Source organism: Rhamphochromis longiceps, linkage group LG4 (genome assembly GCF_057381845.1).
Source record: "Rhamphochromis longiceps isolate RC_006_pf linkage group LG4, R_longiceps_female_GT1.1, whole genome shotgun sequence".
Taxonomy (NCBI): domain Eukaryota; kingdom Metazoa; phylum Chordata; class Actinopteri; order Cichliformes; family Cichlidae; genus Rhamphochromis; species Rhamphochromis longiceps.
The window spans coordinates 33,697,516-33,940,173 of NC_140560.1; the positions used below are offsets into that span (position 1 = coordinate 33,697,516).

Here is a 242,658-nt window from a genome sequence, read left to right on the forward strand (position 1 = left end):
AATCTAGCCCACAATGGAGAACTCTGGCCATTGGCAAGACTTTTCAGACCATATCAGTTGAGTAAAGGGAGTAAATAGTGGTGTGATAGGCTGGAAGAGCAGAATTCAGCAGGAGGAACATTCTCTAGATTTCTGTAGCATTATTGCAAATTCAAGTGATATAACATGGCTCATTCAGATCCAGGACATTCAAGGCATATCAGTGATAATCTAGATGTTTTTCATTAGGTTCAAGAGGTCCAAGAGGTAAATCCTATGACACACCTACAATCTGTCCCTGAAACAAAATTTTATGTGAAATGTACTCTTAAAAAAAGCTTTACTTTCCCACAAAACACTCATATTTGAAATGTGCAGAAAGAGGAAATCTACGGCATCTCAGTTAGTCAAGGTTAGTGACGTAGTTCTCTTTTGTAGCTCCACTTTGTGATCAAAGCTGATAAGATGGGTATATTTTATTTTAAAAAAAAATCTTGCCTAGTGCAGCTTTTAAAGAACAATTTTATCCTTTTCTAATTATCCATAAGTGACCCGTTTCTCCTTCAGCCCACGCCTGTAGCACTTCCTCTACTGCAGGTCTCTCTGTCCAGCTCTGAGAAAGCTGTGAGCAAGCCGCAAAGTCACAACCAGGATCACTGTAACCCTTGAACCCTCCCTGCTAATGCTGAAGGTAATGCACAGCTGATGAAGGCTCTGTCTGCGAGGATCCATCTGCGCTCTCATTACCATCCACGCTTCATCGACAGTCGACAGTCCTCTCTGGTCTCCATTCCATCTTACTTTTCACTTAATGCAAATCGTCACTCTCAGCACTTTTCGGTCCCACCAATTCTTTGTCCTACTTTAATCTGATTCCACTCTCCTCTGAAGTAAATGGCTGAGCAGAGAGGCAGAAACTAGAACTGGGAGAGAGAAGAACAATGAGCCAGACCAACTGGGGTCAAGCAGCTCAAGGATTGGGTTCTTCGGTGGAGGAGATGAGATATAGGCTACATGGTTTATATTTAACAAATACCAAGTGAGATGCGTGTTGAAAGAGGATTTACTCAGTTTTCGCTGACCCTGCCACTGCCAATACTTTCTTTAAATACACTCATCGCTTGATGCACAGTGCATCCATAATTATAGACCAAAAGCTTATCACTTATATCATTTTAACGTCTCGAGGATTTTAGCACCTCATGACTGTGGCTAAAAACTGATTAAGTCATAAAACTGAAGTCAAGACATAGGGGGGATTTTTAAGCTAAGTGCCTGGGTAGGGGGTTTTCTATCTGACCACAGATACTAAAAGACGTATGCATACCTGAGTTTTCCGTGTGCTTAGAATATAATCTTTCACCACATAGTGCGTAATAATCCATATAAGTTATGCTTTAGATATTTTACTCATCTTCGTGCACTTTAGAGCAGTTTAATGTTCTAATTTGGTTTTTGAACCAGTTATAAATTAGATTTAGCTGTTGTACATTTTCTTCAACCAGCCTGCAAATATTGCTGTTTGGTAAGATCAGTGTGTCCTTTGGCACAGCTGCCTTCATGTCCTGACATATTAACACTGAGAAAAATCGTTTTTGCCTCACATTTGAGCACAACTGGTTGAGCGTCATTCTTCAGCTTTCACAGCTAATGCGATGAAGGGGAGCGTTTTAATCCAAACCACGATATTTTCCTAAACCTATTCAAGTCGGTACTGGTGCTTAACTCTTAGCCAAAAGTAAAAAGCATGTGAAAAAGAAGAAACAGAGTGAGAGAAAACAAACCAAATTAAGGTGCAACACACAAACTAAAGGTAACTTGTGACTTACTCCATCGCCACCCCTCCAGCCTCCTTCCTCAGGCTCTGTAGTTCTTCAAAAATCTTTCTTTTGTCACGCAGTGTTGCTGTGGCCAATGCCTAAGACATCAATGCCAAAGGACATTGTGCGTATGTGTCTGTGATGGCTGCAAAATCTGACATCAGCATTTTTACATCCTGAAAACAAGTTCCCTAAACATTTTTTGCCAGCAAATAAAAGCCCAGCATCACTTTGTTAGCTCTACTTTTTTTTACATGCAGGTACAAGTCCCTGAAAGAACAATGAGATTGATCCAAATCAGCACCATTTGGGCTGGCAAACCAAATCTATGCTCTAATGACCCAATTCAAGAAGAATTAGTCAATGCCCATTTGTGTATCCAATTGGCTTTCCCATGGCTGCTGTATACTTGCAAGCAGCTCTGGAGTTCAACTCTAGCTCATCTCTTTTTGTCATGTTGTATCTAACTTTGTCATATTTGTGGTCTTTGATGCCTGCTCTGTTCTGTATGGGGATCTAGCTGCTGCTTTCCCTGTCTCGACCTTTCCATTTAAGGCCAGAGAAGTTCCCCCAGAGCAGAGACATGCCATCAAATATAAATTGCTACAAGGAAATATCAATCTTATTTCGACTACAGTGATCCTATTCAGCCACGGAGGTGTGTGTTTTTGATCCTACACAAAGTAAAACCAAGATGAAATAATTACAAAAATAATAAATCTGCCACTTCTTTTACCCAATGAGGTGAGGCCCTTGCACGTGCCTCAGAAAAGCATTTATACAGAATACATTTATACAGAATAAAGCTACTGCAAGCTAGAGCTTCTTTTTTTGTTTAATCAATCCTATTGACACTGACCTCAAGACAAGACTTTGTCATGGTCGAGTTCAAACTTTAGGTATTGATCTGCTCGGCACTAAAGAAAACACTCGGCTTAGTGCTTGTGTTCTCTGAAGCGCAAGTGAAACACGCAGCACTGGAGACAGTTTAAAAAACATTTATATTCCAGAGATCACTTATATTACTATTTCCCCTGTAATGTTATAATCATTACAAATCATACGCATTAGAAAATACAATAAGAACCAGCAACTTGTAAGTTTTCTGGGCCGTATCGCAATTAGCCTTAAAAAATATTAGTTTCTCTTCATAAATCTGAAAACAATAAGTAGATTAATTCTGTGCTGATCCTTGACAGTCTCTCTCGCTCTTGCGCGCTCTCTCTCCCTCGCTCCGTCCGCCTCTCGCGCTCTCTCCTCCCATTTTGCTTTTGAAGGGTAACCTCTGTGGAATGTGCTTCGTTAATCTCTCTTGACATTTCCCTGCCTTCCTTTGCTGCGTGCGCCTCCTGCTTATTCAGGCAGTTAAGCCAAAGGAGTCAGGCCAAGACAAACATTTGAATCTTGAAATCTTTCTCATCACTGAACAAAGCCAAAAAGGGCATAGATTCCTCATAAGAATGTGTGTTTTGATGCTAGATACTGAACAGCTGTCTCCTTTAAACTCAGTGACTGACATATCCGATGCTGCTGCAGCTCAAAAAAGGCACCCATTACACGGTTTTGTTTCTGCTGAAGCTTCATGTTGGAGTACCGCTGAATACATTAAGCGTGTCTATAACCGTAAGCTATTGCACCAGCGGACATGTTAACCAGAAACTGGGGCTAGTGTGGCCTCCTCTCCAGCTGAGTATAATGCCAATTGGTGGTAACACAGTCCTGCTTCTCATACTTTGTTAATGCATCCTGGCACCATTCTGCACAGCATCCCTGTCATAGCCCTGCAGTCTGGATGAGTGTGTCAGGTGAAACTATAAGCTCCTGTTGCTGTGCTTTTACTTTTTGTAGTCAGACTTGCTCCAGAGGCAAAATAGCACGAAGACCAGGACATAAAAACAGGATCTTTCTCCTGTTACACATTTGTAGTACTTGTGTCATTCATGGGATATAATATTTCTTTAAGATGCCAAAAGTTCATTTGTCAGCAGATGGTGATTCAAAAAATCAGACCGAAGAGAAAACCCCAAAGAGTGCAGATCTTAATCATGCAAAAAAATAACATCTGTGCCTCCTAACGGGCTGCACAACATCAAACTGTCTCATATGTGTGTCTGTGCTCATATTGAATAAAATAATTCTATCTAAGATAACTTATTGATTAGGATTACTTCCCACAAAGACACAGAATCAACAGCTTAAGGTAAACAGAGGAAAAGGTGTGATGGGACTTTGGTACATGTCCACAAGGGAACTTTTGAATGATACAGGTCAGTCCACTTACTAGCATTGTGTGCTTAATGGGCATGCCACTACACAGTACTGTGACAGACTTTTGACAATTGCTCTGTTACTCTGACTGTGCAAACTCTCGGCTGGACAAATGCCTCTCATATAACCTGTCTGATGTCAGATTTTAACAAACCAATGATTGCTTTTCTGAAAATATGGATTACATTCATATCACACTGAAACAACAACATTAAAACATTTGTTTTGGTGTTTCCAGTCATATCAAGGCAATTTGGAAACCCCTAATTTGAACAGCATAGACTTCAAATGTATGTAAATAAAGACCGAGCAACTCAGTGCATCTCAAATACAGTCAAGTGAAAAAATGACTTTTTTTTCAGGACTTTATGCTTTCTTGTAAAAAAAAAAACAAAACTAATTACGCCTTTACTGCTTCCACACGATTAAGCAAGTAAGTAGGAGTAAGCAGCAGCCAGGTGCTGCTAGTCAGAGACAGATGATCAACAGATTAGAAGCTAGTGTGAGCACCTCCAGAAGGAGATGTTTTGGTGTTTTGTTGGTCTGGAGACACATGAAGTGTGTGTTAATACGCTACCACAATCATCCTAGGAGTGAATGTCCCATCAAACTGACCCCAAAATAAGACCATTCAAGCGTCAGAGAAACTTCAATAAGCCTAAGAGCTACACCTGAGACATTACAGGTCTGAACAAGTATGGGTCGTTTAAAAGGGGAGCCAATAGAAATGTCCTCTCCCCTAAAAAAAAGAAAAAGAAAAAGACAATAATAGCACAGCTTAAGTTTGCAAAGTTGCATCTGAACACACCAGAATACTTCTGGAAAAATCTGCTTTGGACAGATGAGAGCAAAGTTTAGATGTACAGCCCCAACACAGCATATCAGTGCAAACACTTCATACCAACTGTCAAGCACAGTGGTGGGAGGCTTGTTTTGCAGCCACAGGACCTGGGCACCTTGCAGTCATTCGTCAAACACAAAGTCATTAAGGTGGGGGAACGTTAAGAGAGCTGTGCATAAATGAAAGCCTGCAAACTTCTGTGAACTAAAGCAATGTTTTAAAGAAGAATAGGCCAAAATTCCTCCACATGAAAGACCGATAAAGTCATACCGAAAATGCTTCTTTCAAGTTATTGATGCTAAAGTTGGTTTTACAAGCTACTGAATCAAGGGGTGTACTGAATCAATGTAACGCCAGTGGGCTACGTTTCCTTAAAGAGAGATGTGAGTATGTGGGGTTTGACTTGGCAATGGATGGAAAAAGAGAAGTGCAGGACCCCCCATTTCATAACACTTTACATTTCTTTATAAGTTGACCTCAAAAAGTGGAATTTAGCCATACATTTTTAACAGTTTTAATAAATAAATGTGATTCAGGAAGTAATTAAATCATGAACCTCGGAGCAGAGACTGTTCTTTTTGAATTAGTCAGATTTAACTCAACCAGTCAGGCTGCTTCTGCTCTGGGAGCAGCTCTGCTTCTTACTGAGTGATGTTTTCAGTAACTGAAAGTCCAATCCTCTCCAATTCTTACGCATTTTTCGAACGCTATTCAACAGGGAATCCCTCAATGCCTGTAAAGCACCTTAATCCCAATATAAAAGCAACTCACTCTTTTATTAATATATGCAGTAATCACATGTGGCCAAGCTGCTGCTGTTGCTACACTTTCCTTAAATCGCATGACGGTGTGACCAAAAGTATTTTTGTATTTTTTGTATTTTCCACAATATTCAGATACACACACACACATATATATATATATATATATATATATATATATATATATATATATATATATATATATATATATATATGCAGTGTATTAGCAGGGGAGAAATAAAAAGAAGATTAATATTAAAGCAGTCTATTTATAAACAGACTCTGTGTATGAGTATCAATGGTATTATTGGCACTTGGCTGGCATCCACACTGGGAGCAGAGCATGACTGATGTAGTTTCACCATTTTATGATGAGGATGGAGAGCGAAGCTGTCAACAGAATCTGGGTACGCTTAAGCCTCTGCCCTCCCGATCACTCAATCATTTGCCAAGTTAATTTGACAGTCTTGATGATCTTTACAGCTGCATCACGTACTGAATAGACTGTCTCTCCATGTAGGAGGAGAAGGTAAATGGATAAATCTCGAGTAGCAATTAAATAGTTGCTTGACATGCAGGTAGTAATGGATGGTGTAAAACATCAAAGAGCAGATGTTCCCGTAATTCGAGTGATTGTCAGAATCAAAAATAATAACTGCACATCACAGAGCAGCTTTCCATGAAATCAATTTGTGACACAGTTTTAAAATAAAAAACATGCAGTTATGAAGATTTTATTGATCTTTTTCTTCTTTTTTTCTGAACTGTTGATCAAAATAACTGCAAATATAAGAAAAAAATATTACTTTGAAACTCAAAAAATCTGTATTGATCAAATGTCCACTCATCTGTAAAATGAAAGCCTCGGGAAGGGAGTTAATCTGCCTGGTAAATAGGAACTCGCAGTTTTAACTGCACTGATACAACCAGGAAATAAACAGGAGCGGTCTTTGCAAATCTAGATGACCTACTTTTTGTTTTCGGCTGCTTAGTTTTAGCTTGTTGGAGGAAAAAAAAACTATATTTAATATTTTAAGGGATTTTTTTTTCATATGAACCTTTAAAAGATGTGAAAGGTGCTTTGAAGAAGATTTAGAAGAAAATGGTTGAACGTATGCTCCTCCAGACTGTGTCTAGGTTTGAACCATTTTAATCATTATTGCCCTCCTTTTTTAAAAAGGTCACAGTTTACATAAAATCTACAATCTGAACAAAGCTTGGTTGAGCAATCTGAAAATATATGCAATAATCTCTGCATTAACTTTAACATTTGCTGCTACTAGCCTCTCAAATGTTCTTCTTCAGTAAACTGAGTGCAAGTGGGACAAAACAAGCAATTTGAAGGCGTCACCTTAGACAGCTAATCAATGGATCGAGGAAAGCGGTGGTATTAGTTGTAGCCTTACACTGTGTACAACAGCAAACCTTCCTCAATCTGTGCTTTGATGAGAGATTTGGTCCCAAGATTGTTGTGCTGTCATCCCTTTAGAGAACCTGTGTGTGATTTATGTGTTGATTTATTACAGCAGAAAGGATGAAATGATATACTTTCTTCTCATTCTTTTCAGTATTTCATCTTGATCTCAAAAGCAAGCTCTGTGCTCTATAGAGACTTAAGAAAGAAAAAGGTCACTAATAATGTTTCTCCCACTGAGAGAAGTTGATAAAGCTCCGACGGTGCTGACATTACCGTGTTATTCCGTTTGTACGCGTTCTGCAACGATCCTGCATTAAGCCTGTCGTGGCCAAGGACCGAGGGATTAGACGCACAAGCTTGTGGAGGGAACACAAGAGACTGGATGGTTGTATATAATACTGACTTTTAATGATGATGATAAGAATTATGGCTTGTTTGAATTGGACCAGTCATGTCTCTTTCCCCCTGCTTTCTCTTCGCTCCTTGCCACACAAAAGGATGAAGATTTATGGAAGAACAAGAGCGCAGAAAGGGAAGGATTTGGTAATCGGTTTGAAAAATGGGTGTGAAACTGAAGATTAGATTTTATAGCAGTGCTGTAAACTTTCCTGACAATTTCAATGAATTGACATTGTGTGAACAAAGCGCTCTCAACATAAGAAAACAATTACTAAATGCAATTCTAATTTAGACATGAGGAATCTGTAAACAAAGGCAGCTTTAAATACCATATTAAGCTGTCATCCACTTCAGCTTTCCATTTATTTCCTTTTGTCTTGCAGCTCAAATCAACACCAGCCTGTGCTCCAAATAGGCTAAGGCCTCTCTCTGATCAAAGAGGAAGCTTTTAGAAAAAGGGATACATTTCTGGGTGTGTATCCACTGCGCATCACACTGCTTGGGCTGCGCTCTGAGAGGCTTTGTTAATGATATTTCAGGGGATCAGTTAACTTTTCACACTCTTTTTGTAGGACCTCGTGGCACAGTTGCTTGACTCTGCATCTGTCTGCAATCCATCAAGCAGCAGGCGCATACCTGTGGGAACTTGATGATCGCCTTGGTATGAAGTAATGCTACACTCGACCCGTTGTGAGACGCGTGGTTCGGGGAGCTGAAGAGCGGAGATGTGACATAATAGACATGGGAATACAGGAAGTTTAACCTTCTGCTAAACAACTGTGAAAAAAAGAAGACAGGCTCTGGCACCAGTTTTACACACAGATACATGATTGGTCCAGCTGTAACTATCACTAAGACAGATCCTTGTTTAGCTCAAAAGAATTCAGTTGCACATCTTAATTCATCCTTTAGAGAAAGCAGTTTTATTCTTGGACTGTGCTGGAGTAGCATGATTCAGAGCTCAAATTGATGCTTATTTATCTTATACCTGGCCTTGGTGTAGCCTCTCACTTCATCCACCTGTGTGAAAAAAGCCATTTTATTTCCTTTATCCTGCTCTTTAAGCCACCTTTTTTCTGAGTGGATACTACTTGTTAATGTAAGATTTGAACAGCTGGTAGTTTGGGCTTCTGTCCTCCCAGCCAGAGCCATGTGACCATAATAATGACATTCCCTCTCTCTGAAATCAGATCAAATTTCTTAACTTTAAAACAAAATAAAAACTTAAAAATAATTTAATGGTTCAAAAAAGTGACATAGTCTCAATGGAGAACAGGCCTGCAGCAGTGCTGTGGCTCGATACTCAAATAAAAAGAAAAAAATGAAACAAACTAAAATTTATTAATGATTTTGGAGTTTTTTTGTCATCTATCTACGCTCTTTAGTCACAGAAACAAACAGGTTTTAGGCTGGTCCCATGAGATATCCTAAAAATAAAGAATTGACCCTAAAAAAACACAGCCAGCCCACTCTCAGGATAACTAAGCAGCAACCTCCTGGCTGATAAATGAAGCCAGAAGTTGCAGAAACTGTGGCTCCATGACCACTTGATGCTGGCCTCAAAAGTGAGTCTGTCTCACCTGATTTCTGTATGCATAACTTCACAGCAGAAATAAACATTTTTTACAGGTTGGTACAAAAACATCTTGATCTCTAATTCAGAGGCAAATTTCCATCTAGATCTTTAGTTTAAAATGTATTAAGTTATTGTGGCATGGCTGTTTTGACTGGAACAGGTTGATGCTGACATCGATGTCTTTAGCCACTAGCTTTCTGCTACTTTTCACCTGTTTTCAGTCACTAAACTGCACAGCTCAACAGCATTTGCAGTGTCTCTGCCTCTTGGTCTGTATTTAATTTAATTCAATTCATTATTTGACAAAAACTTGGCTTGATATGTGTTGTGATATTTTGATACCATGGTAGCATTTACAGGATATTGTTTTATTGTGATATTATACAGAAAAGAGTTACTCAATAAGGCCCATTTAATAGTTGTTTTTCTCTTTCTCTGTGACCCAAGAATTAATGTGTAAGACTCACAGGCTGGTACCCCAAGGTCGAAAATACCACAGAGACGAGACCACTTCCTTACTCCCATCCTCCCTTTTTCTTTATCTCTTAGAAAAAGGCTCGTTAAAGGCCAGGTGGTTTGTTTCAGAATTCACTAATGAAAGAACTCTGTATTCTATGTCTAGGAGTGTATTTTGCTGGGATGATCATAAATTGTAGCTGAACTGATAAACTACACACAGGATACTTCTTTGCTCACAAGGCAGGAAGACGTTTCCTTATTTGGTCTGTACCGGTTTGAACTGAGAACTTGCTGACACACGAACCTTTTTTTCCTCTATATAAGCTGTTATGTACTAAATAAACCTTTGAGTCGATTTGGGAAGACAACCTGAAGCAGTCTGTGTTTCCTTGTTCTCCCAAGCTGCTCCCGACGTCGTAACTAACCCAGCTGAGCGGCATACCTGAGTGTTACTTTGAATAATTAGGAATCTTATAAGGAAAGGACAAAACTCTGCTTATCGCTCGTGCCTTGGAGGGAAAACCGGGATGGACATTTTTTTCCTTCAATGTGCAGGTTTTTATTAGTGGCATTCTAATGCTCAACTTATCAAGTATCTATGTCTTTGCAAAGCACTCACTGAAACACTAGCAAGAATTAAATGCAAAAATAGAATTTACTTTAGCTACTGCTGGCTCCAAAAGACCAGGATGGCAAAGACCATTCTTCAAAACAAAAGTTCTCAAACTGACAGTTGGTCTTCTTAGCTGTTATATCCAGTCTATGAGACTAAAAAAAGCTGGCATCAGCAGACGATTTACACGCACTCATAAGTAGCCGTTGAAAATGCGCAGTAGTGATAGCTGTTTTCATTTGTCTGAGCAGCATCATACTGTCTAACAGACAAGTCTGCAGAAGTTCTGCTAAAACAACTGGAGTAGGAGCCGAGCAGTTCGATGTGCTCACTCAAAAAAAGTATGGTTACTCCTACTTAAGATATTCAAGAACTTGATGCAGTGGATGAATGCAGATATCAGTCTACGTTTGCCCTTCATCTGAATCTAAGCCAGATTCAGAGTCTTTTTTGTTAAGCTGAACCGCGCTCCTTTGTATGCTAACAGGGGAGGGAGTGTTTGGGTAGAAATGGCGGCCTCTGGCAGCGTTACTGGTAATTAAAAATTGTGTTGTTATGTCTACGCGTGCTCAGCAGTGGAGCAGCGCCAGCGAACTGTCACCCTGCACCCTGCAACTATTACCATCAACTCTGGTGCGCAAGGTCTAATTATTCTGTGACTGGCTCATTCCAAAGCTCCCACTGGTTCATGAGACATAACAATCCATGATTAACATGAAAACTATGATCCTACTGGGCTCCTTCCACGTGTCTTATATGGGTCAGCTAAGGTCCATCCAAGTGTGTTTCCCCTCGCTCTCTAGAGGCGCCTTTCCTTTTGTGGATCCACAAGGCCACGGCCATCGCTTTTACACTTGAGAACTATTCTTGTGGCTGTTTATTGGGATGCGTGCTTCTTCCCGATCACCAAGTCTTCTGAAGCCCCAACAGCCTTAACACTGGATGAGTCACATGAGCTGTAACCAGCTGATCGACAGGGGCAGAGGGGCTCCAAAGCTGAGGATGTGTGAGGAAGTTCATGAGCGGGGCAATAATTTGGGATGGGTGGAAACACAAGAACAAGAGGAGACTGGGTGACGGCTGTAATGTGGTGTTAGGAACATAATATGTGTGATGTCAGGACGCTGGCCTGGAGACACATTGGATGCAGGGATGGAATTACTGCTTGATGGAAGAATAAAAAGGGAAAGGGTATAAGGTACACTAAAGGGGACAGATTTCAGTGCATCAAATGCATTTTATGATGCATCAACGCTGACGTGCATTTCTAAATACGGACTTTTGCAGACGCATGTCGCTTTCAGCAAAACGCCTTTTTTGGTCTGATCCACATGACTTTGAAAGAGCTCAATGAGTAAAACAGATATCGGAATTATATATCTGAGAAAATGGGAGTTCTGACTTTTACATAACAGCAGTGATATGGTGAACTTCATGCAGATTGGCGAATGGGGAGATTGATGCCAGCAGAGGAGACAGTGTAATAGAATGAGGGAGGCAATCAGGGTCAGATAGATAAGGTGTCTGAGGTGCAGAGATACGACGGCAAGGTAGTTACACCTGACTTGACAGAGGTCCCTCTAACAAATCATTCCCCTCATCTCTCCGCTTTTATCTGTTACCTCTTTCTTCCCTCGTGCCCTCCTTCACTCCTTCCCTCATGCATGCTCTCATTTCTCCCGCTTAGAGCTGCAAGATGATTTACAGTTTGAGGTTGTTGCTGACAAAGGCGGCGGAGCATATTTCAGACCCAGTGACTGATAGAAACATTACAGCATACACTACATCACAGTGCTGTGGTGATGTTTCAGCACTGAGATTACCAAATGTTATGCCACATGCATGGGAAGATTATCCGCTGGAACCACATACTTCCAGTTTATGGTGCAATGAAAGGGCTTATTATCAGTAATAAAAGAAGGCATTTACTGCCATTTACAGCCTCTGTTTTTCTTTTAATTAAATAACTTCAGTGTATATAAAATGTATGGAGTTTTGCATAATTATATGACACTGGATTTAGTGTAAAAACAAAGCGCATGCACTCTGTCTCTGTAATAAAACATAGTCACTTAAGATAATTGCATATGACGTGCATTTTCATCAGTTATAACTATGAAACTCACATCAGACGTCACTATAAGTTTGCCAACTTTTACCGTCTTGCTTTCTTCAGCTTAATTAAACGTCATGTATACAAAACACTTTTCCTATAAGAAAATACAAGTTCAAGCAGCTAAAGAGAATATATTTTTCTTTATCCATAACTTTGGATTGTTTTATTTTTGATTACCAACATTTAGGCAAAAAAAACCCTAAGTGCATTTAACTCTGAAAGTATTTTTAAATATTTGTTTAGCTTTCATTGAACTCAGTTGCAGTTTCGCACTATACCTCAGAACAGTTGTTTGGGAAAGAGAAAGCAGCACAGTGATACCAAATGAAGGCATGCACCTATAAACCTAACACTCATGCCACAGATTATTAAACAGCTTTAATTTGCATGCCCACTAATAAATTGTAGTCTATATTAGGTCATTCATTACCAACGACATTATAAAACTCCTGATTTATTGTGATTGAAAAGATAATTTTATCAAGAATAAACACTAAGGGTTAAAATTAGTTAGAAGTGCCTTGATTTTTCTCTTCCCACACATCTGCACCTTGCACAGAATCACTAGCTTCCACGTCTGTTTTTTTCTGTTCTAATCTCACAGGATGGACCAGCTTACCTGGGTTCTGGGGCTCAGGCATGACTGTGTCTGTTTACAGCGATTCCTCTGAAAGCGTCTTCGTCCCTGCTTGGCAGTGGCTCTGCCTGCATTTCCAACTCTTCCATCCCTTTTTATGACCTCCGCCACCCCCACCCATACCACCACTACCACCGCCTTATCCCCCTCATGCCCACCCAACACTTTTACTTTGTACCACTGCCATGCCCCCCCTTAACAAGCAGAACAAGGAAGGAGGAAGAGAGTGACAGAGATGTTGTCACTTGAAACCTTAGTGGTAGCTGCAGAGCCCTGAGGAGGCACTGAGACACCATGAGGGGTAAAAGTGGTTCAGAGCCATAAAGAATTCCAACCCATGGGAAAACCTGCCAGCTGATTAACTCATTAGGCCCTGTAGGCAGAACATTAATAAACTTACTGATGCTAATGAGCTCTGACTGACAATTTGACTGAGGGATGCCGCAGTGGTAAAACTCCACAGATGTTTTGTGTTATTAGAGGGGAGGATAATATGTTTTGCCACTTTAATGAGGGTTAGGAGGTTTAAAAAATGAAGAGTGAATCTTTTCCTTTTTTCCATGCCCTAAATCTATAATTAAGCATAGCTTAAGCTTGGGAAGGCCACAAAGTCAAGCTCAGCTGCAGTGCCAGAAGATCAGACGATCTCAGTCCCTGGCCACATCAGCTGATGGCTCAAAGGAAACCCCTCTACACTTCCAATTGACAAATAGGGCATGCTTTTTAAGAAGTTTTAGCTCGCTGACAGTCGCTGCACATCTGCAACCTCCTTTGCAACCCGTCTCCTCACTTCCTCCCGTATCAGACTTAATCAGTGTCATGTCTCTCAGTGATGCCTGCTCTTTTCTGTCTTCTTGCAGCTCTGCCTGCCTCCAGCTCTCCGTGTATGCACATGGAAGGGTTGTGGGAGAACTATGTCACCATGTATAAATCACTGCAAATGCAAGTATCAGCCTTGCTTTCACTAACGGTCTTGAAATTAAGGCTTCTGTGACTCTAATCTTTTTCACTAGCCAGCACTTGCCTCACTTTATTCCGTAGCACAACAGACTGATCATGTAGAATTAACTTGTTATATAATGCATGTTTACCACAAATATATGTTATGCTGTAGTGAATACCCATTTAGCATTGCTTAGCTACAAAATAAGGAGTATTTGGCAATTCTTTCTACTCCTAATGGGCTGTGTTGTTCCATTAACATAGGTTGTGTTGAAAAATTATTGTAAGAGGTGTTCCAGTATTTTTCTGTGTCATGAAAAGGGGTCTAAACTATATATCAATAACCCTGCGGAGGGTGTTGCTCTTCTGAAAAGCCTACCCTAAGGTTCTTCTCCCCCTCTTCCACCCAGTGATTTTTTCACTGTCCCCAGCTGACAAGAAAGGGAGAGGCGGAAGGAAATCAAAAATGAGAGCAAAACAGCGGCAGCCGTGCGTTCCTATAGGCAATGACAATCCCATTTGTTCTTTTGTAGGCATAGCTGTCAACTAGCTGTACTTTGTGAGAGAGGAAAGCTTCATGCAGGGATTTACGGAGCAAGGTCAGAATAGAGAGAGGTCACCTTATGAGTTCCTGAACTATGTATGCTCACACTAGGATTTGTTCTTCACATGTGTGACATATGACGTAATCAATATATTTACCAAAAAAAGACAGGATTTAAATGACAGAAAAAGGACAGTAAGCTCTTACTGTAGACCAAATTACAAACATCAGTGTTAAATTATGCATTTAATAAGCCTTTCACTTTCCATTTCTTCATCCATATGCACAGCAAAATCTCCAGTGTTAATTCAACTCCTATAGTGTTAAAGTTAACACTTTTCCAGTGTTTATATAATTCTCACTGGTTTAGAGTTAAAGTAACACTTTGCAAAGTGTTATTATTTTAACTCCATTGTAGTGTTAAAAATATAACACCCATAGTGTTAAAATTTCACTCTGTATGGTGTGAAGTGTCTTCACTCAGAGTGTAACTACCTAACATTTATAGTGTTGTTTTAGGACACTGATAAGTGTTCACTTTTACACTGGCTTGGGTTAACTCTTTTCACTGAGGGTGTTACTACACAACAACTATGGTGTTATTTATGACACTTTTAAGTGTTTATTTTCACACTGGATTGTGTTGACTGTTTTCACTTAGAGTGTTATTCTGTAACTTTTACAGTGTTATTTTGGCACTTTAAAGTGACATATATGAGCTTTTAAATACTAGTCTGTATTAATTGTCTGAATACAAAAATGCATTAAAGTGCAATTACTGTATGACTACTGTGTTACATTCAGTGAAAGTCCTTGTTAAGTCCCTTTACAGGATAAAAGGAGAAAACATAAAATTGGTCACATAAGCATTTTAATAAATATTAAATTCCAAGCACCATACAGCATACGTTCACAACAAAAATAATGGCACAATGTACAGACCATCATCATCACCATAAGCACTTTGCAAATCAAAGGGCTTGTATATTTCAATACAGTCTGCTTTAACAACATCTTTTTCATCCGTTTCAAACACTTTATAAGCATGGCAATGTTCACTGAAATTTTCAACCACAAGCTTCTGAACTATGAAGTAGGTGTGACTATTGACCAAAACTATTGTTTTTATTCTGCAAAACACCGGCATCTCATGTTCAGAACCACAACAAATGACCAATCCTGTTCTGTACTCAGTCCCATTAATGTTAACCCAATTAGCAGCGAAAGCCTCTTCTGCAACAGCAGGCAAGCCTAGGGAGATCATTTCACTATTTTCCTCACTATCAACATCAAATGATTTCAAGGGCCCATACTCAACATGGCTTAAAGGACATGTCTCCCACTTGTATGCTATGGATGTTTGATGTTTTTTGGCAAGTGACACTGTGATGTTCTTAAAGTTCTTAAGGGTGTCTTTGAACACCCTATGTTTAGCCTCACCTCTCATGCTCCATACATGCAATAATGGCCCAATTTTTCTGATGCAAGTTGGGTAGTGCAACATAAAGTGGTGTTTGGGAATCATGTTCCTACCTGGATACAACAATTTGAACAAGTCATGATGTTCCATTGTTAAATGTTTTAGAAGCACAGTCATGCCATGTGTAACAGATGGAGAGAATATGATGTTAATTATTTGCAACAATAGCAATAGCATAGTCCAGTTCTGATTTCCTTCTGGCACAATATCACCAAAAATTAAAGGAATGTTTCTTATCAGACAAAGAGTCTGAATGGAGTTAAGACCTATACTATTACCACTACTGTCTAAGTTCACCCTTGTTGGACGATTTTTGCTCTCCAAGTAGCCATAGTCAAAAGCATAGATCCGTGACAAAAGAGCAGGTTTCGGCAGAAAATTGTCTGACAGATATTCCAACAGTAACTTTATCTCATATTGTGCTACCCCTTCGAGAATATCATGCATAATGTCCAAGGAAAAGTTCTGGCAAACATGAAAGAATTGAAGAGTGTTCAGTGTAGAATTCTTTCTTAAGCCAAACACATGTAGCTTTTGAGGATCAGATTGCAACTCACTGCAGTGCATTTCAAAAAGTTCTTTCCCTCGTAAGATGATCTTTGGATCATCCTCAGTACACACACTCTGTGCATCCTGTTTTGCAATTAAACACAAACGACAAAAGTAACGTCCACTGAAAGACTCAACAAAACCCAAAATTGAGTGCATCCCCAAGTTGTCCCCAGTTATCTGACATATAGTGCCATGGACCTTTTCAGATGAGAAGGGTAAATCAATGCCATGGCTCTCCAAAAACTTTATGTCATCAATCAGAGGCTGTAAAATAGGATCAAAGCCGTATTTTTTCACATCTTCTGCATGAAACAATGCAACCAAATGAATGTTCATCAATGCAGAATTTAACTTTGGAGGCAGATTTCTGAGGACAAAATAGATTGCACCAACTTTGTGAACACCACGTTTGGAACCAAGTGGATTAGCAGTCTCAAAGTCATCATAATAAAGCTGAATTTGCAAAGAAGTCTGTGGTTTTGAAAACAATGGATGAGACTTATAGTAACTCCCATCACAAAAGTCTTCATATCTGTCTTCTTTTGATACACATGGTTTAGCAAGCAGCTCGCAAATATAAGAATTGCGACATATAAATTTGATTGTTTCCAAAATTGGAATGTACACAAAAGTGTCTTTTACTGGTACCTGGTCATAAGTGCCTGATTTTTTATTTAACCTTGTATCATAGCGTATTCCTAAAGTCTTTTCCACTGGATCCACAATTCCCCATTTTTCACGGAAATATGACTTTCTTTTAGCTTCAGTGTCGAACTTCTCAACTGGATTGTCAAAAGTCTCAAGACATTTTTCCACTGGAGATCTAACAGGATTTTCTGTTGGCACAACGTTCAGTACTTTATGTTTAAACTCACAGTGCAGTCCATCAGCAAAATCTTCCAAATCACAAACAAGTGATGACACAAAACTATTTGCCAAACCACTACCATTGAGTTTACCAATAATTTTAGTGCAAATTGCTTCAGAATTTTTTTTAATTCTTTGACCTGACCCATTGTTTTCAGAACACCCAACCTCTAGGCTCTGAGTAACACTTGTTCCTGCAACTGCTATGTCTGTATCTTGTAATCTGTCAAAATCAGCTTGAAATGACTCTGAGGGTTCTGCATCACCACTTTGACAACAATCTTCATCATGAACACTATTTAAATGTTTTTTTAAACCAGAATATGTAGTGAACTGACGGCTGCAACCATCTTGTGAACAAGCCAACTTAAATTTGGTGCTTGGATAAAAACTGTGACCTAGTCGCAAATGACTTATCAAAGCCTGACTGGTGCTATGCAGAGTTTGACAGATAAAACATTTAAACATGGTTCTCATTCAACATTTTGGCACGCAACTCACGAACACGTGGTGACTCATCTGTTGAGGTGGCATCAATGTTGAATATGGTGGTCTGCACAAAACTGTAGAGATGAACCAGTGACTCATCGTAAGATAAGTTGAACACGTAGTGGGATTTGAAAAGTTCATCAAAAGCACTGAGTGAGCTGGTGGCTTGGCAGGGGATGAGCTGTTTGTCCACTGCGATGTAGAAGGTGTCAATGCTGTTCTGGGTTCGACCAACAGCGAGGATGTATGGTTGTTTACCATCTCTTGCTTGCAAGTGTTCATCAATGCTGCAGCATGACTAAAAACAAATGAGATATTGACATATAGGCCTAGCTTATACTTGCTGAGTATGAACCATTCATTCAGTTTGACATTATGTGCCTTGCTAACTTATTACAAAATACTAAGACACATACTTCATGGAGAGGAAAACTAAAAAGTGCAAAAACTGAAAAAGTGTTTTGTAGGATTTTAAAAAGTGAGACAACATATTTACCTTGTGAAAGTGCACCATTTTGTGTGCTGCATCAGTTGGACTTATTTTGGTTCTCCTCTTTCGTCCAGCTGTGGGTGGCAAAAGTTGAAGGAGTAGCAGCAGAGAGGCCATGTCACTGTCCCAGTCTGTGTATGGTTGAATTTATAAAACAATTTCAAAATGACAGGTAAAAATAAATATTATTAAAATCAAACAAGCATGGTGCGACGCCTACCATTTACATCACTCTCTGTTGGTTTCTCAGCAGCTTTTATCAAACGACACAGGTCAGTTGACTGAGTCAGCTGTTTGGCTTCTTTAATAACCTTTGGCTTGAATGACATGTCCCACTTCTCAAGCAACTTGGTGGCTGTTTCAGCACCAAACAGCAGCAGGAAGTCTTGATTGACCTGTTCATCATACACACAGGACATAAAGACAGTGCTCAACATTGTTTACATTGCAATGTGATTTTGACCAATATGGGATATAGCCTGACTGGGATGACCAATGATCACATCTTTTACTGTTGCCATCCACATCAGCAAAACAAAAAAAAAAGGATTAACAGTTGAAAATATCAAGTGATTTGACTTACTAGTCCTTTGACATCCAAAAAGCGTGGAAATGTTTTGAAGACATCTGCAGTTCTTTGTGGATCATGCACCAGATCCTGGCGATGTTGGAACGTCATTTTCATCTTCTGAAATACACTTGCTTCATCAGGAGAGTGAACAAGAAATGAGATGGCCTCCTTGCAGGCATCTCCATCAAGTTGCTGAGGCAATGTGGTTGCTAATCTTCTGCGCTTAGGCCCTTGTTCTTGATGCACTGGGACTTCCTTCACTGGCCGTTTGGTTGTAGACCTGGACATGGTTTTGAGGCGCCACGCTACATATCCAGTGCCTTTCACTCCGTCGTAGAAATGCTCCTGTCACATTTAAACATAGATGAAAAATAAACATCAAATGCGATCTTACAGACTTTGCAGATTCAGCAAAAAGAAACCCAAGGACTATTATCATGTAACAGGTGCAATACATGTTAAACAACATCCACAATTTCAATACAGTTTTATGACAATAGTTATTACGAAAGAGGAATTAAGATTTTTCTTTTAAATCATTTAGCTGATGTAATTATTCCATGATGAAAACTAAATAATGTGCTGTTTTACAATCACTGCATGACTTACATAGCCGTTTGGAGAAAATGGATCCTTCAATGAGGGAAAGAGTGTAATTATTCCAAGGGCATATTTCTCCTTTTGCTTACGGGAGGGAATTCTGCTATAGAGGAAATACAATTGACAATGTTAAATCAGAAGTATGTGTCTTTACTGCAGTATACATTACAAGAATATTCCATATGGCCCATCTTTACTTTTTTATTAGGTACTATTACTCTTACCCATGTCTCTCAGTCATATCACTTGCCAATATGTTAACAAGCTGCCGCCGGGTGCGGTGGCTCAGTGAATTTTCGGCATTGTATTCTTCAAGAATTTCCTCTCCACCAGGTTTCCTAGTCAAGGCATTTTTAACCATCTGCTCATATAAAAGGGAAAATAATAACAATAAAAACTTGTTTGTCAGTAAAGGTGAAAGTTTAGAGGAATGTCAACAAACCTGTGAAAGACATATCTAGCAAGAAGCACTAACTTCTACTAACATTTTTTCATACAGGGCAAGTTGGGAACCACCATGTTTTGAATTTCAATTTGTATAACAATCTACAGTATAAATGGTGTCAACTCAAAAATACAAAAGACATTTTCTGTTCTCAATTACCTCTTTTGCAGCCTCTGACACAGAAACATTTGGTGCAGAACTGTCTTTGCTGGATCTACTGCGGCCTGCAGGAATGCCCTTTTCCCTGAGGTCACTGTCACTTGATGAAAGTGATATAGTGTCCGTGAGGGAAGATAATGTATCCGAGGAGGATGGTGTGGAATGAGCTAAAGGACAAAAATCTTTGGGAGAGATGATTTGGTTAACTTTCTTTAGGCTACTCCACAATGCCATTAATAACACAATTTCAATGTTCATGTTCAGACAACATTCTATACAAATATGACCCAGCCCTGTCCACTGTCATGTATATTGCATGAAGACAGGTCAATGTCATCTGCATCAAGAGCAAAAGAACTTGGCTCTACATTGAGTGGGCTATACTCTGAAAATTTAAGTTATGATAACATTTACCTTCATCTGAAATCTTTTCACGTATTGTCAGGCATAGGTCTGGTTGGGCCTCCAGTAACTCCAGAAAAATGTCTTCTTCGACAGCTGTGTCAGTTTCATCGAAAATATCAAGGTCAGCAGCATCCGGAAGTCCAAACTTGGTTTTGGCTTTACAAAAAGATAAGCATAATGTCACCTAAAACGCCTGAAAAACTTTTTTAAAAACTAATTTTGACTTTTTTATTTAGCTAATATTTATTAACAGCTGTTTTACCTGTCTTTAAAATGGTTAAATTAGACAAGTCTGCAGCAACAATATAGGCCTAGGCCTACTGCTCTGTACTGTTTTTAATGTCACACATTAAAATAAAATGTGTTAACATTTAATTCGTTTTTTAAATAGATGAGATGCAAACATGATGAACTGATACATGTGCAACAAATTTTGTTCTGCCAGGTTATCTTACCTTCACTGATGAATTCTAGATAAGTGAATCCTGCGTGCAATTTAATGTACTTCTTTACATTGAGGTATTTCACTTTCAGCAACATGTCTTACAACAGCACCTGGTGGAGAGAAGGGGGCACAGAATATTTTTTACCATATATTTAAACCATAGCTTAAGTGGCAACAAATCCGGACAACTTTAAGAAAATATTAGGCTATACATTGTGTGATGATCTGTGAAGGGGTGACAGACCACTTCAACCTCAGGAACATAATTTGGCTTCCCCCTGCGCACTAAAATAGCTGAACTTGGGTACACAGAAATAGCATCCAATGAATTATCCACCCATCCACATGTTTATAAGACGACAACGGCGATCTTCTCGTCTGCATGCAGGCTAGATACTTAGTTCTGCTATGTTGCGAGTAAATCGCTGTAGCCTACTTGGGGAAAAGCATCTCTGTTTAAACCATGTCAGGATGATAATCCACATAAAATTTCCTGTTGAACGCACACCTGCCTTCATCACGCTTTCACTTATGACAACAAATATCCCTTATACTGTAAATTAATGAGTGCAAGTCTTACATTTATATCGGGAGTTTCTGACACATGCACAGCCGTCTGGCTAGTTGCTACTTTGTGGTGGTTGTTTTGTGACACGACATGCTAGGATTATCAGTGGAGGCGACATCAACGACCCTCAGTCGTTATACCGCTTTGTCTTAAACACTGGATGGTAGCCTATTTCACTAAAACTGTAGAAAAGGGGAAAATGTTCCCTTAGATTAGGCCTACTACAACATAGGGCTGCTCGATTATGGCAAAAATGATAATCACGATTATTTTCACTGAAATTGAGATCTCGATTATTTGACGATATTTATTTAACAATAACAATGTATTGAATAATGACTTTAAAGATTGTCAAAAAATAATATAAAATAGTGTGCAAATACTGATAACAGTGCAAATGTTTGCAATATAAAAAATAAATGAAAAATGTAAACATCTATGTTTAGTGAACGTTGCAGTGTTGCTCTGTGGTGCAGCTACAACACTGTAGCAAAGTTTACACACTATGTCTACTTGATCCACGTCTGACTCCGCGAACCCATAATGTTTCCAGACCACTGAAGTTTTTTTTACCTCTCTTTTCAACCAACGGCAGTCACTCTCCTCTCCAAATAACTTCTGCTTAGCTTTCCGAGCTTCCCTCGGGTCCTCTTAATTGTTGTGACACGTGTTCGAAATGCAGAGAGGTGCGCTCGATTTGCCACACGGAGCAGCGCGAGAGTAAAGCACGAGGGAGGGGCTAATAATCGGCTCAGTCATTTTTAATGATCGTTGAAAGCCCAGATCGTAATCGTGATTAAAATTCGATTAATTGAGCAGCCCTACTACAACATGTATGATATATCCTAACCGTTAGCAAGCAATCCATGCACAAACGCAGCACGCCTTGCTTGGTCACTAACATCTAACAGAATTCCATAACCCCCTGCCACTTCAAAGATTTGTAGGCTAGGCTACTGCTAAACTCGCTGGTAGCACGTGTAATTAGCCTATCTTGACGCTTTCCAAAACTTGACTTGAACGTCTCCATGTGATTGTTTAGTTCACTTTTAAATAGGATATTTCTGAGGCGAATGTTCGCTTCCCTTAAAAGCAGTGGGCTAAACGCATTTGTCTTAGCTGCCAGCTAGGCTACCACAAATTCAAATTTTAACATTACATTTAACATATCCAGAGGATAGCTAACTCCTCCCTCGTTTCATTTAATAAGCATTGAACACTGGAAAGCATTTCTCTTATGACATTAGAACTAACTAGAATTGAGAATTATATTAAGCACGCATTTATTTTCGCTGCAATATTAACTTGTTATAGAGGATAGTTTAGCTACCTAAGCTAACGAATCCCATCTCTTACCGCAGATGAATACACTCCACATTAGGAAAATATTGCATGCTTCTGATAAATAATGTTATAGGCTAGTTAGTTACAATATTTAATAATGATAAAATAACATAGGTCTTGTTGTATAGTTCTTACCTGAACAACCTCCTCGATCTTGACAGCAAACTTCTGGCGGACTCCTCATGCCCATGAGCGCGAAAAACCCGGATGTGGAAATCAACTCCAAATGAGTGTTATAGTATTGACTCTTTGAAAGAACTCCGGCTACAGAGCTTTTTCAGCACCGTTAGTGTTACTGTAACTCTCAAACCAACACTTTTCAACTCGAAATTTTTAACACCAGTAATTTTAACTCACATCAACACTTCGGATTTTGCTGTGTGCAGTTCTCTTTTTTCCTTTGGTTTCTGCGCTCATTTTTTTTTGCTTTCGAAATTACTCAGGCAGCCCTAACCTTGCATAATAATACGTATTCTTTGAGACTTTAATTTTGGAGAGAGAACTTAAGCCAGAAAGAGAGGCAGAGATTGAAGAACAGCTATTTAAGGTAAGTGCAACTTAAGATTCATATGTTCAAGGAGAACAAAATACCCCAGAGGAAGATTATGGAGAGCTGTTTGAATAGGACATAAAAGGTCCTTGAGTCTGTTAGACTTACTGTATATCATAACTTTACATTACTTTACTTTAAAGCTGAATTATCTTCAATAAATCTTTTTTACGCCTTCACAGGTCATCAGTTGCAATTTATAATGTGACTAAACTCTCTGAATGAGCTGAAATTATTCATATATTGTGGATTCAAAGTGGCTATAGAAGACTTACTATAGGTGTCCTAAATGATCCACTGATTCCCTACAGAGGATGACACCAGAGTTATTTAACGCTTGCATTAGTTAAGCCTCACTGAAAAACACTTAATGCCAGCTGAAGCAGGTCCCCTCCATTCTCACAGCAGCTTTCCCAAGACAGCGTCATAGCACTATATAGAGGTTAAAGCTTTTAATGGATGTCATTTAGCAATAATTTAAAAACAAATCTGTTAAGTAAATATATTTTATTGTGTTTGAGAAACTACATTCAGGGTGATATGAGAGTATTTTATGGAAAATGGCAGTAAAAAGACAGAAAATGGTCAGATGAGTATAGCTCACCAATAAACAAAGGAGTCTCTAAATGTCTCATCCTGGTGTGTCAAATACTGTCATTCTGTCAGATGCATGTAGTGTCCGCATAGGTTGAGTCAACAGCCACAACAAGTTTTCTTTTTAATATTGTAGGGTCTTTACCTTATGAAGCACCTTGATGCAACTGTTGTGATGAATTGGTGTTATATAAATAAAACTGAACTGAAAAACTGAACATGTGGTTGGATTTATAGTCTGGGCGACAGGTGCAGAGATTGCTCAGATGAAGATAAAAAAGCACAGAATTTGCCATCCACCACATCATACGAAACATTTTCAGAGGTGGAGCCAATGCAGTGTTAATTGCATAGTAATGGTCGCTAAGTAACTTATTTTCCTTACCAACTGGGAAATAGGAGGCCTACATACAAATTTTGCTAATCAATATCACTGAAGTTTCTAGCAACCAAATAAATTCAGTGGCTCCACTACTTAAAATTACTAATATGCTTTGGAAAATATTTGTGTTAAGGGTTTATCACTATGTTGGCAGTTCTGGCTCTATTTTGCACCCATCACAAAGACTACAGGAGGATATCCTGATATGAGCTAAAACACCTTCTTCCCAACAATAGTCCTACATATTTTAAATGTTATGTTTATTATGCAGACCTATGACACGTTTCCTTGATTTTTATTAGACAGAGGCAAACTTTGAAATAATAAGGTGTATGTACAAGTACTTCCGGTGAGCCACAGGTTCAGGGTCACTACTCTAAATCTTCAGTTTCTAGTAGACTTTTTCTTCTCTTGAATCTGTATAGTGCCAATAAGATTTATAGTATGTCATCTCAGGTACAGTGCTCTGTCTATGGGCACAAGAAGCACCACCCAACTGTTATTTTTAAGAGGTGGAACCAATTAGAAGAAAAAGCAGGATGATCTTAAAAGGAGCTAAAATAACTCCTTTCAGTAAATTAGTGAACCAAGGGTTTGCATCAAAGCCTAATATAAGATAAATAAGGATTATTCTGAACTGTAACTCAATCAAGTACAAAAATGTGGAGTTATTAATGAGCCCCCTTTAAGGGTGCACAGTGTGACGCCATAAGCATGTACTTTATAAGCATCCATAGCAGTGAGTGACAGCACATACACCAAAGGAAAACCTTATGCATAACTGTCAGATGCCAGTGGCTTTGACAAAACAGCAGTATTTGAAAAAACAAGCTAGTTATTTCACCTGTACAGATAACGGATTTCCTGGTATGGTGGTTAGTGCTGTTGCTTCACCGTAAGAAGGTCCTGGGTTCAAATCTGCAATCTGGCTAGTTTGTAGTGGTTTCTTTCTGGGTATTCTGGTTTCCTCCCACAGTTAAAAGTCATGCAGTTATTAGAGTTAGGTTTATTGGTGATTCTAAATTACCTGAGAATGTGAGTGCAAATGGTTGTTTGTCTCTATGTGATAGACTGGTGAGCTGTCCAGGGTGTACCCTGCCTCATAACTTATCACTTCAGGGTTATGCCCCAGCCCCCCCTGCAACCAGGATAAAGATAGGAGGATGGTAGTTGCTGTAGATCCATTCACTTTTTATGTTAGCCAGACTCTAGACTTTGTTGAACATTATGTAATATGAAGACAACATGTAGTATTTAAGTGACCAAGTAGTATTGGGGTAAAAGTTTGTCATGGTCCCCGTGCCTGCTCGGCTGGCCCTGTGTGGCTACATGTTATGTTTTGTCTATTCTCTCTCTCCTCTCTCTCTGCTCGCTGCCTGGGCGGAGCTCGTTGTGAGCTCCCGGCCTCCACCACCTATAGGCAATCACCTGTGGCTCCTCACCTTGTTTGCTCCCGCTACTTAAGGCAGTGACTGAGAGCACCTCACCGCTGGACTACTGAGTAACGCTCGTCAGTGCTACTTTAGCCTCAGCCAGTTTTGAGCTCTGTCCGTGAAAGTTCCGTGCTAACTCTTGTTCTCTGTATGCAGATTTCTCGTGCTTGGTTTGGGGACTCTGGATGCTTTTCCCGACTCCTCTCGGCACCCCTGGGAACCCTGGCCCCCTTCTCCTTCACCTGTATATAGTGCACCTGGAGTGTGTAAATAAACCTGTTTTTCTGAGATTTCAGTCTGCGCCGAGTCCTCCCTGCTCCTCCGTGACAAAGTTATTGAATAGTGTTGAAACAAAATGACAAAATTGTGAAGGATTCAAACATTCCAAGAGCTCAACTTACTTCATCTAAACATGTTTCAATCACGTTTATTGAACACAAATTGCACAGGTTTATTGAATATGAAAAAGTTGTGTTGATTTAACTCAGTTGTTTAAGTTTCTGCCAAAGCAAAACATTTGTGTGCAACCAATGTCCATTATTGAATTAAGTAAATCCAACATGGCCTTTTTTCAGTGTAGATAGAGCAGTGCTCATAAGTTTTAGACTGCTGTAGATTGCTGTAATATGTTTAATTTGCTATGTAGCCATGGGATGGATGGATGGTTGCATAAAATTCAGTTCTGGAATATTAGAATGAAAACCCCAACAATCAGTTGGCTCTCTATGAGAAACACTTGGCAACAGTGGGAACGAAAAACTTCCTCTTAGAACAAAGAGCCTCAGGCAGAACCAGCATAAAGGAAAATCTCACATGATCCTCGTGGTGTAACTCTACATGGAAGTCATACCTGCGCTGCACCACCCCGATGTAGGATCAGCTTGACAGCCTCTAAAAAATTGTCTAGCGCAGCCACACTCAGTAAACAGAGGAAAGAGGGATTCTTAGCACGGCGGTAAAAAACTGAAAACAATTCAATTTTAATTTCTATAATTATCTGATTTGTCTGATCAGTTGTAAACACTGCAGTATGAAAAATTTATTCACAAAGACTACACTGCTGAGGCTTGGAAGAAAATGTTTTCTTTAGTGAAACTGTGGTAACATATTTACAACTTTGGATGTTTTTTTTCTTTTTCCTCACATCTTGTTCGCTTCCTCTCTCATTTGTCACCCTGCTCCATTTTTAACAGCCCGCAGGCAGACAGGACATGACAGTGTCTTCCTTCAAAGTGAAAGTCCTGTTGTCATTTCACATAAATATACATGCTTTCATATTTGACTAAGAATAGTAAGGTGACACCGTTGTTTAGGGCTGTGACAGAGAGTAATGGGCTCTCCCACTGGGGGGGGGATACTGTATAGGGCTGCATGGTTTCAAAGGCAAAGCCGGGGGGGAATCACATGCCACAGTCACCATATGTTCCATACTGAGCTCTGGCTCCTTTAAGCTGAAGACGAAGCCCAGAGAGACAGATCGTTTCCATCAACAGAAATGTAATAGCAGTATGTGCACATCTATAATTTATGATCAAATAACTGGTTTGAATACATCATAAATACAGTTCATACAATATATTAATGTATTAATGTTGGCATATAAGATGTGGAAGGAATTTGTGTGTAAATTAAAGCAGGTTTCGAGCGAACTTTTAAGGAGATCCACACAACTGTTTTGGGACAGCAGGAAAATATCAATTTTGTAAATGTAGTAATTATTTAGCCATTTTTGCACATTATTTCTTCGTTTCAGCTTAATTGTAACTCTTATAAATGTCTGGAATAATAAAGGAATAGGCTTTTTTTAAACAAAAAAAAGAGTTCTGTTTCAAAGAGTTATATGAATAAATAAATAAGTTAAGATAAGTTGGATGTCCAAAAGTAACCTTGACTTCTTGGTATTCCAAACTTTAATGGATTAATGATGAATTCAAAACTCCTTTTCAGCACTTTGATGCTGAAATGTGAAGTTTAAAATGATTGATGCCTTTCACTTGTATCCACAGAGGGTTTATTGCATGTCAGCAGAACTCTTCAGCCAAGAATAAGCATTGAGAAATAAATCGCATCAATCACATTTGGCAGAAACGTGCAGCTGTTTTCTCTTCTCTCTGGTTTGATACTTTTATATTTGGCGGGTACCTCTAATCAGTCAAGTCACAGCTACAGTGCTTCTTGTACCTGACCCTTGGATTGTCCAACAGCATTTCAGCACCTTCAAGCCTAGTTAAATTAGCAGCTGGAGCCAGAATCCAGTGCTCACAGGCACAGAAAAGAGCAGCAACGATCCATAAATTCTGACTTGGAGGTGCCACATTTTGCAACCTTTACTCACTGAGCCTATTGAGCTGAAGGAACGCTGCTATGTGCTAACAAACTGAGGCAGGACCTCTGAGTTTATAGAGCACTCACAGAAAGCTGAGCCCTTCATAAAAGTCCCATTCAAAATTAAATCTAAATAAATGATTAAAATACTTCTAAATCTTATCATACGCAAGCAGCTCTAAATGTAGATGTCCAAACACCACCATGAAAACCCTAGGATTGAATACTTCATTCTGGGGAAAGAAGTGTGCATTCCTCCACCGAAAAAAAGAAAGTCAATATATGCATATTTTAAGTATTCATGTAGCCCCCTCTCTGTATTTGGTTTCTTTTAATTTAGCAGGAGCACAAGGGAAATAATTTGAAATGAGAGAAACACCGCTAAACAGAAACACTGTAACTGAATTGTCAGGCACTCAAACCCCTGCATCAGAGGGTTTGAGTGCCCATACCTGGCACTGGGCAAAGTACATACTACCAACTTTAATAATATTGAGAAGGTACTGGAGCCAGACTTAAGTCTTCAAATAGCCACTGCAATCCTCATTTCCAGTTTTTTTGGTGAGTTCTAATTGCAGTAGTCACAGTTTTGCAAAGATTAAAAAAAGGAAAAAAAGTCTAGCAGGGAAAAGAAATCTGATGATAAGAGGTCACTTGAGACACATTCCAGTGCCAGATGTGAACTGCTGCCAGTTATGACTTGATGTAAAACCCTGATCTAGCTCTTTAGATTAGTGCAGGAGCGGATCTAAAGAGCTTTATTTGTTTCATCAAAGACTTACCCCTAAGCAGGGCATTTACCTAAATAAAACTCTGGCTGAGGTAGAGCATGAAATGCTGACTAAAAGATGTAACACATGAATTACCCCTTAAATATTTATTATTCAGCTGATAAAAATTGCACTTTTCGGGGCACTTCTGTGGAAGTAATGGGGGTGAGAAGAAGGTCGAGGCAGTGTTTTATGATCTGTTAGCAGCCTCTGCTGGCGTTGGATGTGTCAGTACATGTTAATCTCACTCACAAGAGATCTCTATCATGTTTGTTTCAGTATTTCTGTTTTAGAATGCAAAGGAGAGTAAATTGGCATGTTTGGCATATTGTGACAGATATTAAACGTATATAAAATTGTTATTCCAATACTAATTATACCCTAAATAATGTCAGAAGTATACTCTGACATTAAATTAATATCTTAATTTAAATAGAAAAGATTTTTGGGGGTTGTTGGCTCATCTCTAAAGTAAATTTTCCATCCCTCATTGCACATGACAAAATATAAAGAAATACTAATTTAAAATGTTTACAGCACGAAATAGAAATTAAAACTCGTTTATGTGGTAAGAGGAATTCATTATTGCTGACATTACAAGGTATCACCAGAAATACAGACAGATTATTAGAAGCATTCTGTCAACAGGTGTGTGTGTGTGTGTGTGTGTGTGTGTGTGTGTGTGTGTGTGTGTGTGTGTGTGTGTGTGTGTGTGTGTGTGTGTGTGTGTGTGCAAGCAATGACGTTACCTACATATAGAGCACATGAAGGTCTCCAATCATTATTAGGAATGATGCAGACAACGTAGGATTACTTGATAATGATTAATTGATGGTAAGTAATTAAGCTGTCTAACAGCTTAAAGAAAAAAAAACACTTGCATGTGATTACATTTTATGTTGTTTGTTAACCCTTTGTTTGAAATCGTAATTACTTTTTGAAAAAGAAAAGAAAAGAAAAGGAGCTTTTGTTATGAAAATCGCCGGAAGTTAATGTGTTATGCCACTTGAGGCGTTCTTCCGGTGTCTGTTTCTGTCAAAATGGCTCGTGTGGTACAATCTAAGGTTGCTGTTGTTTCCACTGTTTTCTTCGTATGTTTACATTTCGCATGTTGTAATAACGGAAGAAGGGTAAGTGTGAAGTGTTATAACATAGACGACATCAATTTAAATGCAGTGAAGTGGATGCTGTACCTGTTAGCTATTTAGCATTAGCTGTGTATGACCGACTGAAAGGCTAACAGTGGATTTCATGTTCATTCTCAGGTTGGTGATGCCTTGGAGACTGAGTTCAGTGGTTTCTCTGTGCCTCTTGAACACTCATTTGAAGTTGGTGAGAAACATATTTAATTCTTTTCTTACTGTAACGTTGTATGATACGACATTGATTATGTTGGTAAGCTAACTAAGCTTAACGCAACAAGAAAATTGTCATGGTAAACGCCAGACTCCATTTAAAAATGTCTGTTTAATATGTTTTTGCATTTATTAATGAATGTACCTGATTTGCTACAAATGTACATATTTTTCAGAATTGTTTTTTTGCGTTTATAACAACCTATGAACGCCTACACTTCACACCTACAGGAGCTTTAATGACATCCATTCTAAATCCATTGGCATTAATAAGGAGTTGGTTCCCCCGTTAGCAGCTATAACAGTTTCCATTCTTCTCGGAAGGCTTTCTACGACATTTCTGTCTGTTTAAAATTAAATTATTCTCAATAATGCGTGCAGCTGGGATAAAGTCAGCTGTAACAATACAAACAGTTAAAAGTCATTTCACAGCCCAGAATTAAACACCCTTTGAAATCATAGCATTTGGATGGGCAAATTCAGTATTTATTATACTCTCAAAATGCAAAATCAAAACATGCTGTCAATCAAATAAAAAAAGAAAACAGGCAGTTACAGTTTATTTCTTCATTTAACAATAATAAAACACTCTGCTTTGATGACAGACTTCTACCTTCATTTTATGGTTAACTATGAACTATGTAGAGGTACAATGTGTTGGTTCTTTTTTTTTTTACCCAGAATTTTACAAGTCTCCAAGCAGGGAACGGTTTGTTATCATTTGTAATTTATTTATTTATTTATTTATTTTTCCAGATGATGTAGCAAAGTTTCAAGTGCGTGGAGCTCTGCTGTTAAAGCCTGGAAGAGAGCCGGGTGTCTCACTAAGTCAGAACCCGCTGTCAGATGAGGACAGGACCAAATTGAAGGTGAACCATGTTAACCATTGATTTAGTGATGTTTTCTACACATTTCCAAGATGGCCCAGTGATGGAGAGATTTCCCCTGTTTCAAATAAATATTTAGTTGGGGGTTTTTTGGGGGGTTTTTTGGGTGCCGGGGGGGGAGGGACAAGTACTTGTCGGTACTTGCAGTGCACACTGCAGTCACCTATTCTCACGCTCACTCATGCATTCTGTTAGCTTCAGACATTTTTTACCTGTCACTTAATCACATATGAATCGAGGTAATTTGGGGTTCAGCACTTTTCCTGAAGAGCTGTAAATCAAATAAGCAGTCTTCATATAAGTAGACAACCTTCTTCTTGAGCCACCACCTCCTCATCTGTAGAATTACCTGTGACTGAAAGTCACCCAAAATGTTGGTACCAACGTGGGTAACATCACTCACTTGTTCCACTGGTGTAGGATGTGTTTGGATGTTTAGCCAAGTAAAACAATAGGTGAACTTTCCTAGATTTATACTACATTAACCATAGTATCAGTTCAGGATGTGTTAATGTATCCTCCTTATAATGTTTCTGTATGAACATGCGTTTCTAAATTACTTGTTTTTAACTTGGCTATCCCCACAGGAAGTGGCTGCAGTAGACGGTCTATACAGGATCAGAGTGCCTCGTGTTTTCCTGCAGGCTGACAGACAGACAGAGCGGCAGATGGAAGGCTACCTCACAGCATTCGTCAGAGCTGTGTGTATTTCCCTCAAATTCTCCAGAAATTACAGATAAGATTAAAAAACAACACCTCCTGTAAAATTGAGCACATGTTTATTGACGGCTTTTGAGGGTAGTTTTCACTGCATGGTTAAACTTAGCTTTTAGATGGAGACAGGAAAAAGGTAATGACTTGGAGAAAAGTGAGTAAAATCATAGGATGTAATGATAGGTTCTTAAAATATATTACTGTAACTTGATTCCAGCTCCTATTTCTCCTCGTTCTTTTGGCTGTTATTGGCAAATGTTCATGGGTGTTTAAAGCAAATTAATTCACATGATTATTGTGAGGCAAAATTTTGCTTTACTCACGAATCATGAAAATTACTCTAGACCGGCTCACCACAAAATATAGAAACTTTTTTGTTAATACAAAATTATATTAAACATTTTCTTCCAGCTATGAAAGAGCAGCTTTGAGCAAACATTTTGGCTCTGAATGAGGTTTTTTTATGATGTGGTTAATCTGATGTGTTTTCCCCCAAATAATTTACAGTCTAGTTGTTGCTTTTTTTGCTCTTCTATGCTGGAAAAAATACAGTTGGTTTAGAAATGTTATGTTTTTCCACAAAGGATAGAACAGAATATTTATACAGTTATATGTTATACATATTCTAATGTGAGTTCCTCGACCAATTTGACTTGATAAACTCGTCATAGTGGCCTTATCAAAGGCAGTAAAGTTAATGGAAGTTAACTTACTTGTGTTAAAGAACAAATTTCTCACAGCAGGAGGTCGGCCGTTGAAAGAAAAGAATTGAAATAAAATAAGATGAACCGACACAAGGAGTGGGCGAAGTAGCCTCAAAGTTATATCACCGTATTTCAAGGAATATGTGTAATGATATTTGACAATGACGTTTTATTGATGATTGCAGCGGGCAGCATTTATTAGTGCAAACAAAATAAATGGATTTTTCATGTTCGTGTACAATGAGCAATGATGATAGACTACCTAATTCCAAGTTTGAAGTTGTCAGCAGCAGCAATATAATACTACGTACAGTAATGGCACAGCAAGCACAAAAGTCACCTGGTTAGTGTTTTAAGTATAACAAAACTACTTAAAACTTAGCCTTGTAAGTTTTCATTAGACAAGTTTATTGTTTCCATCTTTAGCTATTTTTTTACATTTTGCAAAGTATTGCACATGTTGGAGGTCTGACTTCTTGTAGCCCAACTACTATTTGCATTCCATTGAAGTAGCCTCTTTTATAATTGCCACATGTTCATCTGAGGCTGGTGCGCTGCTCTCACTCTTAGACAGGAAAGGCGTGGTTCTTTTTAACATGTAAACATTTATACACAGATTATGTGATGTATCATATATGAATGTATGAAGTAGAGTCCCTCTATCAGTGGAAAGGTATTATGATAGTATAATATCATGAGTTACTTTGTGATCCTGTCAATAGAAATTAAGAAACAAAAACACATTCACACTTTAATAATATTGAGAAGCAATATTTGATCAGTGCTAGTTTTGACCTAAAGCTTCTCAAACGGTGTGTAATTAGTGTAAATTGTAAATATTTCTAAGCAATAAGCTGTTATATATTGTTTTAACATTCTCCTGTGATCCTCAGTGTGCCATGGTTGAGTCCCATCTGAGCGATGTGATCGCGCTCCACACTGACGTCTCCGGGTACCTCATCGGTGTCTCCATAGTGACGTTACCTGGGGCCTGCAGGGGCACTGAGGTCGAGGATGAGGTCGACCTTGAGATTTTCAACACCACTCTCAGCATAATGGCTCCAGTGAATGCACCTGGGTCAGTCACACTGCTTTTACCTGTGATTTTGTCCTTTTCTCCTTTACAGCTTCTTTACAATCTGACATTGTTTCAATCTCTACTTGTGGTTGTCTCTGCATAAGTCAAGGCCTCCTGCAGGTTTTTTCCACATCCTTTGGTTTAGCTTTTGCCTTGGCTTAGCAGCTCTATGTCAGTTGTCCTGGGTGGCACAAGTCTTTCTATACCTTTCACAACACTAATTGTCACCTTTCTTCCAGACCTGAGACGGCTTTCTTCCTTGAACGGATGGAACAGGAATCTGAGAAGAAAGGGAAGAACCCACAAGAACAGAAATCTTTCATCGCTAAATATGTAAGTACTTACACAGAAAACTGCTGATAGGCTAGAAGGGCCTAAAGATGTACAGGTAATAAATAAATGAAAATGACTGTTAAGCTCGTATTTTCTGTTCTCAGGCGCATCACATCTTTTCAAATATGTCTAGTATGTTTTAATATACACTGGAGACATCAGTGCTGTACTGCACTTTTGCTTCTATTTCATTTGCCAGGATTTATGGCAGAAAAGTGAAAATATCTCCCAAAAAGTCAAAATGGTTCCTGTTGTCCTGTTGAAAGGCTCTTTTCTACCTGCAGTTTGTGTCAAACTACGGGGGAAAAAGTTATTTGTCAGTACCTTTTAGGCACAGGTACACTTTTCAGTTTGTTTCTCTTACTCCGCTGAAAGCAGCGATGCGAGTCCTCCTCCTTTCCTTCTTCTTTGCAATGCAACTCTGTTAAAGACACTAGTAAAAAGAACTGGACTTGGTGGTCAAATGTAGATGGACAGTGTAATCAAACCCTTAATTCTGGAACAGATAGTGTTTATCTTTATGAGGCATATGAGTATGCAGACTTGTTTTTCATCTGATTTGTTTTCATACCAAAAACTGCTCCAGGCAGCTGGTCGCTTGCTAGAGGTCCCAGTTTCACGAATCCATGTGTTGCTAGTCGTCTAATATTAGTTTTCCCACAAAGTGCATAAGAACATAAAAAGTAATCCCTTAAACCCAGTGGTAAGGTTTTGTGTGTCTTCAGACTTTCTTAGCTTCGAGCTGTTTTTCCAGGCAGAATCCCGCCCTGTATCCTGTCTTAGTTTGCCTGAGCACTGTTAAATCTGTCTTGTTTTGCTGTTCTGTGTGTTTCTTGCTGTGTTCACTGATCTGTGTTGAACTGATGCTGTACTGTGTTCCAGTGGTATTTGATTCTGGGTGGTGCAATCTTCCTCATGGTCACCAATTCGGCACAGCCCCCAGCAGGGGGAGGCAGAGAGCAGAGCTGAGTCCCACTGAAGTACAGTTTCCTTACTTGTCCCCTTCTTCAGTTTGTATTTAACCTTTAGTCAGCGTGACTAAATGAAACCCCGTCTCCTTTCTGTGTCCACTCATTCTGTCCTTCTGTCTTTTCATGGTCTCTTCAGGTCCAATGCCAAATGCTTGCAATGGTGCTCCCTTTTGGGGTTGCCACAGTGGATCTTTAGCACCAACCCCCTGCATTTCCTCCTTGACTACATCCGTCAGCCTCCTCTGAGATCTTCCTATTTTCCTCTATCTTCAATATCCAGTGTTTCTCTTCTGCACATGCTCAAACCATCTCAGCCTTGCCTCTCTGACTTTGTCCCTCCTATACTCTTTTCTAATCTTGTTTGTGCTTGTCACTTCCAATGAAAATCTGAACACTTCCAGCTCCACCTTCTGTCTTTTTGTCAGTGTAATTGTCTCCAAACTGTACATCATAGCAGGTCTTAAAACCTTCTTTTTCACTCTTGCTGTTATCCATTCTGCATTTCTCTCGTGCACTGTCTGTCATTTGGGTTGGCCCAGGTATTTAAAGTAATTTTCTTTCCCTATCTCGACTACTTGCATTTTTAACATTCCACCTGCGTTTCTCTCATACATGTGTGATTGGGAGGAAAGGTGAAAATGCCAAAAACATGAATTACAGAGATCAAATTTGTTTTTACTCATCAGCTGTAAAAGGCTGATTGTGTATTGTCATCACTACGCTGGGCTGGCAGGCGACATCGACACCCAAGTTTGTGAATGTGATAACTCAGAACAAGGCGACATAGAATTTTGAAATTCATAGCATAGGGGTATCTACTAGGAGGCTTAGGGATACCACTGGCATCCACCAGTATGTATTATTGGGAGTCTACAGGATAAACCACCAGTATATCTGAAATTATTATTCTGGCTATATTTAGCATGTGTTTGGTGTTTGACCCCTGAGATCGTCACTCTATGGCCCTGTCACCCACTTATGCCTTTTCTTCTCTTCTGTTGTGAAAATGAACTGAAGCTAATCTGGGATGACCAATCAGGAGCCACTGATGCTAGATGATCACAGTTGATTTGTATGTTGAAACCAAAAATATTGCAGTATTTAGTTGCCCTTTTCTTCTTCTCTTCCAGTGGATGTACATTGTGCCTCTCGTTCTCTTCTTGATGATGTCTGGCGCTCAGGATCAGTCGGGAGCAGGAGCTGGCGGTGGAGCAGGCAATGGCGGTGGCCGATGATCAACAACACAACAATTTTTGTTTTGCTTTTGTTTTTTGTGAACTAAACAATACTTCTTGGGCAGTTTTTCATTGCTGTACATAATGCTGTTAATGGAAGATACACGTCGGTCACACACAACTTACCTCTTGTAGAAGAGATATAGTACCCTGCAGATGACTGCGTTTTTAATTCTAATGTGAAAATAAAGTATTTATTACTTGAGCTGTATTTGTTTTTTTTGAGGGAAAGTTACTCAAGCTTATATTATTGCTCCTCTATTATACTATACTATAGGTCCTCTTTACTCCGATTTGTATTTAGTTGCACTAGTAGTATGCTTCCAAAACTTCATAGTCAGTGGAGATTAAAAAAAAAAAAAAAAAAAAACTACTGTAGTGAAAGAAAACGCAGGGAGAACATGCAAACTCCATGCAGAAATACCCCGGGCTGATGGTGGAATTGAACTCAGGACCTTCTTGCTGTGTGGCAACAGTGCTAACCACCGTGCCACCGTGCTGCCCTGTTTATCCATCTAAATAATAATGTTTTTTATTTTAGTTGCCTCATTTTGGAGGGTATGTGTTTTCTTAATGGAACTGAATGGCAGTTCATGTAGGAACTGTTGCTAAAACTGGACAACCTGCATTCAAACAGTCCAAATGGAAACTTGCACTTCAGGCTAGGAAATAAATCAACCAGTTTGACTCAATGTGTGCAAAAGTCCTCTCTTCTTCACAAAAACTGCAAATGGAAGAAGTATAAATTAAAATAAACTGCAGATAAGAAGTATAATAAGATCTAGAAAATGGGGTAACCAAATCTAATGTATGAGTGACATATACTTATTTTAAGATCTAGCCTTATTTTCAAAACTGTTACTTTAAATCTAGTTCTATCTGCTCTTGTATATTCCGGCTTTCTTCCTGTTTTCTTTCACTAATGGGTGAAGCAAGAATTGCCTCTGTGTCACTCCACCACATGTGAACTGGAAATCCTCCATTCAGCAGTTTAATCTTTTATAATACACCCAAGGGTTAACCCCGTGGGATTAGAGCAGCTGCTGCTTTCCCCCAGCAAGTGTCAACTGTTGTGACAGTTTATTCAGTAAGTGCTGCTTAAAAAACTGCACACACAGAAGGATATTTAAGGATATCCCTTTAAAAAAAAACTTCACTACATTTTATGATTTCTTATGTATGCAAGAAAATGGATGTTTGGGGAAACACTAAAAGTGCAAGAGAAGAATGCAACACACTGAACATCAAAATGTAAAAAGCAAAAAGGCTCTGCAACCTGCTTGGTTGGGGCCTTTTTCTATAGAGTTTTCATGTTCCTCCAACCTGGCCTAGATTATCCAGTTGGCATTCTCATTCTAGGCATTTGCTCAAGGATCCACACACCTGCCTGTCTGTTAGCCCTGTGATGAACTGGTGATCTGTCCAGCTTGTATCACATCTTTTTCTCCATCACAGCTGGATAGGCTCCAGAATAAATTACAGTCCTCATCAGAATCACATCACAGAGTCTCTTTAAATCAGTCAGATTCAGACTTGGCTCATCATAGAGGGTTTCAAGAAGCTAAGATAACGACAGCAAAATGCTCAGCTTAAGGCTTTACTAACCATGATTGAAAGCAAGGTGGCTATCACCATCCTTTATTTACAGTCTATGGTAGCCATACATTAATCAGCTGCAGCTGTGTGTGATCAATATAGATCACAGCTATGATAATTAATGAAAGGAAGAAAAAACTGTTATTCACTGAAGAGATTTTGTTAATGCTACTGATTTCAAAGGCATAATCCTAGAATAGTAAGCTATTACTTGCTTGGACAGCAGCCCAATCCAAATGAAAGCGGGACAACCCCTCTACCACGGATCCTCCAATCTGTGTATTTATAATTATGAGTCAAGGAGAGAGACCACAGCTTCGTGGCTTTAGTAACAGAATGTCCCAGAATCCCTGAGTCAACATTCATCAGCATATGTCAGTCACACTGGCTGTTTTGAGTCCGCATGTCCAACTGTGAGGGACATCCTCTTCTTTTGGGAGGTTAAATGTTGCGCCTCAAGACTTTGGTCCCCTTTGCCCTCTTCCACTCACCAACCAGACCTTTCTCAGAATCACACACACACACACACAGTCCTACTCTGTGACTGTTTTCAGCCACTGCCTGCGCTATCTTGATGAATAACATGAGGGATAAGGTGATAACAACAGCTGAGAGAAAGATGAGAGCTGGAATGAAATAAGCCATATGACAAAAGTCATCTATTTGTAAAGAGATCTGCTTCTGTCAGACAGCAGCAGAGCTTAGACTAGAGATGGTGATCAATCTGGGTTTTCGTGTAACATCAGCTAAATGAGCCGAGACTAAACTTGTTTTGAAATGTTTCCTGCCACACAGTTTAAAAACCAGAACTACAGCTACACACTTACGTAACTCACACACTAATAAATCCAGAGGGTCAGTAGGGGGTGTGATGTATGTCCCTGTACCAGGGAGCGGGGAGGGGGACCCTGACAGTGACACATTATTGTTGTGCTGATGTTTAGGAATGGAATCCAGTGTATTTGTGGTTACGCTGAGAGTACAGTCTCAGAAAATGGGAACAGAGACATTACAAGAGAGTTCTGAAATTAAATCTAAAGAGAGTTCAGCAAAAGCAAGTCTGGGTTGGAAAAAAAACACTGTTGTTGGGGGAGAAATGAGCAAACCTTTTAAGTAGTTTTTAATCACATTTGGCTGGTGATCTAAGATATGATGGTTGTTATTTTTAAATGTTGCTATGATGACTGAAATTAAACTCAGCAGACAGTGATTTAAAATAAGTATCCAAAGGTGAGATCCCAAATTCCTCAGAGTGGCACGATCTGTGCCCTTGGAGTCTGCATCTTATTGAGAACAATTTAAACTGTGGTAAAGATTTTGAGTTTAAGTTAATGTAACATACAAAAATGACCCTTTTAGAAAAGTTGCAATTTTTTTTCATTTTATATAAATTCATTAACATTTTTAATGCAGTTTGTCTCTTTACCAACCACTCAGAAGAAACGTACACATATTTATCCCAAAGTCCAGAAATTAGCACGTGTATGTTTCAATACCATGAGACGCTAAAAGATGAATGACAGAAGCATTACAGTAGATAATACGATGGGAGAAAGCAGCAGGGTGAGGAGATCTCAAACAGGCTGCTTGTACTGCAGCATGTTGCTCACAAATGTCTCTGTGTTTGGAGAGCACCAATGTCAGCACGTCACTATGTGAGGAAGGACGCTCCAGCCTTCTTTCACCATGTTTTTAGTCTCATTATACTGTGTATAATAACAATAAAGGCTTTAATTCTCTCAGCTACAGCTACAGTGGTGTTTGATGCAGAGGTGTGGACTCGAGTCACATGACTTGGACTCGAGTCAGACTCGAGTCATTAATTTTATGACTTTAAACTTGACTTGAAAAAATGTTCTAAGACTTGTGACTTGACTTGGACTTTTACACCAATGACTTGGGACTTGAATTGGACTTGAACCGGTTTACTTGAAAAGACTTGATATTTTACCCCAAATATAAAATTTAACATGCATATTATATAGAGATTGAAAATGTGACGTCATTCACGGGTAGAACCGCAAAGGATTCTGGGAACTCGTGGCAAGCGGTAGTAGCGCAGCGATAAAAAGAAACACAAAAATGTCAAGAAGCTGTTGTATTATTAACTGCAATAGCCGGTCGCATGACAGCCACGGGAAGCCGACGGGTAAAGAGATCGGTTGTTATCGGATTACGTCGTTGAAGAGAAATTGTTCGAGCCATGTTTCCGAAGTAACAAAGAGGCGACTGGATTGCAGCCATTCAAAGACCAATTATAACGTCCCAGAACACTCCAGCTCACAGGTTAGTCTGCTCCAAGCATTTCCACAAAGGTCAGTCTGCTGTTGTAGTTAATGCGTCATTTTTCTTAACATAATTGGTGATATAGGTTACAAGCAAGTCTGGCGCTGAACAGAAATTGTCGCGCTATGCTCCTTTATTTATTGTGTTTATTGTGCATAAATAGTGAATTGTCCTGACACAATATTGCGTTTCGCTTCTGTTATTATGGTACATTGACAAAAACATATACTTTTATTCACAGGATAAAACAGGTTTTTTGTATCACTAATTGCCCAGTACGATTACAGCATACAATATTATTGTCACTGCTACATTTCTGTGATGCTACCAGAAATTATTTCCACTGCTAATTAATTACCGTTGAGCTCAAAGGTCCTATTAATAAACGGTTAACGTGTCACGGCTGGCGGAGGGAGCCGTGTGGTGTGGAGGAAAAGGAGGACCCAAGATGCAGCGAACTGGGCCCTGTTTCAGGAAGCCGGTTTAGAAAACTCAGAGTGAAAAACGATACGCAGGGTTGAGTAACCCCGAACTGTCCAACTCGGAATATTCGGTTTCAGAAAGGCTGATAACAAGTAGTTCAGTCAACGCGGAGTTGCTTTAACCCCAAGTGAAGCGCGCGGACGAGGATACATAAAGCCCTGATAAGCGGAGCACAGATTAAGCGAGTCACCATGGAGACGGAGGGAAAGAAGGCGCGGTCAATGTATTTCACAGCGCTTGAGGCCGAAATTCTGATGGCAGCATATGCCGATAACATGCAAATTCCGCGGAAAAAAGTAACACAGCCACAGCTGCAAAAGAAAGGGAGCATGCATGGCAAAACATAGCCGACAGAGTCAATGCATGAGTGTTAATATAAACATTGATCTAGGGATTTCCACCCATTTAACACGTTATTTTATTTGTTATTTTATACATTTTATTTTGTGATGTGATGTGAGCGCAGGTGCAACCCAACAGGCCCCAAACGTGCCTGGCAGCAAGTAAAAATGAAATATAAAAATATAGTCCAAACAGGTAAGGTGTAATTGTATTATGAGCCATAGTGCTTGGTCTGTTTGTCCCATGTAAATCAATTGCAGTTAGAGGCTACATTAATTTTCTTTCTGTAAGCACTTATTGAAATTATCTGAGCACATTACAAGTACATATTTGCTTACTCTGTATGCTCAAATGTGGCCCGTTATAGCCAACAGAAAAAAAGCGGAGGCCCGAAAAACAGGTGGGGGTCCTCCACCACCACCACTCACAGAGGCTGAGCAGTTGGCCCTCAGCCAAAACAGTGGGCGCCCTGTGGCCGAAGGCATCTCTGCGGGGACATCCTCTGAGTCAATAACCCCGCAAGACACAAGTGCCTACATAAGGGGTAAATTCAAAATAATACATGATGTGCATACATCCTTCTTCACAGTCACCTTTGCAGTGCTACTCATTCATTTGATAAACTCTTTACCATAATGAATTATTTTGTAGTGAAGTTATTTTCCGACTGATTTTGCCTTCCCTCAGCCTTGGTTGTCTTTGAGAGCATAATGACAATGAAGTGTAAGGTGCTTGGTATGTTTGTTAATTGCCATTTGGTCCCTTGTAAGTTATAAGTGACCTGTATGAACCTCATATTCTATCAGTTGATGGTGATGGTGTACTGCATCTGGTGCAGCCTCCTGTTGAGCCAGACCAACATGCAGTTGTGAGTAATACTCCACAGATTATATGAGTTTACAGTAGAACAGCAATGTTGTCTATTTCTTTACTACAGGAAAATAATGAAGAAACATTGACAGCTGTTACAGAGGAGGAAGCAACAGAGACGCTTTATGAGGTTTACATCTTTTAATACTTTGTGTACAGGAAACACAGGCGACCAATAAAGCCAGTTGAACAAAAAATCTGTTTATTCTTCTTTCAACATGTTGAGGTGATGGGTCAAAGGAAATGATTGTGACATATGGTGTCTCTGACTGCGCTTCCATCTTGTATGTCCGTGGGAGGGTCAGGATGTTCATGGTTTGGATCACTGCTGATGTTTGGTTCAGAAGGACAGTGTTCTCCTCTAATTGTGGCAATGTTGTGAAGAATCACACATGCCACAATAATGTCACATGCCCTTTCTGGGGTGACCCTGAGTCTTTGCAGGCACTGGAACCGGGCCTTAAGCATTCCGATAGTCATTTCAATTCTGGCTCTTGTCCTGCAATTAGCCAGATTATATCGCTGCTGTGGGCCCGGTTCAGGGTCAGGGTAAGGGGTAAGCAAATAGGGTAAACATGGATACCCCCTATCACCAAGCAAGTAGCCAGTGAACTCTCCTAAGACAGAAGGATACACTTCAGTTCAAATGTCCCTGAAGCAATTGGTCTTTATATATTTTAAAGTATTCTCAACTCACCATGTCCAAATTTTGTGCTCAGTGTACATTCACGGAATATTTGTGAGTCATGGACAGAGCCTGGCCACTTGGCTTCCACATTTGTGATAATGTTGGCAGCATCACATATGATCTTCACAGTGCAGAGAACACAAATTAGCATCCATTACTATAATGAAATAATTTGTTAGTTTGACATGCTACAGGGAACTATGTACCTGTACATTAATGCTGTGGAAAGACTTCCTGTTCACATAGTCTCCTTCATTTACTGAAGGAGCAATGATTGGAATGTGAGTGCCATCTGTACAGCCAATCACGCCTGGGAACCCTGAAAATAAATGTGCAATTTAAGTAGTAGTCCAAGTATCACCACATCATACATTAAGTTTTGGTCATCCTGATACCTGCAATTTTGTGGCATCCCTCTTTGATAAATCTTGTGGGTCTGTGACCGGGGAACACCACAGACGAGTACAGGAGACGTTTCAGTGCAACTGTAACATTCCTGACTGCCCGACAGACGGTAGCCTTGGAAACGTGCTCAGCGTCACCAATATTATACAGAAAGCTCCCGTTTGCAAGAAACCGAAGTGCAATACAAATAATATGCAATGAACTGAGAGCATGTCCGCGATGTGTCACATGCGTAATATATGGCCTGAGGATGTTATCCAAATAAATTATAGATTGTGCTGAGAAACGGTAACGTTCGCACAGAAAATCATCAGGAAATGATAAAATGTCCAAACGCGCTCTGATCACTCTCTCCCGGCGGAGAGCTCTGCGGAGAATTTGGGCTTCACGATCTACTGGCTCTTCAAGGAAGTGGCACGCCATGTCCGACACTTCCTACTGTCAGGTTTCCGACAAAGGGGCGGAGACAGTCAGGGTTAGTTGTAGTAAACCTGCTAGGGGGCAGGTTAGCTTCACGGAGTGTGTCGTCATAGTGACTCACTCAGGCTGCAGCTGAACTCGCTTTGTGAAACCAAAAACCCAGAGTTTTCGTTAACTCAGGGTATACTTACTCAGTTTTTCCACTAAACCGGCTTCCTGAAACAGGGCCCTGATGACAGAGTGATGTTTATTTACAAGGTGGTGGTGGTGGCAAAAACAGGCAACTCAACATGAGCAATTACAAACCTAAACTGGGAGAAACTAAAGACAAACCTGAGACCATACAAAAGGGGTGCGGGGCAGAGAGACGCAGAGACAGGAACGAAACACCATAGAATGCAGAGCTACACGGAGGAACGCAGTGATACATGGATGAACGCAGACGAGCCGATAACAAACACAGACCGACACCCACTAAATATACACACACAAGGTAATCAGGTAATCGTACACAAGAGGGAAGAACAGCTGATCTGAATACACATGATGACTGGAGGACACAAGCTGAACACAATGACAACAGACACAGACTTTCAGAACAAAACAGGAAATCTAGAACCCGAACCGGACACAAGGGGGGAGGACACAGAATAACTAGACAGAGGGAAATAATCACAAAACAAAACGCTGGGTCAACGACCCAGGACCATGACATAACGAATGTGTATTTATGACGACGATTTGTGAGACTGGTAAACTTATGATACGTACGATGGTCTTTACTTTCTACACGGTGCATTTCAAGGTCCTGCACCCATCCGTCGGTAAACTGTACCTGGGCTTGTTGCAGTGACCGGAAGTTACTAAACTTCATGAGTGTATGCACTCACTCCAAGAACCGTATGATTATAAATATGCATATAAATATGCTACGATGAGATAGCTGACTTCATCTAACTAGCAAATGTTTTCCAGGCTACGTTGGTGATGCATTTTTTTTTAAAATGATATTTAAAAAAAAAAAATCATTTATTTATGTATGATATTTTTGTCATGCGATTTTAAAGCCGGTCCTACAACCGCATCCAAGAATAACATGCAGCTTATCTCAGAACTGTCGGTGAAAATTATTCTTGGAGCTAGGTTTAATTGAGCTGCATTTTAAAGAGGTGCAATTTCACAATTTGTGTATATTTTCTAAGTTCACTATTTTGTCATGTGTTGAGAAAAACACAGATTTAAAAATTACATGGTCTAATATTTACATTTAGCATATAACTGCAACATGCTTTTTTTCGGGGGGTTTTTTAAAGACTCGAAAGGACTTGAAATTCAAAATTTCAGACTTGTGACTTTACTTGGACTTTTACACCAGTGACTTGAGACTCGACTCTGACTTGCCTGACATTACTTGAGACTTGACTTGAGACTTGAGGATAAAGACTTGAGACTTACTTGAGACTTGCAAAACAATGACTTGGTCCCACCTCTGGTTTGATGATCTAAGAGTACAGATTAAATATAAAAACTTCTAAAAAATTCAAACATAGACTCATAAGCTGTGCTTCTTGTTTTGGCCTTGAAGACCCTGTCCACCCTATCTGTTCCCTCCTTTTGGTTGTTTGGCCTCTTTATTTATTTTTTGGTAATTATCACTCTCTAAATAAATGTTGAGTTCAGGAAGTTGTCATTTTTAATCCCCAAAAAAATACTTTTGATATGATTTATTTGAATGAATATTTCATAAATTGATTGTATATGTGTCGTGACCCTGAAGAAGGTTCCTGATCCCCTTGTTGGGTCTAAAATTACAGTATATGAAGTAAAATAGTCAAATCCTATAGACACATTAATGCTCTGCTGTCTTTGTTCTTTCTCGCATCTTTCACTTTTGCTATATTTAATTAAATATATTCAATAACAGATTTAGATTGTGTACCTTTTGCATAAAAATGCGACTATGTTATTTATTTCTTCTCATTAAGTAGATTTAAATGGTTGCTGTGATCGTTTTCATGAAATATTTCTTTTTGTCACTTCTGTCAGTCTGGGATAAACACTCTTCATAGCATACATACTTAGAGCCAAATACTGTAAATGTGGACAAAACACTGAGAGGCCAGCACCTGCCTTGTCAATCAGAGAAAAGCTAAGAAAACTACAAGGGGAAGTCTTCACAGTCCTGGAAAAGCATCCCAGCAGGCCTCCGCAGATTACGGTCTCACACTCAATGAATCCCCAGCGACCAATTGTGCTATACATTTCACCACAGCCCCATCATGTTAACATGCAATGAAGTAACATGATCAGACACTTAACAGCCAGGTCGGGACTGGAATATTACATAGTGATTGCTGAGTGTATAATGTAGCACCCCTAAACACACACAGACCAAAGGTCATGGTACAATACTGGTTAGACGGCTCACTGGCAGCAGTAAGCAGCAGGTGCTGAAATTTGCTTTCATGGCTTACAGTGTGTATGTAGTATTACAGGAACCATCACTAAGCTTGCGCCTCATTAAAATTCCTCTTGTAATAACAGTGAGACGGAGTTATTTCCTCTTTGACTGTAATTATCAGGATGTGCCAATAAATTCAATACTAAGATGTTGCTTACAATTATATGTAAAAAAAAAAAAAAAAAAAGTTCCTTTTACCAAACATTATTTCCCCAAAATTGTATATTTAAAAAAAAAAAACCCTTTTAGATTGTTAACGTTGTTTTCCACATAAAGTGAAATATTTCATGCTTTTGTCATTTTAATTTGAAGAATTATAATAAAATCAGATCTCTTGAGTCGGTGAGATCAGGTCCAGCTTCTAAAACTCCGTCACCATGTGGTCGGGGCTCCGTCACCATGGATTGTTGCATTGCTTTGAATTTTTTCCGTCCACTGAATGTGTGTTATCGTTGGTAATCAGGCCCATAGACAGAAGTCCAGGTTGCTTTGATAGCAACCCTCAGCTCATGTGTATTTTTGGGCCGGGTGTTCCTCATCTTCCTGTTGACAGTAGCCCATAGATTCCATGTCAGGTCAGGCATGTGTGCTGGCCAGTCAAGCTACAGTAATAACATGGACAGCAAGCCATTTGGTAGTAGCTGTGGCACTGTGTGCTAAGTCTTGCTAGAAAAAGAAATTGGCATCTCCATGAAGCTTGTCAGCACATGGAAAGCTGAAGGGCTCTAAAACTGGTTGCATTGATTTTGGACTTGATAAAACCACCAACCAACACCACCAACACCAGCTGATGATATGGTTGCAGATGTTGCAGAGCCTTCACAGATGGTGGAAACTTCACCCTGGACTTCAGACATCATGGATTCAAGGCCTCCCTACTTTCAATCTGTTTCTTTGGACCGATGATTAAGGTCCAGTTCTTTTTCTCCTTCCCCCAGGTAAGATGCTTCTGGATCAGGAGTGGGTTGATATTAGGACAGAACCTTTAAAAGGATGCCTGTGTATGGTGCTTACAACAGTATTAACATATAACTCCACAACACTGTAAAAATGTATCTTATCTTCAAACACAAAACAGTACACTCACTATACTAACTATAAATGTATGCTAATGTTATATTTAATTATTTAATATAACTGACAGTAAATGTGAGTAAAATCTGGACAAACAGACTAATTAGAAATTAGAAATTGCTATTTGCAAGCTTGAAGTGCAGCAGCATTTTTGATAAGCTTTGCTCCAAGTTCTTTGCCACGTGCGCTCAAAGCAACTGCAAATAGATGAGATTTTTGGGTTGACGACAGCTCCCCGGTGGGTAGACATCTCCCACTCGCTGTACAGAAAATAACCCCCTATAGCTTGAGTTAGTCAGTTTAAGCTGCAGTTTAAAAAGTCAGTCAAAGTTCATCGTGTTGCTGAGGTGACAGGACGAGTCCTTATTTGCAAAGGGTCCACACAGTGTATGGAGCTACACATGTGACTTGGCACAGATTTTTACACCAGATGCTTCCCGATGCAGCCCTTACAGGGATTTGTGTCTCCTCCTGGTCTTTCATGTATTAAGCAGATATGCTAATGACTCCTCTATGATGCCACTACAAGACTAAGCACTGATATGCCGTGTGGATGTGAGCATATGCCAATTAGCCAAAACATTAAAACCGCTGACAGGCTGCATGAATAGCACTGAGTTTCATGTTGAAATGCAATGTTCTGGCAGAAAATTTGCACGTTTCCAAATTCATCTTGATGTCATTTTGACATGTTGACCTCACCACCGCCCTCCTACCATGGCAATGACACTCCCCAAAGGCAGTGGCTTCTACCAGAAAACAAACACAACAAAGTAGCAAAGATTTTGAGTTCCAGACCTGCCAAATCCAATAGATTGACAGAAGCCACATGAGGCAATCCACAGAACATAAAGTATCTGCTGCCAACGTCCCTGTTTGTCTACATCCATGACACAAAGAGGTTTGGGCACATTGCTATATTTTTTCCCCCATTCTTTAAACTAGATACTTAAATTTCTCAGTGCTAAATGCTATGTAAGCTCTGGGGTTTACCTCGTGCATGTGCTCAGTCCATGTGTACGCAGATAAGTTTGCATACTTGGGATGTATTGCTCATCTCCATCAAGCGATCCCAAGAAAGGATCAGGAGTTTCAAGTAACAGGACCATCCCTTTGGATGGCCGGTACATCCAACCCAAACTCGTGCACCTCCCCTCTCTACTGATTTGGAAGTTAATAAGAGTGACACTCCGGAGATGCACAGGCACTTTCACAGGACGTCGCCGATTGATGCCAAACTGCGCCGTGAGAAACACGAGAATCATGCCCGTACCCAGGAAAGCAGGTAAGAAATCAATCTCACCTGAGTCTTTATGAGCATCGTGTCTTCAATATGTCTTTCATGACATTTGAACTGTTGTAGTCAATATTCTAAAGCTCGAGTACATTATACTGTGATGCATTTAATGACAAATACGGCAGTTCAAATGTTTGACTTTCAAATGTAATGTGACCCAAATGTTTTTGTTTGATTGTTTTTTTGTATGTTTTAAATTAAGGTGGCTCAGGAGGTAGAGCAGATCATCTGCTAATTGTAAAGTTGGCGGTCTGATCTTTGGCTGCAGCAGTCTGCATGCCAAATTATCCTTGATACTGAAGCCTGGGCTGCTCAGTGTGATTGTTATATAGAATGCACTTGGGCAAAGAAAAAAGTGCTTTTGTGAATGAGTAAAAATGCATTATCTAAGAGGCAGTTCATTTACCATTCCTTATGGACTTTAAAAATCTTAATTACAGTTTGTCACAGTGTGTTATTACTGATTTATTATGTGTTTTATATGTTGTTTATTTGACGTTGTTAAGTTACCTCACGCTGACCATCCCTGGACATTAGCTGGGAGCCAGATATCCTTCCTCACCTTGGATTGTGCCAGTTTGGTCCATTAATCATGTCAACAAAGAGCCTCTCGCCGGGTGGTGATCGTTTCGTCAATGTCACAGCCTCGCCTGCGGTTTCAGTGCTCATATTTCTGTCTGTCTTTCTTGTTTCTGTCCCTAAGCAACGTGATACACCTGTCCAAACACGCCCACGTTGCTTCATTCTCTGTCTCCAGCTAGAGGAAGATATTTCATATAGATTCTCCATATCCTACCTGCTTCTTATGGATTTTTTCAGTCTTTCCAATTCCATAATAGCTTGCATAACCCAAGTCACCCACTCTCCCTCCGTCTCCATCCTCAATTGTTGCTAATCCCTCCTCTGCTGCCACAGTAATGAAGTGTGAAATGCTGCACAGTAAATCAGGGACCAAAATGCAAACGCTCATCTTGGTGTTATTTATGGCTGTTTGATTTTGCCTTTATGTAACATATAGCACCCGCGGCTTCTGCAGTTTGTCGTCTCCTGGAGGAATTAGTGCCATTAAAAGTTTAATTTGTCACCATAATGTACATGAATGCAAGCGTAATGTGGCAAATCTAACTAATGTGATTAGCTAATCTTTGATGCATAAAAATACTCTAAAAATAATTAAATAATTCAAAATGGAAATTTGTTATGGGAGCCTACATACTTGTATTAGCCCTTCAAAAAGGCCTTTTCCTTCTGAGTGTACTTTATGTCCTTCCAATCTCCATCTCACATGTGCGCTCGTCACCCATAGGGCTTCTAGCCAGGAAGTTTTGACACTTGACAGGAACTAGAGGGATGATCCTGGATCTCCCTCCACCTCATCTCACTATCTTCTCATCTTGCTGTCTCAGTGGGATGCTCTGAACCTGATCTGTGCAGATAGCTCTGTCCCACTGAGAGAGGAATCTGGGGAGGGGGTGAAAAAAGAGGTTTACCTCGTGACACTCCAAAACAAACACTTCTTGTGAAACACTGAGAGTCGCCGTTGACCTTTCCAGCTGGACTGAGCTGAGCTCGAGCGCTCTTGGGGAGGGCACCAGAGTTTCACTTAAAATCATTTCAGGGACTAACCCTAACCCACATCCATCCATTACAACCTGCAGCTTAATCATTAGCCGTCCCTTTTATGGCCTCACTGCCCTTAAATATTTTTATGCCACACACCTCACTCTGTTCCCTCCATGTCTCTATTGCTGTTGTGTCAAGTCATCAATCTTCTGGGGAATATGTTTATCCCAGCGGGGCTTTCTTGTTCATACTGCTGAGTGTAGACAGGAATCCAGAGATGTTTAACCTTCACGGTGCAGCCAGAGATCTGGAATATTTCCAGTAACCCAACTTACTTACTGCTGGCTTGATATCTTGATATCCAAGATTATCGGAGATGTTCAATTTATTCCCTTTGGACAGTTGCCAGGGACATCATATTTGGAGATGAATTTAATGACTGTTGGTCCCTTTTTAATCTGTCCAATAGCAATTCCAGTAAAAATCAGAATGAAGGCTTTTCTTGTATTGTGTCCCCATTCCACCTGCTGTGTTCCTTTCTGAAAGAGCTCAAAGGACGAGAGAGAGAAAGACCGATGAAGTGATCTGTCACCAGCGACTTTCTGCTCCCAGTTTCCAATGATGACTTCATGACCTTCACTATATCCTGCTTTGTCCTGCCAAATCTCTGTCTGCCCCATCCATCAATGGTGCAGCATTATGCGAATGCATCAGTCTATTAAAACGTTTGCGCTTGTGCATTGTAAACTGGCAGGCTTGCTGTTGAAGTCAATCATGACATGTGGACAATATCCAAACTCAAACCTCGTCTGTAACTGAATCCTACTCAGTACGGTTTAATTAATATGTCTGCATGCCCAGCCAATTATCAAATTCTCTGGCCTTAGTGATGTTGATCAGGTAATTGTTCTTGGCGTAATGAGCTCCTGCAAAACAATACCTCAGCCTATATTTAGGTTTTAATTAAAGCACCCAGTGAACATTACTTTACCTATTGAGGAAAAGCCAACACATTTAAAGTTGGCCCACTCCTCTTCTGGAAACCCTACCCTACCCTACCTCGGTGCATTAGCCACAGTAAAGAGAATTGCAAGCCAACACATTTCAGAGAAAGCAATGCCACCCCTTCAATTATATCTGATGTTTGCAGATGTTATGCCAGGCCATCATTTGTCCTTCTGGTTGTCACGCTGCTGGCATCCTCCCCAGTGGAGGGTCACACAGGTCGTAGAGGTAAAGTTTCCCCAGGCTGAGATACGTGCCGGATTCTCCTCTTCAGACATAGGGAAACCTCTATGGGCACAGAAGTCACCTTTCTAAAGACGTGGGATCCAGTGCATTTGCATTCCTGTTAATAATCAAAACTACACACAGGATAACCATTATAATCAAAAACAGCTTTAAAGAGTTTGTAGTTCATCCCATTAAATAATCTATACAACAAAAGAGGGAAAAAAAGAAAAACATAAGGACAATGATTAAAAAAAAATAATAAATATAAAAATCAACTAAACCTGGAGATATATAAACTCAAAGTGAACAAGTATCAAGCTGAAGCATGAATTTATTCGATTTATCCTGTCAAGTTTATGTCCTTCCTCTGTTTAGGCTTCCAAAATGAGCTAATACTATTAAAGAAGAAATTACCACTACAAATTCATGTTCAAAACATCTTTGTATTGTGTTTAAGAGATAGTAACTGACTGAAGGTTAACTCAGCCAAGCTATACTTTCATATGGTACCACAAGATGATGCAGCAAGTCAGTATCACCTTTATTTAAACAGGCAAAAGAACAAATGGTGGTGTGGGAAAACGCTGCCCCCTGTTGGTAAAACCTTTAGTTAAAATTGGCAGACAGAAACTACAAACAGTACCTTTAACAAATAAAGTTTACAGGTATATGAGGATTTTTATAAAACAGGATGCACTGTCGCTGCGTAAAACACCCAACAAATATTTAAAGGAGTTAAAATCAACTAATCAAATTACGTCATAATACTGAAGTTAAAAATACTCCTGCACTGGATGCTTTTATTTTTAATTCAAGACTTTTTATGAAGCCTGCAACTGGGACTGAATAAGTATACAACAAAGTAAAAGTAATGTAATTCTGGCCATTCAACAGATATTATACAGCTTTAATAAAAGCACAACTTTCAAATTAAGTTTTTATGTACTGACCCATACAAAGCCTCCACTCTGCAGGAAGTACTAGATCACTAAAAGCAACGACTTATACAATTATAATTGAACAATCAACCCTTAATCTACATGTCCTCACCAAATGGCCAAGCCTTAAATCTTTACTATCTTTTTTAGTGGAGATGAATGACAATCAGGGATTCGGTCATAATACTGCCATAAAACTATATTTCAGTCTGTTACAGCCTCTTATGGTATAAAAATGAGGGGAGGGAGAGCAGAGTTTAAGTAGGGTGAGGTTTAGTTTAATTAAATTGTCTTGATTTTTTCTTAAAAAGTGAAAGAAAGCATGTTTTATGACTTCTCATTAAATGAACACAGTTATACCCTCCATATAGGACGTCAGAAAAACGAGCCTGTTCTGTCTTATTTTGTTAGACAAATCAGATAAATACCGGGATGTAACAGTCTGTTAAATGAGCGTGAAGCATAAAATAATCGAATCGTTTTCTGTGTGAAATCTGAGAGATGGTAACTTGACATACACAGAGGCATGATTGATGACCGGACGGGTGAGGGATCACAGTTTTCTCCGAATGTCAGAAGACGCAGTGACTCACAAACTGGAGGAAGAACAAACGGAGAGCCTGTGACACGATAAACACGCCCACAGCGGTGGGAAGAAAAAGCATCCCACAGAAAGTCAATTCTTAGAATCAGCTTCCTGTCATCAGTGGCCATGAACGGTGTTCCCAGCAAATGTATGCGGAGTCCCATACGTTGAAACCAGAACCTCGAAAAGCATGAGGGAACTCCATGAATCAGTGCTGAGCCGACATTTCACACATACCCCTATGTGATCTACAATGTGTTGAGAGCAGCAGGTGATTAACTGCAGCTGCAGTGCTGGCAGACACTATGAAGAAGGTGCAGCCTGTAGAGGAAGATGAAAAGGTTTAAAGTAACCGCCGCTGCCACCCTGGGCGTCGAGCGTTCAGCTTTTTGTCATATAAGCTCATGTGAGAAATCATGTCTGAGGACAGGCTGTAATTCCATATACAGTGTCTGTAGTAGACAGCAGTGAAATGATGCTCTCGTTTTCTTTTCCAGGGAGAAAAAACAGTAGTGCTACAGAAGGTAAAAACCAGCATGGAGTCCCGCTGTTGTGAAGGCTTTGCATGTGGATATTAATGCATTAAATTAAATCAATGTGTCATTATTTATCCACTTATTCCTCCTCTTTTCAGTAACACTGCCACCATATGAGCCCAATATCCCCGAACCAACCACCAGGGCCGACTTCATGAAATGTAAGGCTTTTTATTTTAATATGAAGCTCCTGAGTAAAGAAAAAAAGATGAATAATTAATAATTAAGTAATGTCACGCCATGCTATTTTTTTTTAATTCAAAAGAATTATGGAGCAAACTTATTAAGATGATCAAAGATTAAAATAATAATGGTCAAAGTTTGTTCCACATAAAAAGGTTAATGAATAAAAATTTAGAAAGTAATCGTGGTGTAAGACTTAGATACCAGATCACTTAACACCAAATTCAATTAGTCTATTACACTTCCTAATATGTATTTAAATGGTTATTACATTTCCCAGAACCAGTCAATAACTACATTATTAAATAAATATGTAACAGCATATTCACAAATGTTATATCCCACAGAAACAGCGCACCACTTAAACGTCAAATGATTCAAAGTTGCCTCGTCACTTGCCAATAGTTGCTTCTAATTTTTATTATTATGCCTGTTTTTTTGGCTGCTGTTGTTTGGGGGGGGGGTTAGACCAGGCTGACTGTTAAAGTAAGGTCAGTAAATATTATTTACCCTGCTATACTCACTGCTCACACAGTAAGCAGCTGATTCTGAGAAAGACTGTAGGGGAACACTCTGCAGGGGGCTGACTCTCATATAGCCCAACTTTTTTTTTAAGCTTTTCCAACCCTGAGATTCATTCACTCACATTGCTGAGTTAGATTACATCATCAGGTTACTGATGTTGTCAGCAAACGTGTACTATAACATGATCCACATTGGAATAAATTATAAGTATAATACTGTATTTGCGCAGGTGTGTCCTCAAAGTGGGTGTCAGTCATACAGTGGGCCCACAGCATGCCTTAGTTTATCCTTTTTTATTTTTCTTTTACTCAAATGGGACAATAATTTACAAAATAACTGTGCTGAATGAAATAAGACTTTTAAAAAAATAGCGACTGAGACATTAAACTTTTCCCAGACATTTCTACACAAACCTCTTTCTGCAACCTTAGACGATGCCCCCTGCTGTCTGTTAGACAGAATAAAGGTTTATAGCACTGACTTTCTTTTTCAGACCCAGGAGTTAATCTTTACCAAACAAAGCTAGTAATGAGAAGCAATTATGAACGAAGGAAGGATGTTAAGGGTCATGAGGAGTTAAGAGAACTGGGAGTTCAGAGAATCTGACGGCACTGGCACTTCATGTTTGTTTGCTTGCTTGTTAAAGCATCGGCCTCAGCTTTAGCTGTTCTTCCTGAGGTCCGACCTACACACACACAAACAAGCTGGTTCTACTGGTTCACCTCCACCTGTAACTTACAATGTCATTGATCATCTAATGCACAGCTAATGTGGGTGATTTTACTCTGCAGGGTTGAAACTACAATGTCCCAAAAATGGATCCCAAAAACTGCCTCTTGAGTTGTTACCATGTTGTTTCATGCAGGCTGTATAAATGAGAACCACCCTCTGAAAAATATCACTTTAACACTAAGGAAATTAAAGAATGCCTGTCACACTGTCCACACACACTTGGGATGATCCAGTGTATCCACCTTCTTTTTTTTCTTTTTTTCTTTTTTTAAAGGCATTTTGTGGATAAAGTTAAATTAATTATGCTAAAAGGGTAAGGTGGGGTGGGTGGATAGGTAATAGGGTTGCCAACCGTCCCTTAAAATACGGAATCGTCCCGTATTTCGAAACAAAAGTACACGTCCCGTATTGAGCTAATAAGGGACGCACTTTGTCCCGTAATACAGTGAGAATCAAAAGTAGTCTATAAATGTTTATGGAATTAACGCTTTGTTTGAAAACATAATTCCCAGCCCCTCTCCTGCTTTGTGACCAATGAGCTGACAGCACACTTATGACAATTCGAGTATGACAATTCAGATTACCGCTCATCTCATTGGTCGAGGAAAGGTCGCTTGCGGAGAAAACACCGGAAGACAACAGATGACCACAACAAGAAGCATGGCCAACAGGGGAACAAACGCCGACTCTGCGGTGCAAGTCTCGGATGACAGTACACCTAAAGCTGGGCAAACACTGTGCGATTTTTTCAGTCGCGTTATTCAGCTCCTGTTCAAACTGCACGATTGACTCGCAGGGGTTAGAAGTTCATAGGTCACGATGTACTCTCACACTATACCGCCCGATGCTCTGATGCGACCTGAGTGCTCACACTGTGCCTCCATAACATGAAGGTTATAACAGAAAATCTGTCGCTCGCTCTCTCTGTCTTTCACTCACACAGACACACCACTACCATCAACTTTGCTAAATTGCTAATGAAAAACATTGATCAGGCAGCTGTGATTGAGCAGCAGTGTAAATCCAACTATTTTCACGGTTGTTGTGGTCGTGATAATTTTGTGATGCCACATCGAAAAGGCTCGGATGAGCTTTCCAAAGTTCTACAAGTTGTGCCTCCATCGCTTGTGTCCAGATCACACGCTGCACAGCCGTGCTGCGCCGTCTTTTTCACCAACGTTTACGTTTGCGCGTGAGCAGTGTGAGCGCCTGTGGTGACACCCTCACGAGCGATTGATGATCGGGAGCTGGTCGTGAGGTGTTAATCACTTCTCGTTACCCCACGTATACTACACGACGCACGATGAAGGCCAAAATCGGTCCGATCACTCAAAAATCGGCTCAAAATGGGCCAAAAATCGCACAGTGTGAGCCCAGCATTAGAGCAGCAATGTTTGTTCCCCTCAGAGAAAGGGAAGAATGGAAAAAGGAAAACACCTGGCTGGAAAACGTTAATATGGGCATGTGCAATGAATATCAGCGCTATGTGGCCAGAAGTGTGATAATATAATTTATTTTGTGTAATAAACAACTGCAAGGATAGATGATTACAACAAATTGATGACTAATACATAAAAGTAATACATAGATGAATAATGATGATGAGTTATGATGCGTAATCATGGGAACAAGCGGGTTTACAAACAGGAGCAGCTGATTAGCATTAGAAAAGCTGAAATAATACCTCAACTGAAGCCAATTGTACTAAATGCACTAAATGTGCACTGTTACAAGAATATTTTTCTTTCTATTGTTTTCTATTATTTTAAGTTAAGCAAGACAGAGTGCTTTTAAAGAAAGATTTACTTATATTCTCAAAAGTTAAGCATGACAGGCTTCTGTTTAAGAAAGAGACCTGTTTTACTGTGTTAATGTTGTCATTTTGAGCTAAAAATAAATGGCTAAATGATCATTTGTTTCACATGTGTTCATATCACAAAGAATAGAATATGCATCTACTTAAATCAACTTCAAGTCAAATGGTTAAAAAAATAATTTCACACACAAAAAAAGAGCTAGAAAATTCACCACACTGGGAAGGGTGAAGACAACTGGGTCGCCCGGCCCTGGCCACGAGGTGTCCCTTATTTATTTTTCAGGGAGTTGGCAACCCTAATAGGTAAGCAGGTAAACCTATGTTTGCAGTGTTCGTAGTTCACCTGCCAGTTTAACGTAGCCCGTCTTTGAAGGGTCACTTGTCACTAGGGATGGGTATCGTTTAGGTTTTATCCGATACCGGTGCCAAATCGGTACTTTTGAAACGGTGCCGGTGCTTAAACGGTGCTCGAACCGGTGCTTAAAGAATGGAGAACACAAACTTTGTCCAAAAACCTCTCATGTTCAGCTGTTTTTTTTTTTGTAAAAAGATAACAATGTTAGCCTTTTCTGCAGCTATGTGGCATATATGGCATCACTCTTGGCTGGAAGCAGTGCTTAAACAATGGAAAAACCACAAACTTAAACCCTCTCATGTTTAACTGTTTCCCACTTTTTCTTTGGTCATTTTAGCCTTTTTGGCCAGGGTGAAGGGAGTATCTGCCATCAAACAAGAAGACAGCCGCATGTAGCTATGATGATGTTTGCTAGTTCACCTTACATGCATTAATGTAATAACGTGGTTAGCCTACTCAACGTAAATTACACACGAATTAAGCTACTCACGCAGAGAAGAACGGCTGCTGCTGCCATCATCATCCTCATCATTTCTGCTACACTGGCAGGGCTAGGGGCCAGGACTCTATTCTTCGGGTTTTTGGGGGATGTTGCTCCGGGTCCGATAACTGGCAACCCACCCGACGTGCACGGTGTGAGGTCTCGCAGCAAGCTACCAAATACGGCGCATTTCTCGGCTTTTAAAAAAACCGCTATGCATCGCCAGCTGTTTAATCGGATTCTTGGTGTTACCTCCTTTGACAGTATCACAGTATCAGCTTAAAGCACTTGTTGCAGGCTGCTGAGTTTGCATATTTTGCTGTGAAGTACAGCCAGACTTTTGACCGCTTCGCCTTGGACATTTTTAATCTGTAGCTCTGCTCTAACAGAATTTACGTACCTGGCCCCGCCTACTATCCTCGGAAACGTAAAATGATTGGCTAGAAGTGTATCACAGCTCAGGAAAAAAAAGCACCGAAATAAAGCACCGAAATGTGCGCTGCTTTTCGGTCTGGTTACTACCGTTTATGTCAGAACCGGTGCCATCGGTACCCATCCCTACTTGTCACATTAATCAAGTCTTTCCTCAACTCTCACTCTGAGTATCCCCCAAAATGAGAGAATTTTTCACATTTACCCAGGTGCTATTCATTAATATAAACTACTAATACTCCCAATAACACACTGGATTTGACAGAGCTACATGGTAATTCACAATATTTTCCAAATCCTAATCACTCCAGGAGCACTAAAATGAAGATTTTCTCTTATAAACAATCAAAAAACAGCTAAGTCAGCTATAAAAGCTTGTATGTAGAAACTCAACACAACAAAAATTTACACATGTTAGAAAATCTGTAATCACAGAAACAAAAAGAAAAGTGAAAAAGCAGTGGAGGAAGTAAACCGCGCAGCAGGGGTTGTGCTCCTAAATTGACATCATGGTCAATGCGCTGCTTGTACAGTTTAACTCTGAAAAATAGACTTACAAGTATTGCACAGGGGTGGTACTGGGCTTTTCACTGAAACTGGGAGGGAAGATCTTATGTGGCAGTTCAGGGAGTGTAAGAGACACTGCAAAACATCAGTGACAGAAAACTCTCGCTGGCTATTCGGAACAAAACAGCAGGAAGCACATTCTTCTGTCAGATGAAACCAAGATAAAGTTATTCGGCTCAGAAGGGGTCCGGCGTGTTTGGCAAGAACCTAGCCACGACTTTCACAATGAATGCATCACAGTGCTGACAGTGAAGCATCGAGGTGGTAGAGTGCCAAAGGTTCTGGGGACATAGCATTTCTAGATACCCTTGGATAAGATTCCAGGAGCCTGTCAGAAGAGGAACGGTCCAAAACAAAACAGTTTCTATGTCATAAAAATATGACATTTAACATCTTTGGGTTACTTAACAGAAAAGTAAAACAAAGAAAAGCTGAACACAGCTGTCTATGAATAATGACGAACACCTGTCCAGATGTTTGGTGAGAAGGCCTGAATCTGTTCTAATAAAGGCAAAAGTAGTATTCAAGTATTCATGCAAGTACATGCACAAGGATGTACTTACGATGACAAAATAATGTTTATGTAGTGGAGGGGGGGAAATTACAATAATGTGGAATAAATGCAAAAATAGTTAATTAATATTACTATTTTAGGTTAGTGCCCCCAATTAAATCCAAAGATATCAGTTAAACATAATTTAAGCCAAAAATCAAACAGAAAAGTTGCACATTAATACTCTGAAAACTGCAACAACAGAAATTTAAGATCAAGGTTTTTGTTTTCTTTCTCAAAAATCTAATTTCTGAGTTGGATTCAGTAGATCTCGAAACTTAGACGTGCAATTTTAAAGTTGAAAGTCTTTAATTTTGGGTTACTCTGAAAGACAGCCACCAGTCCATCACCAGCCTCCCGGTCTCAGTTTGTATTTTTGCCCTCCCCTTTCCTCAGATTGGATCCCCCTCTCTTTCGATGACAGAACTGCAGAGAAACTGTTGTGGATTTCAGAGGGCGGCTCTAAGGTGGCTCGTACATCAGATGCAGTGTGCCCTTATCACCAGAGACCTGAGAGATACGACCACTCACCACAGGTAAGCTTGGAGTTAATCATCGTTCTGGGCATTATGGGAACAGGCTCAGGGGCCCATCAAAGAGGCAGGAAGTAAAACTAACAGGAACCAGAACTTTATTTAAACTTTTGGTCTTGGAACCAGCATGTTGGTGCTTTTTTCCTGTATGTTAAAATCAAAAATGACTAGAGTCTTCCAAGTTAATATCTTGATCTGACAACAACAATTAAGAATCCAAAGACAGTTTACCATAATTAAAGACAAGCAAATTTAAAAGGTTCAGAAGTGCATCTACTGGGAAAAAAATGTATTAGGAACATTACTTCATCAAATTGCCTGCAAATCAAATCAATAATTCTGCTCATCATTTAATTCTTGAAGCCATTTTTTTTGTTGCTAGCTTAATTTCCTACTATGGCTCGTCTAACCTTTAGGTGCTGTGCAAGGAAGGGCTGCTGGGCCATCGAGGGTACTGGGAGGTGGAATACGACGGCTGGGTGGTGATCGGGGTGGTCAGCGAGAGCTCACCCCGGAAGATGCAGGACGGACCCTGCGGCATCGGAGAGAACAAAACCTCCTGGGGTGCCGGCTGGTCTGGCTCCTGCTGTCAGATCTGGCACAATGCGGAGAACGTGGACATCCAGATGCCCCTGTCCTCCACCATGGGCGTCTACGTCGACCAGCCCGCAGGCATCATAAAGTTCCTCTTGGTGGAGGGAGAGGCTGAGAAGGAGGTGCGGCTGATTCACAAATTCAAAGAAAACCTCCAGGAGAAGGTCTTCCCTGGATTCTGGGTTGGCACCAATTCATTCTGCCTTATTCGGAAAAAGGATCAGTGATACAGTAGAAGAAGCAAATCGGGGAAAAGGGAGGGAGGGTCACGTATCAATTTAAAAAGCAGGGGGAGATGGGGATCTTGTGATGTTTGGGGAACAAGTGCTGTAACCATTTCTGCTTTCTCTAGTGCATGAAGAAAGCTTATTGGTTTCAGACAGTCCCCAGAGATGCCCAAATGTCATACTAACAGGCATTTATCTGTGTTATTTAAACTTAGAAGAATGGGCATTTAATGGTATATTTCAATCCAGCTGGGACTTTTCATGAGCTAGACTGCCTGTTTTATTCAGTCTGGATGTTTTGTATGTGCCAAATGTAGTCAATAAACTCTCATATTGTGTAATAACACTGAGCTCTTCTATTATATCTGTGTGACTGCTGCCTAGCAGACTTAAACACAGAGCGCTGGTACACTCTAGAGGCCTTTTATAAGAATACATCTATAATGATACAGGAAGTCTTTTCTCTTGGTGTTGCTCCTTTATTTGAAACATAAAAGTAGTTAACGGAACATTTGTTTGTTTTTCGAAATGTCACACATGGACATTTATCTTTTCAGATCCACTCTACCTCTCTTTCACCCTCTCTCACACAGTCTTCTCATTCATTCAATCTTTTCAACAACATATCAGGAGCAAAAAAAAAAGAAGAAAAAACCCATCTCCTACAAATCAGTTTTGATTTACAATCATTCTATCAGTCAGTCATTCATTGGCAAAAGTAAAAGTAAAAATAGGCAAGTTACGACGAGGTGCTGGTGTCCTCTGCTCTCTGCTCACATTATCTAAAGCCACAAGCTTCATATCAAAGCAACCACTGGTTTCTACCCCTTAGAAGGAATAGACTGGTTTCTATTGGGGGCAACAGCAGGCCTCTTGGTCATCTTACCAGGTAAATGATGGGAGTATACAGAAGGAAAAAAAAAACAAATGTGGCAACTTTAGCATGTTGAGCTAAATGACGGCGAGGCCCTGCAGTTAAATCTGACCTCGTCAATGATTAATGACCAACAGATGCAAACGTTTTCTGTATTTAAACCCACAGATCTGTGCGGATCTTATAGGATTTTTTTCATGGGAATGTTGGATTTATGTTTTCTCCGTAAAAGTTGAGACTCTCTCTGCTATTTTTAAACTTTAAAAGGACCAATTTGCCTATTTACCTTCTTTGAAACACGAATGCCTTTGCAGGTGTGAACTGAGAACCAGAGGTTAAATAGCACAGGGGCTGGCTCGCTCTTAAAAGTCACTGATTAACATGCATCTAATTTGTTTACAGCAACGATTTAAAGACAGTTTTGTGTGCATAGTAAAGTTACTAAGCACCACTACCTATTGCAAATCATTTAGACCCATGTTAGTTTCCTCCTGTAATTCTGGGGTGGAGGTAGGAACCATTTTTAGCACCATATGCTGGCGAATTTGTGTAAAGAACTACAGAACCTCTTATAAAATTTACACCATATGTAAGGGTACAGTTTCACAGTACAACTTCAAACAGTTTCACTGTAATGCTGACAGTGAAAAGAAACACCCCTGAACACTCCTAAGCTGAAATTATGGCCAATGTATCCATTTTTCCTTGTTTGTTGACATTTGTAAAGCTAGAAATGCTGCACAGTCGGGTGCTGCTGTGAAGGGCTGGATAAACTAGTTACAGGCCTAGATCCCTCTGTTGGTAAAGACGCAGGTTATAACATGTTAATTTTTAGCTTTGGTGGGGCTGATAGGTTGAACTGAGTCCATCTAGTTTGCGGTTTGCTTTCAGCTTTTCTGGTGTGCAAAGCTTTGCCAAACTGAGACGAGCTAAGCTAACAGTCTCCGGATTATGCCTCATCATTTAACAGACTTGAGAGTGGCATCGATCAAAAAAAAAACAAAAACTATTAACTACCACATATTGCCTCATCTTCATAATAAAGCTAATACAACTCAAAGTTGGAACTTAAGCACAAAGAAGCAGCATCTATGATGAAGCGGGTACAGGCAGCTCTTCCCCAAAGTCTCATCACTTCACAGGTAACCTGACCAAAAGGCAAACGTCCAAAAAACACCAGGTACATGTTTACACACCCTGTTTTAGTGACTTTTAGTTCAGTGCAGTGGGTCACTACACAAACATCTCGAGGTCCAATTGTAATGTAGTGTCGTGGAAGCTAGTATTGACGAAGTGGGAGGGGCAGGGGTAGTGTTGAAACGTTAGTGTTCATAACCACATTTCTTTAGGAAAGTTACTCCACAAAGCATGTGCCATTAATTTTGGTTAGTGAGAAATAAATGGAGGTATTAGCTTTTACACTGTGTCACATACTGTACGTCACATTTGCCAGAAAATCCAGGGTTCCTCCTCTCACTCCTCTCCACATTTCCTCCTATCCCTTTACCACTCTCCCTCTTTGTACTTGCCTCACTCCCTTTCCTTCCCTCCCTACACCCTCTCCTTCCCCCCTTCACTCAGTGCTTGAGAGAGAAGTCCCCTGTGTTGAGACGGGGTCGAGGCAGGGCCCCAAACATTTCCGTCCCATCAGTGGCTCCAGGGGCCAGCAGAGCCTTCATACTGGCAGCGATGTGCTCCAGGTCAGCACAGCCCGACTAAGAGACAAACACAGGGAAAACGAGGGGTTAACAAGGGATATGGACTGAAACTGACCAGTATCAAATATTGCCTTTTCATGTTCATTTCCTGTACATTTCTGGTGTTCGACATTCCCAGCTCGACCGTAAACACTCTTTCTGTCAGTTGTGTTCGACAGTGCCGTCATGGCCATTAATGGGTGCAAATGAATAGCGTCTTTGTTTTAGTCTTCAGACAGCATGAAATATGTCAGGATGGACTGACACCAACGGGCATGAACACTAAAAACAAAAGCCTGCTTAATTATCAAAATGTCATGACCCATTTCTTTTCAGGAGGTCCGTTTATCTATGCCCATCAAGCTGTTGGATCAGAGCATCTGAATTCTGTTTGCACATTTTTTTCCAGAATTTATTTTCAGGACTAAAAAAAAAAAAAAAATCCTTCAACTGTCTGTTCTTAAACAGATAATAACATTTGTGTTTAAACTACCAACCAGGCATTATGTCTGCATTCATTCTGAATCAGAAAACCTCATAATGACATTCTAACATTTAATACCATTGAAATTTGTTAGTTACAGATAGTACCACCAGATAAACCTCAGCTCAGCACTGAGTTTAACTCATGGTAAGTTATCCAACCAAAAAAAAAAGAAAAAAAAAGTGAAATCTGACATGAAACGAGATCAAACCATCAAAAAATAATGTGTTTATTATTGTTTAAACCTTTTTAAAAGCATCACATGACTGCACTAACTATTCACGGCTGTTAAAACATTTCAGTGCTACTTGAATGTACCACATCTACATATTCCTAATTATATCTCCCACTATCCCCAACATTTAAAGAAGTAGTTAGAACCAGTCTGAACAGTATCAACCTACATAAGCACAACAAGACTGCAGCTGTAACTGTGCTGCTATATATTCAGGATATTCAAGATGAATTAATGAAATACGTTGAAATGACTCTTTAAAAACTGCAACGCTTGCACTTTTGGTGCAGCTCACATGCAAAGAATACATATCACAAACAACTATAAACTGAGCAGCCACCATCTCCCAAACAGATAGCTCTGGTGTTTCAGCTCAAGCAAAGCAGGCATCAATCATCTGCACAGTTGAGAGTTTCTCATATCTGACCTCTAATTTGTTCCCCCTCCTTTCATTTATGGCAATGAACAGGGGTTGTAAAACACGACACTCTCTGTGCAGCTCCTATCCACCATTTTTCGATGCATTATGCATTTACTTATGCAAACTATTATTTGTTTATGCATGACAGTGTGTGGAAAGAGGCATGCCTGAGTTTGGCCCAGCAGAAACTCCACTTTTTCCTGGACTTGCTCTCCCAGTTGCCGTTCTGTACTACATAACTTAGATTATCTAGTAAGTTAAAGGTATCAGCCTCCATTGTATGATCCATCACACTAACTTTACATTACATGAGTGCAGGCCATAGAGCTACAGTAGCAGACACCATCTGGCAAATTAAATTGTGGGGTGGCCTAGCATGTTATCTGTGATCGACACAGACGCACTACAAATAAATTCATGAGAGCTGCTGAACGTTGTTGTGATGCGATTTGATAACATTAGCACACAGATTAGTTTGATAAGAGCAGATGTGAGGTCACTGACGGGCAATCAAAAGGAAACGCATCATTAGATTTAATAAAATTGAATTCTCTTTGGAGTCGAATGTTATTGGACTGTTATTCAGGATTATGTAAGTATATTAGTGGGTCTACTGCATATTTATTAAACTGTATAATGCTGAAATGCTTAAAAAAAACAAAACATTCAAAATGGTTGAAAATGAAACACTGCAAAAGGCACCACTAATTCAACCTACAATCCAAAGTTTCTGCTGGTTTATACTCTAAACTATCACTTTGCATTTTATGTAATGTTTTGGTCCCAGTAAGGATTCTAACAATTTTTCCAGTTACCCGACTGCTCAGTAGTCAGTGCTGCTGGCCCCTTTTGACCTGAGTCTGTATGTAACCAACCATGGTGATCAACACTTAGGAGAAGTTAAGAGTTAAAACTAGTTAGTCTGAGCTGTAAACGACTGACTGGCTGCCCACCGATCTCCATGTGTGACACAGAAGGTCAGATCATTTGGCCTCAGTGTCTGAGATGCGCTCACCCGTTCTCCACTGTTGCTGTCTCCCTGAGCAGCTCTGCCTCCTCTGCAGCCCCACACAGGCACAGATACAGGCAGGGAGCGGGCCAACGCCATGGGATGGGACTGACGGGATGAATACGCACCCTGACCCACAGCCATACCGCGCGATGGCGGAGGGGCATCCTCACTCAAGGAGCCTGAAACAAATTTAAAAATAAAGAAATTCAGCTCATGCACATATGTGTATGTGTACATATGATGCTCGGCATATTGAACGCTCACCATCCGTGCTCTCTTCCTCTCCATCAGATTCAAAGAACGGCTCACAGTCCCGAGAAACAGAGTCCTCATCCATAGAGAACACACCTGAAGCAGAAGGCATACTTTGAATTGGAATAAACACAACATATGCATTACAAATTGATTTCTCAAAATGTTTTTGCACCCATTTCAACAACATCAAAATGTTTTAAAACTCTTTGTTTTAACATTTCTGTTTCAGAAAGTGAAAACGGAACGAATGAAGCGTTTTAATGATCAAAACACTGAAACAACCTGAATAATGAGCAACCTCCTCATTATCTAAAGTGTGTGTGGCTGGAAAATATGGCCAGCTCATAAAACTAGCAATTAAATAGTCCGAGGATGGAGAGTAATGGTGCCAGAGAGCCTGCAAGACTAAATGAGCAAATCACTACCAAGTCCCATGAAGATATTTTGGGTTTTCCCAGGGATTTTCCTTTTTTGGATGACAATTAGAGACTGATTGTAAAAATTAAAAAATGAATAATAATTATTATTATTATTTGACAAATGTCAAAGATCTCTCACACTGAAAGATTATCATGCATTATATCTGAGCATGGTTATGAAACTTTGATAAATACTGGAAAGGATGCACTGAGTTTACCAAAACACAGGATATCAACAAAAACACCTCACACCAACTGAGCACGGTGGTGGAGGAATGATGAATGATGCTTGTTTTGCACCATCATTTGCGGGACATGGGCACCGTGCAATCATTGAATCAAGCATGAACTCCTCTGTCTACCCAAGTATTCTACAGTCAAATGTGGGTCCATCTGTCCAGCAGCTAAAAATAGCTGAAACTGGATCGTGCAACAGGACAGTGATCTTAAGCACAACAGAAAATCTCCAACAGAATAGCTTGGAAAAACAAAAACAAAAAAGAACCAAGATTTCACAATGGCTCAGTCCAGCCCTCAACCTCACTGAAATGCTGTGGCGGGACCTTAAGAGAGCTGTGCATAAATGAATGGCCACAAACACCATCTTTAGGCCTACAAAACAGACTAGGTAAAGGCAACGTGTTGAATTTTTATTAAAATAATTCAGCAAACATAAAGTCAAACTACAACTGAATAAGTGTGGATGCTGACGTGGTTTTCATGTGTCCTTTTGTGAAACCGAGTGTAGTTTAATAGAACTTATATGTGGGCATATGTATTATAATAATTAAGGTTTTTTTTCTTAAATTAAAAAAAAAAAACAGAATACTTCAAGTCATCACGTTTCCAGTGATAACACAGTAAGAATCTGTATGGATCAGGGACAGCAACAGATTACAGTGTCGTTCCTCACCTGCACTTTCATTCCCATAGGGTCTCCTCTCATCCATGTCCTCTTCCTCTTCTTCATCCTCACCCTCTTCTTCTAAATCCTCAATCCCAGACCTCTGTCGACCTCGCTCGGCCTCCAACGCGCTCTTCTCACGTTCCCTCTCTCCGGTACCGTTCTGCCCGCCGCCCTGCCCGGGCACAGCTCCTGAGCTGTAGATCGACGGGTAGTTTTGGGAGTACAGTCTTCCACTAGGACTGACTCCTCCCACTACAACGTCACTTGTTAAGCTCTGCACCAACAACAGAGAATCAAACACATTACAGATGTGAACTTTCTGAATCAATACCGCAGTTTGCTATCTAAAGCAAACAGTTCACTCACCCCCCTGTTTCCAGGGTCAGAGGTCAAGTCAACCACTAGCTTGGTTCCTCCCTCTCCTCCAGCTTGGCGTGTGTGCTTTTGGGCTGTTAGCATGGTTGTGGAGTGCAGCACACCGATGTCATCCATGTAGCGACGTGCCGACTCAGCCAGAAATCCCTGACCCCATACATTATAAGAGAAATCGCACTCCCTGGAAAAGGCACTGCCGCTCTCCCGCTTCCTCCCCACTTCTCCTTCTCCAGTCACCGACCGGAACTTCTTACAGGCTGTGAGTATGGCCAGGTCGCAGCCAGACTTTTGGCAATACACTTCTGCTGCAGAAAGTAGTGCCAGCCAGCTCTCTTTGTGGTTGTCTGGGATTTCGAGCTCGGATGACTGCGTGATGGAGGCCATAATGGTGCTAAATGCTGTTTACAGATTTCTTTGATGAGCTGATTTGATGAGACAACTGAGTAATACTAAGAAGTGATGAAGAGCTTTGAGGACTTGGGGGCACCAAACTTAACAAAATACTGGCTTTGGTAGCTGTGGCGTGTCTGACTTTGCTCAAATGGCTGAAAACTTACAGTTACTCACTTGCTGGTGTATGGATAGTTTTTGCACTGATGAAGATGAAGGGGAAGGGTAGGACCTATTAGGCAGAGAGGCACTGGGTGACTTTGAGATATGACATACAAGGTGGTGTCCTTACACACTGGAGAGCCAGGGGAGAGAAGAGGTGTTGTCAAGTTGCTGGTGATACCTAAAAAAATAGAAATAAATAGAGTTAGGTTAAATCACTGCTGTTTTTTTTTTTCCATGTGAACAATAAAGACAAAAAGGTTGGAAGAACTTAAAAAAATGCAGACTCAATTTGTGAATTTGTGACTTCTCAAAGAACATTACAAAAAGACTTAAAAGTTCTTCAAGCACAATCCAAGACTGAGATCATAGTGGAATTGCCTCTAATTACATTGAACATCTGATGTTTAAAGACAATTAAAGGATTCCAATTATACTTTAACCCCTTTAACAGCCACCATCAAATAACGCAGGGGTTGAAAGAGTTGCATATTAGGCAACAGCCACCTAACACAGGACCCTGGAAAGATTACCTAAAATTCAGCTTCCACTGGATTGTAAGAAAATACATAAATCATACAGAGTACCAGTGCTTGTTCCTGTTACTGCATGTCACAGACATTAAAAACAGACTGATTTTGCAGGGGTTAGATGGGAACATTTCTCACGATTCACTAATTTTATATGGGTTTAGCTCCATAGTGTAGTGATTAACACATTCACTTGGCAAGCAAACGGTCAGTGGTTTCACTCTAGCCCGAAATACAAATCCCTTTGAGATATCAGCAGGAAAGGAAAACTCTTCCATATCAAAATAAGTGGTGATGCCATTTACAAGTACCTGTAAACTCCATAAAAAGGGAAAGATGACAACCTAACCCTACCCCAACTCACTAGGTGGATGTGAAGAGGTTAACTAGGGTTTAGTCAACCTAGAAAACACTCCCAAGTCAATCACAGAAAGTTGATTCTGGACGTAGTTTTTTCAGACTGAAAAACTTGTGGGGGGGGGGAGGGAGTCTGGTGTACACAAGTCAACATGTGAGTCTCACAAGGAATGTAGCAAGAAAAAAAAAAAAAGTGTTGATCTATGGATGTACCCCTACTGGCACCCAAAGATGGTCCTCAGACATTACAGCAGCTGAAATAACATACCTTAGCTTCCCTTTATGCTTACACGCAGTTGTAACAATTGCATTCAAATAAACTGTTGTATATTTATTCTTCGTGTGATCGACCCCAAACCTTCAACCTGCGTAGTTTATTTTATTAAGTTAAATATAATAAAATACCACCCTAATGCCTTCCACACTGTTGCATGCAAACACGCTCTCTGACCCACATTTGGTTTTATGGGACCTGGTCTAATTTAGGTGTGTGCAGGTTAACGTGTAAACCTACATGAATTAGTCTGACTGTCGCAGCCCCCACCAGTTCTGTGGGCTGCATGACACCTACCGATGCTAACTACTATAGCTACTGCACCGCTTTCAAACCACTCTGCTCGCTCCTGCTTCCATTTGCTGCCACATCTGCACTGATCTATGTCTCATTTCTGAACTGCACGCTGTGGGCATTATTGCACGGTTGCCACCACTGCTGCTGTTGTTGTTGCTGCTGTTGTTGTTGTTGTCGCTGATCTTGTTGTTTAATCAGTGTTGTGTGCAACCTCCTCATGATGGAAGCACACTTCACCTCCATTTTCGGGCTTTAGTAGGAGTCAAGATTTGGAAAGATAAATTACAAAAACGAGGTGAGACCTTCACCTACCTTGTCAGTTTCTTTCTTCCACGCTGCCAGATGTTTATCGACCTTAAAGTTGTTTGAATCTTTCGTACTGTGCCTTCTACCACGGTTTCTCTCCCCTTGCTAGGCTCGACACCAGCGAGAGCAAGCTAGCAAGGATTAATAAGGCCTTTTCCGGTCAGGAATTTCGCAATAAAAGTCTGTTTCGTCAACATAACACGGCGTGCATTTTTTTTTTAAATTAAGTAAAATACAATTATTTAAAGTAAAATAATCTTGAACTCAAAGCTGTTGGTAAAAAATATTACTTTCGGAGAAAAAGTATTTTTTAAACTCTTACTTTACAGGAGAAAAATCAGTATACAGTTACCCATTGTTTTTTAAGGGGTTTTTAATCAATAAATTTAATACCTGCATTTTTTTAATCTCTCAGTGTGCATTTAAAGTGAATTTAGATTAAGTTTCAACATAACTTATCAAATAAGCGTCCTAGTGTTTCAAAGGCCAGATTTGCTTTAAATGATTTTTGTGTAAACTTGGATAACTTGTTTATTTACTTCCTAATAACTTCCAAAACTTGAAATTAATTAATTATAGGTAGTTACATACATTACTTGAGTTTATTGCCAGAGAGTCGCGTGGACATGTGTGGTCCTCAAAAGGAAATGTAAATCAGTTAATAAAATGTTAAAACATAATAATAATAATAATAATCCACTGGTCCTACTAAAGATTAAGTTGGGGTACTATTAAAATGACCTCACCCAGACTACATGATCACACTCCCATATCACTACACTCAACTTTTCTAGAAAGCTACAAAGCCATCGTAGTCCACTGGCCTAAGTGTGCGCACTAGCCGCCGGAAGTCCTAAAGAATACAGAAGAACTGAGGTCAATTAAAAATCCTAAACACAAACAGAACAAAGCAAGCCCTATACTGAAAGTACAACTCAATGAATGACAGAAATTCAACACCACGGAGCCCAGGTATTTGGGTATATGACTCCTGAGGAAATACTTTAAAACGAGTCTCTCTGGAGGAAAACCGATCCCCAGTTATTACTCAATCCGCTACAGTAACTCATTCAGGGAACAGTAGATCTACTGCACACATACAGATTAGAGTACTGTGTTGAATCAGCTTCCTTCTCTGAGCAAGACAAAGCGGCCTATTACACCTGGTCCTGTGCTACCTTAGCATCTCCCACAAACACAGTTCTTACAACTGCTGAATCTCCTAAGCACCAAAGGAATCCCTACACTACATATGCACTACATATTTACTAACTAAATGACAAAAAGATAAGCACTTGGGTTTAAGTTAGGTTTAGGTTAATAGCAATAAATTATTTATTTAATTTAAAAAAAATGATAAACCATTTTATAATGCCGGGGTTTGTGTTATATATAGCATTTTACATTCACTTAATACGGCAAATGTCAAGGTGATGCTAATGTATTTAAGTGAATCAGTAAAGCCAGCTTGGATTCTGACCCGGTTTTTTATTTTATTTGTTTATTGAAATTGAGACGTATATGTAAGAAAGCCGTCCTAGAAACAAGTCTTTCCACTTCATCTAAATTAGTTTAAATTTTAATTGGAGAAAAGAAAGAAAGAAAAATACATGTATAGAAACACAAATCAAATCCCTGGGTAAAAAAAAAAAGTTTTAATTTTTTTAAAATATGCTTTGCCACATTTCTTTTACCACTATCTCTGCTCTTTGAACTCAGGACTCTCTCTCTCTGGCTCTTATCCGTTTTTTTAACTCTGCCTAACTTGACGCCTCTCTGACGTCACCTGTTTACTGCCTTCCATTCGAGAGCACGTTTCACACGTGACAGACGTTTGGGGCCGGGCTCGTGCTCGCTCTGTTCTCGTGCACATGGAGCTGTCCCCCCTAGCCTCATCAAAGCCCACCTGCCCTACCAGCTACTCGGAAGTTATGGGCCTGCGTTGTTTCTGCAGTAAAAGCTGGATAGCTCCAGCAGCTGCCGTCCCTCCCTTTAAAGTGTCGTTAATGACGCAGCCCTCGGTGAACCAGCAGCCTGAGTGATTTTGGAGTTGTGTGTTTTCTGCCACCTGGCGGTCACAATGAGAGCTTGCAACAGCACACTTGGGTGCCGAATAAACATCTATCCAATGATCAGTATGAGCCGCTCGTATTGCTGTGATTATTACACTGCTATTTGGAAACACCTGAGAGTAGTGTAATTATGTTAGCTGTAGTCTAGCAGTTATATTGAGAAAAAGTGCAACATCACTGTCTGAAATTGCACAATAGTAAAAAAAAAAAAAAATGTGGGTCAGCAGCTCTAAATGTGGCATTTCTTCCTTTCTTTCTTGCGAGGCCAGAAGAAACTAATTGTCAGCACAGCCCTGATATCATCATCACGTTCAGTAGCTATAGATCAGCATGAATTTGGAGTCATGTTTCTCTCAGCTGGCGCTCGGCAGGGAGATGTGGTCCTTTTGTAGCTAGATGCTCTTTTGCACTCTCCTCAGGATCTTCCTTGAGCTTTATAAATCTGTGTTTATATATTTCCCTAATAGACATTAACGTTGACATTTATCCTTTTAATAAGTTGCAATCAAATAAATATTGATCATAGCAGCTCTTGGTCACAGTAAAATTTTTCTAAACACATAAAACGGTTGTAAATCGATGAATTATTTAAACCCCAATCAGCCACACTATTTTAGCAGCATAGGGCTATCATACAAAAACTCTATTATTTCTCTGTGATGGATATCTTCTGTTCTAATGTAATTATCTTGCTGGTGTAGAGGGGATGTAGGGATGCCTGAAACTGCGACTGCATCTGAAAGGTACCATCTGTTCATCCCCACCAAGATCAGTGCCAGAAATATTGTTTTTGAAATATCCCTGAAAGCAGCGAGTTTGTCTAAGGCCTGCCGATCTGCTCTGGTTATTCAGCTGCAATTTGACAGCCGAGTAACCCATTATGTTCAGAATATCTAAATTTAGATATTTTCATCTTTCCAGTAACTGTAGAGTTTTAGTATTAGTATTAGTGTGTAGTATTGTATTGATCATTCTGGTCATGTCAAGGCAAGATGATCAGATCCCACAAAGTTTGAGGCAAAGAGTGTTATATTTTGATGTAACTGTGAACAATATTTTATTTAAATGAAACTTTCCAAAAGCATAAAGGGAAGTTTAGGAATATTTTTATGGTCTTATGTGATATTCTTGAGCCACATTCACATTAAAATGCTGTGCATGCCCACATTTTTCTGTCTTTGAAACCAGTACATTTTGTAACATCCTTTCTTCTTCTTCCTTTAAGTGAGCTGAGTCATTGGTTTGTTTAAAAAAGAAAGTGCTGAAACCTAATTTTGAGTAGTCTAGAGTAGCTTTCATGTAATAATTTCCTCATTATTATAGCTAAAGTTTACATCAAGTACTTAACACATGTACTGTGTGTTGGGATGTGCACAGTCTTTTGATGTAGGTGTTCATCCTAACTGTGAGGCACTTTGTAACTGTGTTTGTTGTTGTCGTTGTTGTTGTTTTAGACTACAACTAAAGTTATTCTTTTTTCTTTTTCTAATCCATTGCTGTTTAGAGTCAGCGTTGTTTTCTGCCCTCTAGTGGTTGTCATGTGCATTACATAAAAATTTACATTAAGGTATTCAGACATAATAGGTCACTGCCTGTAGCTGACAATCAAATCAAATCAAATAATACCATAAACTCTTACATAAATATTGGCCTCTGTAATAATATTAAAGCGTTTAAAATATAATTTAAAAACAAAGCAGTACAAATTACGTTCTGATTGGGTGTTTTCTGACATGACGTTGCCATGGGCGGGGTTTTGCATTAGCAGGAAGCTTGACGTCACGTTTGTTTTGGGAGAACGACGGAGACGACAGGAAAATGGAGCAAAGCGCTGAGGATTATAAGGTACTCCTGAATTAAATGTTTAACACGTTTTCACTGGCTGTTTCTGTGAATGTTCGTAACTGTGCTGTTGAATATTGGGCAGAACTTCTGATAGCTGACTAATGGTAGCATCTAAAGCTAGCTGTGGATCTCCAGTACCGTTCGTTAAGCTCGAGCTGGGCTACGTGGTGCTTTAGCTCGATATAAGCTGGATATATTTTTTTGTATAGTTGTGTGTATAACCACACAGACATGAAAGCTTAAAGTGTGTTCAGAAAGTCGCGAACTTAATTCAACTTTTCCTGCTTGGCTGTCTCGCTTTCACCCACTGACCTGAGCAGAGCAGTGACTTTATAGTCATGTGATGTGAATGTGTCATTTACCAGTTCTTTGCTATGATTTACCTGCCGGGTCAGCTGTTTGACTGGTCACGTGGTGCACGGGCTCGTTAATCACATTTGGGCACTGGGTGGGCTACGTTTGCATTTATTTATTTTTTATTAGTATCATTTAGTTTTTAATTTTAGTTTGCTGTCCAGTTTTCCAAAAAGTTTTAGCCGTCGTCAATCATTTTTCAAATGAGGTTTAAAAATAACAGGAAAATACGTTAATCTTCTAAATAAGGTCTCGACGACCTCGTTTGCCATAACTATATGCTATTAAGGCGTTTGAGCTATTTCCTAGGAAATACCGAGCTGTCATTTAGCTTCCTGAGTTGAACCCACCATGGTTTTTGTGGGTTAATGCTTGTGGTGTTGACTGACAAAGACTGAAACTAAATGAGCTAATTTTATAGGTTGAGTGTTATCATGTAAGTATTTCAGTTAGTTCTCATGATTTCTAAAGTTTACGTTATTTTTACAATGATCACGTTTTGTTTTTCTCACTTGACCTCAGATAACCACGAGTTAGTTTGTATCAGCTGTGTTTGACGTTAATTCTTGTTTCCATCTGCCATGTGATGAGTTTATTCCACGTGGATGTTTGTTTTTTTAACTGCAAGACAGTAAACTTTCTTTGTTTACAACCAACCTGCTGTCAGTGTGGTACCACCAATTAGCCCGAAGTCAGGAACACAGACCTGTTTGGCGACCACTGGTTCCTAAGGCAAAGTGGCTGCTGGAGGATTTTGGGTTGCCAGGAGGTCACTGACCAGTTTGTGTGTGTGTGACTGGGGCTGAAAAGACACGTTGGGCTATGGGAGGACGCCAGAGTACCTGGAGAGAACCCAATCAGGTGTATTGAGAACATGCAAATTCCACAATGATTGGGCAAAAACAGGGCTGGGCTAGCCTGAAATGCTGCTTAGATGTCACACAGAGTGCCTAGCCTTTGTGAAGAGGTGTGGACAACCTCTTTACCTTGAGAACACCAGTAGCGATAGGAATTCTGACTATGCACAGGTCATTAAATCCTTGCTCTTTGTATATGGTTCAAGTTCAACTTCTGAGAGAAACAAGTGGTGTTCAACCACACAAGGTATCAGTTATACTGTAGTTATTGATGACTGATTAAAATAATCTTTAGGCTAATTCTTATTATCTGCCTGTTTGAGTGACTGAAATTTGACACCAATAAAAAAAAAAAAAAACACCTTTAACTGCAAATACATTTTACACTTAATTTCTGCTACTTCATATTTATGTGGGGCTTTTTTCTCCTCAGCTGATATTTGAGAAGGAGGGGGTATACCTCCACACAAATGCCAAGAGGAGTAACCAGGACACTAGTATCCCAGGGTTCATCCGCATTGTGGAGCGGGTAAGAAAGTCTGTGTGAGCTAAGACTGTTTAGGTCAAAGGTATGATCAGGAAAGCACGGGGGTAACCTATCATGTCTTTATTTTTTCAGGCTGGGCTGCCAGCTCTAGAGTGGAGTCCACTGGAGGATGACGGTCGCAACGCTCCTGCTGTACTCTACAGCAAAAAGGTTGGGAACCATCTATTTGCTACATGCTGAAAAATAAAAAGTATTTGTTATTAGCTCGACTAGGATTCTCATCCAATAATCTCCACCTGATCAGGATGGTGATGGAGGGGAAGAGGATACAAACTTTGACCCGGGCTATGAGCCAGACTGGGCAGTTATAAGCACCGTGAAGAAAGAACGAGAACACGTCCCAGTCAAAAGTTCAGGTGCAGTCTGCTTTTCTGGTGATCCTAGCAAAGGCTCGTGCTCAGAAAACTAAAAACTCCTCTTTTTTCCACAGGTCAGTGGGCGTTCTCGCTGCCTCTCTCAGAGCTGTACTCTCTTCGGAGGTCTCGGTTCTCCTTGGGTCGAAACTTTCTCGTGCTGACTAGTAGAGGTGGCCACCCACTGCCTCCTTTGCACTTCCACAGAGGAGGAACCCGGGAACTGCTGAGGGCACTTCAGCGCTACATTATTCTGGACCCGTAAGCATCACTGCAATCATTTTAGCAGCAGATTTCTAATTACAGTGGAATGCCAGCATTGTTTACATGCTGGAGAAACCCAGATTAGTACCTCAGTTTCAGATGCCCTTTGCTTCTTTGTCAGCGTGTCATGTGGTTTCTGTTCTTGTTATCAGGTCACCACTTGACGGGCGGCTCTTCCTTGCCTACCCCCAGGACTCAGGCACGCTCTCTCAGTCCTTTGATAGGCTGCAGTTTCTTGATGATGGAGGCAATGATCTTGTCTCAGTAAGTAGAGTTTTTTGTTGTTATTTTTTTAGAGGATAGTGTATGTTGGATTTCTAATGAGTAATTTTCTTAAGTAATCTCGCACTTAGTAATTCATAGATTTTAAAATGATTAACTTGTCCATTAACACCAGTGACCCAGTGATGAGGTCATCTTCCACCGAAGCAGCATCAGAACTTGAAAACAAAAGCTAATGTGGAAGTGCCAAAATCTCAATTTCCTCTAAAAGCAGCTTGAGCTATATAGATCCCCGATGTTAACACCTCCAACTGCAGAGTAGTAATAAACATGTTTATAGCATTTTTGCAGTTCAGAGTTTTTGGCCTCCAGAGCCAGTCTCCCCTCGGATGACTACTAAATTCCGAAACCAATTTCTGATGTTTTTATGTTTAAAGTAGGTTGCATTATTTGGGCATGGTCACATTGACAGTTGGATGCCATCACAGGCAGATTTGTCCAGTAGCTGTTTACCAGCCTTCACCTCAATTACCTGCACTAACTGTACTAATAGATCACACAAAACAGAAATTATTAGCAGGTTTCTATATCTGTGCACTGCTCTCATACAGATTATGCATATAGAAAGCAAGATTACTGATACACTGGATAAAAAGAAATATGCAGTTGGTATTTTTGTTGATCTCAAAAAGGCCTTCGACACAATCAATCACTCAATTTTATTGGATAAATTGCAAAGATATGGTATTCGAGGGAAAGCTGGTAACTGGTTAAAAAGTTACCTAACGGGTTGGGAACAATATGTTAACATAGGGCATTACCATTCAGAGAAACTTGGTATTACATGTGGTGTTCCCCAAGGGTCAGTGTTGGGACCAAAACTTTTCAATGTATACATAAATGATATTTTTGATGTTTCTCAAGTACTTAAACTCATACTGTTCGCAGATGACACCAACATATTTTTCAGTAGCGATGATTATACTGATCTTGTAATGACCGTAAACAGGGAGCTAAAATTAATAAAAAAAATGGATGGACATAAATAAATTATCATTAAATATAAATAAAACTAAAGCAATGTTTTTTGGTAATTTAAAATATAATATAGAATTACCAATTATCATTGAAGGTGTACCAATTGATAATGTGAGTGAAAACAAATTTTTGGGAGTCGTAATTGATAATAAAATTTCATGGAAACCCCACGTCAGACACATAAAAACCTAAATTTCCAGAAGCCTCGCAGTTTTGAACAAAGTGAAACAATTCCTTGATAAAGATGCACTTCGTACTCTGTACTGTACCCTGGTTCTTCCATATCTTACATATTGTGTGGAAGTGTGGGGAAATACATATAAAAATACAACTAATCCATTAATCACAGTACAGAAACGAGCACTGCGTATTATTCACAAGGCTGGTTATCTAGATCATACTCACAAACTCTCTCTTCAGGCAAAGTTACTTAAATTCCAGGATCTGGTTAATTACAATACATCCATAATTTTGTATAAAGCTTTTACTGAACTTTTACCGGCAAATTTACAAACTAGATTTGAAATTCGAGAAAAGGTTTATAATGTGAGAGGCTTTGGAGAATTCAAATTACCCAGAACTCAAACAACCCGTAAAGGTTTTTGTGTGTCTGTATGTGGTGTGAAAATCTGGAACAGTCTGAGTTTACAACTTAAACAATGCAAAAATATTCATAGATTTAAATTCCTCTACAAACAGTTGGTCTGGTCACAGTATACTCAATGATGCTTTTAGTGTGCTCTGTAATGTCTGTCCTCTTACCATTGCTGGTATGGATTCCAAAAAAAAAAAAAAAAAAGTGTGAGTATGTATGTACATATATGTACATGTGTGTGTAGATATATATGTATGTATATGTATGTGTGTTTGTTACTTGTAGTTATTACTGCCTGTTACCTGTGGTAATGGAATTTATAATTTATATATTCTGTATTCAGTTATGAAGGCTCTAATTGTTGTTTGCGAGCTGCCGTTTAGATGCTTGTATGTGCCCGGGGCTGTTGATGGGTCTGTATGCAATGATGGGCGTAGCTGCGGGAAGTTTATTGTTTTGTTTTGTTTTTGTTGATGAGTGAGTATAGGGGTGGGATTTAATAAGTTTTCTTCGTCCCACTCCTTTTTCAGGCAATTTTTGTTTTTTGTTTTGTGCATTTTATGTTCAATATAGGTATTTGTTGTGCCTGAAAATGAACAAATAAATGAAATGAATGAAGATGGGATCGGCCAAAAACGAAACCATCAGAGCTTCAAACAGGTTCCACCAAGTCAAGTCAAGTCAAGTGGCATTTCATTTCAATCATATGCAGTGGTACAGTACACAGTGAAACGAGACAATGGTCCTCCAAGACCTTGGTGCTACATATAACATATAACAGACAATCAACACAGGACTACATGTGGTGGCAGCGACACAGTGGTTTCATCTGTCTTTTTTAATCATAGCCTTTGGTACCAGCTAACATTAGTGAAGGAAACATCATACTTAAAACGACAGGCCTTCATTTGCATAAACATTCTTTTTTTTTCACCTATAACAGAGATTTATCCATGACCCGTATGCCACTACATTTGGTGGATTCTCCAAAGTCACAAATTTCTTCAGGGCAGCACTTCGGCCTCCAGAGTCCCCCATCCACACACGTACTCCTCAGGATCCCAGTTTGCCTCCACAGCCTGATGAAGAGCCCGGATTCGAACTCATCACCTGCGTAAGAGAAAGATACAAAAAGATAATTTGAGCGCGGATAGATGGAATAAAAAATAAGTTATTAATGTTTGATTTTATTTCTTTCATCAAGGGTGTGGAACTTGGTCCCAAACCAGATGTAACAAGGGGACAGCCTCTGGATAAGTGGGAGGAGTTTTTGGACTCTGAGGGGCGAGTGACTTGCAAAGAAAAAATCAAAGAACTTGTGTTCAGAGGGGTAGGACAGTAAATAGAGTTAGGCTACGTTCACACTGCAGGTCTTAATGCTCAATTCCAATTTTTTGATCAAATCCGATTTTTTTTGTCTGCTTGTTCACACTACAAATAAAATGCGACAGCAAACGCGCTCTAGTGTGAACCCTCAAAGCGGCCCGCATGCGCAAAAGAAGACGTCACACACAACGCGCTCTGTTTAGACCAAGAGCAAACATTATTGTATGACTGATGGCCCTTAATATAAAGACTTCGGACTTTACGTTTCCCAATTTTTGCTTTAAGTTATTTTGTTATTTACATAATAATGTAAATAACCTAATAATGATCCTTATTGCTGTTTAAGAGAGGAGCGGTGCTTCAAAGGATAGTTGCAGATTTCTGTCAGAATCTGCAGATTATACAGTACAAATAAAATGTTCACGTTTCTCCAACGTTGTCTTCCCAACAGTTTCACTGGATGGCCAGGAAGCGTTCGCGATGTCTTATCGGGCGCTTCTCCGGAGCTGATGATTGGCGTCTGTCTTGCGTCAGTGACGTAAAAGATGGATTTCATGCGACTTGACCGTTCAAACAGCAGTCGCTTTCTAAAACATCGGATATGTATCGGATTCAGTACCACATACGAAAGTGACCCAGATCGGATTTGAAAATATCGGATTTGTGCCGTTCACACTGTCATAGCATGATCGGATATGGGTCGCATAGGGTCAAAAAAGTCGGATTTGATGCACTTTCGCCTGCAGTGTGAACGTAGCCTTAGAGACAAACATGTGTTTCTCATGTTTAACCAGGTGTGTATTCTTTGATGGGGTTTTTGTGTATCTTGCAGGGCATCACACACTCACTGAGGAAGGAGATATGGAAATTCCTGCTGGGGTTTTATCCGTGGAACAGCACTGCCAAGGAAAGAGAGGACATTCTTCGGGTCAAAACGTTAGTAGAATTTTTTTTTTCCTGTCATATCTTTATGATAATTTATTGAAGCTTTGGGAAACACTCTCATTGCCTTGCTTGGTAAATGGTAAATGGACTGGTTCTTATATAGCGCTTTTCTACTCCACCTGAGCGCTCAAAACACTTTATACAACTTGCCCTGTTCACACACATTTCCTACAAAAGTGCTTTCATAGATAATATTCAAACACACATACACACACTCCGTTGGGTACATCAGAGAGTAACTTTGGGTTAGTAGCCAGGGTTCGAACCACCAACCTTCCAATTAGTAGATGACCTGCTCTCCCTCCCTCCTGAGCTAGCTGCAGACACTTTTTTTCTTTTTTAAGGCTTAGCAGCGAGCCAGTGTATTTCCTAAAATCTTGAACTATTCACTTGCTTTAACAACCCTTCTGCGTGTGCAGGGATGAGTACTTCAGGATGAAGGTGCAGTGGAAGTCTGTCAGTGAAGAGCAGGAGATGAGAAACTCCCTCCTCAGAGGATACAGAAGCCTGATAGGTCAGTGCGTCTAATAACAGAAGATCTGTTCAGCGTTTAGTCAGCTGCCCGTCAGAAGTTAAACTGTCTTTGTTCTGTTGTGACAGAGAGAGACGTCAACAGGACAGACAGACACAACACTTTCTTCTCTGGGAATGACAATCCGGGACTGACCCTGCTTCACGACGTGCTGATGACTTACTGCATGTACAACTTTGATCTGGGTGTGTATTTATGAACCGCTGGTAAACAGATGTGCACTTCATAAATTGATCACCGGTACATGTGACTGCCAAAAAGACCACCTTTGGTAGTTTCCTGGTCTGGATCTTTCAGGTGTAATGCCACAATCTTCCCAGAAGTGGACGACCCAACAAATTCGCCCCAAGGTCACACCGTGCAAGGCGCATAGAAATAGCAGAAAACCCATGAGCTAAGTTCATGACAAGTATGGCTTGTTTGTATAAGTTGCCAGGAGAAAGCCCGTTCTCTCTAAAAAGAACATGGCACAGGTTTAGAAAGAGCAAACTACAAGACTTCAGGAACAATGAAACCAAAGTAGACGTGTTGGGCCATGAAGAACAGTGCCACGGCTTTGCAGTCACTGACTAGACCATGAACTCTTCTGTATACAAAAGTATTCCACAGTCAAATGTAAGGCTGTAGAAGAGCTAAAGCTTGGCCCAAATTGGGTCATCTAACAGGACATCCTCTCCCAAGCACAACAGCAAATCTACAACAGAATGTTTTAAGAGAGTAATCCCTTCAAAGCCCAATTAACTGAAGCAATGCTGTAAAGAAGAGTGGACCAAAACTCCTCCAGATACTGATGAAGTCATATAGAAACCCATCACGTCAACCTATTGCTGCTAAAATTGGTTCTCTAAGTACACCACGTGATTCAGTAGCTTACTTTCACATGACTTCATATTGTTTGTATATGAAAATAAAAGTTGAACAAGCATTACGGTGCCAGTACAAGTGGCGTCTGATGACCAGAAAGATTTGTAACAACAGGAGGAAACGTATTCTACGACTTCCTGTTACTTAACTGACTAATTTTCTCTACTTCATTGTGTTCAGCAAACAACAAAATAAACAGTGAAACAACAGAGATGTCCATGATGTTTTAAGACCAATCAACAAAGGGTTTGGCAGCGATTAAAAGCGGTTTGAGTAAAGTATGTATGTAAATATGTTTGTAACACAGGTCTCCTTTTTCATCGGTGCAGGTTATGTGCAGGGGATGAGTGATCTTCTTTCTCCTATCCTGTTCGTCACCCAGAATGAGGTGGAGTCATTCTGGTGTCTGACAGGATTCATGGAGCTGGTGGTTAGTAAAAATATCTGTTCTCTTTTTTGTTACCGTCTGTCACAACCCGTGATCTTCTGTTGAGACACACAAGAGCTTTTAAAGCTGTTACTCTATATTTGAGTCGATTTCTGCTCCGAATGGAGAATAATTAACTCGGCAGCAGCACAAACATAACCTTTGAAAGTTTAAATGCACTTGGGCCAGTGAAGTGATTTTTGTGCAGTGACTTAAGACCTCATCAACATTTGATTTGAATGAATATAAAAAACGCCCACACTTAAAACTGCTTTGGATGTCTCTCAGTGTGCTCTTCGGCTAACTCGCCGCTGTCTCCAGTTGTGAAGCAACCACAAAAACACTCACTGGATTTTGGTTTGTAGCCTGAGGCTGTTTGCCAACAATCACAAGCATTACACCTTATTAAATGTTAAATAAATGCACATTCTCTCTCTTAAAAAAAATGTCATCTGGTTCTATGTTGTGCTGAAATGTGATATTAATCATTGAGATCTGGGGAAGCAGTGAAAGAAAAACAATAATGAAATTAGCGGAGTGTCAAAGCAGAAACATCCAAAAGATTGATGTATTTGTAAGAAGCCGTAGACTCCAGCTGAAGAACAGGTCTTTGTTTTTCTTTCCTGCAGCACCAGAACTTTGAAGAGTCTCAGGAGGCCATGAAGCAGCAGCTTCTTCAGCTCAGTATCCTGCTGAAGGCGCTGGACCCAGAGCTCTGTGACTTCCTGGGTAAGTGAGCTCCTATTTAGCCAGGCACATTAACAGTAGAAGTGAGAGTGTAAAATGAAACGTGCAAAGTAAAGCTGGGCAAGATAAAGAAGTTTTAAAGCTACCTCCTTCATTGTTGTGTTGATTTGCACCTCAGCACTAATTTCAGTTCCTATCTAACTTGTATACATGTGCTTCTGTCTAAAAGGAGCAACTTGTCAATTTGCATGGCATTTGGGGAAGAAGATAAAGTCACAGGGAGGGAAAATCTGGCAGCTAGGGCAGGTAGTGACCAAAGATTGTCATGTCACCACAGTTCCACTCATCCCAACTGATTGTTCTTACTCAGATGTTATAGTAGAACTCGGTTTGGAGAGGTTGTTCCTGGCGGATGAATTTACGGTTTGAGGTTGGGTCAGTTTGACACCGAAGGCAAAGTCGAACCTTAAATAGAGCAGCAATGCAGAAAGACGACCAGAGGTGCACAAAAGGAAGACATTACCGTGTTTTCTGTTGAATCTGACCTCTCACATATAAGTTTAGATATGCTGAAGGTGACATACATGCCACGCATATGTATGAAACTGAGAAAACTCTGGATGTGCAATAATAATTTCTTTTTTGTAAAGAGATAAAATTCCAGTTCTCCCTTCCTTGCATGTCCTTCAGACTCTCAGGACAGCGGCTCGCTTTGCTTCTGTTTCCGCTGGCTGCTCATCTGGTTCAAGAGAGAGTTTTCCTTTGAGGATATCCTCACACTGTGGGAGGTGAGTGCTTGACTGTACCAATTTAACATATTTGTGTCTTGAATTGATTTTTGTTATGAAACCGAATCCCACATTATTATTATTTTTTACAGTCTACAGTACGGATTGTTTGGGCTGCATCTTGACATCGCATTTTATGGCATCGTGTTTTCTTCCTCAGGTCCTCTGGACTCGTCTTCCATGTGAAAACTTTCACCTGCTGATCGCCTGTTCGATCCTCGAGTCCCAGCGAGAAGAACTGATAGGCTCGAACCATGACTTCAACACTATTCTGAAGGTGTGTGTCTGGATTAAAGATGAGTTTGTTTGTTTTTCTGTAATCATACAGATTTTCATCTTCTATAATGTTTTTCATCTGCAGCACATTAACGAGTTGACAATGAAGTTGGACCTGCAGAGCGTTCTGCGTGGAGCCGAGGCCATCTACCTACAGCTGTTTCTGTGCAAGGTAAGACACAGGGCCACTTCATACCTCATGATTCGACATACAGCCAGTAAAATATCTGTTGGTCCAAATCTGAGATTATTATTTTTTTATTAGTATTATCAGAATATAATAGGAAAACAATTTATCTTGTGCTATATTATGTTAACTGATAAATTAATAACTTGCTTCCCCTTTTTCCTCTTCCCTTTCCACCCCAGGAGCTTCCTGTTATGGTTAAGCAGGTCCTGGGCCTCTACGTCCCACCCAGCTCAGAGGAAGAGAGCCCAGACTCACAGGCCAGCGAGACACAGCGCCTCCTCAGCCAATCACAGGAAGGAGCTGCAGCTTCTAATTCAGCGTGTGGCCCCAGCTGCTCTTAAATCTGATTATCAGCTGGTGGACTGACACTCACTAAGAGATGTGTGAAAGACATTTATATATGAAATATGTACTAAATATTATCCCATGGTATGGAGTGAAGACTGTTGTTACTGATGGTCAGAGGCAGGGGGCACTGTGGAGGCTCTTTTCTCTCACTGTGTGTTCATGAAAGTTACAATCCAATGTGTTTAAACACTATAGCCGTACTTGCAGTGCTGTTTTTGTGTGTATGCTGTCCTCCTGTTTCCTTGTCACTTGTTTACATTTCCTGTTTTCATGACACTTTTGCTTCTGCTTTTACTTATTATTTAACTATATTAATTCGTTTATCCCTTGCTTACGTTTCAGTTTATTTTGTGTTTTCTTATGGTCCTCTCACCACTCCTCCTGTAAAGGGAAATAGACGAAGCATAAACTCACTGGCAGTATTTTGCTAGTACTGTAAGATGCCATTCCAGCCCTATGCAAAGGTTGTGCATGCCTTATAGGTTCCACATGCCACTTTGGTAATATTAAGCCTTGTAACTATATGTATGATGTTCTAGCATTTTCATCTCGTTATTACCAAATAAATGGTTGAATCATAACAAAACAGGGTATTTAAACTCTACTTTATCCATTTGTAAAAACTTAAGCAGAAGAAGTTCAAGATAACTGAACTTGATCCCCCTGTGGATAAGAATCAGGTGAGGAAGGAACAGACGATAACATCCTCCCCAAGACTTGAAAAGGATTCATTTATCAAATGGTGGAGGTGAGCGTCAGTGTGCAGGTCTGAGTTTACCTGCAGATCCACAGCAACAATAATACACGAGCCGACCGTGGGTCAGGGGGTTGGAAGCTCATCTTGTAAACCGTAAGGTTGCCGGTTCGATCCCCAGCTCTGTCTTGCTCGTTGTGTCCTTGGGCAAGACACTTCGCCTACTGGTGATAGCCAGAGGGGCCGTTGGCGCAATATGTCAGTCTGCCCCAGGGCAGCTGTGGCTACAACTGTAGCTGCCTCCACCAGTGTGTGAATGTGAGAGTGAATGAATAGTGGAATTGTAAAGTGCTTTGAGGGTCTCGAAAAGCACTATATAAATGCAATCCATTATTAATACACATATCAGTGAGGAGTAACTTCACACCGGTCCTTGTCCTATAAAGTTACTTCTCATGCATAAACTCACCATAACAGGCGAGGTGTGTGGGTGTTCCTCGCCTCTCGCCCTGTGGTAGCTGGGATAGGCTTCAGTGTATATCAGTGTAAATATGTAAATATCTGTATATTTACATATTTAAAATATCTCCAGTTATATATCTTAAACTATCCAGATGCAAATGTTTTAGATGTAGTTTAAAAACTGAAAAAATGGGAAATAGTTGTTTGAATTTTACATGTAAATACATAAAGATAGAAATTGAAATGAAAAGCTGCAGGATGCAGGAATCTATAAGAAAGATTCCAGCTCAATCAATGAGCTGTTTTAACTCCTTCCTTTATTCTGATTGGTTGTCCCTTGCAAACAGCAGTTTTGAACAGCAGATGCATCTCAGGTCCAGCAGCCAACGCTGTGTACCTGAGATGACTACTTTAGGGATATCAGCTCTCACTGACATCATATAGAGCCAGAAGTAGAAAAGAAATACCTAAACTGAGTGTTTAGAGCACTCTGAGCTTTTTCCTCACAGGGATTAGCTGCACACCCTGTCATTTCATTATTTGAAACTTTGGCCATATTTAATACGACCATCAAACATCGTAACTGTTTATAACAGAGGTAATAGCTCCCCTTTAGTGTAACACCCAAATGCTGTCAAAAACTCAACTGATAGTCTCAAAATTGTGATAAATACATTGATTTAGTGAAGATGTTTCGCTACTCTGCGTCTGTGTAAAAATGATTCCAACGACTCGTTTACATTTGTCCGATAAATCTGAGGTCAAAGACTGACAGACTGTTACAGTAAACTGCACTTGTTTATGTCTTAACTTGTGAACTGGTTAAACTTTGCCCTCCCTAACCTCTCCTCCCCCACTGGCCAGCAGGTGTCTGTGTGAGGTGAATAGCTCAAGGGGAAAATAGGGCCTCTGTTCTCCACTGTCCTGGGAAATGAGCTGGAAAATGAGGGGCGGGCAGCCACACCCCCTTCTCAGGACCTGCTGCACTCCTCCTGTGGCTGGTGGCTGTCTTCGAGCCCCTCGATCCATTTTGTTTGAATACAGCTGCGGTGTATGAATTTAGCAGGGTGCTTAAACAGCCCGACGATCTGTCACTCTCGCCCACTCGCCCTCCCACCGTCCCACCCCATCCTGACCTCACTTGACTGGCAGAGCCAAACTTACTCAGTCCTTCATTCAAACTCAATCTGCTTTCAGCCCTTTTCAAAGCCTGTTTATAGGCGAAGGCCTTGTCGACCGCTTTAAACCTAATATTCTCTCACTAATGCTACAATCGACTAAGAATTGCAGGATTATGTCTCTTCGTGTTGTCATTATGCAGAGTGTCTAAGAATAACCATCTCAGTTAGACAATGTGGCTGCTGATCTACTCCCTGTGCCTCAGATTCTCATCTATGATTTGTTTATTATGAATTCAGTTACTCAGGAAAATTGAATGAATCTGGTCTAGGCTTGGAACACTGGCATTGTTTTGTACAGGTTTAAACTTTAACCTTGCATGAATATTTTAAAGGGAAAACATTGTGCTCTTGTGTTAATTAGTTGTAAACTTTGGGTAAGTTCATGTACAAGCCCTGAAATACCCTAAAAGAACTCAGAATTGCAGTATAGATTCAATGCCTGCGTGTACATTCAAACATGTGTTATAATATGCTTTTAACCACTGATTCTGATTTGGAGGGGGGGGTGTATTAATTTTGGGTTTCAGTCTTTTTAATTACTATTGTGTGGATGCCATATATTAGACACAAGACTTGGGAAAATTACATCATGTATCACATTAAAAACACAGAACTTTTGAAAGCCTTCTTGTAATCATCCAAAGTCTCAATGAATACATCCACGTCAGAGTGTAGTTTCTATTTTTATTTTAGTTAATTAAAATGTTTTTAAACATCCAGTGTTAATTTTTTTTAGTTTAGCTTCAGTAACAACCATCATATGAAGAAGGAAAATGTTATGCATTTTCACAGAAAGTGGGACTGTTTAATCAGGTCTGCATTCTTGGGGATTTTAGCTTTAGCTTGTTATGATATGGGTTTCAGGTTTTGGAATATTTTATGAGATTATGTTAAGTGGTTGTGATTATTTTTTATTTTCATGACTTTCATCAAAGTAGCTTGTGCTTACGTTTACAATAGCGAAATTTAATCAAGTGCTTTATCGGAACATTGCTCATAGTATAAGTACAGATTTCAGGTGCATTGTGTATTTCCATCTTTTAAATCTTTCTTATGTTTGTTCAGTTTACCATTTTAGGACTATTGTTTTGTCATATTCTGTCTTACTGAGTTTTTTATTTATAGTCCTTTGGTTGCTGTAATACAGAACCTGCCCAACTTTGGAGATAAATGAAGTGTTCTTTTTTTTCCCTCCATAAAAATACTGTTTTGGGTTACATATGAAACTGAATCACTTCTTTGTCACAGCAGGTATGAATTATTGATGCTCAGCTGAAATCAAGTCGTGGTGATCCACAGCATGGTGTTCGTATCTCTGTCCATTTAACTCCCATTTGAAACCTTAGCTGCCATTGACGCCTTAAATGTGTGAAGAGCCACCTGTAATGAGTGTGTCAAATACAATCTGTATTCTCCACTGGGGAGTGCGACCCCATTGTGACCATCAGTGGGCTCCCCGGGGAGTGCGTGAAAAGTGTGTCTACCCCATGAATGTGTGAAGTGTGTGTGTGCGAAGAGCCAGCAGCAGGCAGAAGGCCAGGAGCTGTTGTCTGACACTGATTTGTAAAGGGAGACAATACGGCTCATTGACCTGCCCGGCTCCACTGTCTGTTGCACATACCTCGCCCGGCCCTCCCCGCTGGCCTCGCCGCTCTTTATACAAGAGCAGCAGATTGCCACAGGGAGGGGAGACCGAAGGGGACGCAGGTTGCTTTGACAATGACAATCTGTGACGACAGAGAAGCTCAGAGCCAAAAGTTTGACGAACACATTTATAACTACTTTTGAAATCCCTTCCTCTCCCCTGATAAATGGTGAGAAACGCAAGATGTGTGCAGTATTCAAGGTATTTTAATGTTTCCATCTAAAGAGTGCAAAAGCTTCCAAAAAAGAAATCTGTTTGCAACCCCACTGTCAAATATTATTTTTCTTTATTGATTAATTTGTAATTGTTTCAAAAATTGATTCATTTTTTTGTTTAGTATGTTTGCACGCAGCTGTTATATTGTTTCCTTACAAAAGAATATAGAATCTATCTAGAATTACCAAATATCTTTGTTAAAAAACATTTGTAAAAACAAAGAACCTTTAGGGTATTCTCGCTTGAATGAAATGTGAGATTTTACTCTCATTTTATCTATCTTTAATTTTTAATCACTTAATCACAGTTCTCCAAATGCATCCTGGGACATAAGCAACATTTTAGGATTGCAAACCTGCAAACCACCGACTCAAATCATTATACGACACAAAAATCCCTGAAACTGCACAGACAGAAATAATGGGACTGTTTGGGAAACTAAAAAAATATCAGAACTTCAGGATCTTTCTCTGACAGCAGGACAAGACTGAACATCAGCGTTTAACATCTCTCCTCCCGTGCTCACGTTGTAAACAAACACCCTCATCCTTTTGTCATCCATGCCCATTGTCACAGTCTGGAGGTGCTTCGCTCTCTCTCTCTCTGTCTCTCTCTGTCTCTCTCTGTCTCTCTCTCACCCCTCGTTGCCTTTTCTTTTCGTCCTTCTCTTTTTTCACTGTCGGTGACAAGCTGTTGCTCTGTCCCTGCGGGCCACACCCTCTCTTGTCTGTTCCTCTTTTCCCCTCCCCTGCCTCCCTCTCTCCCCTTGCTCTCCTTCTTTCTCCCTCTCCCCACCTGTTGAGGCAATTGTTGCACAGATCGCATTGTTTGTTAACTTATTATTTTATGTCGCTCATGAGGGTCTCTGCCCCTTCCTATGGCATTTCCCACCCCTCTGGACCACTCCCCCTCTCTTCCCGACTGCTGGGTATAAAACTTTGAGCTTCTGGTGAGGGGGGATATTCAGCAGGGCCACCTCAGGAAGACTGATTTCAGCAAAAACCAAGAAGGCTCTACAGTGATTTACCAACTTCCATTTACCTGCAAACTATTCAGCTTCCTCGTGTGGCAGAAGGACGTTGGTTTTTCTTTTAATTCCCTCCTGGACATAAACAAGTTCATATTTTAGCCAGCAGGCTGTGCAGATGGACAGAGACATGTCTGTGTCTCTGTGGTGTGAGGAAGTGGAGGATGACCAGACTCAAGATCAGAGCCAGAGGGAGGCACAAGCCCAGGGCCACAACAGTGGCTCGCCTCAGCTGCGAGCCGCCTGGGACCCAACAGTGTCGGGGCATCGAGTGATCCAGAGGCTGCTTCACGTGGAGGAGAGATACATGCCCTCCATGCTCTACATCACCCTCATCCACAGGGATCCGGAGCGCAGGGAGGAGCTTGCCAAATGGGCCCTGGAGGTATTCAGTTCTCTCATGCTCCAGTTTTTCGATTTGCCTCAAAGTGCTGGGTGAGTTATGTCATCGGGACAGCTGTGATCCTGACATCTTTCATCCTTTTTCCCTCCTCTCCAGGTGTGCTGTGAGTGTGGTTGTGATGAGACAGTCTTCCCCCTGTCTGTCTCTCTGATGGACAGGTTCCTGTCTGCGTCTCTGTCTGTACCGGTCTCATTGTACTGCCTAGCTGCTGGCTGCATGCTTATAGCCTCGAAGCTCACAGAGTGTGACAGCGTGACCGCTGACACCCTGTGTGCGGCAGCTGAATACAGCTTCCTGCCATCGAACCTGTTGGTGAGTTTATCTCATACTCCGAATAACCTAATCCCATTTGGGAGTCTTTCCCAGCTGTGGCCCTCTAATACCTAACAGTGATTTGTCTCCACTGGATGCCAAAGTCTTTCAAATGTAGCCCATAAAGTTGGGCTTCAGCTAAAATTTTCCTGTTTTCATGCTCCCTTCCATTAGGAAATGGAGCGTGTTATCCTCGCCACCCTCCGATGGGACACAGCAGCAGTGACTCCGCAGGATTTTCTCCCACATTTTCTCGCCTGTGTAGAGGAGAGAGGAGACAGTGGTGAATCTGCAGAGGAGCAGCTTTCCACCCTGCGGCGGCACAGCGACACGCTGGCCGCCATGTGTGTCTGCGACTCCCGGTTTCTGGGAGCCCCGCCATCGCTTGTTGCTGCAGCATCACTGAACTGTGCCCTACGAGGTCTGGGCAACAAGGGCCTCACTCAGCTGGCCCTTATGAGTGAAGCATTGGCTGAACTGTGCCAGACCGACCTGGTGAGAATGCCTGTTTTGTTTGCAAGTAGACTCAATTATTAGATTAGATTTGATTTAAATGAGGTTTTCAGTTGGAATTTTAATTTTGCAAAGGGACAGAATCAACAAGAAGCATTTTCTTTTGTTTTGAAGGGCCTCCTTGTTTCAAAGCTTTGTCAAATGCAGTGAAATACACATATCTTACACAAAAGACTTCATTTTTCTCTTTCTTGCTTTCCAGGCTGTCCTGCAGTGCTACAGTGAGATGATTGAATATGCCCTCCACCAGCGTCTGAGAAGTGGGCTTCAGCAGGGCCCCACAGAAAAAGACGAGGAGGTGGAGAACGAAAGGCCTGGAACACCAACTGACATGAGAGAGATTGACTTGTGAACACTGAATGAAGTATTGCATTGAAAGTGTCAACCAATCAAAACCCTTTAAGCTCATCAGTCAAACTGATATAAATTCAATATGACCTCAGAATGCTCTGACATTTTTTCCTCATATAATTTAGCTATTTTTGTGTGTGGTTGTTAATTTATTTTTGTTAATTTATTTGTGGAAAGGCGTTTTTTCCACGTGCCATATTTAATACTTCTATCAATTTTATATTAGGCCTAGATTTTTTTAAAGAATCATATTTATACCTTTTATTTATTATTCATGCGCAATTGTTGATTCATTTTATGTTAATTTATTTCAATTTACCATAACTTTGTATTTTTGTCCTGAGTTCAATACACAGAAAATCTATTTTTAAAGCTATTAAAAATGTTTGTACATATTTTGTGTCTATTTTTTTTACCTAATATCCGTTGATGCCTTCATGTGCAAAGCCACGCGCCTCCAAAAGCAATCTCTTATATTTGATGTTATCTCACTAAAGGGGGATTTTGTCTCATTAATTATGTGGCACATTTATCACGGTGAGCTTGCATTATGTTCACTATAATACAAAATTGTGATCACAATTCCAAAGCTCCTTACCCGTAAAAAAAAAAAGGATGTGTATGATATTTCCGACGTTACCTGAAGGGAGCACACAGGAGGAGATCCGCATTCCCATGACGTCAGTTTTATCCGACGCAAATACAGCTCGTGCTTGAAGCATTGGGTCAGATATCCAAAACAAACTTGCGGTAAGATACTGCCTATGTAAGGATGTTTTTCAGTGTTATGACAAGTTTTATGTGTCAGTTTAACGCCGACCAAGAGTGTACGAGAAATTAAGAGAAAACTGTGTCGTAGAAAGAAATGTGCTATGCGTTTCTTGCTTACATGTTCGGCGATGTGAAAACACGGAGCTCTAACATCATCTGTAAAATCAATTAATAACGAAAGAGGCCTGAAATAAGCCATAAGCGAATCATTAATTTAGGTTTGTGTTGGGTTTACAGTGACAGGGGTTCGCTGTTAACGAATAGATTATTTTTGGGGGGCTAAATCGTCATCACTCCGTATCCATTTTCCGCATCCGTAGTGTTCTTACTTAAGCTAGTTAGCTTCCTAGCAATAGCTAAACAATACCATTAATTAACAAATGCCTTATTAATAAATAATAATATAGATGGTATCATTACAAATGGCACATGAAATCTCATCTCAGAATGCCGGTATAGCTCCTATTTGTAACACTTCTTCCCTCTTGGATTACATCTATTGCGTTAATTCCTATCAAAATGTCATATTACTGTTTTTTATATATCCAAGGATACATCGAAATCTACGAAGAACTACAGTTTTAGACTTTGTATAGATCCTTGCAGTCGTCTGGTGAATTCGGCATTCATCGGTCATCAACTAATCACATTAAAACCTAAAAGTGACTAGCTCACTTTCCTGCTGTAACCACTGCGTATAATTTGTTGACTGAGATTAAGGTTGTATAGGAGTTAAATTATATAGTATTGGGGAAAAAAATAGAAAAAAGATGATAAACTATGTCCAGAGCACTACCTGAGGTTTGTTATTGGTGAAGATCATTCAGATTCTCACACTTCCTAAACTACAACTACAGATACCAGAAGACACACCACTCCTGGAAATCTACATAATGTATACACCAAGTATTATGAAGTAAATGTAATGTAATCAAAACAATAGGAAACATGACCTATTTGCACATGAGTATCCTTACAGGGTCTTTTGTTTGAAAATGTCATAATTGAGTTGTGTGTTGTGAGATTTTAGGGGAAGGAGGTTCTCTGTGAGTTAAATGCATCATACAGATTTTTTTAATGTACCAAGTTACATATAAATGTAGGTATGTAGGAGAACTGACACTGGAAGATATTTTTGTTATTGATATTCATATTAAAGGAGGATGAAGTGGATATCTGGCTGGCTCCTGCTGCTGTCCATCTCTGTCGAGGTCTGGTCAGTGCCTATAGATCGCAATGCAGCCCAGCAGGTCCCTAAAGAGGAAGTGCAGGAAGAGAACATGGTAATGGCTCATTATTCTGTCATTTGTTTTTTCTTCTACCTCGTGACCTGTTTTTATGACCAGAGACTTGTTGTGGTTAACATTTCCTTACAAAATAGGACACTGGCCTGTACTACGACCGGTACCTCAGAGAGGTGATTGAGGTTTTAGAGACAGACCCGCACTTCAGAGAGAAACTGCAGACAGCAAACACAGAGGACATTAAGGTTGGTTTCCACCTCTGCCTCTGTTTCACGTTCTTCCTTCTCAGTCGGTAGGCTTCCCTGTGTACTGTTTACATTCTAGCAGCTGGCATTGTGTCCAAACTGTTTAAACTCACCTGGATTTCTCATGTTTGCCATCAGAACGGGCGTCTCAGTAAAGAGCTGGACCTGGTCAGTCATCATGTCAGAACTCGCTTGGATGAGCTGAAGCGTCAGGAGGTTTCTCGTCTCAGGATGCTGCTAAAGGCCAAACTGGACAGCACCAACACACAGAGTGAGTGGGATTCCTTTGATCCACATCACTGAAAAGTTTGCAGTTAACTGTATACTAAAGTTCTTATTAGATTTAATAATCTTTTTTAAAAAATGAAAAAGATTTTTAACACCTTCACAGAAATTTGTGAACCATTGACTTTTCTTATCTTAACTGATTATGGAAATTTTGTATGTCAGTCCATTTTTATCAGTCTGTTATTTACAAAAGAAAATCTCTGTACAAATCTGTGTATTTATTCAGTAATATATATAGAACCAAATGGTAGTCCAGTATGTGATTGGTTATTCACATATGATCCATACAGGTCTTCAGATGGACCATGCCTCCCTTCTGAAGCAGTTTGAACATCTGGATCCGCACAATCAAAACACCTTTGAGGCCAAAGATCTCGAGCTTCTAATCTCAACGGTAAGTTGCTGCAGCGATAAATGAAGAAGAATTTTAGGAGTTTTTAAAGAAATTTTTGTCCATTTGTTTCACAGAGTGTGACAGATCTCGAGAATCATAACAACACTGATCAGACTGTCTATTTTGTGCTATACCTCACTTATTTTTAAAAAAAATATTATTAACAGCAATAGTAGCAGCAATAATATCTTTTATCTCTCTGGCTTTTCATCTAGGCCACTAAGGACCTGGAGAACTACGACGCAGAGAGACACGAGGAGTTCAAGCGCTACGAGATGCTGAAGGAGCATGAGAGGCGGGAGTACCTGAAGAGCCTTGATCAGGAGAAGAGAGAAAAGGAGGAGAAGAGAATGCAGGAGCTGAAGGAGAAACACCGCCAGCATCCTAAAGTTAACGCTCCGGTGGGCGACTGATACATCCGTGTTCGTTTTTATCAGAAACCATTAGAAATGACTCAGGTTTTCAGTCTGTTTTTAAAAAATATTTTTCCCACTCAGGGTAGCGTTGATCAGCTGCGGGAAGTTTGGGAGGAGACAGATGGACTGGATCCTCAGGAGTTCAATCCCAAGACCTTTTTTAAACTGCATGGTGGGTGACAGCAACTCGCTTTAAGCCATTCTCTTTTTTTCATGTTAATGGGTTATATGTTTTTTTAAAAACAAAGAAAGAAGGGTTCTCATTTATTCTCTGTTTCATTTAGATACAAATGAAGACGGTGTTTTGGATGAGCAGGAACTGGAGGCTCTCTTTACAAAGGAGGTGTACAATCCTGCTTACATCCACATCATGACTGCTTCAATTAAACTTTGATTTAGATTTAGTTTTATCCTGAGACTGCTTAAAATCCTGGTTTGATTTCTATTTCCTTCAAAATGCAGCTCTTCTCTGTGTTCCTAAGCTCCTGCAGGCTTTTTTACAAGCTGACAGCAGACATATGCACAGCATCAGAGTAGCGGCTAACATCTGTTTATTTCCCTCCTCCAGCTGGAGAAGGTCTACGACCCAAAGAATGAGGAAGATGATATGATGGAGATGGAGGAAGAAAGGCTGAGGATGAGGGAGCATGTCATGAAAAATGTAAATTGTTAATTATTTATCTCACCATTTCCCACCTTTACTGGGTTTTTCTTTAACTGACGCAGCCAACCTTCCTGTGTTAAAAGGTGGATGCAAACAAAGACCGGCTCGTCAGCCTGGAGGAATTCCTCAAGTCCACAGAGAAGAAAGAGTTCAGTAATCCCAAAGAGTGGGAGGTAAGGAGCTCAGAGGTGGCCTGAAGGTTGGGGAAGTGGGTGGATGCTTTGCACTGGGTGTGTGGTTCAAGTTCCCAGGATGAGCCTGGAAAGCGTGGGTGCTGAAGTTGAACAGTTAATGAGTCTCTCACAAGTTGACCCAATGAAAACTCTTTGATGTACTTTTTATTTTTTAATTCCTGTTTACCAATGGACATTTGGAAAATCAGACTGGGTGTGACAGTGGTGTTCTTTTCAATAATGAGATAATGCATGCATAATGCTTTAACTAATTTCATCGATTGGGGATCAGATAACTATAAGAGGGTGGAGTATCCACTGCAGGTTAGGGCAGAGTTTTTGGATGAATTGGAATTCTCAGAGTCTTTTTCACCAGTGTTTTCACAGTGCGGAGCAGGAGATTGAGATACAGATTGGTGCAGCATTTGTTGTGATGCAGACGCTGTATTAGTCCGATATGGTGAAGAGAAAGCTGAGCATGAAAGCAAAACTGTTGGATCTCCAGTCGATCTACATTCCTATCCTCACCTATGGCTCCAAGGTAGTGACTAAAAAATAAGCTAAAGGTTAAAAGCATTACAAGTAAGCTTATGCATAGGGTGGGAATCTTGGCCATTTGGGAGGCAACTCCTTCGTGGCTAAAGGAGCCTGTTGAGGTGCTTGAGGCATCTAAACAGGATGCCTCCTGTGAGGCTCATAAGTGAGGTGCTGGTGTTGGACATGTGCTACCAGTAGGAGGCTCTGCGGCAGACACAGAACATGATGGAGAAGTTATAGGCCCCAGCTGGTTTGGAAACATCTCGATGTCCCTCCCCGGGAAGAGGGAGGGACGTGTTTTCTTTTTTAAATGGATGGATGTGTGCGTTACCTGCATCCCGCTGTTGTCGCTGCAGACTCTGGAAAACAAGCCAGTGTATACAGAGGAAGAGCTCCAGCGATTTGAGGCTGAACTCAGGGACAAGGAGGAAGAGCTGAAGAGGAGGGCTGAGACTCTGCTTCAGGAGCAGGAGCTGCTGAGGGAGAGAGGCAAAGCCTTGGAGGCCCAGAGGAGAGAGTACCAGCAGGTAACAATCCTACCCTGGCGGTCACTTTCTTACATCATCTGAAACTTAAAAAATAGTTAATTGTTTCTTTTTTTCTTTTTTTAAATGGCAGGCTGTATTAGAAATGTCTCAGCGACAGAAAGAACAGCAGGCAGTGGATGGGCAGCCTCCTGTGGGTCCTAATGGAGAACTACAGTTTCAGCCACAGACACAGAAACCTGAAGATAAAGGTAAACTGACTGTGACATATCCAGCATTGTTGTTACATTCTTTGGCTTGTGTTTTAATTCATTAATTTTTTTCATATTTCTCCCACAGAGGCAAAAGCTCCAGCTGAGCCCGAAGCTGAAGCCCAAAATAATCTGCCTGCAGAACCCCCACAGAATCTGCCTTTGCACACCTAATGTGCTCAGGCAGCTTACACACACACACACACACACACACACACACACACACACACACACACACACACACCTAAACATACGCACATTTGGTTTGATTTACCCTGACACAGATATCCAGATGGGTTCTGCAAAATGCATTATGTGATCTGTGTGCATAGGTTCAGACAGACCGGCTTGTTTCTTGTGACATACTGAGTGTACTGAGTGTTAATGTCTGTGGTCTACATTAGATTAAAGATATCAAAGCACACGGTATTAGTACATGTATTCTCAGAAATCTTCAGTTTCAGTGAAGCTGTCAATCCTGCAGAATTGCATGTGTAAAATCACAAACGTTGCCGAATAAAATCTTAATTTAAAAGTATTTTAGGGAGCACTGTGTGGGGTTTTTTTGCAACACTAAATCGCACAGCTTCAGACATGATCGATTGTCATTATTTTTATGTGGGTGCTGAAGTTGAACAGTTAATGAGTCTCTCACGAGACGGAAGATTTTCAAAGTTTGTTATTTATATAACAAAATTTGCAACTATACATGCCAAGGTCAAGAATTTCCAGAGAGTAATGCAACACTTCGCTTTGTGGATAAGGAGGAAAACAACAGAAATATTCGCTTGTTTCTGAAATTCAGTTTTTCTCAGAAAGATCTGAACAAGATCTTTTTGTGTGAGCTATTTATTAATGTCAAATATGCAAGGACAGTTTAACGAAGAAACAGTCAGCAGGTATTTTACACTCTTGAACTATTGTGGAAAGAGATTAACAGTAAGTAAAAAGAGCCCGTGCTTAGATAAACTGGTCCAGTTTTTTGGGAGGTGCTGCAGGAACCACATTCTTTGGTAGAAGTGTAAATTAATAAAAAAAAAAAACTATAATAATCCGACTACTGAGGTTTTTTTTCAACATTTCCAGGTTTTATATTTTGTTATTATAAAGCCCCATAAAATAAAATATATTCAAATATATATATAAAAATAAATATCCATTCACACTTCCGGTGCAGGGGGAAGCGCTTCCTGGTAGCTGAAACCCGTAATGAATACGTGAATCATGCCTCGCAAAAACGAGCTTTCGGAAGCTTTACGATCGCAAATTGTTGATCTGCACAAAGCTGGAAAAGGTTATAAAATAATCGCACGCACTTTGGATATTCATCGCAACACAGTTAGGGACATTGTGCTTAAATGGAAGCGATTCAGTACTGTGGCTACTCTGCCGAGAAGTGGGCGCCCTAGAAAGACGTCTGCAAAGACAAAGATCAGCGAGGTAACCCTTAATTACTCTGCAAACAGCAAATCAAGCAGCCGTGTGTACAAAACTAGACGCCTGCAGCATCCAGACGAGCTTCTTAGCTCTGAACCCTGATGAAAACAAATGTGGAAGTTATTATTTAGCGGCCCGTGGCCACATTGGAGCATCAGCGGTCATGCCAAAGCGCATCAGTTGGATTTCAGACTAGACTAGGCTTGTTTTTCTTTAGAAGGTGTTTTAAACCATTTGTGGATAATATCTCTCACTGTGGTTCGCTGATGTCCCAAAACCTAAGAAATGGCTTTGTAATCCTTTCCAGGTCGGTGGATGTCAGACAGGTTCTATTCAAGTGATTTCTGTAATTAAATAATAGGAGTGTGGCTACTGAAATTGAACTCGGCTTTCCAAAAAATGTCGATTAATCACAGTTAAGTCATCATTTAACAAGGGAGGAAATTACTTTTTCACATAGGGTCAGGTAGGTTTGGATAGATTATTCCCTTAATAAATTTTAAAACGTATTTAAAAAGTTGGATTTTTTATTTACGCAGGTTAAATTTGTCTAATATTAAAATTACTTTGATGATATGAAACATGTAAGTGTAATAAATCAGGAAGCAGAAAACGAAAAACTTTTTCATGGTACCATATACTGGTCCAGCTCACAGTATGAGAGCATGTGATCATACATGAGACACAGATCAAGTGACCCCCCCCCCCCAACACACACACACACACACACACACACACACACACACACACACACACACACACACACACACACACACACACCTTGCATTACTAAACATTCTCCATTAATAAAAGCATTTTTGTCATTTTCATATTTACATTTTCTAACCGCTAAAATGTCTTTTTAGAGATTGTGAATATATAATATACTAATCTGAATGTCGTTTCAGTTTATTTCTTGAAATGAAATTTGCTACAAATTTTTAATTATTTAATTTTGGCAATTCATTTCCTGCAATTTACCCCAAAGATTCGCACAATGTTGTTTGAGTAACTCTTGTGAAATGCACTCAAAGAAGTAATGAGATGAACAGGATATAACATGGGTGACATCCCACCAGTGAATACTTGCCCCACCTACCTATTCCAGTCCACACCAATAAGAGCATGTTGCTTTTCCACTCCCCAAAAATCCAGAATTTAATTTTTATTTGTATAAAATTATTTTGGTAATGGGTTCACTTAAAGAAATGTTAATCACTCTACTGAAATCCATGACAGTTTGATCTCTGAGGTGTAGCCGCAGATTAATGTTTACCATATGACTTGATGCATCTTTTCCTGTCTCTTAGGTTGGTAATGGCTCTAGTGAGCCAAAAGACAGAGGAGAAGATTTGCATCACAAAAAGGTAAATTTTATTAATTCAAGAGTTGATGAACTTTAGAAGGAAAAATAGAAAGACGAAATGTGCGAAGGCTCTCCATCATGTCTGGGGAAAACTAAGAATAGAAAAACATATCTGATCTAAATTTGGCTCCAGTCTCACTCAGACTGGTGCAGTCCAACTGGTCTGCCTTTCAGACTAATACTACTAGGAGTGGAACGAAAATCTCCAGCCAAATTTAAAATTTCAACTTTTTATATATGCACACACTGCATAAGAAAAATAAAGCCTTTCCAGAAAACTGCAATACCTTAAATGGCCACTTATGGTTGGCTTAAAAACTGAGCAATACATATAGACTATTTATGAAGGATGGACTTAGCCACATAACCATGGCGATATCGTGTGTGGGTAACTTTGTAGCCTCATTATTGGTATTTTGGGTACAGAAATGTTGTTTTTTTCAGTGCCAGACCACATGTTTACTTCTAAAGTTAGACATTTTAAGATGACACTCTGTGGGTTTTAACACATTTTTGAAGCCAGTTTCAAGTGACCACTTGAGGAACTGCAGTTTTTGGCACTTCTGTGTTTGGTTTTGATTTTTAGCCCTGCAGATTGCCACTTGGTTCATCTCCATGGAACCCCATGCTCTCCATTATTAGTTTTCTATTCACAACAACTGTACTGGTGATCTGTGGTTTACTGCTCTTTGTAATCTGAATTCAACCACTTAATTCAACCAGATGTGAGCAGATGTTTTATGAGTTGTCCAGGCTGATCTCCATCGTCTACACTGACAGTTAGACTTGTAGTCAAGACCGCCTAAAACAAGACCGAGACAATACCAAGACCAGAGGGTATCGAGACCAAGACAGACCGAGTAAAGACCAAGAGAAAGTCGAGACGAGACTGGACTTCTCTTTGTAAGCTCCTTTGACTACAATGACCTGGATGACTGAGAACCTTCACAGAGCGTAGCTGAGCCACTGTGTGAGAGCTGAGGAGCGGGTCTCACTCAAGGGGAGTCGACTCTTCTGATTCACTACAAAGCACTCTCTAAGCACGGCTCTTAGAGCTGATGCTTTTGCAGATGACACATTATCAAACGCTACGTTGTGTGTCATGGATACTGTTGACTCCAAATCTCCCGATCTGAGACAGCAAGACCGAGACAGCAAGGCCAAAATGGGACCGAGACCAAGACAAGACCATGACCACGTAAAAGTGGTCTCGAGACCAAGACCGGTCTTGAGACATCCAACTCTACTGACAATATACTGTTTATGCTGTCTTTATACTAGACAGTAAATGTAAAATTTACAGTGACTTCTGATTTAAAATAATGAGGACTTACATGTAAGCTTTAAATTTAAATGAACTTCTTTAAAGTTTATAATATAATGGTATTAATTTTAGTGCTTGACTGAGGTTTTAGTTATTTATTTTGGAGTCATGTATCTCTCGGCATATGTCGTGTAAAAGTGTGCTTGACTGTGAGGATGCTTGGGTCTTTTTCTTCTGGCTCACATCTATATTCTGTCTCTTTCTCTATAGCAGCGAGGAAAGGCTACTGCTGTTTCATCTAAAGATGAGACTACAGAACAAGACGTTAGTGCTTATGTATTTGTTAAAATTGTTTAAATGATTGTTTAAAATATCTGATTTTTAAAGTAATCTAATAAAACCTATCATTCTATATATTTCTCTTTAAATCCAGAGAGACTTTAGCACCACCCACAAGGATGGAAAGATCATACATTCCGACTCATCTCGTACTCAAGCAGCAGATGAAGAGAATATGGTGTGTTAGCTACTGTATATATATATTTATAAATGATATACAATAAATTATCACATGAAGATGTTTGTAGCTCATCACTTCCTGTCTCCTAGGCTGGACCGTCAGATATCAGAGGAGGAAGTTCAGCCCATAAAATGGTAAAGCATCTTCAGTTTGAGCATTGTTTGGAAAGACAAGAACCCCTCATTCTGTTTACCTTTTAAAATCCAGAGACGATTAGTCGACATAGAAAACTGAAAAATACCATCTCAATATTATTAACATGCCTGATCTAAATTTGGCCACATTTACATTCAAATTGACCTCTCCAGTCCTTTTAGGGAGGAACCAAAAATAGCAGACAGCATGGTTTCAAGTGCAGGTCCTCATTCTGTTTTCCTGTTAAATTTTTAGAGCGATAACATCATCTGCAGTGATGGAAACACAGATTCTTACTCATCTGATGAAGATGAAGAAGACCCTATTGTATGTGAAGTAACAATAAGTGAAAATGATTTTAAGGATATCAAAATTATGACATCAAGATGTTCATCAGCCATCCTTTTCTGACTTGCAGGCCAGTCATCTGTCACCTGGAGATCCGGACCATGAAATGGTAAATATGCACATGCAGTAAGAAGTGCAATAATTACTTAGTTAAAACTAAAGCAAACCATCCAAATAATGAATTTAAAGAAGGAACCCACACCACAAACGCAATCAAGACGCCCAACTTAGGCTACGTTCACACTGCAGACGAAAGCGCATCAAATCCGACTTATTTGACCCTATGCGACCCATATCCGATCATGGTATGACAGTGTGAACGGCACAAATCTGATATTTTCAAATCCGATCTGGGTCACTTTCGTATGTGGACTGAATCCGATACATATCTGATGTTTTAGAAAGCGACTGCTGTTTGAATGGTCATGTCGCATTAAATCCGTCTTTTACGTCACTGACACAAGACAGACGCCAATTTTCAGCTCCGGAGAAGACATCGCAAACGCTTCCTGGCCATCCAGTGAAACTGTTGGGAAGACAACGTTGGAGAAATGTGAACATTTTATTTGTACTGTATAATCTGCAGATTCTGTCCGAAATCTGCAACTATCGTTTAAAGCATCCCAAAAAACCAGTCTGTGATGAAGGAGTAAACATATCCAGGAAACCAAATTTGACCAAATTTGATTTAAGTTTGAAGTTGTGAATTATTAGGCGCACGGGTACTTCAAGGATACTAACACAGGCAGCTGTAACCACTAAGTTCCTACTAGACTTCACCTCTTGAACCTCAGCCATTTAGGATACATCCTAAGCAAACATTGGTAACTTCTCTGTTACAATATTATATAGTTTTAGCAGTGCTGTTGGCGTTAATCTCGTTAAAATGATGTTAATGTCATGTTAGTGAGTTAGTGCAGATCACCCTGTGTGTGGGGCTGCACAGTGCACAGATTTTGGATAAACTTTTAATCAATTATTTAATTAATGCTTGATACACTGAATTATTTTGGAGACTGTATGTGTAGGTGAAGAGGAGCTTAAATGTGAGCATGACAGCAGGGTTTTCTCGTGCACCGGAACTTAATATACCTGCTTATATCTCTTTCTCTTTTATGTTGTAGCACCAAGGAACGACCAACTCTGCTTCATCTGATGATGAAACTACAGAAGAAGATCCAACAGTTAGTATTTTTCATTTGTTATTTTTTTACATATGGAAATGATGACATTTTGGTTCATTTCTACTACATTTAGCTTTTAAAGCATATTTCTGGCCTGTGTTACTAGGAGCAGTTTTTCTGTGAAGAGAAGAAGATATATGCTGGTTCCTCAGTCACAATGGGAGCCCTCCTCCTGCTCCTCCTGGCGTTCATTGTGAAGCACGGCTTGTCAAAAGCAGCATCCAGAGATCTCCTGCACCTCCTAAACTTGGTGGTACCCGGATGTGTTCCAAAGTCGCTTCGCTTTTTAAAAAAGCATTCGACTGATTACAATGGAAAGACTGAGATTCACTTTTATTGCCCCAGGTGTACAAACTACCTTGGTGTGGATCCCGGTAATGAGTGTAGTGTGTGCCAGCAGAGCTTGAGCAGAAAATATCTGATCTTGAAGGCTTACTACTTCCTTGTAATGCCGCTCGAAATTCAGCTAAGAAACCTCCTTGCACGCGTCCACTCAAAGCTTGGGAAGCATTTCACGAGGGATGATTCCTTTTCTGATGTCCACACTGGAAACGAATACAAGAGTGAAAGACAAGACGGCAGTATTACACTCACCTTCAACTGCGATGGCTCGCCCGTGTTCAGCTCCTCAAAATACTCCATCTGGCCCATCCTGTGTACCATCAATGAACTACCGTATGTGGAACGGTGCAAAAACGTTCTGTTGCACACTTTATGGTTTGGCAAAGGAAAACCACAAGTTCAGAGTTTTTTGACTCCGTTCATTAACGAGCTTCAGAAACTGTCTGTTGCAGGGTTCTGTTGGAAAGATGAGATCGGCTCGGAGCATCACACCACGGTAACAGTTAAAATATGCACATGTGATGCGATAGCAAGAGCAATGGTGCAGAACTTTGAGCCGTTCAACAAAGAATTTGGTTGTGGTTTTTGCTACCACAAAGGTGAGATGGTTATAAAGGGCAGGGGTTTTACCAGAGTTTACCCGATACAGATGGACGGCTGTGATCTGAGACACATGCCTGAAACAGTCCAACTTGCTGAGTTAGTGATGGGAAATAGTTATGACCAGAGTCAAATGGGGGTTAAAGGTCCAAGTCTCCTGTTTCTTTTGCCGTCATTTGACATTATCAAAGGCTTTGTTCCAGATTACATGCACTGTTTTTGTCTGGGCGTTGTCCGTCAGTTCGTCAATCTGTGGTTCGACCCGCTTTATGCCAGCAAGGACTTCCATTTGACAGATGAGCATTTAAACGACCTGGACAGAGCCTTGTGTGAGATCCAGCCACCAAATGAAATCAGCCGAAGTCCCAGGAGCCTCAGTGAGAGGATGCATTGGACAGCTTGTGAGTGGAGAGCATTTGCTCTCCTCTATTCTCCTGTAATACTGAGGAATGTTTTGCCAGCAGTGTACTACAAGCACTGGATGCTTCTTCCTTGTGCCCTTCACGTCCTCCTCTCCCACTTTGCCACTCAGGATGAGCTCAACTGTGCAGAGTTGTGTCTGGTTCAGTTTGTAGCACAGATACCGTCTCTCTATGGACTCGAGCATTGTTCGTACGACTGCCATGTGTTGACGCATCTTACAGAAGGTGTCCGGAACTGGGGGCTTTTGTGGGCCAATTCAGTCTTTGTTTTTCAAGACATGAACAGCAGACTGTTGCAGATGTACTCTGGTACGCAGTCAATTTCATTACAGATTTTCAAGAATTTCTTTTCATATGAGAAAATAATAAGACAAGGAAGTGCTACCCTTCAGGACGCCAGCACAGAAATCAAAGACTTCTTCTGTTCCATGGCAAGTTGTGATCGTTTTACAAAGTCATTAAATTACATTGGAGAAGAGTTAGTGACTCTGGGAAGTGGCTCTCAGAGAGTTTTGACACCAAGAGAAATTGCAGCGTTGCAGAAGAATGAAACACTTTCGTGGTGCCAGCCACATCGTGACAGTGTAACTGAATATAAGCGTTGTGTTTATAAGAACATGCTGGTTACTAGTTTGGAGTGCAGTGGCACATTAAAAAGAAACAATTCAGTAATAGAAACAAGCAGTTGCTTTGCTGTGGTGGAGTCCTTGGTCGTTGTACCGAAACCCTGCAGCTGTGAAGGAAGGCCCGACTGCTCGTGCAGAGAACTGGTCTTTTTCTGCAAGCAGCTGCAGCGACTAACCAGACAGCCAACTATCCAGGACACACAGATCAACACAAACATCGCCAAATTCCTTGTAAAAGTGAGGAACTCAAATGAACTGTGTGCAATAACATGCCAGGACATTGTTTCCAAATGTTTCATGATTAACCACGTGGGTCAGTTATATGTCATGAGAATGCCTGTGTTTGAGACACATTAAAGTCTGTCATTTATGATTCATGTCAGACCTCTCTGAGCTTGGGTGCTCAGAGAGGTCTGAGTGCACCTGTACATATGTTTGGTATGTAGCAGAAACTACCAGTGAAGGTCCTTCAATTTCATGTTTGTTTTATTCAACATCAAATTGTTAATATCAGCTTTGATTAAAAACTTGAATCTTTGAAAAATTGCCTTAAGTTTCAGAACATCTTTGTTTGTTTCTCTCATTTAGCTGTAATGACAGACACACACATGCTTTATGGATTCCATAAGTCTTTAAAATCACCATCATTATCGTTGTCATTAGATGGATCTGCACTGGTCCATGGGGACTTGGGGCTGTTTCCCCATGGACTAATGTAGAATGTGACTTCTTTCTACAATCACAGGAGTCACCCCCCTGGAACCCCTAAAGAAATCATATTTTGGAGAGTTCAGAATATCAGAGTACAACCCATGTAAAAAAGTTGTAGATTGATCTCAACAGAGCCATTCACTGAGAGAGTTTGAGAATCAAGGTGTACCAAAGCTGTTCGGGCAAATCTGTAGCTGAATTAAAATAATTCTGCAAAGAAAAGTGGGCCAGAATTCCTCCACAACAAAGTGACAGACTCATTGCCAGTTATCACAAACACTTTATTGCAGGTCTTTAAAGTTGGCAAAACCAGATATTAGCTTTGGGGGGTAATTACTGTGTCACACAGGGCCAGGCAGGTTTAGATAGCTTTTTTACCTTGTCTGACATATTGTGTTTGTCTTGTGACTAAGATGAATGTCACATGTATGACCAGTTGAGTCATTCCACAGGCTGTTTTTTCACTGTGTAGCACGTTTGTATCCTGTGTATAACACACTGTGGTTTCTCCCTGTTTACATATGCTTTTCATGAACCCAGCCTCCCCCTCCTGAAAATGATCATTATCTGATAGAAGCAAAGTATTAAGGATTAAAACAAAGTCATATCCCACTGCTGTTTTCACTTTTCATCTCATTTATTATAGAAAAAAATGTATGGGGTTCCATGAAAAACCTGACTTTTTTTTTTCTTGATTCCTTTAAATGACATGAGCAGAGACTACAGGTCAATAATTAAATTACTGGCCTGTCTTGGTTAATCTTTGCCAGTCAAGAAGAAAGGTCAAAGAGACTGTAATAATAATAGTTTTTACTTTGTTGTTTTTAACACATTATTACGTTATTATAAAGCCTTCCCCTCCAAAAAAAAACAAAACATTTTTTGCCTTTTTTTAGTTTTTTTTTTTTTTTTCAAGAAAAAACTATCCATTCACACTTCCGGTGCAGGGGGAAGCGCTTCCTGATAGCTGAAACCCGTAATGAATACGTGAATCATGCCTCGCAAAAACGAGCTTTCGGAAGCTTTACGATCGCAAATTGTTGATCTGCACAAAGCTGGAAAAGGTTATAAAATAATCGCACGCACTTTGGATATTCATCGCTCCACAGTTAGGAAAATTGTGTATAAATGGAAGCGATTCAGTACTGTGGCTACTCTGCCGAGAAGTGGGCGCCCTACAAAGACGTCTGCAAAGACAAAGATCAGCGAGGTAACCCTTAAATTACTCTGCAAACAGCAAATCAAGCAGCCGTGTGTACAAAACTAGACGCCTGCAGCATCCAGATGAGCTTCTTAGCTCTGAACCCTGATGAAAATAACGCTGCTTCACAGCTTTCGGATAACTGGTGTCAACCGGAAAGAAAAAAAATATGGAAGTTATTATTTAGCGGCCAGTGGTGCCAGCTGTGTATAAGTGGGAGGTACGTGTCAAAGTAAGATCCGATTACGGTAGCCGGGAGTCTTCCTGCATTACACTGTAACAAATGATCGGCGCTATTCACCTACTCTGATGTTTCAATGTGGTAACATTGTATCCAAAAAAACCGCAAAACCTTCTGTCATTAAATGATTTCTACCGAAAGAAGCTTTGTTTAACTATTTGCTAGATACACTGAAAAAAATGTCTTTTTTAGTCATTATTACTATTATTTGCATACTTGTCACACGTTTAAGAACATCAAACAAATTAGAATATTAGGCAAAGATAAATTGAGTAAAAACAAAGTGCAGTTTTTAAATGATGATTTCATTTATTGAGGGAAAACACGGCCCTGTGTGGAAAAATAATTGCCCCCTAAACCAAGGGAGGTATATGATTGTGCCACCCTTGGCAGCGAGAACTGCATCCAAGCATTTGCAATAACTGGAAATGAGTCTTTCACTGTGGACGAATTTTGGCCCACTCTTTGCAGAATTGTTTTCATTCAGCAACACTGGAGGGTTTTGGAGCATCAACGGCCTGTTAAAGGCCATGCCAAAGCATCTCAGTTGGAATTAAGTCCAGACTTAGACTAGGTTGTTTTTTCTTTCTTTTTTTTTTGCCCATGTAGCCCCAGACCATCACATTATCACCATCACGTTTGACTGTTGGTATGAAATTCTGTGTTAGTTTTACGCCAGATGTAAAGGAAATCAAACTTTTCAAAAAGTTCATCTTCTGTCTCATTAGTCCACAGAATCTTTTTTGGTCAGGAATGGTTTTCTCTTTGGAACTCTCCCATGGATGCCTTTTTTGCCCCGTCTCTTTCTTATTGTTGAATCATGAATGCTAGCATTAAGTGAGACAAGTGAGGCCTGCAGTTCTTTAGAAGTTGTTCTTTTGTGTGTGTGTGTGTTTCTTTTTAGTCTTTTTGAGTAATTTTGGTAGGACAAGAGAACAGTGAGAAGGTTTACCACTGTTCAAAGTTTCTCCATTTGTGGATGATGTCTCTCACTGTGGTTCACTGATGTCGCAAAGCCTAATAAATGGCTTTGTAATCCTTTCTGATGGTTGTCAGAAATATTAAAATTACCTTGATATGTGAAACATATAAGTGTGACAAATCAGGAAGCCTTCTTTCTGATTTGTCACACTTACATGTTGGGAAGCATTTCACGAGGGATTTTTTATATTTACATTTTCTAAGAGCCGGAATATCTCTGAATGTTGTTTGCAAATGTGTTTTTAAAGAGTGTGAATATATAATTATACCCTAAAAAGGCATAAACTATTCTGAAAGTCATTTCAGTTCATTTCTTTTAGATTAAAAAGGAATTTTAATTAGATTAGCTACAAAATTTGAGTTATTTATTTTTGTCAGTTCACCCCCTGTAATTAACCACAAAGACTTGCACAAGGGGTCGTGGGGTCTTGTTCCCGAGTGATGGGAGAAGGGAGCCGGAGATCGACAGACGGATTGGTGCAGCGGCCGCAGTGATGCGGACGCTGCACCGGTCCGTCGTGGTGAAGAAGGAGCTGAGTGTAAAAGCGAAGCTCTCAATTTACCGGTCGATCTACGTCCCTACCCTCACCTATGGCCACGAGCTGTGGCCGAAAGAACGAGATCACGGATACAAGCAGCGGAAATGAGCTTCCTCCGATGGGTGGCTGGCCTCTCCCTTAGAGATAGGGTGAGAAGTTCAGCCAGGGAGGGGCTCAGAGTAGAGCCGCTGCTCCTCCACATTGAAAGGAGCCAGCTGAGGTGGTTCGGGCATCTGACAAGGATGCCTCCTGAGCGCCTCCTGAATGAGGTGTTCCGGGCATGCCCCACCGGGAGGAGGCCCCGGGGCAGACCCAGGACACGCTGGAGAGATTATATCTCTTGGCTGGCCTGGGAACGCCTTGGTGTTCCCCCAGATAAGCTTGAGGAGGTGGCTGGAGAGAGGGAGGTCTTGGCTTCTCTGCTTAGGCTGCTGCCCCCGCTGCAGCCTAAGAAGATGGATGGATGGACTTGCACTATATTGTTTCAGTAGTTATTGTGAAACACATGCACACAGAGAAATAACGAGGTGAACAGGATATCCTGTGCCTCAATAATCCTCGAAGCTCAACTCTTCCACTCCAGCTTGTTAATCAACCAGGGACCCAGGCGGAGTTTGAATTCATTTCAAAGCCTGATGCTTCGCCTTGTCCTCCCTGGCTTAAAAACTCAAAAAACACTTTTATTTGCTGTTATCGATTGTCCACCTGGGCCTTACTCAGAGTTTCTGTCTGAATTCTCAGACAATAGTGGGGAATAGATTTCATCACAGTCGATTTCTTTCTACAAGTGCTGCAACTAAGTATAAGGATATAATTCACCCACTGTTATCTTCTTCAACGCCTTGTGCCAACACAGTGCAGAGCAGGTACCTGAATGCTCCTCCCACAAAGGTCGATTATCTTGTTAATAGTTGTACTTCTTAACTGCGTACAACTTTAGATACTGTAGCTCCACTGAAAAAGAAAGTACTTGCCTTCCTGGTATAACTCTCAAACGTGGACTTTAAAGCAGATAACTCATAAGCTGGAGGAAATGACGTCTCACTAATCTGGAAGATTTATTGTAGAAGACCTGAAAAAATAGTTTGCTGCTTTATGAAAAGCTAGAACACCTTATTATTCATCACTGATTGAAGAAAATAAGAACCACCCTGGGCTTCTCTTCAGCGCTGTAGCCAGGCTGACAAAAAGTCAGAGCGCTGTTGAGCCAACCGTCCCTTTAACGTCAACTAGTAATGACTTCATGAACTTCTTCATGAATTAAATTTTAACCATTAGAGAAAAAAAATTACTCAATCATCTCACAGATGTGACATGATCTACAGCTACAATTGATCTTTCTGAGCTAACTTCAGTAAATAATTCCTCCAAACCATCAACATGTCTTTTAGACCCTGTTGTTGGGGTTTTCTCTGTTTTCTTTGTATTATTTTTCTTATAGAGCACCTCGAGGCAACTGTTGTGGTGATTTGGCGCTATATAAATAAAATTGAATTGAATTAAATTAAATAACATGGGTGACATCATATTTCATGCAACAACAAAGAGGGCACGTTACTTTTCCAGTCTCTAAAGATGCAGTATTGCCCAGGATTTCATTTTTATTTGTATGAAATTATTTTTTAATGTTTGATGCCCCCAAAGGTCTGGCTGTTCACATGATGGCTTCGTTTAATTAAAGAAATGTTAATCACGCTGCTGAAATCAATGACAAGTTGATATCTGAGGTGCAGCCAGACATTAATGTTTACCATATGTCTTGATGCATCTTTTTCTGTTTCTTAGGTTGGTCATGGCCCTAGTGAGCCAAAAGACAGAGGAGATTCACACACTAAAAAGGTAAAAATTCATTAATGCAAGGACTGATGAACTTTGGGAGGAAAAATAGAAAGACAATATCATTCTATTTTTCAGTTAAAAAGCGAGAGAGACTCTACCGCTGTCCGCAGTGATGCACAGATTATATATTCCTGCTCATCTGATACTGAAGCTACAGATGATGATCCTGTGGTGTGTGAGCTCAGAATAAATTAAGCATTTTCTGCTTTGTTTTTTTTCACAATATTAATATGATCATATGAAGACATTTATAGGTCATCCCTTCCTGTCATCTAGGCTGGACGTGCGTCTGCTGGACCATCAAATAATAGAGGACAAGGTGTAGGCCTTAAAACGGTAAAACATCTTCATTTTTAAAGTTTGAAAACAAAAGAGCCCTCTAATTTTGTTTACTTGTTCAGAGAGATTATAACCCTTAATGGAGAGAATATGAGGTCTGGTTAAAATGTGCAAAGACTCTATTGGGGAAACTATGAAATAAAAACATAACTGATCTAAATTTGACTCCAGGCTTATTCAGGCTGGTATCTTTGTCCAGTCCACTTTGTCTGCCTGGAAATTTCAGGTTAATACTGCTAGGAGTAGAACTAACATTTCCAGCCAAATTTAAATGTTCAACTTTTTATATATGCACTCATTGCATGGGAAAAAAGAAGCCTTTCCAGAAAGCTGCAGTACCTCAAATGGCGATTGAGTTATACATATAGATTGTATATGAAGGATGGACTTAACCATGGTCATATCATCTGTGGGTATGTGGAGAACCATGAAGCCTTATCATTGGTATTTTGGCCACAGCCATGTTGGCCTTTCAGCGCAAGACCACATTTGGACGGGAGAATTGAATGAAGTTATCAGCAACCAGTATTCATACACGTTATGGCTGTAGTACACCCAAATACCTGCTAGAGTAAAAAGAAGATATCACTAATAAAACAGTTTTTTGTACCAGGATGTGAACATGTCTAGGGCTGTGCGATATGACCAAAATCTCATATCCCGATAAAAGACCTCTACCATCCGATAACGATATAAATCATGAAAATTTTAAATTTTTTGTAAATTCTGTGAATCTCGGGCAGCTCGACTTGCGTGAAGTGTTTCTAGCTGGGCGTCGTGTACCTGGAGTCCAGTGTTTTAACCGATGCATGAAACTATATATTTTTAGACATAAGTTGTAACGGCCGCCGTTTTCTTTGTGAGTATTTATTACACGGCGTGCTGCGGGGAAAAGCCTGTTCTAACGTTTGAGTCTAAGGTTTATTTTTTAGCACCTGGCGGCTCTTTTTTGTTCCTCATATGTAAAACACTCTGCATACCCTTTCACGTGATTCAGTTTATTTTGAAAAGTCTCAACAGGATCTTGAGCTTTATTCTGAAAGGTTTATGTGGAAAATAAACAAGCGGACACGTGATGGTTTTACCGTCGTTGTTGCTAACGACAACGCATAAAAACAGTCGCTTGTCCGTCTGTAGTGTGGTTATATTAAATATTAGAGAAAGAGAGAACTTTAAGAAATGAATATAGCCACTACAGTGACCATCAGAACGGTGAAAAAATATTGCCGTAAACAGTTTATTTTGCAACACCACGAAACAAACGATAGAGTAAAATGAAACGATAGACGTTTTTATATCGTCATCCGATATATATCCTTATATCAAACAGCCCTAAACATGTCTACTTCTAAAGTTGGACAGTTTAACATGACACTCTGTGGGTTTCACTCACTTTTGAAGCCAGTTTCAAGTGACCACTTGAGGAACTGCAGTTTTTGGCACTTCTGTGCTTGGTTTTGATTTTTAGCCTTGCAAATTGACACTTGGATAATCTCCATGGAACTCCATGCTCTCCATTGTTAATTTCCCATTTACAACAAGTGTACTGGGGTAAAAGGTTTTTACAACTCACAGGTTTGGATTGTATTCAAGTTTTAAGCGATGTATTATTGGATGGATGCTTTGAATGACATGTGGGTATCGCTATAGCTGTGATAACCACTAACTCTACTGTGTTCACCTTTTGTTTAAGAAACATTCTAAATGAACATAATGTCTCATTCTAGGTTACTACATGGCTGTAGTTATTTTAGTGCTTGACTGAGGTTTTGGTTATTTATTTTGTCACGTCTCTGGGCACATGAAGGCAAAAGTGTGCTTGAGTGACAGGATACTTGTGTTTTTTTTTCTTCTGGCTCACATCTATATTCTGTCTCTTTCTCTATAGCAGCGAAAGGCTACTGCTGTTTCATCTAATGACGAGACTACAGAACAAGACGTTAGTGTTTATGTGTTTGTTAAAATTGTTTAAATGTTTGTATAAAATAAATATCTGATTTTTAAAAGTAATCCCATAAAACACGTCATTCTATATTTCTCTTTAAATCCAGAGAGACTTTAACACCACCCACAAGGATGTAGAGATTAAACATTCCTACTCATCTGATACTGAAGCAACAGATGAAGAGAATATGGTGTGTTAGCTACCATACAGTATTAAAATTGTCACATGGAGACGTTTGTAGCTCATCATTTCCTGTCTTCCAGGCTGGACCGTCAGATATCAGAGGAGGAAGTTCAGACCATAAAATGGTAAAGTTCCTTCAGTTTAAGCATTGTTTGGAAAGAGAAGAACCTTTCATTCTGTTTACCTTTTAAAATCTAAAGAGACACTGAATGGACATAGTCCGCATAGGAAAAACAGAAAAATACCATCTCATTATTATTAACATGTCTGATCTAGATTTGACTGCAGTTACATTCAAGCTGACCTCTCTAGTCCTTTTAGGGAGGGATCAAAAAATAGCAGATAGTGTAGATTGCACCTTTACATAGGTGATGTTGCAGAACTTCATATATGATCACCAGCCACTTTGTGAACCACCCTAATTCATTATAGAATGTAATAACATCACACAGTTGCTGCAAATCTGTTGGCTGCACATCCACAATCCAAAACTCCTATCTCATCAGATTCCACCAAAGTGCTTTATTGAATTGAAATTTGGGGCAGTTAGCATCTTCGTTCTGTTTTCTTGTTAAAATCCTCAATAGGTTATTATGAAAGAAAACACCATCTGTAGTGATGGCAACACAGATTCCTACTCATCTGATGAAGATGAAGAGCCTATGGTATGTGAAGCAACAATAAGTAACGATAAGTAGGTTTATTAACGATATCAAAATGATGACATCAAGATGCTCCTCAGTCATCCTTTTCTGACTCTTAGGCCAGTCATCTGTCAGCTGGAATAGGAGAGAGCAGAGGAGGAGATCCGGACCATGAAATGGTAAATATGCACATGCAGAAATAATTACTGTGTATCCACCCATATGTACATACACCCATACGGGTGTAATATGATGTGATATGGGAAACAGTTTTTTGTACCAGACTGTAAATATGATAATTTCTGGACATTTTGCCAGAAATCTGTGGGGATTGACTCTATTCTGGTGTGTGTGTGTGTGTGTGTGTGTGGGGGGGGGGGGGGGGGGGGTTTAAACCCAGTCTCAAGTGGCCACTGGAGGAAGGACAGTTTTTTTCCACTTCTTCATTTGCTTTGGTTTTTGTTCCTGGAGCTTTCTCTTTTTGACACAAAGGACCAGAGGTTCTATTCCAAGCTCCTCATCCTATCTCTGAGGCTTAGGTCAGCCACCCTATGAAGGAAAATCATTTTGGCCACTTGTATTCGCAACCTTTCCTTACCTTTTCACCAGTCCAGCAGTCGAATCCATTTTCTACCTTCTGATCAGTTGTGAATAAGATCCCAAGTTTCTTGAATACCCTCACCTTTAGCAATCTTTCCCCCAACCAAAAGGCAGAATTCTAACATTTTCCAGCAGAGAGTCGTGGCCTTAGATTTAGAGTCCTAAATTTCATCTTGGACATTTCAGACTCAGCTACAGGCTGCTGCAATGCATGTTGAAGGTCATGCTCCATGAAGCTAACAGAACCACCTCAACTGCAAGAAATGTGGATTATATTCTTAAGTTCTCAAAGGGGATACCTTCCTCATCCCAGGAAAGTATGAGAACCTTCCCATACTTGTCCCAAATATGATTGGATACAGGAGCAAACCTGATGGAGTTCAACACAGACTGAAAATGTACCTGAATTTGTGCCAAAGACTCCGACACAGCTTGGATTTAGAGGTTAGGAGTTTGCTCTAATTTTGGAGACTGTATGTGTAGGTGAAGAGGAGCTTAAATGTGAGCAAAACAGCAGGGTTTTTCGTATAATATACCTGCTTATATCTCTTTCTCTTTTATGTTGTAGCACCAAGGAGCGACCAACTCTGCTTCATCTGATGATGAAACTACAGAAGAAGATCCAACAGTTAGTATTTTTCATTTGTTATTTTTTTACATATGGAAATGATGACATTTTGGTTCATTTCTACTACATTTAGCTTTTAAAGCATATTTCTGGCCTGTGTTACTAGGAGCAGTTTTTCTGTGGAGAGAAGAAGATATATGCTGGTTCCTCAGTCACAATGGGAGCCCTCCTCCTGCTCCTCCTGGCGTTCATTGTGAAGCACGGCTTGTCAAAAGCAGCATCCAGAGATCTCCTGCACCTCCTAAACTTGGTGGTACCCGGATGTGTTCCAAAGTCGCTTCGCTTTTTAAAAAAGCATTCGACTGATTACAATGGAAAGACTGAGATTCACTTTTATTGCCCCAGGTGTACAAACTACCTTGGTGTGGATCCCGGTAATGAGTGTAGTGTGTGCCAGCAGAGCTTGAGCAGAAAATATCTGATCTTGAAGGCTTACTACTTCCTTGTAATGCCGCTCGAAATTCAGCTAAGAAACCTCCTTGCACGCGTCCACTCAAAGCTTGGGAAGCATTTCACGAGGGATGATTCCTTTTCTGATGTCCACACTGGAAACGAATACAAGAGTGAAAGACAAGACGGCAGTATTACACTCACCTTCAACTGCGATGGCTCGCCCGTGTTCAGCTCCTCAAAATACTCCATCTGGCCCATCCTGTGTACCATCAATGAACTACCGTATGTGGAACGGTGCAAAAACGTTCTGTTGCACACTTTATGGTTTGGCAAAGGAAAACCACAAGTTCAGAGTTTTTTGACTCCGTTCATTAACGAGCTTCAGAAACTGTCTGCTGCAGGGTTCTGTTGGAAAGATGAGATCGGCTCGGAGCATCACACCACGGTAACAGTTAAAATATGCACATGTGATGCGATAGCAAGAGCAATGGTGCAGAACTTTGAGCCGTTCAACAAAGAATTTGGTTGTGGTTTTTGCTACCACAAAGGTGAGATGGTTATAAAGGGCAGGGGTTTTACCAGAGTTTACCCGATACAGATGGATGGCTGTGATCTGAGACACATGCCTGAAACGGTGCAACTTGCTGAGTTAGTGATGGGAAATAGTTATGACCAGAGTCAAATGGGGGTTAAAGGTCCAAGTCTCCTGTTTCTTTTGCCGTCATTTGACATCATCAAAGGCTTTGTTCCAGATTACATGCACTGTTTTTGTCTGGGCGTTGTCCGTCAGTTCGTCAATCTGTGGTTCGACCCGCTTTATGCCAGCAAGGACTTCCATTTGACAGATGAGCATTTAAACGACCTGGACAGAGCCTTGTGTGAGATCCAGCCACCAAATGAAATCAGCCGAAGTCCCAGGAGCCTCAGTGAGAGGATGCATTGGACAGCTTGTGAGTGGAGAGCATTTGCTCTCCTCTATTCTCCTGTAATACTGAGGAATGTTTTGCCAGCAGTGTACTACAAGCACTGGATGCTTCTTCCTTGTGCCCTTCACGTCCTCCTCTCCCACTTTGCCACTCAGGATGAGCTCAACTGTGCAGAGTTGTGTCTGGTTCAGTTTGTAGCACAGATACCGTCTCTCTATGGACTCGAGCATTGTTCGTACGACTGCCATGTGTTGACGCATCTTACAGAAGGTGTCCGGAACTGGGGGCTTTTGTGGGCCAATTCAGTCTTTGTTTTTCAAGACATGAACAGCAGACTGTTGCAGATGTACTCTGGTACGCAGTCAATTTCATTACAGATTTTCAAGAATTTCTTTTCATATGAGAAAATAATAAGACAAGGAAGTGCTACCCTTCAGGACGCCAGCACAGAAATCAAAGACTTCTTCTGTTCCATGGCAAGTTGTGATCGTTTTACAAAGTCATTAAATTACATTGGAGAAGAGTTAGTGACTCTGGGAAGTGGCTCTCAGAGAGTTTTGACACCAAGAGAAATTGCAGCGTTGCAGAAGAATGAAACACTTTCGTGGTGCCAGCCACATCGTGACAGTGTAACTGAATATAAGCGTTGTGTTTATAAGAACATGCTGGTTACTAGTTTGGAGTGCAGTGGCACATTAAAAAGAAACAATTCAGTAATAGAAACAAGCAGTTGCTTTGCTGTGGTGGAGTCCTTGGTCGTTGTACCGAAACCCTGCAGCTGTGAAGGAAGGCCCGACTGCTCGTGCAGAGAACTGGTCTTTTTCTGCAAGCAGCTGCAGCGACTAACCAGACAGCCAACTATCCAGGACACACAGATCAACACAAACATCGCCAAATTCCTTGTAAAAGTGAGGAACTCAAATGAACTGTGTGCAATAACATGCCAGGACATTGTTTCCAAATGTTTCATGATTAACCACGTGGGTCAGTTATATGTCATGAGAATGCCTGTGTTTGAGACACATTAAAGTCTGTCATTTATGATTCATGTCAGACCTCTCTGAGCTTGGGTTGGAAATGTTGGAAATGCTCCAACCAACCTTCGCCACTTTGACAACCCCTGATTAAATCAGATAACTCAAATAAGAAAACATGCTGTCTATTTTCCAACAGGTGATACATTCAACACAACCCTGGGCAGTACCGAAACATGCAATAAGCACAACCTCTGTATTGCATTACTTTATGCTCTTATTGCACCAGCCGGACAAAGTGCATTAAAAATACTATTTTATTATTATCTTTTTCAGTTGTGCAATTTTCTTGTTGTACATTAAAGTGCACCTGTACATATGTTTGGTATGTAGCAGAAACTACCAGTGAAGGTCCTTCAATTTCATGTTTGTTTTATTCAACATCAAATTGTTAATATCAGCTTTGATTAAAAACTTGAATCTTTGAAAAATTGCCTTAAGTTTCAGAACATCTTTGTTTGTTTCTCTCATTTAGCTGTAATGACAGACACACACATGCTTTATGGATTCCATAAGTCTTTAAAATCACCATCATTATCGTTGTCATTAGATGGATCTGCACTGGTCCATGGGGAGTTGGGGCTGTTTCCCCATCGACTAATGTAGAATGTGACTTCTTTTTACAATCACAGGAGTCACCCCCCTGGAACCCCTAAAAAAATCATATTTTGGAGAGTTCAGAATATCAGAGTACAACCCATGTAAAAAAGTTGTAGATTGATCTCAACAGAGCCATTCACTGAGAGAGTTTGAGAATCAAGGTGTACCAAAGCTGTTCGGGCAAATCTGTAGCTGAATTAAAACAATTCTGCAAAGAAAAGTGGGCCAGAATTCCTCCACAACAAAGTGACAGACTCATTGCCAGTTATCACAAACACGTCTTAAAAGTTTCAAAATCAGTTATTATCTTTAGGGGGTAATTACTGTTTCACACAGGGCCAGGCAGGTTTGGATAGCTTTTTTACCTTAATAAATGAAAAACGATTTTGAACTATTCAGGTTATCTTGGCGTAATATTTAAATCTGTCTCATTATCTTTAACATCCAAGACAAATATGCAAAAAACTATGAAATCAGGAAGGAGTCAAATACCTTTTCACAACACTGTACAAACAAGATTATCCTGACAAAAGGTTTGGCCATCTACAAGATTCAGTTCTTCCACCAACACTAGAATTATCCAATACTTGAAAACATGAAAAAAATTTTGTCTCTGTTGTCAACCTATTGTGTTTGTATTGTGACTAAGATGAATGTCAGATCGCATTAATGACCATTAAGTCAGTCCACAGGCTGTTTACTGTGTACTACGTTTGTGTCTTGTCTATCACACACTGTGAAATTCCTGTTTTGTGTTTTCTTGAACCCAGCCTCGCCTTCCTCCTTTCACTGTGAGTCTGCAGACACTCCGGGTTGTCTCCTGTCATTGTTCCCAGGGGAACTGCTGATGCTTCTTCTTCTTGTCCTCATGATGAGTTGTTCACTGAGCCACTCAGGGCACTCCTATCAGTAAGATGTTAATCTCATTGTCTACTGTGGATCTAATACCAACAAAGGGGAAGAAAAGAAAAGGAAAGAAGATGGACACAGGTTTGGGGAAAATCTTAGTTTGAGGTATTTGTGTTTAGAACAACATTTGTATGACAAAGGTAAAGATGCTGGAGTTTTCTTGACGTCATTTTTAAAAGCATTGTTACGGAAATATGGTGATGGTGGTGTTATTAAAGTGGGAGATTTTTACAGGATACACTTCATTTAACAACACAATGCTCTGCCCAGTGGGTGCTGCTTGAGTTTAAGTCACTTTTCTCCTTCAATATGGAACCCAACCATACACCATCATAGTAAAATATGGTGGCAACAAAATTAACACAAGTTAGAAGTGTGCATCAAACCAATAAATGTTCTGGGATGTTCTTAGGACTTATGAGGCGAAAGTTCTCCAGAAACTGACTGCTGGAAGACCAGACATCATCCTTCCAACCCTGCAGAAATCTTGACAAGATTTCCTATTCATTTGTTGGAAAAAGTTTGAAATTTCATGATTTTCTTTTTTTTTTCTTTTTTCTTTTTTTTTTCTTTTTTTTTTCTTTCTTTTTTTTTTTTTTTTTACATATTTTGATTCCTTAGAGTGAACCTCAAATAGAGACTACATTAAATCACTGACCTGCTCTGGTTAATTTATAGCAGTCAAGAAGGCTGGAATTTAAAAGAGTGCAAGTTTCTTATCTCTGGTTATCATAACCTTTGCAGTTCATACTGTGTTGTTTTAACAAATTATTAGGTTGTCAGAATCCCAAAGAAAGTTGTTTCTTTTTGTCCTGTTTTTTGTTTTTTGTTTTTTTAATAATGAGGAAAAAGTCCACACTTCCGGTGCAGAGGGAGCGCTTCCTGGTGGCTGAATCCCTCAACAAATATATTCAAATGTTTTTATTGATGGATATTCCTGTTCATGTGAATCATGCCTCGTAAAAAGGAGCTCTCAGAAGATTTACGAGCCAAAATTGTTGATTTGCACAAAACTGGAAAAGGGTATAAAATAATAGCACGCACTTTAGGTATTCATCTCTCCACAGTCAGGGAGATTGTGCATAAATGGAGACGATTCAATACTGTGGCTACTCTGCCGAGAAGTGGACGCCCTACAAAGACGTCTGCAAAGACAAAGATCATCAACGAGGTAACCTTAATAATCAGTCTGCAAAAAGTAAATCGTGCAGCCATGCGTGCATAAAGGCACCTCTGCGGGGCTGCAGCGAGTCATCGAGTTGATTAAAATAACTGGATCACAAAAATAATACATAAAACATCTTCGACGCATCTTATTTATTTAATTATTTATTTTTTTATTCATTTTTTATTTTTTTGCTTCGTTGCTTCATTTAAATTAATGCACGACTGCGTAGATCTCAACTTATAAAGGCGAGGGTTTCTCCCACGTTTGCAACTAAAATCAGACCTGCAGGAGAAGATGCATCTGGGAGCATACGTGTGAATAAAAAGCTTTACAACATTAATGCAGGCAGTCCCCATGTTTTCAACGAAAAAAGACTGGTAACACACCGGCAGCAGTGAAGATGATGCTGTCATAGTTTTTTATGGGATCTGCACACCCGGCAGAGAGCAGAGAGATGGAGCCATTAGCTCAGGTGGAGCGCTGTTCCTATAAGCGCCGTTAACCTTTACTAGAAAACGAGCTCCAACGTGAAGAAAAGAGAACCTTTCAGAACCTCCCACCCAGCGCTGTTTGTTTTAAACAGTGACAAAATCTACAGCAAATCCACAGAGGTCAAAATAAAAGCATATGTACACTCTTAACTCAGTGTGACATGATGGTTAAATTAGTCCCACTTTCTGCCAGAGTGATTCCTAATGTAGGTTAATATAAATATAAATTATATTACATAAATGAAAATGCTGATATGCTGCGTTAAATGCTCAAACACACACACAAACACGTTAAGACACACCAAATCTGCCTCATCCAGGAGACAACACTGTCAGAGCTCTTTATTAATATAAGTCTTCCAGTAAGACCGAAACTATTTTATTTGATGGCCTTGTTTGGGTTGTATTGATGCTTTATTATATTGTATTGTGATTAATTATTTTGTTAACGTTTCATAAAATGTTTCCTTCATAAACTGTTAGTTAAAGTGAGTTCAACTGTTAAAACATTGTAACTTGTAAAATGGAAACTAAGGAGCAGTTTGTTTTATTTTTTTATTCGTTTGAATATACACTATTGCCGAGACAAAAGTATTTCTTATCCGATAAGTCATTTAATTGATGGAATAATTGATAAAATCCTCAGTTACTAAGGAATCAATAGGTGCAGCCCCACTTTTAACACTGAAGGAATGTGCTTTATCTAACTCTAACTGACTTATATTTTGGTCGGCCATTATTATCCCGCCGTAGATTTTTTGGTAACAGCAGTTGTCACGGTGGGGAACTCCGGGGGGTTAAAGGAACGGACCCAAAAGCAGAACACGAAAGAAAACTACTTACTGGTTAAACAAAAGGCAAGCCTTTATTACGAAACTAAAACCTAAACTGAAAAAACTAGCATTGGCTATAACAACTCCATCCATCCATCCGTATATCCATCTTCTTCCGCTTTATCCGGGGCCGGGTCGCGGGGGCAGCAGCCTAAGCAGAGAAGCCCAGACCTCGCTCTCTCCAGCCACCTCCTCTAGCTTAACTTCTCACCCTATCTCTAAGGGAGAGGCCAGCCACCCTTTGGAGGAAGCTCATTTCCGCTTCTTGTATCCGCAATCTCGTTCTTTCAGTCACTATCCACAGCTCGTGGCCATAGGTTAGGGTAGGGGCGTAGATCGACCGGTAAATTGAGAGCTTCGCTTTTACACTCAGCTCTCTCTTCACCACAACGGACCAGTGCAGCGTCTGCATCACTGCGGCCGCAGCACCAATCCGTCTGTCGATCTCCGGCTCCCTTCTCCCATCACTCGTGAACAAGACCCCGAGATACTTGAACTCCTCCACTTGGGGCAGGAACTCATCCCCGACCCGGAGTGGGCACTCCACCCTTTTCCGACTGAGAACTGTGGCTTCAGATTTGGAGGTGCTGATCCTCATTCCCGCTGCTTCACACTCGGCTGCGAACTGTTCCAGTGCGAGCTGGAGGCCCTCACCCGATGAAGCCAACAGAACCACATCATCCGCGAAAAGCAGAGATGAGATTCTGAGGCCACCAAAGTGAAAGCCCTCCACCACTTGGCTGCGCCTAGAAATCCTGTCCATAAAAATTCTGAACAGAATCGTGACAAAGGGCAGCCCTGGTGGAACGCATCACCCACCGGGAACGAGTCCGACTTATTGCCGGCAATGCGAACCAAGCTCTTGCACCGGTTGTATAGGGATCAAATGGCCCGTAGCAATGGGCCAGACACCCCATACTCCCGCAGCACCTCCCACAGGACACCCCGAGGGACACGGTCAAATGCCTTCTCCAAGTTCACAAAACACATGTAGACTGGTTGGGCAAACTCCCATGCGCCCTCAAGTATCCTTGAGAGGATAAAGAGCTGGTCCAGTGTTCCATGACCAGGACGAAAACCGCATCGTTCCTCCTGTATCTGAGGTTCGATTAGTGGACGAACTCTCCTTTCCAGCACCCTGGCATAGACTTTCCCAGGAAGGCTGAGGAGTGTGATCCCCCTGTAGTTGGAACACACCCTCTGGTCCCCCTTCTTAAAGATGGGGACCACCACCCCGGTCTGCCAGTCCAGGGGTACTGCCCCTGATCTCCACGCAACATTGTAGAGGCGTGTCAGCCAGGACAGCCCTACAATGTCCAGAGCCTTCAGGAACTCGGGGCGGACCTCATCCACACCAGGGGCTCTGCCACCAAGGAGTTGTTTAACTGCCTCAGTGACCTCACCCTCGGAAATTGGCGGGTCATCCCCCTCATCCCCAGACTCTGCTTCCTCCTCGTAAGACGTGTCAATGGGATTAAGGAGGTCCTTGAAGTATTCCTTCCACCGCCCGACAATTTTCTCAGTCGAAGTCAGCAGCGCTCCGCCAGCACTATACACAGTGCAAGTAGAGCACCGCTTTCCCCTACTGAGACGCCTGACGGTTTGCCAGAATCTCTTCGAGGCAGTCCGAAAGTCTTTTTCCATGGCCTCTCCGAACTCCTCCCACACCTGAGTTTTTGCTTCAGCCACTGACCGAGCCGCATTTTGCTTGGCCTGTCGGTACCTGTCAGCTGCCTCCGAAGTCCCACAGGCTAACCAAGCCCGATAGGACTCCTTCTTCAGCCTGGTGGCTCCCTTCACCTCTTGTGTCCACCAATTGGTTCGGGGGTTACCACCACGACAGGCACCAACCACCTTGTGGCCGCAGCTCAAAGCAGCAGCTTCGGCAATGGAGATGCTGAACATGGTCCATTCAGACTCAATGTCCCCAGTCTCCCTCGGAATGCTGTTGAAGCTCTGCCAGAGGTGTGCGTTGAAGATCTCACGGACTGGGGCCTCTGCTAAGCGTTCCCAGCACACCCTCACTACGCTTTTAGGTGCACCGGGTCTGTCCAGCGTCCTCCCCTGCCACCTGATCCAACTCACCACCAGGTGGTGATCAGTTGACAGCTCAGCCCCTCTCTTTACCCGAGTGTCCAGAACATTTGGTCGCAGGTCTGGTGATACGATTACAAAATTGATCATCGACCTGCGGCCTAGAGCGTCCTGGTGCCACGTGCACTTATGGACACTCTTGTGTTTGAACAAGGTGTTCGTTATGGCCAAACTGTGATTTGCACAGAAGTCCAATAACAAAACACCGCTCAGAATCACAGAATCATAAAGACATTGGAAACCTGAAATGACGGGGAGAAGGAAAACAGACAACCTGACAAAACTAAATGAAAACACAGACTAAATACACACAGGAGGTGATCAGGGGAAGTGGAAACACATGGGGAAACAACTGACTGGAATAAACATAATGACACCACAGGGAACGTACAACTATACACATTAAACATGGAAACACCAGATTTTTCTAAATAAAACCGGAAACATGGAGAGACGTAGACATGACAACACCAGCTAGACAATTAGGACATAGAACAAGCAGAGAGACAAACGCACAGGCATAACTGAAAGTAAAACACTGAGGACAAGACAGACCACATAGAGGACAGGAAAAGATTCATGATCACAAATAGTGATGCATGAGGCTTGTCAACCACAACAATGATAATACTCCTGTTAAAAATCACTGGCAGCTGCAAATTGATGTTTCACATCTTTAAATTACCAAATATGTGTAGATTCCTTAATTTATCTTTTTGTGTCTCTCAGGCTGGTCATGGCTCTACTGAGCCAAAAGGTAACAGAAGAGGAGATTCAAACCATAAAAAGGTAAAATATCTTAATACTGATACTATATAATAAGAATTATTAAACCTTAGAAAAAAAATTAAATGTTATTTTACAGTTAATGATCAGAAAGACTGTAACGTCACATTCATGTCGAGATTATATATTTCCGCTCATCTGATACTGAAGTAGCACCCGTATATGTGAGCCTTACAGTAAATGAAATGCTTTTTCTTTCACAATATTAAAATGATCATATGAAGATGTTTATAACAAAGTCCTGTCTTCTAGGCTCATCATGGGTCTGCTGGGCCAGCAGATGATAGAACAGATTCAGACCATCAAACGGTAAATTATCGTTTTGAGAATTTTTAAGGTTTAGAAAAAGAAGAATCCAAAATTACTTAAAATCCAGAGAGGCTATAACATTGGCCGCAAGAATAGAGTAAAAATGTGCAAAAAGGGAGTAAACATAACTGATTTAAATTTTGTGCACAAACCAAACAAGCTTCTTTGTCCAGTGTCACACTTCTAGGGAGAAAATAAAATAAGCAACCAGATTTAAATCAAGTGCATTTTTCATCTTTTTATAGGAGCAGTCATGGAAGTTTTTGAAGAAGCTTATTTATCCTCCCTGGCCACTCTAGATACATGTGAAATACACAGAGTGGTCCATGTATATTTGGACACTGACACAAGTTTGTTTTTTTGTTTTTTTACCCGTTTACTGAAACATATTCCATCTATAGTTATATAATGAACATGGAAATAATGTGTAGACTCTCAGGTTTCATTTGAGGGTATCACATTTAAATTGGATGAAGGGTTTAGGAGTTTCAGCTCCTAATATGTCCCACCTCTTTTTAAAAGAACCAAAAGTAATTTGACAATTGACTCAAAGGCTATTTCATATGCAGGTGTGGGCAATTTCATTATGTCATTAATGTCAATTAAGCAGATGAAAGACCTGGAGTTTATTTGTGGTGTGATGTTTGCATTTGGAAGATTTTTCTGTGAGCAGACAACATGCGGTCAAAGGAGCTCTCCATGCAGTTGAAACAAGCCATCTGTAAGCTGCAAAAACAGAAACAACCCATTCGAGCAATGGCTAAAACAGTCAGAGTGGCAAAATCTACAGTGTCGTAATCTTAAGAAAGAAAGAAAGCACTGATGAACTCAGCAACGCAAAAAAAAAACCCCTATACAGCTACAGAAGACAACAGTGGTGGATGATCACAGAATCATTTCCGTGGTGACGAGAAACTCCTTCACAACAGCCAACCAAGTGAACAACACTCTCCAGGAGGTAGGCGTATCCATATCAACGTCTACCATAAAGACAAGACTGCATGAAAGTAAATAAAGGCGCCACTCATAAGCCTCAAGAATAGAAAGGCTAGACTGGAATTTGCTAAACAAAAAACAAAAAAAAAACCATCAAAAAAAGGCAGCACAGTTCTGGGAAAATATTTTTTGGGCACATGAAACCAAGATCAACATCTACCAGAATGATGGCAAGAAAAAAGTATGGAGAAGGTGTGGAACAGCTCATGATCCAAAGCACACCACATCATCTGTAAAGCACGGCGGAGTAATTGTGATGGCTTGGGCATGCATGGCTGCCAGTGGCACAGGGACACTAGTGTTTATTGATGATGTGACACAGGACAGAAGCAACCGAATTAATTTGGAGGTGTTCAGAGACATACTGTCTGCTCAAATCCAGCTAGATGCAGTCAAATTGATTGGGCGCTGTTTCATAATACAGATGGAAAACGACCTAAAACATGCAGCCAAAGGGAGTTTTTTTTTTAAGCAAAGAAGTGGAATATCCTTGAATGGCCAAGTCAGTCACCTGATCTTAACCTAACCTTACTAAACTTCAGACAGAAAAGCCAAAAACAAACAGCAACTGAAAGCCACTGCAGTAAAGGCCTGGCAGAGGATTAAAAAGGGAAAAAAATTAACATTATATTTTAGGTTATTTAATTACAATTACTTTCGAACCCTGGAAATGAAGGGATTGTGTTAAAAAGTGCTTTAGTTCCTGACATTTTTTTTTGTAATCATTTTGTTCAACCCATTGAATTAAAGCTGAAAGTCTGCACTTCAACTGCAACTCAGTTGTTTCATTTAAAATTCATTGTGGTAATATACAGAGCCAAAATTAGAAAAAAAAAAGTTATCTCTATCCAAGTATTTATGGACCTAACTGTAGTACAGCTGTTGTCAAAAGGTGGTGAATGAAATTTCTTATTGAGGCCATTAGTTAGTTGGAGTACTTGGAGACAATAGTATCTAATACTGAAGATACAAAACATCCTATGGTGATTATATATAAACGTTGAATGTGATCATATCATGCTTAGAAATCATAATTTTCTTTATCTCAGGCCACTCATGTGTCTGCTGGGCCTACAGATGACAGAAGAGGAGATTCAGAGCATGTAATGGTAAAGTAGGGGTGTCAAACATTACATGGGATTATTATTGGGATTAAATCATGGATCCGGCATATGTAGTTTATTGATATGTTTAGAAGTTTTTATACTTCTAAAATGAAAAAGGTTCCTCATTCTGTTTTTGTGCTACAATCCATGACAGCATATTGCGAGAGATAACACAGTCTACAATGATGGGGACACAGATTGTTACTCATCTGATTCTGACGAAGATGAAGATCCTACGGTATGTGAAGCTGCCTTGAGTGAAAAGTATTTTAAGGATATTAAAATTATGCCATTGAGATGGTCATCATCCATCTTTTTTTTGACTCGTAGGCCAGTCATCTGTCAGCTGGGAAAGCAGAAACCAAAGAGGTAGATCCAGACCATGAAATGGTAGCGTATATGCATACAGGAAGTTTTAACATGGCAGTCTGAGGAGACTGAGTCTGTTTTTTTCTTCTTCTTTTTTCATAGACTGAAGGCTGCCACTTAAATAACATCCATAGATCGTCACGTTTAAATGTCCTATGCCTAGTAGAAAGAGGCAGGATTACAGCTTGCAAAATGTGTTGCTCACAAAAGCTAAATTTATTTAAATTCATTTCAATTTTTTTACATGGTGCCAAATCACAGCCACAGTCACCTACAGGTGCTTTATATTATAGTAAGATACTCTCTACAATAAAATTCCCCACTCATAATTGTGCAGGGGCTATAAGAAGGTTCCTGGCACCTATATCCTCTAGATTTCTGCCAGCCTTCACCTCGTCTACTCTGTTTAAGAAACATCATCTGCCTCAATACACATTTTGTATCTCGTTCTCTTATATGTTGTAGCACCAAGAACCGACGAGCTGTGCTTCATCTGATGATGAAACTACAGAAGAAGATCCAACAGTTAGTATTTTTCATTTGTTATTTTTTTACATATGGAAATGATGACATTTTGGTTCATTTCTACTACATTTAGCTTTTAAAGCATATTTCTGGCCTGTGTTACTAGGAGCAGTTTTTCTGTGGAGAGAAGAAGATATATGCTGGTTCCTCAGTCACAATGGGAGCCCTCCTCCTGCTCCTCCTGGCGTTCATTGTGAAGCACGGCTTGTCAAAAGCAGCATCCAGAGATCTCCTGCACCTCCTAAACTTGGTGGTACCCGGATGTGTTCCAAAGTCGCTTCGCTTTTTAAAAAAGCATTCGACTGATTACAATGGAAAGACTGAGATTCACTTTTATTGCCCCAGGTGTACAAACTACCTTGGTGTGGATCCCGGTAATGAGTGTAGTGTGTGCCAGCAGAGCTTGAGCAGAAAATATCTGATCTTGAAGGCTTACTACTTCCTTGTAATGCCGCTCGAAATTCAGCTAAGAAACCTCCTTGCACGCGTCCACTCAAAGCTTGGGAAGCATTTCACGAGGGATGATTCCTTTTCTGATGTCCACACTGGAAACGAATACAAGAGTGAAAGACAAGACGGCAGTATTACACTCACCTTCAACTGCGATGGCTCGTCCGTGTTCAGCTCCTCAAAATACTCCATCTGGCCCATCCTGTGTACCATCAATGAACTACCGTATGTGGAACGGTGCAAAAACGTTCTGTTGCACACTTTATGGTTTGGCAAAGGAAAACCACAAGTTCAGAGTTTTTTGACTCCGTTCATTAACGAGCTTCAGAAACTGTCTGCTGCAGGGTTCTGTTGGAAAGATGAGATCGGCTCGGAGCATCACACCACGGTAACAGTTAAAATATGCACATGTGATGCGATAGCAAGAGCAATGGTGCAGAACTTTGAGCCGTTTAACAAAGAATTTGGTTGTGGTTTTTGCTACCACAAAGGTGAGATGGTTATAAAGGGCAGGGGTTTTACCAGAGTTTACCCGATACAGATGGACGGCTGTGATCTGAGACACATGCCTGAAACGGTGCAACTTGCTGAGTTAGTGATGGGAAATAGTTATGACCAGAGTCAAATGGGGGTTAAAGGTCCAAGTCTCCTGTTTCTTTTGCCGTCATTTGACATTATCAAAGGCTTTGTTCCAGATTACATGCACTGTTTTTGTCTGGGCGTTGTCCGTCAGTTCGTCAATCTGTGGTTCGACCCGCTTTATGCCAGCAAGGACTTCCATTTGACAGATGAGCATTTAAACGACCTGGACAGAGCCTTGTGTGAGATCCAGCCACCAAATGAAATCAGCCGAAGTCCCAGGAGCCTCAGTGAGAGGATGCATTGGACAGCTTGTGAGTGGAGAGCATTTGCTCTCCTCTATTCTCCTGTAATACTGAGGAATGTTTTGCCAGCAGTGTACTACAAGCACTGGATGCTTCTTCCTTGTGCCCTTCACGTCCTCCTCTCCCACTTTGCCACTCAGGATGAGCTCAACTGTGCAGAGTTGTGTCTGGTTCAGTTTGTAGCACAGATACCGTCTCTCTATGGACTCGAGCATTGTTCGTACGACTGCCATGTGTTGACGCATCTTACAGAAGGTGTCCGGAACTGGGGGCTTTTGTGGGCCAATTCAGTCTTTGTTTTTCAAGACATGAACAGCAGACTGTTGCAGATGTACTCTGGTACGCAGTCAATTTCATTACAGATTTTCAAGAATTTCTTTTCATATGAGAAAATAATAAGACAAGGAAGTGCTACCCTTCAGGACGCCAGCACAGAAATCAAAGACTTCTTCTGTTCCATGGCAAGTTGTGATCGTTTTACAAAGTCATTAAATTACATTGGAGAAGAGTTAGTGACTCTGGGAAGTGGCTCTCAGAGAGTTTTGACACCAAGAGAAATTGCAGCATTGCAGAAGAATGAAACACTTTCGTGGTGCCAGCCACATCGTGACAGTGTAACTGAATATAAGCGTTGTGTTTATAAGAACATGCTGGTTACAAGTTTGGAGTGTAGTGGCACATTAAAAAGAAACAATTCAGTAATAGAAACAAGCAGTTGCTTTGCTGTGGTGGAGTCCTTGGTCGTTGTACCGAAACCCTGCAGCTGTGAAGGAAGGCCCGACTGCTCGTGCAGAGAACTGGTCTTTTTCTGCAAGCAGCTGCAGCGACTAACCAGACAGCCAACTATCCAGGACACACAGATCAACACAAACATCGCCAAATTCCTTGTAAAAGTGAGGAACTCAAATGAACTGTGTGCAATAACATGCCAGGACATTGTTTCCAAATGCTTCATGATTGAACACGTGGGTCACTTATATGTCATGAGAATGCCTGTGTTTGAGACACATTAAAGTCTGTCATTTATGATTCATGTCAGACCTCTCTGAGCTTGGGTTGGAAATGTTGGAAATGCTCCAACCAACCTTCGCCACTTTGACAACCCCTGATTAAATCAGATAACTCAAATAAGAAAACATGCTGTCTATTTTCCAACAGGTGATACATTCAACACAACCCTGGGCAGTACCGAAACATGCAATAAGCACAACCTCTGTATTGCATTACTTTATGCTCTTATTGCACCAGCCGGACAAAGTGCATTAAAAATACTATTTTATTATTATCTTTTTCAGTTGTGCAATTTTCTTGTTGTACATTAAAGTGCACCTGTACATATGTTTGGTATGTAGCAGAAACTACCAGTGAAGGTCCTTCAATTTCATGTTTGTTTTATTCAACATCAAATTGTTAATATCAGCTTTGATTAAAAACTTGAATCTTTGAAAAATTGCCTTAAGTTTCAGAACATCTTTGTTTGTTTCTCTCATTTAGCTGTAATGACAGACACACACATGCTTTATGGATTCCATAAGTCTTTAAAATCACCATCATTATCGTTGTCATTAGATGGATCTGCACTGGTCCATGAGGAGTTGGGGCTATTTCCCCATCGACTAATGTAGAATGTGACTTCTTTTTACAATTACAGGATTCACCCCCCTGGAACCCCTAAAAAAATCATATTTTGGAGAGTTCAGAATATCAGAGTACAACCCATGTAAAAAAGTTGTAGATTGATCTCAACAGAGCCATTCACTGAGAGAGTTTGAGAATCAAGGTGTACCAAAGCTGTTCGGGCAAATCTGTAGCTGAATTAAAACAATTCTGCAAAGAAAAGTGGGCCAGAATTCCTCCACAACAAAGTGACAGACTCATTGCCAGTTATCACAAACACGTCTTAAAAGTTTCAAAATCAGTTATTATCTTTAGGGGGTAATTACTGTTTCACACAGGGCCAGGCAGGTTTGGATAGCTTTTTTACCTTAATAAATGAAAAACGATTTTGAACTATTCAGGTTATCTTGGCGTAATATTTAAATCTGTCTCATTATCTTTAACATCCAAGACAAATATGCAAAAAACTATGAAATCAGGAAGGAGTCAAATACCTTTTCACAACACTGTACAAACAAGATTATCCTGACAAAAGGTTTGGCCATCTAAGATTCAGTTCTTCCACCAACACTAGAATTATCCAATACTTGAAAACATGAAAAAATTTTTGTCTCTGTTGTCAACCTATTGTGTTTGTATTGTGACTAAGATGAATGTCAGATCGCATTAATGACCATTAAGTCAGTCCACAGGCTGTTTACTGTGTACTACGTTTGTGTCTTGTCTATCACACACTGTGAAATTCCTGTTTTGTGTTTTCTTGAACCCAGCCTCGCCTTCCTCCTTTCACTGTGAGTCTGCAGACACTCCGGGTTGTCTCCTGTCATTGTTCCCAGGGGAACTGCTGATGCTTCTTCTTCTTGTCCTCATGATGAGTTGTTCACTGAGCCACTCAGGGCACTCCTATCAGTAAGATGTTAATCTCATTGTCTACTGTGGATCTAATACCAACAAAGGGGAAGAAAAGAAAAGGAAAGAAGATGGACACAGGTTTGGGGAAAATCTTAGTTTGAGGTATTTGTGTTTAGAACAACATTTGTATGACAAAGGTAAAGATGCTGGAGTTTTCTTGACGTCATTTTTAAAAGCATTGTTACGGAAATATGGTGATGGTGGTGTTATTAAAGTGGGAGATTTTTACAGGATACACTTCATTTAACAACACAATGCTCTGCCCAGTGGGTGCTGCTTGAGTTTAAGTCACTTTTCTCCTTCAATATGGAACCCAACCATACACCATCATAGTAAAATATGGTGGCAACAAAATTAACACAAGTTAGAAGTGTGCATCAAACCAATAAATGTTCTGGGATGTTCTTAGGACTTATGAGGCGAAAGTTCTCCAGAAACTGACTGCTGGAAGACCAGACATCATCCTTCCAACCCTGCAGAAATCTTGACAAGATTTCCTATTCATTTGTTGGAAAAAGTTTGAAATTTCATGATTTTCTTTTTTTTTTCTTTTTTCTTTTTTTTTCTTTTTTTCTTTCTTTCTTTTCTTTTTTTTTTTTTTTTTTACATATTTTGATTCCTTAGAGTGAACCTCAAATAGAGACTACATTAAATCACTGACCTGCTCTGGTTAATTTATAGCAGTCAAGAAGGCTGGAATTTAAAAGAGTGCAAGTTTCTTATCTCTGGTTATCATAACCTTTGCAGTTCATACTGTGTTGTTTTAACAAATTATTAGGTTGTCAGAATCCCAAAGAAAGTTGTTTCTTTTTGTCCTGTTTTTTGTTTTTTGTTTTTTTAATAATGAGGAAAAAGTCCACACTTCCGGTGCAGAGGGAGCGCTTCCTGGTGGCTGAATCCCTCAACAAATATATTCAAATGTTTTTATTGATGGATATTCCTGTTCATGTGAATCATGCCTCGTAAAAAGGAGCTCTCAGAAGATTTACGAGCCAAAATTGTTGATTTGCACAAAACTGGAAAAGGGTATAAAATAATAGCACGCACTTTAGGTATTCATCTCTCCACAGTCAGGGAGATTGTGCATAAATGGAGACGATTCAATACTGTGGCTACTCTGCCGAGAAGTGGACGCCCTACAAAGACGTCTGCAAAGACAAAGATCATCAACGAGGTAACCTTAATAATCAGTCTGCAAAAAGTAAATCGTGCAGCCATGCGTGCATAAAGGCACCTCTGCGGGGCTGCAGCGAGTCATCGAGTTGATTAAAATAACTGGATCACAAAAATAATACATAAAACATCTTCGACGCATCTTATTTATTTAATTATTTATTATTTTATTCATTTTTTATTTTTTTGCTTCGTTGCTTCATTTAAATTAATGCACGACTGCGTAGATCTCAACTTATAAAGGCGAGGGTTTCTCCCACGTTTGCAACTAAAATAGACCTGCAGGAGAAGATGCATCTGGGAGCATACGTGTGAATAAAAAGCTTTACAACATTAATGCAGGCAGTCCCCATGTTTTCAACGAAAAAAGACTGGTAACACACCGGCAGCAGTGAAGATGATGCTGTCATAGTTTTTTATGGGATCTGCACACCCGGCAGAGAGCAGAGAGATGGAGCCATTAGCTCAGGTGGAGCGCTGTTCCTATAAGCGCCGTTAACCTTTACTAGAAAACGAGCTCCAACGTGAAGAAAAGAGAACCTTTCAGAACCTCCCACCCAGCGCTGTTTGTTTTAAACAGTGACAAAATCTACAGCAAATCCACAGAGGTCAAAATAAAAGCATATGTACACTCTTAACTCAGTGTGACATGATGGTTAAATTAGTCCCACTTTCTGCCAGAGTGATTCCTAATGTAGGTTAATATAAATATAAATTATATTACATAAATGAAAATGCTGATATGCTGCGTTAAATGCTCAAACACACACACAAACACGTTAAGACACACCAAATCTGCCTCATCCAGGAGACAACACTGTCAGAGCTCTTTATTAATATAAGTCTTCCAGTAAGACCGAAACTATTTTATTTGATGGCCTTGTTTGGGTTGTATTGATGCTTTATTATATTGTATTGTGATTAATTATTTTGTTAACGTTTCATAAAATGTTTCCTTCATAAACTGTTAGTTAAAGTGAGTTCAACTGTTAAAACATTGTAACTTGTAAAATGGAAACTAAGGAGCAGTTTGTTTTATTTTTTTATTCGTTTGAATATTCACTATTGCCGAGACAAAAGTATTTCTTATCCGATAAGTCATTTAATTGATGGAATAATTGATAAAATCCTCAGTTACTAAGGAATCAATAGGTGCAGCCCCACTTTTAACACTGAAGGAATGTGCTTTATCTAACTCTAACTGACTTATATTTTGGTCGGCCATTATTATCCCGCCGTAGATTTTTTGGTAACAGCAGTTGTCACGGTGGGGAACTCCGGGGGGTTAAAGGAACGGACCCAAAAGCAGAACACGAAAGAAAACTACTTACTGGTTAAACAAAAGGCAAGCCTTTATTACGAAACTAAAACCTAAACTGAAAAAACTAGCATTGGCTATAACAACTCCATCCATCCATCCGTATATCCATCTTCTTCCGCTTTATCCGGGGCCGGGTCGCGGGGGCAGCAGCCTAAGCAGAGAAGCCCAGACCTCGCTCTCTCCAGCCACCTCCTCTAGCTTAACTTCTCACCCTATCTCTAAGGGAGAGGCCAGCCACCCTTTGGAGGAAGCTCATTTCCGCTTCTTGTATCCGCAATCTCGTTCTTTCAGTCACTATCCACAGCTCGTGGCCATAGGTTAGGGTAGGGGCGTAGATCGACCGGTAAATTGAGAGCTTCGCTTTTACACTCAGCTCTCTCTTCACCACAACGGACCAGTGCAGCGTCTGCATCACTGCGGCCGCAGCACCAATCCGTCTGTCGATCTCCGGCTCCCTTCTCCCATCACTCGTGAACAAGACCCCGAGATACTTGAACTCCTCCACTTGGGGCAGGAACTCATCCCCGACCCGGAGTGGGCACTCCACCCTTTTCCGACTGAGAACTGTGGCTTCAGATTTGGAGGTGCTGATCCTCATTCCCGCTGCTTCACACTCGGCTGCGAACTGTTCCAGTGCGAGCTGGAGGCCCTCACCCGATGAAGCCAACAGAACCACATCATCCGCGAAAAGCAGAGATGAGATTCTGAGGCCACCAAAGTGAAAGCCCTCCACCACTTGGCTGCGCCTAGAAATCCTGTCCATAAAAATTATGAACAGAACCGGAGACAAAGGGCAGCCCTGGTGGAACGCATCACCCACCGGGAACGAGTCCGACTTATTGCCGGCAATGCGAACCAAGCTCTTGCACCGGTTGTATAGGGATCAAATGGCCCGTAGCAATGGGCCAGACACCCCATACTCCCGCAGCACCTCCCACAGGACACCCCGAGGGACACGGTCAAATGCCTTCTCCAAGTTCACAAAACACATGTAGACTGGTTGGGCAAACTCCCATGCGCCCTCAAGTATCCTTGAGAGGATAAAGAGCTGGTCCAGTGTTCCATGACCAGGACGAAAACCGCATCGTTCCTCCTGTATCTGAGGTTCGATTAGTGGACGAACTCTCCTTTCCAGCACCCTGGCATAGACTTTCCCAGGAAGGCTGAGGAGTGTGATCCCCCTGTAGTTGGAACACACCCTCTGGTCCCCCTTCTTAAAGATGGGGACCACCACCCCGGTCTGCCAGTCCAGGGGTACTGCCCCTGATCTCCACGCAACATTGTAGAGGCGTGTCAGCCAGGACAGCCCTACAATGTCCAGAGCCTTCAGGAACTCGGGGCGGACCTCATCCACACCAGGGGCTCTGCCACCAAGGAGTTGTTTAACTGCCTCAGTGACCTCACCCTCGGAAATTGGCGGGTCATCCCCCTCATCCCCAGACTCTGCTTCCTCCTCGTAAGACGTGTCAATGGGATTAAGGAGGTCCTTGAAGTATTCCTTCCACCGCCCGACAATTTTCTCAGTCGAAGTCAGCAGCGCTCCGCCAGCACTATACACAGTGCAGGTAGAGCACCGCTTTCCCCTACTGAGACGCCTGACGGTTTGCCAGAATCTCTTCGAGGCAGTCCGAAAGTCTTTTTCCATGGCCTCTCCGAACTCCTCCCACACCTGAGTTTTTGCTTCAGCCACTGACCGAGCCGCATTTTGCTTGGCCTGTCGGTACCTGTCAGCTGCCTCCGAAGTCCCACAGGCTAACCAAGCCCGATAGGACTCCTTCTTCAGCCTGGTGGCTCCCTTCACCTCTTGTGTCCACCAATTGGTTCGGGGGTTACCACCACGACAGGCACCAACCACCTTGTGGCCGCAGCTCAAAGCAGCAGCTTCGGCAATGGAGATGCTGAACATGGTCCATTCAGACTCAATGTCCCCAGTCTCCCTCGGAATGCTGTTGAAGCTCTGCCAGAGGTGTGCGTTGAAGATCTCACGGACTGGGGCCTCTGCTAAGCGTTCCCAGCACACCCTCACTACGCTTTTAGGTGCACCAGGTCTGTCCAGCGTCCTCCCCTGCCACCTGATCCAACTCACCACCAGGTGGTGATCAGTTGACAGCTCAGCCCCTCTCTTTACCCGAGTGTCCAGAACATTTGGTCGCAGGTCTGGTGATACGATTACAAAATTGATCATCGACCTGCGGCCTAGAGCGTCCTGGTGCCACGTGCACTTATGGACACTCTTGTGTTTGAACAAGGTGTTCGTTATGGCCAAACTGTGATTTGCACAGAAGTCCAATAACAAAACACCGCTCAGAATCACAGAATCATAAAGACATTGGAAACCTGAAATGACGGGGAGAAGGAAAACAGACAACCTGACAAAACTAAATGAAAACACAGACTAAATACACACAGGAGGTGATCAGGGGAAGTGGAAACACATGGGGAAACAACTGACTGGAATAAACATAATGACACCACAGGGAACGTACAACTATACACATTAAACATGGAAACACCAGATTTTTCTAAATAAAACCGGAAACATGGAGAGACGTAGACATGACAACACCAGCTAGACAATTAGGACATAGAACAAGCAGAGAGACAAACGCACAGGCATAACTGAAAGTAAAACACTGAGGACAAGACAGACCACATAGAGGACAGGAAAAGATTCATGATCACAAATAGTGATGCATGAGGCTTGTCAACCACAACAATGATAATACTCCTGTTAAAAATCACTGGCAGCTGCAAATTGATGTTTCACATCTTTAAATTACCAAATATGTGTAGATTCCTTAATTTATCTTTTTGTGTCTCTCAGGCTGGTCATGGCTCTACTGAGCCAAAAGGTAACAGAAGAGGAGATTCAAACCATAAAAAGGTAAAATATCTTAATACTGATACTATATAATAAGAATTATTAAACCTTAGAAAAAAAATTAAATGTTATTTTACAGTTAATGATCAGAAAGACTGTAACGTCACATTCATGTCGAGATTATATATTTCCGCTCATCTGATACTGAAGTAGCACCCGTATATGTGAGCCTTACAGTAAATGAAATGCTTTTTCTTTCACAATATTAAAATGATCATATGAAGATGTTTATAACAAAGTCCTGTCTTCTAGGCTCATCATGGGTCTGCTGGGCCAGCAGATGATAGAACAGATTCAGACCATCAAACGGTAAATTATCGTTTTGAGAATTTTTAAGGTTTAGAAAAAGAAGAATCCAAAATTACTTAAAATCCAGAGAGGCTATAACATTGGCCGCAAGAATAGAGTAAAAATGTGCAAAAAGGGAGTAAACATAACTGATTTAAATTTTGTGCACAAACCAAACAAGCTTCTTTGTCCAGTGTCACACTTCTAGGGAGAAAATAAAATAAGCAACCAGATTTAAATCAAGTGCATTTTTCATCTTTTTATAGGAGCAGTCATGGAAGTTTTTGAAGAAGCTTATTTATCCTCCCTGGCCACTCTAGATACATGTGAAATACACAGAGTGGTCCATGTATATTTGGACACTGACACAAGTTTGTTTTTTTGTTTTTTTACCCGTTTACTGAAACATATTCCATCTATAGTTATATAATGAACATGGAAATAATGTGTAGACTCTCAGGTTTCATTTGAGGGTATCACATTTAAATTGGATGAAGGGTTTAGGAGTTTCAGCTCCTAATATGTCCCACCTCTTTTTAAAAGAACCAAAAGTAATTTGACAATTGACTCAAAGGCTATTTCATATGCAGGTGTGGGCAATTTCATTATGTCATTAATGTCAATTAAGCAGATGAAAGACCTGGAGTTTATTTGTGGTGTGATGTTTGCATTTGGAAGATTTTTCTGTGAGCAGACAACATGCGGTCAAAGGAGCTCTCCATGCAGTTGAAACAAGCCATCTGTAAGCTGCAAAAACAGAAACAACCCATTCGAGCAATGGCTAAAACAGTCAGAGTGGCAAAATCTACAGTGTCGTAATCTTAAGAAAGAAAGAAAGCACTGATGAACTCAGCAACGCAAAAAAAAAACCCCTATACGGCTACAGAAGACAACAGTGGTGGATGATCACAGAATCATTTCCGTGGTGACGAGAAACTCCTTCACAACAGCCAACCAAGTGAACAACACTCTCCAGGAGGTAGGCGTATCCATATCAACGTCTACCATAAAGACAAGACTGCATGAAAGTAAATAAAGGCGCCACTCATAAGCCTCAAGAATAGAAAGGCTAGACTGGAATTTGCTAAACAAAAAACAAAAAAAAAACCATCAAAAAAAGGCAGCACAGTTCTGGGAAAATATTTTTTGGGCACATGAAACCAAGATCAACATCTACCAGAATGATGGCAAGAAAAAAGTATGGAGAAGGTGTGGAACAGCTCATGATCCAAAGCACACCACATCATCTGTAAAGCACGGCGGAGTAATTGTGATGGCTTGGGCATGCATGGCTGCCAGTGGCACAGGGACACTAGTGTTTATTGATGATGTGACACAGGACAGAAGCAACCGAATTAATTTGGAGGTGTTCAGAGACATACTGTCTGCTCAAATCCAGCTAGATGCAGTCAAATTGATTGGGCGCTGTTTCATAATACAGATGGAAAACGACCTAAAACATGCAGCCAAAGGGAGTTTTTTTTTTAAGCAAAGAAGTGGAATATCCTTGAATGGCCAAGTCAGTCACCTGATCTTAACCTAACCTTACTAAACTTCAGACAGAAAAGCCAAAAACAAACAGCAACTGAAAGCCACTGCAGTAAAGGCCTGGCAGAGGATTAAAAAGGGAAAAAAATGAACATTATATTTTAGGTTATTTAATTACAATTACTTTCGAACCCTGGAAATGAAGGGATTGTGTTAAAAAGTGCTTTAGTTCCTGACATTTTTTTTTGTAATCATTTTGTTCAACCCATTGAATTAAAGCTGAAAGTCTGCACTTCAACTGCAACTCAGTTGTTTCATTTAAAATTCATTGTGGTAATATACAGAGCCAAAATTAGAAAAAAAAAAGTTATCTCTATCCAAGTATTTATGGACCTAACTGTAGTACAGCTGTTGTCAAAAGGTGGTGAATGAAATTTCTTATTGAGGCCATTAGTTAGTTGGAGTACTTGGAGACAATAGTATCTAATACTGAAGATACAAAACATCCTATGGTGATTATATATAAACGTTGAATGTGATCATATCATGCTTAGAAATCATAATTTTCTTTATCTCAGGCCACTCATGTGTCTGCTGGGCCTACAGATGACAGAAGAGGAGATTCAGAGCATGTAATGGTAAAGTAGGGGTGTCAAACATTACATGGGATTATTATTGGGATTAAATCATGGATCCGGCATATGTAGTTTATTGATATGTTTAGAAGTTTTTATACTTCTAAAATGAAAAAGGTTCCTCATTCTGTTTTTGTGCTACAATCCATGACAGCATATTGCGAGAGATAACACAGTCTACAATGATGGGGACACAGATTGTTACTCATCTGATTCTGACGAAGATGAAGATCCTACGGTATGTGAAGCTGCCTTGAGTGAAAAGTATTTTAAGGATATTAAAATTATGCCATTGAGATGGTCATCATCCATCTTTTTTTTGACTCGTAGGCCAGTCATCTGTCAGCTGGGAAAGCAGAAACCAAAGAGGTAGATCCAGACCATGAAATGGTAGCGTATATGCATACAGGAAGTTTTAACATGGCAGTCTGAGGAGACTGAGTCTGTTTTTTTCTTCTTCTTTTTTCATAGACTGAAGGCTGCCACTTAAATAACATCCATAGATCGTCACGTTTAAATGTCCTATGCCTAGTAGAAAGAGGCAGGATTACAGCTTGCAAAATGTGTTGCTCACAAAAGCTAAATTTATTTAAATTCATTTCAATTTTTTTACATGGTGCCAAATCACAGCCACAGTCACCTACAGGTGCTTTATATTATAGTAAGATACTCTCTACAATAAAATTCCCCACTCATAATTGTGCAGGGGCTATAAGAAGGTTCCTGGCACCTATATCCTCTAGATTTCTGCCAGCCTTCACCTCGTCTACTCTGTTTAAGAAACATCATCTGCCTCAATACACATTTTGTATCTCGTTCTCTTATATGTTGTAGCACCAAGAACCGACGAGCTGTGCTTCATCTGATGATGAAACTACAGAAGAAGATCCAACAGTTAGTATTTTTCATTTGTTATTTTTTTACATATGGAAATGATGACATTTTGGTTCATTTCTACTACATTTAGCTTTTAAAGCATATTTCTGGCCTGTGTTACTAGGAGCAGTTTTTCTGTGGAGAGAAGAAGATATATGCTGGTTCCTCAGTCACAATGGGAGCCCTCCTCCTGCTCCTCCTGGCGTTCATTGTGAAGCACGGCTTGTCAAAAGCAGCATCCAGAGATCTCCTGCACCTCCTAAACTTGGTGGTACCCGGATGTGTTCCAAAGTCGCTTCGCTTTTTAAAAAAGCATTCGACTGATTACAATGGAAAGACTGAGATTCACTTTTATTGCCCCAGGTGTACAAACTACCTTGGTGTGGATCCCGGTAATGAGTGTAGTGTGTGCCAGCAGAGCTTGAGCAGAAAATATCTGATCTTGAAGGCTTACTACTTCCTTGTAATGCCGCTCGAAATTCAGCTAAGAAACCTCCTTGCACGCGTCCACTCAAAGCTTGGGAAGCATTTCACGAGGGATGATTCCTTTTCTGATGTCCACACTGGAAACGAATACAAGAGTGAAAGACAAGACGGCAGTATTACACTCACCTTCAACTGCGATGGCTCGTCCGTGTTCAGCTCCTCAAAATACTCCATCTGGCCCATCCTGTGTACCATCAATGAACTACCGTATGTGGAACGGTGCAAAAACGTTCTGTTGCACACTTTATGGTTTGGCAAAGGAAAACCACAAGTTCAGAGTTTTTTGACTCCGTTCATTAACGAGCTTCAGAAACTGTCTGCTGCAGGGTTCTGTTGGAAAGATGAGATCGGCTCGGAGCATCACACCACGGTAACAGTTAAAATATGCACATGTGATGCGATAGCAAGAGCAATGGTGCAGAACTTTGAGCCGTTTAACAAAGAATTTGGTTGTGGTTTTTGCTACCACAAAGGTGAGATGGTTATAAAGGGCAGGGGTTTTACCAGAGTTTACCCGATACAGATGGACGGCTGTGATCTGAGACACATGCCTGAAACGGTGCAACTTGCTGAGTTAGTGATGGGAAATAGTTATGACCAGAGTCAAATGGGGGTTAAAGGTCCAAGTCTCCTGTTTCTTTTGCCGTCATTTGACATTATCAAAGGCTTTGTTCCAGATTACATGCACTGTTTTTGTCTGGGCGTTGTCCGTCAGTTCGTCAATCTGTGGTTCGACCCGCTTTATGCCAGCAAGGACTTCCATTTGACAGATGAGCATTTAAACGACCTGGACAGAGCCTTGTGTGAGATCCAGCCACCAAATGAAATCAGCCGAAGTCCCAGGAGCCTCAGTGAGAGGATGCATTGGACAGCTTGTGAGTGGAGAGCATTTGCTCTCCTCTATTCTCCTGTAATACTGAGGAATGTTTTGCCAGCAGTGTACTACAAGCACTGGATGCTTCTTCCTTGTGCCCTTCACGTCCTCCTCTCCCACTTTGCCACTCAGGATGAGCTCAACTGTGCAGAGTTGTGTCTGGTTCAGTTTGTAGCACAGATACCGTCTCTCTATGGACTCGAGCATTGTTCGTACGACTGCCATGTGTTGACGCATCTTACAGAAGGTGTCCGGAACTGGGGGCTTTTGTGGGCCAATTCAGTCTTTGTTTTTCAAGACATGAACAGCAGACTGTTGCAGATGTACTCTGGTACGCAGTCAATTTCATTACAGATTTTCAAGAATTTCTTTTCATATGAGAAAATAATAAGACAAGGAAGTGCTACCCTTCAGGACGCCAGCACAGAAATCAAAGACTTCTTCTGTTCCATGGCAAGTTGTGATCGTTTTACAAAGTCATTAAATTACATTGGAGAAGAGTTAGTGACTCTGGGAAGTGGCTCTCAGAGAGTTTTGACACCAAGAGAAATTGCAGCATTGCAGAAGAATGAAACACTTTCGTGGTGCCAGCCACATCGTGACAGTGTAACTGAATATAAGCGTTGTGTTTATAAGAACATGCTGGTTACAAGTTTGGAGTGTAGTGGCACATTAAAAAGAAACAATTCAGTAATAGAAACAAGCAGTTGCTTTGCTGTGGTGGAGTCCTTGGTCGTTGTACCGAAACCCTGCAGCTGTGAAGGAAGGCCCGACTGCTCGTGCAGAGAACTGGTCTTTTTCTGCAAGCAGCTGCAGCGACTAACCAGACAGCCAACTATCCAGGACACACAGATCAACACAAACATCGCCAAATTCCTTGTAAAAGTGAGGAACTCAAATGAACTGTGTGCAATAACATGCCAGGACATTGTTTCCAAATGCTTCATGATTGAACACGTGGGTCACTTATATGTCATGAGAATGCCTGTGTTTGAGACACATTAAAGTCTGTCATTTATGATTCATGTCAGACCTCTCTGAGCTTGGGTTGGAAATGTTGGAAATGCTCCAACCAACCTTCGCCACTTTGACAACCCCTGATTAAATCAGATAACTCAAATAAGAAAACATGCTGTCTATTTTCCAACAGGTGATACATTCAACACAACCCTGGGCAGTACCGAAACATGCAATAAGCACAACCTCTGTATTGCATTACTTTATGCTCTTATTGCACCAGCCGGACAAAGTGCATTAAAAATACTATTTTATTATTATCTTTTTCAGTTGTGCAATTTTCTTGTTGTACATTAAAGTGCACCTGTACATATGTTTGGTATGTAGCAGAAACTACCAGTGAAGGTCCTTCAATTTCATGTTTGTTTTATTCAACATCAAATTGTTAATATCAGCTTTGATTAAAAACTTGAATCTTTGAAAAATTGCCTTAAGTTTCAGAACATCTTTGTTTGTTTCTCTCATTTAGCTGTAATGACAGACACACACATGCTTTATGGATTCCATAAGTCTTTAAAATCACCATCATTATCGTTGTCATTAGATGGATCTGCACTGGTCCATGAGGAGTTGGGGCTATTTCCCCATCGACTAATGTAGAATGTGACTTCTTTTTACAATTACAGGATTCACCCCCCTGGAACCCCTAAAAAAATCATATTTTGGAGAGTTCAGAATATCAGAGTACAACCCATGTAAAAAAGTTGTAGATTGATCTCAACAGAGCCATTCACTGAGAGAGTTTGAGAATCAAGGTGTACCAAAGCTGTTCGGGCAAATCTGTAGCTGAATTAAAACAATTCTGCAAAGAAAAGTGGGCCAGAATTCCTCCACAACAAAGTGACAGACTCATTGCCAGTTATCACAAACACGTCTTAAAAGTTTCAAAATCAGTTATTATCTTTAGGGGGTAATTACTGTTTCACACAGGGCCAGGCAGGTTTGGATAGCTTTTTTACCTTAATAAATGAAAAACGATTTTGAACTATTCAGGTTATCTTGGCGTAATATTTAAATCTGTCTCATTATCTTTAACATCCAAGACAAATATGCAAAAAACTATGAAATCAGGAAGGAGTCAAATACCTTTTCACAACACTGTACAAACAAGATTATCCTGACAAAAGGTTTGGCCATCTAAGATTCAGTTCTTCCACCAACACTAGAATTATCCAATACTTGAAAACATGAAAAAATTTTTGTCTCTGTTGTCAACCTATTGTGTTTGTATTGTGACTAAGATGAATGTCAGATCGCATTAATGACCATTAAGTCAGTCCACAGGCTGTTTACTGTGTACTACGTTTGTGTCTTGTCTATCACACACTGTGAAATTCCTGTTTTGTGTTTTCTTGAACCCAGCCTCGCCTTCCTCCTTTCACTGTGAGTCTGCAGACACTCCGGGTTGTCTCCTGTCATTGTTCCCAGGGGAACTGCTGATGCTTCTTCTTCTTGTCCTCATGATGAGTTGTTCACTGAGCCACTCAGGGCACTCCTATCAGTAAGATGTTAATCTCATTGTCTACTGTGGATCTAATACCAACAAAGGGGAAGAAAAGAAAAGGAAAGAAGATGGACACAGGTTTGGGGAAAATCTTAGTTTGAGGTATTTGTGTTTAGAACAACATTTGTATGACAAAGGTAAAGATGCTGGAGTTTTCTTGACGTCATTTTTAAAAGCATTGTTACGGAAATATGGTGATGGTGGTGTTATTAAAGTGGGAGATTTTTACAGGATACACTTCATTTAACAACACAATGCTCTGCCCAGTGGGTGCTGCTTGAGTTTAAGTCACTTTTCTCCTTCAATATGGAACCCAACCATACACCATCATAGTAAAATATGGTGGCAACAAAATTAACACAAGTTAGAAGTGTGCATCAAACCAATAAATGTTCTGGGATGTTCTTAGGACTTATGAGGCGAAAGTTCTCCAGAAACTGACTGCTGGAAGACCAGACATCATCCTTCCAACCCTGCAGAAATCTTGACAAGATTTCCTATTCATTTGTTGGAAAAAGTTTGAAATTTCATGATTTTCTTTTTTTTTTCTTTTTTCTTTTTTTTTCTTTTTTTCTTTCTTTCTTTTCTTTTTTTTTTTTTTTTTACATATTTTGATTCCTTAGAGTGAACCTCAAATAGAGACTACATTAAATCACTGACCTGCTCTGGTTAATTTATAGCAGTCAAGAAGGCTGGAATTTAAAAGAGTGCAAGTTTCTTATCTCTGGTTATCATAACCTTTGCAGTTCATACTGTGTTGTTTTAACAAATTATTAGGTTGTCAGAATCCCAAAGAAAGTTGTTTCTTTTTGTCCTGTTTTTTGTTTTTTGTTTTTTTAATAATGAGGAAAAAGTCCACACTTCCGGTGCAGAGGGAGCGCTTCCTGGTGGCTGAATCCCTCAACAAATATATTCAAATGTTTTTATTGATGGATATTCCTGTTCATGTGAATCATGCCTCGTAAAAAGGAGCTCTCAGAAGATTTACGAGCCAAAATTGTTGATTTGCACAAAACTGGAAAAGGGTATAAAATAATAGCACGCACTTTAGGTATTCATCTCTCCACAGTCAGGGAGATTGTGCATAAATGGAGACGATTCAATACTGTGGCTACTCTGCCGAGAAGTGGACGCCCTACAAAGACGTCTGCAAAGACAAAGATCATCAACGAGGTAACCTTAATAATCAGTCTGCAAAAAGTAAATCGTGCAGCCATGCGTGCATAAAGGCACCTCTGCGGGGCTGCAGCGAGTCATCGAGTTGATTAAAATAACTGGATCACAAAAATAATACATAAAACATCTTCGACGCATCTTATTTATTTAATTATTTATTATTTTATTCATTTTTTATTTTTTTGCTTCGTTGCTTCATTTAAATTAATGCACGACTGCGTAGATCTCAACTTATAAAGGCGAGGGTTTCTCCCACGTTTGCAACTAAAATAGACCTGCAGGAGAAGATGCATCTGGGAGCATACGTGTGAATAAAAAGCTTTACAACATTAATGCAGGCAGTCCCCATGTTTTCAACGAAAAAAGACTGGTAACACACCGGCAGCAGTGAAGATGATGCTGTCATAGTTTTTTATGGGATCTGCACACCCGGCAGAGAGCAGAGAGATGGAGCCATTAGCTCAGGTGGAGCGCTGTTCCTATAAGCGCCGTTAACCTTTACTAGAAAACGAGCTCCAACGTGAAGAAAAGAGAACCTTTCAGAACCTCCCACCCAGCGCTGTTTGTTTTAAACAGTGACAAAATCTACAGCAAATCCACAGAGGTCAAAATAAAAGCATATGTACACTCTTAACTCAGTGTGACATGATGGTTAAATTAGTCCCACTTTCTGCCAGAGTGATTCCTAATGTAGGTTAATATAAATATAAATTATATTACATAAATGAAAATGCTGATATGCTGCGTTAAATGCTCAAACACACACACAAACACGTTAAGACACACCAAATCTGCCTCATCCAGGAGACAACACTGTCAGAGCTCTTTATTAATATAAGTCTTCCAGTAAGACCGAAACTATTTTATTTGATGGCCTTGTTTGGGTTGTATTGATGCTTTATTATATTGTATTGTGATTAATTATTTTGTTAACGTTTCATAAAATGTTTCCTTCATAAACTGTTAGTTAAAGTGAGTTCAACTGTTAAAACATTGTAACTTGTAAAATGGAAACTAAGGAGCAGTTTGTTTTATTTTTTTATTCGTTTGAATATTCACTATTGCCGAGACAAAAGTATTTCTTATCCGATAAGTCATTTAATTGATGGAATAATTGATAAAATCCTCAGTTACTAAGGAATCAATAGGTGCAGCCCCACTTTTAACACTGAAGGAATGTGCTTTATCTAACTCTAACTGACTTATATTTTGGTCGGCCATTATTATCCCGCCGTAGATTTTTTGGTAACAGCAGTTGTCACGGTGGGGAACTCCGGGGGGTTAAAGGAACGGACCCAAAAGCAGAACACGAAAGAAAACTACTTACTGGTTAAACAAAAGGCAAGCCTTTATTACGAAACTAAAACCTAAACTGAAAAAACTAGCATTGGCTATAACAACTCCATCCATCCATCCGTATATCCATCTTCTTCCGCTTTATCCGGGGCCGGGTCGCGGGGGCAGCAGCCTAAGCAGAGAAGCCCAGACCTCGCTCTCTCCAGCCACCTCCTCTAGCTTAACTTCTCACCCTATCTCTAAGGGAGAGGCCAGCCACCCTTTGGAGGAAGCTCATTTCCGCTTCTTGTATCCGCAATCTCGTTCTTTCAGTCACTATCCACAGCTCGTGGCCATAGGTTAGGGTAGGGGCGTAGATCGACCGGTAAATTGAGAGCTTCGCTTTTACACTCAGCTCTCTCTTCACCACAACGGACCAGTGCAGCGTCTGCATCACTGCGGCCGCAGCACCAATCCGTCTGTCGATCTCCGGCTCCCTTCTCCCATCACTCGTGAACAAGACCCCGAGATACTTGAACTCCTCCACTTGGGGCAGGAACTCATCCCCGACCCGGAGTGGGCACTCCACCCTTTTCCGACTGAGAACTGTGGCTTCAGATTTGGAGGTGCTGATCCTCATTCCCGCTGCTTCACACTCGGCTGCGAACTGTTCCAGTGCGAGCTGGAGGCCCTCACCCGATGAAGCCAACAGAACCACATCATCCGCGAAAAGCAGAGATGAGATTCTGAGGCCACCAAAGTGAAAGCCCTCCACCACTTGGCTGCGCCTAGAAATCCTGTCCATAAAAATTATGAACAGAACCGGAGACAAAGGGCAGCCCTGGTGGAACGCATCACCCACCGGGAACGAGTCCGACTTATTGCCGGCAATGCGAACCAAGCTCTTGCACCGGTTGTATAGGGATCAAATGGCCCGTAGCAATGGGCCAGACACCCCATACTCCCGCAGCACCTCCCACAGGACACCCCGAGGGACACGGTCAAATGCCTTCTCCAAGTTCACAAAACACATGTAGACTGGTTGGGCAAACTCCCATGCGCCCTCAAGTATCCTTGAGAGGATAAAGAGCTGGTCCAGTGTTCCATGACCAGGACGAAAACCGCATCGTTCCTCCTGTATCTGAGGTTCGATTAGTGGACGAACTCTCCTTTCCAGCACCCTGGCATAGACTTTCCCAGGAAGGCTGAGGAGTGTGATCCCCCTGTAGTTGGAACACACCCTCTGGTCCCCCTTCTTAAAGATGGGGACCACCACCCCGGTCTGCCAGTCCAGGGGTACTGCCCCTGATCTCCACGCAACATTGTAGAGGCGTGTCAGCCAGGACAGCCCTACAATGTCCAGAGCCTTCAGGAACTCGGGGCGGACCTCATCCACACCAGGGGCTCTGCCACCAAGGAGTTGTTTAACTGCCTCAGTGACCTCACCCTCGGAAATTGGCGGGTCATCCCCCTCATCCCCAGACTCTGCTTCCTCCTCGTAAGACGTGTCAATGGGATTAAGGAGGTCCTTGAAGTATTCCTTCCACCGCCCGACAATTTTCTCAGTCGAAGTCAGCAGCGCTCCGCCAGCACTATACACAGTGCAGGTAGAGCACCGCTTTCCCCTACTGAGACGCCTGACGGTTTGCCAGAATCTCTTCGAGGCAGTCCGAAAGTCTTTTTCCATGGCCTCTCCGAACTCCTCCCACACCTGAGTTTTTGCTTCAGCCACTGACCGAGCCGCATTTTGCTTGGCCTGTCGGTACCTGTCAGCTGCCTCCGAAGTCCCACAGGCTAACCAAGCCCGATAGGACTCCTTCTTCAGCCTGGTGGCTCCCTTCACCTCTTGTGTCCACCAATTGGTTCGGGGGTTACCACCACGACAGGCACCAACCACCTTGTGGCCGCAGCTCAAAGCAGCAGCTTCGGCAATGGAGATGCTGAACATGGTCCATTCAGACTCAATGTCCCCAGTCTCCCTCGGAATGCTGTTGAAGCTCTGCCAGAGGTGTGCGTTGAAGATCTCACGGACTGGGGCCTCTGCTAAGCGTTCCCAGCACACCCTCACTACGCTTTTAGGTGCACCAGGTCTGTCCAGCGTCCTCCCCTGCCACCTGATCCAACTCACCACCAGGTGGTGATCAGTTGACAGCTCAGCCCCTCTCTTTACCCGAGTGTCCAGAACATTTGGTCGCAGGTCTGGTGATACGATTACAAAATTGATCATCGACCTGCGGCCTAGAGCGTCCTGGTGCCACGTGCACTTATGGACACTCTTGTGTTTGAACAAGGTGTTCGTTATGGCCAAACTGTGATTTGCACAGAAGTCCAATAACAAAACACCGCTCAGAATCACAGAATCATAAAGACATTGGAAACCTGAAATGACGGGGAGAAGGAAAACAGACAACCTGACAAAACTAAATGAAAACACAGACTAAATACACACAGGAGGTGATCAGGGGAAGTGGAAACACATGGGGAAACAACTGACTGGAATAAACATAATGACACCACAGGGAACGTACAACTATACACATTAAACATGGAAACACCAGATTTTTCTAAATAAAACCGGAAACATGGAGAGACGTAGACATGACAACACCAGCTAGACAATTAGGACATAGAACAAGCAGAGAGACAAACGCACAGGCATAACTGAAAGTAAAACACTGAGGACAAGACAGACCACATAGAGGACAGGAAAAGATTCATGATCACAAATAGTGATGCATGAGGCTTGTCAACCACAACAATGATAATACTCCTGTTAAAAATCACTGGCAGCTGCAAATTGATGTTTCACATCTTTAAATTACCAAATATGTGTAGATTCCTTAATTTATCTTTTTGTGTCTCTCAGGCTGGTCATGGCTCTACTGAGCCAAAAGGTAACAGAAGAGGAGATTCAAACCATAAAAAGGTAAAATATCTTAATACTGATACTATATAATAAGAATTATTAAACCTTAGAAAAAAAATTAAATGTTATTTTACAGTTAATGATCAGAAAGACTGTAACGTCACATTCATGTCGAGATTATATATTTCCGCTCATCTGATACTGAAGTAGCACCCGTATATGTGAGCCTTACAGTAAATGAAATGCTTTTTCTTTCACAATATTAAAATGATCATATGAAGATGTTTATAACAAAGTCCTGTCTTCTAGGCTCATCATGGGTCTGCTGGGCCAGCAGATGATAGAACAGATTCAGACCATCAAACGGTAAATTATCGTTTTGAGAATTTTTAAGGTTTAGAAAAAGAAGAATCCAAAATTACTTAAAATCCAGAGAGGCTATAACATTGGCCGCAAGAATAGAGTAAAAATGTGCAAAAAGGGAGTAAACATAACTGATTTAAATTTTGTGCACAAACCAAACAAGCTTCTTTGTCCAGTGTCACACTTCTAGGGAGAAAATAAAATAAGCAACCAGATTTAAATCAAGTGCATTTTTCATCTTTTTATAGGAGCAGTCATGGAAGTTTTTGAAGAAGCTTATTTATCCTCCCTGGCCACTCTAGATACATGTGAAATACACAGAGTGGTCCATGTATATTTGGACACTGACACAAGTTTGTTTTTTTGTTTTTTTACCCGTTTACTGAAACATATTCCATCTATAGTTATATAATGAACATGGAAATAATGTGTAGACTCTCAGGTTTCATTTGAGGGTATCACATTTAAATTGGATGAAGGGTTTAGGAGTTTCAGCTCCTAATATGTCCCACCTCTTTTTAAAAGAACCAAAAGTAATTTGACAATTGACTCAAAGGCTATTTCATATGCAGGTGTGGGCAATTTCATTATGTCATTAATGTCAATTAAGCAGATGAAAGACCTGGAGTTTATTTGTGGTGTGATGTTTGCATTTGGAAGATTTTTCTGTGAGCAGACAACATGCGGTCAAAGGAGCTCTCCATGCAGTTGAAACAAGCCATCTGTAAGCTGCAAAAACAGAAACAACCCATTCGAGCAATGGCTAAAACAGTCAGAGTGGCAAAATCTACAGTGTCGTAATCTTAAGAAAGAAAGAAAGCACTGATGAACTCAGCAACGCAAAAAAAAAACCCCTATACGGCTACAGAAGACAACAGTGGTGGATGATCACAGAATCATTTCCGTGGTGACGAGAAACTCCTTCACAACAGCCAACCAAGTGAACAACACTCTCCAGGAGGTAGGCGTATCCATATCAACGTCTACCATAAAGACAAGACTGCATGAAAGTAAATAAAGGCGCCACTCATAAGCCTCAAGAATAGAAAGGCTAGACTGGAATTTGCTAAACAAAAAACAAAAAAAAAAAACATCAAAAAAAGGCAGCACAGTTCTGGGAAAATATTTTTTGGGCACATGAAACCAAGATCAACATCTACCAGAATGATGGCAAGAAAAAAGTATGGAGAAGGTGTGGAACAGCTCATGATCCAAAGCACACCACATCATCTGTAAAGCACGGCGGAGTAATTGTGATGGCTTGGGCATGCATGGCTGCCAGTGGCACAGGGACACTAGTGTTTATTGATGATGTGACACAGGACAGAAGCAACCGAATTAATTTGGAGGTGTTCAGAGACATACTGTCTGCTCAAATCCAGCTAGATGCAGTCAAATTGATTGGGCGCTGTTTCATAATACAGATGGAAAACGACCTAAAACATGCAGCCAAAGGGAGTTTTTTTTTTAAGCAAAGAAGTGGAATATCCTTGAATGGCCAAGTCAGTCACCTGATCTTAACCTAACCTTACTAAACTTCAGACAGAAAAGCCAAAAACAAACAGCAACTGAAAGCCACTGCAGTAAAGGCCTGGCAGAGGATTAAAAAGGGAAAAAAATTAACATTATATTTTAGGTTATTTAATTACAATTACTTTCGAACCCTGGAAATGAAGGGATTGTGTTAAAAAGTGCTTTAGTTCCTGACATTTTTTTTTGTAATCATTTTGTTCAACCCATTGAATTAAAGCTGAAAGTCTGCACTTCAACTGCAACTCAGTTGTTTCATTTAAAATTCATTGTGGTAATATACAGAGCCAAAATTAGAAAAAAAAAAGTTATCTCTATCCAAGTATTTATGGACCTAACTGTAGTACAGCTGTTGTCAAAAGGTGGTGAATGAAATTTCTTATTGAGGCCATTAGTTAGTTGGAGTACTTGGAGACAATAGTATCTAATACTGAAGATACAAAACATCCTATGGTGATTATATATAAACGTTGAATGTGATCATATCATGCTTAGAAATCATAATTTTCTTTATCTCAGGCCACTCATGTGTCTGCTGGGCCTACAGATGACAGAAGAGGAGATTCAGAGCATGTAATGGTAAAGTAGGGGTGTCAAACATTACATGGGATTATTATTGGGATTAAATCATGGATCCGGCATATGTAGTTTATTGATATGTTTAGAAGTTTTTATACTTCTAAAATGAAAAAGGTTCCTCATTCTGTTTTTGTGCTACAATCCATGACAGCATATTGCGAGAGATAACACAGTCTACAATGATGGGGACACAGATTGTTACTCATCTGATTCTGACGAAGATGAAGATCCTACGGTATGTGAAGCTGCCTTGAGTGAAAAGTATTTTAAGGATATTAAAATTATGCCATTGAGATGGTCATCATCCATCTTTTTTTTGACTCGTAGGCCAGTCATCTGTCAGCTGGGAAAGCAGAAACCAAAGAGGTAGATCCAGACCATGAAATGGTAGCGTATATGCATACAGGAAGTTTTAACATGGCAGTCTGAGGAGACTGAGTCTGTTTTTTTCTTCTTCTTTTTTCATAGACTGAAGGCTGCCACTTAAATAACATCCATAGATCGTCACGTTTAAATGTCCTATGCCTAGTAGAAAGAGGCAGGATTACAGCTTGCAAAATGTGTTGCTCACAAAAGCTAAATTTATTTAAATTCATTTCAATTTTTTTACATGGTGCCAAATCACAGCCACAGTCACCTACAGGTGCTTTATATTATAGTAAGATACTCTCTACAATAAAATTCCCCACTCATAATTGTGCAGGGGCTATAAGAAGGTTCCTGGCACCTATATCCTCTAGATTTCTGCCAGCCTTCACCTCGTCTACTCTGTTTAAGAAACATCATCTGCCTCAATACACATTTTGTATCTCGTTCTCTTATATGTTGTAGCACCAAGAACCGACGAGCTGTGCTTCATGTGATGATGAAACTACAGAAGAAGATCCAACAGTTAGTATTTTTCATTTGTTATTTTTTACATATGGAAATGATGACATTTTGGTTCATTTCTACTACATTTAGCTTTTAAAGCATATTTCTGGCCTGTGTTACTAGGAGCAGTTTTTCTGTGGAGAGAAGAAGATATATGCTGGTTCCTCAGTCACAATGGGAGCCCTCCTCCTGCTCCTCCTGGCGTTCATTGTGAAGCACGGCTTGTCAAAAGCAGCATCCAGAGATCTCCTGCACCTCCTAAACTTGGTGGTACCCGGATGTGTTCCAAAGTCGCTTCGCTTTTTAAAAAAGCATTCGACTGATTACAATGGAAAGACTGAGATTCACTTTTATTGCCCCAGGTGTACAAACTACCTTGGTGTGGATCCCGGTAATGAGTGTAGTGTGTGCCAGCAGAGCTTGAGCAGAAAATATCTGATCTTGAAGGCTTACTACTTCCTTGTAATGCCGCTCGAAATTCAGCTAAGAAACCTCCTTGCACGCGTCCACTCAAAGCTTGGGAAGCATTTCACGAGGGATGATTCCTTTTCTGATGTCCACACTGGAAACGAATACAAGAGTGAAAGACAAGACGGCAGTATTACACTCACCTTCAACTGCGATGGCTCGCCCGTGTTCAGCTCCTCAAAATACTCCATCTGGCCCATCCTGTGTACCATCAATGAACTACCGTATGTGGAACGGTGCAAAAACGTTCTGTTGCACACTTTATGGTTTGGCAAAGGAAAACCACAAGTTCAGAGTTTTTTGACTCCGTTCATTAACGAGCTTCAGAAACTGTCTGCTGCAGGGTTCTGTTGGAAAGATGAGATCGGCTCGGAGCATCACACCACGGTAACAGTTAAAATATGCACATGTGATGCGATAGCAAGAGCAATGGTGCAGAACTTTGAGCCGTTCAACAAAGAATTTGGTTGTGGTTTTTGCTACCACAAAGGTGAGATGGTTATAAAGGGCAGGGGTTTTACCAGAGTTTACCCGATACAGATGGACGGCTGTGATCTGAGACACATGCCTGAAACAGTCCAACTTGCTGAGTTAGTGATGGGAAATAGTTATGACCAGAGTCAAATGGGGGTTAAAGGTCCAAGTCTCCTGTTTCTTTTGCCGTCATTTGACATCATCAAAGGCTTTGTTCCAGATTACATGCACTGTTTTTGTCTGGGCGTTGTCCGTCAGTTCGTCAATCTGTGGTTCGACCCGCTTTATGCCAGCAAGGACTTCCATTTGACAGATGAGCATTTAAACGACCTGGACAGAGCCTTGTGTGAGATCCAGCCACCAAATGAAATCAGCCGAAGTCCCAGGAGCCTCAGTGAGAGGATGCATTGGACAGCTTGTGAGTGGAGAGCATTTGCTCTCCTCTATTCTCCTGTAATACTGAGGAATGTTTTGCCAGCAGTGTACTACAAGCACTGGATGCTTCTTCCTTGTGCCCTTCACGTCCTCCTCTCCCACTTTGCCACTCAGGATGAGCTCAACTGTGCAGAGTTGTGTCTGGTTCAGTTTGTAGCACAGATACCGTCTCTCTATGGACTCGAGCATTGTTCGTACGACTGCCATGTGTTGACGCATCTTACAGAAGGTGTCCGGAACTGGGGGCTTTTGTGGGCCAATTCAGTCTTTGTTTTTCAAGACATGAACAGCAGACTGTTGCAGATGTACTCTGGTACGCAGTCAATTTCATTACAGATTTTCAAGAATTTCTTTTCATATGAGAAAATAATAAGACAAGGAAGTGCTACCCTTCAGGACGCCAGCACAGAAATCAAAGACTTCTTCTGTTCCATGGCAAGTTGTGATCGTTTTACAAAGTCATTAAATTACATTGGAGAAGAGTTAGTGACTCTGGGAAGTGGCTCTCAGAGAGTTTTGACACCAAGAGAAATTGCAGCGTTGCAGAAGAATGAAACACTTTCGTGGTGCCAGCCACATCGTGACAGTGTAACTGAATATAAGCGTTGTGTTTATAAGAACATGCTGGTTACAAGTTTGGAGTGTAGTGGCACATTAAAAAGAAACAATTCAGTAATAGAAACAAGCAGTTGCTTTGCTGTGGTGGAGTCCTTGGTCGTTGTACCGAAACCCTGCAGCTGTGAAGGAAGGCCCGACTGCTCGTGCAGAGAACTGGTCTTTTTCTGCAAGCAGCTGCAGCGACTAACCAGACAGCCAACTATCCAGGACACACAGATCAACACAAACATCGCCAAATTCCTTGTAAAAGTGAGGAACTCAAATGAACTGTGTGCAATAACATGCCAGGACATTGTTTCCAAATGTTTCATGATTAACCACGTGGGTCACTTATATGTCATGAGAATGCCTGTGTTTGAGACACATTAAAGTCAACCCCTGATTAAATCAAGGAAATCAGGTAAAAAATAAGTAAATATGTTTTCCATGTTCCAACAACTGATTTCCAACTGATGTATCATCATAAACCCACTGTGGGCAGTACTGAAACATGCAACAAGCACAACTTGTGTACTGCATTGATTAGGTTATTATTGCACCAGCGGAATAAAGTGATTTACATTAGTATTTTATCATTACTTTTTTATTTTGTGCAATGCTTTACATCTTCCTGTTAAAGAGTACCAGTTCCATATTTTGTGTGTAAATTAGACACCACCAGTGAAGGTCCTTCAATTTTGCATTTGTTTTGCATATATCAGCTTTGATTAAAAAGTGGAAACTTTTGAAAATGTGCATGCGTTTCAGAACATCTTTGTGCTTCTTTGCTCTCATTTGGCTTTAATACCAGCAGCACCCATGCTTTATGGACCGGTTTGTTTTTTTAATCACCATCATCATCCCAGCATTATCTAACAGTTGACAAAAGAGCTTCCTATGAGGAATACTTCACGTGGCTCCATATTAATTTTGGCTGAGGTCAATAGACTGATTACATCATCTGATACCAATAAAAGTAAAGATAATGTTGGGCACAGGTTTGAGCTTTTGTTTCTAGAACAACTTTTGTGTGACACAATTGAAGATGCTGGAGGATTTCTCAGTGTAACTTTTCAAAGCAAATACGATTGTGGTGTTATTAAAGTGGGAGATTTCTACAGGTTACACTTCATTTAACAACACTATGCCCTGCCCTGTGGGTGCTGCTTGAGTTTAAACCATTTTTCTCCTTCAACAGGTCAAAGCCAAAGCACGGAACCCAACCACACAAAAACTGTTTAAACAAGAACCAGTCAGCTAGAAGTCTTTCACCAGATTTCCACCAGCTATCCAGCCATTGTGAGAACAAAATAAACACAAATTAGAAATGTGCATCACACGAGTAAGTGTTCGGAAAGGTTCCTTGCGCTGGGGTACTGGTACTCTTGGACTGACAACTCTACAGGGGGCGACATGCAGATTCAGGCAACTAAAATCCCAAGATTGCTCCTAGCTTTAATGCTTGACTTGGACTGCAGCTGTTGATTATTTTATATCCATTGATTATTCCATTAACATGGGTATGTGTATTTGTGTATTTCTATGTGTCTAAATGCACTTGTGAATGAGTAAGCGTGTGTCTGCACTCAAAAAAAAGAAATTCAGCAACTTAATTTGTTTTTGTTGAGATGACATGATAAAATCTAGTAAGAGTGGTTAGTTGTATTTAAGGTTATTAAGGTATATTTAATTACCGTTACGTGTTTAATTGCAAACACGTTGCATACTAAGATGAACGGTGGAACAACAAATGGAACCGATGATGAGCAGGAGTTATTGGACTTTCTCATTACCACAGGTTTTGCTCATAACAGTAGCATCGCGTCGACCCCGCCCATCGAACACCTCAGTGGCTTCAGAGTAGGTTTAGCCTCTACAAGGCTCTTTGTGGAGAAAAGTGGGAGCGGCATGGGCATGTTCAAATACTTTTAATTGACGTGCACCCCTAAATACCTTTTTATTGCAAGTCTATTTTTAGTCGCAAACTTCGCTCGACTTAAATGGATTAAACCAAAGATCAAAGAAAAGAATTTGCCTAGAGGATGTTGTAATCAGGTTACTCGAGTTCTGCGATGAATCATTGCAGCCCTACTCTTGACCTTGACTGTTTAAGAAACATGCTAAACTTACACCTACCTAAATACACCTGCTTATATCTCTTTCTCTTTTATGTTATAGTACCAAGGAGCAACTAGCTCTGCTTCATCTGATGATAAAACTACAAAAGACAACCTGACAGTGTTTTTCATTTGTTTCCTCTTTTTTAAAATATAGAAACGATGAGGTTTTGCTTTGTTTTGTGGTGGTGTAAACGAATATAAGTGTTGTGTTTATAAGAACATGCTAGTTACTAGTTTGGAGTGCAGTACCACATTAAAAAGAAACAATTCAATAATAGAGACAAGCAGTTGCTTTGCTGTGGTGGAGTCCTTGGTCGTTGTACCGAAACCCTGCAGCTGTGAAGGAAGGCCCGACTGCTCGTGCAGAGAACTGGTCTTTTTCTGCAAGCAGCTGCAGCGACTAACCAGACAGCCAACTATCCAGGACACACAGATCAACACAAACATCGCCAAATTCCTTGTAAAAGTGAGGAACTCAAAGAATGCCTGTGTTTGAGACACATTAAAAGTCTGTCATTTATGATTTAAGTCAGACCTCTGTGGGCTTGAGTTGGAAAACGTGCTAATCTTTAAACCAGCTCTTCTCATTAAACCTGGTTAAATCCATCCATCCATTTTCCCAGTAATCTAAACCGAAATGCCCAGATCACCCTGTCTTACCCACATGTTTCTGGGAGATGGGAAGGCAAGCCAGCTGAGAGACATAATCTCTCAGTGTTTCCTTGGTTTTTCTCAGGGCCTCCTCCCAGTTAGACATGCCTAAAATACCACATTGAAAGGAACTCAGCTGGTTCCTTTCAATGTGGATGGGTAGTAGCTCTACTACTAGGCCCCTTCCAAATGACCAAGCTTCATCCTCATCTCTAAGGAAGAGCCCAGACATCCTTCAGAAAAAGCTAACTTCTGCCATATGTATCTATAATCTCACTGTTTTACTTACTACCCACAGCTTGTGGCTATAGGGTCAGGGACTGAGCATAAGGTGACAGTGGCCTAGAAAGCCTCCTGCAATATCAGGATTTCACTGTCTCAGTTTACAGGTGTCTCCATGTTTTATTTGGTTGACATCAGGCGATGAATAAATTAATAATAAATAAAGAAATGAAATTTACTGAGATATAGAATAAGGACCGGCCTTTCACTTCAGTTCTTCGTAGGTTATAGCTTCACTCTTCTCTGTAGTTGGCTGATCGACCGGCAACAGCACAACCAAGAGTGACCCACAGACTAGTTGAATCATGCTTTTGACACTGCCCCCTTCTGACAGCAAACACTCTCTGCAAGTAGACGGGCCATCCATGATTGCCTGCAGACTGTCTTCACACTATCCTGCTTAGGCATAAAACAAGCATCCAGACTCCTCAGAGAGTCTGAGAATAACGCTGAGCTGAAGCAGTTCTGTGAAGACAACGAGTGACTTAAAAAGGTCTAATTTCCAGCTATAAGCAAGGTAGAAATATTCACCAGTTTTTCCACCAGAACCTGAGTTGTTTATCTGTCTCCAGATAGGTGAAAAACTAGTGAGTGTGTGTTTTCTAGCAGATTGTGTTTGCACATTTTATGATCAATTAAAGCTGAAAACCAAGTCTTTCCACAAGCTTTTCCCCCCACTGCGTAATAATCTGTGTTTATTGTGTATCACACATTGTATCTCCTTGTTTAGATGAGTTTTTGTGAACGCAGCTTCCCCCTCCTCTCCTCTGAATCACTGTGAGTGTGCAGACACACTGGGCCTGTTGTCCACTGTCATGCCTCCCAGGGGACCTGCTGATCCTTCTTGTTGTTGTCCTCATGATGAGTTGCACCCCTGATTGTCGCTCAGGGCATTCCTATCAGCATTCCTCTAACCCGCTGACCTGTCATGACCCCACAGGGCCCCTCCCCTCCTGGTGACCATGCATCTGCCACATGTCAGTCACTGCTGTCACATCAGCCAAATATAGATGTCTGAACAAACCTTCCAAATTATCCAGTCTGTGTTTATCATGAAGCAACTTCTGTGACTCATCAGATTTATATTTGCATTTTTCTCTCTATGTCCTGTTGAATTCACTTGGGATTTCAGGTGAGGTTATTATCGTCTCTCCACCATTTTCAGGCAGTATAAACATTAAAATGCATTTCTGCTGCAGGGTAAGCACAAGTTATTGTTTTTTGTTTTTGTTTTTATTTCAGCAGCTAACTGAAATGATGCTGACCAAAACTTGACTGTAGCTATTAAGCAGTTAGCAAAGAAAAATGGTAAAATAATTATAGCTGATGTTTGTGCTAATATAGGAGCATCACAGTAAATTTTAGATTGGTTAACAAACATTCCTTTAGTTAAACTGTTAAGGGAATTATTATTACAGGAAAATATTTTAACAATTCTAGTCAAATCTACTTGTTGAAAAAACATCTAGAAACTATAGTAGAAGTAAGCGTTTTACACAAGTGTTTACATTAAAAATATTTTTAACTTTTAAATATGATAATGTGCAGCTGTATTCAGCATGGACGTAAAGAGGTGAGTTTATTTATGAGGTTTTGTTTGTTTTTTAGTGTTATGCTTCCCCCATTTCTACGGGGTTTGGACTCAGTGGAGACCTTCAAAAAACAGCTAAAGACATTTTTATTTCAAAAAGCTTTTAATTAGACCAGGGTTTTTATGATGTATTTTATGACTCTATTATGTTTTTACCTTGTAAAGCACTTTGTGACATATGTCTGTGAAAGGTGCTATATAAATAAACTTTACTTACTTACTTACTAATGTGATTTCTGGTGTCTGTGGACAGATGTTCATTCCATTCTGTTCCATTCAAACTTCTCCACCACCATGAGAAAGACCAAAGAGCTGTCAAAGGATGTCAGGAGCAAGACTGTAGACCTGCACAATGCTGGAATGAGCTATAAGACCATCAGGGTGAAGTTTGGTGAGAAGATGACAGCTGTTGGTGCAGTTATGCAGAAGTTATTGAAGACATTTAAAATGACATTCAGTCGACCTTACCTCATGGGGTGAGGATCATCATGAGCAAGGTGGGGGATCAGCTCAAAACTATAGGGGCTGAGCAGTCATCAAGGACAAAACTGGTAACACACTACGCTGTAATAGATTGAAATCTTGCAGCACCGGAAAGGTCCCCCTGCTCAAGCAGGCATTTGTACATGCCTGTCTTAAGTTTGGCGGTGAACATTTAAATGATTCAGAGAAAGTTCTGCGGTTTGAAACCAAAACCAAGCTATATGGCACCAACTCAACCCACTGTGTTTGGAGGACCTGAAGAATATCATCCCCACAGTCAAGCACGGATGTGGCAACATGTTTTTGTGCTAAGGGTACAGGACGACTTCACTGCATTGAGGCACCAATCAAGGGGACCATGTACCATAAAGTTTTGGAAGAGAACCTCCTTTCCTCTGCCAGAACACTGAAGATGGATTGAGAACAAGCCTTCCAGCATGGCAATAATCCAAAACATACCGATAAGACAACAATGGAGTGACTAAAGGAGAAAAACATTGAGGTCATGGAGTGGCCGAGCCAGTCTCCAGACCTCAGTCCTATAGAAAATCTGTGCAAGACGCTGAAGCTTCGAGCAGCCAAAAAACCTAAAGGAAAACAAGTGCCTGAATGCTTCCTGAGACGTGCAAACCTGGCAACCGAGTACAAGAAACGTCTCACCACTGTGCTCGCCAAAAGGGTTGCAAATCAATGTATAACTTTTATGTAGTGTGGGGGGGTTTTCTAGATTAAAATGAAACTAACAGAAAAATTAGAGACTGTTCATTTTTGCTCTGGATCAAATAATTATTTCCTCCACTGTATTATTTATCCCTTTACACTTATTTGACAGCTCCAGTTATTCTACTTTTCTACTCTAAATTTCAGATTTTTTTTCCATACAAAACAAGATAAATTAAAATAGACAGTACATTTGCTAATTAGAATATAAAAGCAGAGGTGAATCGATTAAACTGTCCAGTGGTCAACTGATAAAATATATTTGGCAAATACATAGAGTCATTTTATGTCCATTTTAATTGGCTGTTATTAATTTGGGGGAGGGGTTATATCTTATTATATGCTCTTATAAAATAAATAATTTCCTGCAGGGCTTTTATTTGTAATGAAGAAAGGATCTGAACACATCCTCCACCACCGCCTTTAATCAAATTTAATATCGAGACTTACTTTTAAAGAACTATGATTCCCAATAGGTGTATTGATAGTTGTAGTTATATAAAAGATTTGAGTACTTCTGCTCACATCCATCATGACTACTCTGACTTGTTCAATCCCTTAAAGAGGAGCAGACATTGTAATTCTGTAAATGGTGCCTCCTCCTCCTCCAGCTGCTGTTCTGAGCTTTTTAGTAATAAACCTTTTTCATGTAGTGTTGCCAAATCACAATGCCAAGCTGCTTGTCCCTTCCTCTCTTGTCTCCTTGTATGAAAATCCCAAATGAGTCACACAGAGTTGTCATTCCAGGCAACATCTCATGTATTTGCAGCTCATATTTAATCAACTCTGTTATTCCGTAAACTAGGAAGCTTATTATTTAGCTTTTGTCTCTCTGTCGATTTGAAATGGACAAATTACTTTTTGCAGACCTTAACTCATGAGTGCATTTCATCATTATGCGCAAAGACTGTCAAATTTTAATGTGAATAAATAGATTAACTGAATATTTTGCAAGTATCATTTCTGATTTTTGAAGTGATGTATAGTAATCTGTTAACTCAGCTGCAGATGTGAAAAAAAGGGAACAAAACACATTATATATTTATTTTCCATCGTTTTTAGACATTTTGTGGCTGTACAACATTCTCAACCTGGCTTATATTCATTAAAATACACTCACAGTCCACTCACATGGCAGCAGCTCAGTGCATTCAGGCGTGCCGACATGGTCAAGATGACCTGCTGAGGTTCAAACTGAAAGGTGGATTGGTGCCTTTGGATATGGCATGGTAGTTGGTACCAGACGAGCTGGTCTGAGTGTGTCACTCCTCTACTGGAATTTACCCACACAACCACCTCCAGGGTTTACAGAGAATGGTCTGAAAGAGAGCCAATCTAGTGTAGTATACTGGATGAAAATGTTTTATTAATGGCAGAGGAGATTAGCCAGTTTATGTCAAGCTGATGGGAAGGCAACAGTAAGTCAAATAACTGCTCTTTACAACCATGCAGCATCTCTGAACACACAAAACAGTAAATCTTGAAGCAGAAGAGCACACTGTGTGCCACTCCTGACAGCTAACAATAAACTGAGGTGACAATTCACACTTCCTGGTCTGAGTTTTGATGCTGTGACAGAATTTAACAACATGAAAGCATGAATCCCTCCTGCTTTGTTTCAACAGTTCATGCTGTTGGTGGAGATGAAATGGTGTGGGCCCTTTAGTACCAACTTTGCATCTTTCAAAAAACATGACACTGAGTTCACTGTACTCAGATGACCTCCAAGGTCACAAGCTCTGAGTCCAATAGAGCACCTCTGGCATGTGGTGGAATGAGAGCTTGGGATTAAATCAACAACTGTGCGATGTGATCATGTCACTATGGACCAGAATCTCAGAGGAATGTTTCCAGCAGCTGTTTTGATTTGTGTCATGTAGAATTAAGGCAATAATATCCAACTACAACTAGCAAGGTGTGTCTAGTAAAAGGTATTATCTGGTATACTATACAACCTTGGGCCATTAAATTGTACCAACACCAAAATCTTTAAGAAAGTAGATCACATAACATTTCTTCTCAGTATTACAAAGACTTCTTCTGGCTTTTCTTTTTCTTTCTTTTCATTTTTTTCTATTATTTTCCATCATTTCTTTATCCCCCCCCCCCCCCCCCCCCCACACACACACACACACACACACACTAACACCCCACCCCCTCCGCATCTCAAAACTATTTAATTTAGAGCACTGGTGGCTCTCTGGAGAGGACATTACGTCACCCCGGCAACCCCCCCACCCCAATACCCAGGGGCTTAAAACCCGCCTCCCCAGAGCTCCTATTGGTGAAGTGACTGAGAAATTTTCATAGATACATCTTCACATTTTCCGACCAATCACATAAAAGAAGAAATGTATACATTTTTTTTCTATTTAATTAGACTGAAGAAGAAAAAAAGTTCCCCCACAATAAGCCCCAGATTCCTTTCTAATGTCTGACTTCGCAAAAGTTCAACTTTGTTCATTTTGAAGTTGTTCATTGCTGACTGCGACCTTTTAAAAACCTCCAGTTAAACAGATATGATGATGTTTGCCTAAATTCCAGACATTTAGCCTGAAACCTTATGCTACTAGTGTACTGAATTTCTCCATTTCAGACACTAGAGGGTGCAATTGTACCATTGTGCCTGCAAGTTTTATCTATTACACAAAGAGGATAAATTGGAAAGTATTCACCCACATAACAGCTCAGATTGGTCTGCCTTTGTTCTGCGGATAAGCACGGAGAAAAGGCGAGGAGAGGCAGCTGGAAAGAAATGTGGGGATGTGAGGATGGGAGGTTTAAAAACGTGAAAGCCGGTAAGAGCGTGTTTCTTTAAGAGACAGCGTCTTCACGAGGAGAGAAAACGATTGGAGGTCGTCAAGCTTCACAGAAACAGCAGGAAGGGAGGCGGAAAAGCTCGAGTTTGTCTTTAATATAAACCTCTTTGAAGCGTTCATTTTGTTCAGTCACGGCTCATTTTTCCCCACAGAGCAACTTTATAATAACATATTTATTATTTCCGAGGGGCAAAAAAAGGTAAATATGTTCACGGTCCCTCTCTGATGTTTTTTTCTGAATCAGGCTACTCATTCTGTCCTGAAAATTCAGTGTTTTCACGTGTTTAACAGCTTTACTTGCACGAAGTTCCACTCAAATATATATCTCAGTTAAAAGAGAAAGATTGGGTAAATCCAAAAACATATTTTAAAAAAATAAATAAACTAGAAATACAGCAGATATAGATTACATTTGTTTTCTATCCTAGTTTACAATCTCCTGATTTGTCCTTTGACCTTTATGTTTTGGTTAGAATTACTTTAAATAAAAAATCACTGTAATGAAATGTGGAAAGTGGGCACCATGGATAAAACGGTACGGTACTTGTCCATTTATATACTCATCTTTTGGCTTGTGGGAAACAATTAGTCTCCTCGTGTTTAATGGATAAATCTTTAAACTCTTGAACTCTGACCTCAAAACTGCATTTATACTGAATCTGATTTTAAAATGGAAATAAGAAATAAGATTTGAAAATTCTTTCTTTTTCTCCTGGAAATTTGCTTCTAAGCACAATTTCTGCTAAATTCTTTCATAATTTAAATTCTTTCATAATTTAAATTCTTTCTTTTTTTAGGCTGTTTACTTAAAGAGTCAACACAGCAGATCATTTGCCTTCACCTCACCCTGTCTCGAGCATCCTCCTGTGTCACACTAACCCTCTGCATGTCCTCAGTCACTACATCCATGAAACTTCTCTGTGGTCTTCCTCTTTTCCTCCTGCCTGGTAGCTCCATTTTTAACATCCTTTCTCCAGTATATCCACATGTGCTCCTCTGCACAGGTCCAAACCCTCTCAGCCTGGTCTCTCCAACTTTGTCTCCAAACCGCTCAACCTGAGCTGTTCCTCACTGTTATTTCTATTTCTGTCCATTCTGAACATCTGAACATCTTCAGCTGCACTTCCTGTCTTTTTGTCAGTACCACCGTCCCCAAACCATACATCAGAGCAGCTCTCACTAACATCTTGTACACCTTCTCTTTCACTCTTGCTGCTATCCTTCTGCCACATATCACCCCTGACACTCGTCTCCATCCGCTCCACCGCGCCTACCTAGTTGATCCCAGGTTTCCACCATCCACCTTCAGTGCCTCTACTCCCTGCAGCTTCACTGTTACACCTGTCTCCCTTCCATGCACAGACCTGTACTCTGTCTTGCTTCTACTGACTGATTCCTCTTCTCTTCAGAGTGTACCTCTCATCCATCTGCTCCCTACTCTTACTACAAATCATAATGCAATCTGCAAACACAGTAGTCCAGGCAGACTTCTGCCTGACCTCATCTGTCAACCAGTATGCCACCCCTCCATTGAAACTATGTTACTCCTCACTCACAGTTTAGCTTGCACCAGTCTCGCTGTTCTCATGCACTGTATGTCCTGCACCACCCTCACATTCTTCCCTTAAGAGACGTACACGTCTCTTACAATGTCATAAATAAATATTTTAAAGAAGAACCACATCCCTGGACTGCCAGTTTCACACTTTTATTCTGAAAGTCTTAACCGGATACCCCCCGTGTTCGCTACCTGCGCTTTGACGCAGCGGCTGAGCCGTGCTGTCTCTTCCACAGCAGAGAGAGGGAGGGGATGGGGCAAGCTGGTAACCGGGCTGTAACGGGGATAACCTGCAGCCTCCGTCTCTCAGCTGCTCCGATGGAGTGAACCGGGCCACGATGCGCGTTTATTTCCTTTCTCTGTCGCTCATGGAAAGGGTAAGGCACACGGATTGATCGGGGTGGCACGGTGATGTGCGGCACGCAGATGTAGCCGTGCGTTAGACGGTCCAGCTGTTTTTATGGGTGGGTGGGGGGGAGCAGGGTGGCGTGTGTGTGCGGGGTGGGGGGCAGTGGGGTGTTGATAGGAAATTGACGCCTTGCAGTCGGAATAAAGCCAAGCGCGGCGCGACGCTTTGGCGACATTTAGGTTCATCTTAGTGGCAAAAAAGGGAAATAATCCACTGATGTGTAATATCTCCGGCTTCAATCTCGTTAATTAGGCCTCCATCATTTACTGGATGATTGGCACCTCCCACCATGACGTGATAGCGGTGTGAGGCTATCCTGTGCAGCCTTTAAGCGCATGAATATACGCTGGTTTCCACATATTTGGATCATTTATTTTTCCGGAACAGTAATTAATTCCCTGTCTGACCACTCTGTTGTTAATAAGCCTTCGGGTTCGGGAGCCGTATTTCCTCCTGGATACAGCCCGCAATTACAATTCATGATGACACCCTATTGCCCCCCCTCCAAATAAATGTAAGAAACAGAGCGCCGCGTCTTTCTCCTGATGCTTGCTCCGTATTTGCGTGACGGCGTTTTGTGGACTCATTTCCGTACATCATGCGCATTCGTTATTACCATTATGGCTGTGGACGCGCGGATACATAAAGCCGAGACATACCCAGATGGATGAATTACTCCAAGAGTATCGCGATGCTGCTGTCAGTGTTAAGAGACAGCACTGCTGCTTTTGTGGTTTCAAAAAAAAGTGTCCCGTTATTGTGTGTGTGTGTGTGTGTGTGTGTGTGTGTGTGTGTGTGTGTGTGTGTGTGTGTGTGTGCGTGTGCGTGTGTGTGAAATGGATCCATATGAGTGTTGAGGACGGATCACAACCTGGCTCGCGTTGGATGTCTTCATCATTTTATTCTCCTCCAGCTCCTCTCAGCACCACATCCATCGCATATGTGCCTGAAAATGACCTCTCACTTTCTCTTCTTAATCCTCTTCTTCCTTCTCCTCTTCTAGGTTCACCTGGCACCTCAGTGAAGCCTGGGCCAGGGGGTCAGAGGTCGCCCACCAAACCTGCACTTCTCCCTCTTACCCCTACACCCCATCTCACCCCTTTCCTCCCCTTATACACCAGCCCCCTTTAGCTGCTGTCACCCTACACTGTCTTCTGTTCCAACAACTGGGACTGCCACCGTATAGCCTCACTCACAAATTCACAAAGCTGCCACGTCCATCCTCCCCCAGCACTTGTTTCTCGCCTGTGAGCCTCATCCAGTCAGCTTGAGAGGAAAGACCCCCCCCGCACCCCCCAGAAAAAGATAAACAAACTAACTGTTGTGCATTTCATGACGAGGGCTGACCGGCCGCTCACCAGACACTCTGCCTAAGTGTCCTAGTCATCTTCTCAGATAACACCTCTCACACCCAGGCCTCAAGATGATGTGCGAGGTGATGCCCACCATCTCGGAGGACGGGCGCGGTGGAGGTGGAGGTGGCTCGTCTTCCCCGGCAGGGGGCGGAGGAGGAGGGATGGGTGGCGGAATGGGAAGCATTGGGGGCTACGGCAGCCGGGACCCGCGCGGTGGCGGCGGCGGTGGAGGCGGAGGCGATGAAGGAGGAAGCACAGGAAACCTGGAGTCGCTGATGGTGAACATGTTGACGGAGAGGGAGAGGCTGCTGGAGAGCCTGAGGGAGACGCAGGACAGTCTGGGGACGGCGCATCTACGCCTACGAGAGCTCGGCCACGAGAAGGAGTCCCTCCAGAGGCAGCTTTCCATCGCGCTGCCACAGGTACAGAGGGCGAGGCGAGGGGTCAGGGGGTTCAGGAGGATTGGCAGGAGCCAAACATACCAAGCTGAAAAAGACACATCACTATCTTAACACACACACACATATGTCTCATTTCTCTTCTTTAGCTGTCTTCTCCCTGAACATAAGAGGGCTTAAAGTGAAGTAGTTCACATTTCTGCTTCTCAAGGTCAGCTTGAAGGTGTGAGTGAAGGAGGGTCATGTAATGTAACAATATTCTGTGCAACAGGCCCAATCGTGGCCCTGTGCACACTCTAAGCCACAGGCAGAAGTGTACACGTGTCCCAAATGATAGTTTTTACTCTGCAAACAGCAGTTCATGTGAAAATGTGAGTAGAATCTGCAGCCTGGTTGTTTCACAGTGTGGGTTTGGTAGCTAAATGCAATGCATCATCACCACAAATGCAATATTTACATCATTCTCTCCCACATTTTTGTTGCTCACAGTGCTGTGGACACTGAAGGCCATCCTGCAGTAACATACAGGGATACACCGTACAACGGGGAGGAAAAGGATACAGTTAGCAGGATAATGACTGGATTAATTGCAGTTGTCTATTTACAGGAACTTCATATTTTGTAGATTTATCAGAGCAGGGAAAAAAACGTTATGTGGTTCTTTATTATTATAACATAATTTACAAGTGTGCTGATTGACACATGGCTGTGAATTGAAGGTGAAGTGTTCCTTTAATGTGGTGGGGATCAAGCTGTGGGGCAGGGTCCACTGTTGGGTATCAGAGTCATTGCATGTAACAGGGAAAATATGGAGCGAAACTAAGCTGAAAATAATTGGACTCTAAACCAACCGAGAGTCTGCGGAGCTTCATTTCACTAAAATTCAACCTGAATTCTTTTTGTAATGTTTATTATTGAGAAAAAGTACGAAAACCGCAGCTTTAATTTAGATGTTTGTTACAAAAGAACAGGAATACTTGGCTTTTTTGGGCAAATAGTTATTAACGGTGATATAATGATTCGCATAATAGTCGATCATAATAATATTATAGTCTTAACAATAATATCTTAATATATATAGAAAATATTAAATAGGATATAATACCAATCAGTCAAATTCATCTTTAATTATATCTATAATTATAACAGCTGTGGGCCCTATTTTACTAAGTAATTAAGCTCAAAAGGCAAGTGCACAAAGCTGGGTCTGCTACCATAACTATATGAATGCATACAAAAAGAACAAATACACACATATTTATGATATTATATATACGCATTACTGACACTGTATTGATGAATATTCTTTAAAAAACACATCACAGGTATCTCCAGAGTTAAATGCACACAGGTTGTAACAAAAAAATGTATAATAAGCACTTAAGTAAACAAAGACGAGACATTTATGCCTTATACACCCAAGATATTGATGTATTGTGAATATGCATTTAAATACTTAGTAAACATCGTAGTACAGGAGATCTGAAAACGTCACAAAGCTACTTACATGTATAAAACATCAATGGCATGATGAAAAGCTGTAGGTGGAATTATAAGTAGAAGTGCTGTTTTTGAAGTGCTGTAAAAGTAAATATTATGAGTAGAGCATTTCCTTCATCAGATGTTCTCATAGTGAAAATGGTTCCTTGTTGAATTATTGATACGTGAACCTATAAGCAGGATTTCAATGTGGGAGATGGTCCAGGTGGTGCTGAGTTGGGCTCCTTTGGGGGCGTTTAAACTACAGCAACGTGGATAAAGATCGGTTTGGGTGTATGTGAATCAGCTGAAAAAAACAAACACTTCTCAGGCTGAAAATGAATCAGCAGAAAATCTGAGGATTTTTTTTAATGAAAAATCGCTGATAGAGTAAAAAAGTCTAGTTACAAATTCAAACATATGTTTTCTTAATCTCCCATGATAGAAAACTGAATAGTATTGAATTTGTGATGGTTAATTTGACATGGTTAATTTGACATAATAGGATATTTTTAATAATATATACTGATAACATTCAAAGTAAGTCATAAGTTGATTATTAAAGTAGACACATGTTTATTCAACAGTCATAACAGACTTAATGCTGAAATCAGACTGCAATGTTTTCAGTGTGAGACTCTATTTTCTATGCATCATCACAATCTTATAGACTATAAAAAAAAATTTCTGGATAGTAATCAAGTACCAAATTAGAAATAGTCGAGTAAAGTACCTAAAACTTAAATATCAACAATTCAAATTTTAATAAAAACAGGTAAATAAATAAATACTACTGTAATACTAAACAATATTTTCTTACACCCGGACGTCAGGAACAACAGGTGTAACTGACGGAGCAATTAAGGGCTCGCTGCCACATCCTAACACATACACTGCTTTATCATCTTTTTTTACTTTGAATGGACCTTCAGGAAAAACAAAACAGACATTACATTGGACTCTAAGACTTTAATCTTATAATTGTGACTTTAAACTCACCACAAAGTCATTACTGAGGGCATTAATCAAATGAGAAGTGGAGTCATTTTCCCTTAGGCTTTCATACACTCCGGCTCTTTTTGCAGCCAGTGATGTTGCCCTCTGCTGGCTATTAGGAAGAAAGCATTTAAGGCGCTTGAGCACCACTTTTCAGACACTGAGGCTACATCTATCTTAGATGGAGAGATGTTTTTCCATCTCACTTCTGTTTAGATTAGGTTAAATTTTGGTTGCTATATGAGTAAATTAAGTCTTTAAGGATCTTAAAAATACCTCAAAAACAGCACAAAGTCTTAAACGACCTTCTGAGCTTTTCAAATGTGATGCTAATATGTCTGTGGCACAGACTGGTCCTACCTGAAGCCCGGGGATGATGGCGCAGTGTTTCATTTGCCCCTGTAGCTCAGAAGCCATTATTATCCCACATCCCATGCCCGAGAGCTAATCATGTTGTAATTCCACTCAACATAGAAGAGCTCCGTCTCTATTTTCAGGCAGGAGTCATTGTTGGATGCCTCGGGCTGCAGTGTTGTCTCCCTCATTGTTAGTACCTATTTCTCTCTCTCTTGCCATGTCTGAAATATCAAAAATGGAATAACAGACGTAGCGGTGCTGCACGTTCTACCAGAGAATGAGTGGACATTAAAGGGCCGTGTTCCCTCAGTGAGAGGAGATCAATATGGTGCACACATCTGCAGAAGCACACAGATAGAGGAACACATGGACGACTGTGGCACATTCTACTGTAGATGAGTTCACCGAGTTTATCTGTGTGTGTGTGTAGACGTTGCCAGGAGAGGAAAAACAGGAGAGAGGGATGGAGTGAGCGACAGCACGGCTTGGAAAGAGAGAGGAAGAGAAAAAAAACCTGGTGATATGAAACTCACAGAGACTAACAAATCAAGTCCATTTGCATATTGCTGCATGCTAATGAGGTCTGGAGTGTGTTTTAGATGGTGTGTATCATGACGGGGGAAGATTGACATGGATGAAGGTGGGATTTAGTGGTAAAAACATCAGGTCAGTCATGACGCTAAGAGATTTCCATCATCTACCTGACCGAAGTGATGCAAAGTGTCTTGTTATGGGGTCTGTTTCACACCATCCTTTACACCAATTAATCCCAAAATTATAAAATCCTTTGGGCCCAGAACGTGCCATCTGTACACAGTAATTTCCTCCCTCGTCCTTCCTCTTCCATCTTTTCAAATAAGCCTCTTTCTTTTACTTGTTCCTCTGATCCTCCTCTATTTCAGCCCAGTGAGCACATCAGCTCAGAGGCTTGTTACAGACTGTACACGCTGTACTTTATAAATGCGTTTTTGGCTGATAGAGAGTGTGAGGTAAGGCTCCTATTTGCTGCCGTGTGGGTAAACTGATCACTCTTAGCACGGAGCAAAGATAACAGCAGCCAGCGCGCATGCATCAGTACGCTTTACTGGCCCGTTTGCATAAGCATTTTCTTTCCAAAACACACATGCTTTGGTGCACACGTGCTCAGGGATGGTCATGTGCTCTGCATCATGTGTGCATCACGCCACGGTCACACACGAGAGGACAATCAGAGCATGGGCGGGCGCTTATGGTACACATTGTGTGCATGGTCGCGGGTGTGAGATTGCAGAAGCAAAAACACAACCTCAGCTGCTGAGAGCTGAAGTCGGCTTGAGCGAGCTGAGAATGTCACCCTCTCTGTTGATTTGTTGCCATAGATTTTGATTGTAACTATTATGTGGCTGACCTCACAAAATATACATAATTGGAGTAAATTACACAAAATCACAACATTTCAGTTGGACCGCTGTCAGTTGGAAAAAGAAAGACTGGGCTGGCCTAATTTACTCTCATGCTTGTTTAACCTCCAGGTTTTAATGATGGGAGATAGCGGTCCATGCTTATTGTGCAATTAAACCAATTTCAGGTGCAACGCCTGCAATAAACCCAGTGGTTAGATTTTATATCAAGGTCTGGACTCCATGAGCGCTGCGGTAGACATGGCAAAGACCGTACTGTAAGTGAGTCGTTTCCTTTTTCGGCCGCAGTGTAGCCGCTTTTCTGTGCAAGTATGCGTTGATTTAATGTGCTGGAATTCTTTGAGGCCAATGAGCTTTGAGCTTGTTAATGAAATCAAGATCTGTCAAACGGTTTGCTGTGTTTAATTGCACTGTAGGTTAACGGAAAAGATTGGCCGTAAAAGCCTCCTGTTGGCTTTTACTGCTGCGCGTTTCACTTTCTCTGGGATAGACGGCCAAAGCTGGAGAAGGTAACATACTCCTGTAACGATGAAATAAAGGAGTTTGGTCGGAAAAAATTTGCGGTCATTGAAATTATTTGCTTGTTTTGCCTCCACTTTGTTGACATTTATACTTATCATAAGAGGGTAAAATCCACTGAAAGGCACCATTAGAAATTAAATGCAGCATAAACATACCAACTTACAACCTTCCCTCCTCTTCTGAGGTTTAAGTGTGAACGTCTGAAGCACATTTAGTTAAAATATGAACGTACTTGGCATCATGTCTGTGAGCTTACCTGGTATCGACTTATAATGAGTAAATCTGTTTAGTGGGTTTGACCTGAGTGTTGGCTGATGACGTGGCCTCTCCACACGTGGCAGATAAGCCCAAGACAAGCGAGCGTTTTCCTCACAGATTGACATGACATGTCACGATCATATCAGTTTTTCTACTGGCCCAAAGATAACATGGGAGGGAGTAATGGACACATATATGCTGGTTTGCTGATGTAAAAGGTGCCTTTTGTCCTAAACATACACTTTGATGATTCAGAATATTGTGACTGCTTGGTTATGAGCCACAGATGCCACTTTGAAGACTGGTTAGCTTCAATTTTTCCTTGGAAAAAAATGGCACTAAACTTCACAGCATGGAGTCTTTTTTTTAGCTTTCATGTTTGTTTTTTAATTATTATTAATTTGGAAAACTGGCCAAAGTTAGAGGAGGTAACCCCATGCTGAGATCGTTCCAATCTAGTTAATCCAAAGTCTGGCAAGTTATTTGGTGGTTTCACATGCTCTCAGCCAATACTGAGTCAGCAGACAATAAAAAAAATCAATCAAAGGAGAATTTTTGGTCTACACCTTCTGTGCCAAGAAGTCATGAAAAAAGCTTTGATGATAGCATGCATTGACCATAGCGTTCTTTCAATATGCTTTTAAACATCGGAGCATTTATTTCTGCCCAGAGTTGCATTAATTTTTCACCAAGGTCTTGTATTGATGCTGGCTGAGTCGGACTGCTGTGGAAAATCTTCTCCAGCGTATCCCAAAGATTCTCAGTGGGTTTAAGGCCAATCCATGTGCGAACATGATGCCTGACGCTTCCAGAACCTCTCTTTCACAGTCTGAGTCTGATAAATCCTGCCATTGTTATCTTGGAATATCTCTGTGCCATCAGGGAAGAGAATTGATGGAATAACCTGCTCGATTGCTATATTCACGTAGTCAGCTGACCTCATTTTTTTGGCCAGATAACTTTGCTAAATAATAATGCATACTTTATTGAGCGCCGAGGGGAAATTACTCTCTCTGCATTTCACCCTTTCACTCAGTGAAGCAGTGGGCAGCTGCAAATCAGGTGCCCAGGGAGCAGTGTGTAGGGACAGCCCCTTGCTCAGGGATATTGCAGGGTAGCCATTCAGTGGATTTGAACCCTCAACCTTCCAATCATGGGGTGACCACGCTACCTACTGAGCTATCCCTGCCTTGCATAGAGACCTGACTAAGCAACCCTAGATTATAACAGAGCCCCCCACAGGCTTGTACAGTAGGCACTAAGTGGGATTGGTGCATTACTTCATATGATGCATCAATCAGGAAAATCTGGACTCTGTCTGATATTTATGCACCTGAGCAAACTGAAGCATTTTTAAAATAAGCCTCACTGATGAGTGGTTTTCTGAAAGTAACTAGAAAAACATTTTTCCATTAATATGAGGTATGCTGTCAAATATATACACCAAATATACAATCAGGAATACAGAAATTAATGTGAAAATAACTGAAATAAAACAAATGTACCATACCATACCAGCTTCATATATAAAGCACTTTAACATAAAACCAGGGTTCACAAAGTGCTGTGCATATACAAATAGCATAAGCAAAGTAAAATAAAATTATTACTAAATAAATAAGATAAAATAAAACATGTTAAAACAAATTGAGTCTAAAATATATATCTTTTAGAACAAGTTTTAAGAGATTTCAAAACAAATAAAAGGACTTTAAAAACTATCCTAAAATGTACAGGTAGCTTGATGGCAATAAAAACAAACTAATGAAAACAAAAATGATCCATTTACATCACACTTTCTAAATGAATTTGTGACTATCATCAATTTTCATATTGTTTTGCTGCATTTCATGATTTATTTATTAATTAAATCATTTATTTATTCCTGTATATGTTTTTGATGAAGGCAGTTTTGATTGCATATAGATTGGGGTCAAAATTAAAGCAAATAAAGGGACTCCAAAATGTAACAAAATGAGTTTGTTCAGTAAATTCTGTAAATTTAAACTATAAGTATAGTTTAAAATTTGTGTATATATATATATATATATATATATATATATATATATATATATATATATATAGATATAGATATAGATATATAGATATATAGATATATATAATTGGCTAAAGCTAGAAGACTTATCCAGCCTCATTAACGTGGAGTTACATTTTCTCCTCACTACATTTTTTGGTGTCTGATGGAGAAGCAGAAACAGATTCATGTCTTATTTGCAAAGCATCTTTAGAATAAAAGAAAACCTTGCAGCTTCAATGTAAATCAGCTGTCACACATTTCCTGACTGAATTTGAACTTCCACCCGTACGTCCCACCTGCTTGACCTTTCTGTAATCATTCTTGGATGAATGAGAGGTAAAGCAGTGTGTGTGTGTGTGATCAGTATGTCTAACCTGCACTCATGACCTCATGCAGCAGCAGCACTGTTCAGTCAATAATAGCACCCTCTTGTGACCTTGCAGGAGTTTGCAGTGCTGACCAAAGAGCTGAACCTCTGCCGGGAACAGCTGCTGGAGAGAGAGGAGGAGATCGCGGAGCTGAAGGCAGAGAGGAACAACACACGAGTCAGTACACTTCCATGTCTGTTTTACGTTATGCTCTCCTCTGATCCTGGCATGCAACCTCGCCTTTTCTGAAAGACTTCACACGAGAAAACGTAATCCTCTGAGACATATCAGAGGCGCACTGTGGTGAGCTTTTACTGCATGTGAACCACATGTGTTTCCAGCTGCTGCTCGAACATCTGGAGTGCCTGGTGTCCCGCCATGAGCGCAGCCTGAGGATGACCGTGGTGAAGAGGCAGGCCCAGTCTCCAGCCGGGGTCTCTAGTGAGGTGGAGGTCCTAAAGGCCCTCAAGTCCTTGTTCGAGCATCACAAAGCTCTGGATGAGAAAGTGCGCGAAAGGCTACGGGTAGCTCTGGAGCGCGTGTCGGTCCTGGAGGAGGAGCTACAGTCTTCCTCCCAAGAGGTGAGTCCCTGTTTCCCTCCCACTTAGTTTTCTTTTTAGATTAGAAATAGAAGATAATTACAGATGGGGCCTCTTTAATGATTCTCTTTGCCTTGTTTTTAGGTTCTCTCTTTAAGGGAGCAAATCAAACGACGCCAGCAAGGACTAGACAACGGCAAAGAGGTAATCGAGCGCATTTCATAGGCAATAACTGTACATACAGATCATAAAGCACAGTTAGTTTATTGTAGAGGACAGAAAACAGGTTGGTTTTAGAGTTGTGTTCATACTGACCTGTGATATTGTCACAGCAACACATATATACTCTCTGCATGCAGCAGAGCAAAGCTGAAAAAACATGGCTGACATTACAAACCGCTGTGTTGTTAGCGTATAGAAGGTTTCCCGTGCTGACCATCTGTAGCTAGGCTCATAGACCCGCATTGTGTCTGTTCGCATGGTCTTTGAGTACACAGTGTGAAGGATTATAGGAATGTTAACTAACACAAGAAAGGGAGTGACAGTGGAGTTCACCACAAAGAGAAAGAAGCACAAAAGAGCAGAAACAAAGACAGCTGAGAATTTTCATTGTCTCTAACATTCTGTTCACAGCAACGAGGCTGTTTGACTGTTGTGGCTTCCTTACTTTCCGAGGCGCAGCACAAACACGAGCAGGAGTGGTCTATAGTGTGCACGTGGGTCTGCAAAGCAAAGCTCTGACTTCAACACTTGTAATTTAATATCAGAGAAACACTCATTGTTATACAAGTAACTTTTTAACATTAACAATAAAGCGTTTAATCATGTTTTGCTATCTTTTGCTATTTTTCCTCAGACTGCATACGTAGATCTTAAAGTGGGGGTACAAGAAATAAAAGCGGCTGCTGTTTAAGGCTGCATAAATCTTTCCTCACTCTGCAGCTGGAGCGTTGATCAGGTGCCACTGATTGCCAGAAGCTGCTGCAGTTATTGCAGTAACTGTATACAGTTTATTCTTAGATCAGTAGAACTGTCATATAGCTTACAGCCATCAGTGTCAGTTTATTCCCGTTAAGCAGCATTTCAGTCATTCTTCAAGGAGGAAGTTATGCACTGGTGGTTAGCACCGATGCCTCAAGGCAAGAAGGTCCTGAGTTTGAATCCCATCCGTCTCTGCATGTCAAATCAGTGAGCTAATTCATTAAATTGATGGTGGCTTGAGATGTTTTTATTAACATGTTATGTTCCTTGGTTACATAGATATCACAATATGATGTGTGTATTGTGTTGAAGTGTACTGATTATCAAATATTGTGAAACGGTCACAATTGGATGAGTTCTCATATAACCCACCCTCTATCTGCAACAGGATTTCTTAATTGCTTAAAAACTGTGCATTTCACAGTGTTAACGAGGAAAACTTACTCAAAATACTAACTGTTGTTTCTTTTTTTATGTACAAAAGCTTAACGAAAGAGAAAAACTGTGTAAAATCCCTGCTCCCACTTTGAAAGATGAACACATTGTAAAACCTGCACATTTACATGCACCTCTCATTCAATAACCAGAGCAGACCGACAATATATATACATTTTTTTAAACATGGGCGATTTAATAGAATTTAAAAAAATAGAGCATTTCACACATTTTTAAACCACTGTGTCACAAGATAGTCCTCTGAGTGGAAGATTAGGTTTCAGATGTTACAATAATGTTACTTTAACATATAGAAATGAAACATATTGTATTATAATTTTTATCTTACATTTCTGCAGATACAACTTTTTGCTCCACTACAATTAAATGTTGCAGAGTTCAAATTTAAGTTCTTAAATTTTGCTTCCTGGAGCGGAAAAAACACGACAGCAAAATCCCCGGAAAACCCATAAACTCTGGAAGTTTTATTCTTAATAATCATAATTTATCCTTTTTATATTAAATACAGTAAATCTTTTCTTTCAGAGGCTTCCCAACGGACCGTCCTCCATCCTGGACGACGGCGAAATTGACAGGCAGAGAGAGGGCGAGATAGAGAGACAGAGGTCAGAGCTGGGACAACTGAAAGAGCGACTGGCCCTCATGTGCAGACAGGTATTCGGTTCAGGAGTTCCTAAGGTCAAATGCTCTTAGCAAAACAAGCAAAATATCGCAAATCTGGAATGCTAACAGACAGAAAACGATGTGTGCCCGTTTAGCCTTGTATCCTTCATTTCCTGTCAGGTTGGCGAGATCGAGGAGCAGCTGACGTCTGCCAGGAGGGAGCTGGCCCGATCAGAGGAGACCAACCAGAAACTACAGAGGGATCTAAAGGAGGTGTGACACTCCGAGCTATGTTGTTCATACTTTTTTGTTGTGGTTACTATGCTGTTTGTTTACGTGGCTGCAGCAACTGTTGCTGTATGCAAATCACCGTGTAGCCGTGATGTCACTGGTAGAGCTGCAGGCGATTTTTCGCATGGATGTGGGCCGGTTAATCAGTCAGTGCGCTGGCAGCTGAGTGAAAGGCGTGTGGAGCGTTTTGGAATTAGAGGTAGTCGAGCGAGTTTAATCAGCAAACTTTTATTTCTTGCCACGGCCTGTATCCTCCCACCCAACCCCCACTCTCATTTCTGCTGGACATAACAGGGTGCTTCTGACATCTGTCAGCGATAACTATCAACCGGTCATTATCATTCCTTAACTAATAACAGTTCACACTGAGTGAATTATCTTTTTGAGAACGCCTCCTTGTAAATTTACCATTTGCTCTCTTACGCCTTTCTATTTGTTTCTCACGGTGGTTACATATTTTCACAGGCGCTCTGTCAAAGGGAAGACATGGAAGAGAGGATCACCACATTAGAGCGCAGGTTTGTGTTTTCTCTCCACGTCCATCAACACGGAGAAAGTGCAGGATGGAAAGCGCAATGAAGAAAATCTATAAAGACAGAAACAGTAGAATCGAAAAAGAACATTCAGAGCTATTGAATGTGCTAAACTATATTAGGTATAAATGTAGGGATTCATTCATGAATTTAATTATCTGCATATTCATTCCCCCTATTTGTTCCCATTTATTTTTTGTTTTGTTAATTTTTGAATTCATCTATTTGTTTCATAAAATTTCCTTGCATTTTGTCCATAATTCATCTTTTTCCCATTTAAAATTGGCATTTTTATAAAAATCATGCAAATCTCATATGAAGTATGTCATATAAACTTTCCCTCCCAGAAACAAAATACATGAATAAAAACACAGATGAAATAAATAATTTTATTAATAAAATGAGCTCTATTTTTTTAAGGAATACAGAGCAAATTTAAACATTTAGTCTCATATTTTATAAATGGATTGTGTGCATTTACCCTGGATATTTATTATTTTTGGTAGATTTATTTCTTTATAGTTGACATGAAGATGACCTTTCTTCCAAAATCCCGTCCACTCACATCTCTGTTGGGGTCTGGTTTGCAGGTACCTGAGTGCCCAGAGGGAGGCGACTTCTCTCCATGACATAAAAGATAAGCTGGAAAATGAGCTGGCCAGCAAGGAGTCACTCCACAGACAGGTTAGGTTAACAGTCCCTTTCATCTCCATGCGTGTTCATGTCTCTGCTGCTGATTGGCAGCTTGGCTGTGTTTCGCATTGGCACAGAAAGAGCATCATTAGTGCCTTTTCTACTTCCCCCCCGACGGCTTTAAACATGTCTTTTTGCCCTCGGCAATCTTCTATTGCGGTCCGAGTTCCACCTGCACTCCCTGACATCCCGCTTTCCTGCAGAGTGAAGAGAAGAACCGGCAGCTTCAGGAGCGTCTTGATGATGCCAAACAGAAGCTGCAGCAAACCCTGCAGAGAGCTGAGACGCTGCCTGAGATCGAAGCCCAGCTCGCCCAGAGAGTGGCTGCACTCAACAAGGTGTGTACGTCCTAATCGGCCTCAGTAAACCCTTGTTGGTGTATTTTGGAGTGATCCGACAGGTTTGCCAAAGTCTTGCGAGCCTTTTTATCCCCAATCGTGTTTTTTTAAACAGCAAAATTTTCTAGAGACAAAATTTAGTACGTGGATGTGTGTGCACAAATTTGGTGCGAGCTGGAATGTGCAGCAATGCAGAGACTCAGTTGCATGCGTGAGTACATGCAGGCAGGTGCAAGCAGGAGCATTTGTAAGTGCATGTTTGTGTGCATTTACGCCCACATAAAGTGTAGGGGGAAAAAAACCACAAGATGTCAAAAGATAGAAGAATAGCAAATATTTTATCAAGCCGTGGCAGCAATACATAATCAGACAAGCTGAGATGAAAGCCCGCTCAGGGCACAGAGTGAGCACAGCTATTACATCCTTGGGTGCTCAGCACGCCAAGGACTGTACACCGCAAAAATTCTTCCTGACTGACTGATTTAATTGCATGCATGTTAACCTCTTGCATTCCCGTAAAAAAATGGTTTCCTCACACCAAAAAATTTGCATAGAAGTCGCTCTGCTCTTATTAGTCAAACCTCTTCAACGACTACTGCTTCTACATGTTCGGGCAGGAAGGCTGGCGTGGAAGGATAAGATTAATGTCCTGTAAGAAACAAGAAAACAAACTTTCCTGTTACACTGTGATCTGTACAGGCATGTAACTAATTGAAGGAATAAGTCAACAAGCTGTTCCTTTTGTGTTAATTTGTATTAGTGTTGCAACATGATTCAGGCTGTAACCTTGCTCTCCAATCGCTCAGGCGGAGGAGCGTCATGGTAACTTTGAGGAGCGACTGCGACAGATGGAGGCGCAACTGGAGGAGAAGAACCAGGAGCTACAGCGAGTGAGTCACGCTTGCTTTTCCATCTTTCTGTTTTCATCCTCCCCCTCTTTTCCTTTTGTCAGGATTTACTCTGCACAAAGGCGCACTAATTTTCTAAACCCTGTATTTGACCGTGCACATTCAGATTGAAGTCGTTGTCTCTCTCTCTCTCTCTCCCTCTGTCAAGCAGATTCCCTGTTATTAACTCTCCTCCCCCTCCTCCCTTCTCTCAGCCTCTGCACTGATTTTTAAAAATCTTTCCCTCTCGCTCATCTCGCTTACCCTGCCCCTCAGGCGAGGCAGAGGGAGAGGATGAATGACGAACACAACAAGCGCCTCTCTGACACGGTGGACAAGCTGCTGTCCGAGTCCAACGAGAGGCTGCAGCTCCATCTGAAGGAGAGGATGGCTGCCCTGGAAGAAAAGGTGACCACCTCCGACCACAGAAAGAGTTTCCAGCCAAAGATTTTTTAAATCAGAAATGCATTAACTGCAGTAAATATTATCTTAACCCACAAATTAACTCCTGGCCTCGGGTACCTTCACTCAATTCTCTGCCCTCCAGGAAGTGACCAGTTTAATCAGAATCAGAATCAGAAAGGGGTTTATTGCCAAATGTTGAGCAGGTTTACAACATTAGGAAATTGCTGCGGTGCTTCAGTGCAAACATAGTGTCATAAATAGCACTTAATTAGACATGAAAAAATAAAAGTAGGAATAAGAATTAAAAGTGCTACGTAGAAAGATATGTGCATGAGATATACATGAGATATATACATGAGAATAAGAATAGAGTGCTACGTGGAAAGATATATACATGAGTGCAGGTGGTGATCAGTGCCAAACATGGAATGGTGCAGTGACACAGCGTAGGGTCATGTGTTAGTGGCGGGGACAGTCATATGGTTATTGTTCATGTGTCCAACAGCAGAGGGGAAGAAACTGTTCTTATGGCGAGAGGTTCTGGTGCGAATGGACCGGAGCCTCCTGCCTGAGGGGAGCAGGTCAAACAGACTGTGTCCAGGGTGAGAAGGGTCAGCTGAGATCCGAGCTGCACGCCGCAATGTCCTGGAGGTGTACAGGTCCTGCAGAGATGGGAGTCTGCAGCCAATCACCTTCTCAGCAGAGCGCACAACACGCTGCAGTCTCTGTTTGTCCCTGATAGTGGCTCCAGCGTACCACACGGTGATGGAGGAGGTGAGGATGGACTCGATGATTGCAGTGTAGAACTGCATCATCGTCCGTGTTGGCAGGTTGAATTTCTTCAGCTGCCTCAGGAAGTACATCCTCTGCTGGGCTTTCTTGATGACGGAGGTGATGGTGGGCTCCCACTTCAGGTCCTGGGTGATGGTGGTACCCAGGAAGCGGAATGAGTCCACAGAGGTGATGGGGGTGTCAGTCAGGATGATGGGGGGGAGTGGGGCTGTGTGCTTCCTGAAGTCCACAATAATCTCCACTGTCTTCTGGGCATTCAGCACCAGGTTGTTGTGGCTGCACCAGGACACCAGACGTTCAACCTCCCTCCTGTAGGCAGACTCATCCCCGTCCGCGATGAGCCCAATAACGGTGGTGTCATCTGCAAACTTGATTAGCTTGACAGACTGGTGGGTGGAGGTGCAGCAGTTGGTGTACAGGGAGAAGAGCAGGGGAGAAAGAACACAGCCCTGAGGGGAGCCGGTGCTGATGGTCCGGGAGTCCGAGACATTCTTTCCCAGCCTCACATGCTGCTTCCTGTCCGTCAGGAAGTCAGTGATCCACCGGCAGATGGGATCAGGCACATTCATCTGGGAAAGCTTGCCTCGGAGATGGTCTGGAAGGATGGTGTTGAAGGCAGAGCTGAAGTCCACAAACAGGATCCTGGCGTAGGTTCCTGGGGAGTCCAGATGCTGCAGGATGAAGTGTAGGGCCATGTTGATGGCGTCGTCTACAGACCTGTTGGCTCTATATGCAAACTGCAGGGGGTCCAGGAGGGGGGCCGTGAGGGTCTTGAGATGGGAGAGAACTAGGCGCTCAAATGACTTCATGACCACAGATGTCAGAGCCACGGGTCTGTAGTCATTTAGTCCAGTGATCCTAGGTTTCTTGGGGACAGGGATTATGGTGGAGGACTTGAAGCAGGCAGGCACATGACATGCCTGCAGTGAGGAGTTGAAAATGCCAGAAAACACTGGGGCCAGTTCGTTGAGTACATTCCCAAGCCGTGCCTCAAACATCCATTAGCTCTTTTTGTGTCTTACTTTCATTATTCCTGGAACTCATTAATTTATAAATACAGAGATTTACTACATGTAATAGACATAAACATCCAGATTAGAAATGCCTGGTGGTTGATTTTTTTGTTAATCTCTTATCTACAATCTGTGCTTTATTTGCACTATCAGCAAACAAAAAGGTTTCTTTTCTAAATGTAAACTGCTGTGATTTTACAGCAGGTATAAAGTCCTGTTGATGATAAATTCCGGGTGGGATTAGGTTTAAAGGAATGTGCTTAAAAGTGGAGCTTTTCGTTTGCAGGGTAGCACAGTGACTTGGTAAGATGCTTACTGAGCTGTTACTTGTAGCATTGATAGTTTGCTGTAAATGTAGACTTTAAATTATACTCCTGGATTTTGAGATACGTAACATTTATAGGTGACAAATATTACTTTATTGTGAACAGGTAACACGGACAAAGTTAGCCAGTGACACAGTTTAACCAAAAACTGCATGTCTTTTCCCCACATGTGATGCAGGTCATTGAGTTCTTGCTAAAAAAGCAAATCAGTAAAATGTCTGGGGTTCAAATTCGACAGCCAGCTGGAGACTTCTCTCCAAGCACTCTGGCTTCCTCCCACAATTAAAAAAAAATGCACATTAGGTTAACTGGTGATTCTAAATCGACTGTAGGTATGAGTGGTCGTTTTTTTCCTTTTTGTTAGCCCTTTAAAATTAGCGGCCTGTCTAGGGTGTACCCCATGCCTCACCTCATAAGTGCTCAGATAGGCTGCAGTGCAGCTGCAGCCCTGAATTGGCTAAGCAGAAGAAACCGAATGGGCAGATGGTTATGAAGAAGTTGCATGCATCTGTGCTTTAATGCATACATTTCTATATATGCACTGCTGTTATTGTAGATGCAATCTGCATATGTAGATCATCTGTAATTCTAATGAAACACTGGCAAGAAATTGAGTCCCTGTAAAAAAAAACACACTGGTGGCAGACAGTAGACTAATTTTCTCAGATAGAACAAATAAGGTTTTCCTGAAATTCCCCTCATACTCTTATTACTTCTTATCATTTTTCTCCAGAATGCACTATCAGAGGAACTGTCCAACATGAAGAAACTCCAGGATGATCTGCTGGCAAACAAGGTGACCATACATCCAGGTTTTATTCTCAGGTTATGCTAGCAGACATGATTTTCCTCTTTTCTCTACCATTTTTTTTTTCATTTGCAGGATCAGCTGATCGCTGAGCTGGAAAGGCTTCAGCTGGAGTTGGATCAGCTGAGAGCGAGGCCTGGGGGCTCTTATTCCAGGTTGGTACCATCATTTGGACAGCTTGTAGCTGTACGTCGACTGGCTACTGTTGGGCTGTATCTTCATTTTCCGTGCTCTTTTGATTTAATCCTCTATTATTAGACAATTTTAATTTTTCACATTGATATGTTCGTTTTGCAGTATCTCAGCTTTGGAGTTGGCACATGTTATGCTTTAGTACCCCACTTTGTTTGCTGTGTGTAGGGTTAATCGTTTCATCTTATCGTGTCTCATTTCTTCTTTTATTTTTCCAGTCGCTCTCTGCCAGGCAGCGCTCTGGAGTTGAGGTATTCCCACGGAGGCGGGTCCCTCCCAACAGGTTCCACCACTCACCTGGATCCCTTCGGTAATGCCTCTGCCGGAGGCGCAGGCAATCGTCACTGGCCCCGCTGGAGCTCTGCTCATGAGGACACTACCAAGGTGAGATATTTTAAAAGGTGCTTCAGAAATCACTCTTCAAACGTTTAAAAGTGAAAGTTGGGATCCTTTTTTTTTTTTTTTTTACAAAAAAAAGGTGTAGCTCAGTGATACAGTGTAGTAATTTTCAACAGCACTGACTCACTGGAGCTCAAGAAATGAGCTAAATGGGATTTGAGATACACAAAATTAGATGTTCCTAGCATAGACTGTATACAAAAGATGAACCTTTTTTTTGGATGCTGCACTCTGCACATGGGTTATTTCATATACCTACAAACTCAATTTGATGTTGAATGATTGGTATTTGCAAATGGGATCAGATGTCCGTTGTGTAGTGAATCATCCTGTCTTGCTTTGTGTGTGCAGTACTCAGATTGGGATCACACTCTGATTGGGACTGGGTTCCAGCCAGGCATGGATGTGGGATGCTCAGACGATGAGGACGACGGGGAGGCTCGGTTTGGCTCCGAGCTTCTGTCACCCAGCGGACAGACGGATGTGCAGACCCTGGCCATCATGCTGCAGGAACAGCTGGAGGCCATCAATAAGGAGATCAAGTAAGGAACGCCAAGAGCGCTTAGAGATTCAGAGAAGTAAGAATGTGAGAAACACCTCCCTACATGCTGCAGACTGACTCACACCAACACCTGCTACAACCTCAAAAATAAACATAACAGCACCTCTCAGACATGTCCTGAAGAGAAAATGCAGTTGTGGAAGAATTAATCAGATCCTGCTAGTGATGAATTAATACATTATTAGATTGTTTATGGATGCACTGACGCATAAGCAGCAGTTGCTGCTATACTCAAGGTGGAACTAGTCTTAACAACTGTGGACCCCCTTTTTCATTCAGAACTGCTTGAATTCTTCATGGCCAGTGTTGGTCAAGTTACTTGAAAAAAGTAATCAGTAACTAATTACTGATTACTTCCCCAAAAAAGTAATCCTGTTACTTTACTGATTATTTATTTCAAAAGTAATTAATTACTTAGTTACTTAGTTACTTTTTAAAAACACGATTTACAACCTGAATAGGTGATAAAGCGATAGATCTTTCAGCCCAATTCTACTTTTTCTGCATAATCATCATACAAAATGTAATCAAATGGAAAAGTCTCTTTTTAAAACTTGTTTTATCAGTTTTAATCTTTTAACTTTATGCATCAAGCAAAAATTAAATTATATGCAACATTCACTGACTGGAAGAAATTTGTTTAACATTTAAACCTATTTTCTGCACATTCCAGCACATAAAATAAAATATTTTTGTGTGTTTACACTCAGTCTTTCAAATAAATGCAAGTGAAACATAGCAGAAAATAAATAAAATTAAAGACTAGCGGTCCTGTTGCTCTATTTTTACCTGTAAAGCAGGAGTGGGTTAGGCGGAGGTTTGCCCTGGTGCAGGTGTGCCGCAGCGGTCAGTTGAAGAATCCGCGAGTTTCTCTGTGAATTTCACATTACCTGGTAGCGCACTCGGTGCTTGCTCGGAAGTTAAGGGGTTTTCTTCCCACGCAGTGAGCAGCGGACGCTAATGTTTTTGTCACTTTTTATGGAATCAAACTCAAAGTAAGGTCAGTACTTCCACGCTTTAAACGCTGCAGGCTCATACTCTCTCCCGCACTCAATATATTATCCATTGTTGATCTGCACACAGCTGTTGCCACAAACGTCGCACTTGCTTACGTCATTGTCATGAGACACTCTCGCAAGAAAATCACGGTTTTAGTAACGCAGTAACGCAGAGTGCTTACGGGAAAGTAACAGTAATCTAATTACCGTTTTAGCAATAGTAATCTCTTACTTTACTCGTTACTCGAAAAAGGTAATCGGATTACAGTAACGCTTTATTGCCCATCTCTGTTCATGGCACAGATTCAACAAGGCGCTGGAAACATTCATCAGAGATTCTGGTCCAATTGACACGATAGCATCACACAGTCGCTTGTCGGTTGCACATCCATGATGCAAATCTCCAGTTTCACCACATCCCAAAGGTGTTCTGTTTGGTTCACAGCTGAATTTGACTTATCAGCAATTAACATTTTGGGGAAACGCACTGATTAGCTTTCCTGTAGAGGTCTGAGTGAGGAGAATTTGCCTATTTGTCTAGATTAAATAATTAGCTAGAGCCATCAACTGCTAAGCTAGCATGGCGAATACTAGACAAAGCCATTTTTTACACACACACAAACACACAAAGTAGAAAAGTAAATTTGCCAACTTAAGTGACGCAGCTTATATGTGCAGTAGATATATTATTAGATAGAGCCAGGAGAGTTGATTCTTCTTGTCTCCAGTAATTCTGCTCTGCTGGCTGTAGCTACATTCATGACTATGGTATCAATTTTCACAGCAAGAACGCTACCAAGCTTTTTTTTCTCCAAACCGTCAAACTACTTCTTTAAGACTGTCCTGATTTGTTTAGAGCTCCAGGACACTTCTGGAGCCCTTTTCTGAGTTCTAATATTATCCACATGTTTGTTGCCCTGAAAACCCAGATTGATCCAGGAGGAGAAGGAGAACACAGAGCTGCGTGCCGAGGAGATTGAGAGCCGGGTCAGCGTGGCTTTGGACAGTCCGCCCATCCCTCCCTCTTCCCTGGGGAGAGACAGCACAGGACGGGGCTTCATCCCCACTTCCATCACATCCTCCACCCTGGCCTCCCCCTCTCCCCCCAGCTCCGGGCACTCCACCCCTCGTCTGCCTCACTCCCCTGCCCGTGAGACCGATAGACAGGTACGACTGGAATGTAGAGAAGAACTCCTATTTCAGTTCGTGTTAACCTTTTTACCTCACCTTGGTGTCAGCCTCCCTGTTTATGCAGACAGCTCCTCCAGACAGTGAGTCATTTAAATAAAGCATAAGTAATCACGCAGATGGGGTCAAGAAGTTTAGTTATTCTTCAGCGGCAACAATGTCAGATTGGGAAAGTTTGATTTAAGTGACTCGTGGTGCGGTATGAAGGTTCCAGCAACGGGCAGATAGATTACAAGTAATGGTGCAATAAACAAAAAGCAAGCTGTCAGTGGTGATTTTGAAAATTGATCATGTTTATGTAGGCGTTCAGTGAGAATGGCAAGATTGGTTACAGTTAGGAAGCTGGATGTAAGCCAAGGAAAATAACTCTTTTAAGGCTGTAGCAGGAAACCTAGTCGGCTCCGGCTCCTCTTCACGTCAAAAAGGTGAGCTGTGCAACTAAACTTGTAAAATCAAAGAACTCCTCTTGCATTAATCTCAATTTTTAACTATTTGGTAAAAAAAAAAAAACAGGAAAAGGATTACATTTCTAAACAAATAGGATATATTAATATAACAGTTGTTGATTAGTAGATTTTGCTCATGTTTTTCAAAGCAGGGCTTGCTGTTGTCCCCTTTTTCCATTTTTTAGTTGTTTACATGCATCATTGTTGGACAGAGTTGAGAGAATCAGGTCTGGACAGCGTCTGAAGTTGACTTTCTCGAGTATAACGCACAGAAAGACACTGACAGCTTCAGACAAGTTGTTAGAAATGGATATATTTTGTGCCGTTACGTCGCAGTCAGAAATCATTCGAAGGCAAAACTTCAAACGTTTTATTCAGTCTAAATCGAGCAATTTGTGGCTAAGATGAATCTTATTGTTGGGACCTACAGTCACGTAAATAACAAGGTTTTCACCGTGCTGCGTGCAGTCCTGTGAAAAAATACATTCCATGATTCAGCAGCTTGTAGAACCACTTCTAGCAGCAATAACCTGAAGTATTCATGAAGTGATCAGTTTCTGTGTGCCTTTATTAGTCTCTCACATTGTTGTGCATTAATGTTGCTTATTCTCAATATTGGTTTGCATTCATTTAAGCACAGCGCTCTTAGGATACCACCACAGCATTTCATTCTGAGCTCCGGCTCGGTCTTTTCTGTTTTGGTGTAGATTATTTTTGTGGATTTGCTGCTGTGCTTGGCGTCGTTGTTCTGTCGTGTGACTTAATTTGGGCCAAGCTTTAGCTGTCAAACAAATGGAGTCACATTTGACTTTAGAATCCAGCAAAAATGTAAGAAATCTGTTTCGGCCAGTCTCAGTCACAGTTGTGGCTTGGCAATATTAATAATGATGCTACAACAGGTAAAAAACATACTTAGAATATAGTAGCTAATATTTTTTTAATTTACAGACAAAACATTTAAGCAGAGCAGAGCTCACAACATCCATAAAATTATAATTTTTGTGTTTGCATCTACTGCAAATTATACAGTTTACATTTTATATTCCAGAACAGCAAAGATGATGACCGATCCCTCGCTCTTCTTGACTCTACACCTCCTCCCACTCCTCGTGCGCTGCGATTGGACAGGATGGCCCTCACCCATCCGGGAGCGATGCTCGATGACCCCAGAGAGTTTCGCAGGTAAGACGGCTGCGCATTCAAGCGTGATGCTTTCAATGTGTATTTGTTTTTCCAACTTTAGTTACTTTCTTTGTCTCTCCTTCAGTCTCTCGGCAGATGGCAGCAGCACCAACAGCAGCCAAGATTCACTCCACAAGGCCAGCAAGAAGAAAAGCATCAAGTCTTCCATCGGCCGGCTTTTTGGGAAGAAGGAAAAAGGAAGGATGGGCCAACCTGGACGGGATGGATCTGTTTCTCTTGGTAAACTGATAAAAGATAAGGGAGGGACTGACTGAGCATGAGTAATCCATGCTGTCAGCATTTACATCTAAACACTTTATTGGCTCGGTGAATTCGGAGCCAGAAAAGTGTTCTTATCTAGTTCTTGCAATCTTTGACATCACTGTATGTTTCCCAGCATCTACACCCTCTGAAGACCTGGCATCTGGAGACCCAATGGGAATGAATAAGACGGGAACTCTTGGTCCAGCAGATAAAGACCGCCGCAGCAAGAAGAAGTCAGTGAATTATATGCTGTGCGTTTCATATTTTGATCTTTTAATCGGACAGCACCAAATAAGAAATCTCTCTGTTAAATCTCTTATCAGGCATGAGCTGCTGGAAGAAGCATGTCGCCAAGGACTTCCTTTTGCATCTTGGGATGGACCTACTGTTGTGTCGTGGTTAGAGGTAGGTGATCATAGAACTGAGATCTAAATGAAACTTTCATCTTGATTTAATCCACTCCTTGCCTCCTTCTAGCTGTGGGTGGGAATGCCAGCTTGGTACGTCGCCGCATGCCGTGCCAACGTGAAGAGCGGCGCGATCATGGCCAACCTGTCCGACACGGAGATCCAGAGGGAGATCGGCATCAGCAACCCGCTGCACCGCCTCAAACTGCGGCTGGCCATCCAGGAGATGGTGTCCCTCACCAGCCCGTCTGCCCCAGCCAGCACTCGCTCTGTGAGACTCTGAAACTGCACATACATTTAACAAGTCCATAGCCAAGGGGAGCACAAAATTATTAGCTATAAATTATAAAATGCTCTGGTACATAAAAAATGCATATCTACCTCATGGCATTATATGAAATAGTCACAAAAACCCAAGCCCTTTTTTCCATGCCGTCAGCACAGCTTTGAAACGGACGTATTTCATTTCAAAATATGTTTCATGTCTGCACCACATATGTTTACAGAGTAAGTACATCACCATGGTAACCAAGAAAACAGAGCTTCACGAAGCCGCAACTTTGCGCTTTAACCCAAACGGTGATCAAACATATTCGAGTGATGTTGGTCACCTAAATGTAACCAAACAATGAATGAACGTGTAAATGAAAAGCAAAAGAAATATACAGCAGGAACATGAACGGTAGTGTGAGAGGTGAAATTACTTATGCCTCCTGCTTCTCCCGAGAATTAGACTTTTTCGCCCAGCATGACGGATAAATAGATTGGATTTTGTTCATTTTTGCAGAACTTCCATAAAACTTGGTAATATCTACAGATGGGAGTCGTTTAGGCTGTGGGTTTTCGAATCCAATTAGGTCCAATGGCTTATGAAACTGCAGATGTATGTGCCTAATATCTAGGATTATGAGTGGGTCATTGGAAAATGTTCGATCTTGTAGGGGGTCCCTGCTCCTAGAGGCTAAAGGGGGGGACCTCCAAAATTATAAGCCCTATTTTAAAACTCTCATTTACCTTAAAGAATGAATATTTTCTCATGATAAAAAGATCCCAGTCTAGACAGCTTCCCCCTAGAATTAAAGGTAAAGAAGCCTTTAATCGGAGCACACTAAGACCTTAAACGCCTTCATATGTCGATTTATGTATTCATTTGGGACGGATATCTATCTTTCTGCTGAGTATAGACTTTTTGCTCAGAGTAGCCCCTTGCCGCATCCATATTTAAAGTCTGAGGTAAATGTTGAGCCAGATGTTTGTTGTTTAGAGACTGGCACAAATTATCAGATTATAGTCTCTGTGAAGGCCACATAATTAGCGCCAAATGTCACAGTTGCTAGTCATAAAATTAAAATGTGACTTGGAATATATGATATTAATAAGGAATGATGTAATAGAAATAGCCTGTTGGGGCACATGACATGTAGGATGTAGGATTAGAAAGAGAAAGAAAGAAAACAGATGCAGATAAAAATGAATGCTAACAAACATGAAGCCTATTCTACACGTGATAAATGTCCAAAATGATAAAGATATGAATGGAAATAGGCTCTGCTGGGAGTGACGGGGTTCACCTTTGTCATCTGGAAAACATTGGCAACAAAAACTTTGCCCTCTCCCTCGGCAACAAAGACAAACCAGATGTTGAAAAATGTAGTAAAAGTGCTGCACGCACATGCATTTGTGGCACTGTTTTTTCCTCCGCTTCCTCAAGCAAGATAAAGTGAAAAATAGCTGAAAGCCATCTTCTTTAAGGCGTCTGCTTTGGAGCTTTTAACAAATGGCAGATTTTGGTTTTTCTTGGCTTTCCCTTTTCTGCATTTGGCTTCCTCTCTATTTACAGTAGAAATCATATTAATGATACGGTGAAATGCGGAAGATGATCAATCGTGCAATTTTGCCCAACAGGCTGAGCAGATTCATTAGTTATCGGTTCACATAAGCCCATCGAACCTCTTGTTCGTGGAAATCACCATGGCAATGAGTCTTCTGTTGTGGTTGGCTGACATCTTTTGATGTGGCTGTTTTGGCATCGCGAAAATGTTCGAGTGTTGACTCATTGCTGTAGACAGGCAGTGAAGTGTGGTGTGTGTGTATTTTTTGTAATCTTTTATCTCACTGCTTCGCTTCTTTTGTTCACATAACTGCAGTCTACCAGTAACGTGTGGATGACCCACGCAGAGATGGAGTCTCTGAACGCCGCCACCAAGCCCCCGGTTAGTGCCCCAGCCGTCCTGTCTCTGTCTGACAAACTGCCCTTTTATGGTCATGGTTATTTTATTTTGAATAATGTTGAGCGTCTCGTCCGGTCTGAATCACGTTGATGAGTCTCTCCCCTCCCTTCTCCTCTCTCTCCTTGTACTTCTTTTTTGTACTTCTGTCTCTCTGTGGGCCCAGGCCATAGTGTTGAGCATCTTCTTCTCTCCCTGTTGTTGCCGTTTCAGTGTGAACTGCTTCCAACTAATTACCCGTTCACTAACACACTGTTCCTCCCTTTTGTCCTCTTTTCCCGCTGCTGCTGTTGCTGCTTCCTCCTCTGCTGCTCCTTCACTATCTATCCATTCGTCCACCTTGCTCTTCACCTCCGCACCCCTCTCCCTCACCACCTCCACATCACTCTCTCTGGCTCTGTCTCTCTTCGTCTTCCTCTTCTCTTCTCTCTGCAGGAGCTGAAAGAATTCAGCTGGGATCAGGTAAGGGATCAGCTGCGCCTTTTTGAAAAAAAGTTCGCGCAACATGCTGCGTATTTGTCACTCATTTCATCTCTAACAGCAGTGAGTCATTTGCAGCGCCATCAGATACGAGGCCGAGCGTGAATCAGTGTTGCTCATCTGTGGTTGTCCCCTCCAGATACTGGCCTATGGCGATATGAATCATGAGTGGGTGGGCAACGAGTGGCTGCCCAGCCTGGGCTTGCCGCAGTATCGGAGCTATTTCATGGAGTCCCTGGTGGATGCTCGCATGCTGGACCACCTGACCAAGAAAGAGCTGCGAGGACAGCTCAAGATGGTGGACAGCTTCCACAGGTAGAGCTCGGCTTCATAACTCATGCTCTTTTGTCACGTCTCGTGTTTACAAAACTCTTACTCTCCTACCTTTGTGTGCATGTGACAAGGGAATTTTGAAGGTGTTAAAAGACAATGGTTATGGCACTCTGACAGCTCAGTTGTGTGTCTCCAGGCCTTCTCTGAGTTCTCTTTTGAAGGAGTGAAAGGGTCAGAGGTGCTGGGTTGTTAATGCTTTCTGAGCACATGTGAGAGTGGAAACACGCCCTCCTCGGTTAACCTGCTTGAACCCCTGACCCTCTGGCTCTTTGCCCTCTCCCAGGGTCAGCTTGCATTACGGCATCATGTGCCTGAAGCGTCTAAATTACGATCGCAAGGAGCTGGAGAGGAGGAGAGAGGAGAGCGCCCACCATAACAAAGGTGACCCCTTGTTTCTCTGCCATTATCTCACCTTTCACGCCCCAGTGGAGGGATGGTATTGTACAGTTCTCCGAGCCAGTAGAAGCAGCTAATTCGTTTATTCATGTGGTGCTTTTGTGCTGTGTAAAGCATACCTTAGTGACTACTAACTGCAGGTTATTTGTTTTATTTGACTATTAATTTTATTGCATTTTTACCATCACCTTGTTGATCTGTTAGACCGCGGTTTTTATTGCCTGTGCTATTTCATGTGCCGTGCAAAGCTCAAGTTTAAGAAGCAAAGCATTTTTTCTTGTGGAAAGGCAGAAATCCTGTGTGTTTCTGGAGCTCATCGTAACCAAACTGGACCAAGCACAAACTAATAACTAGCAGTCTTGGTTAAATACAGCTTCGAATAGAAACTCGCACTAATCTGGTGGTGTCGTAAACATTTAAACTTCTACCAAACATCAATAGAACATCAATCTTATCACAGCCGTAACAAGCTGATGTGAATACCATGAATACATCTTTTCACAGCCTCCTACATGCTGTCCCTGAGCAGAGAACAAGTCTGACTGGTACCATCTCCTGTTTGGCTTACGTGTCAGAAAAGGCCGCTTCCAACCTGGATTATCAAAGTGTAATTCGGAGTTTATGTGTGAACTTGAATCTTAGCTCCTTATACAGTTTTAAATAAACACGAGCCACATGGCTCTACAAAGGCTGAAAATCACCTGCATCCGCTAATCGAATCTCTGGATTCAGATAAGTTTGTGATATTTTATTGAGACTAACGAGACCATACATGAAGCTCAATTTGATGTATTTGTAAAGTTATGATGCAAAATGCAATTGTGCCATGTCTTGCATGGGTAAAGAAGCTTTTCAAGCATTCTTTGGTTCCCATCTTGATAACTTCGAAGCAGGGTCAAACCACACCTCTGCTAAAAACTGTTATGCATATCTGTGCAAAATCTTTTGAGTTGTTCTGATAAAGAACAAACCAACAACATAAAATGCAGTGGCAGAGGTAAAGATTCATACCTTATATTTATATTGATACTGATCAGTATATATTTTTAATTGTTGTTGTTTTTTTAATTCTAGTATTTGTTAACCCAGCAAAGAGCAAAACCCCACACAATTTACTGTCTGAAACAGAGAAATAGCAACAAGCACTGGTACCCTGGATATTTTATCTGTTTTAAGTGTCATATCACCATGTTGTATAGGTGGCTGATCAGTTCAAGTTATAGCTTTCTTCTGTCTGAATTATTTTCTCAGATTTGGCTGCTTCACCCTGTTTCAGTGTGACATTATGTTTGTTTCTGACCTGCCATCAGTCTACACTGCCAGCACCCTTTTACCAAACTGCCTAACATCTCTGCGGACGGTTTCCAGACTAATAAGAATTTATCATCTGCATAAAGGAGTAATAAGATTATGTAATCTCCGTAAAATGATGCACTATTTGAGAAGCTAAAACATTTAGAAAACAGTTTTTAATGACTAAACCTTTCCATTCTTCACAAGTTTGGGGGGTTTAGAATTTTAGCAGGGAAAGCTGCTGTACTGCTTTTAACTTTTGTCAAATCTCTTTAAAGTAAGCAGATGTAAAAAAGGAAAGTCTTTACAAGTAAACTATAAAAATACTTTCTTGCATCAGCGCTGGCATGTAAAAAAAAAAAAAAAAGTGAAACAAAAAAACCCTTAATAATGGTTATTTTCTTTGATTTCTCACGTTCCTGGGAATTCCTGTGTTTAGACCACCCATTGTTTTTCCCCCCTCCTCGTCATACCTAGAAGAGATTATAAGCCACAACCTTCTAGCTTGGCTGGATAATGATTACATAAATGTCAACACGTTCGGTCATTAAACAAACCCAAATCTCTCGCACTCCCACTGCTGCGCCTTGAAAAACACATGTTGTGCATTTACAGTCAGTTCATCTTGGCTTCTCCCCAGAGGAATCATGCAGATGAGGAAATTAGCGAATCTGGGTTTGTCTGATGATAGGCCTGACCTGTGTTGTCCATGTGCAGAAAATAAATCAGTTAGTCAAATGTTTCATTATTTCCTCTGATCGCTGACCCTTACAGAAGACGGTTAATAAATCTGAGCAGCCCTGCATGTGTTTATGTATCCAAATTAAACTAAAGGAGGTGACTTCAGTTTTAATAAAGATTTAAAAATAGTGTGCAGACAGCTTTCTGTTTGCAGATGAATGCCTCTCCTCCCTTCCTTTCACCTCCTCCCTTTCTCTTCCTAGATGTGATGGTATGGTCCAATGAGCGTGTGATGTGCTGGGTGCAGAGCATCGGTCTGAAGGAGTACGCCGACAACCTCCGGGAGAGCGGCGTCCACGGGGCTCTGCTGGCTTTAGACGACACATTTGACTACACTGACCTGGCCCTGCTGCTGCAGATCCCCAATCAGAACACACAGGTAGTGAATTCATTGTCGATGCACATCAAGAGAAATGTCTTTGCATCAAAGTCTGTTCCTACGTCCAAGACAATTTATCAGATATTTTGCACTTTAAGATCCCTATAAACTTTTTTAGATTTTGATAATTTGCCATTTTTAGACAGAACAAGTTTAGCCAGTTCTGTGGTATTTACCCTAACCCTAATCTGAGTTATACAACAGGCAGCACAGTGGCAGAATTGTTAACACTGTTGCATCACAGAAGGAAGATTCTGGGTCCAGCTGGGACTGTGTGGAATTTGTATATTCGCTCTGTGCCCGTGTGCTTTCCTTTCAGGTGTTTCAGGCTCTTCCTCCAGTCTAAAGGCATGTAATTTAGGCTAATTAGCCAAAAAGTTGGCCACTGTTAGAAATGGTTCACCGTATCTCTATGATGGGCAGGCGACCTGTCCAGTGCGTACCCCACCTCTCACCCTATGACACCCAGTGTAGGCTCCAGGCCTGCTGTGACCCTGAAGTGTTTGTGATAATGGATGAATTTCTATTTATATGGCAACAAATTCCTAAAAACCAAGCAAAAATGCCTTTCCCCAGCTGTAATAGTGGGAACTACTGCAAAGGCAGTTTTGAGTACTTTGACTGGTGTTTATCTTTCTATCTGGAAGTCAGTGGACAGACGTAGTCAACACAATGATGTCACACATCTCCAAGATACAGTCCCAAAACATTTACAAGTTTGGAGTTGAGATCAAAATGAAAAAAAAAGCTCAAGTTTGGGTGTGGTACGACCCATGTGGACCGAGTGTTCATTGAAAAAGTAGTGTTGACTGCTGAAGATGAGCCTGAATGCCAGCATGTTTATATATGTGTGTGAGTTGTGTCATCGCAAAACACAAGCCAAAGTACTCTAAACTGCGATTGTACGAGTCTGTAGGGCCACATTTTGCCATGATGACACACATTCAAAGCAATCCCAGTTATGCTATCGTACCTGTAGCAAAGGTTTTGGGTGTAGCTGTATCCAAAATTCCTCTTGCTATTGCAGAAATGTATGCAAAAAGGGCGTATGTAATTAGGTGCACCATTGCACACTTAGTTAAACATATATAAGAAAATTAGTAATATAATAACTGTCTTTAAAAAGATCTTCTCAGCCTCTCCGTCTCAAATAGAATTACGTCTGTTATGTCTAAAAATGTCTAAAATGACACGTCAGGAGTTAAGTGCAGAGGTTGTTCCTGTTGCACTGAAAATCGAATGAGAATCCACAGTATTGTTATAAAATAGGTATCATGTTCAAAGAATTAATGTATGCCAGCATAGCAGAGCAGCCCTGATCTGAAAATGCATCAATCTCCAAGCTCTCCATCACCTCTATCCTGCAGGCCAGACAGCTCCTGGAGCAAGAGTACAACTCCCTCATCTCCATGGGAACTGAGAGACGGCCCGATGAGGTGAGCATGCTAATATGTCTTTAAAAAAAGAAAACAAAATACCCATGAAGAATACAAAGGTTGTTTGCATGAGGATCCATCTTAAGGCTCACGACATGTGTCTCGCTGACAGGATGGGACTAAGACATTCACCCGCTCTCCCTCCTGGAGGAAGATGTTTAGGGAGAAAGACCTGCGGGGCGTGACCTCTGACTCTGCCGAGACCCTGCCTGCTAACTTCCGTGCCTCAGCCATCTCTACACCCTCCGTTACCCTGAGGAAGGTTCAGAGTGAAGGTGAGTATGACCCCGTGACCTCTGAAACATTTGCTCTCACCTCCGGATTCGTTCAGCTCTTTTCAGCCCTCGAGTCGCGTCACCATTTAGAGGACGAAACACTTAATGTTCTCATTTCCTGGCAGCCAATTACTGCAGTTTAGTCAAAGCTCCTGGAATCTCAGCGATTCACACAAGGTGATTTCTATTTGGAGGTTTATAGGAAGACGACAGGGAGACCAATCTCACTCCAGACTCAAATGTTGTACTCAAAATGCAATTTTCTTTTCAAAAACCTCACCAAACAGCTGGTAAATATGAAGATAAAAGTCAAAACAAAGCAGTGAGTGAAACAAACCACAGTTTAAAATAAGTATTATAAACATCAGTTAAAGGTTTACCGTAACCACTTCCAGGCAGTTGTTTACAAACCCAATTAGTAAGCATTATTAATTATCCATCATTGTTAACGATGTTAAACCAAAGCTCAATTTACTTTTATTAATGATGGTTATTATAAAGCACCAGATTCTTGCATTTGTAATCTCAGGGAACCACACATAGCAAGGTCATATCCTTACATTTAAACCTAATAAGTCCTCCTTGAGGTCTGGAGACCCTTCTTAAAACTTCCTTTTAACAGGAAGAAACATGAAGGGAGGGTGTCTGCCTTAAAAGGTCAGTGTGAGGGAAGAGCAGAGTGAGGACCTTATGAAGAGCATTTGAAAAACTGGGGCAAAACTTTGGTTGTAGTGGGGTAACAGTGCAAGGTCGGCCCAGGTGAAATGGTACCGTAGACCTCTTAATAAATGAGCCGTGTGTTTACATTTGTAATTCTTGGAAATGAGCCTTGAGCTGAAAGATTTTTCTGCAGCCAGAATACACCGGATGTTATATAAGATGCTGCTAATGCACAGGCGGCAGTTGGTTGTTTTCATGCTACTCTGCTATTAATTTGCCAGTGGAATTTTGTGTTGCCTTCAGTGGAGGAACTGGCAATAACAAGGAGCAGACGCTTCAAAGTACAGAGGAAGACTATTTTGCCTCATTCCTCCTCTTAATAGGAATGCCTCTGGAAGGTCAGTGCTGTTTAAAAGACTTTGCAGTTATAATAATAACCCCCCTCTGTGTCTCGGTTTCCAACACAGCCAGCTCTGGTGCCCGGGGTGAATCTGCCTCAGTGAGGACGTACTCCTGTTGAGTGGCTGAGGTGAGAACCCTCCGACTTATTAATTAAACAGTCTGGTTTCATTCGTTTCATGACACAAACATTTCCTCTAAGCTTCAGAGATAGCTTGCACATGTGTCCAAACTCTCCCTTTTTTTGAAGTCTTTGTTTTATGTATTTGTTTGTTGCAGTTTGGGAATTTTAAAGTGCTTGGTTTGGTTGGTTGGTGGGGCTTTGAGCTGAGTTGAATTGAGGCCACAGAAGCAGTGACGTGGCAGTAATGTTGTTTCTCTCCCCCCAGGGCGCTGACAGGATTGTGACTAGAGGACCCTCTCGCTCATCCACGGAGAAAGAAGCAATGAATATAACCATTTAACTTTAAATAAATCTTTCAGTCTGACCATTCTGCAATAACAGAAGAAAAGAAATAAGGGGGAAATCAAGAATGTATGAATGTATTTGCGAAGACTGCGAAGGTTGAAACGGATACGCTGTTTTCTCCCTCTGTCTCTCACTACCTTCTCAACTCTTCCTCTCTCAGTGCGAAGGATGCGAAAAGGACAACACCGGTGTCGGTTAGAGTCGGTGCCGTTGCGCTGTGTAGGTCTCTCCTTTCTTCATTCCTGTCCACGTAAAGTTAGCAGAGTTGGCAATATCAGGGCTCATTTTCCTACCTACAGAAAAAAATAACACTTGCTGCCATTTATTGTCTTACAGTTTGAAAACAAGTAAATGTGTCGCCTTACAACTTCTGCTCAACAACAGGTGTTTTATAACGAGGGCCGGTACAGAAAGTAACCTCACCGTAAAGTCTGGAGAGGACCGAGAGGGTGTTAAAACTGAGTGACGACTTGGAGGGGAAATGGCTAGGTGGACATAAACGTGTCATAAACTACACCGGTGTTCTCCTTTGTACTAAAGGGCTGGCTGGTGTCTAGTGTCAGCCATTGTGGCTCTTTGTTGGCTTCTATGGTCCTGTCAGGGGTTGGTTGCGGTGGTGTAGTAAAATCCGTCTGAATTCAGACCACCATTTAGCTCCGACCACATCAGAGGGACCCTCCTCACGGCTTGTCTATTGGGGCCTTGAAAGCCGATAAGCTGAGTAATCTCTTTTGAAGGGAGTCCATTATAGAGATCAAAGGCACAGAGTTGCATGGGACAGTGTGTAGCAAGGCCATAGAAGCATTGTGTTCATGATCTCATGATGTCAATGGCAGGAAGTCAATTAAGTTACCGCTGGTACCACTTTCTAAAAAAGATGTTAATAGGTTTTTATAAGTTTTGGCTTTATTGATGTTAAAAGGACACTCCAGTGATATTTGTTTTTTACTTTCAGTGGGGTTCCACTCAGACTGTGGAAACAGTTCCGCAACAGCATTGTGGTTTTGGTAGGAACCTTTTTAAAGTTTGGAAAAGAAGTGATACAATCTCTGCTTCAGTATGAGATTTACTTATTTTTAATATAATCTATAAGTGTGGAACAAAAGAAAGGAGCAAATGCAATCTGGGCACTTATCGGTCGGTCTGCTAATTTAGCATTTTGGGGCAACAGCAAGTTTTTATGTAGCCTACAGATATCTGGGCCAAGACTGTTTATCTGCATGCAGGCAAACCTGCTCAAATGTGATTAACAATGTAACTCTGAATGCAAATGGAAACCAGAAAGCTTCTTGTAGCAAAAATCTGGTCTCTACTTACTTACATACAGACATCCACTTATAGAGACTGGTGTAGAATCATTTTATACCTCGACCTACAGTAGAGCCTCTGCTAGTGACAGCGTGTCAGAATATATAACAAACATTAGGGCCTCGTCTCAACAGAGCTGTAATGTTCGATAGCTACACGTACCTCTGATTGGTGGATGTAGACTGGGCAAATAAAATAGTTTCTACGTAGCACTCGATCTTTGTTGAGTTTTATCAATTTCAGCTATATTCAAGAGAAGCCACACATATCGACAGGCAATATCTCCAAAACTGAGCAACTCACACCCAAACATTCTGGACGGTGGAAAGCTTGATTTTTAGGTGAACGGTTCCTCTAACCAAATATAATCTTTCTAGTGACTGTAAGACTGAATTAAAAAGGAAAGGAGGGTTATTCTAGAGGCGAATATGCACCGGAAAAATCTATTTTTCAGGAACTTGCACCAAAAAGTTCACCTTTCACTTAATAATTCAGTATCTCATTAGTGTCCTGTACATTGTTATAAATATTAATGTTTTACATGGAAATAATGCCATTTATTAAAACCTCTAAGCCATTTCGAAACTATGTCTATCTAGAAAGTGGTACCTAAGTTTAGAGTATAAAGCCAGACTCCAACGCGAAATCCTCAGTCAGCGTCCACGGTGTCTTTACGAGGTTTGTGACTTGTAATCATCAGCTCAGGGTCTTGGGTAATCCTGATGATGGCAGAGGCAACAGAGAGACAAAACAGCAACTCAAAGGGAGAAAAGAAGAAGAAAAAGAAGGATGGACAGAAGCCGGTCATTTTATTGCACACAGAAGCCATAACCGAAATTTAGAGCGCTTTCTGGGGGCGTGGGGGTGAGATCAGAGAGAGGCCGGATGAGGTCGGGGCGAGCCCGTGGAAGCCCAGGAAACAAAACCTTTAGCCTCTGTGTTTACGATGCATGTCAAACAAATGACAATGACCTAAAAACATTTTTTTGGTAGTGAAGATGATATGAGGTGTCGTTAAAAAAATATATATCTGTATGATAAACCTACAGGGGTGGGAGCCTGGGGATCAATTTGTAAAATGTGTGTATTTTTTTCAGTTGTATTTTTTATTTTTTACAATAACTATTTATTTTCTTTAGGTATGTATTGGATATATGTATGTACATGTTCTGTTCCTTCTTGACTTCATTTGAACTAGTTTTAAAAGTAAATATGAAACATTGAAAATGGTCATTCAAATACGCTACTGTATGTGTACATTTTGAGAACAAATTGTGCAATGATTTAACAGATTTCCATGATTAAAGTGATAGTAATACAAATTGAAAAAAAAATCATCTGGAAAATAAAGAAAAATAATGATGATGATGATGATGAAAATGGTGATGTAAAAGAAAAAATAAATAAAGCGATCCAGGTGGATCTGCTGATCATCGCAAAGTTTTCCTGATTTTCTTTTATTCAGTGACTTCTATAGATAAAAATTTAAGATTTAAGAAGTTGTTTTGCTTCTTCTTTCAGAGTACAAGGAAAAGACATATTTAGTTTGTTTCACTTCACTTTGTAAATATCTTTTGCATACTTTGCAAACACCCAAGTACTAATAAGTAGTAGTAGTAGAAAATTTGCCAAACAAACTAGCAAAATAATTTAAACTAGCTGGACTTAACTGGGAGGTTTCAAAATGATTTTTTTTTTTTTTTACCAACAAATGCAGTAAAACCTGAAGAATTTAAAGCTGGGCTACATTTAAAGTATGTTCTCTCATTTTTTGCTTGTACTCTCCACTTTAATTGCACGTACATCCACCAAACTTTTCACCGGTTTGCTGGTCGATAAAGTTTTTTAAGTTTTTTTTTTTTTTTCAAATATTCTTCAAAGTCTGATTGAAAACTTTTAGTCCTTAAAATGTGATCAAATGAACTTTTTCTGACTGTCAACAGCATTTTCTGGTGTACACCCAGTGGATACTTTGTTAGGTATACTGCTCAATAACACATATATCTGCTAGCAACTCCATGCATTCAGTTATGTGGACATGGTCAAGACAACTAGCTGAATTAAAAGTGTTCTCTCACCCCTATTCACTCAATATATATTCATACACCATGCATTTAATTATGGGTTATTATTCATCTCTGGTTTTCTTCCACAGCATGTCTTTTGTCTCCCTCCCCTCCCTGAGCTTGGTTCTCCTGGAGGATTTTTCCTGTTAAATGGAAGTTTTTCCTTCCCATTGTCGCCAAAGTACTTCCTCTTAGGTGTCGTCTGATTGTTGAGGTTTTTCTGTCACATTGCAGGGTCTTTATCTTACAGCTTTTAGGCAACTGTTGTTGTGGTTTGGTGCTATATGAATAAAAGTGAATGGAATTGAAATGGGGAGTATCAGAATGGGGAAGAAGGGTGACTCTACTAGTTTGAGTATTTCAGAAACTGCTGATCTACTTGGATTTTCCAAGAGAGAAGATTTTTAAGGGAGTGGGAGTTCTCTGTGTGAAAACACCTTGTTGGAGTCAGAGGTCAGAGAACAATTGCAAGACTGCTTTGAGCTGATAGGAAGACAACAGTAAATCAAATAACCACTCATTACAATGAAGGTATGCAGAGAGGCATTTCTGAACGCCCAACACGTCAAACAGATGACCTAGAGCAGCAGAAGACCACACAGGGTGCCACTCTGTCAGCGCAGAATAGTAAACAGGCTCACCAAAACTGGACATCAGAGGACCAGAAAAACATTTGCAGGATCAGAATTTGGAGGCAACACTGTGAAAGAATGGATATATCCTACCTTGCATCACTGGTTCAGGCTGGAGGTTGGGCTCTAATGTTATGGGGGATATTTTCTTGGCAAGCTTTAGTCCACTAAGTACCAACTGAATGCCATTTAAACAGCACAGTCTGAGTATTATTACTGACCATGTCCATCCCTTTTGACCACAGCGTGCTCATGTTCTGATGGCTGTTTCCAGCAGGAAAAAGCACCACGTCACAAAACTCAAATCATCATCTCAAACTGGCCACTTAAACATGATAAGCTCACTGTACTCAGATGGCTTCCACAGCCTCCACATCTCTTCCAATAGAGCCCATTTGACATGTGATAGAAGAAGAGCAAGTGTGTGAGGCAATCAACACAGACCGAAATCTTTGATGAATGTTTCCAGCATCTTGTTGAATCTATGCCACATGGAGTTCAGGTAATCCTGAAGTCAAGCCGGGATCCAACCCAGTACTACCTAATAAAGTGAGTGATGAGTGTACAACTGGCGTTATCTGATGTTCAAATTTATTCTAGAAAAAAAATGCAAATTCAGGCATATTTCTATAGAAAATACCTCACCTGCATTATAACCATAAAATAGCAACAAAAAAAGGCTCCACCTCAATGTACGTAACTTTTTGGTGATATCACTTTCTTTCAATTTTAACAATCGCTGCTGTTTCCAAAAGAAACATTTTACAACACATATCTCTAAAAGGCGTGCTCTCACTCTGAGCCAGGAATCTACCTGAGTAGCACTTACATCCACCCAACATCACAGCTTTATATCTGTTTATATCTTAAAGGGCTTTTTAATAGAGCAGTTCATTAATGTGTCACTCAGAGCTTGATTTATAGAACGTCATTTGTTATAAAACAAAAACAAAAACGTGGTGAGGCTGACATTTTCCTGGCTGTTTACTGCATTATCTGAATGATGTAGTGATAAATAGATTTTTTTTAAACCCTCTCTAAAGACCTTTAACTGCAATGTGACAAGAAAATTAAACTTTATCCAGTATTTGGACTTCCATGAAAGCATGGATTATACAATTTGTGGATAGAAAATACATGTTTATTGTCTTTAAATAGTGTCAGTAAGTTTATTTGATTGGTTTGTGTTTTGTTGTTAGTGCGGACCCAAAAAGTAAATCCACTAATGTTTTTCGACACATTCGTCACCTTCATGGGGCATAAAAATGGACATTTTCTTGTCATATCTTCACAAATACATATGCAAATAAAATCAGAAAAAATGGGAGACACAGTTTAGATGTTCTCAGGAAACATAAACGTTATCCAGGTGTAGATATCCTAGTGTGTGTAGGGATTTGTGCATGTTGTGCACCTCAACCTTGGAGGTATGTAGTCTTGGCTTGCTCTTTTTCCTGAAGCAATTATTTTTAATCAACTACATGTATCTGGATTTATAGACAACTGAACACAGAATAGCCACAATTTTTGCTTGTAATGGATGATTTTTAAAATGAGGACTTTACAACTTTTAAGCATGTTTGGCACGTTTCCTCTTACCAGCAGATTTCAGCAGCAAAAAATACAATAAAAAGCTAGTAGTGAAAGCTGTACTTTGTATGTACATTAGTTAAGTTCAGAGCATACTGAGTACAAAGTTCCTTTATTACCATGTTTGGCAGGACAACTGAACAAACGCAAAGATGGTAAATCAGCTTGTTTAAGTGTCACATAATTTACAAACCACATGCTTTTACAATCATGAGCCACATGTGAGGCCCACATGCACAGATACATCCTGCCACAAAAAATCCTCTGCCTGGCTGAAATCACGCTAGCATGTGCCCGCGCTGCAGTCTTAGTTAAACCATAACTGTAACGTTTCATGGTAAAATATACGGTGAGAGTTTGGAGCAGTAAAATGGAACCTCAGTAGGGGGCGCTCCTTCCTCTTACAACCCGAGCGGACCAGAGGCTGGAATTATCATCAGACACTGGAGAGACCTACAAGCCCGTGAAGGCTTCTTCTATAAATACACACAAATATACATAGCTTCATACATAAAGGTATACTGGTGTCATATTGTACACTTATATATATATATAGGAATATATTAATATCAAAGACATACACATGCTTACATACTAATCAAAAATAACTTAGATTATGAAAGATAAATCATACAAAAACAGTACTTCTTAAAGTAAAATTTCTATAGGACAATTTTCCCTAAGATCTAGTGTTGAGGTCTTCTTGTTTTTTTAAATGCAAAAGTCACATAAAGTTGTAGTGGAAGGAAAAGAGATATCTGAAAAGGTCTGGATTTAAGAAGAGATAGCTTCCCTCATGTTCTAGGAAAGACCACGAGGAAGAGAAAGTGCACACAGAAGGATGTCAGAGCTGCTCTGCTCTGTGTCACTTCACTTTGTGCTGTCTCTTAAGCCCTCCCCCTTCTTGTCAAAACCTCCCTCCCCGTTGCCGAATTTGCTCTGGACAGCAGCACACAGACGCAGGACGAGTTGATTCGAATCCACCTCCATGCGATTCTGTTTCTATTATCTTTGGTGAGTGCTCGCACGTACGACTGCTTGACTCTACACTCACTGTTCCACTGTTTTTTATCCACTCCCAAGCAGCTGCCCCCAGCCACACCTATCCCTCGAGGTTTGAGAGATTTCGCTGATGCAACAGCACCCTTTGACTGGATCCGGTTGTTGGGATGGTGGCAGTTAGTTTCATAGAAGTACTGTTGTAGAGGTCCTCTCTGAGTCTGGATTTCCTGTAAGACACTGACATTCTCTCCTTTGAAGTCAGTGGCTTCTGTCTTGTTAACCCACACACTTATTGCCTCGCACACCGACTGTTCCCTTGACCTAATACCCTCCTTTGATCTGTCAGTCAAATGTGAGCGTTTATCCCTTTTAACAGGATGGACACCCTCGCGGGTTAATCTAGCAGAGTCTGCCCAAGACAAAGTCGTACTCCTGTCGAGTGCGCGGTCGCCGTGACCCTCGATGCGCTCGTCCATGGCCTCCTGCTCCTCCCAATCCCTGTCCTCCTCCAGCATGCCAGTCTCTAACATGAGCAAAAGAGGTGGGTCCTCCGGAGGTGATGGAGAGGATGAGAACAGGACCCGAGGATGAGCATCGAGAAACAACTCGTCTCCCTTTAAGATGTTATCCAGCCCTCCCAGACCCAGACCATCCTCCATTGTCAGACTTTCTTTAGGAAAACCTCTTCCAGTTCCCACGGTCCTCTGGCTCGCTGTCCCGATTTTTTGTGTATCTCTGAACTGATCTGAAGTTGTAGTCAGTTTTGGTCCTGTTTGACCCTTATGTGTTGTAGCAGGACTCACATGGTTTTCCAATGCAGAAACCTGCAATGGCCTATCAGTAGCGTCCTGAAGATTGTCTTTCTTGGAAAAGTCCACAAAGCCTGCGTATTCATACCTGCTGGTGCTGCCAGGTTTGTAATCCTTGGGAACAGAACTATCCTGGGAAACATCCTCGGCCCTGAGTGTAGCTCGTTCTGTGGGAACATCTAAGCTGCTTCTGTCATTGCTGCCTGAATTGCTGTTTGATTGGTGGGTTCCTCGACTCTCCACCTTGAATGTCTCTTCGTGTATAGGTTTTACATAATCCTTACGGCTCTGGAGGTTTTGTCTGTTGCTGTGTTGACTGAGCGCAGCAGTCATGTTGTAGTCCGTCTGCGAGGCACTTCCATTGAAGCTGTAGTCCGCGGGGGCAGCTGCGAGGCGAGCGGCTGGGTCATGCCGGTGCTCTCTGCGTTTGTCGAAGCCAGGCTCGGCGGTCGCAGTAGCAATCTTGGACACGGGGTTGTGAGGGAAGGGCAGGGCCGAGGCAATCACCATGGCAACCAGGGGAAGCCAGTGCATCACTCCCAAGACGTATCAGCTGGTGGTTAAAATAGAGCAGACACAAGAGGAGAGAGAGCCAACGTTACTTTATACAATGCAAATTGTGGCTTATACAGTTAAACCAAGCACCACAATTAAAGTGTAAATTGAGAGGTTTTACTGGTGGCCTACAGCTTTATGAGACTGGTGCTTTAACTGCTGAGGTATGGCTCTAAAATCTTGGCAGAACTCGTGGAAAAATAGGTACAGCGAGGTCGATCTTTGTTTCTGCAAGAGGAGTTCAGCTATGAATGGTGCACACTTTGAAGAGCTCACCTCCGACAGACTGGCACATATGTGTGTCAGAAACTTTACAGCCAAAGCTTTTAAAGGCATGATTTGTTTCTCTTCTGCTGTTGCTACTTTTCTTCAGAATTCAAGAATCTGGGACTTTCTTCTACATGTTGTAACTTACAATATACCTTCTTGTCAAAACACACACACATAATAAGAAAGCATACCAATACAGCTGAGATAAACCGCAAGTATTCTACCTGTTTACACCTGGGCTGTGAGTGAACTGGTGATGGAAATTTAATGACGGATACAGTACTGCATTCAGCTGCACTAGCCTGGAAGAGTTTCAATTATAGAGTGATCGCTATTGTAAACGTCCTGCCTGCCATAACCTGTATTATCTAAACTTTGTGCAGCTTGTAGTTACAAAAGGCTTTAGTGCTGCTTTTTGTGTGGCAAAAATAAGAAGCTGAAATTCTTCTGTATAACTCCTTTAGGTCATATACACAATATTATGTTATAAAAAGTACATACTAAGCATTTCATAAAACGCATAGTTAACTGTTGACTAGTTAGTTCACTATTATTGTTTTTGCCCATTTTACCTGGTCACAGAATCTTAGAAGAGCTCAATATTATTACAGTATGACACCCACAATAACAATTCAGGGATTTCTATGCACAGAGAGATTTTTGGAGAATAAGTGGCACTTATAAGGTTAATAGGTTTGATATATGTAGACCAATAAAATGAATCATAATACAATACTTGCTGCATTACATGACTATTATTTAGGCTAGGGTACCATGTTGGTGTAACTGAACTGTGGTGTCAGTGGGAGTAGCATTGTATCAACACTATCCAATTTGTTAGCTCTGTCATTTCCTTCTCCCCTTGTCTGTAACACACACACACACACACACACACACACACACATTACAGACGCGTAAATATCCTGTTATGACAGGCCTGATCCCTTCATTACGCTGATAAATTTCCAATTCACTCATGACCTGAATCATATTTAGACATTACAGTTTTCACAATTATGCTGTGGGACCTGAGATACAGTTAAACACCAGTTAAACTCCTGGTTTCAATAGTTTGTCTGACCACTAATTTGAAGGCAAAAATCTTTATTGCCAACCTATCAGATGTGCACAGTTTACAGCTTTTTTTTTTCATCTAAAAAATTATGAGCAAATTTCCTGAAAATCAAAACTAACTGTTAGTATAAATATAGTCAACCAGACCGCACACTCCCTCGTGTAAGCCAAATGTAAACAATTCCTGACACGCAAAGGACGTTTAGGGTGAATTGCTTTGTCAACTCTGACATTATGTGAATGAAATAAAAAGTGAGATGACTCACATGTGACTCAATGTGAGGTTGCCCTCTGACTAACAGTAAAAATATTCCAGCCACCAATCTATACCGCAGGTCCAGCGAGACGGTATTCAAGCAGTACTCACGAGCCTACACGGGGGAGGTAAGTGAGGATTTAGTTATTTGTTTAAAAGCAGGGAAAAGGTCAATTGGAAAGAGTAAAAAATGGAATGATGGGAATGTCAGTGATGTAACGTTGCTGGCGAGGCTCCTTCGTGGCAAAGGATGCAGACTTCTAAAAAACCACAGCAACATAAAATACGTGTCAAAAACGGAATGTTATGACTTCGTTTGTTTGCTGATATTATAATTGTTTGTTTTAACAGGTGTGTAAGAGCGACTGGGTGGGGGGATCATCGGTGGCTATCAGTGAGTGTGTGAATGAGTGGTGACAAAACTAAATCCTTCCTGTGACAGGACCTGTAACTCAATAGAACCACACCCGGGACACAATGCTGCCAGCGAGACGCAGCAAGGTTTGGTTGAGACATCATTCATGCTGTCACCCAAGGTGCTGCCGCTCAAAGTGCCTGCTGACGCCAAATCACACCTCAGCGTGTAGAGCTACATGTTTGCTTAGTTTACTGATCAGTGTACCAGGCCTGCCAAATGTTTTGTGTGATGGAAACCAATTAAAGTGATAAATCTGACCGTTAACACGAAGGGGAAGTACAGGATCAAATATCCCGGACAGCTGTGGAATATGTGATCAGTTGGAGTTACAGGTTTCCTAAAGGCCTTTGTGGAGCACTCAGACATCACACCGAGGGCAGGCAGGCTGACCGTCTAAGTGGTTTCTTTGTAAAACAGCAGCAGCAGGAGCTGCACTTCATCACCATGCTCCATTTGCCACAATGACATGCATCATTTGCTCTCCCTGCAAGGCTAGACACAAAGTTCTTCCACCGTCTGGACCAAACTCAAGCCCTCGCAACCTACACCCCCTCTCCACAAATGAGTATGCACAAATACCCCAGGCCGTCTAATTCAAAAACCTCACCTAGTAAGTAAAACCCTACTCGAGGCTGCACTCTTATGTTAATCCTAATCACCGTAGCCTGAGAGCCTTCAAAATGAGCAGCACAGGAAGAATACCACAGGATATACAGCCTAAACAAACAGATGGAACCACCTCATCGAGCAAAAATCCATGAATAAACAGACTAAACTTTGAGGACACTAACGGAGAGACCTCCAAGAACTCCATTTCTTAGCACTGATTAATATAAGTCCTTGATAGCTCACATGCTGGCTTTCTTTTCTCTGCAATCACATTGGCTGTGCATTTATTTAAGCTTCAGAAAAGCAGTCAAAACAAGGCGGAAGATACAACTTGTTCCCAACCTCTGCAATACAACATTCCCAGCAGATATGAGCATACGTCAGGGAGCATTTTTACGTGACAGGTTGAAACTGTCCTATTTCACTTTGTTTTTAACCACTCTTAAAATGCAATGTTTCCCCTCGCTCTGACAGTTCAGCATTTTACTTTATATCTCTTTCTATGTATTTATTTTTTTAACTCATTTTTATCAGATTAATGTGCTGCTTTTTCTGGTTCTTACATTAAACAGCGCTTTTAGCTGAACACAGATTCGGTCTTTTTTATGGACACTTTTAAATACACATAATTGACATTTATTATTTTGTAAAGACATTTAAGAAGCTGATAAAGCTTTTATAATTCACTTGAAAAATTACAATACAGTAGACACTAACTTCCTGTTAATGGATGATAACTTGTCATACATTTTTCTGTATTATCAAGCCACTTTAAGTTAGCGTGAAACACATGCATCAATCCACATTCTTCACATGCCGTCACTCAAAACTCTTGCTCAACATTAACAATAGAAAAACTTTAAACACAGAATATAAACATAAGTGTTTTTCTGAGTAGATCTGACACCTGGAAAATTGTTCAGACTCCTGCCAGTGTTAAAGGGAAGAAGGAATCAGGGGGAATTATGGTACAGTGTGCCTCTGGCTCTCTCTTGAGACCCACCCCAGGAAACACATGCCATAAAGCAGATCCACACCTGGCAATGGCTACTGTGCTATTTAGTCTGTTTACAAGTTCCACATGTGTGGCTAATGTCAGGCACATCCATCTGACAGCGGGAAAATGCATTCAGTGTTAGGACTGCATTCTCTCCTAAACTAATCCTGCCTCTCTGAAGTTCTGTAACTCCCCCTCGATGGGGGTGGAAGATCTCAGAGGGAAGCTTCCCCCTGAAAACAGTTTACACGTCAGATTGCATCTTTCACCACATTTTAATCACAGGTTGGGTCTGACTAAACGGTCTCAAAAGCATCTATTAGAAACACTGACAGCAGGAGTGGCTGTGACACTATGTGAGATGGAAAAAACATGCAGGTAAATGTTTGTCCTCCCTCTGCTTCGTCCCCTCTTTCGAGGTTAAAAATAAAAGCCTTTATATCCATTTACAGTGCCTTGCGGTCCCGCTGTGCAAACAGCCCATTAATTCCAGCTCTGTGATTGTTTCGTACCATGCTCACCCTGCAGGATTGAGCCCCCTCCTCTCTAACCTTGGCTCTGTCAGTGACACCTCTCTCAAATGACTTGTAGATCTCTCTGGTTCACACTGGGAAACACTTCTAATGAGGTGCAAGCAAGCCATGCGTCTTCTTCTGTTTAAAAGCGTAAAAAAAACCTTAAAAACTGTAATGAAATAATTTATATTACACTCAAACTTGCACTTTCACCTGCAAAAACCACCCACGAAACCTATTCAGCCCCTTATCTGTTGACAGCGCGGAGTTAAGAGATCAGCTGCAGGTATGTTAAAATGGCAACTTGTGTGATCTACCAGCAGGTTTGTGTTGTGACTCGGTAGCATTCACCTCACCTGAGTGACTGCCAAGGAAAACAACATGTGAAAAACCCTACAAGTGTCGGGCTGCCAAGGAAAACACGTAGAGCGTCTTGATCTTCTCAATCAAGTGAGAAATGCTGAGCTTTAAAAAAGAAAGTATGAATCAAATAAAAAAATTAAATTATAATGATCAATTCGTGCCTGTTTATACATGAATGTAATTAAAAAGAGAGCCCGGGAAAATAAATAAATATAAAATTATTAAACTTATAGTAGCCTGACTTATATAACTTTCTGGTTGTTATCCTCAAAGTGATAGGACCTCACCAGTGCCTTTGAACCAGGGCACTGATAAGCTTCCATCTTCTAATCTAACTTAGCAAGTCTACTTACTCAAGTACGTTACTAAATAAGTATTAATAGAAACTTTCTGATTTTACTCCACTATAATTTGTATGCAAAATAATGTGCTTTATAATAATTTTAAAGCTTACATTTTTTTGTTATATATTGCAAAATATAATCATATTAATAAATATTAATTATTATAGCTATATAGATTCAGTTATGATGCATGATCTAGTATAATGTATTGTATAATGCATATATTTTGATTCTGCATAATTCTGCACGTTCTTTTACTGTAAGTACTTTCAGCATATGTTGAACCTACAAGTTTTTTTTACTAATATTTAAGCAGGGTTATGACTTTTTAACTTGTTTCTTCACTTTGCAAAAATGTTATTCACATTCACACTTGTCTACTACATCTGTATGAGGGCACTTGAGCTTGGAAATCCGTGTTTTCTGCACCAGTTTTCTACTTTGTATTTATTTCTCATTAAACATTATAATATAATATGTTTTCCAGCGGGGCCCCACTGCCTTGGTCCCCACTATGCCACTCAATTTACAAAATCATGGAACCGCCCCTGTATCTGTAACTGACTGATTGCATAAATAAATGAAGAAACGTGTCTGTATTTCGATTGAGCTGCGCTGCAGAATATTTAAACATTATTTTGAGTGTACGTGTGTAGCATACCGTTTAGGTGAGATCCGGACCCCGCGTCCTTCCAGCTGACACCACATTGATTATAGTCCTGTCGCTGTTGCTCAACTGGTTTAAAAAAGAAACCCCAAATCACTTTTACACGCTAACCACAAACGCTATTCACAAACATGTCTTTCTCCTTTTTTAATAGTCCGTGACATCGCACGAGTGCACCAAAAATCCAATGAGGGGAGAGAAAAAAAAGGAAAGGAAAGTAGTTACACACCAGAAAACTCTCCTGTCCCGGGAGCGCTTCCACTCAAGAGAAATACTGTATGCAATAAACCCACAAAACTATTACAAATGTTGACCCGCCTGAAAATGTGGATATTCCATAACTTGTTACTGCTCCAAGGAGCCCCAGAGAAAAATTATGTCAGTTCAAATAAGTGAGCGACGAAGTGGAGCGCTGAAGAAGCTACCCAAACGTTTTAAGAACTCCGAACTCCGCCTGAAACGCGTTCAACAAAGCTAGCATTAACTACAATCAAAACTTCCGGTTAACATTTTCAAAATAAAACATGAATTGAGGAATTTGAATTTCCATCGAACGTGACGGAAAGGCAGGGCTTTTATTTTAAAGAAGCACGCAGTCTCTTCAGAATGGCCCTGTTATTGGCTTACTGCTAGCTCGACTCAGTTGAGATTAGTTTCTTGGTGGAAGCGCAAAGACTGGGCGAACTCCCCCCCCCCCCTCAGGATCCTTTAGTAGAATATGGATAAGAGTTCTGGGGCATTCAGCGACTAACATCTGTCAAAGCAGATGTATGAAACAACCGCTCCTAAACAGACACCTAAAAGAGAAAACAATAATTAGCCCCAAAACAAAGTCACATATCTTTGCTAGCTTGGAATTAACATGGCCATGAGATGATCTTAACCGTCACCCCTCCTGTTTTTGATCCCCGCCTCACACTTCACAGGAAAACAGCCAGTAATGCCAGTAATACGGGCACAGATCCAAGTTCGGTGAGTTCATTATGGGGCATCAACTGTAAATTATTACAACCAGCCGTAGCTGCACGGTTGTCGTTTGCAAGTGTGTGAGGCTGCAACATAACCCCGTTTGGCACAATCAAACCTGAAGATGTAACTCTGTGTTTTAATGCCAAATCCAAGTCTGCTTTCAGATTGCTTCCTCTATGCTTGTGCCAGATTTTTAGGCATGTTTGCAAGACACGTAGAGATGTGAGTGCTTACAGGTTAATTTCGATGTTGGCATGCACATCAAATCCTAGGAAAGAGTAAATAGGCCTAAATTACAACAGGAAGATACTGTATACTCTGACAAGATGATTAAGAAAATACTGTGCACTGAGGCTATAATTCATCATGTTCATGTTTAGATTGTTGGGCCTCCTTATCTGAGGACTTTAGGTGGTGATTAGTATGGGGACCCTTGAATTACTCTGGCAAACTAGCCTTGTGTCTAGGAAGGCCATGGCTTCTGTCTGAAAGGTTTAAGGCACCGAAGTGACTTAAACTTGGCTTCAATTTTTCATGGGAAACTTATGAGGTGCAAAAAGGTTATCTATTTTTTTGCAGTCACGTGACCTCTAACCAGATTTTGGAGGTGTGACGTTGTATGGGGAAGGTCTCCGTGGATGTGGAACCCACTTGGCAAAAATGTGTACTCCCCAACCAGTTTGCGCAGTTGCATTTGCAATAAGGTTTTCACCAACTGAGGGTTGCAGGGTGCTGCACCGAAAACCTCCTTGTTGTTACTAGCAAATTGATGCCGCTTTGAAGCAGTACATCATCCATTTCCATTTTTTTTTTCAAGTTTTACTGCCATTCAGCTAATAGTTAGCGAGTGTTTGCAGAGAAGATGGTGCGTTCCATGCAAACTTCCTCCCTTCAGAGGAGCAATTGAATTTGACTCCACACGTGATCCACCTTTTGGATCCCAACATCTTCAACTGGTTCTCATTTTGAAGTGCAAACTTCGGGCGATTGAGACAATCTGCTAGTGACCAAAGCACTTACATTGAGGTTTCTGGTGTAATCCACTTCACCTAGTGATGTTCAGAAGCCCTATATATTTTTCGCTTACCAATAGTGGTTGTATCACATCCAAGCAATGTGTGCATGATGTCATATGTTCCAAATTCCTGATAGTCTTCAGGGCGCCATCATTAGTTCCAGGTAATACTAAAGCTGTTTTTGTGAATTATAGTCATTATTAGAAGGGGTGATAATCCATCATATTGTCATTAGCTAATGACCTGTCAATCACAAATGATCAGCCAATGAGCATGCAGTGTACTACTACTACTTTTACAGTCAGTCCATCACTTGCTTTTCAAGTCTTGTTTCAAAACACCAGCATGGGGACTGCTAAATCACTCAGTTTGAGCCTTCATAACAAGAATTCAGTGACGATTGCATGACATCACAATCAAGGCATCGCACTTTTTTACACTTTTTTTCTTAGGTTGAAGTGATTTATGGAGCTGCCTTCCAGCTGCACAACATAGAGACTAAAACCATTAATGCACACATAGTGGACAAGTCCATGTGCCACAACCCATTAAAAACATTGCTGCATTTCCTGCATGTGCTTCACTTCTTCAGGACATCAAATAAATTGATCAGTTTTGTGTAACTGCTTGCACCTTGTCTATATTTCTTGTTTGTTTTCCCTCCTCTTATTACCATGCAGGAAAGGAGAAATAATTCTCATTTAAATTTCATCAGCTTATCTTCACCAGCCTTATCTTTGTGAAGGTTGCATCAAAACCCCCCAAAATCTTTCAAATTCTTTTCCCTCAATTTATCCCCACTTGTTTGCACAAATGAAAAAGAACATGCAGCTAATCTCCATTTATTTGATAAGAAATGTTACACTGGCTGAAAACAAGTTTTTTGCAGGATGTTCTTCTGTATGGTTGCAGGTTTTCAACAGTGATACCTTTATTACTAACCGTAAAGTGCATTTGAAAGATACTTGCTTAGAAATAGTGAAAATATTTATTGACGCTACAGACAAAGTAGCAGGTGTCTGTTTTTTGGAGCGCATCCAAAGGATGTAATTTATATTTCAATGTGACGTAGTTTTGGCATACTCTGTATTGCATATTTCTCATTAAGTGTGTTATTATGTGTTATTTGATCCAGATCTAGTTCATGTTTTCACATGGTTTTGACTTCCATTCAGTCGTGCAGATATTTGCTGCTTTGATCTTCGCTAATGCTGCAATGCAGGTAGTTTGGATGTACTGTTAAAGCTGGAAAGATGAAAATAAGAGTTGTTGACTGGCCACTCTGTCCGCTCACAGGTCTTCGGGGGGAAAGTCAGCCAAGGCCTGTAGGAGTCACAATGGAGGTCTATAGAGGACGCACAGGCTGACAGACAGTTCAGTGGGTCCTCGGCGCAGATAAGTCACCCCTATACAGACCAGATGAGGGTTCATTGCTATTGACCTGCGAGAACAGCGCGTCCACTGAGCCTCCCCACCTTGAATGGCCTTGTTGAAAAGGAGAGCCATAAATTGGCGGATGAGCAGTGAGAGGAATGGGGGGGGGGGTCTACTCTGCCTCCCCTCTTCATCCCACCTCCCACTCTCTCTTGCTCTCTCACATGCTATCTCTTTCTTTCCTTTACCAAGTAGTGGTTTCCATCTCACCAAACCCCTTTTCCCCTGAATGTTTAAAAAGATGAAAGGATAAGGAAAAGAATGGAGACAAAAGAGCGCAGGCTTGTGTTACAACCCTGCCCCTGAGAGACTGCTCATGAAAGAGTTCGGGGATGGGAGAGATAGGGACCTGGAGAGGAGACACAGAAAGAGAAGGGGGGATCGTGAAAAGAGGGTTTTCAGGCCGCTAAAACGGGTCACTCTTGTATAGAGAGGCAGACTAAAGTGCAGTCTTCACTCTGAGTCGGAGACATTTAACACAGGACCATCAGATGGAAGGCGGTGTTGATATACTTGTACTCACTGAGTGATTGCACAAGCGCACATGACTTCACGTGCACACGCTTTGTTTGTCTTATCCACATCCAGCGTACAGTAGAAGCAGAGAACCTTCTGAGAATTTTCGGGATCGTCTTTGCCAATCAAACACAAACACTTGCGCGCACATACATACACACTCCCTAATGTCTCCTTTGCGGCATTCCTACCCCTTGGCATTTACTGTCAGTCGCTCGAAATCCGTTCAACCCTCCCACCATTCTCTCTATCGCCTTCCCTGTCTGAACTTGCCCTGCGTGCACTTAGATATTTCCACCTCGGGGTGCATCAATGAGAGTTTGAGTGGTTGAGAGAAACAGAGCAAGAGAAAGTTGTTAGCTCGGTGTGGATGGGAATCACCTTCAGACAAAGGCGATGACTGAAAAGGCAGGGATGCGTTTTTCTCGGGCTTTCGCGTGCATATGTAACTGTGACCGTTTCACAGCCGAGGAGACCCAGAGGTTTATCTCAGGCATTCATTCACAGAACAAGTTTTGCTTCATACTACCGCTCTAACACGTCACATTAAAAGCTTTCCTTAATCCTTAAGTCATCAAAACTCTTTAAAGTTAAGCTGCACTATTTAGCAGGCAAATTCAATGCTGTACAGTGGTTTTCTATTTTCAGCAAACAACATTATCATGACTGAAACAGGTTTCCGGTCTTTTATTAAAGCCCTGTAAAAAACAAAAAACAAACAGATTTCTTTTATAGCACAGCGCTGCCTTGTACAGAGTCTCTCCCTTCAGAGGAGCGATTGAATTCGACTCCACACGTGATCCACCTTTTGGATCCCAACATCTTCAACTGGTTCTAATTTTGAAGTTTCCAGATGTCGCTCTTACTCCCATCGGCCCCTGTGATGAATCTTTCCCACAGGCAGCGCCATCAGGCATCAGCTTGTTGCCTCTGCACTGGACATCCTCCTGCATTTGAAACTCAGATCCGAACGAAATTGGAAGGTAGCTATTATAGCAATTATTGCAAATAGCTGAGCCGAGCTGTCAGGGCGAGGCTCTCAGTCTGTCTGTCCATAACAGAGCCACCAAGTCAGGCCTCAATTACACATCCTCAGCCTCCCCAAGGTACCTGGTGTCAGTCCTCCATCATCTCCTCTTCCATCTTCACTCACTTTGAACGTTATTTTAGTGTCTTCACCTGATTTCCTGACATTTTCAATCCTTTTCCGTGTTTCTTCCATCACTCGCCTCACACCCGCCGCATTCCACCCCTAAAAAAACCTTCTCTAATGAAAACTGCACTGCCATTGCTACCACACACGTACACACTGAGGTATAGCTGCATGTGTTTCTAATTTCAGGCGTAATGCTCCGTTCTCCGCAATCTGACCCAATTAGCCAGAGCCTGCTGGAAATGCCCCAGTCGCCAGACACGGTGGCAAAGAGGTAAAGGTCAAAGGTGAGGTCATTCATGGGGGAGTTCGAATTGATGAATGCATCACTTCTGCCTGCCTGTCTGTCTTTGACATCCCTGTGTGCGCCACTTCAGCTGCTGTCCAGTTTCCCCATGAACATATTTAGCACAGGTGGAGGTTTGAGCGCAAAAAGCAAGCCAAGCCTGAAATTGAATTTCACAGCTTACTAAAGGTCAAAGAGGATGAGTGACAGGGTCTGGAGCCAGACCACACATAAACATGCAAACAGCGCACATGTACACCGAAGCAAAGAATGCACGCACACACACGCACACACGCCCATACCGATACACTGCCGCTCTGACAAACAAACAGCACATGCGGCTACAATTCTTTCCTGCATGAAACTGAAATTAGCGTATGGAATGTTCACCTTCGGGAAAACAGTTTGGGAGGGAGAGGGAATATGAGCATCAAAGCTCCAAAGCCCTCATTAGGAGAACGGGGTTTGGTAATTCAGTTTAATGCCTAATTCGAAACAGGTTCAAATGGGTGCAAAATGCAGACTGGCGCTGTGTTGCATTGCCTAGCAGTCTGCCTCGTTCCACGTCTCTCTCAGTTTGGATTTTGTGTGATGTGCGATGTAGCTGGGTCGTTGTCAGTTTACGAAACGGCTTCACGCAACGCATGCACACACTCTGCGCGTCTTGTTTACATCATCTGCATCGCTGTCACCTCTCCCCTTACAGCACCCCTCTCTCTCCCGCGGATCACCTCTCAGTCACTCCTCCTCGTCTCCTTATCGGTGCCTCCTCAGTGTCCCGTTACAGGACCCAGTCCACCTACAGCGGCTACACTTTCATTCAGTCTGGATCCCCTAGATTAGACATGCAGCCTAAATAGTGAGTGATCTATTTACAGTTACATCCTCCGTGTCGCCGACGCCGGCACAGTCCACATCTTCCTTGGTTCCCCCCTTCTTTGCCCTCGCCGTTCCTCTCCATCCCCTCACCTCCTCTTCCATGTGCCCTATTTTTTGCCAACAGGGGAAAAATGTTACACATTGTAAACTTTACTCACTGTACAACACCCGTAGGATTGGATTTCAGTGGCAGACTTTGTGTTTGAACTGGTCTGGCAATTAGTAGAGGATAGACTTACGGCTCACCTACTGCACAATGGAAACACCGGCCCAGTTGTACAAGCCCCTGTTCCCATTCTGCCCCTCTCCATCTGTCCTCCTGTGGGACTGTGTGTGAGTGGTGGGTGTGCATGGAAGGGTATGTTTGAAATTCTTGTCGGTTGCACAGATTTCATGTGTGCGAGTGTAAATTTGTTGTTGCTGGCACCGGATAAAAAAAAATCAAACTCAGTAGATGCCAAGACTTTAAGAATACAGTATACAATGCACTAAGATCTGACTTATAACTGTGGTGTTGTTATGAGTAGAAACTAGTGTTTGTTAATGTATAATTTGTGTAATAATCAAAGATATGCCCTTATAAAGGAAAGATAACAAATACTCTACATGAAAAGTAGAAACCTGTGAGGCAGAAAAATGAAGCCAATGCAATTTGTCTAAAAAGCAATTGAGGTTGACTCCATTAGCGAGCCAGTTCTCACAGACGTCCACATTAAGATGTTCAGCTTTGAAGCATTAAAACTGTTTGCAACAGTGTGTTGCAAACACTGTTTGATCTCTGGTTATAGTTTCTCTCGTAAGGTGTAGATTTATGGATGTGGCTGCTTTGATTAACATTGATTAACCTTACCTGCACTAATTCAGTTCCCTAAATCCAACCAGTCAAATGTCTCTCTTTGGCTTTTAGATATTTGTTAACAGAATTATACTACAAATGCTGTGCAGTGTAGCCTGTCTGAGAATCTTGTGCTCCAATTGTGGTGAGTGAAATTCTAATATGTTATTAGTCTGTCACTAATTAGCAGACTGCACCTGTGCAGCTCATGCATGCTGCTTGCTAGCCAAAGCTTTTTAGTGTTAACTGATAACTTTGCACTCTACCCTCTGTTCTGCTCTCTGGGTTGCTTTTCACTAAAACGCTAATGCTGAGGTTTCAAATACATAGTCGGGAAACCATGACGTCACGGTGGTTGCATCCATCGTTTTCGTGCAATTTGTGGAATAAAAACAAATGTTATGTTTGTTTAGCTTTTGGATAAAGTGACATTGTAATATAAAGCATCTGTACAGTCTTGTTCTTATATTAATATTCTTCTCGTATTTGCTTAAATTGACACTTAAAGTTCAACTCTAAAGAATATCTTACTGACCTAAATATTTGCTGAATGTGTTTTTGTGTATCCTTAAGCTAAAATTAGAATGGACTCAGCAACAAGTGACATCTGCTCGGCAGTCCAGATTCCAGATCAGAATTTCTGTTTTTTTTTTTATTTTGGTAGTTTTTTGTTTGTTTGTTTGTTTGTTTGTAATGAGCGATCCTTTTAGAGATACCACAGAAGGTAACTGAATGTGCATCAATTTATAAAATCACCTTTATATTAGTGCTATAGTTTTGAGGTAATTTTATTTTACTCTAGTTTTTGTCTGTCTGCCAAGCCAGCAAGGAAACGGCTGTGCGGGTTTCGTACTATACCGAAGAATGCTTCCTTATTAAAGTCTGCAAAGTCACGTTGTTATACAACATCATGTATGACAGTTGAGATGCTACACTCATAAATCACCCCCCCCCCCCCCCCCCTTCCACCCCTCCCCATAAAGCCTCGGGCCTCCAGTCTTTACGACGCAGCGCTCTGGAATGACAAACCTGAAACTTCTCATCGTCTTTATCACTTTATTTCTAACTCCGTGTATTGATAAAGTGTCACGGTTCATGGAAAAAGCCTGACCCTTGTATGTGCAGTATGTAGCAGCTCCACCCTTGAGCCCCCATGCACTTTGATGCCTCACCGACTGACACTGATATCTGTCAATGTATGCCTCAGGGGGAAGCTGCTGAGCAGGTTTCTTCCATTCAGTGAAGAGTCATAGCACCCTCCTGTGGAAGGGAGGATAATGATGCCCCCCCCCAAACTCCCCAAACTCCTAACTTGCAGAATTTCCATAATCATTTTAAAGTTGTTTCTTGCATCTATCTTCCACCTTCCGTGTGATTGTTGTCACTGGTAATTCTCGCCTGTCCCGTGCATTCCCCAAAAGTGTAACCAAAGTGATATAAAAGAGGCTTGTGATAGACACAGTCATGAAGGCTGAGAGAAAGGAGGGAGGGGAGGAGATGGGAGTGAGGGTGAGATGCAGTGGGGTGAGGTGGGGGAGGAGAGGGGCTCAGAGCATCAAGCTGTTGTATTAATCTGCAAATTTCCTCAGATGACGCAAAGACTGTGACTTCGCCTCCCATCCCCTCTTCGTCTTCATCATCTCCACGTCCCTGCTCTGCGTGTCTCTCCCGATGCCTCGCTCTTGTCGGAAGGGAGACAGCGACAGACAGCAGGTAAGCTCGTCCGTCTCCTTGTTGTCATTTTTTTATATTCTCCTCTCCAATCATTCACGCCTCGCGCACATGCGCTAAATTTGTATCATTTGTGACTATTCAGTGTTTAATTCCAGACACATTAATGGTTTGTTTCATCTTTTTTTGTGCAAAGATTGTGAATGTTTTGGGCTTTTATTTCATTAAAGACATTGGCTTGGGTGATTTTTCAGTTTTTCAACATGTGGGCCCTGTCATGTTTTATCAGATGTGAGTAAGAGGAAGAAAGATCAGAGAGGGATCAGAGAGGGATCAAAGCTGGAATAAGAAGTTTCCAAAAAGGTCTGGTGGCCAAATGAGAAGATGGATTTACTGTATGAAGGGAATGAGCTGTGTTAAATGTAGTCCTGCTGGAGGCGATAGAGAAATTGCGGCGACAGATCAAAAAAGGAAAAGACAGGAGAAGGAAGGAGAGCGAGAGGAGAAAAAGGGAGTTTATAAACTGCAGAGCTTTACTGGGGTGAAGAGAGCAGATGTGATAGACAGTCTGTGCTTAAGGAGTTCAAACAACAGATTAATGCACTCAGATTATCGTCCGTGAGAGAGGAGGGGAGGGGGTGCGTGTCTGTGTGTTGACATGTGTTCGCACACGCACATGCAGACAACACCACACACACAAGAACTCAAGTCTTTTCTCTCATTTTCACTCTACCTATTCTCACATCTTAGCAAAATAAAGCTGCCACATTTATTGTTTGTATCTTTTGAGACGTTGGGATTTTCTTCTTGTTATTGTATATGTAACGCTGTCCAACAGATAGGCCTGAGACATAAAGTGTTAGTTGTTGATGTCAGCTTGTCACATCCTTGACTTCCTTTGAATTAACCTCAGGACACTTCTGAAATATTATCCAGAGCCTGCTCTTGACATGCCTAATTTCATTCTACTGGTGATCTTCAACTTGTGTGAACTGACAGGAAATGCAAGTGAGATATCTTTATGCACTAGAAGCCATTGGATTAGACAGCATTTATCAAATCCAAATTCGGTGCTGAATCTGATTATCTAGTATCAAAAGTTTCCTGTTATTCACTGTCAAACAGTCAAGAGGCAGCATCTAGACCCATGTGCGCTCACGTGTGTGTGTGTGTGTACAGACCTGATGTGGTCGACACTGACCTTCACTGACTGTAACCCCGCTGCTTTTGCGATCTGGTAAACTCATACACCAGGCATGTGTTTGAAGGCAGTTGTGCATATGTTGAAGGAGTTTGGCAGCGCTCTGCTTTGAAGTGCACGGACACTCGTGCTGTGTATCTGTCATCGCTGATATCTAGAATATGGGTGTCTGTAGGGAGAGAAGGCCGTTACGGCGTTTTTGCGGTGCAGCATGTGCGCGTTATCTCTTGTCTTTGAGTGTAACTGTTATTGTGCAGCTTTACAATTATGTGTTAGCAGCAGAAGCAGGCAATCTTATCCCACCACGGTTAATGTTTGAAAGCAGCAATCAAATGTGAATTACAGCTCAGTTCATGTTTTGCAAGGTAAAATTAGATCTTTGCAATACAAATGACCACCTGATGTTTTGTTAAATGACTTTCAAGGTTTTTAAGGCTCAAAATTGGCCTTTGGCAGATGGCCGAATCTGGTTCTGCCTCAAGTTTCTTACTATTAAAAGGGCAGCCTTCCTCGACAGCATTGCCAAGTGTTGTTCAAGGGAGTGTGTCTCATCTTTGAACCTTTCAACATAAAAGACTACAGTTGTTATAAACTGCTGTTATAACAAATTAAATTGTAGTCAATTGAAACAGTCTCAAAGTTTATATAGTTAAGACAATACTTAGATATATCTGTGCATTTTCCTATTTTTTCTGTCTGTTTAATGAACAAAAATGTATTTTATGCTCAAATAAATGTAACCCAACTTAAAAGAAAAATGCTGAGTGTATTTTTAATACAGTTCTGGTGATTTTCTGTCGTGGAACGCCATCATGGTCACAAACTCAAAGGAGAAAGAAGATTTGAAAAGGTCTTTGAAACTTTGAGCTAAAATGTATGTTTAGGAATGTTGAAAAGTAATCAGCAGTTTCCATTTATCCTGATGACCCAGAGGTGAAATGATGAGTTAATTATTTATGAGCTTAAAACAAATTTGAACCTTTATAGTCATTTTAAGTGAGAGACAGATTGTAAGATGATGTCATCTTCTCAAATCTGTGACTTTGCTGTTTTTTTCCATTTATGTAGCAGGAAGACTTCATGTTATTTGGTTGATTTTCTGTCAGACGATCATTGATTAATGCAAAAAACCCAAAAACATTCGCCAGCTACAACAGTACAACACATTCATTTTTGTGATATTGCATAATGGTGCTAACAGGATAACACACCCAGATCTTTTCATTTATTAGATATGCGATGGCAGTTGTGTGTTGTGTAGTTTATTGTGTTTGCTGCAGTGGCCATCCTCATCTCCCTCTGCTGAACAAGGGTGGTGGAGGGGCGGGATGGGGATTATATCTCGATCCGTTTGCAAGGCTCACACCAAACAATCAACCATTGGACATAATCCTCTGACACACCCGTACACACCCGGAGTTACACACACATACACACACATGCACGCACAGATGGTTCCTTAAAATAAAATACAGCGTATATTTGTAACATCCACACACAGAAAATCTTTACATGGATACACTATTTGAATGCGAATGTTTGTAAATTTGAATGCGAACCTTGATTGAAAGAACAAAATAATTATTGATGGGAATTTAGTCTGTGTAGAAAGCACCAGTGAATCAGGTGATTTAGCGGGAGACGCGTACCTTTGATCGGTTTACATGCCGTCACACAGTGATCCCATCTGGATGCAGAAGTTCTCTTATAGTTCATGTTCGTTGCATTAAAAAGATGAGCCTCTCCTACAGTTTATATATCAAAGTTGCGTAGAAGCGAAGGTGACATTCTCACATTTACTCACTTAAAAACCAAGAGAAGTTCACTTTACAACAATAGTTTGCGTGACTACAACAACTTTATCATGTCAAATGGCCAAATCGATTATTCACGGTCCTTTGTTGCTCACTTCAGATTTTAAAATGTACATTTTTGTTGTGTATATCTAGTGGCAGCCATGTTTGTATGCTGATTTTTAGAAGAAATCAAAAAGCTTGTACGCGGTGAACGTTAAGCTCGGAGAGTTAGAGCTGCATCTGTTTGATCTCTTGGATCAACGTCTGTGATCGAACGGTCGGATTATTTATGTGGAAGACTATGGGTGGAAATGAGGAGGGGGGTTGACGAGCCTGCGACAGAAACTGAGGTATTTCTCTCGAGCTGTACGCGCACCTTTTTATCTACAGCTGCTTGGGCTCATTTACAGTAATCAGAGCTCGCTCTTTGGGGAGATTAACTCATTCTGGCGTGGTGACCCGTCGCCCTGGAAGCCATGACGATTAAGAAGATGTGTCGTAAGTGCATGACCGCATGTGAAGACCGATTGTGATGGTTGTCACGCGCTGCACAGGTCATCATCACACATCAGATGGATGACCGCAGTGTTTACGCTGAGGGAACTCATGTTTATCCAGTCGCCATTACTCTGAAAGTCACTGTGGGAGGTTTTCTGTCTGGTGTCTGTATTTCGCAAAGAGGGCATGTAAACAGCAATGCTATCACTACTGTACCAGCAGGGTTTAGTGCTTCTTTTATTTTTTTATTTCTGCTCTGGCTTCACTCGCTTTGAAGTCCCTCTTCCTTTACCGCTGTTTCAGCACTTATCACTAACATGTGTTTCCAGAGCTCTTGCAAAGATTTAAAGTTGTTCTCTCTTCAAAGGAATATGCGCCTGTGTCTGCAGCCTACCTGGCAGACTGGTAATACCTGTGTCATGTTGCTCTGAAATCCTGGATTACTGTAAGCTGGCTGACCAAACTGAATTCACTGACTTGAATTCTTGCATTTTATTCGTGATGTAACAGAAATTCCATGTGGTGCATGGCCTTTGCTCTGTATTCTGTTTAGGGCTTTTCAGGCAAGACTTTAGAAAGTTAAGGAGTCAAATTTAATCTTCCCAAACTGTAAATGGTCTCAGTTTTCCTCTGTTGAAAAGCAGCAGGTCAGCCCAACAAGAGTTGCTTCCTAGAGGCCAGATACATTTTGTCTTGAGGCAGCGCTGACATTTCCTGGAGCAGGAAATCTCTCTGTTGGGGAAGGAAGACAGATTTGCAGCACCGCATCAGGTTCTTGAGGATGTCTTTGCAGCTTACACTCATCACTGCTGCTCTCATCTCAGGATACATGCTGTTGATTAGTTTTTTCAAGGTCTCTTATCAGGAAAGGAGAGGATGAGAGATATTGTTATTCTCATAGTATTAGTCTTTTTCACATTCAGCAGGATTTTTGGGTTTTCTTGTTGTCTGTTTAAAAAGTAAACTTTACTCTTTCATTTTCTTCGCAGTAGCCCCTTTTGTAGGCTGGTCACATCTCAGTTTGAAACTTTTACTTTTTTGGGCTCAATTTTTTCCGCCTACTGTGGTCATTTAAATCCACACAAGGAGCGGACAGTTGTCGTAAACACTGATGAAAAGGTGAGAGACGTCTTTCTCTTATTCTCATTCGCATACGCAAGCAAATTGCATGTGGTCAGCTGACATTACCAAACAATGTTCATGCTAAGAATGGCATAAGGATTGAAAAGAGGATTTGTGAAGACTATTAAGAGGAACACCCTCCCCCTCCTCTCCTCGGTACTCCATTCACCGAGGATTATATCTCTGCAATTGAAACTTGGCTGGGCGTTCTCCGGCCCTGATACGCACCAGTTTGGGATAACTCTGGAAATCCAAATTGGTGCTTGGACTGGACACAGTCACATACTAGAAAGGGGCAGAGATATGGCCAGAGGGAGCAGGAGGTGAGAGCGTGGAAGTGAGCACATAAAGCAGTAGGTATCTTTTTACACATCCTCCCTTGTGTATTGTTCTTTTGGTTAATGTATACGACTGTATGCCATCTGCTCAAATTGATGGATTATAATGATGTCTGATTGCAGCTATCTCATTGAGTCAGACTCTCATTGAGTCAGACAGTTTGTAAATGTGACGCTCATACTTGTGACAGGGATTTGGCACGACCGCGCTGCTCTCCAGATGTGTTTATGTACAATTAATGTTGAGAGATGGTAGCGGTGGGGTCTCTGAAATTTTCTTGGTAGACTGGAAACGTGTCGTGTTATTGGACAGCAAACACATTCTTCCTCCATGACTCATTGTTTTGATGGAAATAACTCTGCTTTATATATGTATCTATATCTATCTATCTATATATATCTATATCTATCTATCTATATAGATAGATAGATAGATAGATAGATAGATAGATAGATAGATAGATAGATAGATAGATAGATAGATAGATAGATAGATAGATAGATAGATAGATAGATAGATAGATAGATAGATAGATAGATAGATAGATAGATAGATAGATTTGAATTATTGTAGGTGTGATTTGGATTTATAGAGACAGCACACTTGGATTTCATTATTATCAAATTACTCTTTTCAGTAATGCTGTCCATGTGGTAATGCTGACATCATTCCTGCACTTCGGTCCAGGTTAAATATCTATTGGATGGATGCAGACATTCACAGTTTTTGAAGGACTCTGTTAATCCCTAGACGTTTCATTTAGCAGGCTCCTGACCGTGACAGCTTTCTATGAAGTAACTCAACAAGTATTTGATGTATTGCCATTAATTTTCACTCAGATATCAAATGGTGCCCAGAGCATTAATATTGACCCTCTGAGTTGTGAGTCATCATCTTTGACAACCCCTAACTCTGGCTGATTGGGACCCACACCCAATTTCACACCTTGGCTCAGGCGATTAGAGGATCATCAGGGGGTCCTTTTGTCCCTCTGTGGGGGGTTACTCCCACTAGGTTTATATCTGGGACTCTCCACCATTTGACCTTAGAACTGAAGAAGCTTCTCGGATGAGAGGTGAAACGTCTTCAAGTAACTTAAAGAAGTCCAGACGCTTTTCTTTGCAAGCTCCTTTGATTAGTTTGTACAGAATCTTTTCAGTTTAATAAATCCATCAGAAAAGATGGTGCACATTAAGCAAAGTTATAGATGAATTTGTCTTATCTTTCTGTTTTAAGAGAAATGTAGGTGATAAACATCAAAAACACCTGAACAAATGCTTTCACTGTACACAGGACTTCATTCAGAGCGTGTAACACATCCAGGGTTCACATCCTATTGCTTCTAGGGGGTCATTTTTTACCTCACTTTACCTCACTAATCAGCTAAATCTGTTCCTCTATCTTCTATCACCTCCATATTGTGCTGTATTTGGAGTCTGGCAGTTTCATCATTTTCCATTTAAAGGATGATGAACATATTACATCTCTTGAGTTGTTTCTTCATGTCCTGTTTAGGCCTTGCCTACTGTGTTTGGATTGCCTTCAGTTATGCACATTTACCTCCATTTAGAACCTAAACCAAATCCTCACAGGACATTCCTGTTGTGTGAGCCTTAGGTGCTTCTGGTTTTCACTAATCCCCTTTGAAAAATAGGCTCGACCACCCCCAGCGGTAAAGTGTGAAGCCTTGCTAGTCTACCCTTGCTATGTTAAACATTTATAGTCTAAGCTAATCAGCATTGCTATGAGATGCTGCAGTTTGCTTTCCAAAGCACGTCGTCATTCAGCACTAAAACCCACCTTTTCCACTGTCCTCACAGACAGGATGACAAACCAGCCGACAGCCAACCAGTCCAACGCAAACAAGGAGAAGGAGAAAGAAAACCAGCGAGATGACAACACAGAGATTGCGTATAAAGATGCTGGCCATTGTAGCCGCAACACACACAACCTGCTGCTGGGACTCACGGTTATGGGTACATATGAAAAGAAGCACTCAGGCGATGCCATGATGAGGGCACAAGTTGAAGAAATACTGGAGCAAAACAAGCCTTTGTTTTGCTTTTATGCACATAGTTTAACACTCCAAATTCCCACATGTTTTACTGAATGACTAGAATTACAACTGAGGTTAGTTTTATTGTTAAAAAAAAGAAAAGGACCAATTTATGCTGCAGCAAAAATTACCACACGCAAACCTTGATGTAAATACTCCGAGATCATTTTCCCATGAGATGTCTTAGGCTTGTTGTTGTCTTTGCTCTGCCACTGTAAACACTTTGGTATGTTTCTCCACAGCTGTGTGTTTTGTCAAAAAAAGCCTGCAGAGTCAAGGAGTGTGTTATTTTTGTCTGCAATTTGTCACATAGATTTAAACCTTGATATGAACTTGTTTACATTTCAGTAGATGGCTCTCATTAGTCAGCGATCTCTTGCATCTCCAACGTTAAACACAGTGTTAGGGGCCCTCACAAAAAAGGCTAATGAGTCCGCCGAAAGGTTATAAACTGAGGGTGATTTCTGACACGGTTAATATTACTACTGAGTTTTACATATTTGTGACATTTGGAACTCATTTTTTAAACCAATATTCATTAGATTTTTAAATGTGCACATAAGGTAGTGTTTAGGCATGCGTTTCGACTTGTCTGGAAAATAAAACAATAGCCTGTGCTATTATGGGACTTTTTGAGGCATGGAAACATAGTATGCCTTTTTAATGGTTTGGGAAATGAATGCAGACATGATTGGCTAAACAACTGCTGCACAAAAACAAAACTCTGTAATTAGCTTATTTTTTTCCGCTCCTCAGGCGTCGTCATGGGAGCCGTTTTTGGGATGATGCTGCGGTACATGCAGGTGACAGACAGCGCTGCCCTCACAATGGTTTCCTTTCCTGGAGAAATCCTTATGAGGATGCTGAAGATGCTCATCCTGCCTCTTATCATCTCCAGCCTTATCACAGGTGTGGCCATTATAGACAGCATCATGCTGGTTTTAATAAGTTAAAAAGTAACCAATACTGTGTTAACACTGTAACGGGTGATTGTCCAGTGTGTGCATAATTTAGGGCACACTCATTGTCCCCAGTGATTACTAACCAACTACAACCTCATACTCCTGAACTTTAACCATAATAAACTAAACTAAACATGTTAATATGTTAACTGTAGAAAAATTTTAATTCTGACATTAGTAGAACTAATGGACTATTGCATGTACATGTAGTCTACAGGACTACGTGTACTTATTAGTCAGAAGTTACCATATTTGGACAAAAGGGTGGATTTCTGTTATAAGCTAACTCAAGCAAATTAACTCTACCAAGTTTGGTTAGGAAGGTGCATCTAAGACTGTATGGGAGCGTCACACAAACATACACAATGTAGGTAAAAGTATTGAGCCACTCCTCTTATGGTGTGTTCCATCTGAAGCTGGAAATTGGAATTTCGTAGTTGGATTTTTCAACTGGAACATTCCCCTCAAGTCGGACTTCCAAATCAGAAAACAACCCCACCAACCTTGACTTGGTGGCAGCCCATGTAAATATTAATGAAACTGTAAAACTCGTACTCTGCCACTGCACTGCCACTGTTGTGTTGATAAATAGGTCACAAATACACAGTTAATAAAAATCTGCAATCTACAATAAGAAGTGCCCAGTTCTGCTTAAAATCCGCCGTAAAATCTCTCCTTAAAAGAGTCCCAGTTTTGAAGGTGGACCCTTTGGAAATTAATTGCAATCTCTTCAGCTAGACTCTATTTGTGAATATGCTGCATGTTTATAAGCACAAAAAAATAAAGAACCATTCCACTGCATTGCTAGTGATATATGAATGACTCTACCTTGCTAAGAAGCAAAAAGAAATCCAGTATTTCATAGCTTTTCTGACTTTGCCACTGGAACACAGTGAATTCAGGACTGATAGCTCCAGCATCCAGCCTCCAAGGCAAAAGCAATGCTGCATTAATTTTTGAATTCAAGTGTTTTCAGTCCCATCGTCACAGGTGTATAAAATCAAGGACCTACCCATGCAGTCTGCCTTTGCAAACACTTGTGAAAAAATCGGTTTTTCTAAAAAGCTCCCTGAATCTGCTTGTTCTCCTTAAACAAGATTCCACCTTTGCAACAAGTTGGTTTGTGAAATTTCTTGCATCGTAGATATTCCACAAGCATCTATAAGTGGTATTATTGCAAAGTGAAAACATTCAGTAATCACAGCAGCTCAGTCATGACGCCGCAGACCTATAAAGTAACAGAAACAGGGTCAACAAGTGCAAAAGTCTTAATATCTGCAGCGTTCCAAACCTCGTCCAGCATTAACATCAGCACAAAATCTGTATGCTGGGAGCTTCACGGTATGGGTTTCCATGGCTGAACAGCTCCTGCACGTGTTAAGGATTTAAGTAAGTAACATGCATTTTAAATGCTCGAATTAAGGAGGAAAACAGACGTATAATATCAGTTATGTATGCTCTAATATTTCTCTTGTAATTGGATAAAAATACTCCAGAAATCATCAAACTCACAACCAGTTTAGTGACTGAAATTAGAAAACCTAGCAGGTAGCTAGCCAGCTAGAGCCACCTGAGTTGATTCATGAATTAGCATGTGAAAAGCTAAAAACTAAAAAGCCAGCAGTTTATCCAAAAAACATGTATCAAACTTTAAACACTCTACAGGAAGTATTTGCACTTTAAAGTACTGGGAAACTCGAGCTTCGAGGTAAAGACGCTGTTATTGACTCTGTGGACTTGGACACACGTTGTTTTTCATCTGTTGTCTGTCTCTTGTAGGGCTTGCTGGTCTAGACGCGCGCTCCAGTGGAAGGATGGGTAGCCGAGCCATGGTGTACTACATGTCCACCACTGTAATCGCTGCCGTCCTCGGGGTCATCCTGGTGTTGGGGATCCACCCAGGGAACCCTAAACTGAGGGGAGGCAACTCATCATCCACATCCACGAAAAACCAGGAAGTCAGCAGCCTGGACGCTTTCCTTGACCTGATTCGAAACCTCTTCCCAGAAAACCTGGTGCAAGCCTGCTTCCAGCAGGTACCCTCTACATTAACCATCTACTGCTTCATTATCTTGGCTCATCTTGAACCATAAGCTTTCACGCAAACTGAAAATGTTAATATAAACATAGCAAAGAAAGATTCTTGACTAATACGTTTCCTTTTAATAAAACGCGAGTGTTTCCCAGTATTGCTTTGCTGGGACTTTCAGCATCAAAGCTTTTGGTAAGGCTCTACATTCCTTATATGAAATTTGCATCATTCAGCTTTAAGGTGATGATAATCAAACTACACTGAATAGAGAAAGAAATTGGTAAATAAATAATATCTGAAGTTTATTAAAATTGTATTTTTGTTTTTCAAGATAAATTTCCTCTTTAATTTGAATGAATGTTCACAGACATCGCTTCATGTGCTTCATGTTAATAGTTTACTAGAAAAACCATTGCAAACTACAGATTTAAGTTTCCAAAACAGCTACCACTTAGATCCTGAATTGTGATTGTTTTGTCAGCGATTGTCAACAATTATTATTGCTAATAATTATTATCCAAAGTGTATCATATTGGAAAGTCTTGCTTGTGCCCCAGGCCACATTTGAGGAGATGAACTTTTCTGGATAAGGGATTACTGAGCAGTTTGAGAGAATGAAGGACTCGGACAGAGTTCTTAAAAACTTATGGTTCTCCAGAGAGGTTAGCTGTTCTCCAAACTTCATACGTAACAATTTTTACATATGCTGTCTGGACTGATTCAAAGGCTTCATTTGGCTAGAAAGAGGCTAAGAGGCCACGCAACTCTTTGGACTGTTGGAGGAAGCCAGGGTACTCACGGGAGACCTCACGCAGGTGTGGGGAGAGTATGCAAACTCCACACAGAAAGATCACAGGAGTCAAAGCCAAACCCATCCCCAACAGGGGTGGGCAACTCATTTTCTAAAGGGGCAACATGAAAAACTGGGACTGGTGTGGATTGCTGCAGTAATACACTTATAAAATTAAATTAATATTAAACAGAAATGAGTTCAGATCATTGGTGCAGATCTCCACAACAGTTCTGGGACAGTTTGTTGCCCACCCAGGGCCCAGAGTGTGATAATCTAGTTTAAAACAAATACTAATATAGAGCTTATCAACTGAACCACTGAAAACATGTCTTACATACTAAAAGACGATAAATCAGTGCCATTGCAATTCATCAAGTCATTTATAAAATAGATCTAGGGTTGCTTTTTTCCATTCTTTGTAATGTATTGTGAGTTAGTGCTAATGGTGCCGTCGAAGAGGGACAATTCAGGAAGCGGCTTGTGTTTTTGTGATGCTGCAGTTGCCTTTTTCTGTCCAATCCTGTTTTTTCTGTCATGCGTGTTCGTCTGAATGATTAGAAGTAGTTGTCTGTGTTTGACTGGGCGATGGTCAGCCGTCCTGCAGCTACCGCTAATCTCTTTACAGCTGCAAAGCCACATACTTATTTAGTGCAGTAAGGCATCTGCTGGTGAACCGAGAGCTTTATTTCTGTCTGCATCTTTATTTTAAACTGCGTCTTTGTTCATATTCATCAGGAATTCAGTAAATTCATGTAAGTCACCGCTTTAGCAGCAGGGAATTGTCCTCCCCCTTTCAGCCTTTTCGTCTCCTTTTTCTTTCCCTTTGTTGTATTTATGTTTCTCTTTTGCCTTTTCTTTAAACAGAAATCAGAGCACGTCGTGCCGCTGCCAAAACTTTGTTTGTTCACACACAATGGGAGTTACAAAATCTAAGCACCCCAGCACAAACCACAGAATAATCTGAATGTCACCCCGTGTTTCCTTCAGGTTCAGACGGTGCTGAAAAAGGTGCCGGTCGCAGCAGCAAACCAAACTGAGCCCATATTAGTGAACAGAAAAAAACTGGAATACAAATGGGGCATGAACGTCCTCGGTGAGTTGATAACAGAGTTCGTATTGCGAGACGCTTGCGTTTTCCAGGTCTCTTTTTGGTTATTTGTTCTCATTTTTCCACTTACTCGCTTGCTTTGTGTTTTCGTCAAGGTTTAATTGGCTTCTTCATCACCTTTGGGATCTGCATGGGCCGGATGGGCGAGCGTGGGAAGGTCATGTGTGACTTCTTCAACATCCTCAATGAAATTATCATGACGATGGTGTCCATGATCATGTGGTCGGTGTCTTGTATTCCTTCATTCGTATTTGTGTGTCTGTGTTTAAAAAGTGCGTGCCTCTGTTTTTCCTCTTGGTGGCCAACGTTTGACATTTTGGCGATACCACATACAACGGTCGGAGACAGTGATGGATAAGGCGAAGACTGTGTGCTTGAGGCAAATTGTGGGAACAAGCAGCAAGGTCAGATAGAAAAAAAAAAACAAAGAGGAAGAGGGAGAAAGTGTGTCAGTGAAGGACACAGACAGATGGAAAGAGGGAGAGGGTTTCCCTGGGACATGCTGGAGTCTGTGGTATGCTGGGGAGTAGCAGGAGCCGGGGCCCGGAACGGCGTTGTGGGCTCCCAGGGGAGCCGTGGTGGAAGATCTCCAGAATGTAATGGATCCATCGATGACAGAGGAGCTACTTGATGGCAGAGCAGAAAGTAGATGCGGGCAGGAGGGACGTAAAAAGATGTGTGTGAGAGCAGTGCACGTCTTGAGGCTTCACAGAGCCCAGGCAAGTGGCGCAGAGAAAGTGTAGCGGTACTCGGAGCGGGGATGGGAAAGGAAAGGAGGAGTAGAGTAGGCGGTTGGACGAGAAACAGCAGGATGCTTGTCTCGCAGCTCCTCTAAGCCTCCTCTAAGCCTCCTCTACATGTGCAGCTGGACACCAAAGGAACTGTATCATTGTCTGTATCACTCACTCAGTGTAAACAGATTACTCACGGGCTTATGGTGCGAGCCAAACACAGAATCCAGTGTATACAAAAAGCACGCATCATACAAGGGGCATATCTATCAAATCATATACATGGCATACCGCACCAAACAACTGTCACTGGATGCCAGCTGACCTGGGAGAATGCACCGTCTCATGATGGGACAAGGAGTCGCTTTAATTCAAGTGTCCCAATAACTGCAGTCTGTATTCATGAACAGGGACAACTGCTCTCCAGAGCTGGAAACCAGAGATCCAAGCATGTGTCCTGTCCCCTTGCAGAGAAACGTGCTTCTTTGACAGTGACTAAAGATTTATGAGGTGGCGAAAACGTTGGCCTGACATTAAAAAAAAGTAACAGGGTGGCTACAGCTCCTTAAATATTCTTAAAATATCTTAAATTCATATCAATTTATAAAAGGCTTTGTAAAATTTATAGTCATGTCACCACATGGATTACTAGAACACAGTGCCACCATTTCTGCGGCATTGTTTATTGTTCTGCTATCCCTTTTAAATGTGTTTTACATGTGTAAATATAGTTAATGGCAACAGGACGCTTATAGGCTAATTATTGACTTATTTAATGGTTGTTGTGTCAGAAAACATCTTAAAATACTGAAATGTGATCCTGGCAGTAACATGCAGACATGGTGAGTTCACTGACAAACAGCTATGGTGGTAACCACCAATAACTCTTAGTGGTTGAAGCCAGTTCATAGAAATATTTAATAGGACAATAACACTGCATGTGAAACATTTTTTTTAATGTTTGGGACGGTGACAATGATTATGTTGTTTTCACATTAACACACACTTGTGTTCCTAAACAAAGCCATTTTTTGTCTTTTTATTTTTGTGTGAACTTTTGTGCTTGACTATATATATAAAGTTTGTATTTTTCATTACAGGTTTGATCTTAAATATTATTTTAAAGAATAGTAAAGTAGAAAGAGTAGGTAGCCTTCAAAAGACCTGTGGACACCTTGTCCTTTGTTGTAATTCATCCATAATTATTAGATTAAATTCAGTCAATCAAATCAAACAATTTCTGCCTTCAAATGGCTTTGTTGCTTATTGGACAGTTTAAAAAAGCAGAAAGAAATATTCATGTACATACACATATATAGTGTATACTAAATGGAGTTTAATGGAACATGAACCACAATCAGTCCCAATCAAATAATTTCTGCTGTGATGTCTTTGTCCAGGTACTCTCCTGTCGGCATTGCCTCTCTGATTGCGGGAAAGATCGCAGCTATCGGGGACCTGGAGATGGTAGCCAGGCAGCTGGGCATGTACATGGTGACTGTCATTGTGGGTCTGATGATCCATGGGGGCTTGATCCTACCCGCTATATTCTTTGCAATCACCAGAAAAAGCCCCTTTGCTTTCTACTCTGGGATCTTCCAGGCATGGATCACAGCCTTGGGCACTGCTAGCAGGTATGACAGCTTGCAGGAAGTGCATATGTATGTTTGGAAGTCGTCTGTTTGGGCATGTGTTCACACATGTGTGTCACATATTTCTTTTACAACACGTATTGCTTGGACAGCTGTTGTAGTTACCGTGATTGATCGGCGTAGCCTGCTACTCGCTTTCAGCTATTTGGGTTAAATCTGAAAGGCCTGAAGGCAAAAATCTGTATTTATGCAGCTACACTGACAAATCAGGACAGCAGAGCCAAAGCGCAGGCTATCATAGACGAGTCCATGTCGGACAGATTCTGTGTTGTAAGTATCTAAGCCTTCGGATTAGTTGCCACCAGCCAAACTGGCCCCGCTGTATCCTGCCCGGCTTGGCTTGGCCCAGCCTGCCTGGGATTCAGCATTGCTGCTGAAACCAACTGTTATTTTGGCACATTACTGAGGCTTTAGTGAATATGGGTAATCCTATCAACGTTTTCTCTAATTATATTATGACCCGACCTCAGCGGGGCCGGGAATCAAATTCCTTTAATTCACATGTTGGAGGATTGAAACAGTGGCCTACCCCAGCTGTTAGGATGAGGCTGTCGGCCGACTCAAATTTCTCCTGCCTTTTTTAATTGTTGTCTCTTCCCTTCGCCCTCACCTCTGCACTTATGCCTTTCACCACCTGTCTGCCTATTTTATATCCCTCAGCAGACACTTTGCGCCTGCTCCGAGTACATCTGCACCTTTTTTCCCTCTAACTCGCCTTCTTGTGTGGCCTTCTTCTTTCAGCGCGGGGACATTGCCGGTCACCTTTCGCTGCCTTGAGGAAAATCTGAAGATTGATAAGCGTGTGACTCGCTTCGTACTTCCCATAGGTGCCACCATTAACATGGACGGCACTGCCTTGTACGAAGCCGTGGCCGCCATCTTTATTGCCCAAATGAATGACATCACCCTGGACTCTGGGCAGATCGTTACTGTCAGGTAAACCACATGGTGACTTGACTCTCATGACTCAGGTTTCATTATCAGAAAGCAGCACCGTTGAGGCGCCGCTGCTCTTTCTCCCACATCAACTATAAGCCTTTAATAGTTTCCTCACTTGGCTGCTTCTGAAGATGCCTTACAGCATCTTTGCCAGCCAGCTATTCGTTTCCAAAACCAAGAGCAAAAAAACATTTATCTTCTACTTAACCTACTCAGATTCCAAGCACTGCTTTTTCTTCTATTTACATTTTTCATAAAAGAAACAGAACAAACCAAAGTGGTTTTAATATCTATACACTGGACCTTAACCAGTCCACACAGCGGTACAGTGGTTAGCAATGTAGTTGCACACAAGAAAGTTCTGGATCTGCACCTCGAGGTCAGCTGGGGCCTTCCCGTGTGGAGTTTGCATGTTTTCCCTGTGCCTGCGTGGGTTTTCTCCGAGTGCTCCAACTTCCTTCCACTGTGCAAAGGCTTGCATTTTAGGTTGATTGGTCTCTCAGAATGGGCTCAGGGTGTGGATATGAGCAAGAATGGTTGTCTTGTCTATCTGGTTTGCAGCGCTGTGATGAACCGATGACCTTTGCAGGAACCAACATCCCTCGCTCAGTGTCATCTGGGAGAAGCTTGAGCTACCCTGCAACGCTAGCTAGGCGTGCAGTTTATAAAGAGGATGGACTGACTTTTGTAGAAAGTGTCCAGTATACAAACATTTGCATTGATTATTTCAACACACAGAATGTTTTAGTTACCAACAAAATCAGAAGTGACGCAACATGAGATGGCAATAAATAATAAAACTTTATGCATATATTCTGATTCTACATATACATTTAAATTTGTGCTGATATTGACGTGAAACGCTTCATAATGCTTAAGCATGGATGTTGGAGCACCTTTGAGGCCCTTGTGACAAGCTGTTTGTTGTCTTTTTGTTGTTGTTTACGCCATCAGCTGAGTAAACTAGGTGATAGAAGGTCATGTGTTTAGCCAGAGGAAAAAGCACCTGGCACAATTTACTCACATGCTGTGGCCAAAAGCAGGATGGGACAGGAAATTGTGGGGGTGTGAATGTAAACATAAACCGATGTGCACATTAGTGTAAGTAGCCTCCATCACGGTCTCTGTCACCTGATTGCACCAGAACAGGTTCCTTTTTTGTCCTGCTCTCTGTTATTTTTCCTAAGAAGGATATTAACAAACAATATTCCCTGAATACCGTGTCAGCCCGTCCTGCTGTAAGGTTTTTGTGTCAAAGTTCATTCTGATTCAAATATTAGTAAAAAGGGAAAAATATCAATTATGTTCTGACTCATCCTGAAGTCTCTCGTCCTGCGTCAAACATAGATGAATGGAAAGTGACGTTTGACTTGACTGTATATAAAAGATGGACATGTTTTGGAACCAGAAGTGACTGCAGCTGGACAAGAGGAGCGCTAAGTTTCCAGCTAACACCTAAAGCTTGTTTAGCAATCTGCATCTGTAGCTTTTATGCCTGCACAAATACCAGCTGATTAGTGTTAGGCAACATTCAGATAAATTACAAATAATTTCACTCATCAAATGTCTCGGTGCATCTTTATCGAGAAACCAGCAACACAAACACATTGGAACTCATTCATTCATTTTCTTTTCTGCATTTACAGAAGTGTACAGTCTGCATGCTTTAGTTCATTTTCAAACAACTTGCATCAAGTATGTTACGAGGTATAGAAATAAATATGGAAGGAAGTAAAGAAATATTCATCTCCCATTTCTGAGGTTTGAGCAGGAGATTGGATCCAGTCTGCTTGGATCAGATTCTGCTTGTTGTGGCCGCGGGTTACAAATAACGCTCAGCACTTTGAAGTTGTTTATTGTGTGTCTTTCATCAACGGCTGTTTACCACGAAATCGAATTTTAAGAAAATGCTGTATGGTTTTTGTGTGATGAAACTGAAATAAAATCCATATGTACTACATAAATCTGCCCCACTTAATCTCCCAGTCACAGCGTGGTGATAATTGGCACTGCAGTTTGTCAGACACAATTGAGAGAGTAACTAATAACAGATGAATAGCTTCATGCAGTAAATATCACAGTTTAGAGCTGTATCCAGACTGGCTGGCCTGCAGGCCCCTGTGGTTACTGATAATTCTCTAATTGCAGACATGCAATGACAAGCAGCATTTTTCAGAGTCTTTAAAGTTTTACTTTAGGAAACATCTTTTGTTGTGGACAGAGGAACTGAGTCCTTTCTATCCTCATGTACTTTATACAAGCATTGCATTGATGAAATACACGTAAATGAGCTCACATAAATCCGAGACTTGTTGGTGTGTGATGTTGAGAAACAGAATACTGGACCACTCCATGTGTAAATCTTTGTGGGTGGAGATAGATTAGGGTTTTTGATTTTTTTATATGGTGATATTATAAACACGTAAAACTAAAACTCACCTCTCGCTACAATTTAAAGTCTTTAACTTTAAGCTAATTGTGCTTTTGGCTGCCATATGACTGACTAAACATGCTGAATCAGCAGTGAAAGCATGAATTGGTGAGTTCCAATATTAAATGTGGTTTCGGTTAAGCCTTTTCTGGTGTTTCAGTGGTTTTTGAGCACAATGGTCTGGTTTTACAGTTGGGTTTAATTATTTTTTCATATATTTTTTCCATCACACATCTCCTTTTGCATGTGGAATTAGTTCACTTTTGCATTTTTCAGTCTACCATTTTTGGCGAGTGTTCAGAAAACTATGAAAAAAGTAATGTCTGTTGCCAGCCCACATCACTCAGCGGATACAACTGCTATGTAATCAAAGAAAGGATATCTATTGGAAAAACTGATGGAGGCCATGCTATTTAATTTGCTTTAGCTTAGACCTGCATTACTAGGTAGTACTAGACACAGAATTTAAAGACACCCAGTGTGTCCTTTGATTTATGCAGATAGGAAAAAAAGGCAAAAAGAGGCCTAGGGCAGCACAGTAGTTACAGGGATGTCTGACACTTGACTCAAGCTGAACTATTAGGGAGTGATGAAAGGGTTGCACTTGATTGATTGACTGATTGGAAAAGGCCATATGTGCATAACTGTGAAAATGGGAAAAAGCCAGAATCGTCACTAAAATCACGATTTGATTATCTCTGCCTGCCTACAGCACATTACTGCAAGCATGATTTAAATATACCTTTTTCCCATCTCTTCTCTCCAGTATGACCGCCACACTGGCCAGTGTTGGAGCCGCCAGTATTCCTAGCGCTGGACTGGTAACCATGCTACTGATCCTGACAGCTGTCGGCCTGCCTACCCAGGACATCAGTCTGCTGATCGCTGTCGACTGGCTGCTGTGAGTCAGGTGTCTGATGAGCAGGCAATAACAAATCACTGCTCTGCAATCCATGTTAGGGTGCTATAATTAACGTATGCAAGAGGTTGTGAAAATGTTGGTATCACTAAGACGTCGTTTCACTCACTGACACTGATGCCATTTGTCCACTCAGTGACCGAATGCGTACCTCCATCAATGTCGTTGGCGACTCATTTGGTGCCGGGATTGTGGATCACTTGTCAAAGACGGAGCTCACCGAACTTGATGCAGCCGAAATGCAAACGCTCCCGCAAGAGGGGGAGCTCGATTTCGTCCCTCCGCCGCCAATCCTCACGGAGATGGACATGGTCGACCCTCTCAAACCGCCCGAGCTGCCTCCTCGTTCCCCTCGCCCACCCAAACAAAACCACCACAGTCACATACTCTCCCAATCCCACTCCATCACTTACTCGCCATCCCGTTCTGTCCGGTCTCCGTCACCACGCTCCATCAGTTCTCCCTCTCCGCGTTCCGTCTGTTCCCACTCTCCCAGGCCTTTCCGTACTCATTCCCCACGCCTCCTGCGCAGGACAGAGCCAGGATATTGTGTCCTGCCCAGCCATGACAATCAGGTACGTACTTTCTACCTTATACTTTAAAGACAGATGGCAGTTAGTACATACATTAGAAATCTAAATCTTCTTGTTATCCTTGTTATTTAGCATAGAGTTTGTTGAATATTACGAATATGTGTCTATAGTTTTGTAACTTGTAATTGACCAAATGTTTGATGTTTTAATGTTTTAATAGGGTCATTTTACCAGTTCAGTATAAATATACCAAAAGCTTAGCCTTGACACTACTCTAAAGGCTTTTTTTTTTTTCAATTCTTAGCTCTGTATGACATCACAGAAACCCCACTCACCTGCTGTTAAGACCCTCGGATGCATTAAGATAACTAAGGAGTATTTTGAACTGCAAATCATGTAAAGCTACTCTAATAGAGTATAAAAAACCAAAAATAAAACTACAGAGAAATTAATATAATATGCCCACTTTATCATGTATATTGAAAATGCATCAAAGATTTCTGGATGCAGATAAACACAAAGCCTTGAACCTAATAATATGACTATGATGACATCATCCTGGGAAAGACCTTTAACATTTAGCATGTTTAATTTAAGTATGTTGGTCAGTCAGTGCAGGCTGCATGATCTCATTTCGGTCTCTTCACACTCTCAGATTCCCACACTGCCGCGCTCCTACAGAGAGAGAGAGAGAGACCGAGAGAGAGAAAGAGACAGGGAGCGGGAGCGACTGAGGCGAGAGAGTGAAACTGAGGAGGAAGAGGAGAGGGAGAGGGTTCTGGGCGAAGTAAGCGACGGTGAGGAGAGCGATGACACTGCTTACGATCGAAGGCACACCATCCCGCCGTGTGACCTGCCGTGATCAGATTTCACCACCAGCGTGTTTCACAGTCGATTTGTTTCCACTTTTACGACAGGTTTTAACCACTTTCAGCTTCACTCTTCAGTGGAGGTACAGAGTGGGTTGCATTGCTAATTTTTCAATGCACGGATCTTAAAATGTCATGATGGCAATGCAGTGTAATATTCCCAAGAAGGCCCTTAAAAACCAGGCCTGAGACTTTTGCCCTGTGGTTGGATGCTGAAAGAGTTTCTTTTCCTCCTTATCTTATCTACTCCAGTCTTGATTTATAATTTTTCTTCTGAAATCCACCCAAACCTAAAATGTTCCCAAACGCATACACGTCCACGAATTCAACTGATGCCAGAGAATGTGAGTCTGCTCTTGATGAAAAAAGTCTGCTGGTGCTCTCACCAGCCTTGTAACGCACAAACAGGAATTCATTTTGCTCAGATTCCCTTTGCTTCCCTTTAAGGAAGTTTTAAAAAATTTACTTTTAAAAGAAAAGTTTGACATTTTGAGGACATTTGCAGTGAGGAAAAATGTATTCACAGTTAAAGACTAATATCATTAACTGTAAATATATGTAGAACTTCAGGTAGCTTTCAGTGGAAAACGGCTGGCCTGGTTCTCTTTAAGGTCATAAAACATTTACTAGCACCTTTAAATCTCATTAATTAACAGGTGATGTCTTTTTCTAACAAGTTTAAAAGCTGAATTTAAAATGTGCACTTTTGCTGGATGTTAAATTTTTCACTAGAGTGACAGTTTGATCCTTTCAAAGTCTTGCATTGCAGGTGGTCACCAGTACTGGTGGATTTACTTCACTTTGGAGATAGCCAGGATAGCTGATTCCTACTAGTGTTTTGGCTGAGCTTTATAGCTTTATAATTAGTATACTGATAGAAAGTACTCGTTTTAATTCTGCTTTATCGATATAGTTCCAAATCAGAACAGTAGTCAACTCAAGGTGCTTTGAGTTGACTACGTTTGAGACCCTATCGTATTTTGGAGCAAAAAACTCCAGAATCCAATGATCCCCTTTGAACAAGCAGCAGGTGACAGTGGGAAGGAAAAACTCTCTTCTGACAGGAAGAAATCTCCAGCAGTGCCAGACTCAGGGAGGAAAGCCATCTGCCGTGACTGGCTGGGAGGTTGGGGAAAAGGAAACAAAGGAGTAAAACGAGATGCTTATTGCAGTCTGAGCCTATTGCAACTTAACTAACGGATGCTCCAGGGTCACCTTGTCGGAAATGAAAGTAGAGTTTTTCACACGTGAACTGACTGCAGCTATGAAGCTTTTCTAGCTGTTACCAAATGTAAATGTGGAAATATAAAAATGCATCTCAGTCATTTCATTTATTAGTCTATAACTTGCCAGCATGAGAATACAGAAGGTATGTGGTTTCCTCCTGCATGCCCAGGCGCCACTCGAATTCAAACCAAAGTGAGAACCAGACTAAAGCAGATTTTTTTCCTGTTTTGTGCTACACGTGAAAACTCATCATGTGCGATGAGTTTGTGCGTGAAAGCCGCGAGACAAATAGATCTTCCTATTTAAGACAGCAAATATCTTTCAAAATGTTGAACTAGTCCTTTAAAAATGCCAACTGATACTTTACATCTGGCAGGCAGTATTTTTATACAGTTCTCTTTACATGTTTATCCTCAGTGCTCTTTTACCTTATTCCCTCTGACATCAGTCACTGTTGATGTTAATATTGTCTATATTATCTAGGGTTTGTATTTTCTTTGTTGTGGTCTGGTGTGTGAAATGATGAATTTTAGGCCAGAAGCTGTTTCAATTTTGTTGTTTGTTTAAATTTACTTGTTATTTTACTCTTACTTATTATTTAAATTTGTTAATTGCTGTAAAATATCATCTTCTGTCCCACTGAACTGCCTTTCATTTCAAATTGAGCTTCATGAACTGCCTCCCTACATCCTTGAGTCTCAATGCAGAGTCACAGGTCCAGATTGTGTGTATACTGTATGTAATAAAATCTTAGAGATTTATTTAAAGTAACTGCACTTCTCTTGTGTTTCCTCTGCTGCTAAAGGAACTTGTGCAATCTGTGGGAGGATTTGCAGTCAAAGGGGGACACGCGTCAGTGTTTGGTGACTAAAGACAGTGGAAAAATCCTGCAGACAAAGATATTACTGAGTGGAAAGATTGCAACACACACATAAGCAGAATGCACACATTACACACGAGGCTGTAATGAGACAAAGACAGAGATACCAACACACTTAATCCTCTCAGTGAAGAGTTAGAGATGGGCGAGGCAGGGGAGAGTGATGGATGGGAGAGGAATCGGTAGGCGGCAGATGGCCAGAAAGACGTCAATCCTTTTCATTCTTTCCAGACAGCATAAGGGCTTTGTGGGTGATTGCAAGCAAGGCTGACGTTAGCTCAGGGACACGTCAGAGAGGAAAGCTGAGCAGAAAGGTGAACCCCCCCCCAAAGAGCTTCTGCAAAAACTGAAAATCGAAAACTCTCGTTTAGGTTCGTTAAAATTCGAGTTTGTCTCGATCGACATTTGCGGCTGATGGAGTCCAAAGAAGAAAGCGCTAATCTGCCCTGTGGCATGAGAGAGCTGCCCCTTCAGCGCATGACGTGGGAATATCATGTCGCACCATCTGAAGGGAAACGAGGGTCAGGTATTTAATCACTGCAGCTATCACTGTTCAGAGCAGTTTGTGTGTGAGTGTTGGGGGTTTGGGGGGTCACGGGTCACAAGGAGCATCATCTGCTCCTTTCTATTATCTTCACTCCAGCTCTGTTTCAACATAACATCAGGACAAAAATTTAAGACACAGAAGCCATTTTCACAAACTAGACGAGAAAAACTCTTTTTGCAAAGAAATATATTTAAAGCAGTCAGTATTTAAAATTACAGGTGCTAAGAGGTATTCCTTATAGTATAAACAGAAATACAAAGAATTATATGATTACATTAATCAAAGTATGAATCTTGTAACTATTTTCATGGCTGAGTGCTCTGAGAAATAATGATCTGATATATCATCATGTGGCCTGAAAGTTTTCCAAAGCTCAAATTGAAGCCCACAGCATCATAGCCAATTTCTAAAAAGCTGCGTGTGAAAAAATTACAACATCTCTTTTAAATAAATACATAACAGAGACAGATTTTGTCTTGAACTCTAAACTAATTCCATCTTTCCCTCTTCACATTCTAAATTGTGTTTTTTTTGGTAGCGTAGTATAAAAATAAAAGATAATTTATGCTCTGAGTTCGAGATGGTTTACAAACGTGATGATTTCAAGGTGGAACACATTAATCTGAAGTCTTTCTGGCATATTCTAAATCAGACCCACAAGAAGCAGGAGTGAGCCTGGCAGCCTGGTTTGGTTTTAAAACTCAGTCTGACATCTAGAGGCTGGATCGCTCGGCACATCAGCCTGCAGCTCTGACTCAGAACATTTCTGAGATTTCACAATTTTATCAAAGAACCTGACTCACACTTTGTCCAGTACCATCGCCTCCTGTACACGTGCCTCGTGATGCTTCTGTAAACATGTTTAGACTTGAGCACTCGTCATTACATTTTCCCACAGTCGCTGCACACGGAGTCACGCAGAAGGAATTCGAAAATGCGTGAGTGATAAAATGCGACCTTTGTTGAGTAAGGAAAGATGTATACATGATCATCTGCACTCAGAATACAAACAGGTAACACTATGCCCACATGCTCAAGATAACTTACAAAACCAGCTTTTAAAGTCTGAAATGATTCATGTTCCTTACTTGTTCTATTCAGCTAATACTCGTTACAAAATCAAGGACCCGTATCTCTCTTCTCTCACTGTAATCTTGGCATCTTGATACTTAAGATTGATTGAAGATTGAAAAAATATTTCTGAATATATGTTTTCCACATCGTTT

The 242,658-nt window shown here is 41.0% G+C and overlaps 15 protein-coding genes across 24 annotated transcripts; 12 read left to right on the plus strand and 3 right to left on the minus strand.

Annotated features, from left to right (window-relative positions):
* Nucleotides 1–17,673: 17,673 nt before the first annotated feature.
* Nucleotides 17,674–23,041, minus strand: LOC146672137 (uncharacterized). The gene is made up of 10 exons (XM_085404643.1): nt 22,923–23,041; nt 20,886–20,985; nt 20,440–20,586; nt 20,026–20,207; nt 19,646–19,782; nt 19,431–19,524; nt 18,834–19,166; nt 18,471–18,645; nt 18,257–18,381; nt 17,674–18,058 (listed from the first exon to the last, which is right to left on the minus strand). The coding sequence occupies exons 2-10, from the start codon at nt 20,968–20,970 to the stop codon at nt 17,732–17,734; spliced, it is 1,605 nt and encodes a 534-aa protein (XP_085260769.1). The 5' UTR covers nt 20,971–20,985; nt 22,923–23,041; the 3' UTR covers nt 17,674–17,731.
* Nucleotides 23,042–29,836: 6,795 nt separating this feature from the next.
* On the plus strand, nt 29,837–36,323 carry emc10 (ER membrane protein complex subunit 10). Of its 2 annotated transcripts, XM_085404645.1 has the most exons (8): nt 29,837–29,971; nt 30,107–30,173; nt 30,953–31,065; nt 31,671–31,784; nt 33,395–33,579; nt 33,819–33,912; nt 34,795–34,892; nt 36,014–36,323. In XM_085404645.1, the coding sequence occupies exons 1-7, from the start codon at nt 29,882–29,884 to the stop codon at nt 34,879–34,881; spliced, it is 750 nt and encodes a 249-aa protein (XP_085260771.1). In that variant the 5' UTR covers nt 29,837–29,881; the 3' UTR covers nt 34,882–34,892; nt 36,014–36,323. The 2 variants fall into 2 exon arrangements, with proteins under 2 accessions (XP_085260771.1, XP_085260770.1); XM_085404644.1 differs by lacking the exon at nt 34,795–34,892.
* Nucleotides 36,324–39,753: 3,430 nt separating this feature from the next.
* On the plus strand, nt 39,754–60,209 carry LOC146672139 (tripartite motif-containing protein 16). The gene is made up of 6 exons (XM_085404647.1): nt 39,754–40,000; nt 46,475–48,028; nt 52,858–52,884; nt 52,995–53,057; nt 58,937–59,076; nt 59,490–60,209. The coding sequence occupies exons 2-6, from the start codon at nt 47,788–47,790 to the stop codon at nt 59,892–59,894; spliced, it is 876 nt and encodes a 291-aa protein (XP_085260773.1). The 5' UTR covers nt 39,754–40,000; nt 46,475–47,787; the 3' UTR covers nt 59,895–60,209.
* Nucleotides 60,210–60,978: 769 nt separating this feature from the next.
* Nucleotides 60,979–69,034, minus strand: akt1s1 (AKT1 substrate 1 (proline-rich)). Its single transcript, XM_085404646.1, has 6 exons — nt 68,896–69,034; nt 66,565–67,306; nt 66,205–66,472; nt 64,882–64,965; nt 64,621–64,796; nt 60,979–62,483 (listed from the first exon to the last, which is right to left on the minus strand). The coding sequence occupies exons 2-6, from the start codon at nt 66,955–66,957 to the stop codon at nt 62,346–62,348; spliced, it is 1,059 nt and encodes a 352-aa protein (XP_085260772.1). The 5' UTR covers nt 66,958–67,306; nt 68,896–69,034; the 3' UTR covers nt 60,979–62,345.
* A 3,674-nt stretch (nt 69,035–72,708) lies between these two features.
* tbc1d17 (TBC1 domain family, member 17) lies at nt 72,709–84,005 on the plus strand. The gene is made up of 17 exons (XM_085404649.1): nt 72,709–72,806; nt 74,451–74,546; nt 74,637–74,714; nt 74,809–74,920; nt 74,995–75,178; nt 75,334–75,445; nt 77,980–78,150; nt 78,241–78,366; nt 79,195–79,298; nt 79,727–79,821; nt 79,908–80,024; nt 81,033–81,133; nt 81,760–81,859; nt 82,508–82,605; nt 82,766–82,882; nt 82,967–83,053; nt 83,251–84,005. Exons 1-17 carry the CDS (start codon nt 72,780–72,782, stop codon nt 83,410–83,412), a joined length of 1,887 nt encoding a protein of 628 aa, XP_085260775.1. The 5' UTR covers nt 72,709–72,779; the 3' UTR covers nt 83,413–84,005.
* Nucleotides 84,006–88,588: 4,583 nt separating this feature from the next.
* ccndx (cyclin Dx) lies at nt 88,589–90,606 on the plus strand. The gene is made up of 4 exons (XM_085405296.1): nt 88,589–89,029; nt 89,144–89,359; nt 89,534–89,854; nt 90,075–90,606. Exons 1-4 carry the CDS (start codon nt 88,763–88,765, stop codon nt 90,222–90,224), a joined length of 954 nt encoding a protein of 317 aa, XP_085261422.1. The 5' UTR covers nt 88,589–88,762; the 3' UTR covers nt 90,225–90,606.
* Nucleotides 90,607–90,857: 251 nt separating this feature from the next.
* On the plus strand, nt 90,858–95,942 carry nucb1 (nucleobindin 1). Its single transcript, XM_085404650.1, has 13 exons — nt 90,858–90,973; nt 92,154–92,277; nt 92,376–92,483; nt 92,622–92,754; nt 93,062–93,165; nt 93,381–93,566; nt 93,663–93,753; nt 93,866–93,924; nt 94,150–94,242; nt 94,329–94,418; nt 95,312–95,482; nt 95,574–95,691; nt 95,780–95,942. Exons 2-13 carry the CDS (start codon nt 92,158–92,160, stop codon nt 95,863–95,865), a joined length of 1,359 nt encoding a protein of 452 aa, XP_085260776.1. The 5' UTR covers nt 90,858–90,973; nt 92,154–92,157; the 3' UTR covers nt 95,866–95,942.
* A 931-nt stretch (nt 95,943–96,873) lies between these two features.
* LOC146672144 (uncharacterized) lies at nt 96,874–105,186 on the plus strand. The gene is made up of 9 exons (XM_085404652.1): nt 96,874–97,131; nt 98,439–98,495; nt 100,029–100,082; nt 100,192–100,275; nt 100,368–100,412; nt 100,669–100,740; nt 100,832–100,870; nt 101,886–101,945; nt 102,052–105,186. Exons 1-9 carry the CDS (start codon nt 96,916–96,918, stop codon nt 104,290–104,292), a joined length of 2,868 nt encoding a protein of 955 aa, XP_085260778.1. The 5' UTR covers nt 96,874–96,915; the 3' UTR covers nt 104,293–105,186.
* A 411-nt stretch (nt 105,187–105,597) lies between these two features.
* Nucleotides 105,598–116,577, plus strand: LOC146672145 (uncharacterized). Its single transcript, XM_085404651.1, has 11 exons — nt 105,598–105,856; nt 109,394–109,447; nt 109,523–109,618; nt 109,724–109,783; nt 111,675–111,725; nt 111,838–111,921; nt 111,995–112,039; nt 112,502–112,579; nt 112,678–112,737; nt 113,727–113,786; nt 113,893–116,577. Exons 1-11 carry the CDS (start codon nt 105,641–105,643, stop codon nt 116,131–116,133), a joined length of 3,045 nt encoding a protein of 1,014 aa, XP_085260777.1. The 5' UTR covers nt 105,598–105,640; the 3' UTR covers nt 116,134–116,577.
* Nucleotides 116,578–118,517: 1,940 nt separating this feature from the next.
* Nucleotides 118,518–129,122, plus strand: LOC146672146 (uncharacterized). Of its 2 annotated transcripts, none has more exons than XM_085404653.1 (8): nt 118,518–118,819; nt 122,964–123,023; nt 123,273–123,329; nt 125,375–125,434; nt 125,586–125,669; nt 125,762–125,821; nt 126,266–126,325; nt 126,432–129,122. In XM_085404653.1, exons 1-8 carry the CDS (start codon nt 118,601–118,603, stop codon nt 128,670–128,672), a joined length of 2,841 nt encoding a protein of 946 aa, XP_085260779.1. In that variant the 5' UTR covers nt 118,518–118,600; the 3' UTR covers nt 128,673–129,122. The 2 variants fall into 2 exon arrangements, with proteins under 2 accessions (XP_085260779.1, XP_085260780.1); XM_085404654.1 differs by having other exon boundaries at nt 125,762–125,800.
* Nucleotides 129,123–131,060: 1,938 nt separating this feature from the next.
* On the plus strand, nt 131,061–141,665 carry LOC146672147 (uncharacterized). Of its 2 annotated transcripts, none has more exons than XM_085404655.1 (8): nt 131,061–131,362; nt 135,507–135,566; nt 135,816–135,872; nt 137,918–137,977; nt 138,129–138,212; nt 138,305–138,364; nt 138,809–138,868; nt 138,975–141,665. In XM_085404655.1, exons 1-8 carry the CDS (start codon nt 131,144–131,146, stop codon nt 141,213–141,215), a joined length of 2,841 nt encoding a protein of 946 aa, XP_085260781.1. In that variant the 5' UTR covers nt 131,061–131,143; the 3' UTR covers nt 141,216–141,665. The 2 variants fall into 2 exon arrangements, with proteins under 2 accessions (XP_085260781.1, XP_085260782.1); XM_085404656.1 differs by having other exon boundaries at nt 138,305–138,343.
* Nucleotides 141,666–143,602: 1,937 nt separating this feature from the next.
* Nucleotides 143,603–154,098, plus strand: LOC146672148 (uncharacterized). Of its 2 annotated transcripts, none has more exons than XM_085404657.1 (8): nt 143,603–143,904; nt 148,049–148,108; nt 148,358–148,414; nt 150,461–150,520; nt 150,672–150,755; nt 150,848–150,907; nt 151,352–151,411; nt 151,517–154,098. In XM_085404657.1, exons 1-8 carry the CDS (start codon nt 143,686–143,688, stop codon nt 153,755–153,757), a joined length of 2,841 nt encoding a protein of 946 aa, XP_085260783.1. In that variant the 5' UTR covers nt 143,603–143,685; the 3' UTR covers nt 153,758–154,098. The 2 variants fall into 2 exon arrangements, with proteins under 2 accessions (XP_085260783.1, XP_085260784.1); XM_085404658.1 differs by having other exon boundaries at nt 150,848–150,886.
* Nucleotides 154,099–163,822: 9,724 nt separating this feature from the next.
* On the plus strand, nt 163,823–199,302 carry ppfia3 (PTPRF interacting protein alpha 3). 2 transcript variants are annotated; one of them, XM_085404659.1, is made up of 31 exons: nt 163,823–163,968; nt 165,004–165,777; nt 173,247–173,348; nt 173,513–173,752; nt 173,855–173,914; nt 175,673–175,801; nt 175,931–176,023; nt 176,507–176,559; nt 177,165–177,258; nt 177,471–177,605; nt 178,412–178,495; nt 178,769–178,900; nt 181,762–181,824; nt 181,912–181,991; nt 182,247–182,412; nt 182,779–182,969; nt 184,917–185,154; nt 186,670–186,803; nt 186,889–187,043; nt 187,201–187,300; nt 187,391–187,472; nt 187,545–187,745; nt 189,622–189,687; nt 190,138–190,164; nt 190,322–190,497; nt 190,799–190,896; nt 193,149–193,324; nt 194,692–194,760; nt 194,873–195,035; nt 196,163–196,224; nt 196,484–199,302. In XM_085404659.1, exons 2-30 carry the CDS (start codon nt 165,424–165,426, stop codon nt 196,213–196,215), a joined length of 3,714 nt encoding a protein of 1,237 aa, XP_085260785.1. In that variant the 5' UTR covers nt 163,823–163,968; nt 165,004–165,423; the 3' UTR covers nt 196,216–196,224; nt 196,484–199,302. The 2 variants fall into 2 exon arrangements, with proteins under 2 accessions (XP_085260785.1, XP_085260787.1); XM_085404661.1 differs by lacking the exons at nt 190,799–190,896; nt 193,149–193,324; nt 194,692–194,760; ... (1 more) ...; nt 196,163–196,224; nt 196,484–199,302 and having other exon boundaries at nt 189,869–190,164; nt 190,322–190,442.
* Nucleotides 199,303–201,552: 2,250 nt separating this feature from the next.
* ntf4 (neurotrophin 4) lies at nt 201,553–210,496 on the minus strand. 3 transcript variants are annotated; one of them, XM_085404663.1, is made up of 3 exons: nt 210,268–210,496; nt 210,033–210,107; nt 201,554–204,523 (listed from the first exon to the last, which is right to left on the minus strand). In XM_085404663.1, exon 3 carries the CDS (start codon nt 204,502–204,504, stop codon nt 203,047–203,049), a length of 1,458 nt encoding a protein of 485 aa, XP_085260789.1. In that variant the 5' UTR covers nt 204,505–204,523; nt 210,033–210,107; nt 210,268–210,496; the 3' UTR covers nt 201,554–203,046. The 3 variants fall into 3 exon arrangements, with proteins under 3 accessions (XP_085260790.1, XP_085260789.1, XP_085260788.1); XM_085404664.1 differs by lacking the exon at nt 210,033–210,107 and having other exon boundaries at nt 201,553–204,523; XM_085404662.1 differs by having other exon boundaries at nt 210,033–210,496.
* Nucleotides 210,497–218,705: 8,209 nt separating this feature from the next.
* On the plus strand, nt 218,706–238,836 carry slc1a9 (solute carrier family 1 member 9). 3 transcript variants are annotated; one of them, XM_085404665.1, is made up of 11 exons: nt 218,706–218,839; nt 225,574–225,729; nt 226,566–226,718; nt 228,551–228,807; nt 230,584–230,689; nt 230,800–230,926; nt 232,836–233,069; nt 233,829–234,023; nt 237,224–237,358; nt 237,513–237,951; nt 238,565–238,836. In XM_085404665.1, the coding sequence occupies exons 2-11, from the start codon at nt 225,579–225,581 to the stop codon at nt 238,769–238,771; spliced, it is 2,004 nt and encodes a 667-aa protein (XP_085260791.1). In that variant the 5' UTR covers nt 218,706–218,839; nt 225,574–225,578; the 3' UTR covers nt 238,772–238,836. The 3 variants fall into 3 exon arrangements, with proteins under 3 accessions (XP_085260791.1, XP_085260792.1, XP_085260793.1); XM_085404666.1 differs by lacking the exon at nt 218,706–218,839 and adding an exon at nt 223,085–223,411; XM_085404667.1 differs by lacking the exon at nt 218,706–218,839 and adding an exon at nt 223,459–223,767.
* Nucleotides 238,837–242,658: the final 3,822 nt, after the last annotated feature.

Bases quoted from the DNA above. Each gene is read 5' to 3' on its own strand.
- ccndx (XM_085405296.1), top strand. From the start codon at position 88,763: ATGGACAGAGACATGTCTGTGTCTCTGTGGTGTGAGGAAGTGGAGGAT. The intron at 89,360-89,533 runs GTGAGTTTATCT...CCCTTCCATTAG, and splicing joins TCCTGCCATCGAACCTGTTG to GAAATGGAGCGTGTTATCCT. The intron at 89,855-90,074 runs GTGAGAATGCCT...CTTGCTTTCCAG, and splicing joins AACTGTGCCAGACCGACCTG to GCTGTCCTGCAGTGCTACAG.
- LOC146672139 (XM_085404647.1), top strand. From the start codon at position 47,788: ATGTATTGCTCATCTCCATCAAGCGATCCCAAGAAAGGATCAGGAGTT. The intron at 52,885-52,994 runs GTAAAAACCAGC...TCCTCTTTTCAG, and splicing joins AAACAGTAGTGCTACAGAAG to TAACACTGCCACCATATGAG. The intron at 59,077-59,489 runs GTAAGCTTGGAG...TCTAACCTTTAG, and splicing joins GATACGACCACTCACCACAG to GTGCTGTGCAAGGAAGGGCT.
- akt1s1 (XM_085404646.1), bottom strand. From the start codon at position 66,957: ATGGCCTCCATCACGCAGTCATCCGAGCTCGAAATCCCAGACAACCAC. The intron at 66,473-66,564 runs GTGAGTGAACTG...TTGTTGGTGCAG, and splicing joins CTGACCCTGGAAACAGGGGG to AGCTTAACAAGTGACGTTGT. The intron at 62,484-64,620 runs GTGAGCGCATCT...TTTGTCTCTTAG, and splicing joins ACAGCAACAGTGGAGAACGG to TCGGGCTGTGCTGACCTGGA.
- LOC146672148 (XM_085404657.1), top strand. From the start codon at position 143,686: ATGCCTCGTAAAAAGGAGCTCTCAGAAGATTTACGAGCCAAAATTGTT. The intron at 148,109-148,357 runs GTAAAATATCTT...CCTGTCTTCTAG, and splicing joins GAGATTCAAACCATAAAAAG to GCTCATCATGGGTCTGCTGG. The intron at 148,415-150,460 runs GTAAATTATCGT...TCTTTATCTCAG, and splicing joins CAGATTCAGACCATCAAACG to GCCACTCATGTGTCTGCTGG.
- ppfia3 (XM_085404659.1), top strand. From the start codon at position 165,424: ATGATGTGCGAGGTGATGCCCACCATCTCGGAGGACGGGCGCGGTGGA. The intron at 182,970-184,916 runs GTAAGGAACGCC...CTGAAAACCCAG, and splicing joins GCCATCAATAAGGAGATCAA to ATTGATCCAGGAGGAGAAGG. The intron at 187,044-187,200 runs GTAAACTGATAA...TATGTTTCCCAG, and splicing joins GGATGGATCTGTTTCTCTTG to CATCTACACCCTCTGAAGAC.
- LOC146672137 (XM_085404643.1), bottom strand. From the start codon at position 20,970: ATGTTGCTGAAAGTGAAATACCTCAATGTAAAGAAGTACATTAAATTG. The intron at 20,208-20,439 runs GTAAATGTTATC...TCTCTCCCAAAG, and splicing joins TGAAAAGATTTCAGATGAAG to ATTTTTGTCCTTTAGCTCAT. The intron at 19,525-19,645 runs GTAAGAGTAATA...TTTCCTCTATAG, and splicing joins GATATGACTGAGAGACATGG to CAGAATTCCCTCCCGTAAGC.
- ntf4 (XM_085404664.1), bottom strand. From the start codon at position 204,504: ATGCACTGGCTTCCCCTGGTTGCCATGGTGATTGCCTCGGCCCTGCCC.
- nucb1 (XM_085404650.1), top strand. From the start codon at position 92,158: ATGAAGTGGATATCTGGCTGGCTCCTGCTGCTGTCCATCTCTGTCGAG. The intron at 92,278-92,375 runs GTAATGGCTCAT...CTTACAAAATAG, and splicing joins AAGTGCAGGAAGAGAACATG to GACACTGGCCTGTACTACGA. The intron at 93,754-93,865 runs GTGGGTGACAGC...TGTTTCATTTAG, and splicing joins GACCTTTTTTAAACTGCATG to ATACAAATGAAGACGGTGTT.
- slc1a9 (XM_085404665.1), top strand. From the start codon at position 225,579: ATGACAAACCAGCCGACAGCCAACCAGTCCAACGCAAACAAGGAGAAG. The intron at 230,690-230,799 runs GTGAGTTGATAA...GTTTTCGTCAAG, and splicing joins ATGGGGCATGAACGTCCTCG to GTTTAATTGGCTTCTTCATC. The intron at 233,070-233,828 runs GTATGACAGCTT...TTCTTCTTTCAG, and splicing joins GCCTTGGGCACTGCTAGCAG to CGCGGGGACATTGCCGGTCA.
- LOC146672144 (XM_085404652.1), top strand. From the start codon at position 96,916: ATGCCTCGCAAAAACGAGCTTTCGGAAGCTTTACGATCGCAAATTGTT. The intron at 100,083-100,191 runs GTTAGTGCTTAT...CTTTAAATCCAG, and splicing joins ATGAGACTACAGAACAAGAC to AGAGACTTTAGCACCACCCA. The intron at 101,946-102,051 runs GTTAGTATTTTT...CTGTGTTACTAG, and splicing joins CTACAGAAGAAGATCCAACA to GAGCAGTTTTTCTGTGAAGA.
- LOC146672147 (XM_085404655.1), top strand. From the start codon at position 131,144: ATGCCTCGTAAAAAGGAGCTCTCAGAAGATTTACGAGCCAAAATTGTT. The intron at 135,873-137,917 runs GTAAATTATCGT...TCTTTATCTCAG, and splicing joins CAGATTCAGACCATCAAACG to GCCACTCATGTGTCTGCTGG. The intron at 138,869-138,974 runs GTTAGTATTTTT...CTGTGTTACTAG, and splicing joins CTACAGAAGAAGATCCAACA to GAGCAGTTTTTCTGTGGAGA.
- tbc1d17 (XM_085404649.1), top strand. From the start codon at position 72,780: ATGGAGCAAAGCGCTGAGGATTATAAG. The intron at 75,446-77,979 runs GTAAGTAGAGTT...CACCTATAACAG, and splicing joins GAGGCAATGATCTTGTCTCA to AGATTTATCCATGACCCGTA. The intron at 83,054-83,250 runs GTAAGACACAGG...TTTCCACCCCAG, and splicing joins TACAGCTGTTTCTGTGCAAG to GAGCTTCCTGTTATGGTTAA.
- emc10 (XM_085404644.1), top strand. From the start codon at position 29,882: ATGGCTCGTGTGGTACAATCTAAGGTTGCTGTTGTTTCCACTGTTTTC. The intron at 31,066-31,670 runs GTGAACCATGTT...CTATCCCCACAG, and splicing joins AGGACAGGACCAAATTGAAG to GAAGTGGCTGCAGTAGACGG. The intron at 33,580-33,818 runs GTCAGTCACACT...CCTTTCTTCCAG, and splicing joins GCTCCAGTGAATGCACCTGG to ACCTGAGACGGCTTTCTTCC.
- LOC146672146 (XM_085404653.1), top strand. From the start codon at position 118,601: ATGCCTCGTAAAAAGGAGCTCTCAGAAGATTTACGAGCCAAAATTGTT. The intron at 125,435-125,585 runs GTAAAGTAGGGG...AATCCATGACAG, and splicing joins GAGATTCAGAGCATGTAATG to CATATTGCGAGAGATAACAC. The intron at 125,670-125,761 runs GTATGTGAAGCT...TTTGACTCGTAG, and splicing joins ACGAAGATGAAGATCCTACG to GCCAGTCATCTGTCAGCTGG.
- LOC146672145 (XM_085404651.1), top strand. From the start codon at position 105,641: ATGCCTCGCAAAAACGAGCTTTCGGAAGCTTTACGATCGCAAATTGTT. The intron at 105,857-109,393 runs GTAACCCTTAAA...TCTGTTTCTTAG, and splicing joins CAAAGACAAAGATCAGCGAG to GTTGGTCATGGCCCTAGTGA. The intron at 112,040-112,501 runs GTAAAGTTCCTT...AATCCTCAATAG, and splicing joins GAAGTTCAGACCATAAAATG to GTTATTATGAAAGAAAACAC.